Genomic DNA, 272,810 nt, shown 5'->3' with positions numbered 1-272,810 from the left:
GCGAGGCGCGGTGCTGGGGGGCTGCAGTGCACCCCACGGCGCATGCAGGTGGGACCTGACAGGTTTGCCTGGTGAACCCACACGTTCACCCTCCACGGGACTGCGGCTCGTGCACGCCGGGTGCTGCCAAGCGCCACGTCCCTGGTGTGAGCGCAGTGATGGTGGCTGGCGTGCACGGAGGGTGCAGAATGCATCTCCTCAGGGTGGTGAGGCCCACCGATGATCAGCAGCATTAGCTTGCTCCTAGAAGAGCCATGCTGGAGTAGACATCCTTGCAGAATGAAGAGTTTCACGCTTGCAGTGCTGGCAAATCACCGTGAATGAATGCTGCTTTTGGCCCCGCAGGATGAACAAACCAGCAGCGGGACAGCTAACTGCACCTCAGCGGCCGTGTGGAACAACAGCCCGATGACACACACCATATCATTGCTGTGCTCCATCAAGTTGCTATTGTGCTACAACAGTGAGTTCTTTATATTTTTCAAAAGGCACATAATTAATTCCAGCACACACAGAGTTTTAATAAAGTGCCAAAACCCACTCATTATGTCTGTTAGTCAAGGCTTGGCTTTTAATAAAGTTTCATTTTATCTACTGAGATGACAGATGAGGAAACAAATATAAACCAGGAACCTTTCAAACAAATTATTTTTGGAAGCTGTGTAAAGCCGTGATGCACACATTGCCAGACACGAAACCCAGAGGAGAGCGAGTTTCACCCAGCGAAGCTGTTGTTGTGGGTGATGCTTATTACTTTGCATCAGCTGCTGGAGAAGCATTGGTTTTGTTGTGTGTGGCTGTTGTCAGTTTTTTCTTCGACACAGCACACACATGATTTAAAGCCGTTTATCGCTAAGTATAATAAACACTACAGTGCTGTCTGCGTGCATGCCGGGGCCAGCAGGTAGTTGTACCTATTTCTTTGAAACATAATCCAGTGCATCACGATCATAGCACATCCATTTTGCCCCAAGGAAAAAAAATAATGATCACCTGAAAACCGTAACTGTGAGAGCTAAGGGTGCAGCAACTGGTAAAGGGACAGAGTCAAAGGGAATGGCACAAACACAACTCCTGCTCATACAGCACGTGCACAGCCATCTCTTAGCTCGTAGCAACCTCAATTAAGGAAAAGCCCTGATCGTGAGAAAAAGACGACGCTGGTGTCATCTCCTCAGCAGTAAGCCGGACAGAGGCTGCGGTCTGATGCTGGTAAGGCCAGAACAGGTCTATGGCAGCCTCACAGCAGATGCCTCACAGGGGCAAAGTACCCTGGGCTCTCACAGGGCCCAGCTGCAGCCTTCGGAGAGCACGGAGCCTTGGGCAGGAGAGGGAGGGAGGGAGGGGCAGACAGGAGATAAATCCAGCACGGTTCTGCTGGCCCACCTGAGGCTGAGCAAAGCCCCTCAGTCTCCCAGCACAGCTACGCCAGCACCTGCAAGGGCCGAATCTGCATAAACTGCAACACAGAAGGGGCAAGATGGGGGTCTGAAGCCCCAAGTCCGCGTTTGCTGCCAGGGCATCTCTGGATGGCGATGCCTGCTTGGGACCTGCCTGCTTTACACAGGCTGTTCGCAGGGAGATCTGCCCCTGCGCCAGGGCGTGCCTCACATCTCGTTCTAGACCATGTCTCTACTGCTGTTGGCACAGGTATGCAGGCAGCGTGTTTATTGCCATATTGTTGACTTACACATTAATGTCTTCTTTCTGTTACAGAAGGCCACCAACAAAGCCACAGCTGTCAGTCAGGTCCTTGAAGCCTTCTTGTCACTCAAGCCTAAGCTCAGGATCACAACCAAATTTAACAAACAGCATCTGTGGCCAACTTCTGCTCTACTACCCAGGGCCAAATTTGAGCTTTGTCTTGTGCTTTACTACCCAGTGCCGAATCTCAGCCTTGCTTTTTTTGTCTTAAAATGTTTTTAATTGCAATGTAACTACATATGTAGATACCTGCAGCCAAACCCGCAACCGTGAAACCGCTGTCTGTGTGGCACAGGGCACTGCCTGCCCTGCCCAGCCAAGGGAGAGCTCTGCCCCGAGGCCAGGGCCAGCCCTCGCCAGCCACCAGGACAGGGGCCCAGCCGCTGCCGTGTCCAGGCGTGGCTGGGAGGGCTCCGGTCCACTGAAGGGGCTTTCCCTATTGTTTAATGCAGGGCCAGCCCCACCTTCACTTCCACTGAGTGAGTGCCAGAGCAGCAGCCAGTAACACCAGTACTATTTGGGACAGATGGTGCGGCTGCTGTGAGTAACGAGCAGGCTTGGCGGTTGTGGAACTGCTTGGGTCACTGCCCTGCATGGTCTCCACTGCCCACAGACTGTGACAGTGCAGGCAGGTTTTACTCCCCAGCATTGTTTTCCTCCTCCTTTACCCCCACTCCACTGGCATACCTTGCTTTGCCCTTCCAGGTCTTGGTTTTCCTTCATTCCCTCCCCTCCAGGAGCCTCTCCCTTCAGCCCCTTAATCGAGCAAGCTCAGTCTCTCCCACCTCTCTCCCCCTACCCCTCCCGACCCTCCCTCCTGTGCCCCTAAGCCCCCTCTCCTCAGCAACTCCCCTTCTCCAGCTTCCACAGCCATTGTGCACAGCAAGAGCAAACCTTCTGCCCCATGCCGGGCCCGCAACAGCAGCCTGGCGGGGCCCAGGAGTCACACAGCGGCCGCAAGGCTGGTCCCGACCATCCTGGCTTGTCTTCATCTCCCGAATCAACAGGGACGGAGGTCAGGGCTCCCCTTGGCACGGCAGCTGGCCAGGAGGTGACACACTCGGTTTCCTCATCCTTCCATGCAAAGGCTGCAAAGAGCACATCCCTCAGCGGTGTCCCGTCTTTGACCTCATTATGCAGTCTGCATTATACAGGGGCTTTTTTAAAGCTACATAATAACGTTAGTAATTTGTTTTTACAGTGAGCATTGCAAGCATAAAAGAGTTAAGTGGTCACGAGGGTAAGTTTACCCCAGGATGTATGGAAGAGCAGGGGACAGAAATCCAGAATCCATGTCATGTATCATGACCTCAGGACAAGTTACGCCTTGTGCTTACCCACCCATCAGGGGTAAAAAGCACACTAATTACTCCTACAAACAATGCTCTAGACAAGATAAGTCATAATAAGAGTTAAGATGCACACATATCTGAACAAAACAAAGCAACACTGCAATTTATATATATAATAGGTAATTTTTATTTAAAAAAACATTGCAACTGACTCCATGAAATTTGCCGTACATTCAAAGAGATGTATTTAAAGTAATTGATTTCTTATTCTCTGAGGTGATCATTGATACAGATACTTCCTGACAATTAAACAACAAAAACAAAGTTCTGTAACATTTTGTCCCTAAAGTATCTTGCAAGATGAAGTTCAAGCGTTCCTGGCCAAGAGTCCTACCTTGCTAAATGCCACATATGGAAGATGACTTTAGACATGGTTTCACTGGCTTCTCCTCCAGCATCTGGTGTGAAAGAGACAGTCTGCAGAGCTCACAGGTTTGCGTACTGATGACAGACTCAAGAATCTGCCCAAGGAAGAGTCCCAAAAGGAAAAAACAACAGTTGTTTTATCCTCACTAATACCTGTAGTTCAAAGCCAAAAGGTGGCCAAAAGTGTGCACTCCCAGGTGAAGCTATAACATAAAGAAGTATATTTCTTAAGAGCCATTTATTTTTTATATCCCCGTTTCATAGAATATTAGAAAAAGACCACCATATACAAAAATCTTATCATTGCAAGTTATTAAAAAAAAACCCCTCCAGACCATTAAAACACACAAGAAAGTGTTTGTTTGCATACAGTAGAAATACAATCCTCATTAAACCAGCATACCGGAGAAGCCAGTTGTTCAGTAGATTTACGATTAAAAAGACAAAAGCCCAGATGTTCCTGAAACACAACCAGAATATTGGAGAAAAGAGAGGAACACAACATTCATAGTCTGCCATGTTGGGTACGTCGTCTTTGTAAGGTCACTTGAGGCCTAGAGGAGTACGATAGCGAAACAAAGAGCGTGGAGTCAGTGCCTGGGCAGAGCGCTCCGTGCCCAGCTCCAGCCCTCGGGCACAGCAGGTCTCATCGGCTCTGCTGCACTTGCGCAGACCCGACGGGACGGGATCTGCCGGGGCAGGAGGGCCTTCCCCGGCATGCCTGTCCTGCCGCCTCCAGCAGTGGCCCCGCCAAAGGGCAGGTTTGGGCCTCAGGTCTCCACCACCGCCTCCAAACTGAGCGACGCGTGCGGAGGGAGCCCCGATGCCAGCCGGGGCTGCCTGAGGAGTGCGAGGGGCACACGGCTGTAAAGCAGCACAGGGACAGCCTGCTCTTCCCTGTCTTACGATGGACATTCCCAGCCGAGCGTCACGCAACTGCTGCTGCAGCCTGCTGACGCTTCCCCTCCAGAGGACAGTTTGCCACCGATGAAGACAGTCCAGACTCAGGTCATGAGGTTCCCAAATGTAACAAGGTAGGGGAAGTATCTGATTTACACACTGAAGTTATTAAACCTTGGCTTGCTGCCATCAGCAAAAAAACATAAGCTTTTGGGCTGATCTTGGAGAAAAAATGATTCTCAAAAAGCCGTCCCAGCTCTCAGACCTTGGCTGCGGTCAGGCAGGACTCACCGGCAGCAGGGAGGGTGCCTCGCGAAGCAGCAAGCAGCGCAGAGATCGCTGCTCCTGGTTGAAGCGCCTTGCTGCGGCCGCCTCGCACCAGCCAGGGCGGTTTTGTGGCAGCAGCTGGCAGGAGCCCAGGGGCTTGGCCACAGCCCCCCGCGGGCCCACACCACCTGCAGCTGCTAGGCACGTGCCGCTCTCAGAAAGGGCACGGTGACCTATGCTGGCAAACAGCCATTACAGACAGCATCTACATTTATAAATAAACTCTCTGCTCTTTCAGCTTTCTTCATCCCTCCAAGTACAGGCTGCTGGTTCTTCTAAAAGCCTAGATGATCTTAAGCAACAGAAAAAGGAAAAGGTGGACTCCTTCCTTGTCGGGTCAATGCAAGAAACACCCCAACGCGTAAACCGATTCTTGTTTGGCATTAACAACATGAACCTGAATCTAAGCCTCCACAACCCAAGCTGTCAGATGTTGGTCCTGCTCCACAGGACACGGCTCTGTCTCGAACTTTTTCACTTCCCCTTCTGAGGCAATGGAAGTGGAGTTGCTTCTACCTTTGTGGCTCAACTGCCATCTAGAAATACTTGCCTGGCAACACTGGCAGCACACATCTGCAGGCCCACTGGTTTGTGAAGGACATCCCGCAGCCCAGCCCTGTCCTGTGCACAGCTGCCGGAGCCTGGCTGCCTGCCGAGTGCAGGGCAGGCTGCTCCCAAACCCCATCGTTTCGAAGCACGACTACCTAAGTTACCTGCAGTCTCCTGCTAGCTCCTCCTTTTGCCTGGCTGCTTCACTGGCTGTGCCTGCTCTAAACATGGCTCCAGCATTGTCCACACTCAGGCCCCCTTCATCATCTCCTTGATGATGCCACGCTGACCCCGCAGCAGGGGCGGACACCTGCTATCCATTCTTTCGCACACTGATGCTTTACACTGTGTATGCCTCATCTATTCCTGGTGGCTCACCTCTTCGCAGGGCCTCCCGCCTTCACTGCCTCTGCTCACCAGACACCCTTCTTAAAGAAAAGAGAAAGATCCTGCACCTCCTCTTCAACACTTCTTCCTTCATCATGGAGATACTGAATGCTAGCCTATGCCACAAACTGCGTGCCAACGTACAGACTTTATATTATATAAATAGGTAGAAGTTTCAGACAAAATATCCTATAATTTCTGTGGTGTAACATTTTTAAATAGCATTAAAACCACAAACCATCCAGCCCTTGTGATTAAATATACAAACATTTGTGAATTGATAAGGCTCATAGGTACATATGCAAAAATAAAGTGCCCCACCCCCGACCAAGAAACAGTTCTGTACAGCTAAGTCTGAAAACAGAGAGAGCAAGTTATTTAACGTAAAACCTCCCAAGCTGGAAGTGCAGCCAGATTTTCAATCCCTGTTCTCATTTCTGCTTTCAACTCAGCAACACAGGAGTATTTACAAGTGGAAGAGGAGCTGCCGTGGCTGACTCCGCAGTGCTGCTGACATGCGACCTGTCCAGCTAGGTGCCTCACAGGGCCTTGGTGCTGGCCGGGTGCGCAGTGTGGGACACGGGCTTCTGAGGGTAGGAGCTGTACAAGTAAACCTGCAACAGGATAGCGATGTCCACAAAAACCTGCAGGAGTCCACAGATGGAGAACTGGAAAGGGGCCTGATTCAAGATGAAGTAAACAGTCTTGAACGTGTCCCCACTGGTCCACATCAGCACCATCTTGACACTGAAAGACAGAAAAGAAGGGAAGAGTATTTACTGAGAACGTGGCTTGTGATTAGACCTGCTGTGCCAGAGGACCCCACCTGCTTCAGCGAGGGTTTATACGCAGCAGTGGGTTGGGACTCTCCTCAATGAGAGCAGACAGCGTGCCTAGCCAAGACGTGCAGCACTGTACTTGGAAGGGAGGATCAAATTCTCTACCCCATAAACTACAGCACTCTTATCACAGCAGTTACAGCTCCACATGCCTGTGGCTATGAAGGTATCCAGCATTTTAAAATATCCAGCTAGGATATTTGACTCAGCAGTGCTCTGCAAACATGACTGCCACATGCTGACAGCACTGCCCATAAACCAAAGTAATACAGCGCATGGAAAACAAAGGCAACTCATCCCAGCAGTCATCTCTTGTGCGTGCCATTTTGTGCTCACACAAGGTGAAGTAACGCCTAGACTGCTCTCCCATGCACACACTTTTTTAGCGTCTGCTGAACCAAACACTTCTGGTAGACACAAGATACCACCTCTTATTGCAGAAAATGCAAAACCAAAAAAAAAAAACCAGAAAGATGCATTGTCCAGCAATACAGAAAGAGAGGAAACGACATGCCTGCAGCTGTCCCTGGAAGGATGAACATCACTAGGGATTTTTATCAAGGACACAGATCAAGAGCAATGCGCAGACTTCCTTTTAACAGCCATCCTTGCTTTCATCTTGTTGTACTGCTGAGCCATCCCCTTCTCCTGCAGTCCATCTCCTGCTCCCCCACATCAGGAGAGAAACTCTGGGGAACAGAAGCAAGTTCTTCAGACTGAATTTTTTCAGTGCCCTCAACAAAACGTGAACAACCAGGTCCTGAAGGCTGTTTCCAAGCCTCATGCAATTTAACAGGAGACCTTTTCAAGCAGCTGGATAAGCGGCAGTGGACAAAGGCTTTGTAGTTCACAGTATGAGCATTGTGTGTGATTTGTCATAATTATGAGCAATTACCTTTTGCCAGCATTGACTCCAATTCATCAGATGCAGTCAGGCCCATGGAGCTGGGTAGGACTCAATGTTCATGTCTCAAACATCCAGGCAGGGAGCTAGCACAATTTGTAATTTGGAGTCAAGTACACAACGCTATTGCAAGCCAAATGCTGCAGCCCACTCTCTGCCCATACGGGAAGGGTAGCCAAGATCATCAGTGTATGCTGCCCCAGCATATCAGTGTATACTGCTACAGAAACACAAGCCTTTTCGTAACTTGTGTCAACATCACTGAGAGCGTAAAACAGGTCCACAATCCTATGGACCTTCTAAAGAGAGCCTGTGCAGAAGCGCAAGCAAGGACATGGGGTTGAGTGAGCAGTCATTTGCCACCCGAGGTCATTCTAGAAATGTAAATAAATCATCGGAGAAGAAAAACAACTGCTAAACCCACAGTGTTATTTGTGCTCGGTGCAAGCAGCCTGCACTACCTGCCTTCGGCATCTTCCCAGTCACACCGACTCACCTTACACTACACTTACAGGAGGTTTACAGGCACAGGGAGTGGTGGGGATTGTTTGGGATTTTAATTAGGAAGGGCAATAAACTCTGAGGGTAATAAAATTGGCACCTTGCTTGCAGGCAGCCAACATTCCTCTTCCTCTGATTTTAAGCATATCAGTGTTTGCTGGGCACCTGATCACAATTTAATTGTGAATCTGTCCTGGCATGGTTGGGGACCCTCACTAAAAGCACACGCTTAATGCGGCAGGTCAAACCAACTGCTCACTGTTGACAGAAAGGCAAGTCAGGGATGCCACAAAGTATCTGAGTAAGAATTTAATGTGCAAAGGATATTTGTCACATATTCCCCACAGAGAAAGCTAGCTGGGTTTTAAAAGTGACCCCACGGTGCAGTGCAGATGTGGAGGAGAAAATACACACTGTCAGAAGATGTACAGCCTGCAAAAGCGTTTACTCCCCCAAAGAATAATCAGTGGGGGAAACCTTACAGACATGTGCAGCTCAGCAGCGCTGTAGGAGCCAGGCACTAGAAGCACACCTCTAGCTGTGTCACACGCTGTGCTGAGTTTGCCACAGCAATTCTGGGTTTTGCTAGGAAGCCACCTGTGAACTCAAGAGCCTGCAGTACCAACTGGGTAACTTGGTGCACGCTCCAACAGCCTTTGCATGTTCCAGAGCCCCGCTCTTCAGCTCATACATCAGATACTCAAGGAAATCAGCATCACGTCTGGGGTTCTCACTAGGACACGACATTGCTCTATACACAGGAAAATCTCAACTTGTCCTTGGCAAAAATGATTTCAAAAAATATAATGGATAGTTTGAAGAGCTAACACCACCAGCCTGTCACTGAATCAAGAAATATACATCCTCCTCTGTCCGGTAGCTTGGACAAAACAGCAGAGAAAATCTGCAAATCACCAAGGTACTATGAAAATGCAAAATAAAAATATGGAAAACACTTGATGTTCTACAAAACCTTAGTAGCTGCACCAGGGTTCTTCGAGCCCAGGGTTAATGCAAAGCAGTGACTGTGGGAGTGCCAGCTGCTCTCCATAGAAGAGGCTGGGACTGGACAAAAGCAGCATGTCCAGGCCAGACCTAAAGGTGTGTGGGGTAACTGAAAACAGCTGGGCAAGGAAATGGAGACAGTGGCACCCAAGAAGTGAGAAGAAGCAATGAAGAGACCCAGAGGAAAGCCAAGGAACCATCAGAGGAGCAGAGAGTTTGATCAGATGAGAAGGGGCTAGGAAAAAAGAGGCTAGAGCAGGACAGGGAATGACAGGAACAGAAGATGACTGGGAACTTGGGACACAAGTCCTTTTTCCAACCTGAATTTGGGGTGGACAGATTGAGGAGCACAGCCTGGGTGTTCAGGGTTGTACTGGGTTTGCGTGGCAAGGTTTTGGTAGTGGGGGGGGCTACAAAGGTGGCTACTGTGAGGAGCTGCCAGAAGCTTCCCCCATGTCTGACAGAGCCAATGCCAGCTGGCTCCAAGACGGACCCACCGCTGGCCAAGGCCAAGCCCTTCAGCAACGGTAGGGCCTACGGGATAACATATTTAAGAAGGTGGAAAAAAAACTGCTGCAGAAGAGCAGCCAGGAGAGGAGTGAGAATATGTCAGAAGCAACTCTGCAGACACCAAGGCCAGTGAAGAAGGAGGGGGAGGAGGCGTGCGAGACGCCAGAGCAGAGAGTCCCCTGCAGCCCGTGATGAAGACCATGGTGAGGCAGGCTGTCCTGCTGCAGTCGATGGAGGTCCACGGTGGAGGAGATATCAACCTGTAGCCCGTGGAAGGGACCCCACACCAGAGCAGGTGGATGCCCAAAAGAAGCTACGACCCTGTGGGGAGCCCACACTGAAGCAGGCTCCTGGCAGGTCCTGTGGACCCATGGACAGAGGAGCCCACGCCACAGCAGGTTTGCTGGCAGGACTTGTGACCCCATGGGGGATCCACACTGGAGCAGCCTGTTCCTGAAGGACTGTGCCCCATGGGAAGGACCCACACTGGAGCAGTTAATGGAGAACTGCAGCCTGTGGGAAGGACTCACATTGGAGAAGCTCATGGAGAACTGTCTCCCATAGGAGGGACCCCATGCTGGAGCCATGGAAGAGTGTGAGGAGTCCTCCCCCTGAGGAGGAAGGATCAGCAGAGACAAAGTGTGATGAACTGACCATAACTCCCATTACCCGTCCCCCTGCACCGCTCAGGGGGAGGAGGTGGAGAAATTAGGAGTGAGGTCGAGCCTGGGAAGAAGGGAGGGGTGGGGGCAAGGTGTTTTAAGATTTGGTTTTATATCTCATTATCATGCTCTGATTTTGATTGGCAAGAAATTAAATTAATTTCCCCGAGTTGAGTCTGTTTTGCCCGTGACGGTAACGGGTGAGTGATGTCCATGCCTTTATCTTGACCCATAAGCTTTTTTGGTATATTCTTCTCTCTCCCTGTCCAGCTGAGGAGGGGGAGTAAGAGAGCGGCTTGGTGGGCATCTGGCATCTAGCCAAAGTCAACCCACCAAAGGGTGAAGATAGGGAATGAGAAGAAGAGGTGTGCTCTGGCCAAGGACCGCCACCTCATCACTGAATGCCTCCAGCGCCCTCTCCAATTAAGTATGTGTTTCACTCCTCCAGTGCCCACCCTAGGGAGGGGAAAACCTCCAACTGCTCTCGGCTCTGCCCCGTCTCAACCAGCACCTGTTTGCACACAGTCTGAAAGTTTCAGCTTGCTGAGGAACCCATCAAGTTCATACATGGCATCTCAGGGAGAAACAGAGCTGCCCCTGTCCCCGCTACCACATCACAGGCCATGCTTCAGGAGGCTGCAAGAGGGGCTGAATGAAGTTTACACCAAAAACAAGGCTTCTGCCACGTCCTAATTTCCAGACACTCAGGTACAATAGCAATGGCCCTTCCGCCTTATCCAGGCGGTGCAATTGCCTTGTCCTTGCTGCACATGCAGATGCCATTCACAGTAATGCAGCAGCGCGTGCATGCCTATGCGTAACTGACCGCATGGATACACCGTCACTGCTCTCATGCTTCAGCTATCGTGTCACCTCAGGATGCCACACAGGAAAGAAAAGCCCATTTTTGTCTGCAGCTTCTCAACTTCACCCACTCACTTGGTGAATTCTCGTATTTATTACATTTGGGGTAAAAAAGAAAGAAACCAACCTATGTTGGGCAGATAGCTGCCTCTTAGCTGCCCTGGAGGGGAAAAGAGCAGTGCCTGTGCAGAAAAGGAGAGCTTTATTGCCCAAAAGAAATGGAGTTTTCAGTTCGTTGTGGAGAAGGAACAGGAAAAAAAGGGAAAGTGCATGCAAGCCCTTCTTCCACTGTCTTACTGTAATCTCCGTTTGCTGATCGAAGCTCCAGTCCCTTCCTGTAAGACGTGTGAAGCTCGTTTTTAACAAGCTACCAATACACCAAAGGGGGCAACTCTCTAGGCTCAGTTTTCTTCTCCTGCAGGACTCTGCACGCCATGTGATGGAAAATCTGTGGGACCACAGCAACAGCGTGAGTCTCCCACATGATGCAGCAGCAGCTCCAATGCAGGCTGCCAACAGTGGTGGACAAGCCGTCTGCGTGGCTCTGCTCCTTTGCAAGGCCATGTGCCCGGTGCTGCCGGCTGGCTGGTGGCAGCCCACTGGCATATGTCCGGCCCTTGGCTTCATGGTGCAAAAGAAAATGCTGCCCTGTTAACGCAGATGAGGCTTTGCTGCAAAGGGCAGCCAGGGCCCACCATTGACACTGCTCGAGACTGGGCAGCACAGCACACGGAGCCTGCATGCAGCAAAAATTTCCCAAACTATCTCACAAAGACCAACTTCACGTTGTATCTTCCCGGCATCTGTAAAGCCACATGAGCAAAGCTGTTCTGCGCAGCACTGGCTACACAGCAAAGCAGGACTTAGGAGTAAATAAACTGGTATCTTTTCTGAAATAGCCCAAAGCTAAGCTGGGGAGATGTGGAAGGCAGGAAATGCTCACCTTGTTGATATGGAGGACACGGTCTAGTAGGACAGCACAACTGCTCTTAGCACAAATGAGCTAATGGGTTGGGGTGAGCAGTGCCACAGAGCACTTTCAGGAGGCAGAAGTAAGCAAATTGCATCATTTGGTTGTGTGACAACAGAGATGCCAACTGGCGGGGCAGGAGGCTGAAACTGTGCTGAAGTAGCTGGTATTGCCAGAGGCTGAAGCAGACTTGCAGTACTTCCCAGTAATGTAAATCAGTACTGCAGTATCCAGTGACAACAAACCTCCTCAAAGCAAGTGCCCTCCTTACAGCTGGGCTCATTACAAGGAGTTGCTAGTGTAGTAACAGTCAGTGTCAAGTCTGTGTAAATTGCAATTGGCCACAAAGAGGAAAGCTGATATTTTTCAACTGCTCTCAAAATCTGAAAGAGTACTTACTTATTCTGCTGCTGGAATTAATTCTCAGAAAGACTCCATCACTTCTGATCAGACACTAGACTAGGGGTTGGTTGCTAAACGCTCTTTTTTAATATGGGAATATAAAAATGCCCCGCAGCGCTGCTGTCCTCTACCACTGATAGTAGATTTTATAAAGACACTGTGCCAATCTTAAGTTGCTAAATAAATAAATGGCATGCTGGAAAACAGCATTAACATTTCTCAAGGAATAGCTTACTTCATTCAGGTTACTTGTATACTGTGTATTAATTCTGAAGTGACAGCAACTAGAGGTAAAAAACACCTATTAGTATACTGTATCTGCAGTCAGCCAACGAGCTGTCATTTTCAGAATACTCCTGAAATTATTCAGATGTAGAAAGAGCTTGTAAAGTGCATTCAGAAGAAAAAAAAATACTTTGTTGTTTCTCTCTGAGCAACTGTACTAGAGGCTGAGTAATTTACAGAACAATGAGATTAGCCAGATATTTAGGCTCAACCCCCTTTATTCAGGACTAATGCTACTTGAATCAAAGCTTTTCAGCATCTTCATTCCTTCTGCTCAAAACTTGGCTGCAACAGTCTCAAGTCTCTGATTTTCCATCGGAGTCTTTGCACACTCTGCTTAACATTACTCACTTCTTGGTCATTACACCTTTCTTCTTCCTTCATCTGAAAGAGCAAAAACTACTATAAAAAGGATCTTGTAAAAAAATACAAGATGTGAAGACCCCTCCTCCCTGGTAAACCAGTCTGTCTTAAGACTGGTAGCAGCCATCCACCAAATAACTTACAAACTGTAGCACATCAGCAAAACTGCAGAGCAGCAGTCTGCAGAGCACGGCTTGGTACTTAGCACAAAACCTACATAAGCAGACAGACATGGCTCGCTTCTCGTTTGCACTGTAGATTTTCTCACATCAGTGTTATGACTGCATGTTTGTAGCCTAACACACAAACCCAAAAATACCCTGCAAGCTGGAAGACACAAAGAGAATCAGACATGAGGCAGTGACTTCTGTTAAGAAATTCTGTAGTGGTTTGATCAGACATTTCAGCACAAATAGTAACAGGAGGTATGTGTTGCCCTGATGTAATTACATCCTGCTACAGTCACAAACTTAGTGCTAACTGTGCTCAGACAGTCAATGAACTCAAAAATCCTAAGTTATTTTCAATAACAGAAAAATAAGTATGCTTTATTGGACTCTGTTCAAGAATCAAGCTGATCACAACTTCCCCACATCACAGCCAAATGCTAGATCAAGACACAGGTGATGCCAGATTCAAAAATATGACTTTTCAGATTGCCACAGTTTCAGACATTTCTTCATATATTAGCACTTGACTTTCATATATGTTAAAAAATGGTGACAGTTCTTTAAATGATTGGGGATATAAATGCAGAATAATAGCATTTAAGAGTTGACAAGCTAATATTTCCTTCGGGAATAAGGTCCACACTGAAACAGCCTGTCGATGAGTATTTTGAACGCTGCATTTGGTTTTGGGAAGCGAGGGAGAGGGTACAGAAGGTATCTTCCTTCCAACCTTTTAAGCTGTTACCTCCCACAAACCATTTGCATGGAAATATCTGGAAGAGAAAGCAGATTCAGTTATCCTGACTCTGGAAAACTTTCAGCTCCCATTTGCAGCTCCAAAATAGTCTACTTAGAGAAGACAGCAAGCATCCGTAACACTGCATTTCAATCAGAGGCTGGCCTGCCTTCAACTGCGAAACACAGACCAGAAAACATGAAACCCAGATGCCATGGTATTTTTAACACTGCACAAAACAAACAAAAAATAATAAATAGAGCATTTGTTCCCAACAAAAAGCCATATGGCTTAATAAAAAAGTTCTCCTGATGCTAACCAAATTGTTTAGCCTGCCAAAAATTATTAAAAGAAAAAAAAAAAAAAGAGAGAGAAGAAAAAAATATTGGGATCAGATATCCAAAGCGTCTGAAGTTTGAAAATCTGGAAACTAAATGTGCATACCCCAAGACAGGTCCTTCTGTGTGAGCAAGCATAGATCTTGTTTTTAAATAATGCACAGCCAGCGTGAAACGGTTCACCAGTCCTATGCGCTCTGCCTCAGCGAGAGCGCCTTTACCTCAAACCTCTCGATAATTCCTCTGAGGCTGGAGCAGCACTCACCATCTCCAGAGGGAGCCACTTGTCCAGCCCTGCAATGCCAGCAGGAGTTAAGAGGAGTATGCAGCAAGAGAGATCCAGCATTTATTTTCTATCTCTGGAGCTGGGCTAAAGCAGTCGAGTTAAAGCTGCATCCATGAGCAATGGACACCACAGAGGGCTGCAATACAAGAGCAAACTCTCTGCAGGCTCCTGTGATTTTCAAGGACTGTACATGTCACTGATGAGATGAAAGGGAGGATTTCACTCTGGAACACCATCAGGCAAACAAACCCAGAAAGATGCAGTCTAAAGGGACTGTTTGTTGGTGGCTTCTTTTTTAATATATGCATTCTATGCAGACTCACAAATAAACAACAAAGTTTTATGGAAAAATAGGGTAAACAGGTATTTGTCGATTATTTTTCCTCATGAACATCTGTCTTCTCAACTCCCAAGAGTGTCAAGCATTTTGACCCCGCTTAGCATACCCACCCAAGAGCCAGTATTTCTCAGAACATGTCTGTCAAAGGAGGGTCAAGGGGAAACTACAAGACATGCAACATGGGGCTGGTGGATAGTCCAGGTTCACTGGTATAGCCTCTAGCCATTTCAAGCAGCTATGCCTAGAGTTTAGTCTGTACAGGTCCAGCAACTGGCAACCCTCAACAGCTACAAGATATTTCTAGTACTCTACAACTTGTGCTGCAGAAAGAAGGGCAGCAGGTCTTAACAGCTTCAAATACCCTAAGTCTGTGCAGCAGGTGTGAAAATAAATCTCTTCTGTGGATCAGAGGAAAGATTTGAACCAGTGCCCTTCCTGCTGAGAGACACAAATGGATGCTGGCCAGACAGCAAAGCTCAGGTCTGCTCAGACATGCGGTACAAACATGTACAAGACGGGCTCTCCTCCTGCTGCTGGCCAATTTGGAAGCCTGAAGACCTGCTGCCATGACAGAGAGCGGCTTTCCTCTGGTGCCAGGGCAGCAAATCACACCCTCCACTGCTCTCAGTAATACAGTCGGACACCAACACAGACGGTAGTGTCAGCTTAATGCACATAGTGCAGAGCACACCTGAATTACACGATCCACCATCTCACTCATGAAGTTGTTCTTAAGTAGCTGTCGCCCTTTCCCTGCCTCTCACCTCCTGCTCCACGCATTACACTCAGTGGAGCTGTCGGCACAGCTGCTGGCTGATGTCACTCCAGCCGCTCTCATGCTGCCCATCTCCGCTCCAGCTGCTCGGCACAGCTAGCTGCTGAACCAGGCACCTTGCCAGCCCCAGGGCCCCACAGCACCCGCTGAAAGGCAAGTGGTGACAGGCAGCAGACCCCAGGAGAGACACCACTGCTATGCCCCGCAGGGCCAGTGCTAAGAGATGGCAAAATAACGTCCCTGCGTAACACCATTCAGCCTATCTCCCTCTCTAGTCCTAAATAACTTGGGACACACTCAGTCTGAAAGGTAATAAAAAGACGGGAGGCACAGAGCCTTGCTTCAGCACAGCTGTGTATCCCAAGGCTCAAATGGTAACGCTTTTAAATCTTCCTTTCTTCCTGCCCTAGACAACAAAGAAATCATCATACTGTTCACTCTATTTAACTTCAGGTAATTCGCGCACATTTTTCCCTTCATCTTCATATGGTAACCAGTACATAGCCCAAACACACTTCTAGTATTCCAATTTCGGTCAATATACACGAGGTAACAGTCCTAGCTCTAGTGCTTACCTTGTTGTAGACGACTAGCGTGCAGTGGTTGTCTCCAAAGCCAGCGTCCCCAAGCACAAAATCTAATGATCTTATGTTCATTACTTTTCATGAATTAATCACATCCTTCAGCTAGAAAAACACTTCTGACATTCTAAGGAAACACTGGAGAAATGAAACCCCAAACACACTAGTTTGTAAAAGAAGAGTGATCTCGCAGGAACAAAACAAAGTCCTACCCTCCTTACTGACTGGAAACAAGGTAAGATTTTTGCAAGTAACAAAGCTCACGTTCTTCCCAAAAACGCTTTATCGTTCTAATGAAATAACCCCCTGCAAGCTCCATATGAAGGTATGTCAGCACCTCAGTCTTCATAGGAAATGCTGGGTTTTCCCCTTTCCTTCCACATGCCCGCACACGCACAGCAGTACAGAAGTGAAGTTCACGGCGACAGTGATGCACCACACACCCATGTGCTGTTTCTCAAAGCAAAGCCCAGCAGGAAGGCTGTGCTTGGTCAGAAGGTGTCACCACAAACCAACGCTTTCTGAGCCACTGCCCGTGTGCAGGCTTATCACCGACACACACTGGCTGCAGAGCGGCGCTTTAAAGCCCCGCTGTGGACAGAACTGAATGCTGTAGGGAGGAAATAAAAGCATCACAATCACATCCCACACACAGCAGCATGACATAAATCTTAACATTTCAGCCCGAGTAGGGTCTTTGCAGTTCAAAAAGGACAGACATCCCCTAGCCTATCTTTATTACCAAACTCCTGCCATCTGCCCCTCTGCAAACTACAATTTCTGTTTTAGGAAATTCTCTAATACGAGATTTAATATCTGAGGGGACAAGGCTTCCACCGCTACCCTGAATGCTTACCTGACAACACCACCACATCTTGCTTGGCATATAATTCCATTGCTTTACATGGACATATATCATTCCCAGCCATCCTCACCAGAACAAATTAAAACCCTACCTTTGAGCCTTGTTGAAACAGCTTTTTCTGACACCAAGTTTTGTTTCTCTCTACATCCCACTCAGGAACGTTACAAGCACTTCCTCCCCTGTCTCAGTTTTCAGCAGATCATCCAACACGTCAGTCACTGCACTTCCCACTCCTCTGTCTGCTTGTCCCTCTGTGTCTGAGGAGCAGGGGACCATTGGAGGTCAGCCTGTAATAGAAAATTGCTCATCTTTCTGGACCACCCTTGCAAAGTCACTTCAGCTTTCCACCAATCTCTTTTTCCTGCTGTTCCAGCTCATCTGTTAGCTACTGAAATTACTCGCCACCCTGCTCACTCTACAGATCTTTATCACAGTCAGTATTACGATTATGGATATTTGTATCCTTGCAGCGCAATCTACATTTCTCCAAACCCAAATCTCATTTTACTTCCACTCCGTATTTCTAATCCCACTCAGTCCTACTGCACTGAGGGAGACACTTCTGCAACCCCATAAGCAGATAACTTATCCAACTCACACAACTGGCTGGGCTGAACTCTGGAATTTCAAGAATCGAGGTGCTTTTGTTCCCAAATTTGTTAGGTAACAGAGGAAAAAGACATTTTTAGAAAACTTACATCTCTCAGGTGGCTTCATGATACACTCAACTCTGACCTTTTGTGACTTGGCAAGACCTGACCTTAACTATGCAAAGTACCTTACATGACACTTCCTTGCCAGCAGAAACAGAGTGCCCAAACTTAATGGAATATTTATGTAACAGAAGTACAATAAATTTTCTCTTGTATTTCAAATTTTCAGGGCACAGAGAAAAGCACCAACCGAAGACAGCACTGATTAGACATGCCAGCAGTACTTTATTCCTATTACTGCAAAGAAGCCTTGAACTGTTTGTACAAGATGAATGCTTTTGGTTTGAAGTCATTTGCTTTGAATTTACTTTTTGAACTGATGGGATGAGGTGCCAGGGGAAGAGAAATGAGAAAGAGGTTCAGTATGTGCTTTAGCAAGTCCACGCTGTGCTACAATCTGGACAATGCTAAAGGGAAGTGGATATTGCTGCTCACAGTCAGAAGTGCTGGGAGGGTGAGAGAAGGAAGGTCTCCCACTCCCTCCTGGGTTTTTCCACCTGCCTCTTCCTTCAGTTCCCGAAATTCTCAGATGTGCTGAGTGCACAGGGCACAAAGCACTGTCTTTGGAGCATCATACTGTGCTGCTGCAGGCCATGAGAGAACAGCTCTGGGGAGACACAGCAGGCAAGCACGGAGGTGATCGCAGTGCTGACCCCAGCACAGCAACCCGTAGGCCTCACGTCCACAGAGTCAAGCAGAAAGTGCAGGTCCTTGAACCTGGAGCACCGATCACAGGTCTGCTGTAACTGAAAAGAGGGTGTGGAGAAGAGAGGAGAATCTGTTTGCTTCCTGGGATCAGAACAAAATGGTTTCAGTCTATCTGTTCACACGCTGACAGACTCTGCCCTCATTCCAAGTGCACTAAAGAGAGACCAAGCTTGTCTACTTCTCCCCCTAACACTTCAGGGGGAGAAGAAACTAGAAATCTTCTGAGGGCTAGAGACCACTTTCTTCAACCTCTTAACTTTAAAACAGCCAGATTGAGGAAGGCAATCTCATGTTCCTGGTATCTGTTAGGTCCACAAATGGAAAGGGGAAGAGCGAAGTGAAGCTGTTAAGTGGTAAGCCTTACAGTTGTACCAACACCTGGTCCATCTAGTCATGCAAATTGTTTACGGATTACTCCACAAACTCCTGCAAACCTGGATGTGTATGCAAAGTCCAAAAATGAAAAACCCCAGATTACTTTATATAAAGGCCACCATAAAGGACAACAGTAACAAGCTGATCAGTGCCACAGTAGTGAAAAAACAAATGTCACTAAAGCAAATCAATGAAACAAGTTAAACTTCCCCAGAAAATCTTATGAATGCTGGTTGGAGCCTCAGAAGCAATGATAACAATTCTTGCAGATCCACAAATAAAACCAAAGATCTAAGTAGAAACAAATACCATTTAGGAAGACAAACGAATACAATCATGGAACTACAGTAAATTGTAAGAATAGTTCAAAATAGGCAGTTTGTCACCACAATGAGTTTGGATTAACTCAGTGCAATAGGAAAGCAGTGAAACTAAGGAATGGCCACACCACATTAAGTACAAACCACTTCTAAGTAGTGCTGATAATTTTGCATTTACCCAAGGTACTTCTGGCTCACATTTAAGACCTTGATTTCTCCATTTGCCAGTCCCAGATTTACCTTTTATTTCCTAATTATTCTATTGGAAACCACTTTCTCTTTTATAACTTAGTCCCTTATGACTGTCTATGTAATGCTTTCTGTAATGAAACACTGCTTCTCAGTTGAGTCAGATGATTTGATGCCACAAAGCCATTCTGCCTTTTTTTTTTTCCCAAAACTAAATGGCGCCCATTTCCCATACCCCTCTTCCACCTTCTCTATTTTGACTGTTTAGTACGTAAAGCAGCTACTATTTTAAGAGTAAGAGCTGTTATATCAGCACCTGGAGGCTACAATTCCAAAGGCCGAGAGAAAGTTTCTCTCCTCAGCAGCTTCCTTGGTGTCAGTCCCAGGCCGGACACCATGTGCTACTAACTCAGGTCACCGCTGTACTGACCAGTGCCTGCTTTATGTATATGGCATACTCAGAAAAGGAAATCTCTCACGTAGGCACCCATTACCCCTACTTCTACTTCTTTGATTTTGCTCTCATGCATGAAATTTCTGTCAGTGAGAAACAGGCGCTGGGGGGGGGGGATCAATACTACCATTGCCTGCATCATCCTCTTTTAGCTTTCCTTCTTTTTAGCACTTTTAAGTCCTTTTCCAGTTAATTTCTCTTTCTCCTTTACTGAAGCTCCCCAAAGAAGCACAAATATGTAACAAAATTGCTCTAACAGACATCAATTGCATCTAACATCTCTTTTCAATGGAACTAAATTTATTCTTCAGTTAAGAAGCTAACACATAGTTAGTGCCTGAGCAGAAACATCCACAACTCTTGCTACTTCCCTCTAGCTTAGGGTTTTGTTTTCTTTTAAGCAGCAGAACTCCAAAGGAAGTAACTCACTGGAGCTGTTTTACCTATTCACTATTAAAAAATTCCCTCAGGCTAAAAAAATCCCAAGAAGCGCCAGCAGTGGCATTTTTAGAGCCCTTGCCCAATCTCCTTAAATCTAAAACCTGACTAGAGGAGGTGGCCAGACATTGGTTAGCCACTCCTGAATAAAGCCTTCTACATCTGTTCATCACAGCACCTGGCTAATCCAATACAGGTAGAAAAATCTAGCAGCTCGCATGAATCATCACAGAGTTTGAATAAAGCCAGGATTTGTGTCTGGGACAAACACTGTCCTCGGAAGTCAAAAGCTTCTCTTAGAAAATGATATAAAGAGCTGCATGTGTCATAAAGGAAAAAGTTATGGAGCCGTACTAAATAAAAGTACCCCACAACAAAATTTTATCTCCCTAAGAAATATCATCTTCTAGTATTTTTAATATTATCTATAAGGGAAAAGAGGAAATAATATCTCAGGATATACATTCAGTATCATTTCTTTCATTCATACCTTGTTAGACTGCACTTATTTCACTGGCTACATTTCAGATAAAACACCTGCTGGTAACTAGCTCACAGCTGCAGCACACTTTATCAAACACTTCTGAATGGAAAAGCAGTCTTAAAATTTGCAACTCTTAGCTCCAGCAGCTTCTGAGACAATAAGTGTTCACTGTTTCTCCTTCAGTGACCTGTGGTTTCTAAAACAGGCTAATCACTGTGATCGACCCAGTACTGCCACAGAAGGGACTAAATTAATATTTTTTTTTATTTCCTTGCAGAATAATCTAGCTGAATGCATTTTCCTCATTCAGCATTTTCAGGCTAGATTTCTCAAGACAGGCTCATCTCAGCATGTAAGCAGGGTAACTGATTGCTCCAGCTGTCTCTGGGTGGCAAAGTTCTGAGCCTTTGACCCAATGTCAGCCAAACGCAATGGACAGAGGATGTGCGGAAAGGAGGTTCCTTTCAAGCAGACTGAAAACCGGCCACGGGCTAGAGGAGAGACCTGGGACGATGTGACCCTTCCCGGGCTCTGCCCCCCGAGCCTTGAGCCCTGAGCCAGGCACAGCACGTGCTGCCTGGCACCCAGCCTGCACTGGGGAGGGGACAAGCGGGTGCACCAGAAGCTCAGCAACCCCTGCAGGAGGACCTTGCTCTTAGGACCCACGTGCTGCCAAGCTACCCATTGATGGGCACATCTCAGTATCACCTGGAGTGTGGTTTCTGAGACTTCAAGACTGGCAGCCCAGCTCAGTCCTGCTGCCAGACCTCTTTCTTGGACCTGGGGAGGTTCTGCCATCCAGTGCCTCTAAACTCCCAAGCAGTGACTGAAAAGAAACCGCTGCTCCACAGGGGTGGAGCAGCAGCTGACAGTCAAAAAGGGTCACTGCCAGGTGATTTTGATGAGCTTTTGTGAAGAACTTTCAATGAAGGGCAGTTATTTTTCCCAAAGGAGAGCAGGGCAGGGCAGCAGACAGGAATGCAATACTGCCCTGGAGCAAATCCACCCTTGAGCAGCCCCAGGGTTAACACACCCTTGTGTGGGACAGCTTTGTCACAGGCATACAGAGGAACACCCTCCACTGTCCTCCTTTGGTGGAGGTCACTCAGATGGGATTGTGAAGGGTGCATAACACCAGTACCTTCAGGAGCCTGTGCCTCCCACAGAAATGAGGTTCTCCCCACCCCTGTGAAAAGCACACACTTCCCCCCTGCAGGTGATTCACAAAAGCTGTTGTCCCCACAAGGACACAATTCTCTTAATGAACTGACCAGCAGCTCCCCGCTTCTGCGTGCAGCAGCGCTGCTGCCAGGTCCCGAGCCAACCTCCCCTCTATCTCCACCTCACACAGAATCATAGAATCTTAGGTTGGAAAAGACCTCTCAGATCATCAAGTCCAACTGTCTACCCAACACCACCATGCCTGCTAAACCATGTCCCGAAGTGCCACATCCATCCACATGGAACACCAACGTTTGTCACGACTGCAGTTTATTAGAAGGGGAAAGCGACTAGGAGGCAAGTATCTTAGAAAGAGTGGGGACGCAAAGATAAATGACAGAGGAAGTTCTTGTTTGTATGGTTTTTGTCACAAAGTAAAAGCAGTAATCTGAGCAGCATGAGATCCCAGCTACAGAGTCAGCACCTCTGCCTCATGGAAGATGGGGAAAAGGGCTGGTTTTGATATCAAGATCCTGAAATATTTTATCACATAATATAAAAAAAATTTACAAATTATGAGCAATCTTTTAACCTCATAATGCTTTCTTCTCATATAACAGGATGCCTCCTGTATTCCAAAGCTCTTTAGTTTCGAGGTTGCTTTCCTCCTTTTTCTAACCGATGCAAACACAATTGTACTCATGATTCTAATCCATCCCAGTAACAATTAATGTCATTAAACTACACTTTTACTAGGTGACAGGACAGAACTAGTTTAGTTCTTGAACTGAATGGAGATATTAAGTGATTATTTCCTTGGTAGGTATTAACTTGTACCACAGTTCATTAAAAAAGCACTTCTGTCAAGGTCAGTACCATAATTAGTAGAACTATGACTGTACTATTTAGGTCTGTAACTATTCAAAAGTACTTAAACATTTGAACAGAGCTCTACGTTTCTATAAATTACTACTTCCAAAAGTAACTAGATGAATTGTCAAAGAGAACATCACGAAAATTTCTGTTCCTTTAACTGGCTTAGTTCTGTTTACTTAATCATGGGAAAACTTCCACCCTTCAACCATCAGCCCACCAGGACATACTACGCTATCTTCTGTCAGCAAAAGCTGTAAGTCAGCATGCATCTCCTTTCTGCTTTTATTGTTTCCATCTCTTTCCAACTTCTTTGGTCTCTGCTCTCTCAGAGAACACAGGGGGAAACTACAGGACCTAGTAGTGATATTGCTACAAAAAGCAGAAAAATGAGAGAAGTAGGGAGAAATCAAGACATAAATAAAAATAAGAAGTGAAGAGCTTTATCCAGCAGAACAGAGACACCAAAGAACTGGAAGACTCATTCTGAGGAGTACTACAATGCACATAACTGATTCTTTCACTCCAGCCATGCCCTGTTACAATAAACATAACTGACTCACCTACAGATGTTCTCTGGATGTTTACCTCGGAAAGGGAGCACATTTTCAGTAGGGGACTTTTCAGGCAGCAGCAGATTGAAACACAGAGGCGAGGTGATGAGATCGCTTTCACAACAGAGCCCCAAAGGGTATCCTGTCAGCCACCAGATCCACCCGTCCCTCTGGCTCCTGAGTTTGTTTATCAGGAAGTGACTGCTACCTCAAACCTGAGATACCCTCAACTCTTTGTTTAAACACAAAGGGGTGATGGGGGCGGGGGCTGTAGGGTTATTTGTTTGCCACCTTTTTGTTCAGAAAAAACACAGTGTTTGAGGAGTCTGGCATGATACCCTGATCAGATGTGGCCACGTACTGTGACCTTCTTCTCCATTTCTATTTTGCCAGTTTACATTTAGGAAAGGAATTATTTGCTGAAGTAGAAATAGACTTCACATATCAGCTGCTGTGTCCCATTCTGCCCCAATTCAGAGACAGATGCATGCTGCTGCTTTCCTCAACCAAGCCACAAGGATCTCCACACAACGCCCTCTCTGGCAGTAGTAAAGGCTGTGATGTTTATCAGGGACACGGGCGCCACGCATGCACCACAGGTGACAGAACTGCCGTAGTTTAAGAAGTTACCGCTTCCAACCAGGATGTGATAACTGTCCAAAAGGTCACTAAATAGAACAGCTTAATTCTCATTGCTCTCCCCATTAAGCTTAAAGCCAGAAAGACACTTGAAACTCATCTATTCTACTTTACCACTGAAGCTTGCTAAGAGCATGTCTGGCAGCCAGCCATTATGGCCCAGCAGATGGGCAGAGGATCACCACTGCTATTGGTTCTGACAGTGTAACCATCCACACGCGTGTTATTTCTGCACTGAGCAGTAAATAACTGCACAGAGCAGTGGGCATCAGCTAGCACCCATCTGGTAGATACCCATGCAAGTTCATAAACTCAATCCTATGAGCAGCATTGGCTGGACTATTACATGCTCCCTTCAGTGCTTCCAGGACTGGAATCTCTTCTCTGAGGTGCTTTTAGACAGAGAACCAGGCACAGGAAGCGACGTTCAGAGGAAGTATTTCCCATAGCTCCTTCAACAGAAGGTTATACACCAACAGAAGTCACTCTCACAGCAGGAACAGCCCCGTAATGCTTAGAGATCATCAAATCAACTCAGGATTGCATGGCACTAGAAAGTGTATGTGGTACCTGCAATGTATATAAAACTGCAATACAACCTGAAAAAAGAAAGAGTACTAGCATGTGGATTTGCATGAACATACTGCAACTGCAGTAAAGCAGCATAAGCTGTATATTGTCTCATCAGTCCCCAGTCCCATCGATGTCCACTGCCACACAAAGTACTGCTTGAGAGCAGAAACAGAGAGGGGAGTGCATTCTGGAAAACCTGTGGGCACAGCCGATAAGGAAGGCGGCTATCACTGGACCTGGTTCTGTTTGATGGCAAGGGAACAAGAGCTTTTATGCTATTTTCTCTTGACTAAACACAGCACAGTCCTGCCAAGCAGTTTAAGATGAGAATTCTGCAATTCTGTGCTTAATGCTTTACAAAGGAAGTGTTCCTGTGAAGCACAAAGTTTTTTTTTCTCCTTTTGCTACATAGCATATACAGGAAATTGGAAAACTGAACCTCAGGTCCCCAGAGAGGAGCTAAGGAAAAGCAAAACACTATCTGGCAGTGGCTATCATAATGTGGCATTATGGCATTACGATTCACAGATAAAAAACATACAGGGAAAAGTCAAACCACAACATAAAGAAGGTCTAGTAGGTGAATTGCCTTCTGGATATCACAGGTACAGAATTTTCCAAGGCAGTGTGTGCATGAAAAATACCCCAGTACTTTGGAAGTAAATCCTGACTCACTCTGTACCGAAGGGGCTCCTAATGAAAAAATGCCTTAAGTATCAAAGCAAATTTCTGAACTTTCTCTCAACATTTCAAGCTTGAAAAGAACTTAAAGTAGCTAGTAGAAGTGTCACCAAGCCAAACAAGTAAAGGGAACAATGCCAACAGCCAAAGGACAGAATTGCTTTGGTTTGGAGGTGGTGGGGAGTCGTTATTTGTTTTGACCAAAGTAAAAATTATCTCAGCAAGTTTAAAAGCAATGAAAGAGAAGACAGTTAGTCACAGATGACCACAGCACTCCATGAACTGAATGTGCTGCTGTACTGTTTCTTCAGACCACTGCACTTATGCACCACAGTAACGTTTTGTCTCTTCAAAAGCTTTGCAAGTTGCCTTTGCAATTTGGAAATCTTAGTGTTATGGTTGAGATATCCAGTAAACCAGTATGAAAAGACAATCTAGTTTAATGCTCCAACAGTGGGCACAAGATTAAAGTTTTCTGTCCCATACTTGTTTACGAATGATTTCCCATTCATGACTGTAAACATCTAATTTGAACTTTTAAATGTCAGTTACAAGCTTCTACACATAAATATTGATGTCATTTGCTACATACATAATAATGTATTACAAAAAAGTAATGAGTAGATACGTGAGAAAAAGTGATGAGCTAATCTGTGAGTTAGACCGACAGAGTTATTCACTGCAGGCTCAAAATATTTTCTTCCTCTTTATTACTTTCAATATGCCAGATCTCTTCAGTGCATTTCAAATTACCAGTGTAGCACAGCTTGAGTTGAACTGCAATATGTTGCTAATGGCAACAGCAGTAGTTTTATGTGTTTATTTTACTAAATCATATCTCAGCTTGGAACTGTCCAGCTGGACTTGGGCAATGGGTCAGACCTCAGCGGTGTAATGGAGCTCCCAGTGCCTTCAGCAGTGCTGCACCAGCTCTGACTGACAGAGAATCTACTCCAACAGCCATTGTATTTTCAAGCAGAATTTAGAAAGATGACATCACACCACCTAGAAAAGTATTCCCACACTACACACACATGCACACACTTACTTCTTTTATGTAAAACAAACACCATACCTCATTCCTTCTGTAGACCTATTCTGGTAGTTACGGTAGAGCTGTGGAATGCCTAACATAGCCTCTGCGAACACTGCAAGGAAGCCCAGCGTTTCCACAAAGAGAGATGAGTCAAGCAAGAGGTAAGTGATGTAACCGGTCACACCAGTGAAGGTCAGGACACACTGCACGTAGTCTGCAAACTTGCTCCAATGCCAAAAATAGTTCAAGTCAAAATCTGCAACAGAATAGGAATGGAAGAAGAATAAAATATGTTTTCCCAACTGGATTCAAAGTTAATCAGGGTGGAACTGAGAACCGGGCAGTGTGAGAGAGCCACTGTCAGTCTTTGGGTGTAGGGGAAGTTAGAAAACGAGGGAAAGGATTAAAAAAAATAAAAACAAACCAACCAACCAAACACTCCCCCCCACAGAAAACCAACACCAAACTCAAAGTGAACAAGAAAAATAAAAAACAGGAGTCTTGATTTGGAAAACATTTTTGATTAAGGTGTTCAATAAAGAAACAATAAAACAAAGAATTACAAACTGCCAAAATATTTACGAAGATGACTTTTAAAGCGAAAGCATTGACCTACAGGTATCAAACATGAAGAATCCTGGGTATGACTCTAGCAGAGTTGGCACAGGAAGTGTTTCACAAAAAACTTCACAATGCTAAGTACAGGCCCCAAGCACACCAATGCAAGTGTGCTCTCTCTCTCTGAGGTCATTATCTCTTCCAACTGCCTCAATCCAAGCTGCTTAGAAGGTCACCTGAAGTCCACAGCTCTGTTCCCAGTGCGGCGCAGCTGCCTGCGGTGAAGGGCAAGCTGCGATGTGCAGCCGGTACAGCTTTACGGAGACAGCTGCAAGCCTGTGACAAGAATCCCCCCTGGAACAACACCTCCCACAGACCTCACCACTTTTCACTCCAAGGGCAAAACGCACTCCGCTCTCGCCTCTACCAGCACCAATGAGTGCAGGGTGCACACCCATTTCTACACCCACCAGAACAAAACGCTGTACCACAAAACACAACATCCTCTCTTGAGACAATGAGACAAAGAACAAACCAACCATGCCATTTGCTTGGCACATTAACAGCATACTGCTGGAAGATGTGTAGCTATCTTGCTGATGAATAATATACAACCCCATTACCATTGACTGTATGGCAAAATAACAACGTAATTTTGAATAAGAACAACTCTGAAATAACTGTTCATTAGCAGGTGCTTTCATGTCTTCCTTTCTTAAAAGCACTTGAAGATAAAAATACCTACCTCAGACCAACTGCACCCTATTAATTATCAAGATGATGAACCATTATTTTGACAGTCCAAACATATGCAACACACCAGCACATCACTAGAAGCTTTCTGTCACTGCCTTCTCAGCAGAAGTACAGAATGCTACAAAAAAGTCCTACTGTTAACTCGGGTGAGGAAGACTTTGACCTCCGCTGACTAGCACTAACAACAAATTCAGTGAAATGGGAATAAATCTGTACAGGCACTTAGCTGCCTAAGGATACACGTACATGCAAAATAACAGTTTCATTTTCTCCATCTTTTCACACTTTCATATCATTATCAGTCTGGCCCTCATTCTTTATTAACTAGTCTACCCTTTTTAATACTGGCAACTCCATGCCCCAAGACAACTACTGACTGCATCCCGTTGAATCATTTTACTTTGCCACACAAACGGGAAGGCAAAACAGGCCAGGAGCCATACCCAACCTGCAGCATTGCAGAACTGAACTAAATAATCTGTGGCAAAGCCACTGTCAATGGAATGTTGACCTTCAGTATTTTATGGCAGTGGCTCCTCAGCCTCAGAATTCAGGGACACATGACTAAATAAAGGGTAGACCCAGTGCTGGCACAGCCCATGCAGCACGTGAGCATCACGCATTTCTGGAGCTTTGTGAAGGCTTTCCTTCATGGAGATGAAGGAAGAACAAAACAGAATGCAGCAGAAAAAAGAAGGCACATAACAACCACAATGGCAGGAAAAACATTATCCATTTTAATTTCTCTCTGTTGTATTTTCTGGAGAGGAGCAGAGTCAATGACAACCTCTGACAAGGCAGAAGTAATAAGAGACACCCAAAACTACCATTCCTTTCACTTTGCCTGACCTTCACCTGCATAACATAAAATAGCAAAAGGCGTAACAGAACAAATTCACACTAATTTTGCCAGCTTCATGAGCAATACCAAGTAAATGACCTGACCCAACACAACAAATCTGACATAATGCAACTGTTATATTATCAAGGGATCCTCTCTGGGACAGAGGTATTTGGGCTTACAATGGGGACACAATAATGAACAGCAGAAGAAAAGAGGATGAAAAGAAAGATAAAGCTGGCGAGTTTACAGGCCATTTAAATAAGCAACCTCCATTCTGGAAAAGGAGAGCTACTGGTGGCTTTTGAGTAAGACGTAACTGCTACTTTTACCAGATTATTTCTTTAAACCTTGATTCTGAGACGTGCTCACAGAGCCTTTACTTTCTTGACACACACCTAAGGCACTGGCTTTCAACCCTCAAAAAGGCAAATGTTTCATTTTAATTCAGAGCACTCACATTCAGACATGCTGGGTGGAAAACTTGCACTTACTTTCCAGCAAGGGTCATTCAACTTTCATACAGTTTCACACCTGAACACTAGCAACTGGTGGTAACCATAGGCAAGAACACATGAAGAACACTGTCCCAGACAGTTCCAGCCCTAGAAGAGACCCTCTTTGCTCTCACAGTCATTACACCTTGAATCCTGCACTTGACAGTGTTAGTCTGGATTTGGTTGCTGTGCTGCCTGGGGCACACAGGACCTTTGGCCCCTCACTCATTAAACCCTCCCAAGAGCTGTTAGGGCTGCTCTGCATACACTGTGTTTCTCCTCCTGCGTTCTCCACATGTTCAAGGATCCTTTTTAAAATATCCATCCCTGTACACCAAAATCCTTATTTCCCCAAGTCCATTTTGATAATAGAAATGAAAGAACTAAACCTACATGTGGGTGTGGAAATTTTGGAAGTTCATGGAACAAAAAAAGCCAACATTCACATAGCTACTGTGAGGCCAGCTACAAAATCCACGGACCCATGCAAACACTTAGACATGCAATTACCTCCTGTTACGCCAGCTGTTCATGTGCGTATTCAGTACTGCTGCACTGAAGTCCATTTCCATTCACATGAGTACTAACGTCCCTGAACCTAGTATTAGGCAGCCAAGAAATCTGGTAATGATGATAATTTACTCATCATCTTTTGTCTGAAAATCTTAAGTATTATTTTTGTTACAATAACATACACAGATGTGAAAACTATCGCGTGAAACAGGATTTCAGCTGAAGCAGGAGAGTTAATTACTAGGACAGGAAAGAGACTGAGATTCTCTTTTGCTCAAAACTATCATGAAGCTGTATAGTCTCCATCTCACTATACTAGATTATAAGTAAGTTCTTGTTTCTGCTATAAATTTTGCTTAGTAATGTTTTGCTGACAGACAGACAAAATGAGATAAGAACAATTACAACCTTGGTAATAGCCTTGCGGAAAAACATCTGAATCACCTTAAAAACAACCTAATACATAATCACTAACTGCTCTACTTCACATGTATTTTCGAAATGCAGAACTCTGTTTTAGGACAGTACACATCACCAAACTCTGCATACCAACTACTTCCAGGAAGAAGTAAAAGAATGACTGAACTACAAAAAAAGAGGCAGAGAACAGCATACCTGACCTTTCATATGGGTCGTAGTTCCTCTGGCTCTTACTTGAACTGCTAAACTGCTTTGCCACGTGACTGCTTCTTTCTAACAGAGGCTGAAGCTTATCTTCTCTGACAAATGGTTTCAAAAATTCCGAGGGAAAAAAAAAAAAAAAAAAATCACATACCCATCACTTGAAGGTTTGGAAATAAACTGTGACTCATTTTTCCAAGTGGCTCCCTTCTCAAGAGGGTCCAAACACATTAGTGCTATAACAGGAGCTATATACATTAAAAGAAAAAAAATGTTGGTTGTGCTGAGTACTCTTGACAGGTATATGCGAAAAAAGGCTTTTAAATGCTTAAAGACAAAAGGGAACTGTCCCTTCAAAAAAAAAAAAAAACCCAAGAAGTTTTAAAAACTAAACAAAATCCACACATATGTGCAGACCAGCCCCATCCCCTTCCATACACAGCAACCTCCAGCAGAGGGGAGAGGCAGATGTAGCCACAACTGTCCCAAGAAGATAGCCAGAGGACACCAATCAGCGCCCTGGGCCATGTCATCTGAGGTGCAGAACTGAACAAAGTTATAAATATTATTGCAAACATTATTCACATTTGAAGAAAATTATGACTAATAAAGATGATACTGGGATTTCTGCCCCCTCACCCCCCCTCCCAGTATAATTTCTTTTCTTCAAAAGGACAAAACAAGAAATTCCACTGTATGGCAGTTTATTTCTAACAAATGTCTTAAAATCTGTCCAAGTTAAATCTGGATGTGTATCTTTCTATTCCCTGGAATGGGAAGGCACTGCTTGTACAGCTCATTCCACTCACTAGATCTTCACCCTGCCCAGAGGGAAATTCATGACACAAGTTTGTAACCATACTCAGCTGACGCAGTTCAAACGGTAACTCCCAGTCACTAACATCCTGGATTGATCTGAACTGGCATTACTGCAGTGAAAGGTACTATATCTTATTACCCACGCCTGAGCTCTTTAATCCACTCAGTGAGCTGCATTTTAAACATGTTAATCCACTGACAGATGAGCGATTTATGTTGGAAAATCCTATTGATGCTGGGGGAAGGAGCAGCTCAGTAGATTCTTTGTGCACTGGCTGGAGAAAAGTCTACACAGCTTGAGGGTGAAGAAAGATGAGATTAAAAGACCTCCTCCGGGAGGCAAGTTGCATGTCAGATACAAAAAAATGTAAAGCAGGCAGAGACAGTGTTGCAGATCACCATGGTTAGCAGCAGTCAGGCCAAAATGCAAGTAGAAAATTCAAGAATCTGGTGTGGGATAGATACCAACTGACACAAAGAAGAGTCCACAGTATCAACTTTCACTTAAGGATGACACAGAGGTCCAAACATTTACATTATTTTTAGTCAAAAAGCATTTTGTACAAAGACAGCTGCCACGTTAGTTCCTTTTGGGAAACTGAAGCAAAGACTTTGATATCCTAAAAATCATTTATTGTAGCTCTCAATTTCTCTTGCTAGTTGCATGTCATTTTGTGCCTTGACCTTTCTAATTCTCTACCTACACCCTTGCGCTACACTCACTTATACTTGTCTTTAGTCATTTGACCCAGTTCCCACTTTTTGTTTGGTTCCTTCTTGCATTTGAGGTCAATGAAGAGCTTGCAATTTGCATTCCCTGGCTTCGCGAGGTGGGAGAGTTTGCATTTGAGCTCTTCGCATAGCTTCACCAAGGAACTGAACTCTTCCCTTCTTATGAAGCCTACTGGTTTTATTTCACTGTGCTCCCTCCCGCTCCTTAAAAACACCATCAATTCACAGCCATTCACCCAGACTGCTTCCCATAATCAAACCCTTGGCCTCCTGTATGAAAAACACTGCTCACTACCTCATTCTAAGAGTGTGCTGGACAGTCTGTACTCCTGAGTGCCTTTCTAAACAGATGCCTGGCTATCTCTTCATCCTCCCCCTCACCCTGGGTTACAGCTAAGTCTTGTGCTTTGGGAGACTGCTGTTCAAAGAACCTCCAATTTCCATCACCTAACTCTGAACCACAGTGCCTGCCCACCTGACATGACTGTTCCTGTCACAGCCTACTTCTGCACACGATTAAAGGCAGTCAGCTGTCCAGTGTCTCCCCTAACAACACTGGAATCCAAAACCTGAGGGCTTAGATGCTGTAAAAGAGCCTGATGACGGTAGTTCAGCCAACCTGGAACAGTTACAAAATGCAGCCATGGGCTGTTTACTGTAAAATGTATAAGCAGTTGGAGAATGCAGGAGCTGGAACCTGCAACTCTCTGCCCTACCTCTGGGTCTTACCCACTGGGCTACCATGTGGCACACTACCCCTCACTTGCTCTTTTGCTTGTCTCAAGAAGCTTGTGGTCTCTGCTGTAAAAGGGGTTCAGCTCTGAGCAGCAGGCAAATACAGTGCCCCTCCTCATCCCAGCCTGGCAGCAAGGGCAACTCGTTGATAGTTGGAAGATGCAGACTTGCATCCCCAGGCTGACCAGAGAAATTAACACAGACCTCTCACACCTTGAGTGAGTGCTCTAAGCTATGCACTGGCACTGCACTCAGCCATAGCATCTTAAAATAAATCTTGCCGCATCCTCTGAAGAGGACTTGGGAGGCACCTGCCGCAGGAGGTGGGGCCCTGGCAGTAGATTCTGAAAAGGAGATTTTTACACCTGCAGTAAATCCTGAGGCATTTGCCTCAGGCCGTATGCGTCTCCCCAGTAGCCCTGATGTCAGCGGCCTGTTCTCAGGACAGCAGCAGGATTACAGAGAAGCACGCTGGCTAGCACTCCGCATCTTGCTCATTCTGAGCAGCTCCCAGCCAGCAGGTGGGTGTCTCTGATTCTCTGTTCTGAAATTCCTGCTCACCCCACAGGGCACCCAGGAAACAACTGGGGTGACAAGAGCAGGAAGGCTCTACATGACTGTTACTGGGCAATCCATGACTTCTTCTCTCACACTCCTCACCAACATATCCAGCTGAGCACTTTCTTCGTTCCTTCCAGAAAGAAGGAAGCAGCATCACAGACAGACAGCGAGAACTGATACATTCAGATTTTCTTTCTTCCTTTTTTAAGAAGTGATAGAAACCCGCAAAACGCTGTCTGAAGCCAGCATTTCTTTTACACTTACTGGGACTGAAAAGGGACTTGTTATGTTTCACTTATGGTACAAAAGAGAACAAATAAGAGCTTAGCACCAAAAACTTCTGGTTCTGATGCAAACCACTCTCCTTTAGAAAAAAAATTAAGGAATCCACCATCTTGCATAGTCTCTATAAAGATGCTAGTATCACCACTCTCTGTCTCCATTCCTTCAGGAACATGACCTAGGAATTTCTGCCTCTCTGTCTACTTTTAAGTATCTGCAAGGCCCTGTCACCACAGTACCTCAGCATCTCTCCATGTGCCTTTACCTTCCAGCATTCACATCTACAGGCTGTTGTCATCTGGCCTTCACAATGGATAGTACCCAAACACTGTCACTTCTTCCTCTCTAGCATGTTTAAGATGGGAGCAAAATATTCCAGAGGGTCTTGAACCTTTTGAAAATATCACCCCAGACTACCAGAGAATCACAGAATGGTAGGGGTTGGTAGAGACCTCTGGAGATCATCTAGCCCAACTCCCCTGCCGAAGCAGGGGCACCCAGACTGCACAGGACCTTGTCCAGGCGGGTCTTGAATATCTCCAGAGAAGGAGACTCCACAACCTCCCTGGGCAGCCTGTGCCAGGGCTCCATCACCCTCAGAGGGAAGAAGTTCTTCCTCATGTTCAGACAGAACTTCCTAGGCTTCAGTTTCTGCCCGTTGCCCTTTGTCCTGTCGCTGGGCACCACTGAAAAGAGTCTGGCCCCATCCTCCTGACACCCACCCTTCAGATATTTATAAACATTTATTAGGTCCCCTCGCAGCCTTCTCTTCTTCAGGCTAAACAAGCCCAGCTCCCTCAGCCTTTCCTCATAGGACAGAAGCTCCAGTCCCCTCATCATCCTTGTAGCCCTGCGCTGGACTCTCTCCAGTAGCTCCTCATCTTTCTTGAACTGGGGAGCCCAGCACTGGATGCAGTACTCCAGATGGGACCTCACTAGGGCAGAATAGAGGGGGCAGAGAACTTCCCTCGACTTGCTGATCACACTCTCCTTAATGCACCCCAGGCCTTCTTGGCAGCCAGGGCACACTGCTCGGCTCATGGTCAACCTGTCGTCCACCAGCACACCCAGGTCCCTCTCCGCAGAGCTGCTCTCCAGCAGGTCAGCCTCAGCCTGTACTGGTGCATGGGGTTGTTCCTGCCCAGGTGCAGGACCCTGCACTTGCCCTTGTTGGACTTCATCAGGTTCCCCTTTCCCCAACTCTCCAGCCTGTCCAGGTCTCCCTGAATGGCAGCGCAGCCTCCCGGTGTATGAGCCACTATACTAAACAAATTACTGTCATCTAATGAAATCCGTTTTTAATACCCTTCAGCCCATACAGTGCCTTTCCTTGGCCACATCTAGATTGATGTCAGAGCTTCAATAGAGCCAATCCTCTTAGTACTTGACTCTCCTTAAAGCCTCAGCACAAAGTCCTTTTGTTAACAAAAAGTAACCAGTAGATTTTCAGGTGAGGGGAAAAATGTCAAATCTTAATTGCAAAGAAAAAGGCTGAAAGCCTGGTCCAAATAAACCCTGGAGATGCATACAAAGAACCTTTGTTTTTAGAAGTTCACTGGAGGTTTTTGTACTTGGTAGACTGCTGAACACCTGAAATTAGAAGCTCAAGTCTGATGAAACCTCCTCGATACTGACATTATCCTTGTCCCCTTCAGCCACCTCCTCTAGTTTGAAGGCAAGTACTTGCTTTGGTTTTCTTTGACTCTTTTATGTGGTGCCACCAGCTTCTAAAATCTCTTATGCTGGGTCTCTGTTTTCTCACATCAAGTTCACGTTTCTTCCTCACCACCAGTGTTATCACACACTCTTCTTCCTCCTTCTCAAAAAAAATTGTACATACTTGGGCTGAAATTTTTCCAGCACTCTCTCCCTCTCAGAGCTTCTCACTCATCTTCCATACTGTCCCCCAGCATACCTCCAAGCATCAGCAACTGCTCTGCCCTCCCCCTTCATGTCCTATGAGGTCCACTCTACCCTCCCACCAAAGGGAATTAGTAATTGCAAGGTTGAGAGACATATTAGTTACAACTACTTAAAAAAATGACACACAAATGCACTGGTATATATAAAAAGTCAAACAATCCACCTCTGCCTTTTCCATTAATTTGCTACCTTCCTGATTTTACAGCCTTTGGTTTAAGAGAAACCCTTGAATACCATGTAGCACAGTGGTCTTGACCAGAGATAATTAGCAGTAATAGGTATACTGACCATTTGTGAACCTTAAAGTACAGCAAACAAAAAGTTACACTTAGTCGGAAGGTTTTACCCCTGCTGCTAACACTACACAGGAGTAAGATTGAAAACCTAAAACAAAATATTCGTACCCTGGACACTCCTGTGCAGCTGACAGCCTTTGCTGTGCTATCTACAATGTAATTTGTTTGTATATAGCTTCAGTTTATGGGAGTCTCAGAGTAAAGAGAAAAAAACATTTTAGAGAAAAATGCAGTTTCATAAACCCACAAAATTAGGTTGACCTTTAACTCATCTTTGTTATTTTCCACTGTCTTAAAAAAGGATGCAGAATTGTTTACATCACTTGCGCTGCACTTTACCAGCCTCTGTCAAAATTTGTGTGTGTGTGTGTTTCTACATACACCTAAATATGCTTGCATACACATACATACCTCTTCCTCACAGTAAAACTGCTAATATTATAAGTATTAAAAAGAAAGCAAAATTATAAAAGCAAGTAGTGAAGAACACAGGTTTTTTGTTCTAATACAGAGGAAGTTTTAGCAAATACGGTATCTGTGAAGAAGGCTCCAGCTGTCGGGCTCAGAGACTGCTGGTGAATGCCAGCTGAGCTGGGAAATCCGCATGGAACAGTGCAGCTTAGCCCAGCCATCTCCACGCGTTACTGCACAACAAATCTAACCAATTTTGGGTGAGCCAGAACCAAACTCCTTCCCCGCTACCCCCCAAAAAAGCCTGAAGAAGTGTACTCTGGACTAGCCTCTTCCAAACCAAGGACATTTCTTGGAGTTCTCCAGACAGCAGATGCTTTCAAGGCAATCTTGCAACCCCCTACCAATGTACCTTATGCAACATATGCCATCCAAACTCTTGTTCTCCTCCCAAGTCCAGCTGAGAGAAAACACCAGGTCTGTACCCCTAGAGCAAGAGTGCAATGCCTTGCTATTAGGGCAAGGCATTTAACTTGAGCCTAGATATATCTAAATCAGTGTATAGGACTGTATTTCCTCCGTGAAGACTGGCCTCCTCAGTAACACCACTACTGAAATGATCCACTGTGTTACTGCTGCTTTTGCCTGTTCAGTACAGAAGCCTCTCCTCTTTCTATTCCAATGTATTGAATGTTCTTCTTAGTCACTTATCTCCATGAGATTGACTCAACAGCTTGCAAAAGCAGATATTAGTTGACTTACAAGATGACTGGTGAAGGAGAACAGCCTAATAACTAGGCAGATCATGGGGCTAGGAAAGTCACTGTAATGAGGTAGCTGTGGCCCAAAGGAATTAGTGCTACGGAAAATAAGCTATGTATTTGAAAGGTGGAGTGAAAGCAGCATAAACAGCTTTAGAAACCGCGTGAGACAGAGAGAGCACGGACTTCAGGAAGAAGTCCTCCTCTCAAGGTGCAGCACAGGAGTGAAACAGGGAGTCCAGGGAGTGCCACAGCTGAGTTTTGATGACTCTGGGTGGCCAATGCTCTCACTACGAACACTCTTGATTCTGCTCACCTCCTACACCAAGAGCGTCAAAAATCCCAAAGCAAGTCAAACTCAAGAAATACATCCCCCAATCCTTCACCTGCAAACACAACTCTGAATTAAGGCCTTTACTCCCAACTGCGCTAATGATGGAGGTGGCAGATTAGAGCCAAGCTCGCTCCTCCTTTGGTTAGATATGCCTCCCTATGCTAACTATAGAAAGAGACTTCTTTTTCTGACAGCAAGCTAAGCAGGGATGATGAGAATGTCACAGCAAGAAGAACGTGTAGTACCAAGTTACTATTTTTAAAGTCGTTCTAACAATATTTTACACTATCCTCAGCATGATTTATCTAAGCTATCACCCACAGCCCTACCAGGCAGTACACAAAAGCCTCCAGACAAAAGACTAAAACGGAGTAAATTCAGCACTGCAGAGCAGGCAGCCTTGGCTCCAAATTCTCATACTTGGAGTTGTAATCTCTCTATGAAAACAGCTTAATTACTTTGAATAGTACTGAAACTTACTTTTTGAAGTTTAAGTCTCAGAAGATATCAAGACTACTAGAATATTAGAAACCATATCCACTTTTCACACTCCTCATTCAAAGACTGCACTGAAAGTTCTCCTCAGTATTACAAAACCAATCAAGACCAGACACAGGCTGCCTCAGATACCACCATGACAGGAGTTACAGCGTCAGGTTGCACGTGTAACACAGCAAATCACTCCCAGAAACTCTGGAATTAACTGTCAGGTAATACTTCACCCCCACTTTTGAACCACAGATGAGGGTAATGCTGAACAGCCAGTAACTTGCCTACAGATAAACGATCTCTCTCTTCTTCAGCCTTCTCTAAGCTTGATGTACCTGAGACTCCATCTCCTCTACTGTGAAGACACCACAAAAATACAGCATTTACATGATTTTTTTCTCAGATACTGAAGTCAGGCACCCATACGTGCACGTGTAAGTATGCATACAACACAAAGTTAAATGTTCCTCATAAAAATATAAACTCCTCATTTCAGATTTTTTTGGGGAAAGTTTAATCCTTGTTTCCTAGGTAACCCACCACCAGCCAAGACAAATCCTAGCCCCTAAACTGGCCCTATTAATTTAGCATCCAAACAAAGTAATGCCTGCTGCAGCTGCCTCCTTTGCTAAAATGTCTTATGGATTGCTAAACATCTTTTGGCAACTGTCTCAGTTAACCTCAGAATGACCCATTTTGGTATCAATAGTTTAATACTTCAAAATCATCACAAACATTAGGAAATTGTAGGAAGTTTCCTGCTCTTTTTTCCACTCGCCTCTCTCCTCTGCCCAGACCTGCTACACATGTGAAAATGTCAGGCATGTTTTCTTTAATTATCTGAACTGGATTACAAAGATAGTAACATCTCAAAACGACTGCACAATCTATTCCATTTCATAGGGCTTCCTTTCAAATATCTACTGTAGTTAAGAATAGTAGGGTAGGCTGGTGAACAAGAACCCCGTTTTGAAAAAAAGAAATCGGCATTTCTGGATTTTTGTTCTATGCTGGAACAAAAGCAACACTTTGGAAAACCTGGGGGAGGCTGAAGAGAGAGCCAAACATACAGATGGGATTTGGGAAATAGGTTCAAATTCTTAACGTCTCTGATTTGAATTAAGGACCTTCCGCCTAGGTTTTTCCACGTCCTAAGGGAGCACCCGGTCATGAGGCTATTGCAAAGTCAGGTCAGGAAGCATCTCCTCTCAGCATAAATTTTGCCCTTTCCAGCTGAACAATTTTGATCACACAAATTCACTGAAATAATTTATGTGTGTGTGTGTGTGTGAAGGTGTGATCATTCACTGGTGACAACCCTTGTCCCCAACAAGCAATTCAAAAACTTCGTCCAGTAGCAGCAGAAAAATCTCAACTTATAATTTCTCATTTGCGACCATAAACATCATTTAAGCATACTGACATTTGCAAAAATGACTATTGGAAATTCATCCACTTTTTTAAAAAAAAAAAGGAAGGTAGATGAAGCTGGAAATAATTTCAATCTCCATATGACCTTCCAGGGAAAGGAAAAAAAACGGACTTCTGGTAGCAGAAAGTTTTCCAGAACCTACATGCCTGCAGTGTTCTCTCACAACCTTTAAACCAAAACTCACTCTATTTACAAGTCTGCACAGATCTAAATTACTGTACACCGTGACCAAACAGGAGAAACCTCCACACAAATTACTTCATTGCATTAGAGGAAGAATTGATAGGGAGGGAGACCTGTACAGAGTTTCACCCGAGCGCTTGCAGACCGCCTTACTGATTACAGCACTTGTAACTGGAGGAGACAAGCAAGACAGAGTTACCCTCAAGTAGAATTTCCCCTTCAACTTCCCAGCTGTTTAGTTTGACCACAGTAAATCCCTGCTTTGACACGAGCACTGGTTGTTATGCCAGATGCACTTCTGAATATCACAAAGAGTTTCTGAAAACCTTGTGTCTGCCGTTTAATGCTCCATAGTCAACGTACCTTCACCATCTGGACAGAAAGGCAATGGTAGTAGATTTACAGAATCACAGAATGGTAGGGGTTGGAAGGGACCTCTGGGGGTCATCTAGTCCAACCCTCCTGCCAAAGCAGGGTCACCTACAGCAGGCTGCACAGGACCTTGTCCAGGCAGGTCTTGAATATCTCCAGAGAAGGAGACTCCACAACCTCCCTGGGCAGCCTGTGCCAGGGCTCCGTCACCCTCAGAGGGAAGAAGTTCTTCCTCATGTTCAGATGGAACTTCCTGTGCTTCAGTTTGTGCCCATTGCCCCTTGTCCTGTCGCTGGGCACTACTGAAAAGAGTTTGGCCCCATCCTCCTGACACCCACCCTTCAGATATTTATAAGCATTTATTAGGTCCCCTCGCAGCCTTCTCTTCTTCAGGCTGAACAAGCCCAGCTCCTTCAGCCTCTCCTTGTAGGACAGATGCTCCAGTCCCCTCATTATCCTTGTAGCCCTCCGCTGGACTCTCTCCAGTAGCTCCTCATCTTTCTTGAAGTGGGGAGCCCAGCACTGGACAGAGTACTCCAGATGAGGCCTCACTGGGGCAGTGTAGAGGGGAAGGAGAACCTCCCTCGACCTGCTGGCCACACTCTTCCTAATGCACTCCAGGATCCCATTGGCTTTCTTGGCAGCCAGGGCACACTGCTGGCTCATGGTCAACCTGTCATCCACCAGGACACCCAGGTCCCTCTCCACACAGCTGCTCTCCAGCAGGTCCACCCCAAGCCTATACTGATGCATAGGGTTGTTCCTCCCCAGGTGCAGGACCCTGCACTTGCCCTTGTTGAACCCCATCAGGTTCCTCTCTGCCCAACTTTCCAGCCTGTCCAGGTCACGCTGAATGGCGTAGGTTCCTCTGTCCTGAAGACTTTGGTAGTGACACAGGTGTGCATTCACACATTGCTCACATTTCCCAGCAGAAGTTTAAGTCCCTCTGATCCCTCTCAAGCTACGGCAGGACGACTGTTTAGCTCCCTGAAGTGTTTCTCACTGAAGCCACAAAACGTGGGCTTTTTTTTTTTATTATTTTTTTAAGATTTTACACACAAAAAAAGAACAAGCTTGCATTTTAAGGCAGATCTGTTCCCTTATTTGGTCCAAAACATAATCCCACAAACCGTTCTGTCAGTACAACTGAGGGGGCAAGAACGGGGGGGAGCGGAAGAAAAAAGAGGATCAGGAGTATCTTAGGTTGTCATTGCTGCCAAACATCCTGGCACCCAGCCGCTGCTGGAGGCAAAAGAGTTTGGCTGTTACGCCCCTTTATAAATATAATTAGTTTTAAAAACGACGACAAAAAAACTCCATACCAAAACAGGCAGCAGACAGCACACTGGCAGTGTTCACCAGAGAGATGACTTTGCCACCACAGGGTACGGTCCTTTTTTCCCCGGCTGAGTGACACAAGGATTTGCCCTCCACTGCTGTGTCCCTCATGCATCCCGTACTCAGGAGTGCAGGGCACACAGAGAGTGATGACAGGTGAACTGTAAACAACAAGCTCCCAAACAACAGTCCTATCCACAAATTCCTCATTAAATTTCTGTGTTCTTCTGTGAAGAAATAGGAAATTTCTTCAAAGACTGAGCAGTTTTTTGACATCTACTGCCTACAGAAATGTAATGAGGAACTTGTGGATAAGACTACTTAAAGTCATTTTAGTATTAAGTTTGCCCTGTTCTCTGAGCTACTTGTTCTTCTATTACAGTCTGCTCCCAACAGGGAGTGAAGAAGGGCATGAGGGAGTAAACAGCATCTCTGAAGACACCATAAAAAAATTAAAGGCAAAAGAAATTTTCTGAAATAACTGATCCTTATTTTTACATGACAAGAGGTGCAAAGACAAGAAAGGGCAGCGGTGTAAAACCTTAACATAAGCAAGGAGTCATTCCAAGTTTTTGGTGGTTTGTATAAATGGACAAAAAAATCGGGGCAAGAAGCAGCACACAATTTCAAGACCAGCAACTGTTTCTTTTCAACGGCTAGACAAACTGGACGTAAGGAGGGAGGAAACAAATTACTAGCAGCAACAGCACAGTTTGTGGCATTTACAAAGCAACCTATTAAAAAGTCAGTTAAGGAGGGGATGGCAAAATTTTTATTATCATGAAGACTATTAGACAAGATGACTTCAAATTTTAAAGATTAACTGTGCACACATGCACACACAAAGAATGCAGGAAGCTTGCAAAGGCTACTGAAGCGTGTATAAGCACCAAAGCATTCTACGTATTTTAGAAACAGCAGTATTGGTCGTGATTTTGATGGGAAAAAAATCCTGAAACTCATACACCTTAAGCGAACAAACAGCAATGTTCTGAATACTTAAAATGTTGCATGTCCCAAGTTCTCATCAGGCTTTTGAGTTGCAGTGAGTGATATTTTAAGACAGCTTTAAGCAGCTATTAAAAGTAAAAAATGTTTCCCTGACATACTCTGGATCTGTCTTCCTTTCGCTGGTTTCTGTGTCTCCATGGAATCATCCAGGATGAACAAGACCCATTTTTTTAAACATACAATGCAAGTAAAAATAAATCTGCCAGAACTGAATTCTGGGGTTTGGATTTTTTTCCCCTGCCCATGGGAGGGAACATAGGATCCCGAAGCAGTAGCTGTAATGCATACTGATCACAGAGCAGAGCAAAGAGAAAGTAGGGCACATAATAAATGCATATGAAAGGAGATGTTCATAACTTCAGGAATACTGGTGGCATAGTTCCCTCCACAAGGACGGAAACATGCTCACTACTAGCAATCAGTGTCTGGAGGAAGACTGCGTACACCCTGACCCTCACCATAAATTCAGGATTCACTGAAAAATTACACCTTTTCTGCTGCCGATTCAAGAGGATACAGGAAGCACCTTCTTATGAACAGCGAAGTTACATCCTTTCCTCCCCAACCTCGCTCAGTATTAGGTCACCTCCTCATATAGTTGGAGACTGTATATAATTATTTTAGTAGCAAGGTAAAACAAAATTTTGAAGTTAAAAATATTTACTCTGAAAAATAAAACAAATTAAAATCTTAAAATGTGATCATGCACATTACTAATGAGGCCTATGTTTGCCGATCTATTAACAACATTTAAATCACTGAGCACCTACCGCATAGCTTTAACGAGTCAAATACTAGATCTAAAGAAGTACCGGCTGTTGCACTGGAACCAGTGATTAGAAAGCTTTGTCTGCTTCTGCAAGAACAATTTTTTACTTTTTCAGTTTAGCTTAATAAAAATATCTCATTTATTCAAACCATAAGAAACTGACTGGGAGGTAAGTAACGCCTGTTTTGTTCTGTGTCTTTGAATAATGACTGAGAGTATAAAAGGATGAGATGACCAGGAAAAAAACGAGTACATAGATTTTACTAAAAATCTATCTCAAAATAATACCTGCTTTATTTGGATTGTTTAAAAGGCATGTTTCTGCAAAACGGGCATTCAGTACAAACACTGCAGTTTATATACATTTATGAATTTAAGTAAGATATCCCACATTTCTGTTTGAAATCGATTTTCAACCAAAACCAGCTTGATGTAAGTTACAAGTAAAAGTAATCTGATACATGTCCATTTAATGTATTTTTAACATGAAAAAAATGTAATTTGAATGGGTCACATATTATCAGTACTAAAATCTATAGGTATTACACTTCCTTGACCAGCAACAATACCTACTTCAGCATAATGACTATACTGCAACACACATCACCATGTGAACCAAGCTTTCTTTAGTAAATGAAAGATACAAAATCATTTATTTTATTGTCATATTCCTTCCTTGATAATTTAAATCACGATTAGCAAAGGCAGCTCCAAACCCAACCACCCTCACAAAGAAAAAGGAAAAAATCTTCTACAATATAAGACTTCCTCATCACAGCTCCAATGAACTAGAGTCTTTGGAAGTCAAAGGGAGATGGCTTGGGCCTTAAAGCAGGAACAACTGTTTGGGGGAAAAGACTCTGAAGCGCATTCAGGAACTGATATGGCTTGCAGAAAAATCCTTCCAGCTTAATCCTATTTCTCCCTTGACGCAATGTACTGTACAACTCTCCAGCAGTCCAGGCTGCAATCTGGAACGTGGCTGTAAGCCAGCACTGCTGAACACTCTGCACTGTCACACCAGTAAACATCTAAATAATTTGTCCCAATATCTAACATTATCACCTCTCCTGAAATAATCTATTTAAGGTGCATGTAATTGTACAAAGCATAAAGCCAGGGTGGGGGGAAATGATGATGTACTGCCTATCTTCAAAATTTGACTATCAAGTCCTTTAGTTAAGATGAGGTAAGAGTATGGGCACAGGAAAGAGATGCTTAACACACAACGTTCAGAAGAAACGAATTTCTTCTACTGTAAAAAGTACATCAGAGCAGGTGCATTCAGTTAACTTCTATATACAGGCCAAGTCTGTGCTACTGCAGCATTCCCATCACACAACCTACACGCTAAATGCCAAGGTCTATGCCATTTTCCGTAACAATGCCCATCTCCCCTACACACAGGAACGGACTGACAAATAATTCATAAACAAATTTCTTCAGCATTTGTAAGTAGTTTTCTGGGCACCTGTCAACTGCTAAACATCAGATGGGACAATCTGGCACTCATACCAAAGGGGCATTTGGTTTGGCTTTTGTTCTTCAGCATGCCTTGGGTCCTCAGGTTCATAAAAAAATTACTCAAAAAAATAATTAAAGGCAACTGTGAACTTACTGTTGCAAAAGAAAATTAGAAAGTAAAACTCAGTAAGGCAGAGGGAAGTTTTCCATGATGCAGTGCTGATCTCACCACCACAGAGGACAGTGGTCGTCTCGCCAAACTCGAGAGATCTGGAGTCTAACCCAGTGGCCTGAGCCAGGGATTTCGGCCCTTTGCAATCCATCAGGAGAGACTGGCTGCCTTCAGCTGCTGCGGACAGCTCAGGGACTCAAGGGCAGACCCAGACAGGAGGCCTTTTTCTTCTGTGGGAAACACTGAGATCTGAGATGTTTCTCCATTCCAAGTCAGGAGAAAATCAGACTCTTTCAGATACGCACATTCAAAGACAGTGAACCCGAGTACCTCAACAGCCTCAGGGCTAGCATGCTCGCTCCAGGCTCCCACTGCCTGCAGCCTGGCACCCCTGGGGGGCCGTCAGAGATGCTTTGCTCAGGCTGACACGCTCCAACTTGCCTGTACAAGCAGGAACCTCTGCCTCTCCTATCCCGTGTGAGTACCATGACACTGGCTTATACTGTGTATAACTGGACTGTTTCAGTTCCAGCCATTATAAGGCTAAAAGCACTCATGGACAGAGGCAGACAGAGACTAAATGGGGGGTGAGGGCAAAACAGAGCCGACTGCATGCATCCTTTTTGTGATGGCAACAGGGATCAAGAACATACAGGAAAGCAGGAGCACCTAAGCCTCCTGCCCTGATCCATCCTTGCTTAGCACTCCCATGGGATACAGACACAGACCCCCTAGGTTCCACCGCTTAGTTTTCCTGCTTCAGAGCCAAGACATAAAATGGAATTTCCTGTGTCATCTCCCAACAGTGAACAGCCCAGGGAGACTGGCCAACTGGAGTGTAGCAAAGATGTTTCATCTTTCTCACCTGAAAAGCCCATCTAGGGCTTGAAAACCCCTTTCCAATAAAAGTATCTTTAGTCCGTCACTGCTGGCAAAGTGGGAGTGTGGAGTGGGCAGAAGATGGGAATCTTTCAGTAAAATATAAAGCCATCCCTAATTGTTTTCAGCCAAGGATGGTCAAGTGTAATGCATTACAGGTTAAAAGCATGACATTTGTGTCCGAATAGAAAAGGTTTTATTTTGTTTTCCCTTGATACAGCAACAAAAATGGCAAAGCACTAATGCATCAACGATAAGTGCCTTTCAATATCCAGCATAAGGAAATGCCTTGTTAACATGTCATTATTTGTAAATAAAAGCTTCAGAAACATAGACTTACTAAATATATTCCTTATTCCTAGTTTAGCAGAAACTAGTATCTTCATAGTCCCAACGCACTTTAAATAAAAGAAGGCTAATAAAACATATAGGACGTAAAATGTAGTGAAAAAATAAATCAGTCTGAGTGCAACAATCAGACTGTACCTTGGGCATCACCTCCACATATAATGGACAGAGCATATTATGTCAGCTCAGACATCCTACTGTCACACCAGCCCCCTGTAACACCATTTTAATTGGGACCAAGTGAGAGCTGCCACCCAGCTCAGGACTTCTAAGTATTAGACTTTGGGTCACCTCATTGTCCATTCCTCCCACTCCGCATACTGCGGTGGATATGGTTATCTCAGTAGGCTCAATTCCAGCACACTAAGACAAACTGTAAACAGAAGCAAAGTCCTGAGCAAATGATGCCCACAAGGCGTCAACATATGAAACAAGCAGCCTTCCTGATTGATTGCATGTCTGTCTTATCTGGAGTCCATGTACAAGGATCAGCAGCAGAAACTGAGTGCAAGCTACGCCACCATCTTCTGTACAGGACACAACTCTTGACACATCGACTCTGATGGTTTGTCCATGCGTCAAACTGTTGATTCTACACCACTTGCATATATACAAAGATCACATTCTTTAAAAATACATGGAATCTATAAAATGTGGATGTGCCAGGACCTATAACAAGATTCTAAAAATGTGCTGCAGCCAGATTTTTTTTCCCCATAGCAATCTGTCTAGACAATCCATTACATCTGAGCAGGCAGCGCTGGGCAACAGTGCTTCTTTAAGGACAAACCGTGTCATCCAGTGTTACAAAGCATTTACAAAAAAAGTGAGCTATCAATGCATCTGTACTAACAACTAAAACCGCCTCAGCTTGAAAGTTTATTCTGAAGTTTGTATGGAGTTGAGTTACCCTTTAAATGTTTCATTACTTACTTCTTTTGCGTTGAACTGGCAATTTGGCCATCATCTAGGAAATCATCATTTCTTTTCTCACCTGTCTTGCCTACAGAAACTGAAAGACATCAGACAAGCAACAAAGGAGGATATCACAACGAAAGCTAGATAACCAATTCTCACGATGGATTTAAACTTACCTATCGCCTTCTTGCATTAATAATGTTCTAAATGTGCTTTCGCTGGTAGGGTCTGCCCCCTACAGCTCCTGAGCAAAGTTGCAGGAGTGAAGCAATACCCACACAACAGGAAGGTATGAGTTTGGGAGAACCTAAATTGATGGATTTATGCAAGTCATGGGACACAGATGAGAAGCACCTGAGCGTGTTGAGGCTGCAGGCTGATGTCTTTGCAAGGTTGCTCTATCACCTCTGAAAGGTCATGATGAGGAGGTTCTCTATGACTGGTGGTGGGGGAAGAAAATAAAAAAAAAAAACAAACCACACATAAGTGGTTTGTTCTTCCTTCGAGGAGGAAGATCCAGGGAACTACAGGCCAGCTGGCCTAAACTCATCCCTGGGATGGTTATGGAAGAAGTCCTCGTGGAAGTCGTTTCAAAGCACATGAAGGACAAGAAGGTGAGCAGGAATAGCCAGCATGGATTTACCACGGCCAACTGCACCTGACCAACCTGACTGCCAGGAGATGACTGGCTTTAAAGACAAGAGCAGAGCAGTGGATACTGTTTACAGTGCCTCTAGCAAGGCTGTTGACAGTATCCTACAGTATCTTTATTAGCAAAATATCAACTGGTAAGGGGACAATAAAAAGGGTAGAAAATTGGCTGGATCATCAGGCTCAAAGAATTTTTCTTGTCAAAGAACAAGCATACGATTTATGACAGATTACAAGGCAGCCCACAGTGACCAATACTAAGGGATAATGGGTTTGCATGGCAAGGTTTTGGTGGCGGAGGGGCTACAGAGGTGGCTTCTATGAGAAGCTGCCAGAAGATTCCCCTATGTCCAACAGAGCCAATGCCAGGCATCCCCGCTGCTGGCCAAGGCGGACCCCATCAGGCACAGTGGTAGCGCCTCTGGGATAACATGTTTAAGAAGGTGGGGAAGGAAAAATGGCAACGGAATTGAGGAGTGAGAATACGAGCGAGAAACAGCACTGCAGACACCACGGTCAGCGAAGGAGAAGGAGGAGGACAACATGCTCCAGGTGCTGGAGCACAGATTCCCCTGCAGTCCATGCAGGAGACCATGGTGAGGCAGGATGTGCCCCTGCAGCCCTTGGAGGTCCACAGTGGAGCAGATATCCATGTGTAGCCTGTGGAAGGGACCCCACGCCAGAGCAGGTGGATGCCCAAAAGAAGCTACGACCCCGTGGGGAGCCCACACTGAAGCAGGCTCCTGGCAGGACCTGTGCACCCGTGGACAGAGGAGCCCACACCAGAGCAGGTTTGCTGGCCGGGCTTGTGACCCTGTGGGGGAACCACACTGGAGCAGCCTGTTCCTGAAGGACGGCAGCCCGTGGAAGGGACCCACACTGGAGAAGTTTGTAGAGGACCATCTCCCTTGGGAGCAGCCCCATGCTGGAGTAGGGGAAGAGTGTGAGGAGTCCTCCCCCTGAGGAGGAAGGAGCAGCAGAGACAATGTGTGACGAACTGACCGTAACCCCCATTCCCAGTCCCCGTGTGCCACTCAGGGGGAAGAGGTAGAGAAATCAGGAGTGAAGTTGAGCCTGGGAAGAAGGGAGGGGTGGGCGGAAGGTGTTTAAAGATTTGGTTTTATATCTCATCATCCTACTCTGATTTTGATTGGCAAGAAATTAAATTAATTTCCCCAAGTCAAGTCTGTTTTGCCCATGATGGTAATTGGTGAGTGATGTCCCTTCCTGATCTCAACCCACAAGCCTTTCGTCATATTCCTGTCCAGCTGGGAGGAGGTGGAGTGATAGAGCAGCTTGGCTAAACCACAACATAAGGCCAATGCTTTAACACATTTTGCTAACAGCCTGGATGATGGCAATTTCATGAATGATACCAAAATTAGGGTGAGTGCATGATAAACTGAGGGACAGCTCTGCTATTCAAAAGGATCTTAGTCTGGAGACACGGGCTGACAGGAATACCATGAAGTTCAGGGTTATCACACAGCTGGGAAGGAGGAACCCCACACCACAGTACATGTGCAGGGGGCTGACTCCCTAGAGTGCAGCTTTGTAGACTAAGGGAGCATAGCCTGGCAGGCAATTTCAGCACAAGTCAGCGGTGTGTCCTTGTGGCAAAGGCAGCTGACCATTTACTGAGCTGTACCATTGAGCAACTTTTAGCCAGCACATATAGGGAGGTGTTCATTCCTCTCTGTTCAATACCCTCAAGACTGCACCTGGAGTAACATGTTCAGTTTTGGGCTTCCAAGTACAAGACAGACATTGACCTACTAGAATGAGCTCAGTGGTGTGCCACCAAGATGATTAAAGGGCTGAGGTACATGATGTACATGAAGAGGCTAAGAGAACCAAGTTCATACAGCTTTAAGAGACAAAGGCTTCTTGCTGTCTATAGCGATCTAAGGGATGAGTGTAGAGAAGATGGAGACAGGGTTTTCCTGAACGCATGGTGACAGGACAGGAGGAAACAGACTTGAATTACAACAAGGGAAATCCCAGTTAGATGGAAGAAAAGCTTTATCACCATAAAGATGGTCAGACACTGGCACAGGTGCCAGAGAGGCTGCAGCATCTCCATCTTTGGGGATACTCAGAATTCACCCGGACATGGTCCTGAGCAACCTCATGTAACTGGACCTGCTTCAAGCAGGGAAATGGACCAAACAACCTCAGAGGCCCCTTACAAGCCAAATTATTCTGCAACTTTATTTAAAGAATGAATTTCACCATTTGGATCTAGACGTGACCACGTATACAACAGCACACGGCACACTCACAGGCAACTGCAAAAGCTTCTCACATCTACCAAACTGAAGCAACAGCTTTGCTGCATACATGTTGCGTGACCTGCAGGATGCGCAGACAAATAGATTGTATCTGAATATCTAGACGTTTCATTGCTGATGTTATTAAAGCAACTAATTATTCTGGCTGCCACTACAAAGTGGGTGTTTTTTCAAAATCTCTTAGTTTATTCACTATTTCTACAGTTACCACCGCATCCCTAAAAGCGCGATCAGACTGCTCCATCAGGTTCCAGTTGAGCGGCTCAGCAGGCAAGGTTTGGAAACCCAAGAGCACCCTCATGTGGCTACGTGTTGCTCTGAGCTCTCCTTCCTCCAGTTAAAACACACGCAGCACAAGCAAAATTCACTTTTTATTCACAGGTTTATCTCCCCACCACCCCACCGACTAGCAGCGGTACTTGTGCCAGAAGCAGTATTTCTGCCACCGCACAGTTCTTCCAACAGAACCTGTTCAAGCCATCCTCTTTCCTCAAGCCTGCAGCGGGGTGACAGCCCTCGGGCTGGCCAGGGGCACCAGAAGCCAGAGCCACCAAGAACCCCGAGCTGCACGCTACAGGAACGCAGCACTGAGCCTTGCCTGCGATTATGACTCACGTCAAGCTGGAGAGCCACTTTTACCATCTCTCTCTTTTCTCCAAGCATTAAAGGGCAGCTTTCCCTCAATTTGAGATAAAACTAGAATTTCCTGGTAGCAGATACTGATTTTTTGCTGTTCCCTGCCCACGTTTTTCTTTTTTTTAAATAAAGGCTGAGAGAGCTGCCCTCCTCCCTCCCAGCTCCCCCAACCACTGCAGCGTGCTCTCCTCGCACCCCGGCAAAGGAAAGGCCTCCCTGCCACGCCAGCCCCGCTCACTCCACCCAGCCTGCACCCACGCTCTGCCTGTCCATCCCCACCCAAACACCTGTCCCCCAGCTCTTTCTCCTTGTAGTGGGTAGGCTTTCAGAACAGGCATGGGCCCTTCACATGGGCTACAACGGCACGTCATTTTAAGCTACAAAAACAAGCACTGTAAACTGCATGAAGAAATCAATAAGAAGAATGGCCTGCTTCCGTTCTGATGTTGAAGCCATTCAAAAGCCATAGCAAGGCTGGTGCAAAAGAAGGGGTTTATAAGGCCCCTAACTCAGGTCTGAACATACTGCTCTACCACCAGACAACATCTTACTGAAACCATTCTGACTCAGAAGAGATTTTACAAGTCTCTGGATGGCTGTTTGCCCTACTGCCTGTAAGCTGAAAACTCAGAGTGTTAAATAATAATTTTAAAATGTGGTGGCCCCAAAACATAACACCGCTCTCCAAGTTCCCTGCCCCAATCACTAGCAAACACGTGACACCTTCTCAACTCCTTGTGTTAGGGACAGAGAAGATGTATATTGTTTGATTACCACCAACAACAGGAGCCAGATGAATTAACGTGTGACGCAAAACATTGCAAAGCTAATACAGCTGACAAATTAAGAACAAAGAGTATTTCTGATTATTGTAGTATTCTTCATAGCTAACAATATATATCCTACTCTGAAATGGAGAAATTAGTAAAAGGAACAAAAGGACTGTATTTTCAACTTGCATGTGGTGGTCTCACAGTAAACCATCAGCAGAATGTTTTATTTATAATCCCGCAGTAGCTTGGATTAGAAAAGCCCTCTGCAGGACATCCAGTCCAATCTCCTGTCCAAAGCTAACCTGTTAAAATTTAAAAATGAAGGACATTTCACTTTACTAACTGGTACTCTGGACCTTTCAGATCAAGAATGGGTAGATTTTTAAACTAGGATGATGAACCAGTTTGACTACAAGTTACTGTGTGCACCACAATAACATACAAGCAAAATGTTATTGCCCACATTACGCATGAGATAAGAATAACCCCCTCAGCCCTTAAAGCTTTGGATGTTTCAGTTCAAGAACCAAAAGAAGTTGTGGGTGGCAGCCCCAGTTTCTCAAGCCTTTTGAAAAAAATACTTTTTACAATGACCCTTCTGATACAGTCCTCAAAATCCAGGGATGCTACTTACACTTCACAGAATCACAGACTCACAGAATGTTCGGGGCTGGAAGGGACCTCTGTGGGTCATCTAGTCCAACCCTCCTGCCAAAGCAGGGTCACCTACAGCAGGCTGCACAGGACCTTGTCCAGGCGGGTCTTGAATATCTCCAGAGAAGGAGACTCCACAACCTTCCTGGGCACCCTGTGCCAGGGCTCCGTCACCCTCAGAGGGAAGAAGTTCTTCCTCACATTCAGCTGGAACTTTCTGTGCTTCAGTTTGTGCCCATTGCCCCTTGTCCTGTCACTGGGCACCACTGAAAAGAGTCTGGCCCCATCCTCCTGACACTCACCCTTCAGGTATTTATAAACATTTATTAGGTCCCCTCGCAGCCTTCTCTTCTTCAGGCTAAACAAGCCCAGCTCCCTCAGCCTCTCCTCGTAGCAGAGATGCTCCAGTCCCCTCACCATCTTCGTAGCCCTCCGCTGGACTCTCTCCAGTAGCTCCTCATCTTTCTTGAACTGGGAACGCAAAATATTTCATTCAGTATATCAAACGGCCTGGTGGAAAAAGCGTGGCTAGTATGAAACAACCACTATGCACCAACTTCCACACACAAACTCAAAGGAGAGAAACATTACCGGCCATATAAGCTCTTCACTGTCAAAGATGCCATCTCTGACCTGAGCAGAAGCCTCAGGGACGATATTTTTTCTGTCAAGTTGCCAAATGACAAGCCAAGAAACTACAATTCATCAATGATTATAAAAAATTATAGATACTCTAGAACCGTTGGGTTTGTTGCATGCTAAATTTTTTTCCTGAAATGCAACTCACCCATCCACATTACACGCTAGGTATTTATCCCATTCTCCATCCCAGAGAGGACAATGATGTGAAATGTGGCAACTAATTCTTCTCACTTAACTGGCCTAACTGATAAAATAAACCAGTTAAACTCTAAGAAAAGTAGCTTCCAAACTGAATGGAGCTTGAACCTCACTGCTGCAGTTTCAGACCTGCACAAGAGCTTGCACAGCTGAAGACATTTTATCCCCAGGTAGTCTGTTAAAGGACATTACCTCTCTGCCTACCAATTTCAGTCTCATCTTAAAAGAAGATAAAATACATACATTCCAATCCAAAACCTGAAATCAGCAGGAACCTGTTCAACCACCATTGTGCCAATCAAAGTTCTGGAAACAGGATTAAGTGCTACCACTCAAACAAGACCCCTCTCCTCCCTGAATTATGTTACCTACACAAACAGAACAGCAGGTTAGCAGTGAAAAGAGCTATTTACCTGGCAGATGACATATCATTCCACTTCCAGATGACAGTCAGACACAGTAAGAAGTCAGTATGAACTGTGCTGACTAACAATGTAAGACTGCAACTTGAAAAGAAGGACCCACGTGCTAACATGAAGTAACAGGCTCTCCATAGATCACACACACCAGAAAGCCAGATCATACAAACCAGAAAGCAGGATTAAGACAGGAATCCTTGGCATTTCTTGGTCTCTGGAAAGAACCAGCCTTTTTTTGGATACAAACCACATTCCATCACCTTACCTTTCTCCAAGAGGAAACTCAAGACAAACCACTTGAGGCAAGAATTCCTGGATGTCTAAAAAATGACTACTCGGTATAATACTGGTATTTAATCAGCCCAGACAAATGGCCTTTATGCAGACGTTCATCAAGTGATAACAAAAAGCGTACACAGCACGCTCAGGAGGAGGAAAGGGGCGTGTTTGGAGTTATGGAGTTTGTCTTCCCAAGTAATCGTTACACTGGAGCCCTGCTTTCCTGAAAATGGCTGAACACCTGCCTGCCGATGGGAAGCAGTAAACAAATTCCTTATTTCGCTTTGCCTAAAAAACGTGCAGTATTTGCTTTACCTATTAAACTGTCTCTATCTCAACCCATGAGTTTTCTCACTTCTACCCTTCCGACTCTCCCCTCCATCCCACTGCGGGGGGAGTGAGCGAGCGGCTGTGTGGGGCTGAGTTGCCTGCCCAGGTGAACCCACAACACAGGGACATGTGTGTTATTGCCTGTGGCTTTACTACCACTACTGATGTTATGTCTGTAGTTCATGAATGGAGCAACACATCTGAAATCAGCTTAAGGTTTGGAAGGTATTGCCTCATACTTTCCCCTTCTACTGCTGAGTTCATCCATGGCTCCCATGAAAACAAACAGCTGGTGATCACCTTTATTCTCATGCATCTCACCACTTGTCTCTCACACGTAAACCTGTTACACACCACACATTCACAGAGAGACCTGCGCACCCAGATCCCTCACCACAGCATCTCTAAGTCTGTGGACAGGTTTATCGCAGGTCTCCTCGAGGGCGGGGGGGGGGGGGGGGGGGGGCGGGGTGTGTTTCTGGGTCTCTCTCATTAAGTAAACTGCAAACTACCAGAGGGGGGACCACAGTTGCACACAGGCCTCAACAATCATAAACTATTATTTGGGTTCCTCCCTTGCCAGGCATCTTCTAGAAAAGGAAAATGTCTCTCTGAAATACAGAATTTAAGTAGATAAACAACTTCTTTCCTTTTATAACTTGTGAATAATACTAGATATGCCTGCAAAAAGTTATGCCCTCCCTACTGAGTAACTTCCAACACTTTTCAACAGGACAGAGAAGGCCACAGTACGACTTCTCAGTCAAGGCCCACTAGACTGAGGAGCTGAAGAAAGGTTTACACTATACGGAACTCTGAAGCTTGAAAGAGAGTATCTGCTGAGAAATGTAACACTGGCCCTGGAAAACAGACTGACCCAAATCCATTTTTCTCAAGCTGTCTGAAGGAAAAGTATCTTAGTATTGGTTTTGCAAGAGTTCAGGAAATCTAAATTCCCTGTGAAAATAACAGAACAGCCTTCTTAATGAAACCATTCCCTCCTTCTGTCTGCATCTGTAGGTAAAAAAAGTTATCCATTCAACACTCAAAAGATTTGTAAGCTTCTTTAAAAATATTTAATACTGTTCTATTCGGACTGAATTATTTTGAAATGCCTGAATATTACTTAGACCTCCTGCACAGACCCATACCCGGACAGACACATTATTTTCCAGACTTCCATTTGTTTCTTCTGCAACATCAACTAAGAAACCAAAAGTATGTATTTAAAAAAAAACCCATTCTACAGTTTTCAACTTCAGTATTTACTTACAACAAACTGAAAATTGCCACTTCATCCTTAGAATCTCCATTTCTTATTTTCTTTTGTCTCCTGAAAAGGTCTAAATACTGATGGAGAGAAAGAGGAGGGGAAGCAACTGTTCCCCCCACATACAGAACTACAGCCAAAGTGCCGATGCAGCCGGGTGCCATTTCCTCAGGCAAAGTAGGCCTTTTGGCGTCCTAGTTCCACACAAGGATACCATCTCTCCTGGACACCCTCCCCAAAAGATCAACAAAAATACTTTGAAATTAGTCTTACGAGGATACATGTAGCCCTTGGGAGAAGGGATCTAAACCCCTTCACATCCACATTCAGTTACGCAGAGGCAGAGGTGGTGGCAGCTGCATCCCAGCAACAACTGTGCTTTTGATATGTAATTTACAGATGCTATACAGGGAACGCAACTACTAGAGAGAATGGTATAAAAGTCACATACTTCCAATGAAACCAAAGTGCTACCCACAACTGGCCAAGGGAAACTGTGTCTCTGCTCTGTCTTCAGCTCTGCCCAGGATGTCGAGGCCTGGACAGAGCAGAGTATTGTGCATGTTATTTACAGAGCACCCACGGAAAAATTCCAGCGCATGCCTGCACGTTTGCAAGCCGGGTGCCCCTGCTGAACCCAAACAGACCAAACACTCTGAACAGAGGGAGCCAGAAAGCCGATTAAACAAAGTTTAATACATTACATGTGCTGTGAAGGGTGTAGCGCTGTTCTAGAGTATGCCAACACTTAATTTATCACAAGCCAGCTGGTGCCCTGAGTTAAGTAAAAAGTGTGGACAAAAGAAGAGGTGAAAGTGTGAGCTATTTACCAGGCTGTCACACTGCCAGTAGAAACCAGGTAGCAGACAACTGCACCTGCTTAATTCACATCACTATTATCTCTTCATTACTTTGCAGATACTAACTCTGTGAAGTTAACTACACAGACATTTTACATTTTTTTCCCCTAAAAAAGTAGTTCTAAATATTTTTGCAATGGGTATTTGCTGAATCTAAGTTTTTGTCATTTTATTACTACTGTTGTAAAGCTTTGTGTTACTTCAATAACTTTTTGTCCTGGCTAAAAGCAAGGTTCAGGGTTCACTAATCTGGTAAGTTTTAAAATCACCTTCAGAGAAGGAAGGAAAACCCTTGTGGATCTACCAGAAGTATCCTTCAAAACAGTTAAACATCTGCTTGGAGAAAAATCAAGTAAGTCACATTCACTTTGAGACTTGCCTGCCACTCCAGTGACACCACTCTAAACAACTTCAAAAGATACAGCCTCTTTGGAGCAATGCCTTGGTTTAGTATTTTGTCACTTCTGCCCCAACAACCTCCACCACTCACAGGGCTCAAAATATATATACAGGAAACTTGTATTTTAGTGTAACACATTAAGACATTTATCCACATTTGTTCTACAACATCTCATCAAGGAAAAAAACAAACATCACTAAACTGCAGCTTTGCCGAGCCTCAGCAGTAGCCATCAAATGCTTGCAGGCATTAGGTAGAACTATGTACTTACATTCGAAAACAAATGGAATAAATCATTATTCCTTCAGAACTGGAGCTACGTAATTTATTTTTTAATCCTTCCTTTGCCTAGCAAAAGAGGGGAGTAATTTTATTTCTGTATGAAATCAGGAAACCCTCCACTCTGGGGCCCACCGTACTGTAAATCATATTTATTTTACTCAAGTCAGTGAAACTACAGCGACCTTCCCCCACACCTTCAACTCCCCTTAGTACTGACTGCTAGAAAGTCAGTTTTCAGAGTCATGTGCCAGATAAAGGCTTTTTCAGGTAATGTGTGGAGAACACAGTGGCATTAAGTGGTTTGTTGGATTACTGACAATAAAACACACCTAAAAGGAATCCCAGGGAGCACAGCAGGAGCTCAGTGCTTATTCAAAGAGAAGCATCAAACAAATGACTCCGTATTTATCCAACAAGTTCACCTAAAATTCATTGGTAGACCAGTACATTTTCAGATTAATGGTTCAACAGCTCTACAACAAAATACTGTGCATGGATAGTCAATCTTCAACTCTGAACACAACATACAGCGCTTTTACTATGTAACTGGAAAAAGAAAGTAATATAACAGTTTCTGAAACCTAAAGCATATTAAAGAGCATTTTTTATATCACCGAAATAAACAGGAGAAATGAAAAAGCCAATTTGTTGCTCTTGAACAAAAGTTTAATCAAAACTCGTTAAGGGACATTGTGAGAATGCACTGCCACATAAAAGTATGGCAAATACTCCCCTACCCTAACCTCTAAGCGAGCTTCCTGAGAGCTGGAGCAAAACACAGCACTGCAGGACACAGGTTAGTTAAACCCTCTGTAAATTGAAGTATGACTTATGCTGTGATGTAATGCACCATGCACCCCACTCTTTACACCACCAGGACATATTGCTACACATACACTACACACAAACACCTCAAAACATTTCTAATTTGTTTACAACAGTACAAACTATCAATTCTCAACAGACTTGCCCACCCCACTCTTTAAACTGAGATGTAAGACGGTCCTGTCCCTTAGCGATAATTCAATTCATCCCCTTTTGCTAAGCAATTACAAAATGAACTTCAAATAACATTTATTAATCAAATGTTTCAGACTTAAATCAGTTGGATTAGGAGATACAGCGCGTTCTTCTACAAACCTCAACTTTTTAAGCTATCAAACTACCAAGCAAATGACTTATTAACCAAAAAAAGACAAGAAAAAAATCTGAAATGAGTAAAAGGTCACGTTAAGTTACTTATTTCTGTTTAACCACTTCAAGCATTTTTGAATAATCCACTCCATCGTAACTAGGAGCCGAGAGCTGTTTCTAGCTCTGACACTGTAAATGAAGCATTGCTGAATACTAGTAAAGCAGGAATACAGGCACAAGGAAGATAGCACTGCTTAAAGTTTACATTCCATTGGTTAGTGTTGCAAGACAGTGAGAATTACTACAAACTAGGATTGAAGACAAACAGAAAAAACAACGTAGTTTGATACTAAGTGCAGAAAAATATGTTTTGAAAACAGAAAAGGAAAAGGTGCTTTGCAGAATAGTGGTATCTGACCAAACAAGGTAAATTTCCCAAAGTGTGCATTTTGCCCCTAAATCTGAAAGGGAAGATTCAGAAGACGAATCACTAAAAGAGAGTCATAGAATCATAGAAAGTTTTGGGTCGGAAGGGACCCCTAGAGGTCATCTAGTCCAACCCCCCCGCAGCGAGCAGGGACACCACTAACTAGATCAGGTTGCTCAGAGCCCTGTCCAACCTAGTCTTGAATGTTTCCAGGGATGGGGCCTCCACTACCTCTCTGGGCAACCCCTTCCAGTGTTTCACAACCCTCATTGTAAAGAATTTCTTCCTTGTATCTAGCCTAAACCTACCCTGTTTTAGTTTAAAACCACTACCCCTCGTCCTGTCACTGCTGTCTCTACTAAAAAGATTGTCCCCATCTTTCCTATAGGCTCCCTTTAAGTACTGAAAGGCTGCAATCAGGTCTCCCGGCAGCCTTCTCTTCTCCAGGCTGAACAAGCCCAACTCTCTCAGCCTGTCCTCATAGGAGAGGTGCTCCAGCCCTCGGATCATTTTTGTAGCCCTCCTTTGGACCCGCTCCAACAGTTCCATGTCCTTCTTGTGCTGAGGGCTCCAGAGCTGAACGCAGTACTCCAGGTGAGGTCTCACCAGAGCAGAGTAGAGGGGCAGAATCACCTCTCTCGACCTGCTGGCCACACTTCTCTTGATGCAGCCCAGGACACGGTTGGCCCTCTGGGCTGCCAGCGCACATTGCCGGCTCATGTCCAGCCTTTCGTCTATCAGTACCCCCAAGTCCCTCTCAGCAGGGCTGCTCTCGATCCTTTCATCCCCCAGCCTGTATTGATAGCGGGGATTACCCCGACCCAGGTGTAGGACCTTGCACTTGGCCTTGTTGAACCTCATGAGGTTCACACAGGCCCACCTCTCCAGCTTGTCCAGGTCCCTCTGGATGGCACCCCGTCCTTCTGGTGTCTCAACCGTACCACTCAGCTTGGTGTCATCTGCAGACTTGCTGAGGGTACACTCGATGTCGCTGTCCATGTCATTGATAAATTGAGTCTATTTAACCTTAACAGGAGTGGTTTTAACAGCTTCAAGAAAGCACTCTTGAAGGTTAATATCACTCTCTGGCAGCGTTTCTCAGAGCTAACTCCAGTTTAACTAACTGTGTGTGCTGACAAATACAGAGGTAGAGACTCTCCTTTTGCACCAGTAATACCCTCCTTTACCCTGTATTTTTTCAGCTGAATGCCTTGCTAGCTCAAGAATTGCAGAAGAGAATAACAAGTATCAATGTGAGATTCTGTGGCAGTTCAACTAAAATCAGCCTAAAAGATGACTTTGGGGAACTTCTGTGTCTCTAGTCGGTATAACTTCCTTAATGCAATAGCCCAACTAATTTAAAACAGAATTACTATGACTCGACTGAAACTATCTTTCCAAACTACTAAGAGTTGAAAGTACCGAAAAGCTGGTTTGCGCCTAATATTTCCTCTTCCTTAGGCAAATTAAAGAACATAGCTTCCAACTCTGAAACTGAAGATTGGGAGCTCTCACCTTAAGTGTTACTAATTCCCAAACAGTAATTTTGAGGCTGCTCTAATGAAAGACAGGAACAAGCCAGAAAGTTTCAGAAGGATGCAGTCATTTTGTTTGAACATCAAGTGTTGTAGGAGATTTCTTATCCAGCATTCTGAACAATGCTGAAAGATAATCCTGTATTTTTCATAGTTTCCTCCAGAGTCAGAGCTGGAAGAGGAGGAATGAGAGTCTGAAGAGATGGATCCCTGCATCATGTAATATTTTGCTTGTCTAACTTGGGGAAGGAAAAAGGAAGGTATCATTGATAGACACAATGCGGTGAATCCAACTGTCTTCAAAAAAATGGTTTCTGAAATGGAGCTGAAAGCATCTTTTCCTCTACTAAAGTTAAAAGTGGTGAGGGGAAAATTAAATTTAAAAAAAAAAAAAAAAATCACATGCCAGGTATTAGTATGTCAAGAAAAGGTAATGCAAACATTTTCTATAGAAATGATCATGCAAACATTTCCAAAAATGGTTACAAAAAGTAGCAAAGCATGAAATATGTAGTTGAGCGGACAACTTCATGCAGAATGGGTTTGTATAGTACATACCCAGATAAGATCTCTTGGGAGGTGCTTTGATTTCTTCATCCTTACTATCTGCAGCTACGTAAAAAAGAGTTGAGGGAAAAAAAGGAAGGAAAGACAAACAGACTTGTATGATTAAATGCAACAGTGGGTCTTTTAGTTACAGTTTAGCCAGTTAGTACACTTTGCTTATAAAAAAAACAAAGGCCAAAACAAAACATGCCAGAAATTTTAGTCTCCATGCTTTCTACAAGGCTCCCACCCCATGATGTTAAGATAGAGTCAAGCAGTATGAAGTCCCAGAACATTCTCAATGCACAACCCAACAGCAGTGTGCCTAGGGGGAGAAAATGAAGACTTAAAAACAGTGAAACAGACAGCTTAACTCTTACTTTATATACTTATGATCTGAGAATACAACCTGTTACCTCAGCAACATTGACTGTGTAGGGACGTATGTGTAATCAGCTAAGACAATACAGCTGCCTTGCCTCCTGTGGAAAATGCTGTTCTAAAATAATTTCAGAAAGCCTGAGTTTAAGCCAATTGTATCAAGAAGGACAGAGTAGACCCCATCCACCAAACATTCTGCATGCTCAATTTCTTCAGTCCAGCCTTCCTATGTCAGTTGAAAACAACATATTATGTCAAGAGTGCTTTCCAGTGCCAGAAACAGGACTCTTCAAGGGATCAGAGTGCTATAAGAAGACAGAAGTTACAAAGCAGGTTAAGACAACCAGCAGTTGGAAGGAAGACAGAACTGGATGAATGACCAGAGGACATCATCTTCATCTAAAAACACAAGAGCCCATGTTCTACTTAAGGAGGCTGGGCTGCACGTATAAGAAGAGACATCCAGCAGCCCATTTTTAACAAATGCTATCCACTGGTTTTCAGTACAGTTCATACATTCAGGGTGCTCGAAATCTGTCACGATGTCTTGGACATAACTGAAATTGAGTATTTGTTGGAGAGAGGTTGAAGGCTTATCTGGGAAATAAAATGAGGCTTCTTCATAGAATGTCTGTCTCTCCAAGAATATGAAGAGACTGCTCTGGCCTGCCAACGTTTTCAAGAGTGACCAGATGTTTTCAGCAGTCTGTAGCTGTGAGTATCATGCTTCAGCCTCCTCTTGATTCTCAAATCAAGACACGGTACATGCACATTTTGCTTTTCAGCATTCAGCTCTCTAGCATGGTAGCACCATCACACCCCAGAAATACTACAGTCCTTTGAAAAAAAACCAATTATAACAAAAGAAACTATCACTAAACCTTGAGCCTTTCTGTACTGAGCCCATACCACAGCACACAAGGCTGCACAGACACCAATTTAAAAGTAGGCAATGAATATGGAGAGCTATTGTTACCACACCAATAGCACCAGGAGATCTGCATTAAAGCAGTCAAGATGCAATTATAAAGTGGTGTTAAATAAGACGAAGGAGAGATTGTTCCTGCCTGCTGATTTCATCTGAAGACTCCTTCACATAGCTCTCAAAGTATGCATATGCAGCAGAGAGAACTGTTCTATCACTGGAGGTTTTAAAATAAAGTCGGGGGGGTTTTGTGGTTTTCTTGTTTTGGTAGGGTTTTTTTTTTCCAATTTAGAACAGTTAAACACAAGCTATAGAGTCAAAGTTCAAAAAATAGTAAAACAGTTCAATATATAAAGTGGACTTACTCTGTCTTCAATCAGCACATGTAATTGAAGGACAAAGTGTACGTATCCAGAACAAAAGTCAGAGAAGGCAGCAGTAGCATAGGATGGGCTCTGCCACTTTCAACTTACTTTCAGTTTGCAAAACCAAAAGGGAGCGGGAGCAAAATCCCGTAACTGAGAAGTAACTGGGGGAAAAAGTAAAAGATTATGCGAGTTTTCCTAATAAGTTCTTTATATAAAGCCTACAAGACATAATCAAACATTACTGGAAAGAGTCCAGAGAGACTGTATTTTTCATGCTATGATAGTTACTAGCATTTCGACTGAATGGCTTTATGTCTATCTAATGAATTACTATCGATATGTATTTTAACCACAAAACAGGGTAGAGAATACAGAACAAGCTAGTCAGGATTAGGAGAGACTGTTCCTTAATGCTTCAAGAAATTTTGAGTAGATTCCTTCTGAACTAGTTATTACTTAAGCGACCTCATCTGTGAGGATAACAAAAAAAAGGCAACTCCCACATAATTCAAAACACACTGGTAATCATATACTAACCGGGGGAGAGCGGGGGAGGAGATATATACTCCCACCAAAATATTCTATTCAATTCACTTTCTAAATATTTTGGATTATTTTGCAGAAACTTTCACAGGGAGGATAGAAATTAAAGAAGAAAAATGTTTCAACTGAAGACCAGCCACGTGAGAAATAACAAATTATCTCATCATACAGAAATTGTGCACCTTCCCCTCAGGATTCTGCAAGGTTAATCAAAAGCACCAACTTCAAACCTAGCTTCTTACTGCCCCAATAAGCTATGAGGAAAGAAAGTAAGTACACAGATTTATCAGCTTGCCTAGATTGCCATAAAATGTAAGAGATAAGATTAGGAGCAGGATTAGAAACAAGGATCTCACTCCTACTCATATTGTGCTTGAAATACCAACCTATCTTTCTGCCTCGCATGAAAGGAGCTTTGTATGCATTTATATGTTTCGTCTGTTACTGCTGGCCTTTCTAAAAATCAATCACAGGTAAAAAATATTTTAGCTGTTCTCAAAAGTTTGTGGAAGGATGCAAGCCTTTTGATGAAAACAAATAATCAGGGTCCCCAAGCAGGTAAAAATCAGTCTCTCTAGCCAACCGAACACATGACAAGCTGACTTTCAGGAAAAAGGATCAAATGACACCATGCAACCTTGAGGAGTTTCCACTACCTGGTAAGGGAAAGACCGATTATCCCTTAGGAGACTGCATGTCTTTCAGGGAGAGTTGTTTAAAGAGGGCTATATATTAAACTGAATAGCCTCCCATTTTTGTCTAAAGGTTACCAAAGGAGCCTGCAAGAGTGTGTGTGCGTAAATGCGCAAGAAGTTAATTTCCTCTCAGAAAAGGCAAACAGAGGAACCTTTCTGCCACTTCATAAAGCGCTAGCACAGAGTGTAAAGGAGGGAGAAAGCATACATACCCCTCCCAAATGCTTCCTGGATTTTAACTGCTGCTAAATCTGGCTGAAAGTAGTTTTAAAGTCAGCCATCCTGCCAGACTAACAACCCTTGCGAACACAGCAGTTTGTGTTTGGGAGCTGGAGTGCAGCTCCTCTTTCACATGAACTCACTTACCTGAATAGTTTCACACTATATTCCACAACAAGTGCAAATGGAAATAGCTTCCTTAGCTATTAGATAAATTACCCTACTGCACAGCCAGTACGCTGTTTCCTTCTAATGAGGGCTGTGGATATCTGGAACTGGATCAGACCCTCAATTATTAGCGAGTGAGGGAAAAGAACAGATGGAGAGAACAAATCATACATCCATATTGGCAAAACAACTGACAAAAAGCTGACAGTATTAATTCTGTTCCTGTTGGTAATAAGCTGTAACAGAAATGTTGCAAGTCAAAGTCAACACAGAGGAACACAAAAACTCCCCCTCTGGGAAAAAAAGTCGGGACTTCCACAGAGCTTGAGCATTTCATTAAATAAAAGAATAATACCCTGGCCCTGACTGAAATTACTGACGCCTAAAAATCAACAAACAACCAAAATAAAAAATATGTGAAAATTCTCATAAATCCCAACTAATCCCACATTAAAACCCAAAGAAATGGTATACAAAAAGACACGGTTTTGCAACTATGATATGACTGCACCTCCTACTTTGACAGCCAATAACTCAATGAGTAGAAAATCAATTATGTACAAACGCAAGTGTTTGCAATTGGAAAATAAAATTTCTGGTAATAGTGTCTGATCATACCCAAGAACTTGGTAGAAAGTACAGCTGAAGAAAACAACTTCTTATTCTGGCCAAGATCTTAAAAAAATATCCAGGCTAGCACAATGGCATAACAGCCAGCTCTATATTCAGGGCATGGTGTGAAATACTAAGGAGATCTCCAATTTCCAGACTGAACCAAGACCCGTCTGAAATAAAATTACAGTTTTACATATTTATCTGGAAAAAAGCAGTTTCAAAACAGACGTTCAGGAAATGCTACACTGAATTACCAAGAAAGAAGACTGGACTGCAATTCAGACAGAACTTTTGCCCAAAATACAGCGCATCATGCTTTCAAAAAGATTTATCCTGCAAAAGCCAGTTTCTGTAACTAACCTGCAAAAGAGCGACGTTTTATGTTTAGCTCGTTGGACACACGTACTTCAGTGCACAGTCTCAGCATCAGCAACATAGTAATGATCATGATAACGCTTTGCCACAAAAGCGGGGATTCAAAATGCCTTCCAAACCTAAAAAAAAAAAAAAGGAAAAGAAAATATATAAAACATCTCAAAGATGACAAGTATTGTACCTGGTTACTTTCATTCTTTGATCCTATCTAAGCACCTGAAAAATGAAATCCTAACAGTAACAGGTATGAAAGGCTGAGGAAGAGAAAGTCACCAGCCAAATCTAGAAGCACACGCAGTAGCTCAGAGCAACAATCCCCTTGAAGGAGTATCTGAGAACCTTATTACAACACCCCTGTGGACTGATCCTAGATATTCTGAAACCAGAAGTTTAAGTCTTTGTTTGCAAAGCCAGCAGCAAACCTATTACATTGAAAGGAGAAGCAGATTGATTGAGCAGCCAAGGCAGCACAGAGACCAGAGAGTTATGTCACATTAATACCAGTTTATGTGTCCTCTCCATATATATACTCTGTAGATTTCACAAACACTTCTGTGCAAAATTTTCACCTTAAAAATTAAAAATTGACACAGATGTCCTAAAAACAACAGCACTTGCCCTATAAAGAAATAAATACCCATGGCTGTTAGCTTGCTAGTTTTAACATAACACCTTCCTATGGGGTGGGGAAGGTATTACGCTTTGTCTGCCTTGTCTGGCTCTAGACATCTGAGCAGAAAGACCAGGTCTGCAGAACACAACAATCAATTCATCAAAGTGTGTCTAATTTGGACCAAGGTCAGGGGAAGTAAGGAAGTCCAAAAGATATGGGAACCGAACACACATAATTTGTCTTGTCCTGCCCTCCCGCCTTCCTCCAATATAATTTCTGCTTGCTCACAGATTATGCTTGGTGGGGACTACCGAGCCCTTCCTGCACGTAACACAGAGAGGTGAACTTAGATTAGTGCTCAATCTTGACTGAAGAGCTCACTCTTATGTGATTGCACAAGGTTCTGTCACAAGAAAATGAGACCCCTCAGTAAAGGCCGGTGATGCTCCAAACTTCTCTTTCTGCATTACTTGATAAAAGCTCAGCAGTCCCCACCAGACACTCTCAATAAGTGTATTAGAGGTGAAGGCTGGAAGCTTTCAATCTGCAGCCCTCGAAGTACATTAGATTTACAATAGGAAGGCTGCACACACATCACGCTGAGCTGCTTCTCTGTACTCAGTTCCACCGGGTTTTATGCCTTGAAGAGAAAGACGCCGAGGAAGGGATTTGATGAAAACATTGTTATGCTCCCCAACTCCTTCAGCCTGCACCGTGAGACACACAGGCTTTCTAAATTCCCTCATAGCACAGTTACTAAGGCCATTCCCTGAGCAGACCATGCTGCTGCAGACCTCAGCCTCACAGACATGGCAACCACTGCCCTCCTTCTTGACAGTTCCTGTTTTATAGCATCCTGGCAAAATATAATTTCTTATGCTTGGGTTATTTGAATAGCAGAGCTCCATGTTTGTAAAAACCAACTAGGTTCACCATCACGCTCCCTCACACAATACTGCATTTCCACTGTAGCCATTTCATCAGCGAGATTTTTTTTTGTTATGAACCGACTAATAAGGAATAGGAAAGAGACTGGCAAGTCCCTGACTAGCTTCCTCGGAAGTCCTCCTGTGCAGAACTGCCAAGCAGCCTGCACCAGTGAAAATGGCCAAGTATTTTCTACCTAATGGCATACAGCTAAGGAAAAGCAGGACAATGCCTTAAGCCTCCACACCACTGCCAAGACACCGCCAGTAGCTACTGGAAGAACAGCAGCTGCATGTACCTTAGTCCCCCCCTTTTTTTCTACCATCGATGGATTTGTGGTGGGCCACACAAGAGCCATTACCATAATAAATCTGGAGGATGCTATGAGGAAGGAAACAAAGAACATAACTGATGCATGTAATCACAGGCAGAGTGCTCTCTGGTTAAGGCTTTCATTGCACTAGGAAAAAATGCAGAGGAGAAGAACAGAAGTTTGGCCCAGCCTATGATCCCAAGGCTCATTCGGCCTGTGTTGCCGACTGTGGCCAAGATCCCCTGAACTACTGGAATTCACTGTTATATTTGCCTCTTACTCAGAGAATGAGAAAATAAAATGTGAAAGACTCACTTAGAACTACAGAGCAGTTAAAACCTTCACATCAGGCTTAGAAAAACCATCGTCAATCACAAATGCATTTGCATGTAAAAACACAGCAATGAATTTGAGGGGTTCAGCTAGCAGCACAATAAACTAGCAGCTATTCGGATGGCAAATCCAGAGCAGGTTAGCTTAAGGAGATTATTGGCCATGCAGTAATCGGTGCCTCATGAAGTATTGCTTACAGTATAAACATCCACCCCCTACAAACACACACAAGCATGGCCACCTGATGTCTGATCATTAACAATTTTCCATTACCACAGCCTTACTGGAAATGAGACTGGAAGTATTGCTGCAGACCCTCTACCCCTTAAAAACTCGGGGGTGGGGGGGAAGGCACGGGAGTAAAACTGAACTCAAAACACACAAGAAAGGTAGACTGGAAATTTAAAAATTCTTATAAGGACTTAAAACAATGCACAACACCTGTATTTTTTTTTTTCTTTTTTCTTACAATCCTCCAGCCAAAGACCAAGGTTACACAACAGAACATACTCACGTGAAATACATCTCCCCAGACAGCAAGCCCCAAATTGAGTCTTGCAGGCAATACAACCCTCTAAGCTAGGTCACATCTACAGGAAATCAAACAGCTGCCATGGAAACCGACAGACAGAGCTAACAGGACATGGCCTACACCACACCACCGCAACATCAAGACTGAAGGGAATACCACTGCCGGGTTCTTGAAGCTTGAAAAGTAAAGCCAGAACACTTCTTCTGCTCAGGACTGTGGAAACAAACACCACTCCAAGCTGCTTGCTCCGCAATGATATTAGGGCCTTGCCAAAGCAACACTAATCTAATTTAAGACGACTCATGCCAGCCTGAGCTGGGAGCACTGCAAGATGCAAGGCCTGCAGAGAGTGTGCTGTTCCATGTTCTGTTTACTTTTGGCCTCGCAGAGGTGACTTCTATCTTTGCCAGAGCAGGTATGTCCCAGGGGAGGAACATTAGATTATGAGAGAAAGATAAAGAGCCTTCTGACACTAGAATGGGCTAGCAGAAAAGAATAACTTTGACGTCCTAGGATGAGGGGGTCACCATCATTATTCTACATTTTCACCCCAAAGCTACAAGGTTATGCGACAAAGTGAGCAACCGTGACATTTGCAGTAGTCAAGCAACTCAGACTTCGCATGTCAGACTATAAAGAGACAAAGAGCTTCTCACTGTTTACTTAATACCATAAAAACAAAAGAAATCTTTTTTCCTGTAGTAGTCAAATGTGCAAATAAAGAGGAAGAGGCGCTCACATTTTATTAGTATCTCAACAGCCTTAAAAAAATTAATGCATGTTGAGGGTGATGAAGACAAATGTGAACATTCGAGCCAGAGCAGAGACTAACTAGTCATGGAGAAAACTAGGTAACTCCATTGGTACGACTCAATCCTGTTGCAATAATCCTGCCACTCCAGTCCTGGGCTTACTCAAAACAGCAAAGGCTGATTGTGCAAAAGCAGCCCCAACTAGACCAACACAAAAGGTTTGCTTATCTCCTTTCCCAAGACATCTCTGAAAGGAAACATACAAAATCCTACTTTACATTTACTTTTTGTACAAAGGAGCAGTGCATTTTATCCTTGCTCTCTGGCATTTATAAAAAGGAGGAGCAATTGCCTAACACTTTTGCTCTCAATATCTGAGCAAGATTCCACAGCAGGCCACATGTAACACAGTCTTTCAAAGTTGTAGTCACTCTGTCAGCTTGGTTCATAGCATCATCCCACCTTCCCCAGATGGTAAAAGCTGGCAAGATCCATTTTAGTAACAAAAGTCTTCAAAGCAAAAGTTTCTCCTTCCCACAGGAAGTCCTACAAACAGACATCGCTGGCCCACTATCTGAAGTCAAAGCAACACCTGACTGCAGGGACCTGATCCACAAGTAGCATTATAGGTGTTACAGCAAAATAAATAAATATGTGGGAATCTACCCCAAACAACAGCAAGTCCAATGTTTTCCTATAAATTACCTCCAGCTGCATACTTGGCTCGGTAAACCTCCCCTCATAGCAAGGAGCTTACTCCTCCGACTCCATCTGGCACAAAGAGCTTCTAGTTCTACTGACATTACAGTTTTCAGAACCTGCTTTGCTTCAGGTGAACTGATGTGGAATGGGTAGAAGGTTACCTCTTCTCCAAAATAACACACTCCGTAGCTTTCATCTTTTCCCTGACAGTCAGAACTTGTTTCCACAGTTTGTCTTAAGGCAACTATTTTGTGAGAACAACTACAAAATTGGACAGTTTTATTTTCTGTTGCTTGGATTTATATGGTGTTGCTGTATGAAGTTTAGGCCAGCGGCCCACAGAATTGCATCTCAAACCTCTGGAAAGAATATTGTCTTCCTGGAAAATACACAAACCATATTACATTACTACTTAAAACATTTCATAGACTGCAAAAATGAAACAAAAGTCTAAAAACCTCTGGGAACGGCAGGGAGCGTAAGTGCTTTTTGCTGAGCTTAAAGATACAAATGAAAATGCCTACCGCTGACTTCTAAGAAATCTGCAGTTCCCTTTCCCCCAGCTATTTATTCTGATTTTAATATTAAAAGAAACCATAATTTATCTCGCCATAAGCTCTGTTTTGAAAAATAGAAAGGGGGAAGAGAGGGAGAACTCACAAGTAAGTTTTTCTGCATTCTCCACCCCCAACTGATCACATAACTCTCGCCCGCCTTCTCGTTCCTGTTCTTGATCACGACAACACAAAGCTAGTCAGCTGGCAGACTGTAGGCCATGTAGGACATGAACAAAGAAGATACGTCCGTCTCGGTCACAATTGAGTTCAAGTGCCACAGTGCGCTCTGAGGCCAGGCCACAACTTCAAAACAGCCTAAGACAGCTTAACCAGGTGATTAACCACCTCAGAGCTCAAGCACCAGCAAGACTTGGGATCCTCTTGGATATTGTAACAACCAGTCTTGAACAAGAAATCAGAGCTAACTCTAGCAAGTACAATACGACATTAGCTTACAAAGATGGTAATGAAGTGTTTTATTAAAAATGCAGAGGGAAAAAAAATTGATACCAAATTTTTTAGAGCATGCCATACATCTTCATATGTACCAGAATTACATAGGCGTTGATTTTTTCCACTGCCTCTTCCTCTTTACCCACAGCACAGACCTTCTTCAGGCTGACCAGTCCAGAAGCTGAACTGCATGGAGAGCGAGAAACAATGACCTATGGGGTCTGGAAAAGACAAGACAGGAGCAGCAGTACTGGCAACAGCAGAAGGACTAGAACAAAGGAGCAGCTGACACCAATCACACAGATCACGACCAGCAGCTACACTGGCACCCCAAAATAAATGCTGCTTTGAGGCATTATATACAATTCTAACAAGAGATCATTGCTAAAAATAAAGCTAACTTGACATCAAGTCTAGTCACAGCACAAAATCTACTTTTCACACTGGTAAACCGAGACTCCATTGTGTGATGCTGTGAGCACAGACTGCCTACTTTTCAAAGTTTTCTTCTTTTCAGAATCCTCTTTAAAACGGCCAAAGACTTCACATACAGTCAACACACTGAAGCACAAGTTTGCACGATCAAGCTTCTACTTTCTTTATCCTGAACAAAAGCCATGTGTGCATAAACAAAGTGGGATCATGCCCATTGCTATCCATATGCAGTTTTCACTATTGCAGACCAGTCCTCTCTCGCTGCTTTTCCACAAAGTTCTGGCATATAAGTCATTGTCGGAGCAGGGAAAGGACAAACACATGTAAGTGGAAGCAGAAACATCTCTTTAAAAAATGACATTTTCACACAGCATGAAACAGAGAAGCATGAAAAATGACTTAATGGATAACATGTTACTGTCATCACTAGCAAACAGAAGTTCTCTGAGCACACCCCGAAACTAAGGGATTAGGTGGGAGGAAGACAAGGAGGAGAGGCTCTTCCCACCGAGTCCTCCTAACTTTAAAAGATGGCTTACCATTGCAGACAGTCTAATGGAGGAAGAGAAACTGTGAAAACAGGTAACTGGAAACAGGATTGTTATCCTTGATCTCAGTAGTATTCGTTCTTTGGCTCCTGTCACAGTGCACTACACCAGCTGCAACTCTATTAACACATAAAATATGCCAAGTAGATTAGGAAGTAAATTATTTGGAGGGGAGACGAAAGCTCAGATTTGACCCACTGCAAAACCAGACATTAAGAAAAAAAACCCCACACTCTCAGATAACTAAGTACACTTCTAGGAACATGTGGAATCTGTCAATTTACAAACAGGAAAAAAGGGAATTGTCCCCACAGCGGAGATGAACAAAGTATAGTAGAGGAATAGGGGAAAGGTGGGACTGGGTATGTCATGAGTGACAGAGATACAGGAATAACAGCACTAATCCAAGATTGAAAATACAGAGGAAACACGGCATAAAAGACAGGAACTGTCTGTTCCTGTTGCCTAAGCATCTCAAATACGTAACATTCCACTTTGAGTCTCAAATTCAAGAATATATGAAATTCAGGAAAAATCTGGAAGTAACAACAGAAGCAAATTACAGAAATGTTTCTGAAGGTTAAAAAAAAACCCCACAACAAACAAACCATGAGCCATCCTAACAATTAAGGCCTGAAAAGCAATGCTATTAGAACTTCAAAGTTTTTAAGGCCTAACATTTTAAGTATTTTTTTTTGGATTTGGGTGGAGGGGAGGTCAGGAGGGAAAAACGTGGTATAAGTCACAGGCTTAATAACCAGGGGTAATGAAGAGAAACTAAAAATAACTCAAAACAGCAACTATATGTCAGTAAAGTTTCCAAAAGAGAGATTTGGGATTAAGGTCTGGACTGGTTTGCTACAGGGAAGGAGAAGTAATCTCATCAACTGGTACTTTGAAAGTCAGATTGGGGAAGAATTTATACACAAAACAAAATTACTTGTAGGAACAGTTCTGTTCCTGCGCAAGAATGGATCAAATTATTTAATAAATCTATAATAAAAACCTTCAAATTCCCTCCAATTAATATCACATACACAATGAGAATAATACTGCTGTTTAATTCAAATTATCTAGCATGCTATGTGCCAGATAATGCATCAGCCATAGGTGACATTAAACAACTAATGCAAAAATTGATTTGCCAAGCTGCTCTATGGGTGCACTTCAAATATGTTCACAGAAATCAGAGGCTCTTGCTCTGCTATCTTCTTTTAATCACCCATATACGCAAGGTCAATATCCACCCTCAGTGCTGCTTTCATGACTTACTGGTGTTTATAATGAACTATCAGGGATGCCTAACGTTTCTAAGTAGAGAAGCAAGACATCCTCTCTCAGGGAACACTGAATTATCATTATGCAAATCGTCTTCTCTGTCTTCTAGTTCAATAGAACCTGAAAGAAAGATTCATTCAACATACAGACAGAAAGGTTTCTGTAGGCTCATGACTGCAACACTTCCCCACAGAAGTGGCTGTATCACAAGCCAGCAGCCAGACACACCTACACACATGCCACATGAAGCCATTCCGTGCCATCATATGGTTGGACTTGACGATCTTAGAGGCCTTTTCCAACCTATGATCACCAAGCTCCAAGACAACCAGAGCCTACACAGAGCTAGTACGCGTCAGGGACTCAATTTACATAATCTTCTCAATAGAACTGCATTCTCTCTCTTTTGAGGTGCTGACAAATCTTTTAACACCAACTTAAATGACAACTTTTCATTACTCATAGTATTTATTCTTTTGCACATCTCTTAACTAGATATACTTAAACTCGATTCAAATCAAAGATCTTTCAGTTCTCCCATCGTCCAAGTCTCAGTTAACAGATGCACTCACCTGGGTTACCCAGAAACTGCCAGCATCTCCATTCAGGTGCAAACCATTTGCATACTTCAACTACCTCCAGTGAAACAAAAAATTAGACAATATCTATCTCTCAAACTGTCAGCTCAGGCTGTTCACTTCCTCTCCCCCTGCCAGTTCCTCTACTTGCTCTCTGCTTTCTCCAACAGCTGCTCCACACACGTCTCCCCAGCAAAACAGAGGTCCAATACAACAAGTAGCTCTGATCTAGTGATGACTCCTCAGATTGATTGCCAGCCGGTCCCAAGAGAGGGTCCCCTGTTTTCTCCACTCCACCACAGCATTCACATGTTGCATTTTGCTGTGGAAGAATCCAGGAAGCTCCTTGTACTTAAAGGGCCAGTGGAGCTTTAAAAATAAACTGGAAACCAACAAAAGGAGGTAGCCTGTTACCTATCAGTTCTTTGTGGACTACAAAGCAATATTTTGCAATCAAAATATTCTTAGAACTGTTCTTCGTTGCAGTAAATTTTTCATGCTATTGCATCTTTGGTTTCTCAAGTACATTCCCAGCGCTACCAGCATCTACATTACAAGAAGTAATGGGGAACATAGGTTAATAAAGTTAATTCGCTGAAATCACACCCTAACGACATTTGCTTTGTCCAGCAGCAGCTAAGACCTAAATATGGAATAAACCCCTTTTAAATATTGAAAGTGGCGTCAAACACAAAAAGAAGTTGCTTTGAAAGGCAGCCCACTTTTCACCTGCTCATCAGAGAATGAATATTTCAGTCTGAAGTTGTGCATGGAGCTCTAGAAGTGGACCCCCTCTGAAGCCAGCTGGCATCCCAGGAAAAGGCAAAAACACATGGCAAGCGTCCCCGTGACGTTAATACCAGTTAATGCTAGGATAAGCGTGTGGGGCCGGGGCCTTCACCGCGAGAACGGAGCTAGAGAGGCAAGGGAGATGTGAAACACAGTCAGGAAGAAAAAAGATCTGACTTAGAATAAACCTCTTTACCAAGAGGTTAAAATGCCGCATCTCGGAACATCCGAGCACTGACAATCAGATCCGGCAAGGGTAACAGCCAGCGCTCCCGAGTTCAGTTGATTTTACACAACACAGATCCATCCACTTACGAAACGACGGGGTTTTGATCTTCAAGAGAGGGGGGGAAAGTAGGAAAAACACGTTATTTCCTCACACGTTCCCCACCGACGCTTCACCGCCAGCACCAAGCGCCTCCGGAGCCGGGTAGGCGGGCGCCCACCGCAGCGACTCACCAGAAGAGTATCCGCAGGATGTTGGCCACCAGCAGCACCAGGCAGACATAGGTGGAGAAGCCCTCGGCGTTCTGCGTCCGGCGGATGTCTCGGTACTGCGGTATGTAGGGCACCACGCCGCCGAACACCATGGCCCCCGCCGCGCCCCACGACACCAGCCGCCGCGCCGGGACCAGCAGCCACTCCGAGCCAGCCGCCTCCATGGCGGGGGGGAGCGGAGAGCCCGCCACGCTGAGGAGCCGCCTCCCGCCGCACCTCTCCGCCTTCAGCCACGCATGGGCTCCAAGGTGGGACGCGGCACCATCGCCGCGCCCTCCCTCGCAGGGCCGCGACCTGCGAAGAGGGACGGGGCAAGACGTCAGCCCGCCTCTGCCGCCGGCTGCTCCGGCGGATCTCGACCGCCGTCCTCACCCCAGCGCGGCGCGACGCTCCGGCCCACACGCGGGCTCCCTGGCGGGGGGAGCCCCGGCGCCGGCAGCCGCCCCCGCCTCGCCGCTGAGGAGGCCTCCTGCCCTCCCTCCGTCCCGCCCGCCCAGGGCCGGGGCGCCAGGCTGAGGGGCGGCGAGGCCACGGGCACGCCCGCCCCCCCGGCTCGCTCCTCCCAGGGGCCTCCCTCACCCTCCCCGCTCAACCGTAGCCACACGAACACGCCCCGCTCGCCTCCCCACCAGCTCGGCGAGCCCCGGCCGCCGCCGCCGCCGCCATCCCCCTCCGCCCGCAGCCACTCCGCAACCGGGCGCGCGGGGCGGGCGGCAGCGGCGAGCCGCGGGCGGCCGCTGACGCCACTATGACCAGGCACTCCCTCCGCCAATGAGCGACGGGGCCCGCCCCGCCCGTTCCGCGCGCGCGGCGCCGCCGCGGCCCAGCAGCCGGCGGGGCGGGGTGGGGAGCGGCGGCGAGCGCTGAGACACCGGGGGGGGCTGACCCGGCTGCGCTGCCGGGGGCGTGGCACCGGGCCGGCAGAGGGGCGCGCGTGCTGCGCACGAGGGTCTTGGTGGCAGCGGGCGGGTCGCGCCGAGACGCCGCCGAACGCGGCTGCCGTCAGCGCTCGTTGGGTGCGCTCCCGGCGGGCTCTCGCAGAGCTGCCCGGAGATGGGGCCGGCGGGTTTGCGGCCTGCGCCGGCAGCTGCGGGCGTTCGCTGCGAGCCCTGCGGACGAGGGAGCGGAATCGGGAGCAGGGAGCGGTGTTCGTCTCGGGGCGTATGCAGCCCCTCGTTGACTCCCTGTGTAGCTGCCCCTCGCTCCGCTCTGCATTATTTGACGGCACGCACTCCGTGCGTCGCTGGTGCAGCGTCACAGCCGTGCAGCGATGGCCACTGCTTTCCAAACTTCCCTTGCCACGTTATTTTTCCTTAAGCACAAAGGTCTAAAGAAGCCCCAGGCTCAAAATAGGAGCAGCCCAGACGAGGAATCCAAGTTTTGTTCACGTAAATTCAAGTGTTTCAAGAAAACATCAAGAAACCATCTTGAGAAGATCGATGTTTTGAAGTAATGACTACCTACACAGAAGGAACTGCCCAGGTTCTCCAGGTTAGCTTCCAGAATAATGCCAGGACACTCGTATGATATTAAGATTCTGAAGCACTCAGCTGGAAAGAGACCAGTGCCCTAGCTCAGGTTGTTTACCCATGCTTGAAATTGCAAGGGCAAAAGTGCTGAATCACCTCACGTTGCTGTGTGAGTGTAGTTCAGTGTCAGTCACTGAACAACGTCCCAGCTGCCTGGGAGTTAATCCACGGATGTAAGCTAAAGGGACTTGTGATGCAGGCACTGGGTGGGGGAAGGCCGGCCAGGGTGCCTCCAGCTCCTCCGGCAGAGCACCGACACAGAGCGCACGCCAGCACCAGGCAGGGACCACCCAGGCCTCAGAATACTCTAAGCTGCCAGGGGCAGCTTGCTTTGGCCATGGTGCCATCCTCAGGTGCTCAACGACTCCAGCATAACATACGGCCCAGCACAGAGAACATCCAAACACAACAGGCCCAGCAAGACTCCAGCAGCGGAGGCCCCTGGGGAAAATTTATCTAAAGCTTGGGCGATAACAGGAGATTGAAGGGAGTCTTGCCTCATCAAGGAAAAGTTCTACAACCTGCAGGTCTGAGTGAGGCCAGGTGAGAATGCTCAGCCTGGTGAGGCTTTACATCAAACTAGTTTTCTTTGTTAGTTAGTCACTGAGAGGGGGCAATCCTCTGCTTCTGAGTGAGGAGAAAAACAACAGGTGCATTTATTCCTCCACGTGGACTGGCAAAATTCCCCCTTTATAAAAAAAATCTCCATTTGCTAGAACTGTTTTATCTGTTCAGAAAACAGAAGCAGGCGGTATGTTTCACACCAGGTCTTCGAAGACTAGTATTAATCTTTTTATGGCAACTGCTGTAAGAGAATAGAAATGGAGTTCGTGAGTAGCGTAGCCACCTTGCTATGAACTAGCTCCTAGCAGTTAACATTTTGGTGACAGCATAGTCCCCAGACCTCCAGTCATAACAAGGACTTTGATCTATTCTAGACTAAGAAGTCTGACAGAGATCGTACCTGTTAAGAAATGTTCCTATAGTATCTTTGGATAGTTTAAGCAAGCTGAAAGTGGTGAACAGCCGTGGGATGTTTTCAAAGGGATTTTTACATTGTTAGAGGTGGTAAAAGTTACTATATAAGGTTTTGTTTTGCAAATAGGTTCACTGAATTAGAAGAGTAAGCAGAGGCTTGTTTCTACCATTGGCTCCCGACAGCCATATTCCTAGCAGAAGGGCACTAGTGCCAACAGGACACAGGAATCAGCCACCCAAGTGGGACCAGTTTCAAGATCGAAGCCCTAGCTGCTACTTCGCAGGTTTTTTACAGGAGGAGGGGGGCTGTTGGTGCTTCACTTGTAGTTACTGCAGTAGCAAAAATAGCAGATTGTCGCAAGGCTTCTAACCAGTCTGTTGTTCTGTCAACTGATTTTGAAGGATGGGTATTTCAATTATTTTATGCTACATCAGAGAAATACTGTTGCACTGAAGCAAGCGTAGGAAGTCCCTGCAAGACGCAGGCTAAAGACACAGTGCAGATAAGCTCTAAGTCACTCCTTGAACACATTGCACAATAAATGTTGTCATAAAGATCATGTGAATTCCTACGGCAGCCAAATTCCCTTCAATTATCACATTATATCTCATTCTACAACTATAGTCACAGTGAGATTAAAAAGAAATACTCACTGTACTGTTCATAAAACAAGTAAATGGGTCTTAAGTACCTTGAAATTTGCCATTCCTACCGAGAGGTATTCTCACTAAATCAGCTCTCCTCTTCTCTCCACTTTGGATTTTCTCAGGCAACCCCACTGCAGCTGGTGGCAGAAGCTACCTCCTGGCCCCTTCGAACACTGATGAACCCCTGTTTTTGCAGCTGATGGACAGAATCAAGTTAGCATTAACAGGAGACACTGCTTTATTGCACATCTTCACCACTTTTTCTTTGCACTTTTTTTTTTCTTTTGTGAACACAGAGCAGTGAGTATAAGCATGGGTGGAGCACCCACAGCACACAAAGGAACTCGCTCTCCACTTCCAGGGAGGACCTCTGGCAAACGTGCCCAGCCTACAAGCCCATGTGTGGGCAGCGGTGGCATGCTCTGCAGCAGGGAGCGGGAAGCAGGACCACGTAGGCTGAGCTGGTTACACTCCTCTCCGTACTTGGTCTGCTCCGTCTCCACAGACAAATGAAGAAAAAGCCCCAAACCAAACATGCCAGAGAAGCAGGAATCAACCTGGCAGCTGGCAGAGATACGTGAACCCCTCTACAAACCGCTGTTGCTTTGAAACCACGGGCAAAGTTCAGGCAAGTGGAAAAGTACTCAAACAACGACATATCACACAGGCAAGAAGTTGGACTGGGACTGCTTAACCCAGAGCCTGTTCTTGTGCCAGACAGGTCCAGCTGACGGCAGCTGTTTCGTCCCCACGTGCTCTCCGCACACTGCTGCACGTGCCCGTGGCTGCAGGGTCACCCCAGCCGGTGCGTCTCAGCCCGCGTCTGACAGCGCAGCCAGAAGGTCTCACCTCAACAACCTTCTGCAGTAGAGTTTTTTTCTCGTAAGAAAATACATAATAGCTTGAAGGACCAGAAACAACAAACATCTCCACAGACAGTGCACAGCACACCATGGGAAAATCCATGCAGGCTCCATCCAGCGCTGAACCAGTGCACGGTGCCCAGCATCCGAAGCGACATACGGTTTACTCGCTATCTATATTCCTCTTTTTGTTCTGTCTTACTAAAGTGGCTGTTTTATCAAGCCATTTTTTGTTGGACCTTTCTTGCCGAGATGCAGAAAGAGCCCTGCACCATCTCTCTCTCTCCTGCTCTTCACCCCTCCCTGGGCCAGCATATTTACTAATCACAGGACCATTGCCTTCAGGAAGAAGCTGCTGATACTGGGGAGTAAGATGGGAAAGAGGGAGTGTGGTGGGTTGACCCCAGTCAGCAGCGAAGCCCCCATCCAGTTGCTTGCATGCTCCCCCCCCAGCAGGATGAGGGAGAATCAGAATAAAAAAAAACCTCGTGGGTTGAGATGAAGTCAGTTTAATAAGTAAAGAAAAAGGACAAAAATAAGTGATGCAATGGCAATCATTCACCGCCTCCCACCAGCAGACCAATGCCCAGCCAGTCTCTGAGCAACAGCCACTTTGGAAGAACCTACTCCCCCCCCCGCCTGTTTTTATTGCTGAGCATGACGCTACATGGTCCGGCACGTCCCCTTGGTCAGTTGGGATCAGCTGTCCTGGCTGTTTCCCCCCTCACCCTCTTGCCCACCCCCAGCCTGTTTGCTGAGGGAGCAGAGTGAGAAACAGAGAAGTCCTTGATGCTGTGCAAGCACTGCTCAGCGACAGCTAAAACACTGTGCGCTATCAGCACTAGTTTGGTCACAAATCAAACACAGCACCATGCGGGCTGCTACGGGGAAAGTGTACTCCATCCCAGCCAGACCCAGCACAGGGAGCAAAACGCAATTTGGGACATCCTTAAACTGGCTTTATCTCTGAAGAACGAGTGAGGGTGCAAGTGCAGTGTCTGAAGTCTCCCCAGAACCATCGCTAGCCTTCTCTGACTCATTTTCTCTCCCTCTTGATGAAGCTGTGGAGTGGCTGGGAAGCAGAGAGAGAAAAGAAAAATGACAAAGCTTCAGCACCATGTGATCTGGAGCCAGCAGCATTACAGCACCCAAACTATTTCTTCTTTCAGTGTTCCAGGACAAGGACGAAGTGCTTCTGGTGGCTTTTACGCACTGTAGCACACTCCTGGTTTGCTTCTGTTGAGATAAGCTTAGCATCTGTGGTACACATAAGAACATCTTCTACACATAAGAACAGAACAACACAAATTTACACTGCCCTTACCAGGATCAGAGAGTGCAGCAGGGGGAAGAAAACCCCCAACTTTATTGCATGAGCAACAACTGAGTCCAAGACAATAAACTAGATGAGACAGACACAAATGTTGCAGCCTGATTTTTGTGAAATCCCAAGGAGCTGCAGTTATAGGTCCTTTTCGAATAATACCTTTATCCCAGAGAGAAGCTGAACACCCTCACGTGTCCTCTGAGCCCCTCCAGACAGCACCAAAAGTGGGAGCAGGAGTCAGACGTGCTGCCGTTGTGCCATGAGGCCATGCCACTGCACCCCTTCCACTGGCCACGGAGGGCCAAGACTCCAGTGCTCTTCTGCCCCAGTGACACTTGTGCCAGCCAACGCTGGCAGCGTCCCTTGGCACCCTCTGGTCCCTCCACGTCCTTGTCATTTCAGATGCCTTTTGCTAGGCAGTCTTGGCATTTGCACCCACAAGACTCCTACTGGCAAACGCTACGTTGAAGCACTAAACAGAGTAGGGGTGGGAGGGCCTCCTACAGCAGCCAAGCTGCATAAGATACCTGTCATACTCTCAGCCACCCCCCTCTCTGCCGCAAATGTCTTGCAGAAGAAAGCAAGCAGGCCACTGTCAGTGAAGGTTTCAGTCTTACAAGCACATTTGCAAAGGATCTTTGTTTTAGACAAGGAAACGCAAACTTTTTCTTCCAACAAGAACAGCCAAGGAATCGGATTCCCACACCCTTGGGTTTTTATCTTACTGTCATTGCTCACTGATTCAAACCCTGCTGTTAGAGCACACATCATTCATGCTACACGTGATGTTCCCCAGTGTTATTCCCCATATTTGCCAAAATCCACCCATGTTTTCTGCAACCTTAGTAAGTGCTTTCCACTAATGCAAGGTAAGTTTACACTGCCTGTACCAGAAAAACACTCCAGTTGTCTTCTCTGGGATAAATTATCTCTGCAGCGGCAAGGAGGCATGAACATAGCTGCAGTTTGCTCACAGGAAACTTTAGCCACAGTTCTTTACAGCTTCTGGAAAAGCAAAACATGCATCCTCAGATGAACTATTCGCTCCTTCGCCCAGCTTCCAGCCTCTTCAGCATAGGCTCTTTTATCAAATTTTGTAGGAAAAAACTCTGTCCATCACACCACCACCACCCTCCTCCCATGCCACGTTGAACCCCTGTGTACAAAACACATGTTCTGCTGTGGACCATGAGGTACCTGGAAGAAGGCCCCACGAGGCTGTGGGATCTGAACATGTGGGGTCGGATCACCATCATTGTGCTGCAAAGGCTGCCTTGTCTTGCCCTCCCAGCAGAGGCTGGCAGAGCCTTGCCTGTTACACACTGCATTTTCTTCAAGAAAGCTCCACCGTGCATGTATGACACCCCACGTAGGGAGCAAGGCTGCAGGGTGGTTTGAGTGCAGCCTCCAGATCCAGCGTCAGGCATGCCACCAGTGGGCCACGAGGCCGGAGAAGCAGACCCCAGATCCCTTTTCCGCTTGGGACAAATACCTCCAGTTCCCTCCTGCAGCCTTTCAGGACGGGAACCGCTCAATGAATGCTCCTCCACCCTCACTGTCCAACAATGGTAGAAACAAGGCTGGAGTAGAAAGCAGCATGGGAAGTAGTACCTCTTACCAGCCATGCCTGGGAAACACAGACAAATATTTCTGGATGGCCACATAATAATTCAGTCAACAGCAGCTAGACGGGTGATTTCACACAGCCACCAATTACACACAGCTCTTCACAGAGCCAAAGGATGCCACCACGCCAGGCTCTGCAGTCAAAGCATCTGCAGCAGGCTTTCCGCTGCTCCTACATTCATCCTCAATGCAGAACACTTACAGGGAAAAGTATACCCTGTTCTCTGTTACAGCTACGTAGCGGTGCATGATGCCCACAGTACACACCAGGAACTTCTGATAAGGAATGTCCTTAATGCTGTCTGTTTTCTTTCTGGAGAAACTTGCGGGAAGGGACTGACTGAACAAGTTTCACACTAAGGGGATTTGTGAGCAGCAGCCCAAAAAAACAACACTTTTGCTGAAGGCAGAGCATGTCCACCCAGGATCAGGTTTACTGACCGCTGGTATTACCCTTTTCTCTTCAGAGATACAGAGCCTGAAATCTGAACCATGCACAAACACCCAAGCTCTTAACATTCACCTCAAATCACTTGTCTGTCAAACAAGCACTACAGTTGTCAGACACCAGTGACCCAAATGCCTTTTCCCCCTGCCGGAAGCATTTGCATTTCACTCACCACATCTTTCCGTGCTTTTAAATGACAGTCACTTGGTACTGCTACTGATGTTACCAGATGAAAGCAAAGCAGTGTCTTCACCAGTAAGTATTCCAGTGGAACAAGCTTTTAGTGAACTACACTATGCTGAGTCAAGAGAAACAGGTAAATGTTAATAGTTTGCTTGCAAGAAACAACAGCGCCATTTTGGATTTCAGTATATAAAAGCTGCTTCTGCGTATTGCGTCCCTCCAAACGATGACTGCGAAGTGACGCAAGAGAAGCTTCCTGAGAGGGAAAGACCAAGCACAGCGTGATCCAAAGACCCAACCCTGCTATTTGGTAGCAGGAACACCGTGACTGTGGTGCAAGAACTAGCTTGTACCTAGCCCTTTTCTCTTCAGAGAAAACTTTTACAATTGATCGTGCCTCTGCCAGGAAGGGAAAAAAAAAAAGCAAAACCCCACAATTTGCAGTGTGATTTGCACCTTGCCTTCCAATCTACAGCCAGACAAGCGGCCATGGTGGCCCAGGAATACTTGCCTTCTTGTCTCCTTCCATGACTAAATTTCCCGTTTTCTTTCTTACCACACAGGTAATAGTAGCCTTTTTTTTTTTTTTTTTTTGACACCCTATCTCTGTCCTCACCTTCACTCCAAAGCAGCCCTGAGCCAGACATACTTGGAGTACGTGACCAGAAGGTTCCTGACCCCTGGTATATAAAATCTCATTTGTCAGCAAAGAGGAGAGGGAAGGGATTTTAGTAACATGTAAACAACAAGAGTAGTGCACAACAAAACAATTCCTTTATCACTCCACACCACAGGCTTTTACAGCATGGCATTGAATAGTAATGCCGTTGAACTTGGAGCTTAGGACTATAAATGTTTAAACATGCTTTTATTTCCTATCCTGCTACTCTGTCGTCTCCTTCCAGTATTGAAGGGACTGGAATTTTGCTAGGAAAGAGCAAGAGAAACACACTCTGGATACTATTTCAGCATCAAAGCACCATGCAAAGAATTCACAGCACAGGCCTGCATTTCTGAACTAGGATGGAAGCAGGTGGCTCCCCAGCCTCTAGGCCACCCTATTTTTTATTTTTACTTCATGTGCTTCATACCAAGAGGATATATTTAATTGAAAGTGACTAAAGTCTAAGCTTTTTACTGAAAGTAGCATAGAGCATCTTTTTGGCATGGAAAATTAATTTATATTGTCAAATCTTCTCTTTTGTTCCTCTCTCTAACCCACTCAAGACCTGTTTTTGTATTCATTGCCAAGATGAACTTCTTGGTACCCTTTTAGTAAATGAAGTTACTTATTTTTTATTCTTTACTTATTGCAGTAGAAACTCGTATGAGCTCTGGTAGCACTGGTAGTTTACCGGTTCTCAGCTAAACCTCCACTTCTTAAACCACCACCACCAAGATTTTTGCTCAGCTTCCCTTAGACCATGGATGCACGCCTAACACAGATTACTGCTTTTAAAATATGGCTCATCTTACATTCCCACATTTCAGACCCTGGAAATTTATGTAACAGCTCAGCTCTGAAAAACTGAGCCCTCTGAGGAACGAGAGAATAGAGGACAGCAGGGCAAAGCTGAGCACACCAGTTCTATTTTAAATAAATTCACTGTCAAGGAAAGTCTTTCTGGTCTTGCCATTTATCTCTCCTACTCTTAGGTTTTCTGAAATTTGGAACTTTTCAGCGACCATTTTTGGCTTCACAGGCACTTCCATTTTTACCCCATAAACCCAGCTGTGGACTATTGGCCTAGTCCAGCTCAAGATTTGAACTAGGAGGGCCATTCAAATTGGATGTGGAGACCACGAAGTAAAAGCACTAGACCTTTGGAGGCGGAAATGCATGGTGAAATATTTCCTTCAGCCTCCTTCACACTTTAATTGCCCTTCCTCCGTTGCAGTGCTGGCTGGATACCGTGTTTTTTCGTTCTGACCCCACTGACCTGCCTCATAAATAAGAGGAGCTATGTACAAAAAAGCCTTTACCACGTCATGCTTATTTTCAGTTGAGCTCTAACCTAGCCATTGCTAAACTGCCGCTACAAAGATTTGGTGCAATTCTTGCAAACTCGTTGGCTGTATAATGCTTGGTCCTCTACATCTCCAGCTGTTTCTTTACCCTGCAAGTTCTTCACTGCCAGTAGCACTCTATGACTTTATTAAAGATACCTTGACACAAGCAGGCAGAGCCACTTCAACCACCTCCAGGGAAAAAAACCTGCTACCTAAGAGGGAAGGTCATGTAGCTGTTCTGGCAGGAGGGAAAATCAGGAGGGCTATGCCTATTATCAGGAGTAAAAGTGCGAAACCAGTACAGCTCTACTATCTAGCCCTAAGGGAAAGGAGACTTATTAGCAACAAACAAACAGGTAACGAGGAACAATTGTTTCTTACTGTTTATGCAACCGAGTGAAAAAGCTATGTGGTTGCAGCTCGTGGCTACGTACAAATGCAAAGCATAGCTATATGCATATTATTATTCAAATTGTTTTATCCAGAAGCTTTCTAGAGCAGTAACACTGCTAGAGCACTCCAGCTCTGCAAAACGTGCTTGATTTTTCTTTCTACAGTGACAAAGGCAAAGAGGAGAACCTGCAAGAGCAGGAATGTAAGGATCTGCAGAGGAGAAGCCCCGGTCACAGGAAGCAGGCAGCGATTTGATTCGGTGCCAGAACCTCACCGCAGAGATTAACACACCTTCCTGTGCCAGGTGGGGAAGGTCGAGAAGGAAAACAATGACGTTTATTGGTTCTAAGTGGTAGGCTTGCAAGAGATAATCTTTCCAGCACTTGAGGTCACTGCTAACTCAGGAGAGAAACTTGTTAGAGACGAAGGCACTACAAGTGCTTGTCGTACCCATGGAGTAACAACTACAGGAAGCTGCCACCCAGCAGCGATATTCTCCTGACCATACAGGCACAATAAACTGAAAACCTCTTTATTTACTGCAGGCGCCCACTACAGCACCCGGGACATCTGCATGCACAACAAGACGCCGCTCCAACAGACAAACCGTGAGCTTTTCACGCTGGAAAGCTGCACCCCTCGGTGGGGATGGCCTACACGCCAGCGCGGCTGCGAGAGGCACCGCCCAACTGCCCCGACGCCTTCGGCCTGCTCTGTCCCGACATGCTGCCGCCAGGAACTTCAGCCAGCACCGCGTTTCCGCCTCTCTGTATCACAGAACTGGTTACGTGGGGGAAAGGAAGCAAACCTTCAACACAGGCCCAGCCCAAAACCTGGGCCGTGCTGGCAGACAAGCACCCTTCACCACTCCGTCTGCCGCTTCTGCCCGGAGAAATCGTGAGGCCTCTGCAGAGGGGCCCTCCCTCACCACCCTTATTTCGTCGCTGCCCGGTGGAACAACCGCTGCTACGGCCAGAAAGGAGCGTCACCGGCAGACGCCAGTCAGGCCGCCCGCTTTCCCCTCCCGCTCCCGGGACCTGTCCCGCTGCCCGGCCCACCGCCGCCTGCGGGCGGGGCGCGGCGCTCACCTGCCCGCCCCGCCGCGGCCGGGCAGGGAGGGAGGAGGTGAGGAGGGAGGTGGCTGGGAGCCGGCGGCGATGGCGGCGGCCGCGGACCCGCCGGGCGCCGGGGACCTCTCGCAGCTGGTGAGCGCGGGGCCGGGTGCGGGCGCGCCCCTCGCTGCGGGGCCCCGCCTGGGCAAGGGGCCGGCGCGGGAGGACGCGGGCGGGCTGCTGGGCCCCGGGGCTGCTGCCTTCTGCTTGCTCTCGGTCTGTGCCCCCTCCAGGCGGAAGACCTGCTGCAGCGGCTGCAGGAGAACCTGCGGGCTCTGGCGGAGAAGATAGCGTGGAGCGATATCCTCTTGCCCCGCCGGCGCGGGTCTGGCGTCCCCCCTCCCCGCGGTCGTGCAGAGGGGGACGCAGGGATGCGCTGCTTCCCGAAACGCGACGTTAACCGGTAGCGATCGGCGGCGTTCGGACCATCGGTGGGGTGAAGACAAGGGAAGGTGGTTTGAGAACTGGCTGAATGGCAGAGCTCAGAGGGCTGTGATCAGCAGCACTGAGTCTAATTGGAGGCCTGTAGCTAGTGGGGTTCCCAGGGGTAATAATGGGCCCAGTCTTGTTCAACTTCTTCATCAGTGACCTGGATGAAGAGTTACAGTGTACCCTCAGCAAGTTTGCTGATGACACAAAACTGGGAGGAGTGGTGGATACACCAGAAGGCTGTGCTGCCATTCAGCGAGACCTGGACAGGCTGGAGAGTTGGGCGCGGAGCAATCTCATGAAGTTCAACATGGGCAAGTGCAGGGTCCTGCACCTGGGGAGGAACAACCCCATGCACCAGTACAGGCTGGGGCGGACCTGCTGGAGAGCAGCTCTGTGGAGAGGGACCTGGGAGTGCTGGTGGACAACAGGTTGACCATGAGCCAGCAGTGTTCCCTGGTTGCCAAAGCGGCCAGTGGAATCCTGGGGTGCATCAAGAGGAGTGTGGTCAGCAGGTCGAGGGAGGTTCTCCTTCCCCTCTACTCTGCCCTGGTGAGGCCCCATCTGGAGTACTGTGTCCAGTTCTGGGCTCCCCACTTCAAGAAAAATGAGGAGCTACTGGAGAGAGTCCAGCGCAGGGCTATGAGGATGATGAGGGGACTGGAGCACCTGTCCTATGAGGAAACGCTGAGGGAGCTGGGCTTGTTCAGCCTGGAGAAGAGAAGGCTGCGAGGGGACCTTATAAATGCTTATAAATATCTGAAGGGTGGGTGTCAGGAGGATGGGGCCAGACTCTTTTCAGTGGTGCCCAGCGACAGGACAAGGGGCAACGGGCACAAACTGAAGCAGAGGAAGTTCCGTCTGAACATGAGGAAGAACTTCTTCCCTCTGAGGATGACGGAGCCCTGGCACAGGGTGCCCAGGGAGGTGTGGAGTCTCCTTCTCTGGAGATATTCAAGATCTGCCTGGACAAGGTCCTCTGCAGCCTGCTGTAGGTGACCCTGCTTTGGCAGGGGGGTTGGACTAGATGACCCACAGAGGTCCCTTCCAACCCCTACCATCCTGTGATTCTGTGGAGGGAACTGCACCCTCAGCCCCCTTGTTTTTCTCTTTACTGAGGAAGAAATCCTAAAAAGGGGTTTGCTAGAAGTAGTGCCAACTCCCAGCGAGCTAGTCCCTGTGCAGAAATTCTCACTTTCGAGTAAAATACACAGCAAATTATGTGTAAAGATTCTGAAGTGATGTTACAAAAGCAACCCTCTTCAAAAATGCAACGTAAATCAGTACATTGCCGCATGTCATTTGTTTAAAAACAACTGATAGCTTCCCAAGCCTGGGAAGGTGAGCCCTCAGAAAGAGAAATTAAGACCCAAGGACCCTCTGAACTTTCTCTTTAGATGTATTCACATAAACTACCTCTGCTTTCTGAAACTGTTGAGTTTATTACATTTTCCAGTTTTTCTGAAACTCAACCTGTCAGGAAGTGGCTGCTTTATTGTAAGAGAAGACCAGCGTTTTAGCAGCGCTCACATTCTGATTACGCAGGCTGACTGTATGGTATCGCCTAAAATAGTTCCTTGGAAAGAAAACAGTCTCTTACACAGAAGGTATTCCAGTTCATTCATTGGCATGCAGGAAGGTAGCTGAAAATATTTAGAACTTGAATGCTTCTCTGTTGCAAAAGAAATTGGGATTGTCTTGCAACAATACAGTTTTGTGCGTGCTTCATCTTGCGTTAAACATGAGTAAGAAAGAGGCTGAGACATCTGGAAGAAAGCTTCTTGTTATTCTCACAGAAGAAAAATGCTAGTAAATGACATTATTCTTATTTATAAATGTTATCTTTAACTTCTTACTGGAAGAAATGGGCGAGCGCATTGATGACCTTGAGAAGCATGTTGCTGACCTGATGACAGAGGCTGGAATAGAAAACACGGATGAAGAGTTGAGAGTAAAGAAACTTAATTTTTACTGTATTTTATGTATTTTCACTTAGTTTTGAACTATGGGCAGCACCTAACATGAAAATATTGTTTATATACTTATTGTACTTGCGTTTCCTTGGATTTTAAAGCATGCTTGAGATTATTTCTTTTTTTAAAACATTTAAAATTACCTTGGAGTTCTTTCTGCCAAAAGCCAAAGAACGCTACTGCTTCGTCAAAAGAAAAACTGGAGCTTGACGCATCTGTTCCAGCTGAGTGCCGCGTACAAGGGCTGGTGCAAACTGATCCCAAATATGTTAACTGAGGCTGTACATCAGCAATAAAATGTGGGTGGTTTAAAGCGCTCCTGCCCACCATTCCTGTCCCTCAAGTACACTAATGCAGCTGCGGGTTCTCGCCGGTATGAATTTGTGTACATCTGCTTTTAAACCTGCTTCAGCTCCCCAGCCTGGCTCGGAGCGCACCTCCTCCATACATTCACCCCGAATGCAGCAGCAGTTTGTTCTTGCAGCAGTAGGACAGGGGATGGAAAGAGCAAGGATAACTTTAGCATTATTGACAAATGCTCTGTAATAGAAAATCATGCTGCAGTTCAAGATTGTGTGAGAGATTTTTGTATGGCTGCCTGTTGCAAATGCCACACTCCCCACCCCAATGCTGCCTTAGTCAGTGTTCTCACTGTTTACCAGACAGCAGTGCTTCTGCCTTCCATGGGTGCAGGTGGTGTCATCTTCCTGCTGTTACCTGCCTTCCTGATTCAGACTGAGAAACATCCATTATTTTTGTCATTTAGAGACCACTTACCCAGTGAAAGACAGGAATGTCTGTAAATATACTGAAGTAATTTAGGCATCTATTCATTCTGATGCCTTTTTGTGATAAGCCACACCATCATTTTCAGAAATATAAAAAGACAATTCGTGAAGATGTATTTAACGGTACAGAGATCTTCTGTTTTTATGCCGAATCACATTCATGAATAATTAAACCACTAACCTACTTGTTCGCTGTTTTTCTGCAGCACTGAAACGAGGATGTGATCGAATAGGAGAGCAGCACCGCAGTCCATCTGGGAGCTGACAGTCAGTGTCACTGGTCACAGAAAACATCCGTGAATGCAAACATGCGTGCATCATGTCACAACAGAATCTCAGCATGGGTGTTTTTTTTTAAACTATTGCCCCAGGAAAAAGCAAGCAGCGTTTATTCATCTAAATGGGACACTATTTCCTGTAACTGTGAAAGAACTATTAGTTTCAGGAGAGGCAAAACCACTATTTTGGTAGAAAACTGTATCCTATATAGTAAACTTACACAGTCACAAACATTTCCCATGTATGAAGATGTATTTTATTTATTTCAATAATATTAAAGTTTTCCTCATGTTATTTTTGCGTTTTTAACTTAAATGTCCTCAGAATCACAGGATCCTTCTATGACAAAACTCTTCCATTTGCGTGTGCCATTTTGATGCTCCTTTAAATGTTTTGCATTACAAACTGCACCTTATTTGATTTTATTACAAAGGTACCTTTGCAAAACTTCATAGGTGCAATGAATAAACTGTTCTGCACCCAGAGAAATGGCAGTATTTGCAGAGGCTACATTCAGTTGCTACTCTTCTACGAGCCCACCCAAAGCTGTGCCCACCTACACAGATAACATCACCCAGGTATGCACACTGTGCCAGTGTCAGTTCTTGAACATCAGCCATTTCGATGGGAGAGCCTGAAGAGTTTGAGACAGATCGGAATTCTGGTTATCAAACATCCTGAACAAGACATGGCAGAGCCAAAGAAAACAGGACTTCTGCACTAACGTTGAGGTTCTCCTACACCAAAACACTGGCACTTTTGGCAGGCAAGATTTTGTTTGAAACTTAACAGGAGCCCCTTGCAGCAAATGCCGAAATTGAAGCATCACCAGGTAGACAGACTACCTCAGCTAATGAAGGATAAATATGCTTTTAACTTTGGTAGGTGTTAACATTTGTAATGTCTTATAGATTCATCATTAACATCAAGAAATCATTCTAATCGCTGCTTTAATCAGTGTAGGTTTGTGAGAAATGTCGAGCTGGGGGGAGAGGTTGCTATGCTAGAGGACAGGCTGGAGCAGCAGGCCCACAGGAACCTCGTGAAGGTCAAAGGCGAGTGCTGAGCCTCCCTTCTGGGACAGAGCAAGCCTCTGCTGCAGCGCTGGCTGGCACAGGGCCTTGCAGGGACAGAGCGGGGTCTGCTGGGCAAGGGGGAGGCGAGGCGGCACACACGCTGGCCACCATTAGCACAAGTGGAGCCAGCAGGTCATTCCCCTCTATTCAACTCCTGAGAGACCACACCCAGAATCACGTCAGTTTGGGGGCTCCCCAGTTCAAGAAATACATGGTTATGAGGCAGTTGAACAGAGAGCCACCAGGAAACAGTGGAGACTAAATGAGGGTTTGAGAGAATCCTGTTAGTTCAGCCTCAAGAAAAGACGACGGCTTGCTTTCTGGCTACAGCTACCCAATGGCTGAGCATGGGGAATAGTCAGACTCTTGCTGGAGGTGTTTTACACCAGAGTTCTAGACATAAGCTGGAACACAGTAAATTCCAGCAATATGCAAGGAACACTTTTTTCAACTCTGAGGGTGCTCAGGCAGCAGAACAGGCTTTCCAGAAAGGCTGAGGAACCTCCATCCTCAAAATACTCAACACTGGACAGTCCTGGGCAATCTGATCAAGACCTACTTTGGGAGGTTGGATTAGACCTCCAGTAGTCCCAACATAAATGATTCCATCGTTAATAACCGCTTGTTGTGGCTTGCCCCTGGCTGGATGCCAGGTGCCCATCAAAGCCACTGTCACTCCCCCTCCTCAGCTGGACAGTGAAAAAATACGACGAAAGGCTCATGGGTGGAGATAAAGACAGGGGTCACGGGCAAAACATACTCAACTTGGGGAAATTAGTTTAATTTATCACTACTCAAATTGGTGTAGGATAACAACAACTAAAACCAAATCTTAAAAGCACCTTCCCCCCCACCCCTGCCTCCTTCCCAGCCTCAACTTCACTCCTGTTTCTCTACCTCCTCCCTCCATGTGGTGCAGGAGGGTGGGGAATGGGGGCTGCGGACAGTTCATTACACATTCTCTCTGACACTCCTTCCTCCTTGTGCTTTTCCACTGCTCCAGTGTGGGGTTTCACCCATGGGAGACAGTTGTCCGTGAACTTCTACAATGTGGGTCCTTCCCACGGGCTGTAGTTCTTCACAAACTGCTCCAGCGTGGGTGCCCCATGGGGTCACAAGCCCTGCCAGCAAACCTGCTCCAGCGTGGGCTCCTCTCTCCAGGGGTCCGCAGATCCTGGCAGGAGCCTGCTCCAGCGTGGGACTCCCCATGGGGTCACAGCTTCCTCAGGCATCCGCCTGCTCCGGCGTGGGGTCCTCTCTCCATGGGCTGCACGTGGATATCTGCTCCACTGTGGACCTCCATGGGCTGCAAAGGGACAACCTGCCTCACCATGGTCTGCACCACGGGCTGCAGGGGACTCTCTGCTCTGGCACCTGGAGCACCTCCTCCCCCTCCTTCTGCACTTACATGAGAGGAACAACCCTGCAGACACCTTCTCACTCCTCTCTCCTGCTGCAGTTCCCCCCCCCCCCCCTTCTTAAATATCTTATCCCAGATGCACTACCACCATCGCTGATGGGCTCGGCCTTGGCCAGCGGTGGGTCCATCTTGGAGCCGGCTGGCACTGGCTCTTGTCAGACATGGGGGAAGCTTCTGGCAGCTTCTCACAGAAGCCACCCCTGTAACCCCTGCCCCCCCCCGCTACCAAAAGCTTGCCACACAAACCCAATACACCACTCTAAACCAGATTAATTTCATGTTACTTTCTTGATGCATTCTAAATTCTCTAAAGTGCACAGATGGTAAAAAAAGCACATTCCACTTTGTCTTATGACAAACTGGACCAAAAGTACAGGCATCTCCTTTCTGCATAGTCTGGTTTGTTTTTTCTTAATCCTGTACATATGGATCTATCAGTTTAAAGAACAAAACCAAAACACCGACACAACAATGGCTCCAATTACTGCAGAACAAAAGTCAGAAATGCAAATGGAAACTTCCAAAGCCACGCCACAGTGGAATCCAATCCACATCTCGTAAGTATATATGCATTTTAATATACCATTAGACAAATTTGAGGTCAAATGAGAGAAAGCACCGCTCATCCTGTCTTCAACTGTTGACTATGCAGCCAGCTCCAGAACTGCAATTACCCTTTGGCACTGCAAAATCTACTAAGTACTTAAAACTGACTACTGTATGCACATAATCACCATGAAAAAGACGACCATCACCACAAGTCAATTAAGGGGTGGGGACAGTCACGGAAGATATTTCCTCCGAGTTCTGCTAAATATCAATAAATGCACCTTAGTGTTTTCTTCCTATTTTTAGTGGATACAGAAGAACTAAATACTACGCAAGGAAATCCTGACAGAAGTGATATCCCTTCATATTCAACGTGACTTTGCATCCAATTACATTTGTTTTCTTTCTCAAATTTAGTTAGCTAAAGAAAATTATGGTAAACAAGCAAAACTCATTTTATTCTTTCAAAAAAGCTGCAGTATAGTTTTTCCACATATTTGTGTAACAAAAGCAAACAAAACCAGTCAAAATGTTTTCCTGTAAATAGGCTTTTTGTGTATAAAAATACATCATATCCAAAGGACAAACACAGAGTAAAGTCTTTAAAAAATAAGAATTGAAAAAAAAAAATCTAAAATTCATCTATAGTATTACTGCAGTGAGACAGTTCCAGGCTTCATGCCTTACTTTTCCAAACAGAATTGAAACCTTTTAAATAATTCAAAATATGCTCCACGTTGAAGGATTTGTAGGTTTTTTCATTTAATAGATATATATGTACACACATACACAAGAATAAATTTAAGTGGATGTAGGGTTAAAAAAAAGGCAGCTCCAAAGAAATGTCAGTATCTGTATTTAGTGGAATAATCTTTTGGCGATACCACCAAACCCCGACCTTTTCGGGCTCCTCTATAAACAGTTTCTATAATGTCAATCATTTCTTGCTTGTCTTCCATTGCCCAGTTGATCTTGTTGTTATTACCTGTACCTAGATCAATCATGATGTGTTTGTTCCTTTAATGGGAGAGGGGAAAAACACAGACAAGTTAATATGGTATTATAATTCAGAAAGAAACTTTCTGCCCCTCCCAAGAATGCTTTGTAGGATTCAAAAGAAGCCCTTCCAACATAAACAGGCTTGCAAAACAAGCCTCAGAGTATCCCCTTCTCTCTATAGTTAACATTTTACTGCCTATTTCTAAAGCTAGAACAAAGACTGCAAACGTGCCCCAAAGATTGCTACTCAGTGCAATTATCCTTCAGCCTATTCCTCATGGTTTATACTTCTTTCCCCCTACTGTCTAGGACCAGAGAGAGTTCCACGCTTGTCAGTAGCACATTTTATCTCATCAACGTAGATGCCTTAGCTCCAAAAAACCTTAATGCTTTGGGTGTATCTTTAAAGCACATTTGACAAGCTTGACTGCTGTGTTACTGCAGTATTCTGTACAAGGAGTTTCAGATTTAGAACTAAAAACAATGCATAATAAAAAGTTTTCACTATCACTAATTTGTACTCTATTATCAAAACACTGTTACTAGGCTAACTGGAAAACAAACCATGTTCTTATTTAATCAATTTACTATTTTGTAGAGCAATGAAAATATAAGCATCAGTATGCTGATATACATTTAGAAATGATCTACTGAGACCCTGCATTTGACACATACAAAAAATGTAAATGAGTTACATGCTAGAACCATCACGTACCTGAAAAAAAACATGACGGTACAGGGATCATACAACTCGTACATCTTGTTGAAGTCTGGTACTTCAGTGATATCCACAAGATAAATAACAGCGAAGTTCTTTACCTAAACAGAAGAAAATAGGAAATATAAAAGCAGTATATATTACCAAGCCTTTGATTACTTGTATTACTGATTAAAAGGCATGAGCTTTCATTATTGCAACATTTTCCAAAATATTAAGTCATGTAATCACAGTAAACAATCTTACCATTATTTTTAGCCACAACCACCAATTAAAATGGGAAATATTTCTAAATATAGCTAAGATGCTCATTTCACATCCAGTATCAACTGGAAAGATACTATGCCAAATCAACAACCAGAGACAGAAATGCCCTTTATATACAGCTGAGACCTTACAGCGACATGCACAGCTCTAATCGAGTAACCGCTTTGTGCAAGCCAAACTGACACATTTTGCCTCTGTCATCAGCTGCTTATAGACTTCAGATAACTAATGATCTAAAATGCCCTGGAGCTTGCCTCCGAGCATTTTTCCCCTCTAAATCATCTAATTTAACCAGGCTTGTTAAATAAAAATAAAAATGAATATTTAATAATAAAAACTGATAGCTTTTTTGAGAGCTGCAAAGCTAAAACAGGAGCTTAAAAATTTAATTGATAATGAAAAAAAGACCTTGATGAGAAGCTATTCTCCAGGCAATTCTGGTAAAATAGGCTTTCATTTTGCAGTTATTGAATTAAATGCACAAGAATCCCTCCTCTTTAATGTCATAGTTAATGTTTTCATTCCTGGAAGAAAAACCATGTCACATTTTTGTTTCCTAGACGTAGCATATTTAACCTTCAATGGAATTAGCGGAAGTTTCAGTTTCTAAACTTCGTTCATACATGTACAGCAGAAATTCACACACACGCGCATTAAAATATAAGCCAGCAGGTGTCTGAATTACACAAACCTTTAACTGTAAAGTGTATTATCAAATACTCATGCATTATATCATGAACACAAAACCTTGCCCTCCCCCCACATCCTTACTTACATACAAATACAATTTCGGTCCTTACCATTTGACTACGCAAAATTACCAGTCTGAGGTAACACATGTGGTCTAAGGTTTATGACAAACTTGCCGCTTGTCACAGTACTTCACGCTTGTTAATTTTGCTATTAAATATCTAGAAATGCTACGAGTATAATTTCTGCTTGATCTGAAGATGTTTTATTTTAGTCCACAGAAAAAGGATCAGACTGTACCAGAACAGTATTATATATGGTGTACCCTGTACTTAAATATCCTAGCAGGAACTTTAATTGAGAAAACACGAAAAAATATGGAAAGTAAACAGAAGCACACAGCAAATAAATTTTGATGGACTTCTGCTTCAAGACAGTTTCTAAATAATAAAAAATAACAACACTTCAAAGATGTAAGTAAGTATCAGTAGTGAAGAAAGTAAAATCTCTTCTGGAGTGAAACATTTAAACAGTTTTTACGGTGCTTTTATGGAGCCAGTTATAATCCCAGACTCTGTTAATAATCTCATGAAAACATCCCATTTAAGCCATGTTCCAAAACAGGCAAGATGTAAAGCCTTGAAAACCCACATTAGTCATAGTATCAACTCTAACATCCTCTGAAGTTATGATTCATGCTCATTTCAATTTTATATGAAAGATTTCTAAGAAATTTAACAGGATCTTCAGAGTCAATAATTTAGCTGAGAAGTGACTGAAGTTATTGCCTGGTTAGCCTTAGGAGACAAAAGACAGTTGTTGGTGTTTGGTTTTGTGGAATTTTTTTTTTGTGTGGTTTTTTTTTTTTTCCAAAAAGAAACCCAAAACCTGAAGAGCCATATTCATTTTCTCCTATCATTTATTCTTCCATCCTGCTGACATTTTTAGCATCAGCAGCACACCTTCACCACGCGGGGAAACTTCTACAACACACTTAGCAATTCCAACAATCTAAACATAATAATTGAACAAGTATTTAATTTGGAGATTAGAAAATTATTTTAAGTTAAACCAAGCATTAATACAACATTCTTAGGACCTGCTTTGTTCACTGAAAGATTAGTCCAAGGATATTAAGTGTCACACCAGAATACCACTAGAAAAGCACTGGTAAACCAAAATTTTACTTCCAAGAACTGTGTACTCCACATAGTAGTGAAACAACAAAACTCTTAGTTTTACACTATATTTAGTTGAGCTGTTGCAGAACCAGAAATACATCTCACTAGCAATGAGCATCAACAGCCTAAATTTTTAGATAAGAGAACCAGTTAACGAATGCACTAGCTTGTCTTCTGAAACACAGATACTACTCAAGTCTTAAATGTATCTTGGTCAAAAGGACTGGATCATTCAAATCACCTTGGCACAGCATATACCCAAGTTGTCATTACAATCCAACTATCTCCCTTCTCTCCTACATGGAAATAAAAGCACAGCTTTTAGAGGTGAACCTGATGACAGTCACCTGCTCGAAAGCTTGCATGAAGTCTACAGCAGACCTCACAGGCTAGATACGGACTCTCAAATTTGAATTCAGAACTTTAGAAGTGGCTCTGTTCTCTCCCCCTTGCTTTCTCAATTTCAAATCTGATTTGCTGATATTACCGCTCCAAAGCCACTTAGCTTGCAGGTGCACCGAATAAGGACGTGCCTTGTTGAGTTTGGACACTGGCTGCCAAGACTGCCCGTGACACAGGCCTTGCCATGCAACACTCCAATATACGTAGCAGCAGGAGGCTGGGATTCAGGCCTAAGAACGAACTAGATAAAAACATGGAAGGGGTGACACAGAAGCACTGCAGTGGCCGCAATATCTACCATTAGTGGCCATGCCAGACTGGGCAGGCTTGTCACCAAGAGGCATTTCACTTCAATACAAGACAAGCCCTGCAAAACTACTCAAACATCTCCCTCTGCACAGTACTGAGCAGTTTTACAGCCTGAAGAAGCACTTAGTGTCTCAGGCATGTTGGAGCTAAGATACAGCAGTACAGAGCCAGCTTCACAGCAGTACAGAGCAGCATCTGAGCCAGCTTCACACACAGCACAAAGCTTTAGCTTAGGCTTCATTTCAAGCAAAAGCAATTGAAGCATTTCTTGATTCAGGCTAGTATGGATGCAGGAGTTGATCTATACTTGAGCTAGCAACTCTGTGGAGACAAACCAGAGCTCAACCTATCCCTGTCCACCGGGATGTGAGTGCATCCCCTGGAGGTGTCAGTTCAAGAACTACATTCCTGCACAGAAGCAGCTTCACTATCATTTCAAGGCAGGGGTTGCCAAGAAGTTTTCTTTCTGACTTTTATCACTGGGGATACAGTACGGAGACCTCACAACAAGAATTAAATACAACTCTGAGCAAGCAAACCATGCTAAATGAAAGCAGCTGCAGTTACAACAATTGAGACTACACTGAGGTTGTTAAACTAAACCAAAATTTTACTGTCCAGACAATATGCAAAAAACCTTGTGGTATTTTAGAAGTTGAACCATAACACAAGTTTATTCTGAAAGTACTTAACTTCGCAGCATACACTAAAATATAGGAAATTTGTTGTAGTAAGTCAGCTGCTTTCTGAAAACAAAACAAAAAACTCCAAAAACCCCTCTATTGATAGACCTCTTTTTGGACAGCTTCAGACTCGTTCAACGATTGAAGATAAAAACATTTTCAGCAGTAAAACAAGACAGATATTAACTTTTGAATGTATTTATTTCTGATACTCAGGCATCCTTTATCCATCTTTCAATTCAAAACTTTCTCTGTTTCACCAGGCCACTGTAGCCACTGTCCATGGGGACAGGATGGAATAGGAAACTAAAAGCAAACAGCAGCATGGATTCAAAATTTTATGAGACTTACTTTCATGGGTTAGGCTTCAATTTTGGTTGTGTGTTTCTCTATAGCTTCACAGATTTGTCTACATTACCCAATACACATATACAAAAAGCAGAAGTACATTATTGCCTAGCCACAGTTACAGGCTATTTTAATACTTCACAGAACTCTACCTGCTTGGGCGGACTACTATTAAATCTTTAACTATGTAACTATGACTCTCTTAAGACGGGATCATAGTTACTAGCTGGGCTGAGCCGCAGATGTCACACCTCCTCGTGGTCCCGCTGGATGCCCTCCTGGGTAACCGAGTTGACCTCTGCCCCAGCGGGAGTTATGGTTACTTCCTCCCTATCGAACGGCCTCACCAACCGATCGATAGTAATTAAAACCGGTGAAACAAAATCCCGGCATCGACCGTGTTCGTTGCCTAGAGCCTCTGCCCACGAGTGGTTAGTTGGGCGCAACCAAATTTTGCTAGAGGGTGGCTTTATTTGGTATGACTATATCCTCAAACTCAAACTGATTGTGACAAAAAGGGCTGACCGTGTGGGTCATCTATGTATCGGTAGCCAAACGAGATCTTGTGGCCATTGGTGCCACTGTGGCCATTGGTGCCACTGACTGTCGGTGAAAGAGGGAACGGAATGGAATTGAGTGGGTTGGAGTTTGCGAACTCGGGATTGCGAACTCGGGATTGTACGGTCTGATTGTTTGACTCTTTCGCTGCTGTCCCCAATGTTGTACCCCCCCCGCAAATACCAATAAAAGAGAAAAAGCGAAGTGATGATACAGTGGGAAACACCCCCACCCAACTCCACCTCCAGTCTCCGTGGTGCGTAGGGGGACTCTATTGGGAACTCGAAATCATGACGCGTCACATACCAAATTGTGACAAATTTACCGGATTTGACACCAGGTGGACGGGCCACCTTTACTTAACTCGGAAAAGGGACATGTATCATGTATATATGTTCGATAACTAACAGCTCAAGACTATAAAGCAGAGGAAACCTACAGAACTCTTAACACCAGCTATGGATTCTGTATTTTATGTTGATCAAGACCACACCCTTAGCTGGTAAACAGGAAACACAGATCTAGGAAAAAGCATATGGCAGATGAAAGATATCTCAGTTGTCCCCATAAGTTCCCCCTCCTGACTTTCTTCACTGGCAATGTAATTTCAAAAAAAATCAATGCGTTCCTGCAACATTAGATTGCCACAGCAATATCATCAATGACTAGGAAGAATGGCAATAGTCTTGATGTTTCTTTAAATTTGTTAGAGTTAAGTAATGCTCTTCTTTGGTTTTGTTAAGATTTCAGATCCCTTTAGGCAGTAAATCTCACAGCCACATTACTTTATGGCCCAAAGTGCATACAGCAAATACCTAAGGAAATCTGAGACAAGATCTTCTCATTTTCCTAACCAGTTCCTAGACAACTTTTTTTTATGTTTAGATGTCTTTATGGGCACAGAAATCAGAGGAGAAAAAAAATACAGGCACCGAAACTAGATTTTGCAACAAATCATTCAAGTTGAAGGCAGCTCGCAGGCTTGCATTACTGAACTGAAAGAGGCTGCAAACACAGTAAGTACAAACTTCAAAGTCTGTTCTGTCAATATTTATTTGAATATTTTTTCTTGCTAATTACGCTGTAAGTTTAGATGATAAATTTTTAGGGCAAAAGAGAAAGACATTATACTGCTAAGAGCAATACAATTTTGAAAGCTATAGACATGAGTAAATGGATTAGCTTTGCTCAACTTCAATTACAAACACCAGTAACTATAATACCAGTATGTTTTTTTATAGCGCTCTCTTTTCCCGCCTGCCTCCAAGCCTCTCTTTTCCTCTCTCACTTTTCATGTAACCTTAACAGAAAGGCAGAGGCACAACTATCGTTTGAGGAAGAGCCACAGCTATTCACACTTCTGATTACAGTTAAATAAATGCAAAACATTTGAACAGTCCTCCCTAAACCCACATTGACCCAATATAACCTATTAGTTAAAATGACCTGGTTTCAAAAGAGGTCTTCCGATTTACAGTCATCAGTCCCAGATAAATCATGGTTTTAAAATTTTTCTTTAAAAAGGGGCATTAAAGTAATTTAGCAGCCAAAGCCCCATATTTCAGGGGATGGTTTTTTATAATTGTGAGCCTCCTTTTTTCAGAAAATAGAAAAAGTGTATCTTTTAAAAAGGTGGTCCAGAGGTATTTTATGAAACTGAATTCTTAGATATTTGCTTGAAACCCTGACAAAGCAAAAATCTAACATCTTACAATTATCACTTTTTTTTTTTAATTTCTGTGAAACCTCGTTTCTTTTTCATGTAACACTGGGGGGGAAAAAAAAACGGTCAACTGTAAGTGTAGATTTCAGTGAAAATAACCTGCCTTGTATTTTCATAGTGTGTTCTAGCTTCTTTTTCCCACAAAACGATTCAAAATGAAAACATCCTGTTTTCCTATTATAAAATACAGATAAATATTACTGCTACCCAAAAATATGCTGCAGACCAAACATTGCACCCTGGTATCAAATGTAAAATATGGCTACATCTTCTTCAAATGCAGCACGCAATTACAGCATGTTAACATTCTATATTATTCTCTAGTATAAACACCTGTACAATTGGAACTTTTACTCACTCTTTAAAACAGCAGAGATCCAAACATGGCTTGTAAGCAAGAGGATGAGGAAGGATCTCCCCCTTTAATCTGCCATTTCTGCAGAGGGAGATTTTTAAATAAGAAGTTACATGGTTCTTTCTTTCCCCAGTCACCCCTAACTACTAATACGTCTGCCAAGCGTCCTGCCAAACATCGATACTAACAGTATTTGAGCATAAGACACTCCCACGATGTTAAACACAAAACTACCGAATTAAACCGCATCACAATTCCTCACCGTATTCTATTACGTCTTAGTATTTGGCTATAGGTATAGAACTTTCACTGCATGGCTTTTAGAGACAGAAGTTCATTTATTTAAAGACAACATCAAAAGCAAAGTGAGAACTCTGTATCAAGTTACGCAGCATGCACACAATTTTACATGAAGATAACTGACTCCCTTTCCTACCAAAGTTACCATTTCTGGTTTAGATTTTTGTTTGCTTCATTTTCTGCGTGGTTCTGTTAAAGAAGAGCTCCATCTATCACTATGCAAAATGTTTACCAAATATACGAAAAGATAAATTACAGCTGACTGTATATGTTAACTGTCTATTTTTCTTCAATAGCTATCTTTCTTGAGTGAGCGGCCAGCTGGCGGCAGGCATTCAGTTTCCATCTGAAAACAGCTTCAGAGTTCGGCTCCTAAAATTTAAGTCGGGCCACGCAACTCAAGGGATTGCCATCCGTCTCCCCAAAGAATGTTACCGATACATCAATCAACAGCGCCCTGCATGCTTCAGGATCTTACCGCTGGAAGAGTCAAAACGAAAGGAACTTTCCAAGCTATTCAACTGGGAATCTGAAGCGACTACACATTGATGGTAAGGCGGCACGGCTGTGTCACCCAGAGCCGCAGCAGCCTTGCCACCGAGCACTTCTTTCCGCCCGAGCGCTGGCGTCCATTAAACGATGGATTGTCACCGGGCGGCCATTCCGTCTTCGCAACTCGCAGCGCTCTTTTCACCCCATTCAACACCTCGGGAGCCACCCGGGAAAGCAAACCAGGCGGCCTTCTCGCCACCTCCTGAGGCGGGAACCCCGCGGCTCCCGACCCCCGGGCCGCCACCCGCCCCCGGCGCCGCGCCAGCCGCTCGGAGCGCGGGGGGGGAGCCCGCTCACCTTCTCCGCGATGCTGTACAAGACCTCGTCCATCTTCATGCAGGTCGGGTCCCAGTCGTGCCCAAAGCGGATGACCACGACGCGGTCCTCCTCCGAGAGGATGGCCTGGTCCACCTGCCAGCCGTTGTGCAAGTGCGGCAGCATGTACGACATGGCGGCGGGCGGCGGGCCTGCGGGGCGACACCGACCGCCCGGCAGCTGGCACACCGCACCGCACCGCACCGCCGCCCCCGCGGGACCAAGCCCGCCGCGCCGCCCCCGAGGCCACGGGGCGCCAGGGCCGAGCCCCCGAGCCCCCCCCCCAGTACCGTACCCCGCGGGCCTCCTTCTCTCGGCGAAACGCGGCGACCCGGACGCAGCCCGCGAAGCAGCGGAAGTGACACGATGCGTTCGCGCGGGCGAGCGGACCGCTGGGACACGCGCTCCCGCCCTGCGAAGGGGGCGGGGGCTCCCCTCAGCGGGCGGGGCGGTGGCAGGCCGCCTGGACCGTACCAAGTGTGAAGGCGGGAGGGGGGACAGGACGGCGTTGTCGGGGCCCGGGTAAGTCCCGGGCTGTTGGTAGTGGGGTGCGGCGTTCTCCGCTGCGGAGAAGCTGCGGGAGGGGTTTGTTCTGGGTGACGCTGGTAGCTGCAATTTGGGACAGCGCCGGGAAGGATGACGCGGGGGTTTGGGCGGGTCCGCCACGGTGACGAACGGCGGGCGGCGGGCGGGCGGCTGAGGAGCGGAGTGCAGGCCTGGGGACGCGCCGGGGCTGGTGCGTGGGTGCGGCCCCTTCCCCTGGCCGCTCCCGCCCTGAGCCGTGTTTGCGAAGCCTGCTCTGCCACACACGGAGCAGGGCCAAGTCGCAGACCTCACGGCGGTGTTTCACTGTGGCTATAGCTGTATGCGTACATGGAAGCAGTAATCTCGTGTAAATAGAAGAGGTGAGGAGAGACGAGAGACAGCTTTGGGGACAAAACACACAAAATAGGCGAGTTAGCGATACTGGAGGTGACACTAGTCCAGAACCAGAACTGTCATGTCCCTGACAGGTGTCGCATGTAGCGCACTGGGCAAGGCGTCTGGTACCTCAGCAGTTATGTTCATGAGCAAAGCATTCAGTCTGTTAAAACCGGTTCGCTTGAAGATGTCCGGCCAGTCAAACGAGGCTGATAGATTTATCCATCCAGCTGCTGCTTCTCGTGGACAGCACTGCCGCAGGAGTGTGGATTGCGAACGGAGGTACAAGACACACAGAGGTAGTGCTGGACGACGACCAACAAGTGCTCCTCAGATCAAGGTTGGTACCTGGAGAGCCCGCTTCCCTCTGCAGGGTTCCTGTAAGTGTTCGTAGTTTACTGCAGTCAATACAATTTTCTAAGATTATACCTGGTACCAGCAGAGCCCCGGTTCTTGAACCAAAGCTGCAGCTTATTAATGGTTCACACAGAATCACAGAGTCACAGAATGTTAGGGGTTGGAAGGGTCCTCTGTGGATCATCTAGTCCAACCCCCCTGCCAAAGCAGGGTCACCCAGAGAAGGCTGCACAGGACCTTGTCCAGGCGGGTCTTGAATATCTCCCAAGAAAGAGACTCCACAGCCTCCCTGGGCAACCTGTTCCAGTGCTCCATCACCCTCAGAGGGAAGAAGTTCTTCCTGATGTTCAGCTGGAACTTCCTGTGCTTCAGTTTGTGCCCGTTGTCCTGTCGCTGGGCACCACTGAAAAGAGTTTGGCCCTGTCCTCCTGACACCCACCCTTCAGATATTTGTAGGCATTTACAAGGTCCCCTCTCAGCCTTCTCTTCTTCAGGCTGAACAAGCCCAGCTCCCTCAGCCTCTCCTCGTAGGAGAAATGCTCCAGTTCCCTCACCATCCTCGTAGCCCTGCACTGGACTCTCTGTAGTAGCTCTTCATCTTTCTTGAAGTGGGGAGCCCAGAACTGGACACAGTACTGCAGATGGGGCCTCACTAGGGCAGAGTAGAGGGGAACACGCATGCAACAAACATGGCTGAAATTGTGGTGAACTCAGCATGTCTACACTAATGGAAAGATTAATTCCATGCAACTAGCCTGCTGCTAGCATGCCAGCTGGTTTCTTTAAAGCAAAACTAGCTCTTGCTGCACTGCACTGTGGCTGCCTCATGGATCACCTTTCTACTCATGAAGTTTAGGAAGTGCTGTTAAAATGATTGCGGGTCTGACTCTGACCTTCGTGAGTGGCGTGTGGCAATGGAGGAGGGAGTGGTGATGAAAGCAAGCAGTGTAATACAGTGCTGCCTTACTGGCGTCTGTCAGTCAGTTGATCGTATCTGGTGCCCAGTTTTCCATCACTTAGCATAAGGTTTAGTTGCCGTCTGGTCTGAGTCAGTGGCTGCAGGAGCATCACATTGTGATCATCAGGAAGCTGGGCAATGCTGTCACAATATGACATCAAATCTTGTCTTTTATTCTATGCGTCATTCATTCTGGAGGACGAGTCTAGTTTATCAAGTCATGTTGTGTGATACTCGTAAAAAATATACAAACTACAGCTGGGGAAACTTGTGCAATTGTCACAACCATATGGGGCTGGCAGGGTTCAAGATACTTCAGTGGGCAAGAAATAGATTAGTTATATTTAAGAACACACTATTCCTTTGCGATATGGTTGCACTACTCATCTCATTGCTTTGTTTGCTGCTGTTCAGAACCAGTTAGTGTTATCACAGACACTGCTCGTGGTGAACTCCAGACCTGTCCTAATATGGAGGCCCCTTCTAGCCCATGTATAGCAGCAGACTGGAACTGAGTCAGAAATGCAGGTCAGGGCCAGGATAAAGCAGTACTACTGGCGTCAAGATTGTAAGCGTTTAAAAGATGCAGTTGGGATGAGCCTGAGTTTGCTTGGGACAAGGATAAATACCATTTGACAGAAACTTACAGCCTGCATTGATGCGTTTTTGTCACAGATTTGAATTCTGGTTTCTCGCTGAAGGCTTGTATGAGAGGGCTGAAGCAGCAGGAAATCTCTGCCTGGCTCTGTGTGCCCAGAATAAATCAGCATACTGCTGTGGAAAATTGTTTTGATTCAGTTAGCGCAACGTCACGTTTCCTGGACCCAGCTCTAGGACACAGTATGGGATAGACACCGAAAGCGAGTGAAGCACAGCAAACAGAATTACAGGAAATTTGGACATGACTGTTGTTAAGACATGTAGCAAATCTTCAGCTACCGTTTTTGTCCGCAAGGGCTGCCTCTGCTTAGGCATGTGGCTGTTTGCGGAGCCCATGTCTTATTGCAGGGTACAATACACTTGCGTGAGCGTTGCAGAGAGGACTGGGCTCAAAACTGCCTGGGCAGGGGAAAAGTTCTAGTGTGAAGGACTGTGTTGTCAGTGGGACGTACAGTATCACCTCTAGTGCTCTTCTCCACTGGTTCATCCTACAGGCATGGGTGTGCTAAATTTTGTGGGAGTTAAGCTTAGGTACAGATTGTGATATTTAAAACACTGAAGGCAAGCAGTGTAGCAGCTGTCCAAGGATGGCCCTTCATCATGCGAATTTGTTAGACCTAAACCCTTCCTGACAGACATTTGTCAGACCCATCTGAGCCTCGGTGCCTCCCTCCATTACTGTGGCTTCACCAACCATAATCAATAGGCAAGAAACTTTGAGTAAATTTCTAGCAGCCTCTGTTTCATACAGAGAAGAGGGGCAGGCCACTTGGGAAGAGTACAGGAATGTGGTCAGAGCGTGCAGGGATGCGACGAGGAAGGCCAAAGCCCACCTGGAATTGAAGCTGGCAAGGGATGTCAAAAACAACAAGAAGGGCTTCTTCAACTACATCAACAGCAAAAGGAAGGCTAGGGACAATGTGGGGCCACTGCTGAACGAGGTGGGTGTCCTGGTGACGGAGGATGCAGAGAAGGCAGAGCTACTGAGTGCCTTCTTTGCTTCAGTCTTTAGTGCCAAGGCAGGCCCTCAGGAATCCCAAGCCCTCCCAAGGAGGTAAGAGAAGAAGTCCACAGAGAGGATGACTTTCACTTGGTCGAGGAGGACTGTGTGAGGGATCGCTTAGGCAATCTGGACGCCCACAAATCCATGGGCCCTGATAGACTGCACCCACGAGTGCTGAGGGAGCTGGCGGATGTCATTGCTGAGCCACTCTCCATCATCTTTGAGAGGTCCTGGAGGACAGGAGAGGTGCCCGAGGACTGGGGAAAGGCCAGTGTCACTCCAGTCTTCAAAAAGGGCAAGAAGGAGGACCCAGGGAACTACAGGCCAGTCAGCCTCACCTCCATCCCGGGAAAAGTGATGGAGCAGCTTATCTTGGAGGTCATCATCAAGCAAGTGGAGGAAAAGAAGGTTATCAGGAGTAGTCAGCATGGATTCACCAAGGGGAAATCATGCCTGACCAATCTGATAGCTTTCTATGATGGCATGACTGGCTGGGTAGATGAAGGGAGAGCCGTGGATGTTGTCTGCCTAGACTTCAGCAAGGCTTTCAACACAGTCTCCCATGATATCCTCCTAGGGAAGCTCAGGAAGTGGGCTGGATGAGTGGTCAGTGAGGTGGATTGAGAACTGGCTGAATGGCAGAACTCAGAGGGTTGTCATCAGCAGCGCTGAGTCTAGTTGGAGGCCTGTAGCTAGTGGGGTTCCCAGGGGTAATAATGGGCCCAGTTTTGTTCAACTTCATCAATGATGTGGATGAAGAGTTAGAATGTACCCTCAGCAAGTTTGCTGATGACACAAAACTGGGAGGTGTGGTAGATACACCGGGTGGCTGTGCTGCCGTTCAGCGTGATCTGGACAGGCTGGAAAGTTGGGCAGAGAGGAACTTGATGAGGTTCAACAAGGGCAAATGCAGGGTCCTGCACCTGGGGAGGAACAACCCCATGCATCAGTACAGGCTGGGGGCGGACCTGCTGGAGAGCAGCTCTGCGGAGAGGAACCTGGGTGTCCTAATGGACGACAGGTTGACCATGAGCCAGCAGTGTGCCCTGGCTGCCAAGAAGGCCAGTGGAATCCTGGGATGCATTAGAAGGAGTGTGGCCAGTAGGTCAAGGGAGGTTCTTCTTCCCCTCTACACTGCCCTAGTGAGGCCCCATCTGCAGTACTGTGTCCAGTTCTGGGCTCCCCACTTCAAGAAAGATGAAGAGCTACTACAGAGAGTCCAGTGCAGGGCTACGAGGATGATGAGGGGACTGGAGCATCTCTCCTACGAGGAGAGGCTGAGGGAGCTGGGCTTGTTCAGCCTGAAGAAAAGAAGGCTGAGAGGGGACCTTGTAAATGGCTACAAATATCTGAAGGGTGGGTGTCAAGAGGATGGGGCCAAACTCTTCAGTGGTGCCCAGCGACAGGACAAGGGGCAACGGGCACAAACTGAAGCAGAGGAAGTTATGTCTGAACATGAGGAAGAACTTCTTCCCTCTGAGGGTGACGGAGCACTGGAACAGGCTGCCCAAGGAGGCTGTGGAGTCTCCTTCTCTGGAGATATTCAAGACCCGCCTGGACAAAGTCCTGTGCAGCCTTCTCTGCATGACCCTACTTCAGCAGGGGGGTTGGACTAGATGATCCACAGAGGTCCCTTCCAACCCCTACCATCCTGTGATTCTGTGATACCACTGCTTATATAAATGAATTTGTGAATTAGGTTGAGAAGCTACCTGGTTTGTATGAAATCAATATTGATTTAGGACTAAAATGAAACTATATGAGAAGGACACCTTGTAGGACTGGATTTAGATCTAAGGGGGTGGATATTCCTTGGTGTGATAGTCTATATCAGCACTTAGTGAAAATACCGGGAAGTTGTCTAATGTGCTATGCTAGTACCAAGTGACTGTGTATTTATTCTGTATTGTTAAAAGCAGTATAGAGTTCCATCAGTTTCCTGGTTTACAGATGTGAGTTTAAATGATCATGACAGCATCACTCCTTTAAGGGTGTTCTCCTCAACAAAGGAGTGTTTCTTCTATTCCCCTGTTGCAGGTTATGGCAGAAGAAGAGTTGCCGGGCGTTTTGATTCTGGATATCGGAGGAACTCATGGTGTGCTAGAAAACCTTGCAGCGCTTTTGAAGAAACATTTTCACCTTATCACCATGAGGGAATTTCTTGAAAACAAAAAAGAATTGAAAAAAAAAATCCAATCTGTTTTCGTGTTTGAGTGCAGACCAACTATTGACCGGGAGCTTCTAGAAAGCCTGCCTAATTTAAAAGTAATTGGAAACTCTGGGGTTGGTGTCGATCACTTAGACTTGAAAATGATTTCTAAGTTTGGTGTAAAAGTGACCAACACCCCACGTGCCGTGGCGGACCCAACAGCAGACATAGGAATGGCCTTGATGCTGGCCTCTGCCAGAAGACTGGTGGAAGGTAATGTTTTAAATTTTCCTGGATCTTTAGCTACTTCTTTGGCATATCTCACTTTTACTATGATACGGATGATCTATCCAAATCAATATTTGGGATGCTTTTACGGGGAAGAATATTTCTGAGGACTCCTTGTTCAGAGGCCTCTGCTTTTCCTGTGTCCCGCTTCTTTTTAAGGCAATGGTGACAAGAGTAAGGCCTTTGTCTAAATTATGCGCTTTAAAGTCACTTGTGATATCCTGTTTGGAGTAATGTCTGGAGCTTAGTTCTTCTCTGGCTGTTCACTGGGTCGGTTGTTTACAGCTGTAAAAACTGAATACAAAATGCATCCAGATCAATGTCACCACTTCTCCATTCTCCCCTGGAACAAGTGTTATGAGCTACAGGAAGGCGCAAGGCATTAATGGCTATGTCCCCATCTCTAGAACAGTAATTAGTATAACTCTTTGCTGCTTGTATGGAGAGTTTGTCTAAACCAATCGGTTGTATTTCCAAAAGAGCATCAGCATTATTATTGAAATAGCTGATAATCCCTTTGACAAAGTTATTCCAAACTGTACCACCAACATTAGTTCGTGTTCTTAAAAGGCAGGTCCTTTCCCTATGTGTCTTTGCTACGCAATGCCTCACAGGGGAAGGAAGGTGTCAGTAGAGACTATCACAAGAAGTTGCCTCTGTCTTCGGGGACTCACAGTCTTTCTGTCACTGCTGCTCCACCCCTGAGCATGAAACAACACATCTTTCCCGCTGATGTTTTCTCACTATTGCATCTTGCTGCACCTCTAATTCTTTGTGTAAAAGGTCATAGAGATCCCTGGCTGAGCTGGAATTTGCAGCCTTCACACACGCTCAAGCAGTGGGGCTGCTTTGGGTTGTGATCCAGGACAGGGATAGTGAGATTTAACCCAGCTAAAAAAAGTTAAGTCAATGGTTGTTCAGTGGTAAGTGTCAAAGACGCCATTCTTGAACTTCTGAGAAAGTACTTCAGTCACAGAAGAATGAATTTCGCTGAGGAGCCACTCCTCCCTGCACAGTACCCACCCCGGAGCCCCCGCTGTGTTACTGGCTCCAGCCCTGCCTGCAGGGAATGGCACCACCCAGGCACTTCTATAAACTGGTCAAAATTAGCAAGGGTGTTTTGTAAGGGATGCTCCAGAGGACCACTGCTGTGATGGTGAGAAACTTTTTCTTTCCCCCAAACCTACGTTTATGGTCGGTTTGTGCCCATTGAGCGCGTATTTACATTCAGGCTGCCAGATTGCGGTTTCTCCAGAGACAAAGCATTTTGCTGTTGACTGGCTGGGAGTGGAACTAACCGGAGCGACGCTTGGGATCATCGGGATGGGCAGCATTGGGTACAAAGTGGCTCGGAGAGCCACAGCCTTCGACATGAGGATCCTGTACCATAACAGGAACCGGAGGTAAAAACGTCTGGTTTCTGCGTGTAATTAGTCAGGGGGCAGTGACAGAAGCCACAGCTCTGCTCTGTGTCCGCGGTCTTCCTAGGCACTTGTGGCAGTTGTAAGCAGCACGAGCAGCACCTGTGTGCCGACGTTTCCTCGCTCTGGCTCCCTGCTGCTCCCCTCGGGAAGCAGCTACCCCTCGCCTCATGCGCTCGCCCTGCCCTGCTGAGCTACTAGCAGTTTGGAACAAGGGCCGTGTAACCTTTCTGAATATGTAGTCCAAGCAAACCAGGCCTTGTGCCCTTGTTGTGTCCCCTGTCCTTCCAGACTCCTGCAGGCTGCTGGCGATGTCCCTGCCCCACCCAGCCAGTCACCCTGCTCCTCAGCCCAGCCAGATCACTCATCACACCAGCATCTAGGACAAGGCCCTTGACTTCTCTTAGTGTTATAGTTCCCTTTCTTTCAGACTTCACTTCCCCTTCATTCCTTTTCCACGCCGAGTCCTAACTCACATGTCTGGCAAGGAGAGACTCTACAGGGATTAGCCTAGATGCAGGAGAGAAAGGTGGGGTCTGACTGCATCCCCAACCTCCTAGAACTAATATCACCTGTGTGTTTTGCTTTCACACATACATCACTCCTTCAGTGTCCCCCCACTCTTCTGGCTTCCTGCTCCTTCTAGTCCACATCCTTCCTGCCTCCCTTCCACCACCTGTACCTATGAATGTCTTTACCTTGGCCTCAAACCTCTCGATCTCTGTGCTGTTCCAGATCTCTCCTAGGGCTGATTGGTTGTTAAAGTTAGTTAGAAATAGTTGAGTCCATTTGGGGATGTGTGCATTTTTCCTTCAGAAGAAAGGAGGAGGAAGAGGCAGTTGGTGCCCACTACTGTGAGAAGATGGAAGACTTGCTGCAGCAATCTGACTTTGTTATGCTGGTTGTGAACCTGACTCCTGAGACTCACAAACTAATTGGGAAAAAAGAGCTGGAGCTGATGAAACCCACAGCTACTCTTATAAACATCAGCCGAGGTAGGATGATCTAGAAGTGCTCTTTGTGGCTCCACAGTTAAGGTTGTGTTTTGTCAGATTGTGTTGACATTCCTCCCTCCAACCTCACTCTGTGATATCCCTGTATTGTTTGAGTCATGAAGTAGCTGGCAGTCGTCATAGATCAGATGCTGTGTGTTCAAAGGTCCTATGGAATTTAGGGTGCTCAGCAGATGTTCTGTTCTCCTTAGCCTTATGCCAAGGCAGCTTTTTTTAGTGGAAACAACTGAAAGGTTTATCGTCATAAGTTTCATTTGTAAGAGAAAAGAAACCTCACATGGGATTAATGATCTGTTGGCACTGAACAAGCATGTGAGAGAGATTATAGTTTCAGTAAACAAAGCAGAGATAAAAGAGTGGAAAGCTTGAAGAGATGAAATGATTTATGTATAATAATCCCGGAAGACAGTGTCATAATGAGGAAAAGACTGAAACTGGTCACATACCAGGAAAAGCCTTAGGCAGTGGACCATAATCCTCCTCGAAAGATTCCTAAAATCTCTGTTTTCTTTGCTTAATGTTTATTAGAAAGACATTCTACTTTCTAACAAGACAAAGATCCTGTAATTTTTCTCACTAGACCCTTGAGACCTTTCCCCACTCTCAGATGAAAACGTGTTCATTAACTCGTGACGATAACAAAATATCATTGCAATGCAGGTGCAGTTATTGATCAAGATGCATTGGTAGAAGCTCTCCAGAATAAAGTTATTAGGGCTGCCGCTCTGGACGTGACATACCCTGAGCCTCTGCCAAGGTAAAGAAACCTGTTTTCCATTCTGTTAATCTGGAACGTTTTAAACTGTGTGCAAAAGTGTGCTCATAATCTTGATCTCCGTGGGGAGTCTCTGCCTGTTTAAGGGCAAAACTTCAGCCTGTCTCTCACAATCATAAGTAAATGTCAGACTATACGCCTTTCCCACTTCTGTTAGTTTTTGCCAGCCTACCTGACTGGCAAGGCAGTGAGACAAATAGAGAGCAAGAAGAAATGGTAAGCAAGCTCCCCACAGCTTTCTGCTGGTTCTGTGCTTGCGGCCCTTTTATCTCAACATGCCATTGCTGTTTCCTGAGGTTGAGTTCTTAATAGCTAGGATGGGATAGCTGCAGAGTAAATTCCCTGTGTAATATATCCTGTTCTTTCTGTTTCTTACAGAGATCATCCTTTATTAAAATTAAACAACATCATCATAACCCCTCACATTGGAACCGCAACAGTCCAGGCTCTCCATATGATGGCAGAAGAAGCAATAGCAAATATGCTGGCTGTTCTCAATGGCCAACCCATTCCAAGTGAAGTGTTTCCCAAATGATGTGTGCCAGATTTTATCATTAAATCTCATATGTAGGGGAGGGCAGTATTTCTTACAGTACAACTTTTAAACTAAAAAGAAAGCAACCTGTTCCTGCACTGCTCTTGTTGTCATGGTACTGCAAAGCTGTCATCTCACTAGACTTGATCTCTACTGTTATTTACAATTCTGAAAAATAAAGTGGAACTGATGATAGAATCATAGCATGGTTTGGGTTGAAAGGGAAAGGGAACTAGATGACCTGTATAGATCATCTAGTTCCAACACCCCTGCCATGGGGAAGGACATCTTCCACTGGACCAGGTTGCTCAAAGCCCCGTCCAACCTGGCCTTGAACACTTCCCGGAAGGTGGCATCCACAACTGCTCTGGGCAACCTGTTCGAGAGCCTCACCACCCTCACGGTGCAATAAATGTATACATATAAAATTTATTCTCAAACCGGCTGATGGAGAAAGAGGAGAAGCCCTGTGATGAATGAGTTAACTTTGTTCATGAAATCGCATGTGGGTGTTAGAGTTTCTTTTGCCACTTAAGCTGGAGCTGCAGACATCCCCAGGAGTGAACAACCACTTGCTGATAAGTAAGGGAATGGCCCATCTGCTGATAAGCAAAAGAATGGCTTGGGGGATGAACGAGCAGACAGCAGGACGCCTGAGAAAGACTTCGGCCTTCATCCCAACGACCACCGAGAGGCAAACAACGACCACCTAGCAACTAGTCGCGCAAGCGCAAACACAACGTAGATACTACCAGAAGTCACGTATGCAGGAAATAGGAACTCTATAAAGGGGGGTTGCATCCACTATTGGCGTGGACCGTTGACGGAGCACTGACTCCCCGGCCACCCAGCGCTGTTTTGCCTGCTTCATCGCTTGCTTAAATAAATTCTATTGTTAATAAATTCACAATTGATTAATTAACAATTGGCTCCTCAATTTGAATTCGTCACGGGAGGCGAGCTTCTATAACAACGGTAAAGAATTTCTTCCTTGTATCTAATCTAAATCTTTCAGTTTAGAGCCGTTACCCCTTGCCCTATCACTACATGCCCTTGTGAAAAGTCCCTCTCCAGCTTTCTTGTAGGCCCCTTCAGGTACTGGCAGGCTGCTGTAATGTCTCCCCGCAGCTTTCTCTTCTGAACAGCCCCAACTCTCTCAGCCTTTCCTCACAGGAGAGGTGCTCCAGCCCTCTGACCATTTTCGTGGCCTCCTCTGGACCCGCTCCAACAGGTCCATGTCTTTCCTGTGCTGAGGGCTCCAGAGCTGGACGCAGGACTCCAGGTGGGGTCTCACCAGAGCAGAGTAGAGGGGCAGAATCACCTCCCTCGACCTGCTGGCCACGCTGCTTTTGATGCAGCCCGGGATATGGTTGGCCTTCTGGGCTGCAAGCACGCACTGCTCGGTTGTGTAACCAGCACCCCCAAGTCCTTCTCCTCCGGGCTGCTCTCAATCCATTCTCTGCCCAGCCTGTATTTGTGTTTGGGATTGCCCCGACCCATGTGCAGGACCCTGCACTTGGCCTTGTTGAACTTCATAAGGTTTGCACAGGCTCACCTCTCAAGCCTGTCAGGGTCCCTCTGGATGGCCTCTTCTTGCATCAGAAAAACTTAGGCCTATGATCGTTTCAAAGGAGTCTCCAGAAATTCCTATGGAAAATCAGTGATAGCTGTAAATAGTCTATTTAAAAAAAAAAAAAGCTGTCAATTCACAGACTCGCTGGGAACCACAAATAGATGGTCAGTGATTCCTGAGAAAAAAAACACCTCTTAATTTGGGTATGTATGTCCTTGGAAAACTCTTGCCTAATCATCTAGTCTTTTGTTAACTTATGATAGCCTCAGGAGAAGTCACTGCAGTTAAGAAGTCACTGGTATCTCTTCAGGAGAGGAGGCTGCAAAAACCTCTGCAATGAAGCTTTTAAAAGTTAACCCGGTAACTCAAAGTTCATGATGAAGCTGTGCAATTTATTTTCACGAACTAGATTTGGTCCAACATTTTTCTGAACTACTTAGATGTGGTAATTTGTGATTTCAGGGTAGGAAAGGAGATTTATTGCACCAGACTACTGATGGTCCAAAACTAAGTAATCAATGAGAAATAATTGTGTGTTATGAGCCTAGTGGCAGTGATACAAAACCATGAGGGACAGAGTTTGTTCAGACTTGATTATGTGAATACGTGCGTGTGTGCCTGCGTGTGTGAGTGCTTTCTTGTCTTGGTTTGTTTACCTCCCTATCTAAGTACATGGTTTATAAGATCTCGTCATAGATGTCATGAAACAGGCCATGAAAGTGATTATTTTTTAAAACATCTGGAAGTAATTATATGTCTTTCTTCTGAGACTTTGTGTCTTTCTTCTTTGTGCAGACCATGAGAGGAGGAGAGCTGCCTGGGCTTTTGGTAAATGAAATTGGTAGTGTACATGGGATACTGCATGGCCACGTGGCATTCCTGAAAAAACACTTCTACCTCATGACCAAGAAGGAATTTCTTGAAAAAGGAAAGCATATGAGTAAAAAGGTCCAAGTGATCTGTTTGTGGTGGCACAAACTAGTCATTGGCCAAGAGCTCCTCCAGAACCTGCCAAATTGGAAAGTGATTGTGAATTCAGGAGTAGGAATGGATCACCTGGGTCTGAAACTTGTCACTATCTTCAACATGAAGATGCCTAATGCTCCATGTGCTGTTTCCAGCAGCACAGCAGATGCTGGGATGGCTTTGCTGCTGGCATCTGTGAGAAGACTAGTGGAAGGTAACATCTCAATTCTTTTGTGGTTTCCAAACATCATATAGGATTTACTTACCATTAACTTGACTTTTCCTAGAGTTACCTGTAGTGCAGAGTTTCAGGTAAAATGTGAAAATCTAAACATGTTGGGTTGGCAAATGGAATACTTGGTATTTTCATATATTTTGTATGATGTCATAAATATGTCTAAATTATTACATTATACACAAACACATGTAACATATTTCAACCAGGTATAAATAAAATCATGTGAGTTTAGTTTTCACAGGTCACCAGCCTGGGTTGAAAATACTTGAGCAGAATCTAATCACATTTGATTCAAATACAACTTTTTGCTTTATGGACCAAACGGTCTTAGAAGCTGGAATTTAGTTTTTAGAACAAATATGGCTGTAGACTTAACAGTTTCAGATGAAAAGCACAGTGAAGATTGCTGCCTACATATGAAAACTTCTTCAGCAGAGCATTTTGAGTGACTGTGACATCTGGCTGACACAAGATGTATTATGGTTCTATTAACCAAAGGTGGGGGATGCCAAAGATCAGGCGATCGCTGCAATCACAGGCTGGCAGAAGAAATCGGAGCGTGGGATGCAGCAATGGAGCAGAATAAGGGTATGTGCTGAAAGCTGGGACTGACAGAGGCATGGGCATATTCCCGGGAACTGAAATGGGTTGGTGCAGAACTGGGGAATTTAGGGGGCATCTGCTCCAGTTTCTGCTAGTAGCATCTTTTCTAGCTTCTTCCACAATTTTTTCTTGCCTTTTCCCCAGACAGACCTACCCTTGGGTTGGTTAGAATGCCTCCTGCTTCAGGAAAAGATCCTCCAGATTTATCCTGTTAAATTTACCTGCCTTTGATTTGCTATCTGTACCACAGGATTCATAGAAACTGAAAGGAGATTTGTCTCCCCCTACATCTGTTTCTACCTCCCAAGGAGGAGACAGATTAAAAGGGAGATGAATTTCTTGCTTCCAGCTACATAAACTATCCTTGGGGACATTTCTGATAGCTCTGCCCTGGCATGATTGAGTTTTATCCTGAGGCATTTTTTGATACATTCACAACATTTTGCTTATATTTTAGGAGAGCTGGCAGTATCAGAAGATTGAAATATCAGGAGCCTGTCACCTTGCTAGCAGACAAATAAGTGCTGTCTCTGTGCATAGAAGCATATTTTCTGTGTTGTAGAACTATACAGAATTTTGCAGGTTTAAGAGATAATCAGGGGAATTACCAAGTAGTGATTTTTAAAGAACTCACACTTTTCTTTCCAAGAAGAGTGGCAGAGGTGAACAGGAAACCTGTTCTTATTCTAAATAGCAAACCCAACATCTGGTGTTATTCTCCATGTGATGTTTCCAAACTGCAGTGTTACTGGCAACAAGTATTTTGAGTGTTGATGCAGAACAGGGCCATATTTTTAGGAATCTAAAGCAGTAAAAGGATTTTTAGGGGAGATTACATCAAAAGGCTTTTTGTAGTGTGGTGAGAATAAATGGGAATGTCACATACACGTAGCAGGGAAAGGTGATGTATTAGGGAGTCACCTAGGACATTACAAAAATCGTTGCTGCTGAAAGTTGTGTGTATGTAACTGTTAAAAGTGTGCTGTAGTAGCACAGCAAGCCCAAATTCTTTTGCCTGGTTCCTCTGTGTTGGACCCCATTCATTTCTCATGTTGGAATGTTTTTCTTGCAGGCTATCCTGTAGCAATTTCTGCAGGTATGGAGCACAGTAAAGCAGATTTTCTGGGAGTTGATGTTACTGAAGCTACTCTGGGGATCATTGGCATGGGCAGCATTGGGTATATGATTCCTCTGAGACCCAAAGCGTTTGAAATGGACATTTTGTACCACAACAGAACAAGGAGGTAAAGATATATATCTTGACCCTAATTACAGCCAAAACTCCCCTTTTAGATAGGCAGTATTTCCTTTTCAGGGAATTATGTCAGGAATATAGCAAGAAATGAGGGAATAGGGCCAAGATTAAAGCAAAAGAAAAAAAAGAGTGGTTGCTTCAAATCAGTCTTGTAAAGAAATACTTGGTGATTAAACAGTTGGAAACTTAATTTAGGTTTTCTATTAGAAATGCCAAGGTTTCCTGGAGGTGTGAACAGAAAAAGGAAAATTAACTTTATACCTTTTTTATTCTTAGCATATCTTACTATAGTGACACATAACTCTACCTTTTGTTTATTTTTTCCCCATATATTGAAGTGTGGGAGTGATCATGTTGAAACTCAGAGGTACTAGAGAACTAGGAAACATATACTTGGCACAGTATGAAAACTGATTAACTTGAGAGCTGTTCTTGAGAAAACCTTGTTTTGCCTCAAACTAGTAGGAATTTTGCCAAGTATTTAACTGGATTTCACCCTTTATTTCTAGCCCTTCCTAACTTGTGTATCTGGAAATCTGATCCTTGTTAGAGATTCAGCACAGGGGCTCTTCAGTGTGAAGGTGAGCAAGATCCCAACGTACAACTTGAGGCCGTGGCAATCTGGCAAGGTGCAGCCAACAAGCAGAACAAATGCTTACTGCTATAAACCATGATCTGCCATGAGACAACTTTACTTCCCCCTGACTGAAGGAAGACACTGCAGTGCTAGTACATGTGGCTTTCAGTGATTTTCTCCATATGCACCCTGCAGTAGGAGGGTTACTGCTCTAGCCAGCCCTAACCAAATCACAAAGGTGGGGGAGGCCAGAAATCTCTAGCCTTGCTTGGCATTCCTGTTACTTCAGAAATTATAAAAACAGCGGAGCAAAGTCACATTAAAAAAAAAGTATTAGTGAAATCCTCCTTAAGATCTTTTGGAATTTCTTCATAAACCACAAAAAAGAGAAGATAAGGCACAGCCCCCTTTTTTTTTTCCTGCGGATCATCACTAACTCCCTCTGTTTAATATTTACTTTATATAAAATTTACTTTGAAGTAAAATTTATGTGAGAGTGCTGTGGTGAATAATCAATGCACAGTGCAACAGAAGTGAAAGACTTGCTTATTTTAAAGTACATTTACACTTCAAGCTTATGTGCTGAAGCCAGATGCACTCTGCATGCTGTAAAACTGGCTGTAGTTCCAGTCTGTTCTTCACCCACTTAATCTCTGGTCATTGACCTGGACCCTGAAAGAAAACAATGAAACGCGTGCGTTAGGAGACACGTGGTCCAAAGTTACACTGAAGTTATTTTCTTAGTGTGACTTGTTGCTTTATTTCTAGGTTAGGCAGGAGATAATTCAAAGCCATTCTCCTGCCATCAGGAGCAGAAGATTGTACACACAATCTCCTGTCATTGCTTCTTTGGTTCCCAAAGTTCAGGCAACTAAATTTACAAAAAACAGGAGAAGCGGCAAGTATTCTTTTTTGTTGTGAAAAGTTCAAACTAAAAATATCTTTCTACTTTGGTAATTTTCTGCATTGAACACTTCATTTTTTTAAAGTCCTGGGGCAGCCAGGAGCCTGCCAAAGAGCTGCCTTGCTGATTCCACTCGTCAGAAAATGACAGGCTCACTATGTTGTCCCAACAACTGGAGGATGCCAACAGGATGAGGACCAACGGCATGCTCAGAGCTCACGTGGATGAGTTCTGGAGAAGACCACTACTCTGGTTTGAGCAATTACTGCGTCCTGTGAGATGCACCTTCCCCACAGGGGATCCTGGAGAATGGATCACATGCTGCCCTCTGTTCCAGTGCTTAGCCTTAGTCCACTTGTAGACTTTAAAAGAAGTCCCTGGACACTGCACTGCAGCGGCTGAGAGGCAGGCATGCGATCCGTCCCCTGCTGTAGGACTTGAAGCCATCCAGAAGAGCCTAAACAGCCAGCTGAGACTAAATTCACCTTTGCTGGCCACCTGTTTGCTACATGAATGCAATAATTAGATCCTTTAGTTTGCATACCAGTGATATCATCAAAGAAAATATTTTCTTGACTGATGCCCTGAAATACAGTGTGATCCTTTTCTTCCCCACCAGGAAAGAGCAGGAGGAGCAAGCTGTCGGTGCCACTTACTGTGCAAAGATAGACAGCTTGCTCCAGCAGGCAGATTTTGTGATGGTGGTGGTGAGCCTGACACCTCAGACACGCAAGCTGGTTGGGAAGACAGAGGTGAAGCTGATGAAACCCACAGCTACTCTCGTGAACATCAGCCGAGGTACCATCCAGCACCGTTGACCAGCCTGACGAGACGGTGTGAGCCAGCCTCTGCTGTGTTACACGCCGCATCATGCCGCATCCAGCGCACAGCTGGTTGCCTGCACCAAGGACACATCAGGCATGGGGAAAATTCCTCTCTCGCCCCTTCTGCTCTCTTTTCACCCTCAGACCATTATCTGCAAGTGGCACTCAGAGACACTCTGGTTCCAAACCAGGTGCAGTAGTGGACCAAGGGATCGCCGGTGACAGCTCTGCAGAGTGGCATTACCGGGGCCACAGCTCTAGATGTCACCTGCCCGGAACCCCTGCCCAGGCTGCCATCGCTGCTCTCTCTGAGAAGGGCTGGGTGTAAAACTGGGGGTTTGTGCAAAAGTGCCATGAATACGAATGGGGTGCAGCCCAAATGTTGGGTCTGATAACAGGCTGATGGGAAGCCTGGGCGCCAGGGAACAGCAGGAGGTGGCTTTATATGCCGAGGGGAGCATTAAGCCCCCCCCCACAGAATCACCATATGAAGCTGCAGCGGTGCTTCGCTTAACAATGGCTTTACCTGGAGGTGCAGCTTGCAGTGAATGGGTGGAAGCTGCTGGAGTCATCCCTGCTGAGACCTGCTGCATTGCCCCGGGGCTGCTCTCCCCACAGGCTGGTTTCCCCAGTGCGAGGCTGCAGTACTGCGGGTCTGCTGGGCCCGGAGGCTGCTTCGCTCCTGTCAAAAGACACCTCTACCAGAGTGGGGCCTCATGGAGTTAACTCTGCTGGCTGCATTTTGGGGCGGAGGGGGGGAGTTTGGTCTTGTTACATCTCTGTGCCAGGACGTCACTGTCCATTACCTGGGTCGCATATCTACAGCTCAGACCATTGTGTAGGGTGAATGTGTCCGGAAGGCTTAATCCTCTCTTCTGACAGAGTTCAAATTGCTGCCTAATGGCAAAAGTCTGCTTCTGGACAAAAGAACACAGTGTAAACTCTTCACATGTCCTTTTAATGTCCAGAATTACTTGAACACAGGTGATCAGGTTCTGTGGATGTAAGTAAGACTTTTAAAGTTATTAAATGAACTTTATATGTAAGAAATGATGCTGTGAAAAGCCGGAGTTCAAAACTCGGTAGTCAGAAGGCTATTAAGTAGGTATTCTTTGTTACTGCGCCGGGCACACGGGGGATCTCTCCTCTAAACGTGTGTCCCAAAGAGACACAGTTACTAGGTATTTATGCTATGTTAACATACATATTAATTACATTTCCAAGAAATGCTTATCATAGTAATGTTTTTTCCGATAACTCATTAGTAGGTGTTAATGTCCTTCAGTCATTGGGGTTCTTGAGATACTCTTGCAGCCTCCTTATCTCTGTAGTTTGCATAGGTGTTCTCCCAAGGCCTAAAGGGATTTATTCAGGAGTCTCTTATCTTACAATCATCCCAACTATTCACAAAGAACCAAGACTTGTTTTGGTTGTGCAATGATTCTGACCACCTGAAGTGATAACATCCCCTGCATGTTACATTTGTTACATTCATAGGTATCAATACAGTGAAAAAGCCAGTGTAGCACTCCTCTTTATTTGGACAAACAACAGCAGGTAACTTAACTATCTCTCTTTTTCCTTTCTTCCAGAGATAATACATTGTTAAAATTAAAGAACATCATTATAATGCCTCACCTCGGCATTGAAACAGACAAGGCCATCTACACAATAACAGAGGAAGCAGCTGAAAACATACTATCAGCTCTTAAAGGTCTCCCCATACCCAGTGAAGTGCTCCCTAGATGATGTGCAAAAGGATATCTCAGCTCTCTTTTTATTTTCTTTCCCTCTGTCAGCTCTGAAGGTTTTTATTCTTCTGTTTTCCCCATTACGAGAAACCTATTCCAAGTGGGCACAGAAAGCTCTGGCTTGGTCTCACATGTCATTAAAAAAACAGCTTTTACATTTTATTTTCCTTGCAAGTTGGAGGAATACATTACTTCTCCCTTCCAACCATGGATAGATGCGTGCACTATCTGGGAAAAAACACTTCTGATTGCCAATGCACTGCTTGCTATGCTCTCTAGTCCTAAAGAAAATGTCATTTTAGATTACATAATTCCCTTTGTTGCCGTTCTGTTAGCTATAAAAAACAACAAAGCTACCTGGCTAGAAATATTACTGATTTTCTATATGTAAGTCTCCATTTAAACTAGTTCCTGAGACACAAATGGCAAAAGGCAGTTTTCAGAAATGTACTCAGAATCACTTATTTAAAGTCAACTGAATTTTAGAAGACAATTTCAGGTACTAGCACTAAGGAAAATTAGTCTTCAAGATGAACATGCTACTGTGTTTGTAATACCAAGTTTATGTGCAGTCTGCCTCCAGATTTTCAACTTTGTGCAAATATTTGGAAGAGCACTCGGAGCCCTCTAAGCCTCCAGCACAGTTCCGTAAATTAGTGGGAACACAAAAGTCTGTAAAAACACACGCAGCATTAAAATCCAGATCTATACGTTTTCCTTTGTATCACTGCTTCTGGACATTCGCAAGAATAATTATATTTGAAACAAGGTATGACAGGGAGCTTCACCACCTTCAAGAGAAATACTTCAACAAATTGTTACTGCAATTATAGAAAAAAATGAAAATCCCATGGCTTTGCCTCACTAGAAATAGCACCTATATTACAATTAATCATTCAAATTGCACAGGAAAAGGATCTCTTTAAACAGAAGAATGCTCACCCAGCTCACTAAAGCTTTGCAGGAAACAGTTTGCTGTCCTCTCAGTTGTCTTCACGTACTCTCTGTTGTCTTAATACCACTCCAAAAGACAAGTAAACCAATACACAACTCAAAGTGGCAGTGCTATGCATTTTATTATGTCATATGACTTTACGAATAGCATGATTGTTTAACCCATCAGTAAAATTTATAGCAAAGTTGCTGTTAAGTGCAGCCAGGATTTTGCCAGTAGTCTCATGCATCTTTACAGAGACATTTCCACTTCCTTTTTCTTGCAGAATGTTGTCACTGGTCCTTGTCAAAATACACTGCCTTCCACCAGTTTAATGTCTGAGGATGTTACCGACTCTTGCAGTTCAGACGTTGTAGCTTTTCAGGAGCAGCAAGTTGTCTGGCAGGAATTCCAAGGCTGTCCCAGATACCTCCCTGTTCTGTGAGGTACAGGCGCCCAGTATGCCTTTCATTGCCACCTGTATGACCTTGACAAAAATAAGTTTATTCTTTCAAAATAAAAGGCTAAGCAATAAATTACAGAGGTGAAAACAAAGCTACAAGAAGCTAAAACAGAAGAGGGGGGAAAAAACACTTTTATTAGATCAATATTGGGGAAAAAAACCCAAGGTTTTGTACATGTGTGCTTCCCTCCAGACATGAAGCAGCAAACATAAAGTCAGACACACTACTTCATTTCACTTCTACATGAAACAGCAGAGCATGTTGGCATTTTCTTGGAGTTTTACTTCTACTTTTGCAGATATCTCAAGAACCCGGGCTGATTAGTTAAGGAAGTGCTCCCTGCTAGTGGGGTGCTTCAGATAGGAAGACACAGCGCTGGACAACAGGAGACCTGTCAGTCATTGGAGCGAAGGGTTGACTCCCACACAACTTCTGATGACTTGGCATTCCACAGACTGGAAATCATCACTGGAAGGACAGCTTTCCAAAATGTCTTCAGGAAGAAACTACCTCCCTTTTCAAATTACAATGCAAGAAATGACCCTTTGTTTCCTGCCATTCCTCAAACTATAAATATTTATTGACTAGAGTTAAATTAAGTGACATACAGTTAAGGAAACCTTCCTGTGCTTAGTAGATCCTGTTTCCCATCTCTGCTATTCTACTTAAATTGTGCTTGGAAAACACAATTTGTGTCTGATTTCTCCTTCATTTTGTTTGTTCAAATTTGTTGATTTAATATACAAAGGGAAAAACTACCTTGTTGTCCTTCCAAAGTTTTTTTCACCTTCACTACTAAAACATGGTAGAGCTCCTTTCTCGATCATAGCGGGGATGACTTGTGCTTCACAAAGGTCCTTTGGTCTCAGGCACTGTCACCTGAGCAGTGAGTTAAAAGATCACCCATTATGTCTTATCAGCAAACTCCAAAGCAGTTGATGTAAAACAGGGAGCGTGTGAGCATTTTAGGGTTTGTTGCTTTTTTTGAAGGAGAAGAAAATGCAAGCAGACTTAGCTAAGAATCCAGTTAATATGCTGTAACTCCGTCTTGCTAGTTAATGAATTCTTGCTTTAAAGTTTAACTGTCTGAACTTGAAACCCACGTAAGCAAATGATGCTCAAAAATTGTCATGAGGATAACAACAATTTATGGTTTTGTGTAATTATTACAATATTTTAGTGGAGTTTATCCTTTCGTGAGTCATTTTACAGAGGATTTGGGGTTAAACTCGACTGCCTTCACGTTCAGCACACCAAAAGGTGTTTGGCAGAGTTCAGGAAGGCCCCAGTCCGTAACCCATCCCTTTACAGTCGGGAGGGAAGCCGCAGCACAGCTCACCGCTGGTTCCGTGCCACACACCCGCTTCAGCGCGGTCGCTCCAGCGCGGGTTCAGCGAGCAGAGCACTGAAGCTGCACTTTGGCAGCCTCCATCGCTGGGGGTCTGGGTAACCTCCTCAGGAACATTTTCACGCCTTCCTCAGCTGGACGGGCCCAGGACGGGCTGGAGCCAGGGTGACAGCAGTGGTGACAGAGCCCCTGGGCCTGCCCCAGTCGCTGAGCTCTCCGAGAGAGGTTTGGGGTGTGTTCTTGGAATCACTTGGGTCGGGCGTGCGGGAGGCCTGTCGCTGCTGCCTGCGGCCCCGGGACAGCTGACTGGCATGCGGACGCTGCGGTGGCCGGCGGGAGCCTGGGCCGCAGCCGGTACTCGCGGGCGGCGTGGACAAACCGGCACGCTTGAGGTGAATGCGAATTCCCGCGAGTTCTGAACCGGCGAGCAGCGTGGAGAGGCGGCGCGTTTGGAGAGCCCACGGCTCCTGGTGAGCACCCTCGCCCTCCCGCCCGGCCCAGCGTGGGGCGGCCCCGCTCCGCCCTTGCCCTCCCCGCACCCGGCCCGGCGGCAGGAGCGGTGGGAGCGGCGTGCGGGTCCCCGTCCTGAGCCGGAGGTGTGGCGGGCGGCGTGCCCTCCGGCGCCAGCGGAGGGGAGAGCAGTCGGCACTCTGAGGAAGAGCGAGGGGGAAAAAGGGTAAAGGTGCGTTCGGGAGCAGGCTGATGGCCCCCAGGTGCGGAGCTGACAAGCTGTAGCTCTGTTACATCAAGCAAGACTTCTCCCGGGAGAATGTGGTTCCTGCTGATGGCTGACCGTGGTTGCGCAGGTGGCAACCAAAGGCAGAATGCAGCGGCTGAAAGAGACCCTTCTGCTCACAGGACCTTACTAAGACTTTGGCCTTTAAATATGGAGTACTGAGCAGGAGTGACATCTGGTAGCTCTTTTGTTGAAGTGTTAGCATAGCGGGTATGCCAGAAACAAGGTTTTCTTGTCTTGTTATACAAGGTTATATAAAAATTGAACATCCTTCTGAATAGTGTAGGAAGAACACAAGAAAAGTTCTGCATGTCCCAGTGAGTATCTTTAGCCTATTCTGTCATCAAGTGGGAAAACAGCATGTAATGGAGCCAAGCAATTCCTGTCCTTTAAAAAAGGTATCATGGATCACACGTCCTTTTGTTCTCTCTTTGCATCTGTAGGGCAGGGCATGGAGGGTCAGGAGCTGCCTTATGTGCTAATTGACTGTATAGGAGGAAAGCATGGAGTATATGAAGACCATGTCGAATTTCTGGAGAAACATTTTCATCTCGTCACCATGAAAGAGTATCTTGAAAACAAGAAATTCCTCAGCAAAAAGATCAGAGCTATTTATATGTGGTATCACAAACCGGTTATTAATGAAGAGCTGCTCCAGAGCCTGCCTAACTTGAAGATAGTTGCGAATTCTGGAGTGGGAATAGATCACTTGGACCTGAAACTCCTCTCCAGCTATGGTGTGAAAGTGTCCAACACACCGTTTGTTGTTTCCACTGACACTGCAGACTTGGGGATGGCTTTGATGCTGGCATCTTCCAGGAGACTTGTGGAAGGTAAGAAATTAAATGGTTTTAGTCTTTTTGTAGGAAAGATGACTCTTCAAACCATGCAGTTAGAAAGTGTGTGCTGATGCAAAGGTAAGCTTAAAAGCAGAAATACAGGAAAATAAAGGGATGAGGAAAAAGTTAAGACAAATCTGTCACTTTGACAGTAACTTGCATGCAGCACATGCCATTTCCAGACAGGCGTATCAGCAAGGTAGATGTTGTCGCTCTTCAGACAGCCCTAAATTCAGGCCTCTGCTCCCCCAGCCCATAGCCACTTACTCGTTCTACTTGTTCACTGCAGTGTTGCTTCTCAAGTTGATTAAAAGGGGATTACAAGGAGATACTTTCAAGGAGGCTTGTAACCTGTCTTTGCCGAGCTGACGTGTATCTGAGTCATTACAAGCAAGCTGTCCAGAAATCTGCCCACCATGTTCTGTGTTTCTTTCCTCTGCCAACTTTTGTGTATCTGCAAGATAGCTGGGAATCATATTTTGGCCTTACTGAATAGTCTTGATGATACTGCAATGGATTCATCGGTTGCACTGCTCAGTATTTATCATAAAGGTGACATCTGTGGCACTGCCAGTTTTGCAAGCCCTCCTGATGAACCACCATGAGCAAGAAGCTGTGTTGCCACGGCGCATTTCAGTGGCGCAATAATCTGTAGTGCAGGCAGAGCGAGATGATGGGCAGGTGTGTGATGTACATCAGAGGGAGGGTGCTGCTTTGGCCTTACCATCCTTCTATGCCAAAGAGGAGCTGGATATGTTTCTGTCGTAAGCAAGGAATAAATGTCAGATGTCATGTTGACAGTGCAGCATTATTCACTTCTCATTCAGAAACACAATAACATTGTGTTACTGCTCCTCTGCTTCTGCCTTGTCTTACAACAAAAAGTAAGTGGGGAAAAAAGTAACCAGATGCCAGGACATCCTTTACATGACGTTTTTTCTTTTCCCTCCTCCAAGGCTACCAGATGGCAGTGTCCCCTGACACAGAATATTTCCCCGCTGACTGGGTGGGGGCGGAGGTTTCTGGAGCGACCCTGGGGATCGTGGGGATGGGCAACATTGGCTACAAAGTGGCAGAGAGAGCCAAAGCCTTTGAAATGAAAATTTTGTACCACAACAGGAATCAGAGGTAAAGCTGGTTACAGCTCCATGGAAAGTCTGTTTTGTCACTGCTTTTAAATGTTGTTTGTACCTTTCACTGTCAAACTGATCTCCTGTCCTCTCTGTGTTAAGATAGGACGACGTGCTCTCTGCACTGTTGTTATTAAATATTGTGCTGGGAAGCAGCAAGGGCCTCCGATTGTGGCCAGGTCCACCCAAAAGTCCCAATCATCAGGCGACTTCACAGTGATAAGGCCAGGCCGGGGCTGAGGGGAGCAGCTGGAGACCGTCCCTGCTGCAGCATCGCTGGGGCAGGGGCTGACGGCCCCGGGGGGAGCTGCCACCGGGTCCCGGGGTGTGGGGAAGCCCCAGGGGGCCAGGCAGGGACAGCCAGGGCTGGCGGTGCCCTCAGGGCCATGGCAATAAGTAGCTGCTTTATTACTGGCTATTTATTGTAAGTGGCAAAGTACATACACTTGCTTCAGGACAGTCATTAATTTCCCAATTCATACAGCAACAAAGTGAGGAAGGAATGGGAGAGAGACATCTCACTGGTGTCCCTGTGAGTCAGGGCTTGCTGGGCCTTCCTGTCGTGCTAGTGGCATTGCAATAGGCTGAGGAAAGGAGAAATAGTCTGGGAGGACATAACTCCTGTGACTTCGGTGAGGCAGGGACGCAGGCAGGGCCGTCTCGCCCTTTCAAAGCCAGCTGGCAATGAAGAACCGGACTTGCCAGCCTGTTTACTGTCTTCTAGATAAGGTGTATGTGCCCTTCATGTATGCCATAGCTCCCATCAGGCCCATCCCATCCTTTTCCTCTGTGGGCATCTGGTGGGAGCTGGGCAGTACGTGCCCCAGCCTTGTCCTGACGCGGACCGAACGCATGGGCAGGTCCTGCAGCGTGTGGTTTCAGTGAAACAGCACTGACGCACAGAGCCAAGAGGCTGCTGCTGACACAGATTTCTGAAGATTTAACCCCTGCCCTGCCTTGTGGGTTTCCTCAGTATTTTCAGACAAGTTACTTTTCACAGGGAAGGGAATTTGTGTCTAATATCAGTCTTGGTTTTGGGTTGGAAAAGAATCGCTGTTACAACCAGAAGCTGTGACATAAATGCATTTATTATATTATTTATTTGGTGCATTTACATGATACTCATTTCTTACTTTCCATCCCCGCAGGTACAGTACATTTGTGTATAGTGCACTTGATGTTATGTGAAACAGCTTAACGTTTTTCTTCACGGAGTTTCAGTCAGATAACTGGCTAACTGCTTAGCACTACGGAGTGAAGAAAACAATTAAGAAACCTTTTCTTTAATGGTGTTTTGAACTTCTTGTTGCTTACTACTGGAGTTTAATTTTGGGTTTTTCCCCCTCAGAAACAAGGAAGAAGAAAGTTCTGTTGGAGCTATTTACTGTAAGAAGATAGACGATCTGCTCCGGCAGTCAGATTTTGTGTTGCTGTCTGTGAACCTGACTCCACAGACATGCAGACTGATTGGGAAGAGGGAGCTGGAGCTGATGAAACCCACAGCTACTCTCATTAATATCAGCAGAGGTAGGGCCAGAATAAACAAAACCATGTAATGGTTTGCTGGCATAAAAAGTCCTGGGAAAACCCAACCCTAATACGGAGTCTATCACTCTGGAATTTTCAGTACATTCTCTCATTAGTAGATTATTTAGACGTTCACAGTCCTATCTAAGCAAAACATTTGAGCATTTCCTTAACTATGAGCAAGCAGGTCTCTAAAATTTTAATGAGCTTGGAGTGTTAGAAGCCCGTGTAGATTTGTATAATCTTCTACTTAAGCTTTGTTTCTGCTTAGTGCAGTGTTGTTGCTAACACACATCAGGGTGGCACAGCCCACTCTGAAGTCTGGCACTGTACTTTGGTTTACGGCGCTGTGTATCGTCTTCAAAAATGCCTGACCGCCCAACTCTGATGCGCATACCCCATCTTCCTCCTCCCGCCTCACCACCCCGTCTCTGCTGCCGCTTCAGCTTTGTGAACGTCACCAGCCCTGCTGTTTGCCTGACCACCGTGCCCAAAAGGGTGGGGAGAGAATGAAAATAAGAGTATCCTTCTTTCTGCACCCTAGGTCTGGTTGTGGATCAGGATGCGTTGGTGGAAGCCCTTCAAAACAGAGTTATTAAGGCAGCTGCTCTGGATGTGACATATCCTGAGCCTTTGCCAAGGTAGGACATGTATTTAAGTTAAACATAAATGAGTGTGTGCGTGTGGTTCAAACTGAGTACAGGTTTGCAAGCACGAGACAAGTTAGGTGATGACTTTTTTAGTAGGAGTACACGATGTGTGTACACTAGTCCTACTGGAATGAAGTTCGTCATCCTTCTGTCCTGGCCAAGCGAAATTCACCCTGACTCATTTGGAGGATCTGTTGCGTTAACAAACCGCAAGCTAAGCAGCAGTTTGAACTCCTCTGAGCATGCTTGGGTCGTGCAATCCGGTTTTATTTTTAATTATTGTTTTAAATGTTTCCCTGGCTCCCTTCCGGTGACGAAAGAACGGGTGAATGCTCTGCGAGTGGCCAGCTCGGTGTTTCATTCCCTTTCCCAGGGATCACCCATTGCTGCAGCTGAGGAACGTTGTGATCACTCCGCACATTGGCAGTGCCACCAAGAAGACGCGCCGCCTGATGATGGAAAACATGACGGACAGCATCGAAGCGGGTCTCGCGGGCCTCCCTGTCCCGAATGAAGTGCTGCTGTGAGGCGGCCGGCGTCTGGAGTTGGTGCCATTGGTGTTCATCCTGGTGTGAGGAAACAGCAATTTGATCACTCCTCATGTCATTCTCCCGTGCGTGTTATGCAGATAAAACGTGTAGTGTGTTGGGCTTAATTTATTTAAATAACCAAAAGCGATTCTGTGCGGAAAAACTGCAGTGTTTTGTTGTGAACGTCAGCGAAACACTCAGGAGTCCGCAGCCTTGCATTGGCGCGGTTTGTTTCGCTCGCCCCCTCTTAAAACGGCCCACCAACGCAACACCGAACCGCAGGGCGCGCACACTGCGGCCCGGGACCACCGACGAGCCCCGCGGCTTGGCGCGGCCCGGCCCGGCGGCCCTCAGGGCTGCTCCTCACGGCCGCTGCCAGCGCGGCCCACCCAGGGCACGGCGCCGGGGCGGGGCGTCGCTGGGCGGGCCCGGGCCGCCGCGCCGCGAGGGGGCGCCCGCACCGCCGGCCCCGCCGCTGCCGCGGGGAGCTCCGCGCCGCCGTGCCGGGCCGGGCCGGGCCGTGCGAGCAGCATGTGGGGCGCCCGGACGGCGGGCGCGGTGCCACGGTGGTGCCGGGCGCTGCGCGGCTCAGCCGCCCTGGGCGGCTCCAGGGAGCTCCTGAAGAAAATGCTCCGCAAAAAAAAGTAGGTGCGGGGGTCTGGCGGGCGGCGGAGCTCGGTGAGGGGCTCGGCGGCCGGGCGGGCTGCGGGGCCTGCCCCGCCTCCTGGGCAGGCTGCGCGGCCGCGGGCCGTCGCGCCGGGCCGGGCCGGGCCATCCCCCGTCTGCGCCCGCACCGCCGGGCCGGGCTGGGCCGTGGCGGGGCGGTGTGCACAGGGAACTCGCTCTTCCTCCGAGCTGCTGAAAGGTAAAGCCGGTTTCCTTTCCTTTTTCCAAAAGAAAGAAGTTTTGGTATGACAGCCCTACCCTGGGATCTAAAATGGTGAGTACGAGCTGTTACGGTGCCGTGTGTGTCTGCGCCAGGAGGAACAAGCCTCAGGCTCTGCCGTTGTGTCTGACCGCGGGTAAAGCCTTTGCTGGTGGAGAACCAGCAGCATTTTGTGACTGAGCGCCAGAGCCCCGGTCTCACTGCCACACGCCGGGACTGCTGTCGAGAGAAGCTGTGCGGCTGCCCGTGGCCTTTCCTTCTTCCATGCTGATCTTTTGTCTCGCCAGCACCGACGCTCTCTCGCATGCTCTGCAGCCCATAGCAGAGGACTGATCCAGGTTAAAACTTACGTATACCAGCTTAGTTGTATGGAAAACAAGTTTCCGTGTTTGTTTTTCAAACAAGCAATGCCTTTCAGTTAATACATGCTGCATTATAGAAAACTGATTTACTGAGCTGTAAAACTTGCTACAGAATAGTAAAGGAACTAAGAAACCTTGACTGTAATACGTGAAGGTCAAAGATTTTGTGAACAGAAATACGCAAGCACCTGATATGTAAGACCTATATAAAGCCATCATAGCTCCAGTAATGGCATTCTAAGAGCCTGCTTAGTAGAGTGCACAAAACTGCATATGATACAAGTTTGTAACTACTGATAAATGTGGTGTTGTTTTTTTTTTTTTTTTAAAGATGTATAAACCGACCGAGTTGGCCTCTGTAATGCGGGATGACCAAACAAAAATTAGGAAAGAAGATAACATACGCTGTAGAGTCTTGAACGGTCTTATTCATAAAGCTCTGGTAGACATGATAGCCACCTGTGAAGTTAATCAAGAACTTTATGATCTCAAGCTGGAAATCTGCAAGGCAAGTGGCAAAGCTATAGCTTGTGTTGAGCTGCTCTGACTATGCCCAGTGAGCTTCCCTGGGTGTTGTGATGTGTGCAGGAGGAGTTTTACTGTATTGCTTCTATTGCACAACAGGATGATGGCCTGGATTCGCCTTGCACACGAGGAGAGCTTTGCCACTGTTGTACCTGGCTTCGTAGGCCTTTGCCACTATAATGCACATGCAACTTGGGCCAACTAAACAGTGATTCTCCTGGTGTGACTTTTTTTTCTGTTATTCAGACGTGTACTATTTGCCTTGTCCTTTCAGAAGGAAGAGCCTGGTTTTACCAACATATGTGTAGCTTTCCAAGAGTCTTTTCTTTGCGCAGGTGTGTGAGAGTTGATACGTCCTTGTGTCCCTCACCAGCATCACTATGCAGGCAGAAGACCTAAGTGGGGTGTGTGCTTAGTTCAAAAAAACCCTGCAAGCCTCAGAAAACAGCATTGGCAAGCAAGGTTCCAGAAAGAACTGGAATTTGTGCCTAATTGTAGCTAGTGTAATAATTCATGGGTTTGAAAAAGATGTTAAAGCTCTGATTCAGGAGCAAACTCAGTCTCCACATTCTTGTTTCTTGGCTGTATTTTTTTTCTTCTACATTTGCTATTTTGTTAAGATTAAATGATACCAATGTTTGGCTTTAAAGCTTGATGGACTTAGCTTTGTTAGTTAGAAGCATGGAGAAAAAATTGCACATCATAGCTGCATCTGTGACAAGGGGTTTGTCATTTATGATTGGAACATGTTTTTGCCAGCTGAATCCATTCTGTCTTCAGGCAAGTGATTCAAATTGCATGGGCAAGATGCATCTTTTCGCTCTATATAGTGTTTCTTTGTCTCTAGGGCTTTGAGGATTGCTTGTCTAACTCGGATGGCGTGTCTGCACGTAAAAATACTGGCTGGTGTAGGCAAGCCACAGCACTTTTGAAGGCATTGCTGTAAATGAAACAACTTATAACACGACAGAGGGAAAGAAACAGCCTTCTTCCAAATGTGGTCCAGATTTTCTTATAACTGCATAGTGCTTAGTGTTCGTGTTGCACTGGGATGTGGCTGAGACTAAGTCATGATTTACTGTTTAGCTGATTCTGGTCCGATATCGTTACTTCTGCTATCAAATCTTCTAGTAGGCTTTCTGCAGTCCATCAGAATTTGTGTTTTTTTTGTTATCAAAAGTTAAAATTACACAATAGTAATATAGATAACAATCATGCTTCAGGCTTGATACATCAGACTTCTATCCACTCGATAACATTACTCGTAATGACAAAGAAATGGGTTGTGTTAGGCAGGGTTGTTCATGTGCTTGCATTAGGCTCGGTGTGGGAGATGGGAAGGGTTGATCCTGCAGTAGGAACAGCCGGTTAATGATCACCATGGGTTTTTTCTTAATGACTGATGGATTTCCCAAGGCAGGAGTTATTTGGTGGTGGAAAAAATCGGTACCTGCTTTGGTTTTTAGGGACAGTCCATTGTGCCCCAGGAAAACATAGCACTGTCAGCAGCAGACTGTGATGTAGTTTTCACTCCTGGAAATACTCTGGTGGAGTTGTCTTTTCCTGCTAATGTCTGTAGACACCTATTTGTTTGAAAAGTTGGTTTCTGGACTAGATGACCTCTGAACTGTGCCTTCTAATTGGTAGTTTATGCCTTCTTATCCCTCTTCCATGGCTCCTTCCTTTGGTTGAGCCAGATGGGTTGTTAGAGTTTTGCTGAGAGTACTCTCACAGTGAGAACCTGTTCTGTAAGACACTGCTAGATGTGATGAATGACAGTGACAGAAATCTTTCAGAATCCAATTTGTGTTTCAGAATTTTATTCTTCAGGAAGATTGTCCGTCTGTCTTGTTTCTTTTGGCCCTTGCACGCCGTGCATTTTCAGTTGCATGTGTGACAGCTGTGAATATTATCTGTTAGTGAGCTAGAGCGCTGGGGGTTCCCAGCAGGCTTGAGAGCTGGAGAGACTCTAACATTACAGTGACTCGGAGGGCGTCCTCTTTTCTGTCAATATCAAAACCAGACTCCGTGTGACAACAAACCAGGCAGTGTCACAGATCCTTCTGTAGCGGAAACTTACACTTTCAACTGTATTCCAAAATGGCAAGCCATAAATTGTCATTCTGGACTATTTGTGATGGCAGCATTGTCTCATCAACTAAATGTAGCACTATCAGTACCACACAGGTGTTGACAGACTTCTCCTCTGTTTAATTTCAGTTGAAGGGGAGATTAGGCAGTGACTTGCCTAAATAGAAGAAGTCCTTTCAGGTACTGAATGTAAATCTTACTTGATGTTAAACTCTACCTCTATAAAGGCACCATGTAATTGTGGATCTTAAGAGCAGAGATGGAAGAAGAGATTCTCCTAAGAATTTACATATCCAGTTTGGGTCACTGTGTGCTTATTCATGAAGAAGAGACTTTCTTGTATATGAAGTGTGTGTGTATATACAATTTTAAAAGAAACATTTGTCTTTTTGCAGGTGTCCCTGGCATCGAACTTCTCAGCGTGTCGTGTGTACTGGAATCCTGCTGCTACTATGGAGAAAGAAAGTTATGTTGAAAGTGTCCTGCGGAAGAGTGCTCCACGTATACGGTACCACTATGGGATAAACAGTTAGGCCACTTCATAAATTCATAGCCATGTACTAGTACCATTTCTTAAATATTTCTAACAATCTATATCTGACCTGTTAGGAAGCTTTAGTTTTTTAGATATTTGGAGTCAGAGCATCTCCTGTGATGAGCCTCACAGGGAAGGATGGCTGTGTCAGACCAGCCGTGTGTTCTCCTGCTGGCTTATGTGGCTTCTCTGCTTTGCTGCGATTGGACAGGGCTGAGCAGAAGGAAGGAGGAGTCCGGATGAAATTTAACTTCATTGTGCGAATGATGGCGAGCTGGACATGCTGTGCATGACAGTAGGCCAGAATGTGATGCTGCACAAGAGGACTGGTGATTACAAGTGTCGTCTTACAGGTTCACTGGGCAATTCCGATTGCTAGGGACAGTTTGGACCCCCAGAAGGCATGACTGATATTACAGAAATTCTTCACAATACTAATACCAAAAAATAAATGTCGGGATGCTACCGCGTATTGTGAAGCTTTTACTCATTTTTGGCAGAGGGTCCAGTGAGTTTCCAGGGTATCATAGAGATTTTTGTCTCCGTTTCTCTTTCCTTGGCTTACCTTCTGCTATCCAGCCAGTCTGTTGGAGGATCAGGACTTCACCCCATGGGGAAGGTGGCCTACTTGTAGAGCCATTTCCTCTCGCCCCGTTTCCCTAGGCTGTGTAGTTGCTACTCCAGCACAGTGCTCTCTTCTACTCCCAACAACTTCCGCTCTTTGAGAAGCAATGTTCCTGGCTGGGAAGAAGATGAGGGGGGCCTGTCAGTCCTTCCTGCAGCTAGCATGTAGGACTAGTTGTCTTGCCCTGCTGTGAGGGCTCTATCCCTCACTGCTCTCACCCCTAGAGTGGGGATAAGGAAGCCAAACAAAGTGGGGAAAGACCTATGCCAGCCTGTGTACGTAGGAGACGAATCTACTATTGTCAATACTCAGTGGGATCTGCAGCTAGTAGTTTTTGTACGTTACACATCTAGAGTTGGGATTCTGCAGCGATGTATTGCTTAGCACTAACCTGAATGGATACCCATTAGACTGTGAGTTTTGCAAACTATATCCTTAAATTTGCAGTACTGCTGGAATTAATTTAACATATTTTAACTGTCCTTTGGTTGCTGTACTGTTACTCATGCTGGTGAATGCTGTATTTTTTGCCAGGTATCTTCTGATGAGTCAGCAGATTCTAGGAAATGTGCCCCCAATAGTATTTATAAAAGACAAAGAAGCTGCAGCTGTAAAAGAGGTAATTGTAATCTTTGACTCCATGTACAAATATAATGATACACAAACATGGTGACTTAGCATACCATAAAGCTTAGGAATACGGAGAGAGCTGGTCATTGAATTGCTCTACCAATCTACATTAAAAATAAGTCTTTGTCTATACCCTTTCCTCTTCATGTTTTAAAGCGTTTTAGCAAAGAATGTTTGAGTAAGACTGATGCTTACATACAATGTGAAAGAATCCCTGTAGCTATCGCCTCGTGAACTTTTTTTGATGCTACTATTAAATTTCTGAAGTGAGGTTTTCAGAGAAACTTGTAGGCCAGATTGTTAGGCAAATAAAGAAATCCTAAAAAGTTAAATTACCATTTGAAGGACTGATACAGGGTAGGCAGTTGTCTGTTGCCTGGTATACATGATTATAGATATGAGGTCTGAGGAGCTGTCTTCCACATTTTAAATGTTATGTGCTTTTAAAATTCTGTTGAATCTAATCGGTGATTTTTTTCTTTTTACCCCAACATTTTTCCATCTGTGAATTGTTAAAATGTTTCTAGGTAAGTGCAAATCTTTGCATAGAGAATGTAATCTCACTCATACTACTTTTTTTCACTTTTAAAATTATCTTTACTATTTCACATTTTCTGTCAAGGTGTTGATAGTTTTAACTAGATGAAATATTGCTGGAATAATGATGTGTTCTAGGAATTTGGTGTCATTAGGACTGTGAAGTGAGATCACTTAAAGAGTGAGATTTCTGGAAGAGAAGGATGATACCAATGAGTGGAATGCATGAAAAGTGTCTCCTCAAGCTGTTGATGCGAATGGAAATAACATTAGTTGAAAAGAGCATATTCATATTTCTGTGCCCTGAAGTGCCTTATTCTTAGATGTATTACTGTTACAGCCAATTACCGTTAGTGACGTACGAGCTCAGGCGGTGTGTGTTAGCAGAGCTGAAAGGGATAACAAGAACTTTGAGCTATAGAAATGCAGTGAACTGCTTGAACTTTCAGTGGTCAGAAAAATTCTAAGTTTCATGCCAATATGCTGATCCACAGTGCAAATGTTTTTCACCTGCATTAGCATCAACAAAAAGCGCAAGAATAGAAATGAACTAAACACTTCTGAAAGATTTTATATTTGTTATTATGCTCCTCCTAATCAACATAAGAAATTGTACACAACAAGTAACAAGTGATTATGGAAGCACTTTGTCATTACTGCTACTCTATTATTAACATACATAGATGAAGCTACAGATACCTACTCCTGCAGGTCCTGCCTTTCAGTTCTGTTACTATGGAACCTGTTCCATTAATCACTGTTTCTCAAACTTTGTTAAATGACCACTTACTCTTTTTGAAGATGACGACCACTGGATTGTCTCACCTTCGAGTTGAGTGCATAGGCGCCAAGAAAGTTAACCACACGAGACAAGTAAAAGCCCTCCCTATATGGCTTCTGTCAGTGAATGGCACTGGGAAGCGCTTGGATGGATCATCTTTTCTTGCTTTGCAGATCATCAGATTTCTGTAATCCACAGATTCAAATAACAGGGCTTGAAATAATGCAGCTGAACCTGTTTTTTGAAGTATTAGAAGATAGGGAAGAACCATCCAATTCAACTCCTAGAATAATACACTGAATTAAGAAGGGAAGCAATGTAAAGAATAATAGGAATAAAAGTTTCAAATTAGGTAAAATTTTCATAATTAGGTAGAGTCTATAAGCACTGAATAGACTAGATTTGTAGCATTTACTGATTAGGTGCCATGTTAAAAGGGAGTTGGGAACTCAGTATTTACCTGTAACAGAAATACAAACTTGTAGAAAGGGGGAAGAAGTGAAAAATCTCAGTGTAAATATGTTATGGAAAAGGATTCACAAGACTGAAGTAAGACCAAATAAAACAAAAACTATATATGTCACACAGTCCCCAGCCAACTATTCAGAATGTACAGAAGGCAAAAGACTTTGTAGGAATCCCTCGATCAGTTGTGATACTTGACACAAACTTCCCAGGCAAGAAGTATAAGCGGTACCAAGTAAATAGAGGAGAAGGCTGTTTTGGAATGGTTTTGCTAAATATTCCAAACATGTAGAAAATAAAATATTTGCTGTTAGATACTTGTCTGTTTCTTGTGTAGGTGTGAACAAAGTAAATTTAATACAGGACCTTTAATATGTATTATCTTGATGTGTTTACAGATTGAGGAATTATTGTCAATTGCTGATTTTGGACCCCCAGAAGAAGAAGAAACATTATCTCAAAATTATTCTAGGTGGGTTTTTTGGGTCAGAACTGTATAAGTGTCCATTTTCATTTCTCTTGGCCAACTTAAATTGTGTATTACTTGACATGACAGAAAGTGTATTTTAATTAGATGTGTACATTGTCGTTATCTTAGAGTTCAGCAGATAGTGTTATGAGGAAGTAGAAAGCAGAAGAGAGAGACTTTGTGGAAGACCTTACCGAAAAGGTATCTCAGCTTTTAAAGAGATCAGTTGGGCTCTTTTATTAACAGAAGAGGCTGCAGAATAGCCTAGGACAAAACTAATATGTAATTATCCCAGAAATGAAATGTAGATGACAGCATTTTATTTTGTGGCTTAAGCTTTCTTTACCAAAGTTACACCCATTTAATAAAATCAAGGGTAAATATTTCTTGTTACATATGCTCTGGTTTACTTTCACATTTTAGTGCAGACACCTTTTCACAGGCTATTTTGTCGTTGGTTCTTGCACACAGGTACCTTGCTGCAGACCAGAGGTTTGCAAATATGGAAAGGAAAAGTCTATTTTTTATATATACGTGAACCTCTGTTAAGCTGTGGAGAATGACTGAATTGTCATTTGTAACAGCATAGTGTGTACGCTTTCAGAGGCGACTACACATAAGGTGATACCAGAACACAGTTCTAGAAATCAGCAGTCTTTGATGTCTGTTCTCTGAGTGACATAGTCATCAGACTTGGTACGTGCAGACCCAATACTTGTTGTGGTATTAGTGTCTTTACTTTTACGAAGGAAATATTTTTAGAATTTGTAAGAATTCAAGACTTAATGTGTTTCTGATAATTAAATTTTAAAAAGTGCTTTGCAGCAGTAATATTTGTTTCTTGCTGGTGATTTTCTCATAAGGATAAAAGCTCTGCATTTACCAGTATTCCTCTACTTGGCCACTTTTTTTTCTGGTATAAGTTTTGTTTTTTATATATGAGTTACAAGTTTACTGATAAATTTCCCTAAGTTAACAAAAAGTAAGCTACTTTAGCACTCTTCTGTGAGGGATTTTGGCTATTGAAGAGTAGGGCTGAACACTGTTGGAATAATGACTCTGTGGACTGGATGCTCTCAAAGCCAACAGCCTTGGACTTGTGTGCTTCAGTCTGTTGGTGGAAATGCTTTTTGTGCCTTGATGTCTCACAGAATGGTTCATCAGGTGCAAATCAGAAGTAGTTTCTTGGGGGAAATCATTGCTGTGACAGACTTTCCCACAGGGCACCTAGCATCTTCCTCTGTGTCTTGTGGAAATACTGAAGTCCAGCTTAAGGTGCCATATGCTGTCATTCATACGTCTGTCTGATGTACTTTGGGCACAGGCTGCTGCTTCTCACTTCTTGGAAGAACTGGGAGAAGTCTAACTTCCTTGGAACTCCCAGGTCCAGTGCTCACTCTGTTACTTATGCACACCTTTTCCCAGAAACAAGCAGTTTCATCTGTAGTTGCTTTATTGGCTTCATCCCACTGAATCTGCTGCCACGCTGACAGGCTTATACACAGCCTGTCCTTGGACGCGTAGTACAACGGTATCTCTTCCTTCTTAACAGAGGTAGCACAATGAACACAGTGCATAATAAAGTCAAACTGAAAAATCCAGCTTATTTCTGTGCTACTCAAGTGGTCACTAGCAGCATTGCCCCTTAAAATATACATAGAGGAAAAAAACCTACAACATTTGTTTTCCTTTTCACAGTAAACTGTTCTCTTCAGCAACTCAATCTGCAGATTTACCTGTGCCATCTAATCTTTTTGGTATTGATCATGAACTGCTGAATAAACAGATAATGGACTACAAAAGACTGAAAGTGTCAAGAGATCTAGAAAGCATTGCCTGGACAGAAGAGCAGGAGCAGCAGCTTTCTAAGATGAAAAAGAAAATGAAAAAGAAAAAACCAAGGAATCCTCCTGATGATGATGTTACACCACAGGAATATTTACTGGACAGATACGAAGCTGATTACTGGGATGATAACACTGAATCAGTCTTGGACTATGAGCTGGAGGATGAATTACAGGAAGAGGTAAACGAATGGGAGGCGCATGATGGCAAAACTGTAAGTCAGCCTACTGATAAACTGAAATGAAGTGAAAAAGCCACTCCCTTTAAAATGGAGGCTGCCAATAGCAAAACAAAGACTGCCATAGATACTGAAAGATTTGTTTTGTACAGCCTGTTTGCCACTTCCTCTTTCAAACTAATAGGTTTGCCACGCGTGGGGAGGTTTGCTAGCACAAGGTGTGTAAGAAAACCAAAAATGAGAATTGTGACATTCTGTTAAGAACCTTTCAAGCTGCTGCAGTTGTAGGACTTTCAGCCAGAGAGAAGTTTTGTGATAACAAAACACACATAGTGCAGCACTGAGTTAATCAACAGAACTGCAAGAAGTTTTTTTTCCAGTAAGATTACGGTTTCTGTGTTGAAATAAAATGTCATCTTTTTTTTGGTTTTGAGTGATCTGGATAAAAATAATCACAAAGTGATGGTGTCTGCTATTCTACGGTGAGGAAGGAAAAGGGAAGCAAAATGACAGTGGTGTTGAAAGAGCAGCCTTCAGCGCACAAAGACCAGGACAGGGCGTTCTCTAGAGGACCTAGTCTAATGGAGAACTCTTTCCACAAGAAGGTGCAACTCACTGAAATCATGGCCAATAAAGTTACCACCCTGAAAGAAAATAAATTTATTTATTTTAATATTCAGAAATTTACAGTTGTGCAAGGGAAACTGCAACCAGAAAAGAATGGAAAAGTGGTCATCTGTTGGGTGAAATGGGGCAAAGCATGGACCATGACCGAAAAAATGTATTAAAAACTCAAAGGCAGAGAAAAAGCATCAGGGAAGAATGCTGCAGTAACTGTTTTGAGATTTGGAAAAGGATGGGGGATGATATAAAAAAAGAGAATAAAGCTTTCTGGCTCAAAGCAAGTAAAAAGTAATAGCATGAGTGCATAAAGTCAGAAGGTCTGAAGCTTCAGAATAAGTTATAACTAATGAGGCAATAATTATATTTATAATAATAATATAATAATAATTATACCAGAAATAAGGAGCATTTAATTCTGTTAGTTAATGGTGAAGTAAAGAAAGACAATGCAGAGGAGGTTGCACTGCATAGGTTGCTTTAGTTTTTCGAAAAGATTTAAAAGACGGTGAGTATACGCTCCAGAATATGAAGAACAGTCCAAAGGGTTTTTCAGGTTGAAGAAAGGAGTTCAGGACAGCCAAGAACACTGAAATTCACTATAGGTTATTTAATAATCCACTTGAAGCATATTCTGAAGATTGATTGCCTATAAGAATATGGAGAGGATATGGGCTATGAATGCCCATAGGATGTTCGTATAAGCTGTTCAGAGCTTGTACTGAATACGAGTTAGGATCTTCTAGATGTGTGCAGCACTTTCATTAGGATACGTGTTGAAGCTGTAGCTCGCATTAGTACTTGCCTAACTTGAAGTAGGTGAATAATCCCACAGATTTCAGTGTGCCTTGTTTGAGCTTTCCAGGAGTTTTTCCTAAATTCCACGGGACTGACCCACTTTGAAGTAGATGCTTTAGTTTGTTTTCCAGTGAGGGAAGTTATTTATCATATCAGAAACTGTTCATGTGCAGTATCACCGTCAAAGCCATGAATTTTTTGCAACTTGGCAAAAAGTCTCCTTAACTGTTTGAATGAACAATGGGAACCTGTTAATCGGTAATCCACAGAATGCTGATGTCTCCATCTTTAGTTTCTGCTGTATAAAATGTGGGACTGTCCTGAATCTACCTAAAGGCTGAAAAAAGGGAAAAAAACCCAACACCTGAACAACTGACAGATTAGGCTTTTGAAAGAATGAAGAGAATAAAGTTGATTACCTGCGCTTCGTGTTTAGTTTGGACATCTATAAACTAGGTTTGTAGTTCATAGATCAGATTTCATCTAAAACCAACCAAAACCATTCTTGCTGTCAGCCCTGATCCCTTTACTCCCTTGTTAAGCAAGAGAGGGCAGTTGAGCTCTTCTGCTTGCCACAGCTAGTGTCACAGAAACCAGGCTTTGTTCAGGAAGTGAGATGGCCTCGCGCTTACTCAGGGTGTCCAGGGATGGGACAGCCATTCTGAACCTGGTGAGCAGTAAAATGAAGCAAAAGCAACCAGATTTAGAAGAGATGGAAATCTTGAAAACGAGCAGGCAGGACGGACTGGATGGAAGCGGCGGCCCAGGGGATATCTGGAGAATGGCACCAGAGCAGGTGGGTGGGAGCAGACCCAGCCTGCCCTCACCAGAGCTCTGCCGCAGCGTCCGCTGGCTTCCCAGGGGAGCACGGTTGCAAGTTTTGTCTGCTGTGATACCAGTCTAATAGTAATCTCAAGAATTTTATAGCTGTAAAATACAATAAATGAACATTATACTCTAGCAGAGCAATATGAACTATAACCGCTTGCAGAATCCCTGGATTTAATTTTTGTGTGACATAACCACAGGTGGGGAAGGAACTTGGGGGCCTTCAGACCTGGTCCCCTACCTTCAGTGGCAGCCACTTGCTGTTAGTCCTGGTTAGGAATACGCAGCTGGGAGTAATTGTTATTTAACTTTGGCAGAACCAGACGTGCAGCTGAATTTAAGTGATTGGTGCCCCTGTGAACATGCTACACCACTCGTATTTGAATCAATGTGATCAGTTGACAGTTTTTAAAAGAGCTTTCATTGCTTTCTATGACTGTCAATTCAGACCTTCCCAAACACTCTGGGACCCTACAAGTGTATTGTTCAAATCTAGGTTTCAGACTGAAAGTAAAGAAATACCTCAGGTTTCCCTCCAATCTGGTTATTTTCCTGGTCCTAGAAGGTGCTGATGTTGAAGGGGAAGCAAGGGCACGTAGTTCCTCTGCTTCATTTTAGCCAATCAGTTTGATTTCTCTGACCCCTCTAAGACCTGGTTGTGAAAGTGTTTATGCATTTTGTGTCTTTGTAAAACAGAAGTGCCTCTTGAGCAGAATCACTGAGTAACGCTGCTGTGCTGCAGACAGGCTGACAGCGAGAAGTTCACTAGCCCTCTCCAAAACATGTAACTCAAGGAGGACGACAGTGCTCCAGAAAAGGCGCTGACAAAAATGGCATTGTGCCAGGGGAATTAGAAAATCGAGATGCACATCTCGCCGAAGTCTTATTTTCTGTCCAAGGAATTACTTATTTGTCGTGAAAGCCAATCTACCCTTAAGCCTTGCTTGCATACATAAAGCCAAGAAATGTAGAAGCTCAGCAAAGAGAAAGATATTAGTATATTGCCCAATGCCTTGCCATTTTGTTCTATATCTAACTCTGCAAGAGGATAAGGGAAGACAGAAAGGTTTAGTTTTAAAGATTTCAAAGCGCTATAGAATATGCCCTATCAAACCAGAAGAAAACCTGCATTAACTAGGAATAATGAGTTGCATGCGTGTTTTTCTTGCATTCAGTCACTGCTGAATCACAGAATCAGAGAATGTTCGGGGTTGGAAGGGACGTCTGTGGGTCATCTAGTCCAACCCCCCTGCCGAAGCAGGGTCACCCAGAGAAGGCTGCAGAGGACCTTGTCCAGGCAGATCTTGAATATCTCCGGAGAAGGAGACTCCACAACATCCCTGGGCAGCCTGTTCCAGTGCTCCATCACCCTCAGAGGGAAGAAGTTCTTCCTGATGTTCAGATGGAACTTCCTGTGCTTCAGTTTGTGCCCGTTGCCCCTTGTCCTGTTGCTGGGCACCGCTGAAAGGGTTTGGCCCCATCCTCCTGACACCCACCCTTCAGATATTTGTAGGCATTTATAAGGTCCCCTCGCAGCCTTCTCTTCTCCAGGCTGAACAAGCCCAGCTCCCTCAGCCTCTCCTCGTAGGAGAGATGCTCCAGTCCCCTCACCATCCTCGTAGCCCTGCGCTGGACTCTCTCCAGTAGCTCCTAATCTTTCTTGAAGTGGGGAGCCCAGAACTGGACACAGTACTCCAGATGGGCCCTCACTAGGCCAGAGCAGAGGGGGAGGAGAACCTCCCTTGACCTGCTCACCACACTGCTTTTGATGCACCCCAGGATCCCACTGGCCTTCTTGGCAGCCAGGGCACACTGCTGGCTCATGGTCAACCTGTCGTCCATTAGGACACCCAGGTCCCTCTCCGCAGAGCTGCTCTCCAGCAGGTCCGCCCCCAGCCTGTACTGATGCATGGGGTTGTTCCTCCCCAGGTGCAGGACCCTGCACTTGCCCTTGTTGAATTTCGTCAGGTTCCTCTCTGCCCAACTTTTCAGCCTGTCCAGGTCTCCCTGAATGGCCGCACAGCCTGCCGGTGTATCCACCACTCTACCCATTTTTGTGTCATCAGCAAATTTGTTGAGGGTATACTCTTAACTCTTCATCCAGGAGATGAGGAGGTATTATGCCTATATTTAATTGCTTGCTAAATGAGGAGTTATGGGCGTGAAATCTACTATGATGAAAGACCAGTCATTCTCATAAACATCTAACCAACAAAGCATCACACTTCAAACCGTAAGAATAAAAACGCAGAAATGTTTGTCTATTGTGGTAGTTACTTCTGACTTTTATTGGTAGTATGTTCTTCAGGTAGTCCATCTTACCTGGTGGGCTTTGCTCAAACTTACTCGAAAACAAATTCTAATGGAGAACACTTGCAGTTAATTTCAGATAATTACTGTCTCTCTGGCTGCAAGGAATAAGTAATGAAAGCAAGCGAGTTCAACTAGCCCCACAGCAGAAAAGTGTTTTGTTCAGATAAAATTTCCTGTGTTTCAGTTTCTGTCTGTTGCCTTTTCTGTCACTTGGCAGTGCTGAGAAGAGCCAGGCTCTGCCTTCCCTGCGTCTCCTACCAGGTATTCATAAACATTGCTAAACTGCCCCTGAGCCCTCTCCTCTTGAGGTTGAACAATCCTAGCTCTCGCAGTCTCCCCTTGTGTGAGAGATGCTCCATGCCCTATACTGTGAACTATTAATAACAGTGAAATAGATGATCATCTTAATTATGCCTACATTTAAGTGCTTCCTAAATGAGGAGCTAAGACTTGCTGCGTATACGCAGCTTTTCTAGAACGTGGTGTTCCCAAAGAGGAAGCAGATGATTCAAAACAAAAATGCTACAATGCAGAAGCACCTAACCCAGTCCTTGACCAACTCCTTAACTCCAGGGAACACCTGGACAGGTAGCAAAAATCCCCATCCACTACAGACTCATGGCTAGAAAATATCTGGAACTAAAGCAACAAAATATCCAGCATGAATCCCATGGTATGGAAAGAAAATTGTGTCTCTCGTTTGACAGGCCAATGGAAAGAAATGATCAGCTGTGCTAGAGAAGTCTTGTACCTTCTCAAGTGCTGAACTGAGCACCAGAAGGAGTACCTGACACTTTTGTCCTATCCTGAGGTTTATAAACAGGCAAGAAATCAATGAGAAAAGTATGTTGAAGGTGAGGCAGCTTCATTCACAGACCGAGTCTGCTCACACACGAAAGATTTACTTTGTGTTTGGCTGGAGACCATCTCATTTTTCCAGAGCAAAGATCAAGCCAGGCTTTAATGATTACCCCCAGGAAGATGGAGGTTGTCAGTTTATGGATTCCGAACAGCTGCATCGATGGCCAGTTTTTCTGGGGAGGAAGCTGAACTCTCTCAAAATAAACACTATGTTCCTTCATCTAACTTTTCACAGTTCATGTATCAAGCAAGAGCCACCAAAACGCTTACTTCAAGTATTTTCTTTCCCTAGGCATCACAACATATTTGAAGAGCTGACATGCAGACTGGTATGCCTGTTGCTAGCAGTGCTAGCTTTGCCTGGTATATTCCACATGGTTATTACAGCTTACAGAGTGTGTGCGTCCGTAAAGAAATATTGAGTAATTTCAGATGAATATTCAAAAGCAAAACAGTAAGCAGATGCTCAGATACCATCTCCTCATTAAGAGGCATGAGAGTCAAATTGTTCATCACTGCTGCTGACTTACGTCCTGTGGTCTCTGCCACCGGGCAGAACCTCAAACGCAGTGAAACAAACTTGGTGAGAAGCTGGGGTGTGAAAATGGATGGTGGAACTCAGGGCAGACACACAAACACAGTTATGCTGGGCTGCAAGGTGCTGCACCGCGCACCTGCATGCTGCCACACACATGGGCAAGCCCTGAACAGGAGATCCACGTCGGCTTGCTTACCTCTGCTGCCCGGCTCCCCTCCTGGCAGCAGTCACTGCGGCTGTTGAGCAGGATTCAACAGCTTCCCTACAAGTAGCTATTGGCCCCAAAACATCTGAAACTGAGAGCAACACCACCATGTGCCCCTGCACTATGTTATGAAGGCTTAAAGCACAAGTGGGAGCCCTCTTCATCTACCATCAAAAAGCAATGAGGTTTGCCACAGAAGAGAGGAAACACTGCCCCGGACACAGTTTCATTACAGAAGATGTTGGGAGCAAGAAAGTACCGTGTCCTGTAGAAAATGCACGAGAGCATTCTCTAGGTTGGATGCCATTATTCACCTGATCTGTGCTCAGATTTCACCCCTGCCTGAGAACTACAACTACGCTGAAGCTTCCCTTTCCCAGGTGGGAATGGGGGTCCGGCTCCCGGCCTGCTGGAGACCCCCACCTCTGCTGGGAGAAAGGAGGGGAGGGGGGCAGGCTGCAGGGCTGCCGCAGAGCTGCTGCATCCTGCTAACACAGGCCTTGCTGCAAAACTGAAATCTAAACTCGGCAGTTTAGTTAGTTCAAAGAGTCTTTGTTGAAGAACGTGATTCCAGCAGCTGATAAGCAGCAAAATTGTGCATATTTGGTCAATGGAAAGTCAGTTCACGTATTTTTCTTCTTGTCACCGATGAAATGTATTCCAAGAAAAGGGGAAATGTCTTTCAGTCTTTCTTCTCCCAAACTCTCCTCTGTTTGCAAAGTTTCCACTGGAAATTCGAATTTAAAGAATGAAATTCTGTATTTTCGGCAGTTTGTAACAGAGAATGGCAGAAAAGCCGGTGAGGGAGCAGGCTGGGACAAGCTCTGTGCACTCACCAGAGTTCAGAGTGTGATACCAGAGTTCAGAGTGTGATGGAAGACAGCCAGGTGCTCTCTGTGTCACTCCGATTTGGACGCCTGAACTTGAACTTCTTCATTGGCACCTCTGACTGCTTTGTGTAAGAGCGCGACATTTCGTGTGTTTCCATTTCTGTCACAGCGGCAGCAGTTAGCAGAAGTCAACACTTCTGTCAGCAGAGAAATGAATGCCTGTCAAATGACACTCAGGCTGCCACTTACCCTTTGGTGTACGACTCCTGGTTAGTTTTTCCTTCCTGTGTTAAGATCCGTGGCATGGAAATCTCTAAAAATCATTATTCTGAGTGCATCCCTTATTGAATTCTTACTTTTTGTTGTTAGGCTGTTTGCTGGCAGATTTGCAAGACACTTGTCATGGTAAATACACATCGCAATTTCCAAGCACAAGCAGTCAGACTTGCTGCTACTTTTCCCCATAGGTTCTGCCTTTCAGTTTTATCAACTATCCCATCACTTTGGCTTTTTGATCTTTCTGGGAGAATTTCCAGTAGGTTGAAGAGTGATGGGATGCTGCAATCCCAGTGAAGTGAGATGAGATGAGCAGAGGCAGAACTGGTCTGTAAAACAACACTGTGAGTCTGGTGCTGCTGCGTTCATTTCTGCTGTCCAGGTCCTAGCGTTTTTCATACCGGAGCATGTGCCATCTCCTGGGTGATTCTTAGCCGTGAAAAAGTTTTATTTGATAGTGCCCAAATAGCGTTGTTTAACACTTCTTTCACATAACTCTGGTTTTTGCCCCTTTTTGTTTTTGAGACTACATTCCCACCTTACCTTATCTTTACAGATGCCTGGCCTTGACAGTATTTATTTTTCTTTTCTCTCCTCAGATAGGTCAGAAATTTCAAGGGAAGCCAGATGTTATGGAACAGTTGCTGATATGTGGGTGTATACTAGAAGGGAAAAAGAAGAATGCATGTCAAACCCCTGCTTTTATTCACCTGCCGTGCAGCCTGTTTATAAAACTGAAAAAGTTCTCTGAGTAACTGGAGCTTGAAGAGAGTTCACATTGGGTTAGCATGGGTTATCTTGTCCGTGCTTATTACTGTGGCACTGGATAACAAGTTCAAGACCTGTTTAATCTACAGAGGCTCTGTTTCAGATCTCTGGCACAAGGAGAGGCTTCCCTGTTCCCCAAGGTTGTGCTCAGGCCCCTGTGGCATCTGTGGGACCTGCTGCTGCTGCAAGAAATGTGACAATGAAGCAGCGTGGGATGTGCTTGACTTAGCTGTGACTGCTTGGAAGACTGGAGTTAGGTATGGTAAACATACCATAAAATGTTACAGGTATGATTCTGAAAACCTATGAAAGCACTGGAGAGACAGTGAGAAATGAGGTGCCATTTCTTCATTAGTTCATTGTTTAGTTTTTACAGGGGCATACACCTGCCAATGAACACATTAAGTCAAACTGGTAGAAATTTTTAAAAAGTTTTTCTAATATCTCTGTCTCTATTACACCAGTAGACAGTGTATGTTTAGAGAACAACATAGTCCTGTGGCACGAGACAAAATTTTTTATGAGTGTCTTCTTGAAGATATCAGGACCTTTACCATGTTATATGTCGGGTACAAATGCAGTTTTTATTACATAGAACCATAGAATGACTTGCGTTGGAAGGGATCTTTAAAGATGATGTAGTCCAACCCCCCTGCCATGGGCAGGGACATCTTCCACTAGATCAGATTGCTCAAAGCTCCGTCCAACCTGACCTTGAACACTTCCAATGACAGGGCATCTGCAAATTCTATGGGCAACCTGTTAGAGTGTCTCACCACCGTCATTCTAAATAATTTCTTCCTTATATCGAATCTAAATCTACTCTCCTTCCATTTACAACCATTATGCCTTGTCTTATCACTACATTTAAAGAACAGTGCAATCATCAGGCACAGTCAATGTGAGTTCATAAAGGGAAGTCCTGTTTCACTAATTTAATATCCATCTATGATAAGGTCACCCACCTAGTGGATGAAGGGAAGGTGGTAGATGTAGCTTTTCTCAGTTTTAGTAAGGCTTTTGATGCTGTCCCTCACAGAATCCTTCTGGACAAGTTGTCCAACTGTGAGATGAGCAGGTAGACGGTCTGCTGGCTGAAAAACTGGCTGAACAGCAGGGCCCAAAGGGTTGCAGTGAATGGGGCTGCATCTGACTGGCAACTGGTGTTTCTCAGGGCTCAATCCGAGGGCCAGTTATCAACGATCTGGATGAAGGATTTGGATGCACCATTAGCAAGTTTGCTGTTGATACTAAACTGGGAGGTGGTGTTGACTCACTTGAAGGACAAGTGGCCTTGCAGAGGGACTTAGATAGACTGGAGCACTGGATAATCATCAGTGGCATGAAATTTAACAAGAACAAATGCTGAATCTTGCACCTAGGAATGAGTGATGCTGGGCACAAGTCTAAACTGGGAGAGGAGCGGCTGGAGAGCAGCCCTGCAGAAAGGGGTCTGGGGGTGCTCAATACGAGCCAGCAGCGTGCCCTGGCAGCCAGGAGGGCAAACCGCATCCTGGGGTGCATCAAACACAGCATCGCCAGTTGGTCAAGAGAGGTGAGTGTCTCGCTGTATTCAGTGTTGGTGCGGCCTCACCTGGATTACTGTGTGCAGTTCTTGGCCCCAGAATTTCTGAATGGTGTTGAGGTCCTTGAATGCAACCAGAGGAGGGCACCAAAGCTGGTGAAGGGGCTGGAAGGCATGTCTGATGAGGACCAGCTGAGGACACTGGGTTTGTCTGGTTTGGAGAGAAGGAGGGGTGACCTCATTGCTCCCTCCAGCTTCTTGAGAAGGGGAAGTGGAGAGGGAGGTGTTGATCTCTTCTCCCTGGGATCCAGCGCCAGGACGTGTGGGAATGGCTCAAAGCAGCATCATCAGGAGAGGATCAGACTTGATGTGAGGAAGCCATTCTTTACCAAGAGGGTACTCAAACCCTGCAGCAGGCTTCCTGGAGAGGTGGTCAATACCCCAAGGCTGCCAGTGTTGAAGAGGCCTTTGGACAATGCCCTTAAAAACATGCTTTAACTTTTAGTCAGCCCTGAAGTGGTCAGGCAGTTGGACTAGATGATTGTTGTAGATCCCTTCCAACTATTCTGTTCTGTTCTGTTCTGTTCTGTTCTATTCTGTTCTGTTCTGTTCTGTTCTGTTCTGTTCTGTTCTATTCTATTCCATTCCGTTCCATTGTGTTCTTCAGGCCCAAAGTGTCTCTTTGTCTTTCTTATAAGCCCTCTTTATATATATTGAAAGGCTGCAATAATGTGTCCTGGAGCCTTCCCTTCTCCAGGCTGAACAACCCCAACTCTCTCAGCCTTTCCTCATAGGAGAGGTGTTCCAGCCCTCAGATCATCTTTGTGGTCCATGACTTTCTGGGGCTGGGGGCCCCAGAGCTGGATGCAGGACTCCAGATGGGGTCTCACCAGAGCAAAGCAGAGGGCCAGAATCACCTCCCTCGACCTGCTGGCCATGCTTCTCTTGATGCAGCCCAGCATACAGTTGTCTTTCTGGGCTGCAAGCACACCCTGGCAGCTCATGTGCAATTTTTCATCCACTAGTATCCCCAAGTCCTTCTCCACAGGGCTGCTTTCAATCCATTCTCTGCCCAGTCTGTACTGATACTGGTGATTACCTGGACCCAGGTGCATGAGGCTCGCTTCTTCAGCCTGTCAAAGACCCTCTGGATGTCATCGCTTCCCTCTAGCATATCAACTGTGCCACTCGGCTTGGTGTCATCTGCAAATTTGCCGACGGTGCTCTCAATCCCACTATCAGTGCCATTAATCAAGATATTGAACAGTATTAACCCCAATACAGACCTATGAGGGACTGATTACTTGTTACTGATCTGCATTTGGCATTGAGCCATTGACTGCATTACTTTGCATGCCACTGCCCAGCCTCTTTCTTATCCGTTGAATGGTCATCCATCGAATCCATATCTCTCCAATTCAGAGAGAATGATGTTGTGTGGGACCATGTCAAAGGCCTTACAGAAGTCAAAGTAAGTGACTAAGAGTTAAGCAACATCAGCTGCTCTTCCCTTGCACACTGATGCAGTCACTCGATCACAGAAGGCTACCAGATTAGACAGGCAAGGGACCAAATTAGTCAGGCAGCTGTGACGTAGTCATACACTTACTAAAATACAGTCAGTATACTGTACTGCAGCAAACTGTCCCAACTGCAGAAATGTTAGAATAAATATTATGCAGAATATGCACCAGTTGAAGACCTAATGTTCAGGTGGCCAACATCTGTGTTACAGTCATTGACACTTCACCCCAAGTTACGAGACAGTGAAGTTCCTTTAGGTGGAGAATCCAGACATCACATTAATGTAAAGAAAGGCTTTCATGCATGGGTTTACCTTGTGGATAAGTGTATTGACACAACAATTTTGTCTTCAAAACAGAGTCTTCCATTAAAAAAAAATCAACATAGCGTAACTTCTCAAGACCATTAGCGTGCTCCTACAGTTATACTCTGAGTATGGTGGCTGGTCAGCTAGAAGTAAGAATTGCAGTAATCTGCAGGACTAGCGTGTTAAGAGTCTTACTCTTAAAATTAATTATTTTTATTGGTATATCTGTCTGTTGTGATCTTTTTTCATTGGAAGTGTCAGTTCTGTCTGATGAGCTACAGATAACACCTCTAATGCTCTCAGCTGGCCTCAGTTCAGTGGTTTTAAAGCAGAGCAGTAAATATGTCACTGAGCTGTGCTGAACTAGCATGCCTGAGTGACTCGGAGGATTGTGAATACGTGTAACTGAAGTTCAGGCAAACCCGTGGCCTTACCATCTCCACTCCTAACGGGTTTTGGCTATTTTTTTTTTTTTTTTTACATAAGTGATAATCCAGTAAAGAGATTCCACCAGTTGTTTCTTCTCAGGAACACTAATGATGAGGTTTGTACCAGTTGTGTTTAGAAAGGCGCACAACTTCACTTGAATTCTTCCTGTTCTCAGATGGCCATCCCTACAGCCCTTCTCAAATCTCTTATATGCTGATAAAAACACAAATAACTTTAAATGCCATAGAGCCTTGCCCTGTTTTGTGATTAACTCACTTCTGCTGTTTTTCCATATATGCAAGATATGGGGTGGAAAGAGTGATTGATAGCTCTTCATGGAAAATTAATACATTAATTACACGAATTTCCCCCCCCCCCCCCCCCGCCTTTGGCACATCCCTGAGGTCTGTGATTGCTTGGATTGAGACTCTCTAGGTCAGTGGCTGACAACACAAAAACCTTAGAAAAGTACCTTGCAGTTTTTAGTACACCTATGAATGGTTGCTGACTATCAGAAAATCCTGCAGCGTTGTGCTCTGTAAATGTACCTAGAAAGCTCCATTTGCAGAAGAGCAGACTGGAATTTCATAGCAACAGGATTAGAAAACTGATCCATCCCTTGCTTTTCTTCTATTCTACTGCTACTTGCATCCTACCCTGTCAGCATAACTGTACCTGAAGTGGTTGAACTAAGAACTGATCACAAAATTAACAACAACAGCAAAAGAAACCTGACTCCTTGCTGTCTGAAAAGGAATAAAATAAAAGAAGTGAAATCACAGGTGATTATGGGACAGAAGGTGAGCAACAGGAGTTCCATAATGAAAGGAATGGACAATCTTGTTGATGTGAGGCAGAATGAGACCCAAGATAATACTGGTTTTATTTAACGGGGAATGGGCAGGTGGGGAAACCTGCAACTGCAGTCCTGGCACTGTCCTGCTATAGGGTTAGCGTGGCCCACAATAAATAGCCATTTTAAAATAGAAAACCTAACAGGTCTTACGATCAGTGTGTATGTGACTAAAATAACGAATGTCATGGCTGTTATCTGTACGTTGCTCTGCGCGTATCGGTCTATGTATATGTCTCTTTAGAAAAAGGAAGTCAATTGCACAATTACATTTTGAAAGCTAAGTTGCAAAATACTTATTATGGATGTCATTTTAACCAGGTGAATTTCTGTAAAGTAAACAAAGTAACGCTTACTGTGGGTGTGAGCCGGCTCACAGTGGGGACAGGAGCTCCTCTGCCAGAGCCAGTGGTGCGCAGGCTGCGGGACGCAGTGACAGGTAGCATGTCTTCCTGTGAAGTCTTTCACTGGATGCAGACTGCAGCAACACGAGGAGGCCACAGGAGCCTCATTGTCCGCTCTGTAGCTCCTTGTGGTGTATTTGGTACTGGCAGGTCCTAGAGAGGTAGAAGGAGTGAGGGCTGGTGTCCTGTTGTCTCCTCTGTCCTCTGTTGGCTTAGAAACCATCAGAGAAGAAAGGGAAAAAACCAAATAAGGTAATTAATGCTTTTTTTTTTCTCAGTGGAGACAGTTCTGACTGATTTGGGAAACGAAACTGTCACTTAAACTCATGTTTTCTATTTGTTGTTAGTGGTAATGTCCCAACTTCCTACAGGTGCAGGAAGATTAACTATAGGTACATAGCAAGCTCTAATTCTTTCCCCACTTTCTATTTGGAAAAGTTCATCTATATTCAGTAACATTCAAATTGTGATGATTGTGTTGTACTATTCCCAGGTAGTATCTGTTGTCTTTTTTATGGTAGAGGGAATTACTGAGTGGGTAATTGTTTTCCACACTCCTAAGGCTGATAGAGATGAATTAAAGTAACGCTATCCTAACAGAAATACGTCCCCCTGCCCCAAAATCTGACAACGGAGATTGTGATATGTGGAGTCATGAACCTAGAAAAATGCATGGCAAAGTCTTTTGAACTCTGTTGGCCTTGTATATAAATACTCAGTTCTATACAGTATCAACAACTAGATCGGGCCGCAAATAAGCATAACCATCAAGTGATTATAAAAACACCAAATCTTGAAAAAAGTGGTAGAGATTGACAGAGAAATCCTTGAAAGTGCCTGTTCCCAACATTACCACTGGATCCCCAACAGCAACACTGCAGTCATTAGTTCTGTCTTTCTCAGCTGAAGTTCTGGAGCTGTTCACAGTAAGCACAGAGTTCAGGCACATCCCTCCGAGGGACCTGTAGTTCTGTGTCATGTGTTCATTTTTAATTGCAATCAGAGTGCAAGCATGACTGCTGACAGTTAGGCCAGCCATGGCTCAGTGTGCTCAAACCTTGGAAACCTCTAAGCATGGGGGTGCCACAACCTTTTATCCCTAGAAAGTTTTAATTCCAGCTTGGTGTTTGCCTTCCTGATTTCATCCAGAGTACCCTTGCACATACACTTTTCTGCCTGCCATTGTTTGCCCTCTTGTACGCTCGGTTTTTACCTTTCATGTCAATGGCAAAACAGGGAGCGCTACCTACCATGGTTCTTTTCCACCCTGAATAAGCCAATGTCCACTCCCCCACAGTCCAAGCCCCAGCTCTGCTGCTTACCTCCCTGGCCTTTCTCCAGGTCCTCAGTTTGATCATCTGGCGGTCACAGCAACCCAAATTGCTGTCTACAGCCACATTTGACATCACTTCCTCCCTGTCTGTGAGCAGCGGGTCAGGTAGTGCACTACCTGGTCAGCTTATCTAGCCTTTGCATTCAGAAATTGTCATGAGTGGATCCTAGGAAACTCATGGACTGCTTGCACAGTCATGTGTTACTGCCCTAGAAGATATCTGGATGATTGAAATTCCGCAAGCAACGGCTTGCAGTTGAGGGGCTTCTGCTGGTTGTCTATAGCTTGTCCAGTCCATCTTGTTAGTCAGACAAGCTGGAACAAACTCCACTGCAATGTCACTTTTCACTCTTACTTGGAGACAGAGACTCTCAGCCATCAGGTTTCTGATGTCACACTGTAGCTCTGCACAAAGTGCCCTGCCATTCACAGACATACGTATATATATGTATGTATTTACATATGTGTTGAGTGTGTGGACTTTGGAACTGATTATTAGCAGCACTCTAAACATCTAATTCAAGACAGGATCAAAAATGTTGGTCCATTTATTCTAAGTTACAAAATATCTGACTAGCAGGGCAAACATAAAAGCTGCTCTTGGCTCAGCAGATGATTAGTGATACTCATAAGTCAGTATCGACGGGTAAATTTGTGTTACCTAGAAAACAACTTATTTTTCTGCACTGTTCCCTGTGCAGCTCTCTGACTACTGTGCCAATGCTGTTCTACAAGACAGTGAGTAGTTACTGAAGCATGGAAAATGTAAGTAATCACTCTCTGTCAGAATCCACTGGGATTATTGTTCAGGAAAAGATGTTGCAAAGGGAGACAGGCAAGTTGCAAGCGTGCTTACAAAGCTGAAAAGAAAAGCCATTCTCCACTTATCTTTAAAAGGTCTGGGCCTTCGTAAGTACAGCTTCTAAGTAATTAAAATATTTCAAAATTAGTTTCTCAATCTTAACACACAGTACTTGTGTGCTTTTTTTTTCTTTTTTTAATGGGCAAACCTCAGTGAAGTCAAAATAAATACTTCGCTGAAGTCTAAAGGTTAATATTGATGAAAAAAACAGTCTAACACCCTAGCTGGTTAGAATAGCATTGCTGCATTATTGCTGAAAGGTGCTAGCAGTTATGTTAATTTCTGTGCAGGTTTAAAGCTGGTTAGACCATCCAAATGTGTGCCTGACTGGACATGTTTGCATTGGACTGATCTCTGAACTGGCTCCTGCTAGCAGGGACAAACATGAAAAAACAACACAGTTTATAGCTATAGACAGTCTGCTGGCTTCATGACACAGCTGGAAAGGTAAGAAAGAGATCAGATCCATAATGGCGTTGCGCATATTGAACTAATTGCTGTAGAAGCCCAAATAACCTGAAAACATTGGTTTTTATTCATAGATTTGTCATCCTTCAATTTTGAAGAACTTCTGTGCAATGATGCAACTCATAAATAACAAGCAGCTCCTCACCATTTACTGATTTTCCCCAGCAGTCAGCTGCAGCCAGGAAACACCTGGTACCCCTCAATGCTGGTTGCTCCACAGAGCACTCCTCCCTTCCGCTTCCCCATGCAGCGAAGTCGAAGAGCACCCTTTCCCTGGCTGAGTGCCTGGAGGAAGCACATCGGTGGTCATGTACCACAGCTCCAAGGATTGGCACAGCGGAAGAATGGAGCACTGTAACTCCCACCCATTCCCTGAAATCACCCTTCATTTTAAGGTTAAGGTATATGTGAAGAAAGCACAAAATGTATGTACAAACACAGGGGGTGCAGAATCTACAGACACATCAAAAACAACCGAAAAGAGAGCTTTGCCATTCCTGTTTCTTCCTTCAGCAGCTAAGCTTCTTCCCGTGTGGAAGATGACAGGCTGCTTGCTGTTCACAGCCTCCTGACCGATAAGCCAGTCAGCAATTCTGCACCATTAGGTTACCCTTCATGGGAGATGATCTGGAATTGGGGATTGCCACTTCTTTTTGTCCTCTCAAAATCGTATCGTTATTTAGATTCATATCTTCTGCACGCCTCTGGAGAATTTTTTAATCCTTCCATTAAATGAAAAGGATTTTTGGGCTTTGTTCTAAATTATGAGGGACTGTCTGGTTCCAGTGTGGAAGCCATACCACAAACCTGAGTTTGCTGATAACTGACCAGATAATGTCTGTCTCTCTCCTAAAGCAGTTTGCTAGCCCACTGTGGGACAGAATCTCTTGAGCATTATTCCACTCCTGCTCAAAGCTGTTTTATAAAAAGCCTGTATTATATGCAACTGTGTCTTTTACAACCATGTCTAGAACTGATGCACACAGCTCATTTCTGGCTTGTGTTGAAGACCTGACACAAAGGTGGTGATGGGAGTGTGGGTGGCTGAGAAATAATCTGACATTTCACAGTGTGTAAGAGAGACCATGCTAAGCATCGCGGTTCTGTCTACCAACAGAGCAGCCTTCTGTAAATCAAACCAAGGTTTATCAGACAGCTGTACAGGGTCCCCTGCTCAGGGATATTGATCACATCTGGATCCCCTTTTGAGGAGCCCAGTCCTTTCTGTGTTTTTTATAGGAGCCTAGTCAGCCCGAGGTTTGAAATTCCACCCTGGAGAGAGGTGTCTCATTTTCAGGAGGACATGGACAGAAATTGCTGATGGAAACACCATATGGTGAGTGCATGCACAAGGCAGGGTGAGAAATTAGCCTACACAGACCCTCTGGGCTCTTCTTACCCAACACGCAAGCAGGTCAGCACCTGAAGTGAGGAACAGGACAAGAGCCCATGGCAGGAAATGGCTGCTGCTACAGTCAAATTCGGGGGAATAGGATGTAAGGGAGACTGTCAGGTCAGAGGGCGTTAAAAGGGTGGGTGCTTGTGTGCGTATAGCAGAGTAGCAGCAGTGGTCCAACACAAGACATAGGAAGCAGGAAAACTGAGATGAGTAGGAAAGACTTGGAGGCACTGGTCCAGATGATGCTCTTCTGTACCTGTATTGCCTTGCTACCGTCTCACTCAGGGAAAAGGGCTACAGGGCTGCCCTCCCTTGCTTGTAGTTATGTGAAGTGTATTTATCAAATCATATGTTTTATGTCATGTATGTGGTTCTGGGGATAAACAAGCTTCCCCCAGTGAACTTCATTGGGTCCCATGCAGAGTGAAAGGACATTATCTTCTCAAAGGGTTAGTGATTTGCTTGTAGTTTAACTAAGCAGTAGGGAAACTGCTGACTGACTACGTATTCTGTCCAGATAGCTACTAGCCACTTTTAACCATGCCAAAGGGACAGGAGCATTTCCAAAGAGGTGAAGGCTGTCTATTATGTAAGGGAAAAGTATTAAAAGCTTTAAAATTACCTCCCAAGCTAATGCTGTATCTCAGTAATCCCTGGGAGGAGGAAGAGAATGTGACTGGACCCTGTGGGTTTAAAAATAGCCTGTTCTGCCAATGGGGGAGGGGAAATGAAAGAAGACTCAGTCACAGACCACGTGGATTAGGTAAGAGGCTGGTGCCTCGTGTTGTCATCTGGCTAGAAGGAGAAAAAGAAATACATTTCAGATCTCTTCTGAGTGGAGGCAGATAAAGCATGTTTTTCTTTAGTTACGGCACTTATAAGACTTGTGACTGTGTTGCCTTTCTTAGATCTTGCAAATAAATCCTCTGTTGGTTTTAACTGGCTGGAGTTAAGGGTGATTTGAAATAGGTACCTTGAGAGTCCTCTCCTCCCTGGAGATGGGCAAGCGTTTTCACTAGGAATCCGGACCATGATGCAGAGCACCATACCTGAACAACCAATGTGTGCGTCTCCATCTGAGCTAGATGAGCCAGCCTGGGAGCAGATAATGCAGAGATCTGAGTGATAAAAAGAAATCTGAAAGTGACCAAGACGAGTTAGGAAAGCGATCCGTCATGTTGAGGGATAGAGGAGCACTCCCTGAACACCCGACTCTCCAGGGATTTCATGAAAGGCCCAAGAGGTATCTGCAGAATGTATCTGTTTTCCTCTATTGTTGGAGACACTAGAAGTCAGAGAAGGTGCCTGACCTCTGGTAGATGGGTAGATGTCTTTCCTTGTTCAGAAGCTCTGCTACAAATGATGGCAGTGGTGGAAAATGAGACTCCTGCCCTCAGGTCCTACATTTTTTGTCTTGAGCTTGGTTCACATACTTCCCCCATCACAGACCCTGACAAGGACAAGCCTGCCACAATCGAGCTATCTGAGCTGAGGGTCAGAGCACAGCCAGAGCAGGGCAGCTCCCCAGAGCAAGGGGAGCCCGGAGCTCAGGGGGACAGTGAGGCAGGCAAGGCTCCCTGACATGGCATGGTCTCACAGCACTTCAGCAAGATGACCAGAGCAGGGCTGCTCACACCACAGGCAGCTGTGCTCCAGCGGTAGCCAGATGGGTCTGTAGGGATGAGGCAGGTGTGAAGTCAAGCCAAAAGAGCAAGTTAGCAAAGTATGATTCCTGGCAGAGGTACACCTACAGCTTAGCAGAGGTGAAGACCTGAGATTGAAGGCTTCTCCCAGCTCTCCAAGCAGTTGAACCCCAGGTACACACCTGGACGCATGAGAGCTAGCCTTGGGTAGAGGCAGCCAAAACCTTCAGGGGAAGGTGGGGGAAGAGATTCAGAGTCTGTTGGAGCATTCAGGGCCCTGACACAAAGATATATTATTTTGTTTTCCAATCCTTTTTAGCTGTAAGCAACATTACCTTTTCTATTTAATAGTAAATCTTTAGGAAGCCCATCAGAGGCAAGAGGACTGGTAGGACTCCCACTACAGAAAACACTCCAGCATGAACTTGGAGCTTACTAGGCACTAGAAAATCAAAATCAAAGCAAGGTGTTCTGCAAGCCCCAGCTGTGGAGAAAGCTGTGAGGGATGCTTTTACCTTATTAGACACTGAAATCCAGTGATAAAATATTGCCCATAAGAAAGCATACTTCATTAGTCCATCTATTCTCAAAACTATTTGATCTTCTTCACTTGCATTATTCCCTCCACTCCCTTCTTCACATTTATAAAGGTGTCAAGTCCAGCTCAGCTGCAATGATCTCGAACTCTTCTGCATCTGACCTTGCGTTACAGTAAGCCTGGAGTAGCATCTGTATTGATGCTACACAAGTTCAAAGTGTGTCTGTTCACCACAATGATGCCAATGTCATCACCATGGATTTCACTCCAGATGTGCAAGTGCCTTGCATACAATATGGGGTTTGCTTCAATAACCATACTTCCATGTAAGATCACAAAAAGCAGAACAGTTACAGCCTTCACCAAGGCCCCTGGGACTGCAGGTCTGAACTCAGCAACTATCCAGTCTACTATGTGATTCTCTCTTTGAACTTTTGGGAACTTACCTGGTGAAGAAATGCTACCAATCTCCGTGTTTTACACAGAAGAAATTAAGCACCAGCTTGGCTGATGGAGTGAGGTAAGCACCTTTGGGCCATAACTCACGGAGGAACTCAAACCCTCCTGTTTTAAATATGTCTCATGCTCATCTAGGCTTTTGATACCCATTCTTCTTATAGGAAATCAGGAAGAACAGTCCTTTAGGCCAGACATCTTCACCATGAACTTCCAAAACACTGATTGTCTCACTGATGGTTGTTCAAGCAGCTGTACCAGACACTTTAGGACTGGCAGCTTTGGTACCTGCTTGCAAACAGGACTTTGATATTTGGATTAAGCTTAGAAATAGATCCAGAGTCTGCTAGCTAGATGTGAAACAAAGCTCCTTCACGGAGAAGTTCCTAAGCAGCCAGGCAGGATGAGAACTCCAGAGATCTGTGAGGAGGCTGAACAGATGATATGTCTGGAGGGCTTTCATCTGAGCGGTTCCAAACACATTCCTGGTATTAAAAACATGCTCAGAACTAGGCTTCTCACAATCACCCCTATGTGCTGCATTTTGAAGAAATATGCACTTCCTAATCATCATGATGCCACTCCTCCTTTGCTGGTGTTGAAACCAGTCGAATCCGTTCAGCTGTATTAACCCAAACTTCACAACAATCTCATATTTTTTACACCTTTCTTGAATAGTTTTTTGTTGGCCATGAATCTGCTACTGTCTGTGACCTTTACAATTTTCCTGAGATTCCAGCAGCCTTCATTTGTACCCATCTAGCCAAACCATGGGATGTAGCAAACTATCAGGATAAGATAACATGAAGACCCTAATCTTGATAAGGTGGTCTTAGAACATCATCTAAATTGGCCTCTTTATCTGTCTTTTTTTCAAGCAATACTTAGAATTTGAAGAAATTGTATGCATGTAAATTATTCAGAATTTTCTTTGATACATTGACACAACCAACTGATGCCGTGAAGAGCCGGAATTGAAGACTCCATAGTTGGAAGACTATTAAGCAGGTATTCTTTATTACAGCACTGGGCACACGGGGGATCTCCCCTCCAAATGTGTGCGCTGAACACCCTGTAATTTCAGGTTAAATACAATCATGATATACATATTCACTTTATTTCCAAGAGATGCTTAGCATATTCATGACTTTTCCGAGAACTAATTAGCATATGCTAATGTCTTTCACGCATGTCTGTTAGCATCCCTGAGTGGTCATCAGGGGTCTTCAGATGAAGGCTTGTACTCTTCATCACATTGTCCGCTGGTTGACCTTTGTTTCTATGCAAACGCAGTTCTAAGATCGTGTACACCATGTCCTTCCAGGTTGTTTTGCTCTGGTCTTGTTGCCCTCTTGGTGCCTCTTTATCTCTGTAGCTTGGTGCATCTGCCCTCCCAAGGCTGAGCTGTCTAAATAACATTATTTAGGAGTCTCTCTATTTTAGAGCTTTTCTGTCCCCCCCAAAACAGCAAGTCAAGCCTGTCTAAGCAGCGTTATTTAGGAGCATCTTTACCTTGGAGCTTTCCTCTCTTCTCAAAACAGCAAGGATCTACTTTAGTTTAATTACAATCACTCTAGTAAGTGGAAATTTTACATTTACAGGTATCACAACCCATTCTTTTTCCAACCTAAACATTTCTAGTCAAGACCAGCCACCAAAAATTTATTCCCTTGCTGTACTATCAGCTGATCTGTGTACCTCTCACACTCAACATATACTTCATCTCTCACAAAATTTAAGGCAAACTTTTCTGTCTGCTTTAAGAATGTGTCAAGACAAGGCATCTGAAAGGTTGAATAATGGAATCATCTCTTTAACTTGGATTTATATGTCAACTTTGGGAGAGGGAGCAGCCTCACAACCCTTTTTTTCAGTTACCCAGCTGAAACATCTCATTTCAAAGAGCAAGTCTGCCAGTCATCAGCGGTGGGCACTGGCTAAGTTGTCTAGAGGGACTGCTATGATTCTACAGTAAATGACCTTTATTTCTGGGTTTGGTTTTTTTTTTCTTCCCAGCGATATTTCATTAAACCACTGAACCCGTACAAGAGGAGGGATTGTGCAGAGTGTTACATAGCTGAAGCATATAACTGTAAATTCAAATGTCTGTTCTCTTGTGCAGAGGGCAAAGGAGTTTCAACCCTAGAAATGTTAAAATGAGATTAAGAACTTTTTGAGATTGACCATGAACACTCATAGCACTGTATTTAATGAAATTGTTAATTGTTTGGGACTTAAAGCTATCACCTTTCAAATGAATGGGAAAATTCCTTTATATGTGAATAACATAAGAGCAAATATTTAAATATTCACTTAATTATTTCAAGCATGTATGCAGCATGCTAACTGGAAAAATGAGGCTGTAATTTATTTCAAAGAACTCCACAAACATTGGGCTGGGATTCGACCAAGTCAGCCCACCTCCCTGGAATTAGCTGATATATGTTGATTTTACACCTATCCAAGGACAAGGCATATTATCTGTTTGGTTAGGTAATTAAAAAACCTCTTGATGTTTAACACTTAATGTTAAATCTAGTGACAACAAGCCGCTAATTAGTCTTTTATAGATTAGTCTGCAGCTCTGTTAAACATCAACATTTTATGTTTTGTCTTATCTCCCATCAAAAGTCCAGCACACCATGCTGAGCCAAGATGGGATATACCTTCTGCAGCATTGCCTTTCCTTAAAGACTACACCCTCACTACTGTGGCTATATAAATAAATACATATATGAACTACATTTATTCTAAGAACTTGCTAAACATTGTTTCTGAACAAAGAAAAATACTTCATATGTAATATGTACGTAGTTTAGAAAGAACCTATATGATACTGGCTTATAGCTTTTTCAGTATACTTGCTTGATGGAAATACTGTCTTTAGTGGAACATAGCAGAAAGGCTGAGTAGGTCATTAAGAATCTGCATGTATAAATATTTATGACACAAATTACATGTGACATCAAGCACTACAGGAAACTTATTTGCTGATAAAACTTTAACAAGGAGAAAATACAGGTGAGAAAAATATAGCTCATTCTTTCAATATATTCTCCAGCGTAATAAAGTTCAAAATAATGTAGAAATGTTGAAGTGATCGTAGATTTCATTAGCCTTATTAGCCCTATTTTGTGCACTGAGTAGGTCTCCTACAGAAGTACTCAGCTCGCTTTGATGTTGGTAGACATACACCCATGTACTTCCACAACAACCTAGGGAAAAAGGGACCAAACTTGAAGGGATGTTTGACATTAAAAAGGCAATGATTTGCAACACCTAATACATTGGTATAACTGGTTTTTAATTCTTCTTCTAAAAATGATTTTTCCAGCACTGACTCAGCAACGTGCTTTAAGCTCTAAAAACACCCAGACTTTTAAAATATGGTTACTTTTTTGCATAACTTCTGCTTGCCTGGCATTGTGCTTTGCCTTTTCTTCATGCTTTGTTTCTTGGCTTCCTTTGCTTCTAGAAGAGAAGCTCCTTCATTCTTGATAAAAACTTGCTTGAAAATCTATTGCATTCACTAAGGGGCTTTCTAGACTTCAGTGGAATTTGGGGCTGATCAAAGGGGACAGGAGGTGCCAGCTTGCATCCCCAAACCCTGAGCACAGCAGATGTCCTGCTATCTTAATTGGTCTTCAGTGAAAAGTACTTTAGCAGTTAGTACATAATTTTGCTTGAACTAAAGAATTCGGGAGTCTGTAGGGTACTGTTACTTTGGAATGCTGGATTAGAGAACATCTCCTGCAGGGAGCAGAAGAATGGGGTGGCAATTGGAGACAGGTCTCATTGGAAGTTCTTCTCAGTTCTTCTGTTTCTCCAGAATCACGGCAACACTACAACAATCAATGAAACAGCTTTTTCTGACACATTAAACATATGGACTATGCAAAGGGAGAACTTATACCTTCTGTTTTTTGGTAAGAGATTTTTTAAAGTGATTACATTAATCTTTAAACTTCTGGAATAGGGCAGTGAAAATCTTCAACAGGCAGTTTTGCAAATGATCACTGAGACTGGTATGTGCTGCAGCATCTCCTTTGAAAGCAAGGAGAATTTTGCTACCATTATATTAATATAAGTTGATATAGAAAATGTATTGAAGAGTTGAAGAAAAAATGCATTGGCTGAAAATCCCTGTAAAAAGACAGAGCTTCCCTCCACCCTCTTGTACTTCCCCAGAACAGCCAGCTAGGTCAGTACTGATTTGGGATCTTACTCTGGGACCTGGAAGGCAGCTCTAGAAGTTAATTCTCCTGACTTTCCTATAGACTCTGAGGAGTCCCTTCTGCCAACCCAACTGCACTTGCTGCTGTTGTCACTTCCTCCAGACCTGAACTGTCCAACAGTATAAGCAAAAATATTACTTATATGTTACTGTTTCACTTAAAATGTTACTTAAAGGGCATAACTAACTAAACAAATATTTAACTCCTGTATGACAGCAAAGCTACATGTAATTAAAACCCGATCACCAAATTTCTTGATGTCTCCTAGTTGAAGAAGTACTTGTCTTGAACTATGATTCCAATGCAAACGACTAATCCCATTTGATTTAGTTGATCAAAGCTATTGCTTTTATCCAAGAAAAACTTACGGATCTTTTTACTCTTCCTCACATTGCGTGCTTCTGACCTCTTCACTCTGCTGTCCTCAAACCCACCTATTTTCATGTTTTGAAATTGTCATTGACTTGTGGGAAAAATTAATACATACATTGCTCCTCCCTTTTAACCAAGTCATTCTCCTGAATTAATTTTGCATGTTGCTATCCTATTTGTTTTTTACAAGGGCAGGAATTTGAGGTCTAGTCACAGGTTTCACTTTGGAAAGTCTTCAGTGTGTGCTGGAGGCTGATGGACCTACTTCTGATGCATAGAATTTAATGCTGGTCCCACAATATGAAAATGTAACCTCCTCTCCCAAGTGAATAAGCACTATCTCCACCTCCTGTAAATAGGACCTGAGCTTGCTGAGCACACGGCACCGTTCGGCAACTGGAGATAAAGAGATAACACATTTACAACTAAAGTTATTATGCAGGTACATTTAATTTATGCACTTTGTAAAGTACCTCCCATTTTTATTACTACCATGATGGCAAACACTGGCCGATCTCAAAAGGACCTGGATGTGATCCTGGGCAGCCGGCTCTAGGTGGTCCTACCCGAGCAGGTGGGGTTGGACCAGACGGCCTTCAGACGGCCCATCCCACCTCAACCATTCTGTTCTGCTGTGAAAATCAGGAGATAATCCGCAGTTTTGCTGCAATGTTCAGCCCTGAGAGACCCTTTCACAACTATTTTCTCTTAATCTTTCACTTAATCTTTTTAACACGCCCATTGTTTGAAAGACTCCACAATTATTGGGTGATGCTTTGTTGCAACAGAAATTTAATGTTGTGAATTATGTGGGAGCCACTCGGCATTTCAATTTTGGCAGAGCCATATTTAATTATTTTACTTCATGAATTATTAGGCACCAGCTAATAACTTTAAGTGCTACATTTTAACTAACCGGGATATATCCCTCCTAGCACTGTGTAATAACAATTTTTTATATTGCGGTCACATAGCTACTGTGAATAACTTATCTTTTATAGACGGCTGCCCTTTTTTCCATTAATGTTTTTGAGTCTTGGCTTACCTACACCCTTGCTGTGTATACAACAGTGCAGAAAGTACATGGCTAATGAAATTATATCATACAAATTTTTAATAACAGAAAGTTATCACCCCAAAAATCCTTAGAGAACTAATTATGTTTCAATGTACTTGACTACAAAAGTAAATAATATTTTTGGCCACTACTGTAAAAAAACAAAGACAAACAGTGGAATCGCATGGCCACCAAGGCCAATGGCGAAATTCCCTGTGGCCTCCACACGATAATCACAGAATCAGAGAATGTTCGGGGTTGGAAGAGACCTCTGTGGGTCATCTAGTCCAACCCCCCTGCTGAAGCAGGGTCACCGAGAGCAGGCTGCAGAGGACCGCATCCAGGTGGGTCTTGAATATCTCCAGAGAAGGAGACTCCACAACCTCCCTGGGCAACCTGTTCCAGTGCTCCATGACCCTCAGAGGGAAGAAGTTCTTCCTCATGTTCAGCTGGAACTTCCTCTGCTTCAGTTTGTGCCTGTTGCCCCTTGTCCTGTTGGTGGGCACCACTGAAAAGAGTCTGGCCCCATCCTCCTGACACCCACCCTTCAGATATTTATAAGCATTTATAAGGTCCCCTCACAGCCTTCTCTTCTCCAGGCTGAACAAGCCCAGCTCCCTCAGCCTTTCCTCATAGCAGAGATGCTCCAGCCCCCTCATCATCCTCGTAGCCCTGCGCTGGACTCTCTCCAGTAGCTCCTCATTTTTCTTGAAGTGGGGAGCCCAGAACTGGACACAGTACTCCAGATGGGGCCTCACTAGGGCAGAGTAGAGAGGAAGGAGAACCTCCCTCTACCTACTGGCCGCGCTCTTCTTAGTGCACCCCAGGATCCCATTGGCCTTCTTGGCAACCAGGGCACACTGTTGGCTCATGGTTAACCTGTCGTCCACCAGGTCACCCAGGTCCCTCTCCACAGAGCTGCTCTCCAGCAGGTCAGCCCCAGCCTGTACTGGTGCATGGGGTTGTTCCTCCCCAGATAAGCATTTCATTCACACGGTGAACACTTAAAGAAACTCTAGTTGAAGGTATTAGCTTGCAAGCCCTTGGAGATGGCCTGAGCAAAGGCAGGACAACTTTGTGGGGAAGGGGAAGACTAAAAGCTGTCCCAGGAAGATGGCCGGGATGGCCGGGAGCAGGCCCGGTGTGCCGAGGATGGGATCCAGCATGGCCCCACGTGCCTCCACTGAGCGCGCCTCCTGCCACGACCTGTCTCCTGCCCGCTCTGGCCACAGAGCCACACCAGGCATCCCAGCGGTGGAGAACTGATGCGCCAGTTGTCTTGGTCCTGGTGGTACGGCTGTCACCCGCCAGCACAGAAGACCAATTCTGTTTCCATCTTTGTGTTCCTTAGAAACCATCTGCCATGGTGGCAGGAGTAAGAAAAGCATTCACTGCTGAAGATGGAGACATCTGGTAGACACAGGTCAAGGGACTGACCTACAGAGATGCATCTCTCGTCAGGCCGCAGCACCTTCCTGCACCGCAGGCGTGCCACTGCCACGCTCCCAGACAGCACCATGGAGGGGGATCTGGTGGGGCTCCTCCTCCCAGGACGCCACCACAGCTCCCACAGACCCTTCCCAGGGTGCCCCAGCCTCCTGGAGCCCCAGCCCCACCATGGCTGCCAGGCCTGGCAGAGGAGAGCCAGGGCGGGGAGGTGTGAGCTAGCCACACCTGGAGGTGCCAGGCAGGGCCTCCTCCAATAGGAAGCCTGGCCGCCAGGCCTCACCTTGCCCTATTGGCTGGTGGAGGTGGGCGGGGCCTCCAGCCCCAGAAGATGCAAATAAGGCTTCACCCAACATTCCATGCAAATCAGGAGAGTCCTGCTGGGTGGTCCCGTAGTGACCTCACGTGATGGACACGATGTCATCAGGCTCCACCCACACCAGGATGACGTCACGCCTCCAGCTCTCGCGAGAGCCCCCAGTGGACCCCTTGCAGGGCACAGGCGGGAGGGGCAGGTGACAAAGGAGCAGGTGAGGCCCGGGGTCGGGGCCCACCCCGCCACCCCGCCACCCCGCCCACCTAAGGCCCCGCCCCCAGCTGCGCCCAGCTCTTCTGGGGAGCCAATGGGAGCATTGGCCCAAGTCTATTCCAATTGGCTGGCTGCCTGGCATGCAAATGAGCCTCAACGTCACTTCCTGGGATAAATCGAGCGCCATTTTCTCTTTCTAGCTCTGGATAAGGAGCGGGCGGAGGCCGACGGGCGCGCGTGGGGCGGCGAGCGCTGCGCGCGGGGGCTGAGCCGAGGTCGGTGCCGGGCCCCAGCGATGCCGCCCTCGCCGCGGGCGGGGTGAGCGCGGCAGCAGCGGGAGGAGGAGGAGGAGGGAGGAGCCGCGGGGCGGGGCGGCGGGCACGGCGCGGCGCGGGAGGGGCGCGGCGGCTCGGGCGGTGGCGGTGGCGGGGCCGGCGCTGTGAGGAGCGGGAGGCGGAGGCTGCGGCGCGGGCCCGCGGCCCGACAGGAGGCGGCGGGAGGAGGAGCGGCGGCGAGGCGGCGGAGCGGCGGCGGGCGCCCCCTGCAGCCAGGCCGGGTAAGTGCGGCGGGGTGAGCCGGCGGCGTCTGCAGGCAGCCCGCCCCGAGGGGCGCGGGGAGGCGGGGGCGCCCGGCGCGGGTGCGGGACGGCTGCGGCGCGCCTCGCCGGCTGCGCTGGCCTCGGGTGGGGTGCTGGGAGCGCGGACCCCGCCGAGGCGGGGGCTGCCGGGCGGTGCCGGAGCTCGGCCGCCCCGCAGACCGGCTGGCGGGGCCGCTGCCTCGTCTCCCGCGGGGCTGTGCCCGCCGCCTCTCCGTGAAGGGGGGCGCGCGTGGGGCAGTGCCCCCTGCCCGCGGCGCACGCGAGCGGAGGCGGGACTTCCGGGTTTGCCGCGATCGGAAGTCGAAATTAGCTTAATGAGGGAGTCGGGCGAGGGGAGGCTGGCGGCTTCGAGTTGCAGGCCACCGAGCCTCTGCCTGGGACCGCTCTGCTCCTGGTTTCTGTCAGTACTTGGGCGGTAGCGTAACTGAGGAACCGCCTCCCCGGGCCGTCCCAGAGGCTGCCTGAGCTACTCCCAGACACCGTGGGGGTTCGGGGCGGCGTGTGGAGAGCTGTAACGTGCGCGGGAGCACGCGAAAGTGGAGCTGAAGTGTTAATGGGATGCACAGTTAGGTCAGGTGTCCTTGCAGTGCTTCAGCAGTGCAGATATCTCTGAAAAAAGAGTTTGTGAATAACGTGAACAGTCATAACCCGCACAGTGCGAATCACTGGAACTGTTTGAATACGCTTGCCTTGTGCTGGAGAGCACGTAGTGGGAAGTTCTTCTTGTCCCGATTTGTAAATAGGATACAAGACAGGTATTCGACTTTTGCTGCAGCGGTGCGTGGTTCCGTACTGTCAACATTATGAACAACTCACTTGCAACTGGTTAAATACTTAAATTTTGACAAATAAAGTGTGTGTGTGGGGATCGGTTGTTTTCCTTAACAGCCTTCTATCATCAAAAGTACATGTCTGAACCCCTAAAAGTTTTAAAGACTTATAATGAAACGCTTAAAGACTCATTTTTGGGATCCCCAATCCAATCTATTCTAGAAATCTTAAGTGCTGTTTTAAATAAACTTTCGGTTTACTTTTGAACAAGAAAAGGGAGTTTCTTCAGAGCAATATTTAGACAAACTGTATAATAAATGTGCTATGTTGTGAGTTGTAATAAGACCTGTAATTCTAACATTTCATTTCGTAATAGTTTTGTAAAAAACAAACAAACAAAAAGACCCCAAAACCCCCCAAATGACAGCAAATCTTCAGACACAATGAAGAGTACACAAGCAGAGTTTTGTAATCATAGAATCATAGCATGATTTGGATTGGAAGGGAATTACTGGGAAACATAATGCCTTATGTTTTGCCAGTGGGAACTCCTTGATTTGGGTTAAGTCTTGTTGAACACTGATGGAGCTGGCTTGTGTTTAAACACGTCAATCCTTCCGCTGAAACCTGTAGCACAGCATTATCTTTTTCAGTTCTGTCCCCTTGTTGAATTATTCAGGTTGTAGGTTTTCTGTGCTCTTGACTGTTCTGGGCATCTGTAGGAAATGTCTTTGAGTCATACCAGGCTGAACAGTGCAGATGCAGTTGTACATCTTCCTAGAATAATAGCTGGACTTGGTGTGTCGCGTTTCTGCTCACGTATTCATGGGGCTGATGAGTCCTGTGGGATTTGAGTAGGCTCCATGTAGGTGTTCAAGTCATCTAGAATGAGCTTGGGTCCTGCTGGGTTCAGTTTCTGGCTAATGCTCATCCCCAAGGGAGGCAAGCTCTGTGAGCCACAGTGCTCTAGGAAGGCTCCCTGAGCTTGAATGGTATAGTCTCTTCTCCTCTAACTAGTCTTGGGTAACAAAAACTTTACTGTGTGTTAAGGAAGCATCTCAATAGTTACTTAAACCACAGTACCAAAAGTTACCGATCCAAATTTGTCTTGATTTACCTTTTTAAGTAGGATGCAGATTGATGCTCTGTATCTTTATCTATGTAATCACATACCGTAATGCTTTTTACTGTTAGCAACTATTGAATGATGGCCATCTTTGTATTGGATTAGATGACCATTTTAACAGGTATATGATTTATAGCCAAGAAAAGAGCAAAATTATTGTGGTTGTAAGAGATCTAAAATTCGAGACCCATAAAGGTTTCTGGTTTAGTTGCACAAAAGAAGTGTTTAACTTTTTTTTACGTGAAATTGTAATTTACAAATTTACCAAGTTGTACTTGAATAGAAATTGGAATTTGAGAGATAAAGTAGCATTATTTTGTTGACCAGAACTACTCTTAATAGGTTTTATTAATCTATTTTTTCTGTAGTGAGTTTGGTTTTAATTTACAACAAAAGAAATAATAAGAATAGTATCCATTCTAATCAATTGACTGTTTTTTCTTTCCAGGAATCAGATCTTTCAAAGCTGTTAAAACACCTAGAGATGTTGATAGGAAGCTATACGCATTTCTTCCTTCCCTCCAAAGGTTGGATAAGTTTTGATGGTGCCAACATACTCTTAAATCCGGTTAGGTCTCTCTCAGAAGGCACAGATAGAAGTCCAGGGACTGGAACCATCTGTGTAATACGCAGTTGAGCAGATTTCCAGGTATGACTTTTTAGAGGGCTTGTAAGCTTGTCAGAAACGAAACAAAACTGATGAGAGTAAAATTCAGCATGGCCAAGCTGAACTTGTGTTCTTCTCGGCAGTTTCTCAGCATACCTGTCCTGAACTACTGAAATGTAAGTCAGTAAACAAACCTTTAGAAATACTTCTCATCCAAATATCCCAAAATGTGAAAGTCTATAAAAGTCTCTTCCACAGTTACTAATGACAGTTTACTAGATAAAAAGGTATAAAAACCAAGAATGATTGAATTTTCAAAGCAGATAATATGAAAGGACAAAATTCTATAAGACTTTTGTAATTTCACCGCTATAAGCGGTTCTGTGAGCAAGAGGCTAGTGGAGGCCAGCTTTCTGGGAAAGTGGCTGGATATGTGGCTTCCTTGTAGATTATCTGGTGTCTAAAAAGGGTTACGTTGCAGCCTTTTTCTCTTCGGATCTTTTGATAGAGTTGCTTTCTAGCTGCCTGTTTTCTGGAAATCTCTAGAAATGTCTGATTATCTAGTTTACGGTCGGATTTTGCTGGAAGTATTTGCATGCATGCAGAAGGCACATTTGTGCATCTTTCTTGCTCCAGCTCCATACCAGCTTCATATTTAACTTGATTGCATATGCCTGGTTTCCTTAGGAACACAAACTAAAATGGTGCTGATTTGATGTAATGAAAAAAGCTTTTCACAGGGAGCACAGTCCATCACTGGAAGAGGTTGACCGGAGAGGCTATCAAACCTCTGTTTGTGGAAGTTTTCAAGACCTGAGTGGCCAAGATGCAGAGTGCCCTGGTTGCAGTTCGTTGTTGAGCCTGCTTTGAGTAGGAGGGTGGATGGGTGTCTTCTTGAGGTCCCTTCCAAGTGAATGGGTGGTGTGCTAGGTAGAAGACTAAAAGAAAGGCAAGGATTACAGATTTTGTAGAAATGAAGGGAACATTTAGTATTGTGTAGAACTCCAGTTTGCTGTATAGTTATGGAGGTGTTATCTAAATGAACAGTAAACGCAGGAGTAGATTGGTGAATGAAATGCCTGAGCAAGGGTCGAATGACCTTTTTAGAACTGAATTTGGGACATCTGCTGCTACAATGATTCTTTTATTTTTGCTATAACTTGTCTTGGTTCTGTTTATGAAAAGGTACTGTCTGTGAAGACTCAATGGATTATCAGTTTTTTGGAAACTGCAGTTAAAAGTAGTTTAAGATAAATTTGTCTTTTTTCGTAGCCAATGCAGTAAAAGGATCAAGACTCTTGGGCTAGAGTAACTCAGGTTTAATTTTACTGTAGTGCTTTCATGTTGAGTTTGCTAGTTAAGAATGGGATGCATACCGACAAAAGATTGACTGTGGTTATGCATGGAAACAAAGTGCAAGCTAAGGCTTGGAGAATGTCCATAATACAAGAGAGAGAAATTGGTAGGGAAAGGATATGGATAATAAACTGTATAGCAGTCAGGGAATTAAACTGAGGGCTTGACAGAATAAGCTTAGAAGGTTGAAATATGATGTTTGTGGTGAGGCAATGCTGGTTTAATGGATAAAGACAATGTTAGATCAGTAATTTGGAGTGTTAGTCCCAACCAGTTTGTTTAAAGACCAGCTGAATAACCTTGCACGTGATACAGAAATACATGTGTTCTTGGATTCAAGACCAGCGATTCTGAAAACTGGTGAAAAAAGTAAATTGTGTTCCAAGTTTCCTTTTTTTCTTTTCTTTCTTTCTGCTGGATGAATGACTTCCATTGCAGAAATGTTACTGGTTAAGAAAACTGTTGAGATACATGGATGTTACATATTATACTACCTTTGTAGACTTAATTTTTTTTGTATGTGAGATAGACGTGCCTCAAGAAATGTCTGCTTCACCGCCTTCAGTAGCATCAGTGTATCAATTTGTGCTGATTTTGGCTGGGATAGAGTTAATGTTCTTCGTAGTAGCTCGTATGGGGCTATGTTTTGGATTTACAGTGTTGGTAATTCAGAGGTGTTTTAGTTATTGCTGAGCAGTGCTTACACAGAGTCAAGGCCTTTACTGCTGCTCACACCGCCCCGCCAGCGAGTGGGCTTGGGGGGACACAGCTGGGACAGCTGACCCCAGCTGACCGAAGGGGTATTCCATATGATATGGCATGACATATGATATGGTGTCATGCTCAGCATATAAAGCATGGGGGAAGAGGAGGGAAGGGAGGGCGTTCGGGGTTACGGTGTTTGTCTTCCAAAGTAACTGTGTGATGGAGCCCTGCTCTGCTCGGAATCTCTGAACACGGCTGCCTGCAGGTGGGAAGTGGTGAATGAATTCCTTGTTTTGCTTTGCTTACACGCGTGGCTTTTGCTTTACCTATTAAACTGTCTTTATCTCAACCCATCAGTCTCCTTGCTTTTACTCTTCCAGTTCTCTCCTCTGTCCTGCTGGGGTGGGGGGGATGAGCGAGTGGCCGTGTGGTGCTCGGTTGCTGGTTGGGCTTAAACCACGACACGGTTAAAGGGCTGCGACAGAGGAACTGTTGACGGTGGATCCTAATCCATTGAACCACAACTCCTTCTGGCTGATGTGAGCATGGTGACATCCAGTCTGCTCTGTTGTTACCTGTGGTGGACCATGGGGTTAATGTACATAACCTGCTATCATAGAGGCACTGATCATAAAGCTTTAACCAGAGACTATATGTAAATTCCCAGTTGACTTCACTTTAAAAAGAGGATTTTGTGTCTTAATTTTACTCCTTGGCTTTTGATAGAATGCCAGACTAGTTACTCTGATTTATTCCATTCTGTATAGGTTCCTGTTCCACACCCACCCCAATGGTATCAGAATGTCTTCCAGACTCCTTACTGATAAAAAATACTAGAAAACAAGACTAGCATCTGTCAAATGGGGCTCCCTCTCCATTTCTCTCTGCACACCTTTCCTTTGGGGGGAGAAGAAGAGGAGAATAGCATGTGAGTTGTTTGAATTTTGATTTAAAAATATCCGTTGTGTGTTTTGTACATAAATTGAGTTTTTTTTCTTCTTGCGTGATGACATACAAAGTAGAATGTTTTTGTTAGGTTTTTTTTTTCTTTTGGTGAGGCTTAGCTTGTAGCTTCTGTCTTATGTGGGAGGGGTTTTTGCAGCTGTGTACAGGAAAGTCTTGCCTTTCAAAGCAAAGATTTCATGTTGACAGTGATCTTGCTTTTTTTTTTTTTTTTTTTGAGAAGACATTTGGGACCATCAAGGCTGAAGCACTGTTTGGGGATTTTTTTCCTTTTTTAGAACTTGTACTGGACTGATGAATTGTTTAGCAAGAAAGACTGAGATGTTTAAACTCCGAGTCCTCTGCCAGCTATTTAAGAACAAAGAAATACCTGTGAAGCTCCCAGTGACCTTTTTCAGTGCCAGGGTAGTTCTGTTGTGTTCTGTGCCCATTTAAGTTTCTTAAATCTCAGTCTGAATTGCATTTTGGTGTAATCTAGGGAGGAGGTGATAAAGGCACATACTTCTACAGCTAAGCCCATGGGGATACATTATGATGTACTGGGATCTGAAGATAAGCAACTAATGCGTCCATAGCCCAGCTGCTCGGGGATTCATAAATGCCCAGCTGCTGGGGAAGCGCTAGACCCTTCCTGCGGGTGTGTTTTAGACAGATGGGCAGCGGCGCTGTGTAACAGCCCTGCAAATAGATGACCCACAGCAGATAATCTGTCTTTCTCTAATCTTGCTGTAGTTATGCTCCTCTGTATGTTGGACTCCAGCTATCGCAGCTTGCTGGAGGGAGCAGGGTAGGGTAAAAATCAAAATTCTGGAGTAGAGGAAGGTGATAGACCTATATACACTCCTTCAGAGGAGGACATCTAAAAGCATACGGGTATTTAAAAAATTTGTCCCACTTCAGCATATTTAGCTGTTAGTGACATACATTAATTACATTTTATTTCTACTGCATTAATGTTAGTAGTAGCTTGTTTTATGCCAAGGTCCATATCAGCTTACAGCAGCAGAAACTTCTTCAGGAAACTTGTATTTTTTAGTAACAATCATATTTTAAGCATGTACCTACATGACAACAAACCAAATTATCAAAGAGGCTTCTCATCTTGACACTAACATTCAAGGTGAAAGGTGTTGGATTTCTTCTTCCTAAATGAGATGACAGTAATTTTATGAATAGAACTTAGTAAAATTCTGGTGTTCATATTCTCTTGGAAAAAACCCCGCAAAACACAGTATAGCTGCCATATAGACACAAAGAGATCTGAAAGGAAAACTTGGAATTTTGTTTAGTTAGAAGAAATGTAAAGGATTTCTCCCAACCGTCCATTTCAGGTTCTGTTTCCTTTAAGAGGAAGCAGGTGATCTACTGGGAGATATTGATGAGACCAGTTCTTTGGCTTAAGGCTTTTGGGTTTTTGTATTTAAGAATACATTTTTCAGACTTTAGTTTTTGTTTTAATACTGTTAAATGCAAATGTTTGTGTTCAAGTATTCCATCACTTTTTTGTATTTCTTTTTCAGGAAAAGTGCAAAATGTTTCAAATTCCTGTTCAAAATCTTGATAATATCAGGAAGGCTCGAAAAAAGGTGAAGGGCATTCTTGTGGATCTTGGGCTTGACAGATGCAGGGAATTATTGAAGGTAAAGCGTTTGACATAACGTAAACCAATCTGAAACATAAACCCCTGAAAAATATTTCACTTTTTAGAGTATATGTGATACTCTTTTGCTGTTGATCTTTATGGTGGGGCCTTTACTTGAAGGATTTCTTGTGACTGGCTACTCATATGCTGCAGGTGGAATTTAGTGTTTTAGTAAATAGCGTTGAAAGAAACTCCTATTTCTCAACAAGATGAGTTGTAGATTTACAAAAACCACCACAGACTAATGAAATCTTATTTGTGTACTATACAGCAACTTTTTTTGCAATTGTTTTAAAATCACAAGCAGATGGAGACTGGACTCTACTCGGAGGCATCCTGTTGCATATGAAGGGCAAGTCTCTGAGGGAGATACAAATTGTCAGTATTTCTGAAAATGGGCGAGCCATTAGACACACTGATCTTGTTGCAGGCCTTTAAACTTTGTGTCCAGGGAAAAATACCATACTTGTCCTACTGAGTTGTAGTTCAGTTCTGCATCTTAGCAAGTGTATGCAAGTGTACTGAGGTGATCAAGGTGAACCTAGTACCATTATTGTTGCTTTCAGAAGAAAGTATTGTGCAACAAGCAGGAGGAATTCACCCCATCAGATCAGCAAGCCTAATACCAGAAACAGTGCAAACACAGTAATGCAACTCAATGACTAAGCAGTAGCGTATTTCAGCTAGCTGGTACACAGACTGTTTGGACTGTTCGGCATGCTCTTGACTTCACATTGACTGTAGTCAAGAGTTTGGATTAATTCTGTATGATGGTACTGAAGTAAGTTAACTCTCTGTAGGGGTGCTGTTGTGTTTTTTGTGGTGTTTTTTCTGAGACTGTATAAGTAAACGAGTGAGGAAAAAAATGCTGAAGATCTAAATGCATAACTAATTCTGCAACATTCTTGGTTATTACAGTTGAACAGTGTTTGATATATCTTAAATAAATGTCGTAAGAGCTCAGGGAGCGGTGTATGTGTGTAGTAATTTCTATTTGCTTACTATTTTTATTTTTTTGTAATTAAACCTCGAAGTCAGAAGCTGTTCTGTCTTGACCCTTTGAAGTAGAAATGTTTTGATGATACTAGTTTGTTTGCTATGAAATTGATTGCAGTGTAACCTTTTGATTGTGGTATGGGGTTTAATGGTGACTGAGGTGTTTTGTGGTTGGTTCGTTTTGTGGGGGCGGTGTATGTTTGTTTGGTTTTGTTTCATTTTTAATGAAGGGTGATGGTGGGGAACCCAGGAAACATTTCCATTCTGGAAAAAGCGCTGTGTGATGTGGGCCAAAAAAATACCACTTTAGTTTTTTGTGAATAATTCTTTCTCAACCAAGTTAATAACTTTAGTTTGTTTTTTTTCTGGGTAATCTGGGGCTGGTTTTGGTATAACTTTAGCAGCAAGAAGAATGGTTTTTAGGATTTGATTTGTACTTGGCTCATGTGATCATGGTATTTCCCTTTACCTAGAGTAGGGTGTGTGGCGTCTTAATAGGTGAGGAGTAGCTTAATTTTTTTTTTCCACTCAAATATTAAGATTGATTTCTGAACATTGTCCTTGTGAGGAGGCTGGAATATTTAGGAAACACGATTAAATGGTATGATACAAACTTGATCTGCCATCTGGTCTTAAAGTTCGTGTTATGATAGACAGTAGTTTGTGAGGAAGATGAAGGAATTTCACCTACAACTAGTATCTCTTCGTAGTTTGGAGACCATGTGGATTAGTTTTTAGGCTAAAAGTTCTTAATTTGTCTCTGCTAGGAAGAAGACCAGAGGCCTTTGTGCTGGATTACTAGTTTGATTCTCAAAGTATTGCTTTTAAGTACAGCGTAATGTCATAGATTTTTGGTTAGTGAAGTATTTTAGCTTCTTTATTAAAGATCTTTAAGATTTCATTTAAACTCTGCGTGTTTTATAATTTTATTGTAGAAAACAGTGATGGTTTTAATACAGGAGAGAGAACAGTTCTTAGTTTTAAAATGTTTTTCTCTTAATGCGTTGGGATTATTCAGGCTTCTCTGAGGGTTTTGATTCCCTTCGTGTTACCTTTCCCTTCTGTTCTGTGCCTTTCCCACATTTCTCACTTCGAGGAGGTGAGGAAAACAAGTTAGTGGATGAAAGCTTGCTTCTGGGACATCAGTGTGGATCGCTGTTTAAAGCAAGAGTTCAGAACAGCCATTTGCAGCACTGACTAATTGTGGTAATACGAATTGTGATCTTTCTTTATCAGTGGATGTTTCTTTGTAGGAAATGGCTGTTTCAGCAAAATTATCTAGACGTACTGTCACACGCATTTGGCTTGTGGGAATCTGGTGTTCAAGTCTAGGAGCCTCACTTGGTGGAGAGTACTCAAACCAAAAGCAGAACCTGTGTGGGGTAGGCCATAAACTTTAAGAAAACTTGAACAGTGTGTAATTCACTCCAGTGTGTTCAGCTGAAGAATGGTTAGTAAATCTTGAGTCTCTTTGTTTTCTGTATCAAACAGATATAAGAAAAGCATCGTGTTCTCTAAGGCTGTGGGATTTCTCCTGTTCCATGTAATGGTTCGTTCTAAGGTGTATTTTTTTTAAGAAGGTTTGGCTGAAGAGCAAATAGATGACTCATTCAGTACCTAGAATGTTGATTAGAATGGAAGGGGTTTGTTTATTGTTGCCCTGAGCTCTTCAGGATTCTCCATGGGGTAACTTGAAGGTTAAAAAAGCTAGAAAGCTTATTGCAAACTTAGCTACATTTTTCTAAATTCTTGAATAATTTAACTCAAATTATCACTGGCATGACTTTCTGGCTCACTATAATCTGTTACATGCGCAGGGATGCTCACATTTGCAGAGTGTGGACAGGATCCTAGTGTAGACAGCCTACATTAAGTAGGACTGTGTATTTGTTTGACTGCTGGAGGCTTTGTTTCTTTTTTTGGGCAGTATATCCTGTGTTGCTTACAGATTTTGCATAAATATTGCATTGTTTTTTTTGACCACAAACTACTAAATTTATGAATTCCGCTTCAGTTGAAAATGATCTAGTCTTGAATGGCCTTTATTACCTGCTTTCGCTGTTCCATTGTAGTTTGGTGTAGAGATTAAAACATCTTGCCCTCTCTAAGAATCTTGCAGAATTTTGAGTGAAGAGGGGTTTGTGAAAGAGAAGGAGAATGTGAGGCAGAAGCAATGCTAGTGTTCTGTGGGTTAAGCCTGGATTCCTAGCCTGTGTTTCATCTAAGACGCTAGTGTGCTTCTGAAATGCCTAGGAAACATGAGTCTAGGGTTTGGTTTTTTTTTCATTAAGTTTGTGTTTGGGTATGTGTGGGCCTCAGAAAATTGGAGAGGAACTTTGATTTTTGAAGTAGTAGCTGGCTTTGGCTTGAGGAGCATAAACTGCTCTGATGGGATTGATTAGAAGAATGCTATAAGGAAAGCTGTTTACCCTGACAGGATTGTCCAGACACAGTAATATTGTTGCTTTTACAGCTTGGGGAAAAATACTGCTGCTGTTGAAGTAAGCCTCTGGGAATGCTTTTGTTTTTCCAAGTTAGAAGCATAGCAGTGCTATGCAGATTTAATATGAAAATCTGTTGCAAAGTAAACCATAGTGGTAAGTTAATAAATAGAATTAAATAGTGAAATATTTCAGATTTAGGAGGAGGAAGGTAGAGGGAGAAAATATCTGTGTTCACTGTGAACTTGGCTAGAAGCAATGGAATTAAAGTGTAAATATTTTCACTCCTGTATTCTTTTCAGTAACTATGAGTTATTCAGAATTCCTGCTATCTTACAAGGCAGTAATATGAACAAGTATTTGAGGTAAAATAAATCAGAGGGGTCAAAGAAGTAATTTCTTTTAACTGAGTTTTGAGACCTGTATCCAAATACTGTATGGACTTCCCATTCATCCTCTGTTTGTGTGGGTGTTTTTTTTTCTCTGTATTGAGACTTTTTTTGTATTCAGAGCAGACGGCAAAAGCAGGTTATTTCTTGGTTTCTTTTTTCTTTTAGGATCTTAAAAGTTTTGACCCAGGTGAAAAACACTTTTGTAACACTTCATGGAGTGATGTCTCTCCTTGGGAGCCTTCGGGCAAAAGGAAGGTATGTATGTTTGTGTTAGAAATTCTAGGTAGATGTGCATGTGGAGTCGCTGAATTTTGTCACTTTCGTAAGTCCTGGAAAACCATAAAACTTCTTTATGGTTTAAAAAAATAGCTTTGACATCTGTTTTCTAAGTACTGTTAGCCAGGGAATAAGCTTACATTTTCTCTGTTCTTACCTGTAATGCAGCTGGGTATAAGGCGTGTGGGTATATATGCCATTTGCTGTCTTTAAGGGTACAACCTTGAACATCAATATTTAAGATGTCGTACGAATGTTCTGCCTTTTTAGCCTAATCTGATGTGTAGTCTTAACATGTTCCTGTATACAACAGGCTTGTTTCATTGGAAGGGTGAAAATATGATTACTGTAGATGCGAGTGGATTAAGCTGAAATTATCATCAGTGGCTTGGGACAGGGTTGCAGTGGGAAATGTATTCCAGTTACATTTGTGTATGTGAAACAGCTGTTAGTTCTGCATAGCCAGAATGTTGCATGAAGCTAGAATCTACAAGAAAGGCAGAGCTGAGATAAATAAACCGAAGGATTTCTATAATTTTGTATTCTGGTAAGTTTCTAAGATAGTCTGTAGAGCATAGGAGTATATCCAGAAGAAAAGGAAGTGTTTTCTCAGTCTTGCTGGAGAGTCTTAGGGGTCCTGATGGCTTCTTTGAGGAAGGCCTGTTAACAGCGGTGGGTCTGCTCTTTGCATCCTGAATCAAAAGGTAGTGATTTAGAATAGTGTGGTGGTGGTTTGCCACCACTTTTTTTATCTGCCTTTGTCATCTTTAAAACAAACTGAGGCTGCCAAGTGCAACAGTTGCATTTTTTTAACAAAGCCCTCAATATACAGGCTGACCAAACAAAGCTGCTAAGTCTTCAGCAAATTGTCAGCTAGTAGAAAGTGACCCCTCCCGCTCTTCAGGACCCTTGTCTGCTTTGTCTCCTAGTTCTCCTTTCCTGAACTTGGGTTCACGCATTTACGACAGGGAGGTTCATCTGTTCACATAAATTTGTGAATGAAAGAGTCAAGTGTGACTTGTTGTTTGACTGCGTCCATAGAGACACATTGCATCTAGCCTCTTAGCACCACCTCAGATAAGGCTGACTGATTACCTTCAGTCAGCATTACCTTTAGTTGAATGGAATAAATCCCCTTAATGGTCTTTTTTTTTGTCCTTCCCCCTCCTTTTTTATTTCTCCTTTATGCACATGGATAACTTCTCCTTTTATCAGATCTCCTGGCTCCAGTCAGCATGTTATCTGAGCTCTAGCCTTGCTGATTTTGGTCTTTTTTTGCCTTTTCCCCCACCTTCTGACTGAAGAAAGAAGTTCACTGTTGGGAGATCATCTGTGTTAGATGTTTTCTCTCCTCCCCAGACATGAAGAGTGTATGGGCCCAGCTTTTAAAAGCATATAAGCTCTTCTAAGCCTCGGACAACCAACTAAAATAAGCGGTCACCTCTCTTTGTCACCTGACTCCTTCAGAAGCAAGGCTACTGAGGTGCAGCTTTTAACAGTGCTCTGTATGCTTCATTAGTTCAGTAGTGTCAGTGGCCTTTCTCTGCTGAGCACTCTTTAAAAGTAAGATTGAAGTTTCTTCTAACTTGGTGTAGTGCTTTTTACAAGCAGCTGAGACCAGACACCTACAGAGTAGAAGTACAGGATAATGTACCTGATAACTTCACAGTGTACTCTTCAGCAGCCTTAGCTATCCAGTGGCTTTATCTGACCCAGTCTTTTTGAATCCAGAGGTTAGATTTTGGTTATCATCAGAAGACTCTTCTAGCACTGCTAGTAGATGCCAGCTTCATGGCTATATGGAATGACAAAAAAAATAACTGCACAGATTTTTGCTACAGTTCTTCATAACGTGTCTGTGACATGTATGTGGGTGATCTGCCTAGGCTGGATGCTGTAGTGGTGGAACAGCTTGCTCCCTTTGGATGCTGTTTCGTAAGAAGCAGAAGTCCGTAAGGTGAAAGGCACATCCGGGGGAACAGACAAGTTCCTCTAGATGTTTGAGAGTGTGGATTTGTCACCTGGATGTTGCTGTGACTGATTCTGTAGTTTCTGGCAGGAGCCAGGTTTGACTTCCTAGGAAATTGATAAGAAAAAATGATTGACAGGGCTATCACTTTTTTTTCAGAAAGAGCAAATAGTGTTCATATGGATAAAAGTAATGCTGTCAAGTGATGTGTGATTGAGGGAGCAAACCACTGTTTAGTGGAAGACAGGTTTATTTTTATAGAGTTGAAATATTTTTCTGAGAAGAATGTTTATGCTCTGAGTGTGCTAGAGGAAATTTCTTGAATAAATTGCTGTGATGGGATGTCTAGTATGTTGAGACAATACAAAGAGGTCATTACTGCTTTATCATTAAAGGGGGATTTATTACTTTCTGTTGCTAATCTGGCTCCAGAAGAATGTTCTTAAAAATTAGTCTTTTTGTGGCTTTGTTGTGAGAGGTACTTTTGGAGTGCTTTAAGTCTGCTTTCCAAAAACAGGTCTCCATGAAACTCTGAAGATACATGCTATACATCCAGTGAAGGAATTTTTGACAGGTGATAGCGCAGACTTGCTTTCAGACAGACTACAGGGATTTAGGAACTGGCAGTTTCTAAGAGGATGTTTTTGTTTTGTTTGCAGAGATACAGAACAAAGCCATACTGCTGTAGCTTATGCAAGTTCTCATCAAAATTGCTTACTTCCTTCAAGAATCACTTGCACCGTTACCATGAGGATGAAATGGACCAAGAGCTGGTGGTTCCTTGCCCAAAATGTGCATTTGCTTCTGATCCCAAAATAGTGGGAAAACATATCCGGATGTTTCATTCATCTAATAAAAGAATACAGAACTATACAGTCAGCATTTTGGATGGCATGAAACAATTCAGAAGTGACATCATAAACTTTACATGTCTGAAATGTCACTTTACAGACACATTGTATTACAACATGAAGAAACACGTGCTGATGAACCATTTTGAAAACTTACTAAGTACATATTTTGGCCAGAAACCTGATGAAAGCAAAGAGAATTCTATCGAGCACTACTGTAAAAAATGTAATGCTTCTGCAAACAGCCAAGATTCGTTAATGTACCATGTCTTGACAGCTGAGACACACCGAGACCTGGAAAACAAACTCCGGTCTGTGATTTCAGAACATATTAAGAAACCAGGGCTTGTGAAACAAATGCATATTGCTCCAAAGCCTCCCCAAGGTGTGGCAGTGGCTGCTCCATCTGCAGGGCCCACCGCTGCCCCAGCAGGTTCTGTCACAGCTCCGGCTTGCATCCAGCTTGCATTTCCACAGAATAATCAAAACCAGAGTGTGGTGCAGCCAAAAGCAGTTCAAAACACAGTCAGATCATTAACTGTTCCAAGTGCCTCTGGTAGCCTTCCACATACGACTTCTGCTCCGGTAGTTACCCCTTCGCATGTTACTCTTGTACCTAGTAATATTCCTGTAGCCCAGAATAATGTTAATATTCAGCCATCACCTTCCCAGCCTATCATTGTTTCCCATAGGCTCCCCCTTCATCATTCTGTTGGGACCGTGAATAGAACTGTGGCCCCTGCAGTTCTTCCTCTCAATCAACCTGTCAGGCCTGGGCTCTTTCCTATTAATCAACCCATTGGTACTATAAATGGTCCGGTTGCAGCTGGAACGCTACCTGTCACTCAGCCTGTCAACCCTGTGAATCAACCGGTAGTACCAGGAGTCCTCCCTGTGAATCAACCGGTTGCCGCAGGAGTTCTGTCCATCAACCAGTCAATTGGGAATGTGAACAGGCCCATCAGTCCCAGGGTCCTTCCTGTGGCGCAGACGGCTGCACCGGGTGTTCTCCAACTCAACCAGCCCGTGGCCTCGGGGGTTGTTCCTGTCGGGCAGCCTGTCAGACCTGGGTTTCTTCAGCTGAATCAACCTGTTGCACCAGCAGTGATCCCAGTAAATCAGCCAGTTCAGCCTGCAGTTTCTCAAAACGCAGCTTTTTTGACTGCGGGTTCTCTACTTAGGCAGTTGATTCCAACAGGTAAGCAGGTTAATGGGATACCGATGTACACGCTTGCCCCGGTTTCAGTTACTTTGCCTGTACCTCCCGGTGGTGGAGTAGCAACTGTTACGCCACCCCAAGTGCCCGTCCAGCTAATGCAGTCTGGGCCAGTAGCGCAGCTGTCCCAGTCGCCGGCTAGCGCGCCCTCTCCCCCGGTGCTCCTGACGTCTCAGAATCTGTCCTTACAGGCCTCCCCGCCCAGTCCTGAAACAAGCCAGGCTGTCAGACAGGCTAAGCAGTGGAAGACTTGCCCTGTTTGCAATGAGCTCTTCCCGTCAAATGTCTACCAGGTGCACATGGAGGTGGCCCACAAACACGGTGAGATAAATAGGGAGGAAACCCTGGAACCTGACAGACTTGCGGCTTGCGCGCCCTTTCTGAGGTGGATGACAGAAAAGACAGTCCAGTGTTTCTCTTGTCAGTGTTTTCTCTGTGAGGCAGAACTCATGAAACATCTCTTGATGCATGGCTTGGCTTGCTTGTTTTGCACAGTTACTTTCCATGACTTAAAAAGCCTTGTGGAGCACAATAAAACAACACACAATGGGAAAAAGCAGTTGCATGCGGATTATAGCAACAGAGGATTTCAACTAGGTAATGATGCTCAGGGTGAGATTGTATTTCCACGCTTTGATTTCAGTACAATGTTACCAAAAGAAGACATTGGTGAAAGAGAAGTACATTTGGCAGTGCTTGCTGGACTGACTTCAAGGACACTTATCCCTCTTTACATCAAAGTGAAACCTCAGACAACAGAAGTGAACAGTAGATGCGGCAAAAAAGTGTTAACCTGTCCCTTTTGCTTCGGTACGTTTGTTAGTAAAGAAACCTATGAAACGCATTTGAAAGAGCGGCATCATATAATGCCAACTGTACATACAATTTTAAAGTCTCCTGCTTTCAAGTGCATCCACTGTTGTGGCGTGTACACTGGAAATATGACTCTAACAGCCATTGCTGTGCATCTGCTCCGTTGTAGAAGTGCTCCCAAAGACAGCAACTCGAGCGTGCAGATGCAGCTGGAGCGTACCGAGAAGAAGGAGCTACTGTTTGTGAATGGTGAGAAGCATGATCCCGTCGTCCTGAAAAGAAAGCAATCGGATTCCTGCTTTGTTGCAGAAGACCAAAGGAATAAGGAACAGCAGCCTCTGAGCTTAAGTACTGGCATAGTTCTGTCTTCAGAAAAAGAAGTGCATTCAGGGGTAGTGCCTTTCAAGCGACAGAAGATTAATACTAGGACTGAGATGAAGAAGCTTCCTTCTAGTGAGGATCTTCGCATTCTAGCAGTAGATCCTAAACAGTACGATCACAATTCATGTAAGGCTCAAAAACAGTTTTTGACAGACTACTTTCATGAGAGGCCATATCCTTCTAAAAAAGAGATGGAATTACTATCCTCGCTGCTATATGCGTGGAAAATTGATGTTGCGTCGTTCTTTGGAAAAAGGAGGAATATATGCTTAAAGGCGATAAATAATTACAAACCATCTGTGCTGCTGGGTTTCAGTATGTCTGAACTAAAAAATATTAAGCACAGTTTGAATATAAAAGATGAACCATTAGATGTGTAAACAAGCTTTTTATAACAGCTAAAAGCAATCCATAATTGCATACTTACAGATTTAGCATTTTATTGTATTACTTGTTTTAAATTGCAGACTGGCCTGTTGAAGGGTGCAGTAGTATAAAAAGCCTCATTCAGTCCTGACTGTTGCTGTGAAGGACACACGTTGTCGATTTGAAAAAGCTAAAACCTTCAGACTTACACATCTGGAATTTGTTTTAGCTTTTGACTTTTTTCTGGAGTAGTGGGTTCTTTTTTTGTTCGTTTTCCTTTCTTCCCCTCCAGGCTCCCATTATACTTTTTATACCACCATGTAAAACATTTGTCCTGTTAAAACCAAATTTTATTTTATTTTTCTGCAATGTCGTCATCTTTTCTAAACAATAAAGTGTATAATATTGGTTAAAATACTGAGGTAAACTATGTGAAAAAGATGTATTTGATTATTTGTGGTTTTAAGTCCTAATTTTTTTAACCTATTTTTGTTTTATCTACTGAAGAAGTGATTGTAGCCTTTACATCCATTGCCCCTTCAAATTCCCCATGCACTGGTAGCAATAAATTATCTGGCAATCTTTTTTTTTTCTCAGTTAAAACACCAGTGCCAGTTAAATCTGGTGACTTGTATCTAACTAGTACTAACATGGTGCGGATTGAGGTGCTTGGAGGTGCCTATTGAAGTGTTAAAATTAACTGACTTGAAATGGTTGTGTTAATATCTGTTAAATAGATCTTGCTAACCAGAAGTGTTTACTCTTTTTGTTGGTGTTGAAGCCTGGTTGTTTAAATGCCTGCTGTTCAAAGCTGAGTAGTAGCCTTTGGTTTCTTCAAAAAGCAAAACTGCTTTGGAGAGTGTCAGGTTGCTTTGATATGTGGAGTGTATGGCTTCTGTGCACATCACTTATCTGTAGAAGCCCTATCCAAATACCACGGAAGTTTGATGAAGAATCTGAGTTTTGTTTTAAGCTGCTGTTGCATGAGGTAGTAACTGAGCAGTGCCTCCTCCCCAGCAGATTAGATACATGGCTTGAGGTACTTTGAGTCAGGAATTGTACAAACTGAAACTGGATGAATTGGTAGCCATCGAGACTTTAAACTGTTGAGTACCTGAACCAGTGATAGTCATGTTGTGATTGTTTTTTTGTTCTCCTATAGAAGAAAGGATAAAACCCAAACAGACTGTCTTGTTCAATGTGAACTAGCATCCCGATTGCAGATTACGGAAGAGCTGTTGGGAAGGTTCACCTGAGCTGAAGAACAAACTGTAGTGTGGCTGGCCACATTGAGGCCTTCTTTCTTTCTGAATGTGCTTGGTTGCATCTGGCTTGTCAAACAGTGCCTCCAATATTCGTTAATAGGTGGTTATATAATTAATAACCTATAATATGCATTATTTTTTCTTCCTCCTCATTCCCGTATCCCCACCCTTCTTTACCAGAAGAAAAAAAAAGAGCAGGCTCTTCTGTCAGGTCACTCGTGCCAGTGTTACAGGGAAAGGGTGATATGCCCAAGCTTGTTTCTATTTTTTTAAGTAGTAAGCATACTTCTGCCCTGTGATAGTTTTTAAAGTGGATTTAAAATTGGGTTTTGTGCTGTTAATAAAAGGGCATGACATTTTTAGCAGAATTTGGTGACTGTCCACCTGAGGTTCTATAAGCTGTTTGAAATTCTATTTTGGATACAATCTTGATATTTTCGTATTGATAGCTTCAAAGAATTTTGATGTATATGTAACATGCAGTTAACTTAAACTGAGAGGAACTGCCATTTGGAGGAACCTAGTCATTTAATAGCAATGTTGAACAAGCATAAGCACCATTTGTGGGATTGTCCACATGCCCCACCCCGAACGGTGACAGTGAGCAAGAAGCAGTGTGTTCCTATAGCCTAATGATAGCTCATTAAAAATAAAAAAAAAATTTATCTGGGCGTAGCACAGTGCAGGAGCCAGTTCAAAGGGCTCTGAGTGAGGACAAGGGATGCTCTCTAGAAGTTCCTAGGCACTCATTTTCGCTCTTAAAACCTTGATTGTGTGAGCCCTGTCATCTCTGGGGTGGTTCTGCGGGTGTGGGTGAAACCCCAGGAGGGAGGGACTGGGCAGTGTGCCATCTGGGGAAGGCTTGCCGTGAACGATTGCAGATTGTTCGTGAGATGACAGCGTGGCTTGGAGTGGGGAGCTGGGAGGGGGTTTCAGGGTTTATCCGTGCTTAGGGTACCAAGGGCGCAGTCCAGTCTTGCCAGAGTTTTCCTACATAGTGTCCAGTGGCGATGTTAACCATTTTATTTATTGGACTTTGATTTCAGTTTCAAATAAACAAGCTTTCTAATATTCTCTAGGTGTGTGTGCAAATGATTACCTCCCCTCCCCCAGTGTTTCTTTTGGTGTAAAATAGCTGTTAAAAGACACAAAAGGAAAGTAAGACCTAGAACTTGGATCCAGATGCTTTTGGTAGACATTAGAGCATTATAGTCATGCCTTTTATTATCTCAAACACTGACAGCTGCATATTTTCCTAGAGATTGATGTTCTTGAATCTTGGTACTCATTTGCTGTTACTAAATGCTGCTGCTCTCATTGAATGAGGACTGTAGAAACAAACAGATACATTTTGAACTGTGGAAGTAGGGACTGAGATGCTGTTTTCAGCAAAACCAAGGAGCCTGAAAACAGCCAAGTTAAATCAGTGGTTTTAACTAAATCAGGCTTTTGCTGTAGGCTTCTCACATGTGAAGTCATTTGGTTAGAAAGTGCGAGTCTGGAAAGATGCCACTGCCCCTATCCAGCGCTACGTGTGGGTAGCCTGGTAAATGCCTCTGTGGCACTTCTCTGTGGACAGAGCCTGACACTCCTGGTATGGGCTGGTGGGGAAGACAGAGCTACCGAAGCAGCTGCCCTCTGCAGCAGACTTTCCAAATGCAAGTCCTTAAAGCAAATGGATGAAGCTCTGGTCCACCGTAAAAGTCTTTCAGTTGGAAAGAATACTGGTTGGTTTGCAGAGTGATTGTAGCAGGTACTTGTTCCTTATGGGAATAGAAAACAAACCCCAAAACATGCATGTATTCTGCTTCTGAAATGTGTTGGTCTGGAAAAGTCTCCGTATTCAAAAAATAATTTGTTGTGGTGTCTCGAGTTTTTCAGCAGAAAAAATGTGCTTGTGGAATAGTGTGATAACTTCTTCTTTGCAGATGTAGTAGGAAGGATTATTATTATAATGTGACTTGATCATGTTTATTCTGTATGCATTTATGTGCTGGGAGTTAAGTTAATATTGTTTGGTAAACTGATGTTTTGGAAGGGGACAAAACCCCAAACACCCTTGTGACTGGTTTTCGGTACTGTATTATTGTGTAGAATACTACAGTTCACCATTGCATCAAACTTTTTTTTTCCCTCCACTGCTTAAATTGTTCAAAAAAGCTTAGGGGCTTGTTTGATTAGCTTTTAAATATAATTTTGGGGGTGCAATTCCCAACAAATACCTCTATATAATTCTACTGCAGCTGGCTGTGCCATTTTCAAACATTTATTTGTCAAACAAGTGTGTGCACATTTTTCTAGGAAAGATACTTGATCCTAAGTAGCAAAGTACAGCTGCACAGAGAAAAAATCTGCAGTCTAATAGCAAGGGGAAAAAAAAGACCAAAAAAACCCCAGAAAATGTGCATGGCTTGTTTTAAATGTCAGAAGAATTTTCACTCCTTTCTCTGCAAAATGTCCGTGAATAGGACAAATTGAGGGTATGCATGAATGGAACACAATGTTGTGGTGCTGCATTGAAAGTCTGACCTAACACCTTGCTTTAGTGCCTACATACCTCATTTCTCATTTCTGTTCTGACTGGACAGGCAAGCCACAGTGGTGGCCGTTTCTCTTTTTACTTGGGTGCCAGATCCCAAAACCTGTGTGACGCAATTCTTTCTGCTTTGAATTTGTGTGTGTTCAGCACGCGGAGTTGAAGGGACGCACGCAGTGTGTGCTGGCAGCGCTGGCCTGTTGTGTCCGAGATGAGTGTTGGTCTGCAGATAGCAGGAGCACAGGTGTGGGCTGGGCGCCCATCTTCTAATTCCACATAAACGCTCTTTATAAACACAGCGTTTTACTTAGTAGTGTGTTGAAGAGCACCTTGTGATAAAATCAGGGGAAGGTAAAGGCCAGAAATATCTTTGCAAGTATTGTTCTTAATTTATTTTGGGTGCTTGTCTGTTAAATGGGAGCAATAGCAGTGCTTGCCATCCTTGCATATGATGTGGGTGAGTATCTTAGAGACAGTGAGACCGGTAGGTATTTTACGCATCGAGCTGCACCAAGTAAGCCAAGTATGGAACAGCTGACAGTGCCTATGTATGACTGAAAGCCATCGGGCATGGGCGTTTCTGGAGAAAGGTCTGATTCTTAACTGTCAGTGTCATTTTGGCTTACGGTCTATTTGGAAGTGGAAAAGATACTGAATTTTGAATGAGCTGAGAAGTCTATAAAACGGTATTGCAGTCCATTGGCTGCAGGGGTATAAGCGATGCCAGGGAAGATGCCTATGGCTTTGGGTACCTCAGCTGTGCTTGGTGTAGTGCAGCGCAGAGGTGTGTAGTGAGTGGACAGGTGGCAGAGGGCTGGGGACCCTGCCACTCTGCCTGGTGTGGTTGCTGTGGTCTTCACTGATCGGTGTTTCTCGACTGGCTGGCATCTAACTGGCGTTAGAGGAGCTGTTGTGTGAGTAACTGGTAGAGAATGCACAGTTATGGGTGGATGGAAAAATGCCGTGACACCAACTTGAGCACAGTCACAGAATCCCAGAATGGTCGGGGTTGGAAGGGACCTCTGGGGATTATCTAGTCCAACGCTCCTGCCAAAGCAGGGTCACCTACAGCAGGCTGCAGAGGACCTTGTCCAGGTGGGTCTTGAATATCTCCAGAGAAGGAGACTCCACAACCTCCCTGGGCAGCCTGTTCCAGGGCTCCATCACCCTCAGAGTGAAGAAGTTCTTCCTGATGTTCAGCTGGAACTTCCTGTGCTTCAGTTTGTGCCCGTTGCCCCTTGTCCTGTTGCTGGGCACCACTGAAAAGAGTCTGGCCCCATCCTCCTGTCACCCACCCTTCAGATATTTATAGGCATTTGCAAGGTCCCCTCAGCCTTCTTCAGGCTGAACAAGCCCAGCTCCCTCAGCCTTTCCTTGTAGGACAGAGGCTCCAGTGCCCTCATCATCCTCGTAGCCCTGCGCTGGACTCTCTCCAGTAGCTCCTCATCTTTCTTGAAGTGGGGAGCCCAGCACTGGATGCAGTACTCCTGATGGGGTCTCACTAGGGCAGAGTAGAGGGGGAGGAGAACCTCCCTCAACTTGCTGGCCACACTCTTCTTGATGCACCCCAGGATTCCACTGGCCTTCTTGGCATCCAGGGCACACTGCTGGCTCATGGTCAACCTGTTGTCCACCAGGACACCCAGGTCCCTCTCCACACAGCTGCTCTCCAGCAGGTCTGCCCCAGCCTGTACTGGTGCATGGGGTTGTTCCTCCCCAGGTGCAGGACCCTGCACTTGCCCTTGTTGAATTTCATCAGGTTCCTCTCTGCCCAACTTTCCAGCCTGTCCAGGTCACGCTGAATGGCAGCACAGCCTCCCAGCTTATCCACCGCTCCTCCCAGTTTTGTGTCATCAGCAAACTTGCTGAGGGTACATTCTAACTCTTCATCCAGGTCATTGATGAAGCAGTTGAACAAGACTGGGCCCAGTACTGACCCCTGGGGAACACCACTAGTTACAGGCCTAGCACAATTATGGCAGAGAGATAAATTTATTTTCCCCCAATGCTACTTTTTTTCCTTTTGGGGATTAATTTGACTAGAGCGTCATCTTACAGTCCAGACTTCAAATATGAAGCATCTAGGCCACAGTCTTACAAAGCACTCATATTTGCTCAAGTAAATGCTCCCAGGACTTCCTAGAAATAGTGAGGGTGTTGAAAAGTTTTGAAATATATTTGTTACCTGTGTGTCCTGAAACTCAGTAAGGATGTATAAATAACACTTTTCAATCGAGATACATACATGCAAATCTCCAAGTTATGACACTGGGTAAACCAGCATAAAACTAGAGCATGAAAGAAGAGCGGGGCTATGAAGTGATGCTGTGGTTCTAAGTGCCCATTTTATGGCCTCTCACAGAACTGACCCTTATCTTCTCTGAAATTCAGCAATCCCAGCTCCTGCTGGACTCACAGCAGAAAGCATAAGCCAGAATCCGATACTTGTTCCTGTGGCTGATCTGCTCCCATGGGTGCACAAACAGGCACCGCTGGCTTCACTGCCACCCCTGTTGAGAAGAGACAAACTAAACAAGCTGAAGCAGAAGGGAAGCATCTCTCTGGAGCCAGTTATTGATGTTAGCTGTTTTTCAGCAGACAATAAAATAACATTTTTTTTTTTTTTGTAAATGTTTCAGCTGAGTCGTGTTATAAATGCAACAAACAGGCTTGTGCTGCTCTGAAGTGCCCTTGTTGCCACTGCTGTTCCTTCTTCAGCAGACACAGATTTCCACACAGATGGTGACAGAGTATCATTAGCACTTCTGTGGAAAACTTAACTGAAACCTGTATCAGATTTGTCCCCACTAGGTTCAAATTTCATAACTTGCAAGTAAAGCTGGGCTTGGTTGCTTCCACCTTTTCTCCTAGTTCATTTGAATTCAAAACCGTAAGTAAACAGTTTCTTCATTCCTTTGAGGTAGTCCGAGGTCTTGAGAAAACTTAGAAAATACTCCGGTATACTGAAGTATACTTCAGCAAGAAGAACCTAAGACCAGTACACGTTGGATGCTGGACTTACGTTATGGAATTTAGGATTATATGAATTCTCATTGGTTCTGTACGTATTTAACATAACCACTCAAAATCTTCACTCTTTTCTAGCAAGTACTGGACACTCGCATGTGAATTCAAAAACCTTTGGGTTTAACTTCTGCCTTTTCCAGGTTCACCATACAAATTTAGGCAACTTTTTTTGGTGTTAGCTTACATTGAAGAAAACAGTCACAGCTGTAAAAAAAAAAAAAATAATCCACTATATATTCTGTTCCACAAATGGTGTGTTTTTAAGCAGTTAACTCTTTTTTCCAGGTGGCGCACATATATATATATATATATATGTAGATATATTTTCTTCAGACATTTATAATTCCTTTAATTTTAGTTTGCTTCAGCTAAATGCTACGCAAGCTAACAGGCTACATGAAGAGCTACTTACTGATGATTTGGAAAGAAATCAGGAATTCAATAAACCATCCGAATTGCCTGCAGTTTCTGGGGAGGTCATCTAACCCATTTCAGTTCAAAAAGCTTTTCAAATGCGTTCATTATGCTCTTGTGTCCAAGGTTTTACAGAATCCACAGAAAAAAATTCATAAACGAGGTGGATTATCAACATACTCAACAAGTTTTTTTGTACCCAGACTTTGATGATTCTGTGCATGAATCTTCCTGGAGTTACTTGGCAAGAACGCTTCCAAAGATTATGTGCATTTGTACTCATCTACCAAACGTGCTCAGAAACTCTTGTAGAGTCCAGCCGCAGTTAAAATATAAAAGTGCTCTTCACTCATGAAGAGACAACAAATAGCAGAGATGTGCTTAGCAAAGCAGCCGATGGAGGTTTCAGAGTAAGTCACTCCTCTGGCTTGCGAGCATACACACCCAGTCACTCGGCTGGCGCGGGAGGAGGCTGAGCCTTCAAGGTTTGGGTACAAACAGGGCAGTGATCCTGTCCTGAACATCGGTGCAGATTTCCAGCTGCAGGCGAGGGCAGTCTCTTCCAAAACAACACTGCAGGTGACTGTAACCTCACCCAAGAGGGTCCCCCATGAAGACATTCACATTCTTCTTCTGTAGCTAATAGTGTCTGACACTTGTACCATAAACTGACATGCGTGTGACAGAGTTGGTAAAAAACCAAAAACCTGAACCCCCCCCCCCCTTGAAATGTACTTTGTTTGGAAATATTAAAGTGTGTGAGTCAAATGTATGTAATCGCAGTTAGTGTTAAGTGTTGATTTGAGAGACAAAGAAAAATATATCTGTATTGCAGAATTCTATAAAATTAGGACACATGACAGTGTTTTATTAAAATAAAAAGCTTTAATATTTTTGCATTTAAAAGATTTAGCAGAAAATAACTGCTACAAACATGCTACAACAACATACATGTTCAAAATGTTTTCAGTGCTTTCATTCAAAGTTCAGCATTCTGGCAAAAATAAGTTTTTCTGTACGTACTTCAAAAGTTGGCTGTCATAATACTGATATAAAATACTTCATGTAGACTACGGTCAGGTGCATAAAACACAATAAGGAATAAAACATACTGTTTGTATAAACATTTAAAGTATAAATTTCATTAAGATAACATGCAAATACTGCAATATTTTAAATGGCACTTAAATATAGATACTGAAATTCTTTATAATTTTGCTTCCGATATGAGATTCTGAAATGTACAAAACTATAAAAAGAACATATTTCTTCACTGAAGTCAGGTACTAGTATAGAGCTTGATTGTCATTTTACAAGCATTGAGCCCAATGTCCTGCAAATCTTTACTAGCCTAAGTAAAGACATCCACTGAAATAGGCCCAGGGCAAGTTAGTTTTCTTCATAATAAAATATGAAAGCATATTTACATGAGAGTAAACTCTTAAATTTTTGGTAAGGTAATTAAGTAGCAGCAATTTGTTTCTTCCAGAAATGATGCTTAAAATAGGTGCATGTTTTTCATTGTCACTGATACGCATGTGAATAACATAAACCAAACATTCTTCAATAAACTCAGACCACTATTTTGTTCATTCCTGAAAAAACCCTACAAGATCCCTTCTCACAAAAATCATAAAGTCGTAATGTCAGAGCCTTCCAGAGTATTATGTTTCCAAGATAAATGGAAAACAATCTAATTGTGCTGAAGCAGTCATCTGAAAAGTAACGCATAGAAAAATCATCTTTTCACATTATTCCAAACACTTGTAGTTCTTCATTGACAAAAAATTGGTTCATAAGATCTTCTACAATTTTTGTTTTCTGGTTCAGTGATCAACAATTCTGAATGTCCTTCACAATATAAAACACTGCAATACTCACATGTATTTTCTAAGCAGTTATATACAATATGCCAATACTGACAAGGTGAATAACAGGCTTACGAACAGGGAATGCAGAACAGGCACCACTTCAACAGCAGGAGAAGAAATGCTGAATGAAACTTGTACTTGAGACGCAATGAGAGCTGACAGTGGCACGTGTGATGCTAATGTCGGACTGTCTGAATTTATCAGTGATTCTATCTTTTCTGCTTCTTTATTGCAGGCTTCAATCTAAGGAAAAAAAAGGTTATTATTTCTCTTCTTGCCATATAAAATACTAATGCAAAAATGTTGCTAGACAGCAAAATTCAAGAAAGGGAACCTGAGCTATTCCCATCAGCACTTAAGATTTACATAATTTCGGGGAGTATTTCTTAGAAATTGGAGCTCTCGCCGCAAACTTATGACAACTACTGTGGAAGCCCTGAGTAGCAGCAAAAGGGAAGGAACGAAGGAAGGAAGGAAGCAAACTACAAACAAGTTATTGTGGGTGGTGTGTTTTGAATGTTGATGCCAAAAGTATCACAGTAAATCATAACTAAAGGACCTCTAAAACTAAGGACTGACTTCCTGATTGACCAAGATACTGCCTTGAAATCTGCAACAGTGGAAAAATCAGGACTTTCTACTTAGTGGGCTTTTTCTTCCAAATCAGGGAAAACTGATTTATTTTATGAGAAGGGAAGAGAAGAATGGAAGTCATAGGAAAACCTGAGAAACACGAGGTTTCCATTCCCCCACTCACACAATGATAATTATGCATTTATGTTAGAAAATCCATTTTTTCCACCTTACCTTCTACGGCAACCCAGGAATGAATGTAGTGCTAAGTCTCTTTAACAGTTTTGGAAGCTGCCCCTGGTGAAGTTGTAACGTGACAAACTTAGTATCTGGAGGCCCAAAGCTTTGAAAGCTGAGGAACTTCTAGCTCAGCAACGGATGTCACCAGTGAGACGAGCAGCTCCGCCCTGGTTTCAGGTGGCCTCTCTGATTCCAGAGAGTCCTCCTCTCCCCAGGAGTCTGGCAGCACCCGCTGCAGATGGACTAAGAGCTGACCAGACTGGCAATGCTCAAGACCTTGTTTCCTAAGTCCTGGTAACATTTTGGGCTATTTCTGCTAAAGGAGGAGACAGAAGCTGGAGCCAAGCTGGCCATAAGAGAGTTGCTCCAGTAGCATGGGCAAGCAAAATACACACAATATTTCTTTGCCTGAGAAACAACTACCCTATTAAACTTCGCAAGCTGCAGTGTCTATGGCAGTGATTCTGTCCCCTCACACTATACCGTAACTTTAGCCCATCCCATAAATAATACTGAGCATGCAAAATTAGACTGTGGAAATCAAATGGAAATGGGAAGCAGCTGTCACTATAAAATAAACAACAAGGAAATGAACCTGCCTGAATTCTGTTTGTATTGTAAAAGATAAGAGAGACTGTGGGCAGGTTTTCTCTTCACTTCCTTTTCAAAGCTAAATCCTTGATTTTACCCTGGGACATATCAACATGTCAGGTCACATCTAGTCTCCAAAGGGTCTTTATTATAAAGTGCTGTCAGCAGGGCCAGGCAAGGCTATTAGAAACAACAATAAAATGGCAAAGAATTATGTTCCTTTTAAAAGGAAGAGGATATCCTCACTGGTCTCGTACAAGTTAACAAGCAGAAAGTAAAAATGAAGCGACAGCTCCAAGACAATAACACTACCATACACAGCCAAAGCCTTGCTTATACTGCTCTGAACTGCTCCTGAGAAAATACTGGACGAACACTGAGCTGCATTTGTTGGTTTACCTTGAGAGTTTAATACTGCAAGCTTTAGGTTCTTGTTTGCTAGCATGAACTAGCTATGACACAACAGGCCAGGCAGTTTATTGGAATATTATTTCCTTTTTCAGGTCGTAATAGCGTTTTGGGATCTCCCAGCAGTTTTTACCATAACGTGGAAAAGAATATCAAAACCAGGATGGTCTCAGAATAGCACCAAGAGATCCTCTTTGGTAGGAACTACTCCTTAACATCAAGACGTGTGCAATGCATTAATATGTTATCAATATGTACGACGTGCTTCAGCCTAATACCACACATACTTCCATCTACTTTTAACCATTACACTGGAGATGAAGGAGTACTATTTCATACACAGGTATGCATTTAATATACAATTAATATTAATTTAACAGATCATTCAGTAATTTATTTATTTTCAGTTTATATTTTCTGTTTTTTTAGCCATAGAAGTTGAGGGTTCTGCATTTATTAATTTTTAAACAAAAATCATACTACTCTTTCCTTGGCCTGCCTTCACCTCTCCCCTCTAGTTACCCACACTCAAAAGCCTCTTATCAGAAACGCAGGATTCTCAAGACACATTTTACCATCCATTACGCTAGCTGTTCAGATTGGAGTCACTAGAGAAATCCCCATGTGTTCAGTACACAGGAAAATGCAAATTTTAAAACTGCTACATTGAAAATAGTAAAGTGTAAACATATAAAAAATGAAGTCAGTCCATGCTGGGTAAACAAAATAATAACACGGTCTACCTGCAATGGTTTGGGGTTCTGATCCACGGGAATGATGAGAATCACAATTTCAGATTCTATGCTTAGGTATCCAAACACATCACACTGTGGCACTGAGACATGCAGGCGGATTTTTTCAAGTATGTCAAGTACTGTTATAGGCTTTTTATTTGTTACCTGGAAGAAAATAAAGAACTTAATGAATGATGTGATACTATGCAAAATTACATTTCTCCTCTTCAGTCTTCATAACTTGATGTCATGCCAGAAGATTTGCTTCAGCCACTAAAATACTCAGTTCTAATCTCTAGCAAGAAAACCCCCAAACCAACCCCCCCAAAACCATAAAAAAGTGAAAGGAAGAAGGGGAAAAGTTATTTACTTCTTAACTTAATGATGGCTTTGATATGTGTTTTTCTTCACCTTCATGGTTAGTGGGTATATGTATCACGTACCTCAAAATAACGTAAATGGCTATCTCTTACAGCAGCTTGCACTCCTGTGCTGGGAAACAAGAGGCAGGGCAGCCCTACCAGCTGGGACTTCTTTACCACCACAGGACCTGTTCCAAGAGCCACCAGAAATGAGGAGCTACGGCTTTGTGAAGACACATATATGTCTCTACGTACGGGAACATGTGACATTTCAAGATAACTACATCACGACCAGGTAAATCTATTTTTGTCTTAAAATTCTGCTGTCTGTAACTGACAAACAGTAATTTGACTGTAGATGTTCAGCCTGTTTAAGGACCTCCACACCTCAAAGGTTTTTCACCTTTTTTCCAGGTCACTTTTGGATGTGTTGAATAGTGCAGACACCAACATAAATACTTTGCTTGTGACTTATGGTCATTCGGTTGTGTTCTGTTTTCTAACTTTAGGTGCCATAGATCCATCCTTCTTATCCTACTGTAGCTTTGTTTCTTTTTAGACCACTGGTGTAGGACCTTAACAAATGGAGATCTGGGAAATCCAAGTAGACTACATGAATCAAATTTGTAAGGTGTCACACAACACTTCTTTTACCAGATCTTTGAGCCATTTCCCTGTCATAGCCCCATTAAGACGTAGTCTGACATGCCGACTGATCAGCATACCCTGTTCACACGATCTTACAGCGGAAGTGCATGGATACTTCAAGGCTGACCGATAGTGACAAACTTGGATTTTAATGTTTTAGATTAGAAATCTAGTAGATTAGATTAGACTTTTAGCAGATCTCTAGTGTTTCTTCACTCTGTGTAAATGCTGACACTTGTTTCCTTCTGTCTTTACCAAAAAGGCCAGAGGGGTGGGGGGAGAAAAAAAAACAAAGTCAGATTTATAGAACTCTTCAGTAATCGAAGCAGTTTTTTCTCATATGAACCACCTGTCAGAACTAAAATAGGGATAACATTACTACTGCTTGACTTCTTGGGTTGGTTAAAGTTATGCTAGCACTTCTAGGAATGATTCCATCTACTGAGACTTAACCATCTCCAGTACAATGGATGTTTACACTATATTCACACCTACACTGTGAAAAGCGAGAGCTGCGCACAAATCCTATAGTCATAGAATCATAGAAAGTTTTGGGCTGGAAGGGACCCCTAGAGGTCATCTAGTCCAACCCCCCCGCAGCGAGCAGGGACACCACTAACTAGATCAGGTTGCTCAGAGCCCTGTCCAACCTGGTCTTGAATGTTTCCAGGGATGGGGCCTCCACTACCTCTCTGGGCAACCCCTTCCAGTGTTTCACAACCCTCATTGTAAACAATTTCTTCCTTATATCCAGCCTAAACCTACCCTGTTTTACTTTAAAACCATTACGCCTTGTCCTGTCACTGCTGTCTCTAGTAAAAAGATTGTCCCCATCTTTCCTATAGGCTCCCTTTAAGTACTGAAAGGCTGCAATCAGGTCTCCCTGCAGCCTTCTCTTCTCCAGGCTGAACAAGCCCAACTCTCTCAGCCTGTCCTCATAGGAGAGGTGCTCCAGCCCTCGGATCATTTTTGTAGCCCTCCTTTGGACCCGCTCCAACAGTTCCATGTCCTTCTTGTGCTGAGGGCTCCAGAGCTGAACACAGTACTCCAGGTGAGGTCTCACCAGGGCAGAGTAGAGGGGCAGAATCACCTCTCTCGACCTGCTGGCCACGCTTCTCCTGATGCAGCCCAGGACACGGTTGGCCCTCTGGGCTGCCAGCGCACATTGCCGGCTCATGTCCAGCCTTTCGTCTATCAGTACCCCCAAGTCCCTCTCAGCAGGGCTGCTCTCGATCCTTTCATCCCCCAGCCTGTATTGATAGCGGGGATTACCCCGACCCAGGTGTAGGACCTTGCACTTGGCCTTGTTGAACCTCATGAGGTTCACACAGGCCCACCTCTCCAGCTTGTCCAGGTCCCTCTGGATGGCACCCCGTCCTTCTGGTGTCTCAACCGTAGCGCTCAACTTGGTGTCATCTGCAGACTTGCTGAGGGTACACTCGATGTCGCTGTCCATGTCACTGATAAATATACTGAACAGCACCGGTCCCAGTATGGACCCCTGAGGGACTCCACTCGTCACTGGTCTCCATCCGGAGACCACTACCCTTTGGCTGTGACCATCCAACCAATTCCTTATCCACCAAACAGTCCACCCATCAAATCCATGGCTCTCCAATTTAGAGAGAAGGATGTTGTGGGGGACCGTGTCAAAGGCTTTACAAAAATCCAGATAGATGACATCCATTGGTTTTCCCTTGTCCACTCTTGTTACACCATCACAGAAAGCCACTAGGTTGGTCAGGCAGGACTTGCCCTTGGTGAAGCCATGCTGGCTGTCTCGAATCACCTCCCTGGCCTCCATGTGCCTTAGCATATCTTCTAGGAGGATCTGTTCCATGATCTTCCCAGGCACAGAGGTGAGGCTGACAGGTCGGTAGTTCCCAGGGTCTTCCTTTCTACCCTTTTTGAAAAGAGGCACAATGTTTCCCTTTTTCCAGTCACTGGGGACTTCCCCTGACTGCCATGACTTTTCAAATATCATGGAGAGTGGCTTGGCAACTACATCAGCCAGTTCCCTCAGGACTCTGGGATGCATCTCATCAGGTCCCATGGACTTCTGTACATTTAGGTTCCTCAGGAGGTCCCGAACCTGGTCTTCACTTACAGCTGGAGGGATTTTACCCTCCTGGTCTCCTTCATGCCATCCATCAACTTGGGAGGGGCGAGGAGAGAGGTTGCCAGTGAAGACTGAGGCAAAAAAGTTGTTGAGTACCTCAGCTTTCTCCTCATCTGCTGTTGGCAGTTCGCCGGTCTCGCTCATGAGCGGGGGTACGCTTTCTTTGACCATCTTTTTCCGGCTGACACACCTGTAGAAGCCCTTCTTGTTATTTTTCACATCCCTTGCCAAGTTCAGCTCCAGCTGTGCCTTGGCCTTCCTGACCCCATCCCTACACAACCAGGCAGCTTCCCTATACTCTTCCCAGAAAGCCAGTCCCTGCTTCCACTGCCTGTGCAGTTCCCTCTTCTTCCTTAGTTTGACCAGCATCTCTTGCCTCAGCCATGCCGGTCTCTTCCCTTCTCTGCCCGACTTCTTACACTTGGGGATCGAGAGCTCTTGCGCTCTGTGGAATGCATCCTTAAAGACCTGCCAGCTCTGTTCTGTCCCCCTGTCCCTGAGGACCGTTTCCCAGGGAGTCCTTCTGACTATCTCCTTGAAGAGCTGGAAATTTGCCCTCCTAAAATTTAGGGTCCTGACTATGCTCTTCGTTATTCCCATTTCCCTCGGTAGCGTTAGTTCCACCAGCGCGTGGTCACTGCAGCCCAGGCTGCTTCCGATCTTGACATCCCCAACGAGCTCACTCGCATTGGTGACTACCAGGTCTAGTATCGCATCCCCTCGGGTAGGGGTGCTTATTACCTTGGCTTAAGAAGTTGTCTTCAATGCATTCTAGGAACCTGCTGGATTGCCTACAGCTTGCCGTGTTGCTTTTCCAGCAAATGTCGGGGTGGTTGAAGTCCCCCAGTAGGACGAGAGCCTGCGAGCGCAAAGCCTCCTGGAGTTGGAGGAAGAACGCTTTGTCTGTCAGCTCCTCTTGATCTGGCGGCCTGTAGTAGACACCAGCCACTAGGTTCCCTTTGTTGCCTCTCTCTCTGATTCTTACCCATAAGCTTTCGACCTGCTCGTGGTTATTCTTCAGGGACAGCTCTTCACTCTGTAGTGTTTTCTTGATGTAAAGGGCAACGCCCCCACCCCTCCTTCCTTGCCTGTCCCTTCTGAACAGCCTGTAGCCATCAAGAGACACATTCCAGTCGTGGGAATAGTTATATATAGTTTTATTGATGGAATCAGAGGAGATCAATGTTCTTAACATTAATTTCATGTAGATGACAAAAGTATCACATCTACTCAGATGCACAGTTGGGCATCTTCTATTCTATTATTAGGAGATATTAGCTGGCCGCTGACTCACACTGGAGTAACAAAGGCACAGAGCTTCTAACTCTCTGTACTCTAGGCAGCTGTGACCAGATGGAGATCTCTGGCAGTTTATTGGATGACCCCTGATTTAAGTTTCCAAAGGAGAGTGCTTCAGTCAAACTTTCGTAATTTCTAGTATGAGCTAAGAAAATGCTGACTTGAATGTTTGAGGGACCACATATTTTAAATGTGTGTGTGTATATATATAGATATGTATGAGTTCTGAAAACTTGAAGACTGTATTGTGGTGTTAGGTGAGCAAGAGAGGAGAAAGTCAGCAAGACTGTGGTGACAAAAGGAAGAAAAAAGAGAGAGGGGGGAAAAAAGAAGGAAAAAAAGCAACTACTAAGTACCCTAATCCAAGTATTAGGATACTTAGTAGGTGAGAAGACAGTTATCACCAACTACTTGAATAACTACATGACTCAGTCCAATAAATTTCTTTAACTAGAAAGCCTTCTTCTAACTAAAACTACTTCTTCACAGCCACATGCTGTAATGTATGAACTGAGAAGCTGCAGTGGTCACCTGGTACCATTAGAGATGACAACTGGAAGACATTCCAGGATACGGTCATGACCTAGTAGACGCTGTTACTCAGCAAAATTGGTCATCACACACACAAACACAAAATCTCTGAGAGGAAATCAGTAGAACATTGATCTGCAGCATACCCTTGCGATGAAGACCAACCACACACTGGGCAGCAACAGTGAGAACAGAGCCAGCAGAAGTCATCGTCTCCCTCCTCCCCCCCAGTCCACACTGACAAACTGGAGAGAGCCCAGCGGCGTTCAGCTTGTGGAATCTCTGCTTCTGGAGGTTTTAAAATCTCAGTTGGCCAAGCTGACCTAACCTGAGTTAACCTTGCTTTGAGCAGGGGGTTGGACGAGACGATCTTCAGGGGTCCTGTTCAAGCTAAATCTTTCTGTGTTTTTACAATAATAGTTAATTATCTCTACTTCTAAACATATGAATAAGGTCAACATAATTTTATACTGTTTTAACAAAATTCTCTTTCTTCTTGATATTTAAAAAAATGCAAATCATGTGCAGAAGCAAACATGAATTGTTTTGCTTCACAAGGCATGATCATCATATTACTCTATTTTCTTCTGATGTCGTGCCAAAAATCATGCATTTTGCTCTGTTCCACATACTGTAGCATAAACGCAGGGGTCAATAAAGTGCAGTCCTTTTTTACATCACATGGGGAGTCTAGGCCTAGTATGTTGTGTTCACCAATAGTCAACCAACATCAGAAGATACATCTTAAACTGGAAGTTTTCAAAGAGCAGTAATGAAGGATGCTCATGTCTCAATTACAGAGATACTAAATTAAAATCCAACATTTTTAGCTGATGAGCAACAAAATCAGTGACAACTATCTAGATAACCCAAAGAGTGTAAAAGAATCCAGTTTAAACATAAGACAATGTCAGAACTAAGTTACCTACATTAGGAGTCAGCAGAATAATTATAACCAAAAGGCCATAATAACAAATATACACTGTATTGCTCCCATGAGATAGATGCAGATCCCATATCGTTTGTCTACTATTACAACTCATTTAAAGTCCAAACCTGAATGTGTTTGTATGTGCCTACTCTAATTCTCTTTTGCTTTGCATTGTAATTCAATTTCTACACCTGATATTAAGAAATAAAGGAAAGCATAAACTGCACAAAGAAAAAAAAAACCCAAACCACACACTATCTACTGAAAAAATAATTGGTTTTATAATGTGTTAACTTTTCAGGAGAGAGTATACAGTAACCTGACTTCTCCATGTACCATTTCACATAAGGCATGATTAAATGATTTACCCTTGCAAAAGTATCCAGCTTTTCTTTGTCATATAAGATTCTCAGCATTCCAGCACATAGTGGACAGCAGGCTCCTATGTAAATAAAAAAAAAAATCTCAGAAATAAAAGCAAATAGTCTTTTTGCGCATAAATAAGAAGAGGTCAGAAGTTGAATATTAGCTGAGAATGAAAACAGCAAAACTACCAAAGCAAAGTATTTCAATTTGATAACAGAATTGCACAATTTCTAAGATTTTTTAACGTTGAAAACATTTATAATGCAAAAGCAGTCACCTTTCAATGCCCATTCACTACTATCAACATGAAACAACAAGATGAATTTTCATTTGTTTCAAGATCCGGTGTTCCAAGTTAAAAACCACGGGCACTTTGTGCACTACAAGCCAAGGCTTTGTACGGATGCATGCGTCGGCAACTACAAAAACGATGAATTTCAAGAGCTGAAATAGCTAGGACATGAAAGCATCAATTTATGCAGTTATATCATGTTGGAGCTTAGAATCTTTATATAATAAGGGGGGGAAAAGGACTTGTCTGACAGATTTCATGTTTAACACAGAAGCATGTCATATTTCTCCTAATGTTTTTCCTCACTATCTCAGAAACCAAAGGGCTAATATTCCAACTTTCTACCCAAGATTGTATATTTAATTCACCCTCAACTTATTATGTAATTCACATTCATAAAGTGACTTTTACAATATTAAATGTAATACCAAAGCACAAAGACCCTTTTTCAAACCAGTGAATGAGATAAATTTGTAAAACTGTTTCTTTTTAACAGCTGAGCTTTCCTTGCTCTGTGTATTACCTGTGATTAGTTACTATTTCAGAAAGGAAATATTTGTGAAAACAGTAAAAACTCAGTTCAAACCAGCACAAATGCAAAATTATACCTACTGCCTTCCTCTTTCACAGTACTGTAAATACATATGGTATCTGTCTTCTATTTAAATGCAATCTTTGTTCTTCTGGGAACTCTACTTTGACGACAGTTTGGCATTCCAGTGTGGTATCTGTGCTGCCACTTCCTAAAAATTACTCATCTGATTTCCAGTTCCATTCTACCCCAGACACCACAGACCTCAGTCATTTCTCCTGTGAGGACAGCTGCAAGATCCTAAAGCCTGAAGGAGCATGACTCCTCAAGCCCATGCCTTTCCACTTCAGAATTAGTCAGCTCAGTCCTGACACTGGCTTGTTCTAGCCCTAAGTAAAGATCTCTACTTCATCCTTTCTCTTGGATGTCTCAAAGACACTATGGAATATAATATTTTAAAACATCATTTTTGTTCCAAATATACGCATATTTATACACCTAGCCTGGAGACTCTCTCCTGTCTTCAGTAAACTTCAGCAATGAATGAACATACCTGGGGCAACAACCGGTTTGCAGCCAGCAGCAGAAAGCTGGGGACATTTAACGAAGGCACACTCCGTATGAAAACCGTAGTCTGAGAGAACGCCCACAGCCTGACAGTGTCCGTGATAGTCCACAGCCACGCGGTCAGAATAGGCAGCACAGACGCTGCTGTAGGTTTCCCCGTTATGTCCGCATACAGGTTCCACCGATTTGCAAAACAGCTGAAACACAGGGAAATGTTTCAAAGCTGAATTTATTCCTGCAGCAGGCAAAACTTCGGAGTAGTTTTAACATTAGGAAAACCAAAGTTAAGAGGAACTCGCTGCTAATATTGTCAAACATTCAAAGAAGTAGGAAATCTAGAGTAAATAACTTGCTAGTTTATGAATGGCTAATAAATGTAAAGAGTAAGTACTTAAAGAAGGCGACAGAAAAATGTAAGCTGGAATCTGAGAAATGTACAATAAGACATGTTTTGGGAAACAACAATTTTTGTTCTGTACTAATGCGTAAATAAAATGACCATGTCGTTTAAATTAACTTATTTGATAAAGATTATTACAATTTAATTATGAAATATTTTATTAATAAATCAATTTAATAACTAATGACTTATCAATTAATTCATGTCTGGTTTTGTGTTCTTAAAATGTGTGTACATGTGTATTTCTAACATTATTTGAGAAGCTAAATGTACACATTTATTTCAAACAAACAGAATCTGTCACTAGACACCTCAAATATATTGCTGACCTTTACATCTATAAAAATACATTTGTGTCCATTTTCTCTCAGAAAAACGTATCTAGCATGTCATTTGACTCAAACACATGTAAAAATCGAAGAAAATTGTAATATAGTTTCTTCCTATCCCACCTGTGCATGTACATTAGTCCACCACATTCAAGAGGTCAATTAGCCACTATCAGCTTCTGAAGGTGGACAGAAGCAAATGGAATTAATGACTCTTTGCAGACAAGGTCTGTCCAAAGTCTCCTGAAATGGCACAACTCATTCCATAATTTCTTGCTAAGGTCTAAATATTTTATTAAACTGATATTTCCAGTAAGTCACCACAGCTATATGATCACTGTATATCCTCTAATAGCAAGACAATTACAGTTTCTACATTACACACCTAAGCTAATAACAAAACAGGTCAAGGACAAGTAAATGTGAGCACCCTGAATATTTTCATATCTTGCAGTCATCTTCCCTATAAAAGGAAGAATGAAAACCGAACAGCTAGCAGTGTCAAAGACTTCGTGAACACGGATACAACTAGACATACAACTGCTGCAGAAGAAGAAAACAGCCATGCAATAGTCCTTTGATTCTTACTGTTCAAGGGCTGAACATTCTCTGAGTATCTGAGATATCTGATGTGCAATGAGAAGAATTAACGAGGTTGCTGAAAAAGGGCAAGAAAAAGAAGGTATAAAGACAGAAAGGCAGAAACTGGAAGTGGGTTAAAAGAGCAATAGCATTTATAATACAGAAAAACCCTGAAAAAGCGTTCTGTGCTTCTAAGAATATCCATCAGTTGAGACTAAGAGAATTAATCTTCTTCATTTGAAGAAGCCCTGGAGATGAAAAGCCAGGAACTTTGAAAAGAGTAGCTTCTGACTTTCCTGTAAAGTGACAGAAAACAGCTTGTCTACCAACACTGGATGGAGCAGCAGGATGAAGAACTAAACCTAACCCTAATCCTTCCTGGGGATTAACAGGAAGACTAATCCAGTCCAGGCTAACTAAAAAAATATTACAGACTGCCGAGTCTCCAACAAAACTTAGGGGAAATAGATCCTGAACAATGAACTTGGTAAACCTGGGGCACAATCACACAAAATGCTGAAGACTTTTTATAACAGGGCATTAATTTCTATTTAAAACAAGTTGAAATTGGTGAAACCTAGCATTTAACTAACCAAGGAACTGCAATAATTACTTCAAACATACCTCAGTGCAAGTTTTAATAGTGAAAAATATAGGAAAACTTAATATAAATATCAGAGTATTATCTCAAAGAAAGCATAAGCAAAGCTTTTGACTAGTTTTGATACAACCGTTAACTAAACCAGAGAAACACTTGACAAAATTCTGAATATAACTTTGCAAGAGTATTTTTTTATACTAGTCAAAATTACATTTTTAAAGGATTCCTTTCGATGAAAACATTTTGTAAGCTATAAAAAACAGAATATTGCAAAGCAGAACATCAAAGAACAAAGAAGATTTGATATTTATTGCTAGAACCACTTCCTACCTGGCACGGTCCTCGGTATGCTAAACTTTTTCCTTTTTGGTGCAAAGTACATAAGTTACTGTATTCCACATTGTCTGTGTCACAAACAGGATCCCGCGTCTGGTCACAATTTAACTGCCTTGGCGCACATTCGTGCTGACTACATTCGAACTTTCCAAAACTAGTCAAGCAAACTTGTTTCTTTGGTATGCACCTGCATAAAGTAATAATAATAATAATTCCATATCATGTCACAGGATTTTTTTTTTTTAAAGTCTCAAAATATTCAGGGAAAATATTTTCAGTTAAATCTTTTCCAGCACTTTAGAGCTAACTGTGGTTCAGCAGAGCTGCAGGAAATATGGATGATAAAGAATTCAGAACAGCCAATTTCAGGTTTCATCACAAACCTGGAACTGGTTCACGCCACGTTTGGTCAATGTGAACACAACCACAGTTTCCACTAAAATTACTCTTTTACCAAGTATTTTTCAATGGATTTTCAGAAAAGACTTGGATAAACTTGTTACCTACTCCCAAGCTTCATTTAGTAGATGTATACTTAAGGAAAACCAGAGAAAGCATGAAAACAGTGAACTGCAAGAGAAAAAGCTTATATTTCAAAGGTCTAGTCTCACCCTTCCTTGAGAAGGTAGTGAAAACCAGACTTACAAGATTATATGGTTTCAATTACATATATCTAATTGAATTCTAGCTTTGTAGGTTCAGTATTATATCACATCCAGTCTTGGGGATGACTGCAAACAAACGGAACAAGCTAGTACTAACACATGTTCCTTTTGGGCACATCATCCCTCTCAAGCCTTCACAGGTAGAAGTAAAGGAGCAATAAACAGCAGAAATTCTTGCCCCTTTATATTAAATATGTACCTTCCATGGTCTTCACTGCAAAACATTTGCCAAATGCCTCGCAAGACATCTCTCTGCCAGAGAAATGCCAGCCAATAAGAGTTTGATGAATAGACTGATGAGAGGTCAAAGGGTTTTTTTTTTTTTTAACAATCTCCTCCTGCTACAAATGAGAACGATGCTACCACTGGATTACGTACAATACATCCAGCTTCTCGCCGAGCGCTGCTGGCCTACCCATTACCCCTTTGCCTTTTATATTAGGGAAGACTCAGAAATTCTGAGATTTAAACACTTTAAGTATAATGTAAGATCTTAAACAGATTCTAAGCACTTGAGACATTTTAAAATGAGCATGTTTAGTTTATGCTACATTATCAAACTGACCCAGAAAAGTGTATTGTGTACAGTGCTTTACTGAAACTACCAGCTGAGATACGAATAATGGTTATTCTGTGAAACTGAAAAACCTCTCTATATTTTCCAAATCAAAAAATATGAAAAGTAAAAAGCATACATCCACAACGCAGCTTTGAAATTCCAGTTTTTGATGCCACGATGGCTATTACAGCTACAAAACGACAGTGTTTTCTCTGCAGTTTTCTGCATCAAGGCATTTGAAGTGCAGAAACAGGAAAAAATAAAATTGCTATAATCAGTTTTCATTAAAGCACAGTATTATACAAATTCTTATGGTGGCTTGCTTTCAAAACAGAAAAATGTACAAATTCAAAGGAGACAGCGGTATTGCACACCACTGAGAAAACTGAAGGCAGAGACCAACATTATGAGCCACAGACTTTGATTTCTGTAAGAAAGGTCGGTTTGTCTTTTCTCCTGACACCAGTACAGAGCATATTTTTGTTTTAATATGTTCATCTATACAGATTTTGTTTTTTCCAACATTGAAAAAACAAACATTGTACGGACATGTTTTTCATAAGATATCAACCTAATTAAGAGAAACTCTTAATTAAGTCTTCCAGAGTGATTCGTATTTTCCTATTTTAGAGATAAAAAGCACAGACTATCGACTGAATAAGCAAGACTGAATCCAAGTCTTGAATTCAGGTGTGGGTTTTTTTTTTAACTACTAGGAGAAGCTATGAAACAAAGTAGTAAAATGACACTTATTGCCACTTCAACAAAATTGAATTCTCCCATTTTTGAAAGTACACATCAGTTCTCTTTTATTGCTAAAACTGAGATCTGCATAATGAATTTAAATAATACAGCACTAAACAGAACCAAGAACTGGCAATTATTACAGTCCATTACTAACAGTGGCAAATAAAAAGTAGCTACTTCAAACAGGTTTGGTGTTTGAGTAGAATGTTACTACAATGCACAACACATTCAAAGAAAAAGTGAATCTGCTTTACAAGTAGATGATGCCAAAGAAAAGCTTAAAAACACATTCTCTTTTTACCTCTGATTTTTATTGCAGGGGTTAGGGTTACAAGGATCCTTGGAAATGCACGATCCAAATTCAAATTGATTGTCCTGGAGCCCAGCACAACGAGCTATACATGCACTTGGGTACGTCCGTCCATTCTGACCACACACTGGTACAAACTGATCTACGCAGTTACATGGTAAACCTGCAAAACCAACACACAACACAGGAATTTGGTGCATGCTTATTTTCTGTGACAGAAGAGACACGAGGGGTCACCAAGATGTCTTTGCCTTCCAGCAAACACAGAGATGTGCTGCACCTTCAGACGCCTCCACCCCTTGCTGTAACTCAGCCAGGCTGTAGCACACACACTTACAGGAACTAGGCAGGGAAGGTTGTGCCCTGCCTCCTCGCTACTTCTACTCAGCTCTCCCCATTTTTTCCCCAAACTCCTGATCTCTCGTCCCTAGCAGCACTACCCTATCTCTACCTATTTTTACATACTAGCTGAGGTTTTATTTTTCAGTACTGACTTCTTTTTTTTTAAAAGGTGTATGTATTTTTAGAAGCGCAGGTTGGACGTGAGAAAAATAAATAGTTAAAAGAACATATTAAAAACAAATTATCAGGTATTTTCCATTAATACTGTAGAAAGAATTTAGAAGCTAATGCTCACTCTAAGAATATTAAGCTTACAGTTTCCACAGTTTGGAAAGTTACCTGTAAACTTCCGACGTTCATCTTCTGAACTATGCTCTGTTAGACACTGACGCGTAGAACATATCAAGTTTCCAGCAAAACATGAACAGACATTACAATCTATATTAAAGGATGTTCCATGGCCTGAAAATAAAAGAAATTAGGTAAATGCATACAATTAATGCAAATATACCAGAAGACTGTACACTCATATGCATTACATAGATATTACATTTTCATTATTAATTGTTCCTGTAATTTCCCTTATTCAGTTTCTTTTCCCATTGAAATGTCTATATTTTGTTAGATTTCAAGTTTTGCTTTGTTCATTTAAAGAACAGGTCTGTTCACAGGTGTTTTTGGTTAAACAAGGAAGGAAGCACTTTATCCTTTCAAAGCCTGTCTGTTAGGTTGGGTGGGTTTTTTTTCTTTTTTCTTTTTTTTTTTTAGAATAATTTAAAGCTGCAAACACAAATACACTCAGAAAACAGAAGAAAAAAATCTGTAGTACGTAGTAATTCCATAAATTCTGGCTAGCAAGCTCCGTATTTTTAAAGATAAAGCTTTTGTAAAGGTACATTCTTCTTCTAAATTCATTTTACATAAGACTGCGAAACTCTCAGCCACAGTCCCCCACACAATGCAAAACTCCTCTGTAGCGCTCATTTCCTTCCTTCAGGTGTACATTTTGTCATGACGTAGAGTGCCACTGCTTCCTTCCAGTCTTTATTGTTTTGCAACACCCATCATTGCCATCATTTCGGCCTCGACCAGCAGTACAAGTTACAAGGCAGCTTTGTCCAACGCAGGTAACAAAGAAGGTCGTAGCCAAGCTGAACAGAAACCCAGATCTAGATTCAGCACAAGACACACAGAAATACAGAGGTCTAAGCACACCCACTGGCCTTCAGAAAGGAGCCCTTAATAACGCAACAGATACCACCACAGCTGCTTTTTGAGGATGGAGCAATCTGCCTAATTTTTGCATTTAAAGTCAGTAACTTTTTCACACCTGAATCTAAGAATCAAACTGCAAATTTAGGGAGTTTTTCTTCAATTTAGCAATTCCAGCACATTTGCACATGACATGAATCTGAGTGGTGCGGTCGACCCAGCTGAGGGAGGGGATGCCATCCAGAGGAACCTGGACAAGCTGGAGAAGTGGGCCCATGTGACCCTAATGAGGTTTGACAAGGCCAAGTGCAAGGTCCTGCACACGGGTCAGGGCAACCTCCAGTATCAACACAGGCTGGGGGACGAAGGGATTGGGAGCAGCCCTACCGAGGAGGACTTGGGGGCACTAACAGATGAAAAGTAACAAGTGGTGTCCCTCAGGGGACCGTACTGGGGCCAACAGCCTGAGGATGAGAAGGCTGAGAGAGGACCTTATAAATGCTTATAAATATCTCAGGGGTGGGTGTCAGGAGGATGGGGCCAGACTCTTTTCAGTGGTGCCCAGCGACAGGACAAGGGGCAACGGGCACAAACTGAAGCACAGGAAGTTCCAGCTGAACATGAGGAAGAACTTCTTCACTCTGAGGGTGATGGAGCACTGGAACAGGTGCCCAGGGAGGCTGTGGATTCTCTTTCTCGGGAGATATTCAAGACCTGCCTGGACGTGGTCCTGTGCAGCCTGCTCTGGGTGACCCTGCTTCAGCAGGGGGGTTGGACTGGGTGACCCACAGAGGTCCCTTCTAATCCCTACCATTCTGTGAGTCTGTGATTCTCTGAGTACTGTTCAGTATCTTTGTTAATGACATTGACAGTTGGATTGACTGAACCCTTGGCAAATTTGCAGATGACACCAAGCTACCAGACACAACTCTACTCCATGTGCATGTATGTCATTAGCGGGCTTCACTTCTGATCAGTGGCAGAACAGGAACAGGTCTGGGCCATATGTGCTGATCCTGTTTGTGCTATTGCTATGTGTGTTTATGCGTGGGCAAATAACAGCACTAACTTCTGTCTGTGCTGACCAGTGCTGCTGGCCTTGTTAGCAGCAGGTATGTATGTGTGTGTGTGTGCCTCTGTGCATGTGTCTATTGGGAATATGTCCAGTGGTTACTGGTTTTGTTCACTGCCAATTCAGACATCAACAACTATTTTGATAAAACTAGTTTGATGCAGCTTTTACACCTACAGCTAGGTTTTTGGTAGGAGAGAAGACTGTACAGTGAACACCTCATCAATACACAGAAGAGCCACTCAGAAGATAAGTCAACACGAACAAAAAAAGTAGAAGATTTTCTTGCATCCCTGTTCCCTGCAGAGGAAGTTAAAAGTCTAAGCTGAGTACCTTTTCCGCAGGCAATGTGCTAGAGAGCCTGCCTCAGAAGCAGCTCTTGGACAGACAAATGCTAATGACTCTGCAAGACCAGAAGGCACTCATCAAAAAACTGATGAACTCAGGTGTGAAATACCTGCTAATATAAGCAAACTTATTTACAACTTCTTGCTTCAAACTTCCCCAGCGTTTGGATACCTATGCAAGTGGCTAAAATATATATGTATTTTAAAAAAGGGTTCTGAGGATAATGAAAGATAGGTAAACTTAATTTTGCACACATTTTAACATAAATGTGGTAAAATTATAAAAGTTTGCATCAGTGAACACATACCTACATACTTGGGGGAAGGAATCACAGTTCCAGTGCAAGTCACAAAACATATTTTTTAGGATTATATGAAGGAGTCCATAAGCACGTGGACAACAGAAAATCAGATTGATATACTTCAATACTCAATAGACATTTAATAGCTCTTTAACATAGGCTTTCAGGAAAAAAAGTAGGGATAGGGAAAAAGGGTGCTTACATGGATAAATACCCATGAAACAGAATAAATGGACAATGAAGGGAGGTCACTGGAGGGGTCTCCATGATCTATGCAGTGACTGTTGCGTTCAACATACCAATATGTGATCCAAAAAACAAATGCAAATATTTACATACCGAAGTCTATCAATACCATTAAAGTAAAAAGGACCAAGTAATAAAGAACTGCAAGAAAATCTCACCACACTGAGCAACTAGGAAAGGATATAGCAGAGGGAATTCACTGCACTGAACGTAAAGGGATTCTCTACAATCCACACAATGAGCTGTGAGCTGACCATTTCCATTAAGAACTGGACCATGGTATTATAATAGACAGCTCTATGGAAGCATGACCTCAACAGAATTAGCAGCCAAAAAATGATAATGTTCAGAACAATGATGAAAGGAACATCATTTTGCTACTACACACACTTGATTGGGCACTTGATTGTGAATGGCGCATAAAGTTCCAGTTCCCACTTCAAAAGAAAATGTAAGAACTAGAACAAGGTACACAGTAGGGTAATAAATATGATCAAAAAGTATACAACTGTTTTCATATAAAGAATGGTTACATAGAATAGGAACTGGCTTGGAGAAAAACTCAGAAAGCTGAGGGGCATATGACAGAGATCTGAAAGAGGAGGCAAATAGGCAACAATCATTCCACAGCTTTTTCAGTACAAGAACTAGGATGAATCTCACAGACTAAGAGGAACCAGATGAAACAACCAAGGCTCAAATTAAAAGAAATCCCTTGCAAACCCCACCAAAAAAAAAAAAAAAAAAAAAAAAAAAAAGAGGGTTTTTAGGCACACGTATCTTAATATGTGGAACTTCTTGCCAGAGGCTATAGCTCATGATAAAAGTTTCTGACTTTTTTTTTTTAACCCATATTTAAAATTCATAGAAAATAAAAACCAAACTAAACCCAACCAAAATCAAAAACCCCCAAAACATTTGGGGCTAGTAAGGAAACCACCCCTACTCAAGGGGTTTGTGGTTTAAAGCACAGAACAGATTCTGGTAGAATATTCATGGAAAGTATGATTAAATCCTCTGCCTCTTCTCGTACTCTTCCTCAGACACCTCTGTTGCTCACTGGATATCCAATGCTGTTAAAAGTGGACTGAGAGTACCTGCAGAGGTGGAACCCAGAAAACAGGCAACCATTTATAGTCTGTTACACTGTGCTTAAATCTCAAAAACACAGCATGCTTAAAGTAGACCAATTTGTTTTGCTGTTGTTGCTTCATCCCTGCTGCCTGCTGGGTCCTCTCAGAACTTCTTCTCTCCTCAATCGTCCGAGCTCCCACCAGCAAGTTCTACCAGAAAGGAAGCTACCTCTTATCGAGTACCATAAAATACAGGGCATGTGAGGCAAGTTAGTGACCTTTTTGTTGAAAAATGGTGTACTAAGGACATGCTTCACAAAGGACCTTCATTGGTTGAGACAGACACAGTTCAGCATTGGTTTAAATAACGGAATCCACCAGCATATATAAGAATTAAACAAGCTTTATATACAGGAATGCAAACATTGACTTCTGCATTTTCTGATAAACTGCATTCAGATCCTCTGGGTCTTCATATGTACCTCAAAATTTGCTACTTAAGGAACAGATGCTGTATAAAGATATAATTACTGTTCTCTTACTTACTTTTTCTTTGTCCTCCAACAATGCATGATTTTTGGAGGTCAACACAACGCATTTCCATGCAGTTTTCTAGCAATCCACTATGTCCACAGGTACAAATTTTGTAACAACCAACATCACCAGCTGAGGATGGAACCTGAATGAGTGTACCTTGACGAACAATAAAATCTGAGGCTTCTCCCAGTTTGCAACCTATACACAAGGAGAAATTTTAGCTCATATTTAATAAATACTTTGACAAGTGCCACTAGCAAAATAACTACTACTTTTTGACTCGTGAAAAAGCTAAGGCGTTCCTAAAGCAGCCCTACTCTCCCCCTTTAGACAAATTCACTCATTTCACAGAGGCAGCAAGTAGCAGAAATAGAAGATATTTGCTGGAGACAATGTTCTGAAGTACCTGCAGAAATGCCATTTCAGAGAAAGAGACTGATAACTCGAACAATTCTCAAGTAATCTCATTTTCCACAGTTCTTTAGTAGTATGAAACATATATGATATAACAAATACCACATACGCTTCACTCTCTCCCATACAGAAACTGAAAGTGTCTCACAAGCAAAGCCCAGCCATTTCCCCTATTTCACATATTTTATTGTGTCTTCCGTCCCTACTTGTACCTCTTAAGTGAACTGTTATGGGTTTGCGTGGCAAGGTTTTGGTAGCAGAGGGGGTTACAGGGGTGGCTTCTGTGAGAAGCTGCCAGAAGCTTCCCCCATGTCTGACAAGAGCCAGTGCCAGCCGGCTCCAAGACGAATCCACCGCTGGCCAAGGCTGAGCCCATCAGTGACAGTGGTAGCACCTCTGGGATAACATATTTAAGAAAGGAAGAAAAAACTCTGTGGTGAAGCAGCAGTTGAGAGAGAGGAGTGAGACAAAGTGAAACAATCCTGCAGACACCAAGGTCAGTGAAGAAGGAGGGGGGAGGAGGCATGTGAGACACCAGAGCAGAGTCCCCTGCAGCCCGTGATGAAGACCATGGTGAGGCAGGCTGTCCCCTGCAGCCCATGCGGGTCCACAGTGGAGCAGATCTCCACTCGCAGCCTGTGGAGGACCTCACGCCAGAGCAGGTGGATGTGCCCAAAGGAGGCTGTGAGCCTGTGGGGAGCCCATGCTGGAGCAGGCTCCTGGCAGGTCCCGTGGACCTGTGGAGAGAAGAGCCCATGCTGGAGCAGGTTTGCTGGCAGGGCTTGTGACCCCATGGGGGACCCACGCTGGAGCAGCCTGTTCCTGAAGGACTGCACCCCGTGGAAGGGACCCATGCTGGGGTAGTTTGTGAAGAACTGCAGCCTGTGGGAAGGACTCACGTTGGAGAAGTTCATGGAGAACTGTCCCCCGTAGGAGGGACCTCATGTTGGAGCAGGGGTAGAGTGTGAGGAGTCCTCCCCTTGAGGGACAAGGAGCGACAGAGACAGTGTGGGATGAACTGACCGTAACCCCCATTCCCCATTCTCCTGCACCGCTCGGGGGGAGGAGGGAGAGAAACACGAGTGAAATTGAGCCCGGGAAGAAGGGAGGGGTGGGCGGAAGGTGTTTTAAGATCTGGATTTATTTCTCACTATCCTAACTCTGATTTGATTGGTGATAAATTAAAATCCCTTTTCTCCTCAAGTTCAGTCTGTTTTGTTCGTGACAGTAACTGGTGAGTGATCTCTCCCTGTCCTTTGTCTCGACCCTCGAGCCTTTCATCACATTTCCTCTCCCCTGTCCAGCTGAGGAGGGGGAGTGATAGAGCGGCTTTGGTGGGCACCTGGCATTTATCCAGACCAAAACCAAAACATGAACACTGAAGGACTCTCATAGGTAGACGTGAAGAGAGGAGAAAGGGAGAAAAAGCAGGAAAACTGGAGTTTAAAAAAAAAAAGAAAATAAGAGAAATGGTCTTAATAATTGCAAGGGAAAAATAATAAAATAGTAGATTAAAATTACCCTAGAAGTGATGAACTGCAACAAATTCCCCCAAACTTTCAACCTATAAAAAGACTGAATTAAAACACAAAAGTCAACTTCCAACCTTCAGAGAAGTAAACGTCTCCTCAAAAGCGCTGGCTGAGCTTGTTTTCAGATCACTTTGAATGACTTTTGCAGCAAGTGAAGACAATACAACCTCTATAGTTATAATACTCAGCTTTTCAGAAAAACAAAAATATTTTGTAAGGGTCACAGAAACATAAACAAAACAAAGTCCCTAGGCTTACAAAAAGAATGAGCTGAAGTCTATCCTCACTTTTAGAAGAGCAAAAGAGTAGCAAAACCTAGTTTTCCTCTTTGTAATTAAAAATCACTGCAGAAACCGTTTATCAGCCACAGAACTGCTGGAAAAAAAGAGGTTCAGGAAACTGATGCGAGACAGCTGAAACTCACTCTACATGAGGTCCTCTCCTGGGTCAGCTCACATTTATGCACGGTGTAGAACTCACTCTACACCTACGTTCTATGACCATGAATGCTTTCCTAGTGTGGTGTACCTACATCAAAAGTATCACTCAACGAAGCAGCACCAGAAATGCAGTCAGCTGTGTATTGCTGCATCTCCAGACGTCCTTTGTAACAAGAAGTGTTACCATGGGCTTCGTGGAAGGACAAGGCAGTTCAAGATCCATTACTCATATTCTTGCTATTTCCCAAAGTCAGTGTCATTTTCCTCCAAACTACAAGTCTAAATACAGATCTGGGAGAGACACAGAGCTAATCTGCCTTGTGGTTCTGCCTTCTCCAGTCATGGAGAAAATGAACTCACAGTGCTGTCAGTCACTAAAGAAGTACAGAGATCAGTGCTGCAAGCTCAAGTAGTAGAGAAAGTAGAGGCAAATAAATTATGTGCCATGTTGCTTCCTTCCCAAGCCCTAAACCTGGGCACTCTGAATTCAGTGAAGCTCTTCAGAAAAAGTTTGGGTATTAATTTACGCAGACCAGAACAAGTTACTCATAACGTGCTGGAGAAATTTGGGAAGTTGACCTGGCCTATGAAGGAGGATTTGGGACAATTCCCTGTAAGCTACCATCTTGAACTTTATAACAGCGGAGTTGCTGCCAACACAAATATACATCCCAGGGCACTCTGCATTTGATCAGATTCTCAGAGCTCTCAAAATGTCTACCCAAGACTGACAGCCTGATTTTCACTAATTTCAAGGAAAGACATAATGTCCATTTAACTAGAAGGAAAATAACGCAGATATGGCTAACAATGTGTGGAAATACAGGACAATGCATGTCAGGGTGTCTGCAGCAGCAGTGAGCTGCACTATATTTGCAGTATTTCATGCTTGCAATTTTAAATAACAGGCAGGCTTCTTAGAGACCATGTATGGACCTTTATTTCTTCTGAGGCAAAATAAATAATATATCTTCTAATAAAACATTATGTTTCAGTGTACAATAAAAACAGAAACACACTGAGCAATGAAAAGAGCTAGAAGGTACGCTACAGCTTTTGAAAACACAAGATCATTATGATAATAGTTCTTTTGGGATATCAGCAATTAACTTTAAAACTTTCAACAAAATTTCAGTCACATATGTTTATCAGCAAAATTCAGGTAAACAGAAGTCCCAAACCCCTTACCTGGCACACACAAATACGGAAGACACAGCTCTCCAGACTGGCATCCTTTTCTATTTACTTCACATAACTGGTTAGCTGCACAGGGATTCGGATTACATGGATGAGTAACATCTTCTACAATGTTACCTAAAGAACTTGGGCCTGAAATCAGAATATACAGCATGTATATTGATTTAAATGAGGTTTACTTTTCTTCAGTAAAGCATGCCATTTCTTACATTCAGTAAAATCATATTCTTGACAATTCTGTGAAACATTTTTAAGCTATACTTGTAGAAGCTTGACATGGCAAGGTAGTTATTTCAAAAGTTTAGTCCTCAATCCTGGAAACAATGACCAAGATGATTCTTCACAAGCAAAATATATTTTTTCTATCTTGTTTCCCCAATAATTTTCTCTATATGACAAAAGTACAAACTGACAATGACTGGCAGTTTAAGCAAGAGAAGTCCCATAGTCAATGACTAACAAACTGGAGGTTTAAAGTACATTTGACATTTAACTAAGTTCGGTATCATTAATAAACTTTTATTTCTGTTTTCCCTCTAATTCACCAATAACGTTCTCCTGTTACAAAATTAAGGAAAGGGAAGACAACATAGAAAAATAACAGCTAAACTGAAAGAACCACCTAAAGCTTCAATACATTGTCTCTCTAGGAACAATTTATTTGTGAGGCATGCTTTCAAGTTGCAGCTCTTACTAACCAAAATTTTCACTATTTTCAAAGTTCCTGGGATTCTGAGAAAGAAATATAAAAATTTAATTTGGAAGAAGGTCTAAAACAGATAAACCCTCTAAAGCTAAAAATGTCTAAATCCTATAAATATGCAATAGGAGGTAGTAATAGATTAAAGCAGATTTGGAAAATAATGTAAAAACATTCATTTGAATGAAATCTAGAACCAAGACGAAATTTTACCAATACAATTGTGTTCCACGCTGAGGGATAAGGGGTGCTCCCCAGGGCTCAGTACTAGGGCCAGTTCTGTTTAATATCTTTATCGATATGGATGCGGGGATCGAGTCCACCCTCATTGAGTTTGCAGACAACACCTAGTTGGGCAAGAGTGTTGATCTTCTTGAGGGTAGAGTGGCTCTACAGAGGGATCTGGACAGGCTGGATCGATGGGCCAAGGCAAACTGTATGAGATTCAACAGGGCCAAGTGCTGGGTCCTGCACTTGGGTCACAACAACCCCATGCGATGCTACAGGCTTGGGGAAGAATATCTGGAAAGCTTCCCAGTGGAAAAGGACCTGGGGGTGTTGGTCAACAGCCGGCTGAACATGAGCCAACAGTGTGCCCAGGTGGCCAACAGCATCCTGGCTTGTGTCAGGAATAGTGTGGCCAGTAGGAGCAGGGAGGTGATTGTTCCCCTGTGCCTGGTACTGGTGAGGCTGCACCTCAAACACTGTGTTCAGTTTTGGGTGCCTCACTACAAGAAGGACATTGAGGTGCTGGAGCATGTCCAAAGAGCAACGAAGGTGGTGAAGGGTCTAAAGAACAAGTCCTATGAGGAGCGGCTGAGAGAAATGGATTAATCTGGAGAAGGCTGAGGGGAGACCTTACCGCTCTCCACAAATGCCAGAAAGGAGGTTGTAGCCAGGTGGGTGTTGGTTGTTACCCAGGTAACTAGTGATAGGACGAGGGAAATGGCCTCAAGTTGTGCCAGGGGAGGTTTAGATGGGACAGTAGGAAAAATTTCATTACTGAAAGAGTTATGAAGCATTGGAGGAGGCTGCCCAGGGAAGTGGTTGAGTCACCATCCCTGGAGGTATTCAAAGGACATGTACACGTGGCACTTAGGGACATGGTTTAGTGGTGGATTTGGAAGTGTTAGGTTTACAGTTGGACTCGATGATCTTACAGGTCTTTTCCGAGCTAAATGATTCTGTAAGATATGCTAGAAGAAAACAGAATCACAAAAACTTCATTCTTCCATATACCTACTAAAATACTGTTCTATCACCCCAACAGTTCATTTGGTTTTTGGCTACTCTAATTGCAGAGTTAAAGAATAGAGTTCATGCATCAGGCTAAAGTGTAATTTTGTATGTCCAGAAATTGTGCTCTAAATCATGCTATTATTTAAGTGGCATTTATTTGAGATCAGTCCTCCCAGGCATGATCCAGCTTTTGTCCTGTAAATAAATAGTGCTGGTGGTTTTACTATCATAGTACTTTTTTGGCATCTGAGATGACTTCTTGAAGAACAGAGTTTTCTTAAAGTAAGATTAACTAGTCTATTTTCAAAAAGGTAAACAAAATTGAAATTCAACAAGCCAGATTATTAGATGATACGGACTGGCATACTTGCACTGAACATATGAAGTCCCTGAAAGAGAAGTGTGGTGGATTATAAATGTGTGGTATCTTAAAAATGCCTATAAATATCTGAAGGGTGGGTGTCAGGAGGATGGGGCCAGACTCTTTTCAGTGGTGCCCAGCAACAGGACAAGGGGAAGGACACAGGAAGTTACGTCTGAACATGAAGAAGAACTTCTTCACTCTGAGGGTGATGGAGCCCTGGCACAGGCTGCCCAGGGAGGTTGTGGAGTCTCCTTCTCTGGAGATATTCAAGACCTGCCTGGACGCGGTCCTGTGCAGCCTGCTCTGGGTGACCCTGCTTCGGCAGGGGGGTTGGACTAGATGACCCACAGAGGTCCCTTCCAATCCTAAACATTCTGTGATTCTGTGATTAGCCTTGGCTAACAGCTAAACTCCTACCCAGTCCCCTCCACCCCAAACAGGACGGGGGTAGAAAATAGCTAGAACAGGAACAGAAAAGCTGACAGGTTGAGATAAATACAGGGAAACTGCACAAGAATTGCCATTGCAGGCAAAACTGACTTGACTTTGGGAAAATTAACTAAATTTATTGCCAACTAAAATAAATATCTAATTACAGATTCAGGTAATAAGAACAAAAAGACAAACATTAAAGCAACTGCTTTCTTCCTCCCTTTCCCAGGCTCACCTTCACTGCAGACTTCTCTGCCCCTGCCCCAGGCGATGCAGTGGGGATTGGGAAGGGGGGGATGATGGTGACTATGGTCAGTGCAAAATAGTTTCTCTCTGCTGCTCATTCCTTCTCACACCTTTCCTCCGCTCCAGCATGGGCTCTTCATGGGCTGCAGCTTTATTCAGGGTATACTCACCTGCTGTGGCATGGGGTCCTCCACAGGCTGCCTTGTGGGCATCTGCTCTGCCATGGAGCACCACCTCTCCTCCCGCTCCTCTGACGTTGGTGCTACGGCCTCTGTTGTTTCTCACTCTACCTGTTCCCTTCTCCTCCACCTGTCTCGCACTTTTTGCCCTTTCTTAAACACGTTTGTACAGAGGCACTGCAAACTTTGCTAAGTGGCTCAGCTTTGGCCTACAGCATGCCCAGTGCCGAGCTGGTGGCGCCTGGCACAGTGCAGTCCCCAGTACGTTCCCATAAAGCCCCTGCAGCCTCCACCGCTACCAAAACAACCTTGCCCCATACACCCAGTCCAAGAAGGAATAAACATAATCAGCTATGCCAATTTGAAAAATACCAACTTTCTCCAATATGCTGAATGTCTCAAATTCAATACAGTTTTCTTTAAAATAAATAATGAAAATTGTTAAAAGCAATGACAAGCATTCAAAGTATCTTGGTTTCTAATTTTGTTGCATAGGTATGTTGATACTTACTCAGGTACGTATCCAAAGGGATACAGTTCTCCAAGTCATCTGTTGGAGATAAGAGCTCACAAATACTTTCAGCTGAATGGCCTTCAGGGAATTTATTATGATCTCCACATTTCTTCAGTATTTCCACACAATCTGATCTTCAGATAAATAAACAGAACTTCATGAACACTACTTGAAGGAAAAATGGTCTTGTATGAAAAAGATTTCTTTCCCTATTCTTTCCTTCCCCAAATCCACAACTTTCCCCTTCTGCCTCACAACAGAGTGTTTTATGTATATATATGTACATGATACATTTAAATACAGGGGGAAGAATAAACTTGTGATGCAAAGACAGGACCTATTGCTTACAATACTCTTCCTCTATTTTGGGCGTTGTGATCTTTATTTTCTATGGCATCATCTGCATGTATCTTTCAAGACCAAGCATTTCCTTGATTTACTAATGTCTAATATGAGTTGAACTCTAATCTCACTACTTGTACTATTAACTGGTCTCTTTTCTATTCAATCACCTACTTTCAAAATGTATTTTATTTAAAAAATAAACTTCATTTTTTTCAGACCTTTCTGTCAGCTGAAAAATCACCAGTAGGCCCCAAAACCAAAAAAGAAGAAAGAAAGTTTTATAGGCACCACAGAGACCCAAAAAAAACCCCCAAATAAAATCGACTTTATAATGGAAGCATATACATCCATCTCATTAACAGGCAAGCATCTTCCATTTACAGTGATGGAGATTCAAGCAGTGGCAACTGCAAAAGCTCATATTCCTTCCATGTTTGCCTTGCCATGTTTGTAAGTCAAACAGTCCTATATCAGCTTTTTAGTTCTCATTCCAGTCCTTAGCAGAACCTCTAAACCGGTGTCGTCCCCCCCCAGTACTTACTTGCAGATAATACTTCCTCTAGATTTGCTGTGGCAAGGTTTAATCTGCAGTGAGCAGGCAATTGCCTTCCACATTTCCGGCTGGCATTTTTTAATATCAAGTACAGGAATATTTATAAATGGCATCTTAATACTCCCTTTTTCCCACAGCTTCATGTCATTCATGGCTCCCTGGTCTGACTGAGTATTGCAGCTCCTAAAAAGTTCTGTTGGTCTTAAAAAACGAAGTTAAGATATGGCATTTATACAAAAAAGAGAACACCACACATTTCACCACATGAATTCTACAGTCTTGATATGGCTTGCTTTTTGTGGTATAAAAGAAATGTATCCTTTCCACAGTTAAGCAAAATCAAAATCAGTTTGAATTCTGTCTTTAAAGAAAATAAGCTCTTTAAGACTCAAGGCTGAAACTCCCTTCTCACCTCTACCTTTCAGATCAAACATCACTTAAAATTTTCCTACCCGAAGAAAGTTGACTTACAAGCAAATATCTTGGACACACTGAATATCTATGCACTTTTCCTGGTGAGTCACTAATGCAAGCTGATTTATCATTTGTATCTGCCCAGGCTGCATCTATCACATCTGTGATTCTACTACTCACGTAACATTCATACCACTGTATACTATTTCAAAGAAAAGCCAGAGATCTCTAATAGCTAACAAAATTTTAAATGTTTTTTTGAAACTCACACTATTTCTTTTGTAACCTTGCAGTTACTAGTTCAGATACCACTTTTAAATAATGTATTTTTCCCTATAGAGTATAAAACCACAGAAATATCTCTGAAAGAAATGGAATTTTCTAAAAGAGTAACATGTACATTTAACAAGCATTTTTACTTTATTTATGATACACAACATTCCAATAATCATGGCTTAGTTGTCTATACAGTAAGACAGAGGAATATGCTGCTAATACACGATGACATTTTACAAGTTCATGGGTTAGCTTTTATCTTGTAAGTTTTGTTATGTCTGTGTTACATAAATTTCCAAAAGTTTAGAATAAAGAAAGACTATTTATTTTAAAATTACCTAAGAAAATATTTGCAGAAAGACAGCTATATACAATTTCAAAGTAAGCCTGAAAAACATTTTTTTTTTAAAAATAAAGCACAGGAATTCCTTTATAAAATATTCAGTGTCTCTCTCCTACCTGTTATTAAAATTAGTGCAGTAAGTAAGATTTCTACAGCCCAGTTGACAAGGTTCTCGTACATCTGCTAAACAGGTCAACATGGAAACTTCAACTGCATTATACTCACAGAAGCGATCAAATTCTTGCCAGCTCTGTGAATTGCCCCAGCTCGTGCTATAAAGTTTAGTGCAGAGCTCTCTGAAAAAAAAAAAGACAAAGAAAATGAAATTAAAAGAACAGCAGTTGTTCAGATATAGCAGAGCCTATCATTGCTTTGCTGATCACAACAGCCTACACTCACTGTAGAAGATTGTGTTAGCGCCCACAAAGTCTGCAAGAGTATCCAAACGGTGTGCTCAAAGCAAACACCACTTCACTGTTTTCTGAGTTTCCCAGTTTTCATTAAGAATGCTAGCAAATCTTTTAAGCTAGTAAGACTGAAAGACTTACGAATATAAAACTGCAATATCCAGTACAAATGTTATAGCTGGAAACCTGAACTAATGACTTTGAGGCGAGAACTATCCCAGCTAATTTTACTTGTAATAAATCTAGGTTGACATGATAATGAACACCTTCTAATCCCATGCTTCGACTTCAAATCCCACCACCTCCTCCTACAGAAATGATTGGCAAGCAAAATACATTTATTCTTTTGCCCTGATGTTTTAATCATAGAATAGTTTGGGTTGGAAGGGACCCTAAATATCAACTATTTCCAACATCCCTGTCACTTTCCACTAGACCAGGTTGCTCAAAGCCCCATCTAACCTGGCCTTGGAACACTTCCAGGGAGGGGATATCCACAATGTCTTCAGGCAACCTGTTCCAGTAGCTCACCACACTCATAGTACAGAATTTCTTCTTAAATCTAATCTGATCTGCCACGACTTCTCAAACATGATGGACAGTGGCTGCACAACTTCATCCACCAGCTTGCTCAGGATCCGCGGATGCACCTCATCCAGGTCCCATGGACTTGTGCACTTTCAGATTCCTCAGATGGTCTCAGACCTGATCTTCTACAGTGGGCAATTCTTCATTCTCCCAGTCCCTGCCTTTGCCTTCTGCAACTTGGGCGGTGTGGCTGGAGCACTTGCCAGTGAAGAGTGAGGCAAAATAGTCATTGAGTAACTCAGCCTTCTCCATATCCCGAGTAACCAAGTCTCCCGTTTCCTTCCAGACAGGGCCTACATTTTCCCTAGCCTTCCTTTCATCACTGACATACCTATAGAAGCTTTTCTTGCTGCCCTTAACGTCCCTGGCCAGATTTAATTGTCAGGGCTTTAGCTTTCCTAACCTGATCCCTGGCTGCTCGGACAATTTCTCTGTACTCCTCCCAGGCTACCTGTCCTTGCTTCCACCCTCTGTAAGCTTCCTTTTGGTGTTTGAGTCTGTCCAGGAGCTCCAGGTTTATCCATGCAGGCCTCCTAGCATTTTTGCCTGCCTGCCTTCCTCTTTGTTGGGATGCATCGCTCCTGAGCTTGGAGGAGGTGATCCTTGATGGAGGAGGTGATCCTTGAATATTAACCAGCTTTCTTGGGCCTCTCTTCCCTCTAGGGATTTATTCCATGGTACTCTACAGAGCAGGTCCTTGAAGAGGCCAAAGCCTGCTCTCCTAAAGTCCAGTGTAGTGAGCTTGCTGTGTGCCCTCCTCGCTGTCCTAAGGATCCTGAACTCCACCATTTCATGGTCACTACAGCCACGGCTGCCCTTGAGCTTTGCATTCGCCACCAGCCACTCCTTGTTGATGAGAACAAGGTCCAGCATAGCACCCCTCCTCATTGGCTCCTCTATCACTTGGAGAAGAAAGTTATTATCAACGCATTCCCAGAACCTCCTGGACTGCTTATGCCCTGCTGTGTCATCCCTCCATCAGATATCGAGGTGGCTGAAGTCTCCCACGAGGACCAGGTCTTGTGAACGTGAGGCTGCTCCTATCTGTCTATAGTGGCCCTCATCCACTTGGTCCTTCGTGGTTGGGTGGCCTGTAGCAGACCCCCACCATCATGTCACTTGTCCCCACCTTCCCTTTAATCCTGACCTATAAGCTCTTGGTCGGTTCCTCATCCATCCCCAGGCAGAGCTCCAGGCACTACAGCTGGTCATTGACCAACACCACCTCCTCCTCGTCTTCCTTGAAGAAAACCTCCCCTTGAAACAGGTGTACTATCTGTTGCTTGTGTTTGAGGTGTTTCAAGGTGTCAGCAATACCCAAGCCCCTTGGTTCACAGCGATATCCTACGAACGACAACTGTTCAAATCCCAACTGAAAGGTATGGAACTTCACTGTACTATTAAAATTTACTGCACATTGAAAACGTTGAGGGAAGGATATGTTTTTAGAATTCACTGTCAAAGCAAGCAACTAAAAGATATTACATCAACTGCCCTATGCTACAATGTTCTAAAAAATAATGTTAACTCCAGGGCTCTACTATTGAACTCATCGTAAGACCCTGCTGCATTCAGCATCTGTTGTTTTATTACCAGAAACTTTGATACAGAAGGAAGCAACAGCTCAAAAATCAATGTACACAACTTTTTACATACTGATGCATTTAAAATGCAATAATGATCTATTTTTAAAGTGTACAAATAACCACTATAAACTGAAAATGCTCCAATTACAGTTAACCACAAGCGTGCAGCTGTTTGCTGAAAACCACTTTTTTTTTATGTCAGAATAGTTAGTTCCATGATTTAATTATTAAATAACCTAAGTTATTTTTCATTGACAAAAATCTGAACAGCATCTAGTAAGGAATACTTCTAAGGTTTTAACATGCAGCAACCAGGTACTTGAGAGTTTGTGCAGTTCACTGTCCCCTTGGCTCTCCTTAGCAGCTGGTTAACACCTCTTCATCTTGTTGCAACATTGGCTATTATGACCACAAGTAAGGTATACGATTCATTAACTTAGTATCTGCTATACTATGCCAGTGCTAAAAGTGTGAAAAATGTGATCCCCGATTCCTCTTCTGCAACAGTATTTTTTGATATACAAAGTAAGTACTGGACAAAATGTGACATCCATCTGACTACCTAATTTTTTCTGAGAATTCACAAAACTCCTTGTTTAACGACCATAGCAGGATTCGGGCAAAGGCCTGATATGAGACAGCTTCTGAAGCATTTTCACAATTGGAAGTGAGGGTAGAGAGATACTGACCTACATGTGGAAGAATTTGCTTTAGAACAGCAATGGAGCTTCGCTCCATCGAGGCCTGTTGAAGGTGGAGGGTGCACAGTGACTCCTGGGTGAACGGATCTTGAACTCTCCAGAAAACATTGCCACAGTGGATCCTGAGGGAGCGGCATTGTTTTACAGCCTTCTATAAGTCCATCAACAATCTCAAGCTCTGTTTTCATTGACATCAGAATTCTTTTACAAGCAGTCTGACATGCATAGTCTTCTGCTCTATCACAGCAATACAAACCTGTTAAAAAAATAAAAACAGTGATCAAGCATACAACAATAACCAAGATGCACGACATAATAGCCCTCAGAGGAAAAGTGCTATAAGGAGGCTCTCCCCCAGTAATCTCAGATAACATTATTTCTTTTAAATGCAAACAGAATCAACTCTGGAAAAAACCCAACACCAATAGGTAGAATTAAAAATATAAAACATCAATAATGCACCTACAAAAGTTATCATTATATAAATTCATACAATGTAAATTATAATATAGAAATACATTAATATAATTTATACAATAGACTTGTACAATAACACATTTTATATAAAGAGTGCATACAATCCTCAAACATTTTCAGCATTTTTTATAGCTTTCAGTAAAGGAGGATTTTTTTATACTTACTATCTGTAGGATTTCTCATTGGATATGACTGTGTATAGTTGTTCACACAGTGTATAAGCTGAGGGCTAATAGATGCACAGTAATTTTCAACTGCTTTAATTTGTGAAGGACCAGGAGAAGAGTCTGTCCGAAAAATTGCTTGACAATATTCCCGACAGTTTGTATGATGACCTGCGTAACTGCAACAGACCGACCCCACTGGGGAAAAACAAAGAACAGAAAATCTATGGGTTCCTACACAGAGAAATGAAGAACTGAGCATGTCTGTACCACACACGCAATGATGCTCAAGGTATTATTGCGGAAAAAAAGAAATTCTTCTATTCTCTATTAAAATAATCTTTGTCTACAGAATGACTGGGAATATATGTAATTAGCCAGATTACATTTGTTTGTTTGGCTGGAGAAAAAAAGTCCCTAAAGCTGTCTTGAGCTGAAGTTCAAGACACCAACAAGCCAGCTGAATTTTATCTGCAGCTGTTTTGTTCTTATTTAAAGTACAGACTTATCCTACAAATGAATTACTGGACAAATATTAATAGTAAACTCATAAATATGCATAGTATACTAAAACTCATTCAAAAATAGGTGGTATTGTGATTCACTAATTTTTGATATGTTATTTAATATACGGTTCTTGAGAAACACTTTTACTAGAATTAATCCAGAGACACTGATTTCTTTTCATTTTATATAGACAGACATCAGGCAACAAAACGCTTGCATGGTGCAAGATTTCATGTATGCATTTAATTTTGTTACTTAACACTCATCAAATGAACAAAGCAGAAGGAAAAAATGAGCTTCTAAGCAACCATCCAAACAGGACAGAAAAAACAAACACAGATACACAAATTAACAACTGATATCAATTATATGAACAGCCCAATCCCCGTTCTCACTTGAGCAAGAAAATTTATGCACGTCGTTTGTCATTCCATGGAACTGAATCCATGCAATTTGCGTCTACGTAAACCCACAGAAAGTCTTACATTTTACACACAAAAAGGATAGAATGACAGAAAAAAGACAAACTATTCATCACATACTTACTTTCATTTCTGTTAATACAACTAAACAGAGCATTCTGAAATCAAAACAAAAATAGCGTTACAAGCCAGAAACTTCAAATAAATATTTAATTGTCCAGTAATTTTTTATAATAAGCTAATAAACATAACTGTTATTATTTGGTTCAGTTAGATTGGATTAAAACAAAAACACTGAAAGATCAGGCGTCACCCAAGTTCTGCGTGCACTCCTAATAAACTAGATTAACTTTCACGCAAGTCAATAGGAAGACTTTCCTAGAAACCGCATGCTATAACAGGCTGTCCCAAAATGATGGGGTTTTATGACAATAATTTTAAAGCTTCTATGCAGAAAAAAGAACTCTGCACAGATACACACATACAAACAGAAAGTCTCATCAAATGAACTCAACAACAATATACCTTAAAAGCTAAATCATGCTATGAACACCCTCAAACTGCAGCCAGAAGGTATGCTTGGGGGTACACACGTTAAATAACAGAAGGGAAACACACACCCCCTGCTGGTTTGTTCCAGAAGACTCTAATCCACAGAGCAATCATACAATCATAGAATGCTTTGGGTTGGAAGGGACCTTTAAAGGTCATCCAGACCAAGCCCCCTGCATGAGCAGGGACATCCTCAACTAGACCTGGCTGCTCAGAGCCCCGTCCAACCTGACCCTGAAGGCTTCCAGGGATGTGGCATCTACCACTTCTCTGGACAACCCGTTCCAGTATTTTCACTCCCCTTGTAAAAAATTTCTTCCTTATATCTGGTCTGAATCTACCCTCTTTTAGTTTAAAACCATGACCCCTTGTCCTGTTGGAACAAGCCCTGCTGAAAACTTTGTCACTATCTTTCTTATAAGGCCCCTTCAGGTACTGGAAGGCTGCCATAAGGTGTCCCCGGAACCTTCTCTTCTCCAGGCTGAACAGCCCCAACTCTCAACCCTTTCCTCATAGGAGAGGTGCTCCAGCCCTTGGATCATTTTTGTGGCCTCCTCTGGCCCCGCTCCAACAGGTCCATGTCTCTCCTGTGCTGAGGGTTCCAGAGCTGGACGCAGGACTCCAGGTGGGGTCTCACCAGAGCAGAGCAAAGGGCCAGAATCACCTCCCTTAAGACTATTGAACTCTTGCCCAGAACAACCAGTGTTCCCCACACTGAAAAAGCACCTTTTATCATCATCATCTTAAAAAAAAGATACTGCATATAAGCTTTCCAGAGCTCCATGAAAAGATGAAGTAATGAGGTTGAAAATTCAAAACGTAGTTGTCAATTATTAAAGACTTCAAAATTATGATTGTGAAAAAGAGAAATTTGAACGCCCTACACACCTGACCTCCATGCTTGTCAGAACAATAGATTATAAAGTGATCAAATACATTAACACAGTGACAAAACACAATCCCTGTCTGCTCCTGATCTTCATTTCCCCTATCCCCATCATTAAACAAATTTGTATTTTATACAGCACCTAGAGAAGAAAACAGAAATACTGGCATACTGATCCACAAATGTAACGTGAGATTAAAATCTTGCTTCCGTACAGCAAAGTATCAGAAGTGCTACTACCTCTACATAAGAGAAGGAAGAGACCTCAAAATACAGGCCTAACTTACCTCAGGAGTTCACTAGATTCTTCACCTCTGTTAGTTACTAGCATTTACTGCATCGCAGAGAAGGGGGTATCCCCCATAATCTTTGGGGTATTTCTGTGAAAATTTGTACTGCTGCAAACAGATGGGAGTGTGACATCTTTAAAGTGAAGAAGACACAACTATGTTAAGAATCATCTTGATGTTTTTATTTCTCTTTTTGTCTTAGAGATTGTTTAAAGGGCAGGAGTTTGTCTTTCAATTCATATTCTCCACTTCCTTTCTTCTCGGAGATCATCTGAGTCAACTAATCTGTTTTGTCAGAATCCTTATTTTCCCCTCTATAGCCTCAGTAGGATTACAGGGAAAGGCAAAGTAAATATCAAAGTGATGAAATCTCCCAGTGGCTAACTCACAAAAATGCCAGAAACTACACTATCTGAAAGCAGAGGTTTTCCTCTCAGGCAGCTTGCTCGTGTTCAGCTATGCTGAACAGGGAAGGGTAAATATGGTCTCATCTCTACTAGATCGCTTCAGCATATAACCCACACTTTTTGTGCCCATTCTGTTACCTACTCACCTTCAGAGACATCTTAAATCCTGACACCAGAATCAGTAAATATTAGAGTCCAAACTTCTTACTTCGTGGATGTGCTACTCATTAAGGACATGTACTCCACTAGAGAACTGGAGAATTCTACAATCCCACTTGCCCTTTAAAAAATTTTTTTTTCCTCGTAAAAGTTTTATAAGTAGCCAAGTAAAAACATGATTCTTTTTCAAATGTTGTACTTCATTTTCATAGCTATCTTCATCCTCTTTTCTGTTGTTCATTTAAGAATAAGCACTTCAGAACACAGACTGGATCTCTATGTGTGAATTAGCATTCAAATAAATTAACATTCCTGCATAGAGAGTTCTGATGAAAATCTGAAGAGCCAAAGGAATTATTTACTGTACCAGAAGTACTTTTTAACTTAGATTTGAAAAGCCTCAAGCCTTGATGTTTCAGTTTGTATCATGCCATTAATGATTTTAGGCTGTAATTTAAAGCACAGGCTCCAACTTGCCAATTACACTTTATGCCATGTAAATCACAGTGCCACAATCCTGTTTTCTAGAGTCTCACAATTACAGTGTCTTTCAGATAATGCATTTTTGGATAGTGAAATATGTTAAGTCAATTACAAGATTTTAAAGAAGATGGTGCCAATACTGTAGTCAGTAGCATCACTTTCTTCTATTTACAGTCAGAAATTAAGTTAAGCCACAGGTAAACCACGGCAGATGTGGCACCCTAAGAGAATCAACACAAATCTAACTTGAAAATCTAAGTTGGTTTTCCATGAACACCAGCTGCTTATAATATTAGTGCCTGTGAATAAAAGCACAGGTCTACTGAGATCACAAAAACGTTTTAGATCTTTTCTCCCAAGAGCACAGATACTGCATAATTTCTCTGAGACTGAGAATGAATTTGCAGCAACATTCCTCACCTCAGCAGGAAGTTTTCATCTGATTCACTTCAGATTTTCTCTCTTTACTACCCACAAAGCAAATCCTGTCACCTATCTGTCTGTAACACGGATGAAGGACCAGAGAACTCATGGAAACAGAACATGCAGACAGCCACCATCCTACATCCATAAAGAACAGGTTTATACTGTCGCCTAAAGGCTCATGTCATTTTTATAGCACCACACATCCTTCTCTATGGATGCCAGATAATGGTTATCAGAAAGTCATTGTTTCAGTGTGGCCACCTGGTTTCTTTGGGACCTTCTCTGTACAAAAAAAGGAACAACTGTCAAGATAGGAACTGCCATACACAACATCCCTCTGACCTTAGGCCAGTTGTCCTCAGAAGCTGCTGAAATTAGACTTCCCCACAGCCACGCTGCATCAAGCACTGGAAAGTGGCATTACAAACCAGCCAGATAGAACCACTATAACTTTGTTAATTAATGCACTGGGATAGCAGAGGCTTCTGAAAAGGCTGAAGTCTGTCTGTCATGGTTAAAACTAAGTACATGACCATACTATTAGCACAAACAATACTTAGACTCACGATGTAACACTGCTATGAACTCAGCTAAAAACTGCCATGTTATTTAAAAGTTAATTGCTACAAAAAAGTTTTTATAAAGCAGTTCAGGGGTAATGGTGTCACTGGCGCTGTTAGCTCAGATTGCAATTTACAACCACACACAAAACAGAAAAGAATGTTCAAAAGTTTATGGTGTCTACCAACTTTCCTCCTCTAAAGAAGGGCTGAAGTTGATACAAAATTATCTTCTTCTGGCATTTTTACACACCAATTTTATACAGGCAGAATGTTCTAACCAGATAATAAATCTTCCTTCTGTACTTTGAAACTACAGCTCCACAGACTGTTGAATTACTGTAATAACGCTCATCTTTCTGTTAAGAGGATGTGGTCTTAATTCTGTTTTCCACCTTGTTTTCAGCTCTTCTCTGTTCCAAGTGGCATAGTCTCCCGTATGCCTTTACACCAGCTTTGGCACTAATAATCTTCTCATGACCCGATTTTTCTCAGTAACCCTGCTGAAAAATCCTTTTTCTCATCTCCTAGGAATTTAAATGAGTGATTTCCACAGGTATAATACAAAGTTAGAATAGAATAATCTTTTAGATACTGTCTTTTAGAAGGACCTGCCAGATGCCAGAGGCAGCGTAAGGTAAGGAGAAGTGCATTTGTATGGCCAGGAGCAGGAAGGAATGCATGTGGAAAAAGGGCAGCAGCAGGAAGGAGCAGGAAGAACTTCAGCTGCACTGAGCTGTTGAAGCAACACACTGTATTTCATGAAACTGTAGTGCCTGTGGCCATCGCAGAATACAGTGCTACTTAGGGTGCTGGCTTTGCTCTTTGTGTAGCTCTGGATAATCGTTCAGTTTCCCAGAAAGTACAGGTACACATCTGGGAAGCACAGCTATACAGACATGAGAGAACACCACAGTGTTCATGCTCATATCTAATAAAGCAGCACTCCTATTTAAGAAAACAGCAGCTTTTCTGCGCACTAAAGCTTCTCTTCTGACAGTTCACTAGAAGATTCAGAAGGTAAGACAGAGAAAACAAAGCAAATGACCAAACAGAGATACAGGTAAGGAAAACCAAACCAAACCTCCACACAGTCCAAAAGAGCAGAAAAGGATGTTCTCTTACGGGAAGAACTAAGTCATCAAGATCGGGGTAACTGAAGATAAAAAGGCAATACTGTGTACATAAGTACACACACAGAGTCTCACGCTCCATTTTCCACTTGTGAATAAAATATTAAGTGAACAAAGACAGCGATATTGAAATGTATAAAACACAAACATAATGATTTGTTTTTCTTGTGCATTAATTTAATCTTTCAGACTTTTTTTTTTTTTTTACACCAAACATTGCTGAAACTGGTGGTTAAAGCCAGTGAGACTATAAACAGCAGGAATGGAAATAGGCAAGCAGACACAGGCAACACAACCACGTACACCTTAAAGAAAACAGTCTCAAAGATCTTTTTGTGCTATGGAAATTGAAAAAGGCAAGTGAAATTTATCCAGCAAAGAACATTGTCCAGTATTCCTCAACGGAAGCTCCTTAAAGACTTTAGCCAGTACTGCAGGACCTAACTGGTTTCGCTCTTTTTGGAGCTCATCAGCTGCAGGTAACGGCTCAAAAACCAGAACGCATGCACATAAACAGAAATAGAGCAGAACGTTTTGCTAAAGCAAGCAGTCTTCTGCATTGTAAAGCATGCTTTTATACTACAAGCGCATTTTTTCTAAAAGGCTGCCTCTTGTGTCTTGAATGAAAAGTGGCAGCGAAGCTGCTCTTTCACACCAGAAATAGTGTTTTGCTAAAAAATGAAAGATTATTTTCCTCCCTAAAAATCTACATTTTTTACACTCTACGGTATCTACATTCTGCTAACGCTGGCAGAAAAATAAGTTTAGTACTGTTATTTTGGGCAGCTTAACTATGTTAAATATTTGAATATAGACCCTATCCAATTAAAGCCACCTTAATTTAGAAGTATTACCTACAGTTAACAAATACAAACAAAACGCTTCACTCTGAGAACAACCATGAAAGTCCTGTTAATCTCTCCTTGAGTTCATTTAATCTTTGAATTTATCAACAGCAGATACAGTCAGAAGGTAACACACTACGGTTTAGCAGAGTCAGCTGAAGGTTCAAATGATAGTGCACATTTGTTAAGAACTTTAAAAACTTGCAGTAATTAACACGTAAGGCCAAGATTTTTTCTCAATTATATAAACCAGTAAAGAAGTGAGAACACTTGCACAGTAAGATAGAACAAAATCACTGGAACTTTAATTTTGGCAAGATCCTCAAGTGTTCCATCAACCTTCTTCGAACAGCAGAGAAGAGAGACAAAAAGTGCCAGAAGATAAGATTACAGTAACACTAGCTACAATGCATAGTATATGGTCAGAATCCACCCTGAACTAGTTAAGTAGTAATTCCAGAGGCCCCACACAGCCACGTGCTTTAAATGTTCATTAAAACTGTTTTGGAATCTTTTTCTAAATGATGTCCTAAACAGCGCCTTGAGTTCTAATTCATTGTCTCTGAGTAATCCAATTATGTAAGAGCTAAAAATTGCTGACTGCGTTTTTCACAAGGGGTAATTAGTAGCCAGCATTCACTAAAACCTCAGCATAGGGCAGGATCACACGACCCTAGAAGATAAAACAAGCCAATACTATAGCACACTGAATACTTCTCTGAATCCCTGCTACAGCACTTGAAGCTGCAGGCACTGCATTTGAAGTTTCTGTATTCAAAAACTGTAAGAAAACAAAGTCAGATTAAGCCAAACAGTGCTCAAATCTGTGAGAGCAAAAATACCTTTAAATAGTGCAGGGACATCAAAAGTGTTTACTACTGTGTGTCCAAAATTGTTTTAAGAGTAAAAGCTAAATAACTGGCAACATTTCCAATTATATTTTGACCACATGGCAGTAGTTAATAGTGCTCAGCTGCAGCAAAGCTATCATAATGCCAATCAACTAGAGAAATCTGAATGTCTTTACTCAGTTCTTAATGTGCAGAGAGGTGAACTCACAATATGCAGTGTAGAGGCTTCAGAGTGGCAATCCAATGGAAATTTTAATACTACCCTTTCCAAGCACAGAAGATAGAAAAGTGACCTTAAAGGCAATAATAAAGCCTTTATCGATTATTTCAAGCTTTATAAACTATTTTCAGTTACTCCTCCAAGCAGGTACTCCAATGCGGTCTTTTCAAAAAAAGTGGACCTCAACTCTGCACAAAACTTAAAAATAGGAAAACCAGAAAATCCTACAGTCTTTGCTTCGTTTTTCTTCTTCCTTTGACTACTACCTACCTTCTTTTGAGAGGAAGATGAACAGGATAGCAGAAAGCTGGAATAAGTAGTGAAAGATAAAGAGATGCATAGAACTAGAGAAAAAAAATGAAGATGATGAGAATCTGAGAAAAGAAGATGGGAAAAAGGACTATCAGAATAAAATCTTTCAAATGAAGGTAAATAAAGTACATTTCCGTAACACTCAAAAATACTCAGCAAGTTGTGCTGAATTTTTAAATTTCTGTACGCAGTGCTACTTGAAAATAAAAAATGTTTAGTAGGACATGCAATCTTCAATGCACTGATTAAAGCTGAATAGCTTATTACAACAGGATTCATTTCTAAAATGTGTAAAATCTCCAAATTAGAAGACTCACAAGCTTCACAAATATTTACAGTAAAAGTAATCCAGAAACATATGATCAGCAGAAAAAGCATCTTCAATTAATCTTGTGAAAAGTTGGAACATCAATGCTAAAGTGATTCTGTCACTGTACAACCTGAGAATCCGCTTAGCAACTCCAAGCTTTGTGACATGTCCTGCTTGGAGTTTGGGGTTTTTCACTGTTCTGAACCCTATGCCCAACCTTTGAAGACTTACCTCATTCTTCATGCTAGCTAACATAGTGGGAGCCTGAAGAGTAACTCACGAAGTTGCTTTGCTAATCTCAAAAGATTACAGAGAAGTGCTACACACTGTTCAGTCAACTATTCTAAGAAGCTTGTGAAAATCCTCTGGGAAATCTTTATGTGAGTATATAAGTAAGCTATGAAAGTTGGGAAGCTATAAGAGTGTTTACAAAAAGGGAATTATACTTTTATATTCTTAATTAAGCTAGTTTTTACTTATGTGCCATATACTTATATATCCGATACCTAAACAACAGACTTCAGAGCTCATGAACAAGCATTACGATCTATATTGTAAACTAATTCTCAGACTGGATCCTCATTTTTAGTGAATAAAGTATGAATTATTAAACACAAAGACAAACACAGTATGTACGACATTGCATTTACGTGATTCACAGGCTGTTTCTAATCTTCTGTCACCTCTTTCAGTTTTAACTAGCCACTCCCTTCTCAGTTGTTCAGTTTCTTCCCCAGCCAACCCCATTGAGTAAAAAGTACAGTACTGGTCACAGACACAGAAGCTACTTGCAGACTACAGAGGGAGCAAGACACATTCACCAAGATTGTTTTTTTTAATAAAAGGAGAAAGAATGACTAGGGTGTGAAAAAATGCAGGTTCTCTCCATGAGTATTTTTTGGAATTTCCCATCTTAGGCAAAACTTCCTTGAATTTCATATAACCAATGGGTCTTTCAAGAGGATTGTAACTGCTATTATTCATGAGTACCTCTAAGCCTAGATACATAGGAAAACTCACTGTCATGCACAATTCTGTAATAACTGAAGATCGACCACGTCAGATACAGCTATTGTGTTGGGACAGAAATTAAGTAACTACTACTCCTAAACCTCATTAAAAGAGTTCTCTCTCCTACTTCACCAGCCAGAAGACTGATTCCTTCTTCCATCCATTTTTCTCTCTCTCCTTCTCTTTCAGTGTTGCACAGATAGAAAGAGTTAAGGTTTTCTGTATCGTAACAGCAAGATCACTCTTGAATACGAGTGAGGGACCCACTTTCCAGAATTCCAGATAAAAACTGGAAAAAGAACTAGGAAAAAGTAAATAAGATGACTATCACCATTTTGTAGTCATTCTTTAATCTCTTACCTTTCCTCTCCCGTTCTCCTTCAACCCACACTGGCCAACCTCCTACAGCAATGCACAAATGCAGAAAAAAAGAAGGAAACAGACCAGCATAACAGAGGAGAAGCTTACAGATGTCGACAGTATAGCATATCATAGCATGAGAGGAGACAGAACTACATAAAATGAAAATTCATTTTTAAGAGAACAAGCTATAGTAACTTCAACAGTGAAGAGTCTAGGAAAATATTCTGTAGATTGCTCAAACAAAAGGACCAAAGGGGTGAAAAAGGAATTTAATGTTTCCTGCAAAAACAGCAGACCTGCTACACTTCCGCCCAAATCAAGAGGACACAGAAGTTTCCGATGTGCTGAACTGTTGATTATGAGCAGAACTTATGCAGGACTGCCTAATTCAGGGTAGGAGGAAATGAGATGAAAGGGAGGAGCAGCAACCTGGCTTTTAATTAAGAAATCGATCAAAAGAAATGAAGTCATAGCAGAACAGCTTTTCTTGAAATTGTGTTTGAAGAATATAAGGGCAGCTTTCTGAAAATATCCTGATGATTAATTTTAAGAGCAGAACAGTAAAAATAATTGCAAGCACTCATAGTTTCACTGATGCTACAAAAATCATTCATTTGAAATTATTTACATTAGGATAGGATACTTAAAAGGTTATTCTTTCCCGAGTTTATTTCTTTAGGTCACTTTTAAGGTGACTCTCCCACTATAAAAGCCAAAATATTTCTGAGGGAATGAATGCTCACAATGAACGCCAACTTTCACCAGAACTCCTATGAAACAAACTTTTTGGAATTCATGTCTCCATTTTGAAAGTTGCATCTTTTTCACTCAAATTAAGATACATGCAAGTCTAAAAAAAGACAAGCCCTTTTTACAGAAAACAATTCTACCTTCACAAAAACTGTAGGGAGAGGTAATTTACATTTGGATGAAAATTAGTATATCCAGAAACACGTCTGTAAGAAGACTGGACTTTCCCTCTTCTACAGGATACTTTTTACAGCACAAACCAGTTGATTTTTATTAAGATACATCCAGACACATGTACACTTACCTCGTATTCCTTCCTGCAGACCTTTAAAACATCATTCTTTGCAGAAGCCTGAAAGACAGACAAATTTCTCCATTTGTAGTAGAAAAAAACAAAAGCATGTTGCAAAAAAAAAATGATTCTACCTTTATATAAACGGTGAGAACCATGGATCCATGATCTATTTCAATGTTCCTTTTTCAGAACCTAACGAATCCATGTAAAGCTTTAAGAAAAAAAAAAAAAAAGGCGAAACCATGACTGTCAATACTACATTTAATTTAAAACTAAACCCTCATATATCTGCACCAAATTAGCTGATACTGGCAGCACACAAAACAACTTTGTTTTTGAGAGAGGTTTACCAGGTAGGCCAGATGCAGGAAACGTTTAGGAAATGGAAGAACTTGAGCACAAAAATCTCCCCATTCTGCATGCTCAGTACCACTTGTGTGCCTCTTTCCCTTCTCCTCCCTCTTGTATGTAAGGTCCCACAGCTCCTATTGTCAAACTGTGTTGCAGAAATTCTTCCTCCAAACTGTAGATCAGTTTGTTCTGTACAGTCCCTCTTGCCCTTTTTTCGTATGACAGATACTAAAAACTATTACTACTACTAACATTAGCTATTTCCCCCTCCAGTAATTTAAAATACCAGGGTAAAGTCTGAGCTTAGACCTATCATATCACCTTCTTCAAAATGTCTCCAAAACTCCCTTTAGTTTGAAGAATCAGAATGAAAATCCAAATGTATCAACCAGAGTCAGCTAAAGTAGAAATTATAGCCAAGATTCTGAGATGGCAGAGTCTGTAACCAAACCATACAGCTTCCGCTGCTGAGAACAATGAGAAATGATATGACAATTATAAGATTACATTAACAGAATTTCATAGGACACTGCAATAAGTGACAGGGTTTTTATCAGGTCTGGAAAAACTTAAACATTAGGATAACTTTAAAAACTTTGCTAAGAAATGCATTTGGGTACAAATACACGTATCTTCTTTTCAGAAGAACAAAAGTAGCCAGTTTGTTTAGTCACTCCTCATCTCTTTCCACACTACTCAGTTTGTGTACTCACTGCTCTTCTCCTGTCAAACAGTTTAAACTACATGCTTTTGGGTGAAGGTAGCATTTGTTTTTCATGACAACAATTTGCAGTAGGGTGCTGGTCCAAGATTAAGATTACACAGGTAATGTGCAAGATACTACAGTGAATATTGAGTACGTCTGTGCTCCAGAATTGAGTTACAAGGACAATGATAAATAATTATACACTCTTTGATGATCTTTTTAAGGCTACAAGCATGTATTTTTTGGGGAAAAAAAAAATCACAAAATTCTTCACAGATTTTTAATAAACCAGTCACTGCTAAATTTACATATTATGCTTAAAATTGTCACTTGACAAAAATAGTGTTATAGCAATGCCAAAAAACAGCTTTCTCCCATCTGATGAACAAAAGCTTCTTTGAAGAGGCACAGAAATCTATTCGTGGCTGTAACCATGATGCTGCATGACCAAACATTACACTGCAAAAAAGAGAGCTTAGAAACAGCCACACATTTGTTCCACTCCGCATAACCAAAGAAAGCCTCAGAATCTTTACGAGTTCAGTCAACTAATCACCACGCAGGAACAAACCAGAGCACATCAGCAATAACTGCACACCTTCTGCTTGCAAAGCAACCCTAAGCAGATCAGCTTCGTTTGCCAAGTGCACTGGTGCTTGGACACGCCTGCAGTCAGCTCGCCCACTGCAATTTCTGCGGTATCAAAGTTACAAACACAGTAAGATTTCAACAACTCAACTGCATCTTCATTACTGAGCAATTGAATGTGGCATCAGAATATACAAAAAAGGCACAGCTAACCCTAAGGTCTTAAGATTTCTTCTTCAGCCTCACCAAGCCATAGCAAGCAGCCTAGTCCTACGGCACAGCTGAAAATACATCGAAAAAAAATCCACCCCGCAAACCTACCACTTCTTTTTTAAACTAGGTTTTCATGTCAGTAGACTCAAACTTTTACTTTTTTTTACTGAAAATGCACTTGAAATTGGATTCTTTGTTTTGTTTTTTTGAATTTGGTTGCTGGCATTTATCACCAGTAGTATTTCCTGGGAAGTATCTAGTCATATTTTGCAATTTTAAAAAGAGTTTATGTGATAATGTATTTTTTAGATCAAAATTAAATTAAGCCTGAAGTTTATAAACAGTAATACGTAAATGAATTCATCACTTTGTCATCTGACATTAACCACAGAAAAACAGAAAGGCTTACCTGTTTACATGCTTGTCGACATTCCACAGCAATAGCTAGCTCACAGCAACCTAAACCGACCCATCCATCAGACTTCTTCAATACTCCTTTGAAAATAAGATGACAATACATATTACAGTAGAAACAAAAACTATGCCATCATTTTCCCTTCCCTCCTCATGAGTCCGTTACTTTTCAAATTTGAGAATCCTGTTCTCATTCAAGAAGCCTATTTACAGATGACGTTTTTACTGGAATTTATGAAGTCATTCCAAACCAACTTCAAGCACAAAGAGAGCAAGTCTGCCTTGCTAAATACTGAACTTGGCAATTATGCATCACCTTCTATACACTGAGTTTAAAGATGCTTTATGCAAACTATTTCATATGTTCACTGGAAGTATCAGTGTTTGATAATTTATCTAATCTGAAATATAAGACAACAGAAACCAACAGGAAAAAAACCCTCATCAAAATTAACTACATTATCGCCTACAGACACATCCTTGTGTTGGTTTCAATAGCATACTGTTCTACCAACTTTGTCAATGCAGAATATTTTTTCTTCAAGCTTCCTGTGCTGTTTTGGTTGGGATGGAGTTGATTTTCTTCACGGTAGCTAGTATGGGGCTACGTTTTGGATTTATGCCGATAATACAGAGATGTTTTCATTATTGCTAGGCAGTGCTTACACAGTGTCAAGGCCTTTTCTTCTTCCCATACTGACCTGCCTGCGAGTAGGCTGAGGGTGCACAGAGAGGTGGGACAGGACACCGCTGGGACAGCTGGCCCCAATTGACCAAAGGGACACCCCAGACCACCCGACGCTACGCTCAGCAATAAACTGGGGGGTGGAGGGTGGTGGGGGCTGCTGTTGCTTGGGGACTGGCTGGGCATCAGTTGGCTGGTGGTAAGAAATTGTTTTCTTTTGCATCATTTGTTTCTCTTGGTTTGGGGTTTCTTTCCTTCCTTTTTGTTGTGCTTTTCTTCCATTTTTTTCGTTATTAAGCTATCTTTATCCCAACCCACGAGTTTCCTCACTTTCACCCTTCTGATTCTCCCCTCGATCCGACTGTCGGGGGAGTGAGCAGCTGTGTAGTGCTTAGCTGCCTGTTGGGGTTAAACCACGACATTCTGTGATTCTGTGATCCTTCCCAGTAACATGGTTTCATATCCAGAATTATCTTCAACAAAAATTTACCATCTCCCTATCTTTTTCCATTTATTTCACTATTCCCATTATCCTACTTTCTTACCATAAAGTTCTATAGAAAGACACACTGCTGCCATAAGTTGTTTCATCCTCTTAATCTATTCACAGATACAGATTTTCTGATGTTTTCAAGAGACCAGAAATCAAATAAAAGAAGAATGCACTCCTGTATATATTTCTCATGTAACTTTAAAGACAGAAATCACTAAAGGGAAGGTTTAACCTATGCAGCTGCCCAGCAGCTGCGGCAAATTTGTTACACTCTTTCTTAGGGCAGGGGGTGGAATTATTTAGTGCAAATGAACCACTCATTTTTGTCATGAATATTTTAAAAATAAAGCAGTATTTTAGGACATGCACAAATTATATCCTTCATGTAGAAATAAAAAGTACAAAGTAAAAGAATCAACCACTTAATTTTACAAAATGCTCTTAAGTCTAGTAGAAATGCCTATTCATAAAAGTCACATGGAATGTCCAGCATTATAAAAGGGAAGTGAAAGAGCGAGGAGTGAGACCAACGAACTTAAATTCAAATGCTAAGAAAATACTGGGGAAAAAAGTCATTAAAATCATTGCAATCAATGGAAAACAACCACCAGTAGGTATTTATCATGAACAAAATTGCCTTTAAAATACACTTTGTCAGCTTTACAAACACAGGTGGCATAGGAAGTCTCACCAGTATCAGTCTTTCATGACATTCTGATTGGCAAATTAAGAAAACACACTAATAGTAAATTTATAAAGGAGGAGAAAAATCTTCAGCTAAATTAACATATTTCCCCAGCAAATTAAAATATTAATTGTGTTCATTAAAATGCAAATTAAAACCTTAACGCTCAACACCAACAAGGTGGCAGGATTGCACTACAGTTGGAGGGAGCAGACAGGAAAAGGTGAAGAAGAGCTTTTTGTTGCAGCCTACATCCTGTCAGCTGAAGCAGCTGTGTACCATCCGAATGGTCCAGACCTTCCAGAAGCACTGTAGACCAATGATTTACTGGTCTTTTTGGAGACTGTCCAAATCCTCTTTACATCTATGCAGAGTATTGGCTCACCTTTCCAATTCAAACTAGTTCAAAGCAGCTGTGAAGGCCACAAACAACTGCAGATTCAGCTCACCTTCCACTTCCATAACTGGGGTGCACAATTAGTTTTTCAGAGATTAAGCATCGTTATGAAAGTGTTCCAAGAGATTGGCTGTTCTGCACGCATCAGTAGTTTGTAATCAATGTGCAAAAATTTGGAATTTGATGCATTGTTTTAAACTAATTCCAGAAGTAAATGCATGTCTGCATGGAAGTCATGCATGTATGTTAAACTACATATGTACAGTTAATTGCCAAATCAACTACTCACTACATTGGGCCTAAAATAACATAGCAGTTGTTTCTGCATAACTTCATATGCGGAGCTATATACAGACTCCTTTCAATTAAAACAGTAATGTTCAGTAGAATATTTATTAGTAGTATTGATATTGAGGTACACGCAACCTAAAAACTGTAAAAGAAATATCTTTTGCAATATAAAACAAGATTTCCAGAAATGTCTGCTGCAATAACCAGCTATATACAGGAGAAACACGTGGTAATTACAGCTGTACAGTTTTAGGGGTAATGTCACCACTGAAGAGCAATATTGTGCAATACAGAACTGTGGTTTTCAGACATACTTTTACTAGAACTAAACTCTGCTGAAAGAATGAAGCAAGCTAAAAATACATGCCAAATTAAGAACACTGATAAATTTCAGCCATAGTTAGTATTTTCTTGGCAAGTAGCCCTCTCCCCAGGATATTTATGGGTAGAAGACAAGCTTGCAGAGAAAAAAATATGTCACATCTTCAAAAAAACATCGAACTGCAATTTTAATACAAGAGTTTATAAATTAATTTTGTAGTCCATGTAATTAAAACGCATGCATTTCTAGATGAAAGTATACCTTCACTGCACAATTAATTGACCAGAGCCCATAGTTCTGATTATTCACCAAATTAACTGATAGAAGTTCAGTACAGATCCTTGAACTATAAAAGGCACTTGTTCCACATGTCCTCCAAAGTTTCCAGAAGCCACATCACATGAGTCAGATGACTTACAACACACACACATTTTTCTTCCTTATTATAGACACTTTGCTGCAGTCTCCACAAGAGTACTGAAGCCAGAAACAGACATGAAAAGATGCATAAACGTGACAAACTAGAATGTCATCCCCAATACATTTATTTTGTGATGAAAGAAACATTCCACATTCTGAAAACATCTGAGAAACACTGTATCACCGTGACACAGAGGAAACTGGGGAGGAAAACTAAAAGGAAGACAGAAAAAGAACAAAGTGAAAAACAACCAGGCTTCTTCATGTTCAAGCCCAAGTCAGAATTCTGTTGTCTCTTTGAAGTCTTCTACAGTCTGCTTACAGAAAATGACAAAGCTTAAAATCATAACATAGATATCATCTAGAATTATAGGTTGCTGGGTTTGCTCTGCTCCCTCTCCCCCCAGCTGGGGGCCCCTCAATCGTGAGTGCACGGTCATAAAAAAACCTTCAATTTCCTAGACAAGTCCCCCAAAATAATACATGTTCTGTAGGCCTACTGGATTTAATAAACAAACACTGACAAACTAATGATATTTCCCTTCAGAAAACATGGAAAAATAATTTTCTTTCAGAGAATACTTACATTTCTGAACAACTGTTCTCCAGGGCTCAGTTTTGGGGCCAGTCTTGTTTAATACCTTTATCAATGATCAGGATGAGGGGATTGAGTGCACCCTCAGTAAGTTTGCAGATGACACCAAGTTGAGTGGGAGCACTGATCTGCTTGAGGGTCGGAAGGCTCTGCAGAGGGATCTGGACAGACTGGATCGATGGGCTGAGGCCAACTGTATGAGGTTCAACAAGGTCAAGTGCTGGGTCCTGCACTTTTGGTCACAATAACCCCATGCAGTGCTACAGGCTTGGGGAGGAGTGGCTGGAAAGCTGCACAACAGAAAAGGACCTGGGGGTGTTGGTCAACAGCCGACTGAACATGAGCCAGCAGTGTGCCCAGGTGGCCAAGGCGGCCAACGGCATCCTGGCTTGTGTCAGAAATAGTGTGGCCAGCAGGAGTAGGGCAGTGATCGTGTCCCTGTACTCGGCACTGGTGAAGCCGCACCTTGAACGCTGTGTTCAGGTTTGGATCCCTCACTACAAGAAGGACACTGAGGTGCTGGAGTGTGTCCAGAGAAGGGCAATGAAGCTGGTGAGGGGGCTAGAGAACAAGTCCTATGAGGAACGGCTGAGGGAATTGGGGCTGTTTAATCTGGAGAAGAGGAGGCTGAGGGGAGACCTTATTGCTCTCTACAACTACCTGACAGGAGGGTGTAGCGAGGTTGGTGTCGGTCTCTTCTCCCAAATAACTAATGATAGGACGACAGGAAATGGCCTCATGTTGTATTAGGAGAGGTTTAGACTGTATATCAGGAAAAATTGCCTTACTGCAAGAGCTGTGAAGCAATGGAACATGCTGCCCAGGGCAGTGATGGAGCCACCATCCCAGGAGGTGTTCAAAAAATGTGTAGATATGGCACTTCAGGACATGGTTTAGCAGGTACAGTGGTGAGGGTTTATGGTTGGCCTTGATGATCTTGAGGTCTTTGTCCAGCCTTAATGACTCTAAGTTTCTACAATCTAGCCTGAAGTTTTAAAGGCTTACAACACTGTCTTGGCTAGGACAATAAAACATGACTTGCAGTGTTGTTGGGTGAAGAAGAATTTTGTTGGTATTTAAAAGAAAGTTGGTATGGTATTGGATGGTATTTAAAAGAAAGTTAATAGAAGACCATCATGATGGGTTTAAGGAAATGGAAACAAACGTGAAAAAGAATGGTAGCTCTAGTGGTCGCTCTGAGAATATTAACATTTTAAGGTAACTATTGTGATGAAGTTACCAGTAAACCAAACAATTCAAAAATTTTAACACAGATCAGTAACATCAAGTCGCTGTGGGGAAGAAATGGAAGAGGAGAAAAGGCAAACTATAATGAAAATACCCAAAGGATATATAAAGCAGCAAATTACAAGGCAGAGTCCCAAATTATTTAGCATACATGCTGTGTTATGACAGGATGTCACTAAAACCCATGTGCAAAATAGGTTTCAGCCTGCATTCTTAACTAAACTGTCAGGCATGTCATACAGCTGTTAAAGAAAGTAACTATCAAAGTAATCTGTTTATCCAGTCAATATTCTGCAACTGTCCATGATAATGCTGATTTTGGGAAGGTTATACACAGTTTCATCACAGTGTGTGTGTGAAAACACTGTGGATTCTGTACTATGAAAAATATGAGATGCTGATCCAGCCAAAACTCAGTTTGTGGCCCCATTCTAAACTCTGTTATGAAATACGTTCTGTACTGAGTGTAATCAAGAAGAAAAATTAGAAAGAAAACCACAGAATCACTGAGGCTAGAAGGGACCTCTGGAGATCGTTTAGTCCAACCTCCAAGGCTCAACGCGAGGTCAGCTAGAGCAGACTGCCCAGGACCATGCCCAATAAGGCTTTGAATACCTCCACAGATGGAGACTCCAGTCTCATCCTCACAGTAAAAAATTTTTTTCTTGTGTTTAAATGAAAGTTACTGTTGTTCAATCTATGGTTACTGCCTCTTGTCCTGCCACTGGATACCACTGAGAAGAGCACGGCTCCATCTTCTTTACACACTTCCATCAGATAATTATACCTATTGATAAGATCGACACCCCTCACCTTCCTCTTCTTGACAATGGTAAACAATCCCAGCTCTCTCAGCCTGTCCTATACATGTTCCAGTCCCTTAATCATCTTAATGTGTCTCTGTGCTGGGCTTGGAGCAGTACGTTCGTCTCTTTCTTGTACCAAGACACTCAGAACTGGACACAGTATCCCTGATGCTGTCTCATCACTGTTGAGTAGAGACGAAGGATGACCTTCCTTGGCAACACTCTCCCTAATGCAACCTGGGTGCTGTTGGCCTTCTTTGCTACAAGGGCACATTGCTGGATCTTGCTACACTTGCTGTCCACCAGGATCCCCAGGTACATTTCTACGGAGCTGCCTTCCAGCTGGTCAGCCTCCTGTGTGCTGGGAAGCACTGGGCCTTCACCAGGTCTTTGCATTTCCTGTTTTGGAACTTCACGAGGCTCCTGTCTGCCTATTTCTCCAGCTTGTCAACGTCCTTCCGAATGGCAGCACAACTATCTGGTCTACCAATCTCTCCTCCCAGTTTTGTATCATCTGTAAATACACTGAGGGTGCACTCTGCCCTATCATTAATGAAGATGTTAAATAGGACTAGACCCAGCATCAGCCCCTGGGATACCGGCCTCCAGCTGGACCCTGTGTGACTGCTGACAAGCCTTTGAGCCCAGCAGTTCAGTCAGTTTTCAATCCACCTCCATTGTCCACTTATCCAGCCCAAGCTTCATCTGTTTGTTTATATGGATGTCATAAAAAAAAATGCTGAAAGCTTTACTAAAGTTGAGACAACATCCACTGCTCTGCCCTCATCTGATAAGTCAGTCATATCTTCATAGAAGATTGTTCTCAGGTTGGTTAAGCACAATTTTCCTGTCTTAAATCCTGACTATAACCTATCGCCTTTTTGTCCTTGATGTGCCTGGAAATGATTTGCAGGAAGATGTGCTCCATTACCTTCCCAGGGTTTGAGGTGGGACTGACCAGCCTCTAGTTCCCCAGGTCCTCCTTGCCCTTTCTACAGGCAGGAGTGACATTTGCTTTCTTCCAGTGCTCAGCATCCTCTCTAAAACAGCCACGACTTTTTGAAGATTACTGAGTGACCTTACAACGACATTAGCCAACTCCTCGGCACTTGTAAGGGTATCCATCAGGTCCCACAGACTTGTGTTCAGTTTGTGCAAATATTACCTAATCTGATCATTCTCCACCAAGCGCAAGTCTTCCTTGCACTGCACTTTACCACTGATCTCAGGGATATGGCATTCCTGAAGGCTCATCTTACCCATAAAGACATAGACAAAGAAGCCCATAGTGTTTTTAATGTCATTTGTCACCATGTTTCCTGCCCCATTCAGCAGCAGGCCCTCATTTTCCCTAGTCTTCCTTTTCACAGAATCACAGAATGGTAGGGGTTGGAAGGGACCTCTGTGGGACATCTGGTCCAACCCTCATGCCGAAGCAGGGTCACCTACAGCAGGCTGCACAGGACCTTGTCAAGGCGGGTCTTGAATATCTCCAGAGAAGGAGACTCCACAACCTCCCTGGGCAGCCTGTTCCAGGGCTCCGTCACCCTCACAATGAAGAAGTTCTTCCTCATGTTCAGACGGAACTTCCTGTGCTTCAGTTTCTGCCCATTGCCCCTTGTCCTGTCACTGGGCACCACTGAAAAGAGTCTGGCCCCATCCTCCTGACACCCACCCTTCAGATATTTGTACACATTTATAAGGTCCCCTCTCAGCCTTCTCTTCTTCAGGCTGAACAAGCCCAGCTCCCTCAGCCTTCCTCGTAGGAGACATGCTCCAGTCCCCTCACCATTCTCGTAGCCCTCTGCTGGACTCTCTCCAGTAGCTCCTCATCTTTCTTGGACTGGGGAGCCCAGAACTGGACACAGTACTCCAGACGAGGCCTCACTAGGGCAGTGTAGAGGGGAAGGAGAACCTCCCTTGACCTACTGGCCACACTCTTCCTAATGCACCCCAGGATCCCATTGGCCTTCTTGGCAGCCAGGGCACACTGCTGGCTCATGGTCAGCCTGTCGTCCATTAGGACACCCAGGTCCCTCTCCGCAGAGCTGCTCTCCAGCAGGTCCACCCCAAGCCTATACTGATGCATGGGGTTGTTCCTCCCCAGGTTCAGGACCCTGCACTTGCCCTTGTTGAACCTCATCAGGTTCCTCTCTGCCCAACTTTCCAGCCTGTCCAGGTCACGCTGAATGGCAGCACAGCCTTCTGGTGTATCCATTTTTTTGCTCCTGATGTAATTAAAAAAATGGGGCAGCTTTCTGTCTGCCCTTCACACAGTCACTAGGATCAACTTCAGGTAGGCTCTGGCTTTTCTAACCCCATCGTGCATAACTGGAGCTTGGGTAAGGTGATTCTTGAAAAATCAACCAGCTCTCTTGGATCCCTCTTCTCTGCAGGGCTGTATCCCATGGGATTCTTCCAAGCAGATTGTCTGTGCCCTCCTGTGTTGTCTCTTCAAAAGATACCAGAGTATTTGCAGTTGCCCACGAGCATCAGGGCCTGTGAACATGAGACTTCTTACACTTGTGTGAAGAAGGCTTCACCTACTACCTTCACCTGATCAGGCAGTCTGTAGCTGACACCCACATCACCACCCATGTTGGACTGTTCACTAATATGTTGATATGCCCATAGAATGCCACTCAGCTGGCTCCTCATGCACCCCCAGACAGAGCTCCATGCATGCCAGTTACACTCACATAAAGGGGCAGTTCCCTCTCCTCACCCTCCTGACCTGTTCTTCCTCTACCTGTCCATCACAGCACTCCTGCTGTGGGAGCCCTCCTGCTATGTCTCTATGACCCCAGCAGAACTGCAGCCCTGCAACTGCACACAGACTTCTAACTCCTCCTGTTTGTTCCCCACACTGTGTGCAACAGCACACACACACACACAGGGGCACTCCGTTCTACCGATTCCCCAGAGCTTCCCTTACAATGCTCTCCTATATACACCACACTGAAACTAAAAATAATAGAATAACTTTAAAAGACAAAAAAACTTTGGTATTTCTTGGATGTGTCACAGAAGCACACATGTGTAATCACACAAACATACTAAACATTTTCTAACTAGGAAGAGACATGAAGTGTCAAAAAAATGCACAGGCAACCCAGTTTAGACTAAAGGAAACTACATACAAAATACAGTTTATAAAGGAAGCATAACCAACGTTAAATTATGGTGAAATCCATAGGTGCAAATGGTAGACACAACATCAAAACATGCATTTGCTGACAAAACAACACGATTCAATAGCAAACTAGTATTTCTTACCTGGCAAAGAAGAATTTATACAACCCCACACTTCTCCCTGAAAAGTAAAATACCATTAAGCAAAAGTAAGTCTACAGAATGTTTCTAGCAGACACAAAACAACATTTTAAGCATTTTTGACTTGGGTTTTAAATATCCTATCAGAAGAATTCTTACGTCTAAAACATCTTTTGATGAAGCACTACATGATAGAAGTTGAGTACCACTTGCTCTGACAAGAAGGCTGGTATCTACAGAGCATGGAATCAATAGCAGCATTTTTGTACGTGTGGAACATGCTGTGATTACCTGGAATATGCTAGCAGTTAACTTTCTCCACCAGTGTTTGAAGTACTAAGTGGCAACTGTTCAGACTAAGAAAAAGATTTATCTAGTGACAAAGACCTGCAGAGAAACTTATTGCCCTAGCATTCCTTTCCACCAGCCTAAAAAAAAAAAAACCCAAACACGACATACAACCATACACAAAAGAAAGGTTTTAAGGTGCCCTAGAGATGAGAGAAATGTAACTTCAGGGATAGATGGAAGAAAGAGTTGCAGAAGTGAAGTCTACTAACATGAAAGGTTACCACAGGGATCTGTAGGGTTCCCCCTGACTGCAAAGCACTTCTGGTCCTAAGCACAGGTCCTGCTAAATGAGCTAAGCTGATGGTATTAGGCAGAAGAATTCTGTAAGTGTTTCTTCATTTCTTTGGCAGGGGAAGAAGAAAAAAAAAAAAAAGTTAAGAGCTTACCAAAGGGTTGGTGTCCCTGTCTCTCTCATCACTGTTACTGCTAAGACTACCATCCAAGCTGACTACAGGGGTCGGGGGGTGGAATCTTTACACTGGAGCTAGTATAAAAAAAAAAAAATCTCAGGTCAGACACCAGCCTGCTACAGGTACTTATGTTACCCACCCAAAAAAAGTTACAAATGTGCTGGAAGAAGGAGGTTTAGGCAGCAGAGGAAGAAATCCATCTAAGGTAGGAATTTTAGTTCAACTATCAGAAATAAGTACATATTGTAGTTACAGTGGGTGCGCTGTATAAGAAGAAGAATTAAAAGCTGTAGGAGTTGCTATACGCTATATGCTAGATGTTTAACGTCCTCCAACTGGAGTCTTACAACACTTTGACAATATGATCACAGTATAGTATTTAAAAACGACAGGAGTACAGAAAAGCCTTGAAGGATTACACATATTTTAGTACAATGTTATTGAATTCAAGATTTTTAAGCAAGCACTAGGAAAACCTTAATTAAATTAAATCAGAAGAAAATTCTGCAGAGAGTAAGGAGGCAAGTGACAGGACTGAAAGGCTGTATGGGGTTTATCTTGCAAGGTTTTGGAGGGGAGGGGGGTGGCTGCAGGGGTGGCTTCTGTGAGAAGATGCCAGAAGCTTTCCACATGTCCAATAAAGACAGTTCCAGCCAGCTCCAAGAGGGACAGGCTGCTGACCAAGGCTGAGCCAATCAGCGATGTTAGTAGCATCTCTGCGATAAGATATTTCAGAAAGGATAAAAACAGCTGCAAAACAGCAGCTGGGAGAGAGAGTGAGAAAATGTGAGAGAGACAACCCTGCAGACAGCAAGGTCAATGAAGAAGGAGGGGGAGGAGGTGCTCCAGGCACTGGAGCAGACATTCCATTGCAGCCTATGGAGAAGACCATGGTGATGCAGGGTGTCCCTCTGGAGCCCATGGAGGACCACGGTGGAGCAGATCTCCACACTGCAGCTTGTGGAGGACCCCATGCCAGAGCAGGTGGATGCACCCTAAAGGAAGCTGCAGCAGGACTTACGGCCCCACAGGGGAGCCGTGCTGGAGCAGCCTGTTCCTGAAGGACTGCACTCCGTGGAAAGGGCCCATGCTCAAGCAGTTCATGAAGAATGGCAGCCCATGGGAAGGACCCACATTGGAGAAGTTCGTGGAGGACAGTCTCCCATGGGTGAGACCCCACACTGGAGCAGTGGAAGAGCAAAAGGAGGAAGGAGAGGCAGAGACAATGAGTAATGAACTGACACAACCCTCATTCCCCATCCTGCCATTATACAGCAGGACGGATACGACTTGGTCGCCATCACAGAAACGTGGTGGGACAATTCGCATGACTGGCATGCTGTCATGGACGGCTACAGACTCTTTAGGAAAGACAGGCCAACAAGGAGAGGTGGTGGAATTGCTCTATATGTGAAGGAGCAACTGGAATGCATTGAGCTTTGCCTGGGGGCAGATGAAGGAGTTCAGAGCTTAGGGGTTAGAATTAAGGGACAGCAGCATATGGGTGATGTTATTGTGGATGTGTACTACAGGCCACCTGACCAGGAGGAGGAAGTTGATGAGGCCTTCTACAAGCAGCTGCAAGCAGCCTCACAGTCACAGGCCCTGGTTCTCATGGGGGACTTCAACCACCCTGACATCAGCTGGGAAGACCACACAACCAGGCACATGCAGTCCAGGAGGTTCCTGCAGAGCATCAATGATAACTTTCTGATGCAAGTGGTGGAGGAACCAACAAGGAAAGGCGCTCTGCTGGACCCTGCACTAACAAACAAGGAAAGACTGGTTGAGGATATGAAGGCTAGAGGCAGACTCGGCTGTAGTGACCATGAAATGGTGGAGTTCAGGATCCTGCATGGAGGAAGCAGGGCAATAAGTAGGATCAAAACCTTGGACCTCAGGAGGGCTAACTTTGGCCTCTCCAAAGAGCTACTGGGAGGAAACCTGTAGGCCAGGGCTCTCAAAGGCAGGGGGGTCCAAGAGTGCTGGTCGCTGTTTAAACGTCACTTCCTCCATGCTCAGGAGCAGTGCACCCCCCTGAGAAAGAAATTGAGCAAAGGAGGCAGGAGACCTGCATGGTTGAACAAGGAGCTTCTAGCGGAGCTCAGGTGGAAGAGAAAGGTCCATGGAATGTGGAAAGAGGGACAGGCCACTTGGGACGAATACAGGAATGTTGCCAGAGCATGCAAGGACGCAGCAAGGAAGGCCAAAGCCCACCTGGAATTGAAGCTGGCAAGAGATGTCAAAAACAACAAGAAGGGCTTCTTCAACTACATCAGCAGCAAAAGGAAGGCTAGGGACAATGTGGGGCCACTGCTGAACGAGGTGGGTGTCCTGGTGACGGAGGATACAGAGAAGGCAGAGCTACTGAATGCCTTCTTTGCTTCAGTCTTCAGTGCCAAGGCAGGCCCTCAGGAATCCGAGGCCCTGGAGGTAAGAGATGAAGCCTACAGAGAGGATGACTTTCCCTTGGTAAAGGAGGACTGCGTGAGGTATCGCTTAGGCAGTCTGGATGCCCACAAATCCATGGGCCCTGATGGAATGCACCCACGAGTGCTGAGAGAGCTGGCAGATGTCATTGCTGAGCCACCCTCCATCATCTTTGAGAGGTCCTGGAGGACAGGGGAGGTGCCCGAGGACTGGACAAAGGCCAATGTCACTCCAATCTTCAAAAAGGGCAAGAAGGAGGATCCAGGGAACTACAGGCTGGTCAGCCTCACCTCCATTCCGGGAAAGGTGATGGAGCAGCTCATCCTGGAGGTCATCATCAAGCAAGTAGAGAAGAAGAAGGTTATCAGGAGTAATTAGCATGGATTCACCAAGGGGAAATCATGCTTGACCAATCTGATAGCTTTCTATGATGGCATGACCGGCTGGGTAGACAAGGGGAGAGCCGTGGATGTTGTCTACCTCGACTTCAGCAAGGCTTTCAACACTGTCTCCCATAACATCCTCCTAGGGAAGCTCAGGAAGTGTGGGCTGGATGAGTGCTCAGTGAGGTGGATTGAGAACTGGCTGAATGGCAGAGCTCAGAGGGTTGTCATCAGCAGTGCTGAGTCTAGTTGGAGGCCTGTAACTAGTGCTGTTCCCGGGGTCAGTACTTGGCCCAATCTTGTTCAACTTCTTCATCAACGACCTGGATGAAGAGGTCAACAAGTTCAACAAGTACAAGTGCAGGGTCCTGCACCTGGGGAGGAATAACCCCATGCATCAGTATAGGCTTGGGATGGACCTGCTGGAGTGCAGCTCTGTGGAGAGGGACCTGGGAGTGCTGGTGGACGATAAGTTGACCATGAGCCAGCAGTGTGCCCTGGCTGCCAAGAAGGCTAATGGTATCCTGGGATGCATTAAGAGGAATGTGGTCAGTAGGTCAAGGGAGGTTCTCCTCCCCCTCTACTCTGCCCTAGTGAGGCCCCATCTGCAGTACTGTGTCCAGTTCTGGGCTCCCCAGTCCAAGAAAGATGAGGAGCTACTGGAGAGAGTCCAGCGGAGGGCTACGAGGATGGTGAGGGGACTGGAGCATCTGTCCTATGAGGAAAGGCTGAGGGAGCTGGGCTTGTTTAGCCTGAAGAAGAGAAGGCTGCGAGGGGACCTTATCAATGCTTATAAATATCTCAAGGGTGGGTGTCAGGAGGATGGGGCCAGACTCTTTTCAGTGGTGCCCAGCGACAGGACAAGGGGCAACGGGCAGAAACTGAAGCACAGGAAATTCCGTCTGAACATGAGGAAGAACTTCTTCACTCTGAGGGTGATGGAGCACTGGAACAGGCTGCCCAGAGGGGTTGTGGAGTCTCCTTCTCTGGAGATATTCAAGACCCACCTGGATAAGGTCCTGTGCAGCCTGCTGTACGTGACTGTGCTTCGGCAGGGGGTTTGGACTAGATGACCCACAGAGGTCCCTTCCAACCCTGAAAATTCTGTGATTCTGTGATCCTCTTGCACAAATTGGAGGGAGGAGGTAGAGAAATTGGGAGTGAAGATGAGCCGAAGAAGCGGGAGGGGGGATGGGTGGTGGTGTTTTTAGATTTGTTCTTATTATCCTACACTGACCTTTTGATTGGCAATAAATTGATTTCCCCAAGTGGAGTCTGTTTTGCCCATGACAGTAACTGGTGAGTGATCTCTCCCTGCCCTTATCTCAATCCATGAGCCTTTCATCATGTTTTCTCTCCCCTGTCCAGATAAGCAAAGGGAGTGACAGTGGGCACCTGGCATGCAGCCAAGGTTAACCCACCACAAGAGGCTTTAAATGAAAGTGTGTTGAACATGTTCTTTAAGACAAAACAAAAGAGTTCAATTCAGTCACACTGAAACAGCAACCCATATTGTCATGCAATGATTCTGTCATCACAGGAACCCATGATTTTCTAAAGTTGCCATGGATCTGTATCTAATGATCTAAAACTGTCCTCCTCTGTATCTGTGGGAGTTTCCCACTTAGATAAGAGTCAAAGTCAGCTCAAAAGCAAAGGGTAAAGAAGCTGCTACTTATACTAGTTCCATCCCATTGATTCAGTTGACTTCCTTTATTTTCATGAGAAGGTTCATGGTTGGACTCTCTTAAGGGTCTTTTCCAACCTAAATGACTCTATGATTCTACATTAAAGTCACCTCTTGTGTTGGCAGTTACTGTATTACTTAGTACTAGGCAATACCCTTTCTATCATATTACCTGAAGGAATATAGGCAACACAATGTCTGTAACCAGTGGTCCAGAATACAGACCATCTGATTAAATTCGTAACTTATCCACTCATCTGTGGAATGTCACTAGAACACCTGTCCAACAAAGCTGGTATCTGAAAACAGCAAATCTGCTATTAAGTTGAACTGTTGACTATTTTATATCTAGATGTCTTTTAAAAAGTTTATAAATTAATATTGCTGAACTGATAATATTTAAGATACACACACGACATTAAACTTGCCATTTATAATGATGGTAATTAGTAGTTAAAAAACCTTATGCGTCAATGATTTTCCTCCTTTCAGATACTCTCCAAACCCATCTTCTAAAAATGCACTCCTGTACTATACAGATACATCCTACTTTTCCTATCAGGGAATAAAAGATAAAGAAAGCAGTACCAAAACAAATGCTATTCACCACTTCGATATGTTTTCCTCTTCCTCTTCCTCCACAGGTTTTACTCTTGCCATCGGCTGTCTATAACTTTCCAAGACCTTAAAGCTAATCATCCACAAAACCAAAACATTGAATGAACATATTTTTGACACACAGGAGGAAAGGATCTATAAGCAAACAGACTCTTGCAAACTTCCTTATAAAATGTTATTCTCCGATTTACTACTCCTATACACCACCCATTTGAGCTGAGTATATGTTTTAGGCTAGCCGGGAACAATACCGATACTGTTTCGAAAGAATAAAAATTACAAGAAGAAAGCAGACCTTTCTGACAGTAAATGTGTTGAGATCTTCTAAATTGCCAAAAGATAAGACTCCAGGATTTATAATTTGAATGACAGTGCTTAACTTCCCCAATTAGATCATCCCTAAGACATGGAGCAGATTACATTCTTCATTTTTTTCAGTGATACACAAGAGAACTTTTAGGAAACCTTAAATCTTACTTACCCAATAAAAGCATTACTTCAGTTTGTCAGATATGGCCATAAACCACTCAGAGCAGCCATAAGCATCTCCTTGCCTTAGCTCAACCAATACCTCACAGCTTTGTCCCATACACAAGCTGGAACACACAATCTAATTTAAATTGCTGCCATCAACATCCTAGTGATAATCACCCAGCACCATTTTCTACAACATAGGTCAGATTTTCATTGCATTTATACACACATAGCTACACGCATAGCTTATACAACCAGGACACCTAGCAAAATTATCAAGTCCCATCTTGTTGCAAATAGCATAATATACGATGGCTTCACAAAAAAAAAAAAAAAAAAAAAAAAATCCTATTTTGAGGATCAAATCACATTATAAGAATTTTTGTAGTCCTCTTAACAAGGTGGAAAAAGCTTGAAGATATACACACGTTCTACCAGTTCAAAACTCAGTGAGTAAATAAAATACAAGCAATTTTAAAACATTATTTTTGCAAGCAAAAACTGTGTTAACATAAGATTAGTTATTTTCTTTAATTAAAAGCTAACAAAGCTTACCATTGATTCGGGACAATACTCAGGTGCTCGCTGCAGTAAGTGCTTCAAACGGGAATCACTCTTAGAAGACAAAATCTGTTAAAAACAAAACACATCAAAACATAGAATGTAACTACATATTGAATACTTTTTTCAATTGATTTCATCCTTTTTAGTTTCACTGTCTACCCTTTTGACAACTTCGGCTAACGGTTAATCTGTAAACAATGCAAAGTTAAGATTTTCTTTTAAATATCTATAGCCTTTCAAACACGTTGCACTTCTTATGAAGAGGGAGTTTTTATATTCATTCCAAAGAAGTGAATGAGAACTTCCTCCTCAAATACTTAAATCAAAAAGTTTCTATTGAATAGACAATGTGAAAAAAGCAGGACTTCTGCCCCACACATCAAAATATTATACAACTATTTACTTAACTAACCTTCTGCTACATGTTACATGACCTCAGGCAATTAAACTCTTTCCAAAAAAACCAGAAACAAGTAATTTCTGTGGAACAAAGATGAACAAAACCTAGACTAGTTAAAGAGACTATCAAAACTAACAGGGGAATGAATACTACTCACGGCAGAGCAAGATCAAGTTAAGCACCATCTAAGCCAACCAAAAAGTTGAGACTGGATGGGATGCAACCAAGGATGTTGAGAAGCCAGCCACTGTCGTGGCAAGGCAGCTTTGCTATCATTTTTGAAAGATCATGGTGACTGGATGACGTGCCTGATGATTGAAAACAGATAAACATATCCACTAGAAAGGCAAGAAGGATAATCTAGGGAACCACAGGCTCTGCGGCCTAACCTCATCCTGTTGGAAGACTCTGGAACCAATCCTCACAGAAGCCATGTGGCACAGGGCACATGAAGGACAAGACAGTGACTGGGAACAGACAGGCATAGCAAGAGAAAATTTAGCCTGATAACTTTCCATAAAGAAAAGATCAGTTTAGTAAAAAAGTGGAGAAAAAAGTGGAGAACAGTGTATGTCGTCTACCTTGACTTCAAATAGGATTTTGCACGGTCTCCCACTGTATCTTTAGAGCGAAACTTGTGAAACATGGATGGGATACGTGGGCTGCAAGGTGGGTGAGAAACTGCCTGGACAGTGGGGCTCAAAGATGAGCAGTCAGCAGTTCAATGCCTAAATGTTGGCCACTTAGAAGTGGTATAGTAAAAACCAGTACTGTTAATGGCTTTACCAGCAAGCTGGAAAATGGGACAGGAAAAGTCCTCAGCAGGTACGCAGATGAGCCTAGACTGGAAGCTGTTGTCAAGGTACCGGAGGGTTGAACTGCCGCTCACATGGGCTTCAACAGGCTGCAGTAATGCGCCAGCAGGAAGCTCAAGCAGTTCAACAAAGGCAGACACAGGATCTTCCAGCTCAAATGGAATAACCCCATGCAACAGCACAGGCTGGGTGCTCACTGCCTAGAAACCAGCTTTGCAGAACAGGGTGTTAGGTCCTGGTGGATGACAAGTTGAACATGGCTCAGCAGTGTGCCGATGCAGCACTCACAAGCTAACAGCATACTGCACTTCAGCACCAGCAGTACTGCCAGCAAGTTAAAGGAAGGTGACCATTCTCTTCTATAAGGCACTGATGAGGCCACATCTGTAATATCAAACCGAGTCCTGTGCCACCCCTGTGCAAGGAACATTATTGATCAACTGCAGAGAGTCCAGCAGAAGGCCACAAAGGATGCTGGACTTTACAACATACCAAGACAGGCCAAGGTAAAAGAATCTTCAAACTGAAGAAGGGTTAAGAGTGAGCATGGGCCATCTAAATTCCTGTCTTCCAGTACCTGAAGATGAATTACAGAAGACGAGTCAGACTGTTCTCAGAGTTGCACAATAGAAGGATGAGATGCAAAAGTAACAAGATGCAGCAACAGAAATTCTGACTGGATACAAAGGGAGGAAAAAAAAAAACAAAAACATCTTCACCATGAGAGTTGAGAGTAGTTAAGTGCTGGAGCAGATTCCCCAGAGACGCTGTGGAAAGCCCATCCTCGAGGATATTCAAAACTTGACTAACAAGATCCTGATCAACCTGATATAATTTTGAAGCTAGCACCTCTCTGAGCAGGAGGTTAGACAAAATGACTCTTCCAACTTAAATTATTTTGCACAGTTATACTTGGGAAGAAATCTTACCTTACTGACTGTCATATACAATTCTGAATCATGTGAATTTATCTTTTTTTTTCCCCTCACGTGTTTTTCAGACCATTTTGTAGCGTTGCTCATCTTATTTCCTTACAACAGTAGCAATGTTTTCACAGTTTATTACGAGATGCTTTTACTTCATCAATCTTTTTGGTGGTGTTTTCATTGTTGTTGTTTTGTTTAAAGTTTCATGGAAGTGCTAATGTAAGTTGAGCTCTCGGCACATTTTGAATTGTTTTCTGGTCCACATTAATCATGTTTTTAGTTCTTGTTCCTTTAGCAGTCCAATTAAGTAAAATACTTATAAATCAAAACAAGAAACTGGGCAACAAAAGGGATGGAAACAGGCCTATTAATATGGGATATGAAACTCGAAATTACAGGAATAACTGAAACATGGTTGCATTGCAGATCTTTCAGAAGGAGAAATACATTGCAGTTCTATTCTAAATCTCCAACATGATTAACTCATGAAAAGAAAAACCAGAGAACAATAGTACTAGCTTCAGAAATGAGAGCAAGAAAAGAACTGCAGTAGTATTTGGGGTCTTCTGGGGTCATAGAATAATACAATAATTCAGGTTAGAAGGGATCTCAGAAGATCATTTATTTCAAAGTTCTGCTCAAAGCAGGGTCAACTATGATGCCAGACCACGTTGCTCAGGGTTTTATCCAGTCAAGTTGTGAAAAACTCTGAGGACAGAGAATGCACAGCCTCTCTGCTTTCATGGTGGAAAAGTTCCTACTCGTAACCAGCTGGAATGCCCTAGGTTCCAATTTATGACTGCTCTCTATTGTGCTCTCACTATGTACCATTGTGAAGAGCCCTGCTCTGTCTTCTGGTCAATCTTATTACAGGTATTGGAAGGCTGCTCTGAGGTGCTCCTTCTTCCCCAGGCTAAAGGCAGTTCCCTCAGCCTCAACAGAGCGGGCACGTGTTCCGGCCCCCCTGGTCACTTCAATGACTCTCTGCTAACTTGTTCCAGCTAACTGATGTCTTTCTTGTAACAGGGGGGACAACACTAGACACAGAACTCTAGATGTGGTCAGCAAGGGTCTCTAGACCCACTGGCTATGCTCCTATTAATACAGCCCAGGATGCCTTCTTTATCATTGGGGCACACTGCTGGCTCATGTTCAGCTTGCTGTCTGTATACCAGCACCCCTGTGTTCTTTTTCAGCAAATTTGCTCCGCAGCGAATCAATCTCCAACTCATACTGTTGAAAGCGATTCTTTCCTTCCAGGTGCAGGACTCTCCATTTGTCCTCACTGAATTTCATAAAATTCCTGTTGGCCAGTTCCCTCCATCTGTCCAGGTCCCTCTGGATGACAGTCCTGCCATTAAGATTATCAACTCCTCCTACCAGCATGGTATTTCCTGAAAACTTAACAAAAGTGGAATCTGCCACCTCCTCCAGTTCATTAATAAAGATATTAAACAAGACAGGTCCCATGACAGTCCCCTTTGGTATTCTACATCTTACTAGCCTGCAAGGCAGAGGAGGACCCACTAATCTCTCTCTCTGAGAGTGATCATCCAAGCAATTTTTTTACTCATCTAGTGTTCCATCCATCAAAACCATACTACCCTAACGTGGATACAAAAATATTGAGGAAGGCAATGCTGAAAGTCCTGCTAAGTCAACGCAAATGACATCGACTCCTTTCCCCTCATCCAGAAATCCAGCCTTATTATCAAAGGCAATCAGGATTGTCAGGCATGATTTACCCCTCTCATGACCACGATTTTCCCCAGGGATTTAAGAGAAGATGTCTAGTCTAGTCTAGTTTGCTGGATTAGGAACTCCTTTAGGCTTGTGGGGTTTTTTGTTTGTTGTTGTGTTTTTTTTTGTTTTTGTTTTTTGTTTTTTTTTTGAAGATGGGTACATTGATTATCCTCCAGTCACTGGCGACCTCCCCAAGTTCGACAGCCTTTCAAAGATGATACAGAGTAACCTTGCAGTGACACCAGCCAGCTCTCTCAGCACGCTTAAATGCAGTCTATCTAGTCCCATGGACTTGTATCTTGTATAGGTCAAATTTTCTCAGGTAATTCCTGACTCAACCATCACCTGTTACTTGTAGCACTGAACCTTGAACCCCGTCTCTAGGCACAGAGGACTGGGAGACCTTGTTAATAAAGACTCGGGAAAGAACCTTTGCCTTATCTGCGTTCGCTGACACTAAATCAAGTGCTGCGTTCAGCAACAGTTGCACATTTTTCCTTCTCCAATCTTTAACTGCTGTCATAGCATGTCTTGTTGCCCTTCACATCCTCTGCAAGTTTCAACTCCAGTTGAGCTTTGTCCTTCCCAATATAATGTTAACATTCCTGAGCAAACTTTCTAAAATCCTCTTTCATAACCTTTCCCTGCTTCTACCTTCTCTATACTGCCTTTCTGCACTGAAGTTTATTCATGACTTGTCTGTTTAGCATATTAACATGTTTTCCTGAGGCCTGGGATGGACAGTTCTTCATGCTTGGAGGCGGATCCAGATAGAGATCTCTCGAGTGGTACAGAGATGAATGATGCCAGGAACCTTATCCCTGCAAAACTTCCCAGAAATAGACTTAGGTAAAAAATGTCAATTAAAGACAGGCCCACTTATTCCTTGCTACAGTACCTGACAGACTCATCAAATAATCACGAAAAGGAGAGGACTAAGCTTGGAACAATACTTACTAAGAATGCAAAATAATTAGATGCTTGAATCACATCAGTTGACAAACAAATCTGTAATCCAAGTTTTCTTTTTCAAAGGCCTCACTTAAAGAAGCTGAATTACTAGTTAGAAGAATTCTTTACTCTCATTCAAGCCTTTTTCCTTAACTGGCAGGATCAAGACCCCCACTGAGTCTCCTGTGCCCTTCACCCTAGCCCCTGGCCTGTAGAGTTACCTTTTACCCATGCAAGGCCTCCCTCACTAGTATTGCTGGTGTCCACGTACATGAGCAGCCAACAGATAATAGCGTGAGGGTCAAAGAAAACCCCTTGCAATTTCTGCAACATCCTAGATCTGAGCCCCTAAAAACCAAACCCACCTTAGACCGCAAGTCTCATCTGCGGATGACTGCCTCTACCCCCTGCAGGAGGGAGTCTTTCTCCTGGTGGCACCAGTTGATCAGGCCAAGATGGCTCCCTGATGGAGCTTGCTCCTCCTCACCTTTTCTGAGGTGCCAAATCTATTCTGTAAGTGTATATCCAAAGACAGGCCAAGAAACTTCTTCCTGCTGTCAGGAGTCACAAACTTTCAGTCTCCACTAAGCACAGCCTCTGGCCACCCCTCTTTCCATGCAATGCGTAGTTCAGGCTACTGCCCTTGTAGGTTCTCCATGAAGAGCTTGTCTAGCCCCCATTTACACTGAGGCAATGCTTCTATCCTTGACTTCTTTATCTGATCGCTCAGGAACCTGACCAGAGCATGACTCCCACAGTTTAAGTGCCACTGACTCAAGGAGAGACACCATCCTTTCCCTGCAGCCTAAGACTTGGATGGACACATTCTTCCTCAAGAGCTCCCTCTGGGTCAAGACCTCCAACCTGTCATGAGTGGTTGGCCCAGCCCATGCCAGAGGCTGTCCTGCTGGGCATAACGGGCACACACAGCCTCAAGCAGGACACCTGCAGTACTCGCTGTGGGTCCTCTCCACAAGAAATGGCTGCGTTAATGTTCAAATCCCTGTCTGTGCACCCTGGTCCCTGGCATTCCCCCAGGTATAAGTTAAATAGAAATATGGAGTACAAGCCTGGTCTCCTTCCTTGCCATCCCTGGCAAGCAACTTCAATGTTTTATGGCTCAAACTATCAAGTCTAGGAGGAAAACATTTTTTAAAAATTATTATTAAATAAATTATCATGTCGGGATGGCACGGTGTGGTGGTACAGACAAGGCAACAACTGCATGGCAAATATTTTAGAAAAGGTGTTTGGAAAGATGGAAAGAGGCAAATCAGAGCCAGCTCTGTTCCCTTACAGTCGCTCCCCAAGTATGTAAAACATAGAATTTGTAGGATGAAAGTTAAGACAAGGCAGTAAGTATCAAACAATACATTCCAAAATAGATTCAACAAAGACAAAGCATTTGAATTGCGCTGCACAAAATGGTTAAGTTACAGAACATGAAAATCAGTAGAAAAAATAGCGGACAGCCCATTCAGCCAGTTTGTTGGCCTATTTCAAAGAATCATTCAGAAAATGATGCTACCAGCCTGATGTAACTAAGACAGCTCCTTACAGAACACTTTGAGGGGTGCCAGTCTTGCTTTAGACTTGTTCTAGACCTCTCACCACAAAGATTCTGAATATGCTGATAATCCAAGTAGAGAGAGATCATTCAGATGAGGCAAGATGAGAATACCTTACAAAAAAACACAGAAAACCCTACACAATAATTAGAACCAGTATAAAAGAAATGGGATGAAATCTGACATTGAAAAGCTCAAGACCTTTCATGAAGAGCTAACAGGAATTCACATGATAAACTGGGAACTTCAAACCAATGGAACAAAAGAAAGAATCGGTCAGATTATTCCAAATGTCCTCTCAATGCAGATACTAAACATGCCAATTACATTTGTTTATATACAGAAAAGGATAGCTGTCTCTGACTTACATGTAAGTTTTAACACAGTGTTTAAGACTGAGTGCTATACTTTTCCTTATAATACCCATGTACAGTTTTGCTTACCCGTATCCAAAGAGATAAACTTACGACGGAAGGGCTGCAAGAATAATTACAGGAATTCAGAGAATATCTTATGCAAAGAGACCGTAACACTTCTCTTTGTTTGGCCTAACAATAGGAAAGCTGAAAGGGGATTTGGCTGCATTCTATAAATTTATCAGGGAGGGAAAAGTACATTTTAAATTAAAAGTTTTGTTAGGACAATCACAGATAAATATGAACTTAATCATAACCAGGTTTAGTGCTTGAATAGCCCCAAAGCAGGTAATGAAGACAAGAAAAGGGAGCAGGTATGATGTAAGGACACAATGTTGATATTAAAATTTTGTATATGTGTATGTATGCTTTACTGATGTAAAAATTTTTTGTATATAAATTTATATAAATACACACACAAAGCTGTACAACACATTATCCAAAGGTTCAAATTTTCAAGTTGTGAAAAATCATTTTGCAAGCCTCAATTAAGCACAAACCACACTTTGTTATTACCTTACGAACAGAGTGAGTAAGCAGATTTTTGCTGGATTCACAAAGCCATATATTATAATAAGCATCTCAGATGCTTAGCTAAGAAACAAGAACTGATGGGAAGAAGGAACAGTACCAGCATCTTGTTATTAATGTTGAATTCCCCAAAACTTACAAACACACAAGATCCAGAAACTGGGTAAGATACCTTCACCCCTCGCATTTCCTAACATGCTTATCACCTCTTGACCAAACCCTGACCTCAGATTTGTATCTCTATTTCTCCTCAACTTCAGCAGAACCTCTTTTTTGCTATGAAAGAGGACTACAGTTTAAGTTCTCATTTAAAAAACAATAATATTACATCGCATGATTCACACATAGTATTCACACAGAAAATCACTTGCTTATAACCCTGATCTTGCTACATCATTGTCTAAAGGCATGATTTTAACTCTGAGGGATAAACCAAAATTAAAACCAGCTTACCTGTTCACAGACGTCACGGCACATTAAGTTGTCCTTTGCGTGGTAACAACAAGACAAGCCTATGGAAAAGCATGGGGGAGGGAAAAAGATACTTAAAAGACTCGAAGCATTTAACCATCACTTCTGAGCAGAAGTGCCCACCTGATGGCCTACCAGGATGATTTGTCTGGTCCACAGATGACCGTGAGAAATTTTCCTTCCCAGAAGGTAAAAAAAGAACATGAGAAATTGTTGTTCCAAAGCTGACGTAGACCTGTTCATCGAGTCTCACAGAACTACCCTGAACACTCCCTGCCACCAAAAGGAGATCTCGCTCCCCTTCCTTCTGCTTCTAGGCACATTTGTGCTGCTTAACTTGCACCAGTTTGGCACCTGCGAAATTCCTTCATAAGGCACCTCATTAACCCGGGAGGGGGGAGAATAGAAGGATAAAAAGTGAACAAAAAACCCACCAAAAAACTCCACAGAGACTATATGGCTTTGTAAATTCAGTCATCTCAGAATCTGCAAAGTGCAAGAACCTGTTAGGAGGAGGTAGAAAAGGAAATGCGAGCGGGAACTCCTTTTCACACAGAGGTGAATACAGCTGCTCATTGAACTCTGGCTTCTTAAACACTTGGAACAAAACTGTAAATCGTTTCCCTAGTGACTGATAATTACAGCTGGGTCTGCCTGACTAGATGGAAGTCATCGAGCAAACACAGATATGAACACATCCACAGGAAAACAAACGAGGAACCGAAGCACTGAGAAGTCATAAACCACCAAGATTTCAAGTGGCATTTTTAACATTATACTTTGTTGTGCTTTGTTCCCCCTACCATCCAAATATTTCCTTCATTCGGAGTTAAGCTTGGCCAATATAAAATGAATTGCACCACTCCTTGATATTAATTTTCATCCTCACTGCCCAGTGCTTGGAACAGTGTATTAAACAGAGGTTTCCTTCAAAGCTTTTACTTTCACGCACATCTTCATACACAGGATCACTTCATGACTACAGATTTCTGTTCAGCTGTATCTGAACTACGTATCACATCGATGCATATAAAGCTGTATTTCACAATGCTTGGTTACTAAATAGATTTTGACCAAACCACTAGGAGGGAACTTGGGTGTGTATTCCTTGATTAATTCCACATCTTACAAGTGTTTTCATCTGAAAGCTTATACCTGTTACAAGAAGATATCAAATTAAAAAAAAACCAAAAGCTACCACCCCCAAAACCAAAATTCTCCAATACTGAAATGACATTAAAAGAGAAAAGAAAGTTTCAGCCCAAAAATGTTGAAGAACTGGAAATAAAAAAAAACAAAACCCCAAACCAAAAAGGTTGTCTGAAACAGTCACAATTTAAAAGAGCTACTACAGGTTTGAGCTATGTTTTAATGCAGAAATCTATCTTTCCTGATGAGGAAAGACAACAAAACAAAGCAGGACTTGTAACTGGTTAATGTTTTCATTAATAATTAGAAACAGCATAGCAAAATGCCTGTAATAAATGAGGACAGCACCAAAATCCTGCTTACAGCACAATGAAATGAAAGAATGAAATCGTAAAATTGACTTTAAGGTTTCTTGCCAATTTTCTACCATTACAGAAAAGGATTGAGAGATACATATGACACAGATGGCTTAAAAATATTTCCGATTTGAGGGCTATACATGAGATCTTACAGGTTTTCCTGCATTATGTTCAGCAAGCTGATCTGTGCCAAGAATCAACTTCATCATTAACAGGTCCCACCATGTTCAAACTTCAGTTACCCTTTCACGTAACTGAAAAACTTTGCTTTACACTTTAGTCCTGTTCTAAAGCCATGGTATTGGAAATATATAACAACAATAAAAACCATTAACTTTTACGAACAGACAGTTTTTCCTTAAGGCAAGAGTTGCACTTATTTTCAGAAACGTTTCTAAATTTCAGTACCTACGCAACCAAACTGTAAGCGCATTAACACAGTGCTGAAGAAAACATTCAGGTTCCAATGAAAAGATATTCAATTAATTGTCATAATTAAAAAGAAAATCTAACCAAACCTACTTAAACACAGGCTTTACTTATATACAGAAATACTGTCTACTCAATCACATTTTTGTTGTTTTGCTTCACTGTAGGTGCCATAAATTTTTCATTCTATATATTTTTATAAACTGCCACATTTAAGAGACCCAAGAACTCAGAGTTCTCAACCTGTAAAGAGAATTTACATTGGCTTAGGTGACAATGCATATGTTTAACTGTTTTTAAGTGTTTGACTATGTCACTACAATTTGAGTTCATTAATATCTCAGGCAACATTTTATTAAACTCTCCATCACTTAGATTATCTAATACTCTGTGGCCTTCTACCCACTAGTTTTCAGTCACTCTCAACCCTCCTACGATGAACTAACACACATCCAGGACAGTTCTCCTTCTCAATCATTTCCACGGCCGAGTTTCAAGTCTTATCAACTACACCAAAGAGTGTAACAATGAAGTAACAATGAAGTAACAATAATAACAAACTTTATGGTTGTTTAATTCCTTTTACACAAAACCCTAACCAATTGATGGTAAAAATGGCCCAGAGTGATCTTTAGTGCTTAAGTCAGAAACAGAAGTTAACAACAATATCCGTTCCAAACAAAATTCCTCAGTTCTCGTTCCAGTCAATCTCTTCTGAAGTGCCTTATGGTCCTCTTTCAGTCAGTCCCTTACTTTCTCATTCCAACTTATCTAGTTTTACTAAAAAATTTGCAGGTTTCATTTCAAGACTTTACTCATGTCCTACTATGAAATAGCTATGCTTCCTTGTCTGGTAAGATCTGCCATCTCAGCAATATGAGTGAGTTTATCAATGGAAAGCTGGGTTACAGTACGTCGTACTTCATTCCACCAGATTTTACTGCCTTCTTCCCAAAACTGCGCCTCACCAGAAATCAGAACTGTAGCATAACAATGAAATGCCCATAAATGCCTTGGTGATTGCAGCCTTCTGCTTTCAAGTATTATGTATTTTGTATTTTCCACTCTCGTGACAGCATTGCCGACACAATCTATTTGTTAAAAGCTATTTGCCAATATCTGTGCTTGCGCTGCCTAGTTTTTCCATTACTCTGTTTCAGTCCTGTCAAGAAGTTATCTGCTATAACAACTGTAATGCAGGAAATTATTTTACCACCATCCTTCTCTCCATTAAATGTCTCACCTTCCCTTTAAAAAAAAAAACAAAAACCCAAAACCTTATTGAATAAATAAATAATAAAAATAATATATATATATTTATATAAATAAATAAAAATTTAAAAGAATACCATTCTTCCTACCGAAAACGCGAGCAAACCCACCAGGAATACCAGCCCTCGAGCACAGGCACTGCTCTGACATCTCACCCGGCGACGCACAGGCCAGGTTCCACCCACCTAGAGCAAGGCACCAGCTCCTCCCCATTTCAAGCCACGCTCCCGGGAACCGACCCACAGCCAGCGCGACAGCCGGAGGCACAACGCCGCGACACCCGGTGGGGTGCGGGCAGGGCGCTGCCCCCCGCCGCTGCCAGCCGTGGCGCGGGGAAGACGGCCGCACCCCCGCACCCCCCGCCTCGCCACCTCCGCCATTCAAGCCCCCTCTCCGCACCGCGGTGCCAGGCGGGTGCAGGCCGGCCAGACACGCAGACCACGGCAGCGGACAGACGACTGACCCGAGCGAGGCGACGCCGCCCCTCCCAGCCGCCCCGCACCCGCTGCGGCTCCGCGCCCGCCGCCCCCCGGCTCCCGCGGGGCAGGTGCGGGCGGCGGCGGGTGCCGAGGTGCCGCCGCCCCTCTCCCCCGGCCCCAGGCAGCCCGCCCCCAGCTGCGGCGACGCAGGAAGGACCCGCGGCGCCGGGCCGCGCCCTGTTCCTGCGGGCGACGCCGCAGCCCCGAGGCTCCGGCACCCCGCAGACGGCCTCGCGCCCGCGCCATGTTGCCGCAGAGGAACCCGGGGGGCCTCCTCCCCCACTCACCGGCCGCCTCGGAGAGGAGCAGCGGGGCCGCCGCCAGGCAGAGCAGAGCCCAGGGCCACCGAGCGGCCGCCATCGCGGTGACCACGGCCCGGCCGCCAGCCCGCCTCCGCCTCACGACCCCCGCCCGCCAGACGGACGGGCGCACTCAGACGCGGGGCGGTGTCCCCTCCCCCCGCCGCCCCCATTGGCTACGGCTCCCCAGCCAGGCCCCGCCCCCTCCGCCCGGCCGCCGCGGACATTCCAGCGGGCGTGAGCCGCCGCCGCGGGGAGCTGCGCCCCGCCCCGCCCGGCAGAAATGGGCGGGGCCTGCAGCGGGGCGGGGCCCGCGCGCGGGGCCGCTGAGGCGCGGCGTAGGGGAATGGCGGTAACGGCGGCGGGTTTTGGTTGTTGCTCTCGCATCAAGGGCTGTTTCCAGCTTCTCACGCAGGTGTGCAGGAGCTGGGAGGGAGCAGAGCCGGGCCGTCAGCCCAAGCTGCCCAGTGGGGATACTCTGTACCGCAGACGCCATGCCCGTGTTATGAACTGCGGGTGGTGGGGGCGCAGGAGTACGCTCTGCCCTTTGCAGCGGGTTCGAATCCCCTCTGGTCCGGGAGCGCAAAATTTTTTCAGGAGTTTTGCAAAATGCACAATTTCCAGGCCCCGCGATCACTGCTTGGGGACTGACTGTGAATCGGTCGTTGGATGGTGAGAAAAATCGTGTTGTGTACAGTTTGTTTTGCATATTCATTGTTACCATTGTTGTTATCAGTAGCTTTATCAGTAGTTCTTTTGTTGTTGTGTTAAAATGTCTTTATCTCAACCCACGAGCTTTCCCTTGTGTCCGTTTCTCCTCCCCATCCCACTGTGGGGCGCAGGGGAGGGGTGGGTGAGCGGCTGTCTGGTGCGTGGCTGCCAGGTTACTACGACGGGATCAAAGTCATAAGAAAGAACAGCACACTGAGATGTATTTCAATTTGAAGCCTAATCAAGGAGAGTTGTTGCTGCAATTGCGAATTCAGGAAACTGAAAAGCGGCAAATGTAACCTGATTGTAAAAAAAAAAAAACAAAACCCCAACCTTTTCACACCAGGACAGAAGTGATGCTTATGTGGAGGTGGGCTTACATGTCGGTTAAGCAGTTGGGCTTATCCCCCAGAACCCAAGGTTAACTTTGGTTAATTTTCTGCCTACCATCTCGGGACTTAAAACCGGTCACGGGCCCAGGAGGTGGCAGCAGATCCAAAAGCAAAATTCCCCAGATGGCCACATGCACAGGCTGGTTGAGTTTCTCTGAAAATAGAAGGGGCCTGAATCAGTTAGATGCGTTTCCCCCCACTTAGGTTAAATGGTTTAATTTGGCTCGGGTTTGGATGAGGGTGAGCTGCTGTGCGGTCTGCTTCCCTGGAATGCCACTTACGTGCAAAGTCACTGCCAGTAACAACCCCACAATGAACAGGCAGAGAAAAGATGCTTGCGTGTCCGGTAATTTTAAGGCTCTGCATCCCCGCTCCAAGTCACTGCTGCAGTTCTGGCAGAAATAATCGAGACCCCTGAAAGTATTTCCTTCACTTTAAAGAAGCAAACTGAACTTCGAAATAAGACAAACTTTTAAAATTCGGCTTTCAGTAAGGACAGTGTAAATTGTAACCTAATTGTTCTAAAAATCAAAGACTTTTGTTCCTTGGGAGTTTGGATGTTGAACCTGCGGAGTACTGTTTTCTAGTTAAACCACGCATATCAGTCCTTTCAAAACAGAAACCTTTTGAAATGGATTCCTACCCAGCGTTTGACAATGAGAAGTGAAATTTTGGGACTTGAAATAATCAAATGCCTCAGTGTAAAGCAGTTTGCTCCAGATATACTGACAGCATCTTCTAAAGTCTGGTAATAAGATGGAAACCTTTCTGCAAGTGTATCTTGTTTTGTGCTGCTCCTGCCAACAGCTGAGGGAAAAGGAATACTTTATTCTGTATGCTGCATTTCTTGTTGCTTAGAATATAATAAAATCTGCTCATTCAGCTACATTTTTTTCTATTGGCTTGCAAAGTTAGTTCATTGTGTTTTGTTTTGAGCAGCATGTATCCTGCTTCCTTACCCTGAGAACTGCTGAAAAGTTAAAAGGTTTGAGCATTACTCTGTATACCTTCTATTTCTTTTTATATCTCATCACTGGAAGCCAATAGCATTTTTCTTCTTCATAATTTCTAAAACCACAGTATTTTAGCTATGAAAATTTTTTTAAAACCTGCTTTACTGTAATTCTTGTGGTTATCAACATCTTACAACTGGAAAGGAACGTATAGCATTTGTAGACTTACCCTAATTAGCATTAATTTGTCTAATCTGTGTATCAACAGCCAGATACCTGCGTGATAAGCTGGTGCCAGAGTTTTAGTGCATGCTGAATAGCTTTCCTGTGCTGAGGCTTGTTCCGTTTCATCTCTCTTGGAACCAGGTAGGGCTTCACAGCTACCTCGAATGCATCTGTGTGCGAACTGGCAGGAATTGTGGGACCAGCTGTGGGACTGTCCCTAACAAGCTGCTAGCTAGTCAGCGAGGCTGTTGCCTGTTTCTTCAGGCTAAGGATGAATTGCCACAACAAAGCCTCTTTCAAAGAGATTTTGTTCTTAAGCAGGCAAACCTTTTTGTTCAGGCAAATCTTAGCTACTTTATTTTCTCTCCATTAGATCTCAGGCAGCACTTTACAGCTGACTTTCCAAATAACGAATAAGAAAGATTAATTTATTTTCAAATTACTTCAATTTTTTAAAACCAGAAAATTGGAATGTGGGCTTTTTTCATAACAATTATACTACAAGGTAAAACACAAGTACAAAATCAAAGTTTGGTGGCTGCTATTGTGCACATCAGAAGTAGTGTGTATTACACTGATAAAGAAAGTTGTGTATAAAGCAACACAGATGTGAAATTAAAGCCAATAGAGATGTACATTAATGATAAATACAATGTCTGCAATTAATTTTAAGCAAGTTGAATGTGTGGTGCATATTAGAGTTCATAAAATCTTGCTATAGGCAAATAATTAAAGTTGCATACATCAAGTCTGGAAGGATAGCCAACTGAAAGTGATTAAATAGAAATGGAATATATAAGTAATTAACATTTGCTATTAAGGTAATAAAGAAGTAAATAAGATTCTGTCATCGTCAGTGAGCATAAGTTAAGAAACTATTCTATAGGTTTGGAAGGGAATTCGAAATAGATCTCATGTTCACTGACAGAGGCATTTTTGATGTTCATAAAAGGCACTATAAAAAATCTGGCTCTGCTTTACATTGCATCTCAACAGAGCAAATGACCTGAAACTAAAGTCACCTGTCGGCCTGAATTTTAGCCTCCTGAAACCAGTGATGGGATTAGAGGCATGTCTGCTTCTCTTCAAATGAGAATGCCGAGAGAAGTAAATATACTTCTTGGTAACAGAGCTTATGAAACAGATAATTTAAAAACAGATTGTGGTCTGATGAAAGCATCAAGACCATTCAATCTCTTTGACATAGAAAAACTGCGTCAGTAAAGCCTAATTACCATGTCCTTCCATGTTAAACAAGGCGATGCTAAAAATAATGCCTAAAACAAATGTCACCAAGGTACATTTACATTTATGCTATGTGACCAGATGCTTTTTACTCTCTGTTCTGTGTTGTATGCTCTGTAGTCTTTGTGTTGGATACTCTCTATAATGGAGTATGTTTTAATGTAACTATACCAATTTGTTGCCTTCAAGACTACTCTAGTTAGGCCAGGGTTGCTAGCAAGTGTGTGGAGCACCTTCATGTAAAAGGCTTTCTAATGGGATGGAAGATAATTTCAGTTTGATTTCTGGAATAACATTAGGGGATTGATAGAAGAAACAAGTTATTTTCAATTTGAGAAATTGGAAATGAGGGAAACTATATTGGAAGATTCTGGAGTTTGGGGAGTAGAAAACTGATCCCTTCAAAATGTGGGAAAAGTATTTCAAATGGAATCATGTCCAGTGCAGTTGAATCCTTCAACCATCCCAATGATCTAAGTCTGAATCTAAACTCAAGTGTCTAAATACAAAGTCTGCCACACCTGTACCATAGTAAGGATGGGCCATGCTCATGCCACCCGAAATCTTACCTTCTTTCTGGCCTTAGCCATCCAGGAGGACAAATAACAGCATTTAGGAAGTGATGACACATCTCTGTCTTTGAATACAGATAAAATGGATATTCATTTTGCTTTTCAACTCCGGCTTCAGTATCAGCAGTGCGTCTGCCAGCGTATCATAAGCATGGGTTGGAGGTAGGAAAGGATGTGTTGGAGAACATTGAGAATGCCATATGGAAATGATTCTGTGGATTATCCTACTGAATCATCAAGTCATGTACAGGATTAGTTACTTCTCCATATGGTGATTAAGGACCAAGTTGCTACTGGAATATTTTCCAAAGGTTATTTTTACATTTCGCTGTACTATGGGATCGCGTTAAACATTACATCATAACCTGCACCTACAGTGAGATATTTTAAAGTGCCCAAAGAGCTTTATACATCTTCCTCCATGTTTCAGCAATTATAATACTCTCTCAATTAGTAATCTTTGAAGAACTGTAATTCATTCACTGCTATACATACATTTCTGTATGAACACAGTCTGCAAGCTTTGCAAAAATGGGTGTAGGCGGTATGAAATAATTTATGCTGCTAATTGACAATTACACAGTTGCTTCTAGTCTCAAAGAGGAAAAAAATATCAATGTAGACTAGCAGATAAAATAAAAAAGAAAGCGCAAGGCATAAAATTCCACTTTTTTTCAACCAGTTTGCGTCACGCTGTTTAAATCAGTTTAACGCTAATCTTTTGTAGCTAAAATGAAATTATTTTATTCTTGCTATTCTGCACATTAACTAGCAAGTCCTGTCAAGATGACATTATAATTGTGTGAATGCCTATTCCCATTTGCACCTAGATGAGAAACATGAGTGAATTAGGGTAGAACTTTGCTAGTATGCATTAATCCTGAATACTTCTCAAAATACCTCAATAAAAGTGTCAAAAGGTACTTTGTTTATTCTAACTTCTGTAACTCCTTGTAATAAAAATATACATGCATAATTTACATGTTAACAGTGAAGGAAGCAATTAGAAAACTCTGATGTCTTTGCTAGGAAAGGAAAAGCCACACGCGTCTGAGAAGAATGGAGAGAGGGAGTCAGGGCTTTTGATGAGAACAAGGAGCAGTGCCCCGGGACAAGGCAGCAGGGGTAGCGAGAGCCAGAGCAGCCCGCGGGCTCCCCACTTGCAGTGAACTGGCTGAGCTTATCCTGCGGCCAAGGGCTGCGCACACACAGCAGCACAGCACAGCCTGCACCCGCTCAGGCACGCTATGCAGCAGCCCTCTCCTCACCATCGCTGCACAGGGACACGAGGATCAGATGAAATTTCTTCTGTTAGGCATCTTCAAATAATATACACTATAGCAAAACAACTTCTTAGTTATGAAATCATATGCAAGAGATCAGAATTCAGATCCTAAAGAATAATTTTAATGCTCCCTTACCATATATTCAAAAATTCATAGCTAAATTCTTATTGTCTGTGATAACTAAGACTGAAAAAAAAAGAATTACTTGTCTCTAAAATGCTCGTATTTACTTTTCTTGGGTAGTGAAACTAAAGCAGACCTTAAAAATCACTAAGCACCTGATCTCTCTCATAACGGATATCCAAATGATATGTATCTATGTGTACACAAAACATAGCAAGATCCAAGTAAAATTTAGTGACCTAAATCAAGAATGAAGATATATAAAACTAAAATTGAAATTGGAAAAAAATTTTGACTGCTTGGAAGCATGTAAACCTTGTATACGCTTCATGCTTCAGCTGCCTGGGTTCCTTCGACGCCTGCTTCTTCCTAAATCCTCAGGTGTCCCGGCGGATTGCAGTCCTCCACATCTCCGCTCCTCCAGTGGGAGAGAGGCAGGATGTGGGTATCTACAGCCGAGACCAAAGCTATGAGCCCCTTGCCTTTCTGTGTGCCTACACTCCTCTCAGGGAAAGCCTGAGAACAAATAACCTTAGAAAAATTTGATGAAGTCCTACGCATGGTGTCTTAAAAGGAGAAAAATGAAGAAGTAGCGTGGTTTAAGAATGTTCTTACTAGCGCCCAGTAGTTAAATCAAGTAATACTTTAATGATGTCATAAATTAAATAACATAAGTGATGCCCTTTATGTGTACCTATACACCTTACATGTGCTACTCATTACGTTTCAACTCAGTAAATAGTAAATGAGGAAGACACAATAATGAAATGAAAGCTGGGGAAGGAGGAACTGTCGGTGTACTTTGTCAAGCTGCAATTTATTACACATTATGCATGTTTAAAGGTGAAAGAGCATTTTCTAAAACAGAACCAAAATTTTATCTTTAAAATACTTACAGGGTGTGAAAGTCATCTCGTGTGGTTTTTACTATTCTGTGCATCCTAGCTTTGAAGATACGAGAAAAATAGTGGAACACAATCCTAAATTGGTACTTTAAATGCTTCTGCAATTCCTAAAAAGAAAGCTATTTTAAAATGAAAGTTTATTTATTTTGTCAATAACTATGACTACATCTATCCAGCAATAGTGAGAACAACAAATTGCTAAGCCAACAACTGAAATTAAAGTAACGTTGTAACTATAGCATTAATAACAGAAGGGAAGTCTGCAAAATGCTGATATGGTCATTTTGCTGGAAGCTAAGGAAAATATTTTAAAAAAAAAACATCTCATGAGAACATGTTGGGGATCTGCAGAAAGCAGCAGCCTGACAGCGGCGAGACTGCTTCAGCTCCATGCCCCTGGGTCCCACGAGTTGCAGGGCTGAGCACCTCTTCCCAGTGAGCAGGGGCCCACAGAACAACACAACGAGAAGCACCCGGCACGCACACAGGCGGCACCGACAGCATCCTCCCGCCCCCCTCGCTGGCTCTTCAGGACGGAGGTCTGTTCGTGGAAAACCTCGACGTGTACGTCCAGCGCAGATCCCGCCAGCAGCCAGGCTCAGGCAGTCTGTCCAGCAGCGGCCACTGGATCCTCACACCTGCCCAGGCACTGCCACCTGAGCGTGTGAGCTCCCGTGGCCTGCAGCCCCTCTCCAGCTGCTGGTAGAGGACCTCCCACCCCATACACACACCAGCACACAGGCACACGTACTCTGGATCCCTCCAGTAACTGGGCTTAGACACACAGAGCATCCAGTAGCTGGTCCTGCATCCTCTCTGTCCCCAGTTGCCTCCTGTGCAGACGCACATGCCAACTAGTCGCCCAGCCAACCCCTTACTTTCTGGTCTCTCCAGCAGCTGGCCTGGACCTGCTGGGGTTGGCTCTGGCAACTGGCTGCTCCAGGAGTCCCACTTGCAGACGGGCACACACATACCTGGCTCTCAGGCTGCTTGACGTACTTGCCAAAAAACCCAGCCTGACCTTCCCTAGGGACCACGCTCTCATGTGGGCACCCTGCCTTTCTCCAGCGGCTGCCCCAGGCTTGTGGGGCATGTCGCCTGTGGCCCAGGTCCACTTGCTGGCACTTCAACAGTGTATTCCGTGTGTGCTGAGGTCCCTTGCCCAAGAAGATGGTTAGAAATGGAGTTTCATGAGACGATAGGACAGACTATGCTGGTACAGCACAGGGTGCAGCCTTAATGTAATGACCAAAGCATAATGACCTAAAGTGTAATGACCGGCCACATGTTTATGCACAACCAGCCCCCCTTATTCCCTTTTCCCTCTCTTTTCCCATGCTTATTCCTCCCCAAACCACCTCGATCCCTCCCTTTCCCCACCTCTGGTTCCTCCCCTAAACACACCATGGCACATCTAGCACCACCCTAGCGTT

At 43.7% G+C, this 272,810-nt stretch overlaps 9 protein-coding genes and 1 long non-coding RNA gene across 23 annotated transcripts; 7 read left to right on the top strand and 3 right to left on the bottom strand.

Moving 5' to 3' along the window:
* Window positions 1-3,171: 3,171 nt before the first annotated feature.
* On the bottom strand, window positions 3,172-73,815 carry SLC66A2 (solute carrier family 66 member 2). 2 transcript variants are annotated; one of them, XM_075417039.1, is made up of 6 exons: window positions 73,748-73,815; window positions 73,080-73,412; window positions 63,796-63,929; window positions 59,534-59,587; window positions 26,219-26,435; window positions 3,172-6,332 (listed from the first exon to the last, which is right to left on the bottom strand). In XM_075417039.1, exons 2-6 carry the CDS (start codon window positions 73,280-73,282, stop codon window positions 6,125-6,127), a joined length of 816 nt encoding a protein of 271 aa, XP_075273154.1. In that variant the 5' UTR covers window positions 73,283-73,412; window positions 73,748-73,815; the 3' UTR covers window positions 3,172-6,124. The 2 variants fall into 2 exon arrangements, with proteins under 2 accessions (XP_075273154.1, XP_075273155.1); XM_075417040.1 differs by lacking the exon at window positions 59,534-59,587.
* A 10,410-nt stretch (window positions 73,816-84,225) lies between these two features.
* HSBP1L1 (heat shock factor binding protein 1 like 1) lies at window positions 84,226-87,998 on the top strand. The gene is made up of 4 exons (XM_075417038.1): window positions 84,226-84,328; window positions 84,469-84,535; window positions 86,521-86,615; window positions 87,632-87,998. The coding sequence occupies exons 1-4, from the start codon at window positions 84,281-84,283 to the stop codon at window positions 87,635-87,637; spliced, it is 216 nt and encodes a 71-aa protein (XP_075273153.1). The 5' UTR covers window positions 84,226-84,280; the 3' UTR covers window positions 87,638-87,998.
* Window positions 87,999-91,486: 3,488 nt separating this feature from the next.
* Window positions 91,487-100,572, bottom strand: TXNL4A (thioredoxin like 4A). Of its 3 annotated transcripts, none has more exons than XM_075417034.1 (4): window positions 100,445-100,572; window positions 100,132-100,301; window positions 92,464-92,567; window positions 91,487-91,766 (listed from the first exon to the last, which is right to left on the bottom strand). In XM_075417034.1, the coding sequence occupies exons 2-4, from the start codon at window positions 100,282-100,284 to the stop codon at window positions 91,595-91,597; spliced, it is 429 nt and encodes a 142-aa protein (XP_075273149.1). In that variant the 5' UTR covers window positions 100,285-100,301; window positions 100,445-100,572; the 3' UTR covers window positions 91,487-91,594. The 3 variants fall into 3 exon arrangements, with proteins under 3 accessions (XP_075273149.1, XP_075273150.1, XP_075273152.1); XM_075417035.1 differs by having other exon boundaries at window positions 100,132-100,245; window positions 100,445-100,561; XM_075417037.1 differs by lacking the exons at window positions 100,132-100,301; window positions 100,445-100,572 and adding an exon at window positions 98,986-99,063.
* On the top strand, window positions 100,548-111,154 carry LOC104327176 (putative 2-ketogluconate reductase). Of its 4 annotated transcripts, none has more exons than XM_075417031.1 (7): window positions 100,548-100,671; window positions 101,163-101,410; window positions 106,086-106,470; window positions 107,717-107,888; window positions 108,723-108,901; window positions 109,580-109,676; window positions 110,073-111,154. In XM_075417031.1, the coding sequence occupies exons 2-7, from the start codon at window positions 101,210-101,212 to the stop codon at window positions 110,227-110,229; spliced, it is 1,191 nt and encodes a 396-aa protein (XP_075273146.1). In that variant the 5' UTR covers window positions 100,548-100,671; window positions 101,163-101,209; the 3' UTR covers window positions 110,230-111,154. The 4 variants fall into 4 exon arrangements, with proteins under 4 accessions (XP_075273146.1, XP_075273147.1, XP_075273145.1 ...); XM_075417032.1 differs by having other exon boundaries at window positions 100,550-100,671; window positions 101,301-101,410; XM_075417030.1 differs by lacking the exon at window positions 101,163-101,410 and having other exon boundaries at window positions 100,598-100,671.
* Window positions 111,155-112,600: 1,446 nt separating this feature from the next.
* On the top strand, window positions 112,601-118,918 carry LOC104327185 (putative 2-ketogluconate reductase). Its single transcript, XM_009932070.2, is given in 6 exon segments — window positions 112,601-112,982; window positions 114,682-114,853; window positions 116,965-117,143; window positions 117,361-117,377; window positions 117,379-117,458; window positions 118,762-118,918. Coding segments are annotated over 6 exon segments (987 nt in total).
* Window positions 118,919-122,853: 3,935 nt separating this feature from the next.
* On the top strand, window positions 122,854-127,132 carry LOC104327177 (putative 2-ketogluconate reductase). The gene is made up of 5 exons (XM_009932062.2): window positions 122,854-123,235; window positions 124,198-124,369; window positions 125,720-125,898; window positions 126,443-126,539; window positions 126,922-127,132. Exons 1-5 carry the CDS (start codon window positions 122,854-122,856, stop codon window positions 127,073-127,075), a joined length of 984 nt encoding a protein of 327 aa, XP_009930364.2. The 3' UTR covers window positions 127,076-127,132.
* Window positions 127,133-127,584: 452 nt separating this feature from the next.
* On the top strand, window positions 127,585-137,429 carry RBFA (ribosome binding factor A). Of its 2 annotated transcripts, XM_075417028.1 has the most exons (7): window positions 127,585-127,722; window positions 127,976-128,018; window positions 128,658-128,834; window positions 131,338-131,450; window positions 132,637-132,721; window positions 134,914-134,987; window positions 136,683-137,429. In XM_075417028.1, exons 1-7 carry the CDS (start codon window positions 127,610-127,612, stop codon window positions 137,071-137,073), a joined length of 996 nt encoding a protein of 331 aa, XP_075273143.1. In that variant the 5' UTR covers window positions 127,585-127,609; the 3' UTR covers window positions 137,074-137,429. The 2 variants fall into 2 exon arrangements, with proteins under 2 accessions (XP_075273143.1, XP_075273144.1); XM_075417029.1 differs by lacking the exons at window positions 127,585-127,722; window positions 127,976-128,018 and adding an exon at window positions 127,842-127,943.
* Window positions 137,430-164,633: 27,204 nt separating this feature from the next.
* ADNP2 (ADNP homeobox 2) lies at window positions 164,634-184,522 on the top strand. Of its 7 annotated transcripts, XM_075417020.1 has the most exons (7): window positions 164,935-164,981; window positions 167,369-167,569; window positions 167,671-167,703; window positions 170,356-170,516; window positions 172,072-172,191; window positions 176,188-176,277; window positions 178,927-184,522. In XM_075417020.1, the coding sequence occupies exons 5-7, from the start codon at window positions 172,084-172,086 to the stop codon at window positions 181,906-181,908; spliced, it is 3,180 nt and encodes a 1,059-aa protein (XP_075273135.1). In that variant the 5' UTR covers window positions 164,935-164,981; window positions 167,369-167,569; window positions 167,671-167,703; window positions 170,356-170,516; window positions 172,072-172,083; the 3' UTR covers window positions 181,909-184,522. The 7 variants fall into 7 exon arrangements, with proteins under 7 accessions (XP_075273139.1, XP_075273142.1, XP_075273137.1 ...); XM_075417023.1 differs by lacking the exon at window positions 167,671-167,703 and having other exon boundaries at window positions 167,369-167,447; XM_075417021.1 differs by lacking the exon at window positions 167,671-167,703.
* A 5,514-nt stretch (window positions 184,523-190,036) lies between these two features.
* On the bottom strand, window positions 190,037-265,092 carry RECK (reversion inducing cysteine rich protein with kazal motifs). The gene is given in 24 exon segments (XM_075417019.1): window positions 190,037-191,250; window positions 193,563-193,718; window positions 199,812-199,885; window positions 201,187-201,397; window positions 203,443-203,635; window positions 205,721-205,892; window positions 206,411-206,533; window positions 210,870-211,058; window positions 214,435-214,575; window positions 218,115-218,251; window positions 219,004-219,216; window positions 220,165-220,344; window positions 223,319-223,586; window positions 223,972-224,169; window positions 225,025-225,058; window positions 231,983-232,044; window positions 232,047-232,056; window positions 233,706-233,747; window positions 234,763-234,810; window positions 237,021-237,106; window positions 246,244-246,280; window positions 253,149-253,223; window positions 260,961-261,019; window positions 264,954-265,092. Coding segments are annotated over 24 exon segments (2,997 nt in total). The 5' UTR covers window positions 265,027-265,092; the 3' UTR covers window positions 190,037-191,034.
* LOC142360892 (uncharacterized) lies at window positions 192,939-199,814 on the top strand. Its single transcript, XR_012763524.1, has 3 exons — window positions 192,939-193,162; window positions 194,029-194,210; window positions 198,471-199,814. It is a non-coding gene; the product is annotated as an uncharacterized LOC142360892 (long non-coding RNA).
* Window positions 265,093-272,810: the final 7,718 nt, after the last annotated feature.

Source organism: Opisthocomus hoazin, chromosome 3, assembly GCF_030867145.1.
Source record: "Opisthocomus hoazin isolate bOpiHoa1 chromosome 3, bOpiHoa1.hap1, whole genome shotgun sequence".
Taxonomy (NCBI): domain Eukaryota; kingdom Metazoa; phylum Chordata; class Aves; order Opisthocomiformes; family Opisthocomidae; genus Opisthocomus; species Opisthocomus hoazin.
Note: the sequence above shows the minus strand (reverse complement) of the source record. Positions and strands in the feature narration are given on the sequence as shown.

Coding starts and splice junctions, on each gene's coding strand:
- SLC66A2 (XM_075417039.1), bottom strand. CDS start 73,282: ATGGAGGCGGCTGGCTCGGAGTGGCTGCTGGTCCCGGCGCGGCGGCTG. Junction 59,588..63,795: donor AAAACGTCGCTCTTTTGCAG/GTTAGTTACAGA, acceptor TTTTTTACGTAG/CTGCAGATAGTAAGGATGAA. Junction 6,333..26,218: donor AGGTCTACAGAAGGAATGAG/GTATGGTGTTTG, acceptor TCTGTCTTTCAG/TGTCAAGATGGTGCTGATGT.
- HSBP1L1 (XM_075417038.1), top strand. CDS start 84,281: ATGGCGGCGGCCGCGGACCCGCCGGGCGCCGGGGACCTCTCGCAGCTG. Junction 84,329..84,468: donor CCGGGGACCTCTCGCAGCTG/GTGAGCGCGGGG, acceptor TGCCCCCTCCAG/GCGGAAGACCTGCTGCAGCG. Junction 84,536..86,520: donor GGAGAAGATAGCGTGGAGCG/ATATCCTCTTGC, acceptor TTAACTTCTTAC/TGGAAGAAATGGGCGAGCGC.
- TXNL4A (XM_075417034.1), bottom strand. CDS start 100,284: ATGTCGTACATGCTGCCGCACTTGCACAACGGCTGGCAGGTGGACCAG. Junction 92,568..100,131: donor TGTACAGCATCGCGGAGAAG/GTGAGCGGGCTC, acceptor TCTTCTGTTTAG/GTAAAGAACTTCGCTGTTAT. Junction 91,767..92,463: donor ACCGTCATGTTTTTTTTCAG/GTACGTGATGGT, acceptor CTCCCATTAAAG/GAACAAACACATCATGATTG.
- LOC104327176 (XM_075417031.1), top strand. CDS start 101,210: ATGTTCATGAGCAAAGCATTCAGTCTGTTAAAACCGGTTCGCTTGAAG. Junction 101,411..106,085: donor CAAGTGCTCCTCAGATCAAG/GTTGGTACCTGG, acceptor CCCCTGTTGCAG/GTTATGGCAGAAGAAGAGTT. Junction 107,889..108,722: donor TACCATAACAGGAACCGGAG/GTAAAAACGTCT, acceptor TTTTTCCTTCAG/AAGAAAGGAGGAGGAAGAGG.
- LOC104327177 (XM_009932062.2), top strand. CDS start 122,854: ATGGAGGGTCAGGAGCTGCCTTATGTGCTAATTGACTGTATAGGAGGA. Junction 124,370..125,719: donor TACCACAACAGGAATCAGAG/GTAAAGCTGGTT, acceptor TTTCCCCCTCAG/AAACAAGGAAGAAGAAAGTT. Junction 126,540..126,921: donor TATCCTGAGCCTTTGCCAAG/GTAGGACATGTA, acceptor TCCCTTTCCCAG/GGATCACCCATTGCTGCAGC.
- RBFA (XM_075417028.1), top strand. CDS start 127,610: ATGTGGGGCGCCCGGACGGCGGGCGCGGTGCCACGGTGGTGCCGGGCG. Junction 127,723..127,975: donor AAAATGCTCCGCAAAAAAAA/GTAGGTGCGGGG, acceptor TTTTTCCAAAAG/AAAGAAGTTTTGGTATGACA. Junction 131,451..132,636: donor AAGAGTGCTCCACGTATACG/GTACCACTATGG, acceptor ATTTTTTGCCAG/GTATCTTCTGATGAGTCAGC.
- ADNP2 (XM_075417024.1), top strand. CDS start 172,084: ATGTTTCAAATTCCTGTTCAAAATCTTGATAATATCAGGAAGGCTCGA. Junction 172,192..176,187: donor GATGCAGGGAATTATTGAAG/GTAAAGCGTTTG, acceptor TTTTTCTTTTAG/GATCTTAAAAGTTTTGACCC. Junction 176,278..178,926: donor AGCCTTCGGGCAAAAGGAAG/GTATGTATGTTT, acceptor TTTTGTTTGCAG/AGATACAGAACAAAGCCATA.